Below are 231,445 nucleotides of genomic sequence, written 5' to 3'. Positions count from 1 at the left end.
GTTAAGGTGCCACAGGACTCCTAAGTAAAGTTTCCACTGTTATAAGCATCAAAATAATATTTCTTCTAAAAGTGAGAGCTGTTGACCTGATAACTTAGCATCCATATAGGCCAGTGGTTCTTAACCTTGGTTTACTCAGGTGTTTTTGGACTGCAACTCCCAGAAGCCTTCACCACCAGCTGTGCTGGCTGGGGTTTCTGGGAGTTGCAGTTCAAAACACCTGAGTAACCCAAGGTTAAGAACCACTGATGATGGGGTTTATATTGCTGTTTAAGTGCCCTCTCGTCGAACAGACTTATAACGACCCTAACAGGGCTTTTAAGCTAAGTGAGCAATTTAACAGGTGGGTTTACCAGTTTGATTCCCCCAGTGAGTTTTGATGGCCCAGCAAGGATTCAAACCCTGGTCTCTGGAATTCTAGTCCATCACTGACTAGACCATACTGCTGTGGGGTTGGTAGATATGCCACATTTCAGACTGCTGAGGTAAAATTGCAAGAGCTACAGTACAGTGAAAAAGGGCTGAAAATTGGCATATTCCCTTTTCTCCAATTTTTAGAAAGGCATATGATGTAGTGTGGGCGGTATATAAAGTAAATTAAAATAAATAAATAAATAAATAAATAAATTTCTATCAAATTCTGGTGAAACTAGTTATCTTCTTCATTCAAACTTTTCAAGGATGGAACACGGTCACTAGTTTGATGAAATTCCAAGCAGCAGTTCAAAAATAAACAATGTTGTGTCCTGTTAAAATCCCAAGGTGGCAAATTTGGACAAAGCTCTACCATGCATGCTCACTTCCAGAGCCGGAATGCTTCCAGATATCCACTGTTTTCAAATGGAACATGCATTGTTATTCCTTCCTTTACAGAGCAGCACCTCAAGTTCAGACTCTGCTATTGTAGAGCGTAGCACAGGAATGAGGTATAGCTCTCTCTTTGCCTGGTCTGTGGTCCCTCCCATTCTATTAAATCTGTTGCCTCTCAAAATTGCCTTATAATCCCCCCCAATCAGAACTATAATGGCAATTCATAGAGCCAAAATGGCTATAGCTTTAGGTATCCTGTAATGAGCTACACATGAAGCTCTAAATAGTAAAGGGCAGTGATGGCAAACCTTTTTGAGCCCGAGTGCCCAAATGGCAACACAAAACCAAATTATTTATGTTGAAGTGCCAACACTGCAATTAAACCTGAATACTGAGGTTTTAGTTTAGAAAAAACAACTCATGTCCTTTACACATTTAGTCTGTCTGGTTCTTTATTGATTCCGCCAACTGACAGCTCTTTTAGAAAAAAGTCAAGTGCAAAATGCTATACTGAATTAAATGCACCCAATTTATAAAGCTTATTAACTACATTGAAATCCTGAACTTGTTTCCTCCAAAGTAAGCTACCCTGAGAAAAGCAGCTATATATAGGACTGCAAATTTTAAGTGTGTACCTACACTTTCTACACTACAAGTGTTTACACACATTTCACTTATTTGAAATGTAGTGTTGGAAAAGAGATTTACAGATATCATGACTTGTCAGAAAGATAAGTAAAGCAAATTAAGTGTGGACTCTCACTATAAGCGAAAATAACTAAGCAAAGGGTATTATACTACAGTGGCATCATGAGAAGACAAGCTCACTGGAAAAGGCAGCAATGCATGAAAAAGTGCAATGCAGTAGGAAAAGAGGAAGACTGCATGTGAAGGTTCGCTTTTATGGGCCTCCTTTTCGTCAAATAAACGATGAGACGTTTTAAACTCAAACAAATTGTCTGTCTTTAACTGAGGAACAGTAACTTTATCATGAACATGGTGAGGTAATAAGTTCTCTTGCGACAGTAACGCTGCACGCAAGGGTGTCCATACATTTGTTCCAACCTGGTTTAACTCTTTAATGTCCCAAGGTCCTGATAACACCTTCTCAGTCACCTGGGTTTCAACTTCCCCTCCCTCTGGAGCTAATAATGGGAGGGTCTGCCCATCCCCCGACCATCCCCATATTGGGGATCCCTCATTCTGTTAGGTAGTCCAAGGTCCGGGTAAAACCCCATCTTCCGAAGTTCCCCCAAATGCCATGCTTTCTTTGCTTCTCTCGCAATGGCTTCCTTCTCCTAAGACACCGCCACCATTCCTTGGTCTCCGATTCGCCCCAATAAGAAGGTTGCTGCGGTAATCCCTTTCTCCACCGACTCTCTGCTTCCTCTTGGGGTACTCTGACTTGTTCCCACTTCCTGGTCCAGGGATCTTCTAACCAAATGGTCTCCCAGCCCCCTGGTATATTATCCCGGTTCCTGCCTTTTTCTCTTACTCCCCCCTCCACCTCCAACTGTCGATCCTCTATCTTTCCCACCAAACCCGAGTCAGACAGGGTGACAATGTTTAACGCCTTTATTCCCTTTTCCAAATCATGAGTATCCACTCCCTGGTGCTTCAACCTTTCCCTCCTTTGCCTGTCTTCCAAGTCCCTTGTGTCCAGACTCTGATGTTCCATTTTTGGAGGAGAGGGTGGAGGGGTGGTCTGAATTCCCCTAGAGATCTTAGGGAGCAACGACACTCCTAGCAAGGCCTCTTGTCTTTGCTCCTGGGCTTCACACTGCACATGAGATGGACTGACTCAATAAAGAAAGCCACAGTCTTTTGTTTGTAAGACCTTTTGTTTGGTGTTGCAGTCAAAGCAGGACCAGGAGAAGAGAGACTGAGATTTAGATTTGGGGAATAAACTATACTTTTGCCTGCTCTGGGGATGAGAAACAGAGAAACGTGATTGCTACACACTTCAGAAATCTAATCCCAGGTGTGTTGGTTGTCTTTTACTAGGTGTTTGCTGTTAGTGAGACTCTGCTAAATATTCCAGTTCTGCCAAGTTCAATTTAGAGTCTAAACAGAATCTTGAAATACTGTACTTGCTATTCTCAGCAAAAATTGCAGAGCTAAATACAGTGGAGATGAACTTTGGAAGGTTCCTTTTTTCATGGTTTTATTTATATTTATTTATATTTAATTTATATGCCATCCCATTAGTCCCAAGCACTATTCTGAGCGGCTTACAGACAATTACAAACAAGGACAAACAAACCATGGACACTGAAATGTAACAGAAACAGCAATGACAAATCAAAACCATAAAAGCCAATGACACCAACAAATTTTCACAATAAAGAGGACCAGATTGGAGGTGCTCAGAAAGGATTGAAAAGCCTCCCTGAAGAGTAGTGTTTTTAAAGCTCAACCCCCATCTCTATTGTCTGCTTTTCTTAGAAAAGCTACTTTTGTTTTCACTTCACCAGTTTGTTTTGCAGAGTACCCCGTGACTGGTCACATCTATCATGGCGTTTCTCAGTGTTCCCAGTTTGGGTATCCTGGGAATCAAAAACAGAGTCTGGGGACTTTGCTGAAGCCCCAGATAATTGGGAGCTAACCAGTATCTTAAGATCACTTAAGGAACCTGAATTCAATTAAAGTTCGGTGGAGGCATTTTGAATGTTATACTTAACCAGTGAATGGATTAAGTACTCATACTGTTATTTCGTCCTTTAAAAATCCAGAAAGATTAATCAATAATCATTTATCAAGCCTGCCTTCCTATAAACACCCTGGGAATAAGCACCATTGACTACAAGGGACTTACGCTTGTTTAAACATGGATAGCATTGTATTTTAGAAGTGTTACAAAACAGGACTGCAGAGCTCCATCCCATAACATATGGTGAAGCTCTAATAATAATATTTATATTATCTAATAATATTACTGATATATTTCTATAGTACTATAGTTTTTCAAACCTTGATCTATTGCTGCCAAGTTAAAAGTTTCTTTTCTTTCTTTCTTTCTTTCTTTCTTTCTTTCTTTCTTTCTTTCTTTCTTTCTTTCTTTCTTTCTTTCTTTCTTTCTTTCTTTCTTTCTTTCTTTCTTTCTCTCTCTCTCTCTCTCTCTCTCTCTCTCTCTCTTTCTTTCTTTCTTTCTTTCTTTCTTTCTTTCTTTCTTTCTTTCTTTCTTTCTTTCTTTCTTTCTTTCTTACGCCACCCATCTAGCCAAGCTATTTTGGGTGGTTCACAACACAATCATACATAAAACATAATTACAAGTATAAAATAAATTCAACGTATAAAACAACATAAAATATAACAACAATTAAATAATCATATAATAAAATATTAAATATTTAAACATTTCAAATGGTGCAGAGGGCAGAAAAATCTTTTCATCAAAGGCTGTTTTAAGACAAACATATTTAGGCTTCTTTTGTTAATTTGAAGGTGGCCAGCACAAGATCGAGACTCAGGCCTGGCTCAGATTCTTGAAATATTGGATTAAAATCTGTTTCTTTTCACCCAAGGACATCTTATTCCAAGCGCTCTTGGCAGATAGTCTGTTCCCAAAAGGCCTTGCCCTATTTCTTAAGAAAATCAAGACCCTGGGGCTGTCACCAGACTTACTGGGCTCAATACCCCCCTCCAGGGTGTTTCCAACAATCAAAAAAAGGGTTTTGGATATAGAGGGGCAATCTCTGCACAGCGCTGCCCAAAGAGTCTGCTCTCCACTCCACTTTCAGTTGCCCCTCAGCTATGGCTGTAGACCGAGCTATCTCTATCACTTAGAACAGCCACAAGAACGATGGGCTTTTACCCTTGCCAGATGCAATATAGTACCCTCGAACATAGTGCAGGGCAGGTACAAGGGTTTACCAATAGAACTGAGACTTTGCCCGTGTGGTCAGGGAGTGGTTGAATCCCCGCAGCACATGCTATTTTACTGTATTCTGTACAAGGATATTCGCCTGTCCCATCTGTGCGCTTTTCTCTCCTCCCATTCCGGATGGGATGATATGAGGAAAATGCAGCATCTTCTAAGTGGCAATATTAAGGAACTTACCCTGTCAACTGCCAGATACGTATATGCCATCATGCAGAGACGTCGTAGCACGGTCTCGCAGAATGAAGAGCCCTAAATATGCTCTTGGCTGGCCCTTCCTACCCGTTACCCAGTGAACATTTTAGTTGTATGTTATTGTATTTGTCTGTTTTACTGTACTCAGTATGCCAATAAAGGTTTCTGACTGACTGACTGACTAATTTCCCTACTTACCAGAAAAAGACATTGCAGGGCCATATTTTGGATTAAAAATAGAACTATGTGGAAAATGCCTTAAAATTACTTCCACCTCCCACTGTGTCAAGCAGGAAGCAATTTGTAAGGCTGACCAGAAAAAAATCAAGTGTGTACCATAATGCAATCTTACCGAAATCCTTTACTGGGTACTTTTGAATGCAATGCAATCCACCAATTAATTGTGGTTAGCTTTTGATGCCTTTTTAATTCTGATTTTATGAGTCAAGTCTCTCTGCGTGTCTCTCTGTCTCTCTCTCACACACAAGCACAAACACTTTGGAAGGTTCCTTTTTTCATGGTTTTATGAAAGAGTCAGTTTCTCTCACACACAACCTCCCTCCCTAAATTTTCAGCAATCATTTGTATCCGATCAGTATGTCCGTTTCCTCTCATTACATTTAAACAAGCTGATGAATCCACCCGTCCCTCTCTCGCACCTTCTTTCCTGCCTTAATTGGAGCACTCCCTCCTGCTTGCAATCACATCCGGTGGAAGTAGTAATTCACAAGCCAGATTGACTGCCCCAAGCTGTTCTACAGCAGTAAACAATAAAGCAGCCTTATCTCCAATATCTTAAAGAATTGATTTAAAAAGTGCCACAACCAAGGAAGGTAGCAGGGATAGGTGGCTTACAATCGTGCAGTTTGAGGTTCGACTGCGGGGTAGGGGTGGGGGGGTAGCGCTCCACTCGCATGCCCAGGGAGAGGGCTCCACGTGCCACCTGTGGCACGCGTGCCATAGGTTAACCATCACTGGTATAGGGTAATTTATCAACTTGTACCCAGTGTGGTGTAACGCAGGGGTCCCCAACCCCAGCCCACAGCCCAGTGCCAGTCTGTGGGCTTTGCAGGACCAGGTCGTGGAGACAGATCTCTTGCCCCCTTGAAAACTGGATTATAGACCGGCCAATGAGCATGGGTACGAAATTAAAAGATGCCTGCTTCTTGGGAGGAAAGCAATGACAAACCTAGACAGCAGAGACATGACCTTGCCGACAAAGGTCCACAGAGTCAAAGCTACGGTTTTTCCAGTTGTGATGTATGGAAGTGAGAGCTGGACCATAAAGAAGGCTGACCGCCGAAGAATTGATGCTTTTGAATTATGGTGCTGGAGGAGACTCTTGAGAGTCCCCTGGACTGCAAGGAGAACAAACCTATCCATTTTGAAGGAAATCAACTGCTAATTTCTCACTGGAAGGACAGATCCTGAAGCTGACGCTCCAATATTTTGGCCATCTGATGAGACGACTCCCTGGAAAAGACCCTGATGTTGGGAAAGCGTGAAGGCAAGAGGAGAAGGGGATGACAGAGGACGAGAGGATTGGACAGTGTCATCGAAGCTACCAACATGAATTTGACCAAACTCCAGGAGGCAGTAGAAGACAGGAGGGCCTGACATGCTCTGTTCCATGGGGTCACGAAGAGCCCAACACGACTAAACAACTAAACAGTTGTCTATGCCAGAGGGTGTCCAAAGTTTTGAGTATGAGGGCCACATTGTATATTTTCAACATTTTTTACACATGCACACCCCCTACCCGGACACTCGCCTGCATGCATGAACACATGCATGCGCGCACGCACACACCAGACCCCTGCCTGCCCCTACCCCTGCCCAGACACCCCCCTGCCTCCCATGCCCATGCGCTGAAGAGAGTGGGCTGGATAAAATAAGGCAGGCCAGATGTGCCTTGTCGTCTGTAGTTTGGAGACCCCTGGTCTATGCTAACAAGCCCTCTGAAAGTGTAGGAGCAGTGTTAATAATGTAACTGCTATTTCTGCTTCGTTTCATTTCATTCTGCCCTACTCCCAGAACCAGTGCACGTACACACTTATTGTGTCAATATTTTGCTCCATATTCCTGAAAAACTGGGGTATGCCTATGAAACTCAAGCCAAATAAAACGTGTTACTCTTAAAGGTGCCATAAGATTATTTGTTGTTTCTATATGAAAACTGTAATGGGTCTGTGGAGCCTTGGGACTACATTTCCAACAGCACCTGCTACATCTCTAATTTTGGGACTAATGTTTGAGGAAGGGGACATGAACAGGAACACTCATTGAGAAAAAGAACCACAGTCTAAACAGGTGGAACAGATGTGCTTTATTAGGACTCTCTGAACAAAAGTAGAACCAGTATGGTATAGGAGACAGGATGAAAACTAGGATCCAAGAAATCTGGATTCAAATATGCATTTTGTCATGGAAGCACTCTGGAGGGTGGCAATGGTAAACCTCTTCTTTAACTTATGTTAAAATGGGATGTGATTTGCATAAGAATAACTATAGTGGAATCCAAAAAGGGTGATGTCATTCCTGCCTGTCCATCACAGCAGCTAAGGGGGAGGAGCCAAGGATAGAGCAGGAGGGGCGGAGTTAGAGTGTCAGTTAGGGAGTTGAAGGGACAGTTAGAGACAGTTAGAGTTAGGGAGAGGTAGAAAGAGTCAGGGACCAGAAGATGTACAGAGAGTGTTTGGGTTTAGGAACAGGTTAAAGAGGTTTAGGAGAGAATATTGAAAGTAAAACACATGTAACAAGCAGATTGAACTCCTAAGCATAACAAGAGAGGTACAACATTGATAGTAAGGTGATTGACTACATGATCTTAAAAGTATTAACACCTGATCCAATTTACATATGATTTCCTGTTGAAGAATAATAAAAGAATACTTAATCAATCATAAACCCTGCTTCCTAAAGTATATGACCTTTTGGGGTGGCAGTTCCTGTGTGGGACTTGAGGTGGTATTAAGAGAATACCTGGTGGCAGCCAAAAGGGCGTGTTTACCTGTGTGGAGCCCCAGGAAATAGGGGCCACAAAGGGGTGATCACCACAATAACAAACATAAGTAATCCAAAATTGGTTGCTGTATAAGTCCGTTCATATAGATATATTCAAAATTCTAAGGCCGTGGTTCCCAGCCTTGGGTCCTCAGATGTTCTTGGACTACAACTCAGTAATCCTGGGCTGCATAGCTAATGATGGAGGTTTCTGGGCGTTTTTGTCCATGTGAGGACCCACAGTTGGGAAATACTGTTCTAGTGAATCAAAAAATAATGCCTAATGTGTCACTAATGTTATATAGGCCTATTGCTGAATTAGCAAATACACCTCACGCGTGAAATCACTTTTTTGTTAGCTACTGCCAATGTTATTGCTCGAATCTAGCAGCGTTAATTCCATGGTTGCTAACACTGAAATGCCTTTTCAGTTTGGCTCCACTCCCAATCAGACAAATTTCTGATTTATAGTATTTGTTACCATACTTTATATTTTATACTTGTAATAGTCCTGGCGCCAACGTGTGGCCCTGGCACAAAAAACTGTAAACACTGAAGGAGTGTCTTAGTGGTTTACATCCTGTGGCTTAGTGTAGTAATTTGCAGCTAGAGTAGGCTGATTAAATAATAGAACTGATCAAGGAGCTGACTCACCAAATTCCCACTTATTCAGTGGTCTTATTCTAGTTGTGACTTACTACTGTATACTAAGTGACAGGAATTCAGCCAATAGATGTTTAGTGTGGGCACATTTCACCTTAATCATGTCTCTAGGAAAAGGAAAGGGAGAATTCTATGGAATTCTATCTGTTGAGCTTCTTCTGCCAGAGTTTTGAAATAATTAGTTGTGATCAATTAATTGTAACTCCATTTTCTAGTAACAAAGGCGTAATAAACTCTATTACAAATTTAATTTAATAAAAGTGAACTTTATTTCCTTTGTTGGGTAACCATGAATTCTATGATTTTTTATTATTATTTAAAAACTAGAGCAACTCACTCATTTAAACTGAAATTGCTCTTTTTTGCTTTGTGGCTGGGGATGATCTACCTCATTTTTAGCAGATCTTGGGCACATATTCCACCCATCTTGTCACTATACCATTGTTTGGTAATTAAGAGGAAAAAAATCCAAAGACGCTATGTGCTATCAAGGCACTTCTAACATGTAATGACTATGAGTTACTGACTTCCAAAATGTCCTGTCATTAACTGCTCTGCTCAGATCTTGCAAACCAACAGTATCTAGTATTTTAAAATAGTTTAACACCAGAAATTGAAACTCTTTTTAATGCCTGTTTGGCTAGGAATTAAAACATTCTCCTGAGAGTCATTCTATTTGCTCTTGACTGTTTAGTTCTCCTCCCCACTCCCATTTTTGTGGAAATGCTTATGTTTAGAATGTTTGTGCTGACAAGAAAGCAAAAAACTCAAGATTTTTCCCCCTCAAAGTATTTTAGAAGTATATTCAAAGTACTGTATTAGAGCCCCAGATGCCTGGTTTCCTTCCAAATTAAAAAAAAGAATGGCTGGAACTAACCTTTTTTGAGGTAAGTAAGTTTAGCCTTTTCAGTATATTTGATCTGTTTTAAATCTGTAGACAGAAAACACTGCACATATCTGCACAGGGTGTGTGTGGTAAAACAGCATTATTTAAAAAATCATAACTCAAGACCCATTTGTCCACATGTCCCCATGTATGGGAAACCGTAAGAGCAGACTGTCTGCTACATCTATGCCAAATGTGATGCTGATCTGAAGTCAAGTTTCTAAGATATAAGTTTTTGTTTGGGACACCCATTTTTTGACTTGACTTGCAGAATGCTGAACTGGGCTATTGCACAATATTGCTGCGCACCTATGCAGCAGTAATGAATTAAACATACGCTTGTGCCATTCACACAAATCATTTTCAGGGGCACTCAAAAGCACCTCAAAAAGCCAGACAGATTTTCACCAAATTTGGAGGGTATGTTTGGAATGGTATGAATTAAAAATATGTTTGTGGCAGTCACAAAGATTATTTTGGATATCTCATAGAGACAGATTTTCACCAAATTTGGAGGACATATTTGGGATGGTTTAAATAGAGACACAGACTGTATGTCCTACATTAAAACAAAACACTTGACAGCTTTTATTTTCATTCTATATAGAATCATGTGGACATCATTTCAATGAGCTTAGTTCAAAAATTCACATCATTTGAATTACATTATATTTTTATAGGTGGGGCTTCCAAATGTTAATTAACTGGGGGCAATACTGACTTGAGGGTTTCTGGGCGTTTCACTCATTGGATAAGCTGAGTGAGTGCCAAGATGGAGAGAGAGAGAGAGAAATTAGCATGGAAGAAATGCACAGAGGGAGAGCACAGGGATGAGATTAGGACTCATGGAATTTTAACCTGGACAAATTTGGGTTCATTTGCTGTTTATGATACAGAAACATATGATTAGATTTGGTACAAATTCTGCAGTGGCAACATAAGCATAAGAGTCTTATGCATTTTTACTTATAAATTTCAGTGGATGAGAGGACATCTGATTTTTTTCCCTTTATGGATTGGGGGACATCTGGTTTTTTTCTTTCTTTCTGAGAATTTAGTCACATGAAATAAATGCACCATAATAGCACATGTCTTTACCACTGAAGGATATTTCCAGAGCAGGACAGAAATGGTCTCAGGAGGAACATCAACAAACAGGAGATGTTTCAATGACCTAATAATTAAAATTATTTACATACTCAGAACAGAAACATATTTTGAAAAAAAAGAAAAAACTTAATTATTTGCATAATCTGCCACAGGGTGAATGCCTGAAACACAGTGAAGTAAATGTACTGAAATATATCCATGGATACACATTATCGAAATAATGACTATTTGTGAACTATAAGGACTAAGAAAGAAAACCAAAAGGTAATTTTCAAGTTAAACATTATGTTTAATTAACTCATCTTGTTACCTGTATTTCATACAGAAAACCTGACATATGGATCTCATCTTACATTTTATGTATTATTTCGTAGAAATACATATTAGTTTCTTTTGCTTCTTCACTTATATATAGTTGCTCTGTGTTCATAATTCTAAGGAACAGATGATTGCTTGCAATACTTTCCAATGATGACTTTCTTCAACGAAACCTACATTTTCTTATTTTTGAAGATATCATAAAGGGATAACGCAAAATAAAGTTGCATTTGCCTACTTCTTTCACTTGCTTTATGCACATTTACAAAGATATCCAATTGAGGAAAAAGTGAGTCAACATATACACAAACATAAATATCTTCTTACTTCTTCACACTTACCTGATATGACACTGCTTTTTTCCAAAATGAGAAAAATATGCTTTCCAGACTTGAAAGCTGGCTGTTTTCACATGCTTATATATATACATATGTATATATGTAATAAAAACTTTCCATGATACTAATTATGTCTGCCTCACTAACTAGTGGACATATCTGGCCATTTTTGTAGATCAGTCTGTTAATTCTGGTAGCAAGCCAATTAACACTGTGCATAAGAACTGCCCTTGAGTATTTGTCAAGGGAATTTGAAAAGCTGGTGGTTTTCAGCTCTGTACATCTTTAAGACTACACACAATTTTACTGGAAAGGTAAAATCACTCTTTCTTTGGAAGAAAAAAACCTATATCATAATATGTCAAGACAGTAATTAAATAAACTTATTAGTATGGTGCATAGTGAGAAAAAGGGAATTTAAATTTCAGAAATGAAACTAGGCATGTTTCTCATAATTCTCCACTGTCAACATCAGAGCTTTTAAAGTTATGTGGCTTAGTGGACTCCCTCTGCAACCCCCTGTGAACGAGATGACATAAGTGGGTGTGACCATGCCCTCTGACACCATCAGGCTGAGATCAAAATAAGTGGAGTTCTTCCACCTGGAATCCTTTGTGCACAGCAGGAGACGAAGCTGAACACGTTCCATATGTGTTGTTTCCGACGCATTTTTGTATCATCTGGCAGGACAAAGTTCCAAATAGAGTAGTCCTAGAACAAGCTGGAATTTTTAGCATGTATACATTACTGAAACAGCAACATCTACGTTGGCTCGGGCATGTCGTGAGAATGGCTGACGGTCAGATTCCAAAAGGTCTCCTGTATGGAGAATCAGTGCAGGGAAATCATCCCAGAGGAAGACCACCACTGTGATACAAGGATATCTGCAAGTGGGATCTGAAGGCCTTAGGAATGGACCTCAACAGATGGGAAACCTTGACATCTGAGCGTTCAGCCTGGAGGCAGGTGGTGCAGCGTGGCCTCTCCCAATTTGAAGAGACACTTGTTCAGCTGGCCGAAGCAAAGAGGCAGTCCTGAAACCAGCAAAATCAGGGAGCTGGACATATTGTATTTGTTTTCAGTGTAGAAGGGATTCTCACTCTTGAATTGGCTTCTCAGCCACACTAGACGCTGTTCCAAGTCCTCTATTCAGAGCACGTTACCATAGTCTCTTGAGACTGAAGGATGTCTAATCTAATCTAATCCACTTGGCACTTTAACAGGGGAATCATGTTTGCTCCACTTCTCTAGGTAGAAAAAAAATAAGAAGTGAAGCTGACTGCCCTTAGCTAGCCTTCTCATGTAAGGGGAAATAGAGAAAAGTACTCTTAGCCAGAGCTTGCAAAAGGAAATGGAGATTAGGTGGCTTTACTCTTCCCTGTGCATAGAAGGGGAAGAGGGGTGAAGAACTTTGAGCCACCACCTGCAAACATCAACTGACAGCACAGGTTCACAACCCCTCAGAGAATCAGCAGCACAAACAACCAAGAAACTATTCCCTTCATGGTGGTCTCTGGCGTGGAGCTTAGAGGACAGAGGAGGCACATAGCAGTCTGGAGCTTGCCTGTGGGCATGATAGGGAAACTCTGTGGGCCAGATATTGACCCACAAGCCAGATTTTGACTCAAACCCCCCCAGTTTTACACAATGTAATCCAATGCATATTTACTAAGAATGTCCCATGGTACATGGTGGACCTTACTCTTTAGTAAGTATGTTTTGGAACGTAGCCTGAATGTTTCCTAAAAGAAGCTCTATGTCTACTAAAAATGCTTGCTAAATTACAATTGTTCCTTGATTGTTCTCAAATATCACAATTATTTGGCACACGTATATGGCTCAGGCAACAGTGAGCTCACAATATTGCTGTTTGAGAAACACAAGCTGTCAAGAAATAACAAAGTGTCCAGCAGTATAAACTCCATTAGAAAAAGCTCTCATGCGGAGCAAAGCTCACCAACAAATTGTCTCAGTTTGCCATACATACTTGTCATTATGGGGTTCCCATCAATAAATAAAATGTCAGTGCAACAATAAGCAGCAAGCAGAATGGAGAAGAGAAGGTCTGATAGGCAGCAGATGGCATGAAAATATCTTCATACTTGTAAATACTGACCACACGCTCTGAGACAGGAGGAGAATCAATGTCGTGTCGAGTTATAGAACCTAAAATAGTTAAAGGACAGGAAGAAAATCTAGTAATCAAATAGCTTATAGAGTAATTTATTACATACTTGTATTCAATTTTCACAGAAAACTGTAATCCAGAAGCCAAATGATAAATCAGTCTTATAGCAACCACTTCATTAGATTGCACCAAAACAGAATAAGCAGAGCTTTCAATCAGCTCCTGTCCCCAAATGGTTCCTTGTTCTTCTCAAGTTTAATAAAGAAGCAAAGTGGGGGGGGGATCTATCTTCCTACCAGCAGAATAGTTTCTATCTCAAGTTAGTCAAGTTGAGATCTGGTGCTTGAGATTCTTTTCTGTTGCTCCCTTCTCCTCTTTTCCACTTGTTTCTGTTATTCCATGTAGCTTTTGCTTAAGCTGGGATGTCTTTGTTCCCCTCTTATGTTGCTCAGCCAGGAATTCTATGTCAGAGCGCAGGATGCAACCAAACCCACCTGAAGAAAGGTTGCCTCCAGTTCTTTTCTTCTACAATTTGAACAATGGCAAAAACTTTCTAAAAGCTAACTTTGGTTTTCTTCACATCACTGGATTTCAGAATTACCATATTTTTCTGTTTATAAGATGACCCAATGTACAAGATGACCCCCCCCTTTTCTAACTCCAAATTAGAAAATTTGATCCCTGTTTTCCCCTTCCTCTTGCTAAGCCATGGAGGTCAGCAAAAGGAAGGAAAAACAGGGATCAAAGGCTCCCTTTGACCGCCACTTTTCTTTGCCTTTTGCGAAGCCACGGGCCCTAGCAAAAAGGAAGAGAAGGCTCCCTTTGGGTAAAGGCTGCATGATTGCACCCTTTGATCATGAAGCAGCCATGAAAGGGCTTCAGGATCAAAGGGTACTATCATGCAGCCCTTTGACAGCTGCTTTACCTGAAGGGAGCCTTCCCTTCCTTTTTTGCTAAGCCCTGTGGCTTCTCAAAAGGCAAGGAAAGTGACTGCCTTCTGTGTATAAAACAACCCTCAATTTTTCGTCTAATTATTTAAGGAAAAGGTGTCGTTTTATACACAGAAAAATATGGTATTATTTTGAATTAGCTGCCAAAGGAATATTTGAATAATGGCCATGGAACCTCTGTGCATGGCAGAACATTTGGACTGTTTGTTGGGCACCACCACTGTAGAAAAACCATCTTCCAGACAGATTGTCTACTGTTACTGACCAAGGAACATCTGAAATAGGCCTCACCATTATTTTACAGTAATGGAATGAAACACAAGGAAACCAACATACCTTGAATTGCTGGACCCCAAGCAAATAAATAGTACCAGCTCAGATGAAGGTCCACTATAGTTTCATCCCTGGGAACCTTCACAGGCCGCTTGAATCGACATGTTACACGATTGTTTTCAAAAATGCCCTCTTCATCTCTAGCAGGATTCCTCTGTATCTCTTTAGCCCACTGACCAACATTGTAAAAGTGATGTATTCTGACTCTTCCATTGTCATCATGAACACAGGCCATAACATCATCTCCGCCCTAAATGAAGAAACTAAGTAAGAATTACACTGTGACACACCAGTTCTATTCCCACAAAAATGGAAATCTTGTTCACATCTGCAAGTCACTATGAGGCAAATAATGTTAAAGACTTGGTTACTTATGTAATTATGGTTCTTCGAGTGGTAATCCATGTATTCACACAAAATGGGTGTGTGCACCAGTGCGACACCGCTTCGGAAAGTTCCAGAGCCTCAAAAATGAAAGTGCCTCAGTCTATACCGCATGAGCGTGGCCCCACTTTCCTCAGTCCCAGCTGTCTGCCACAAGAAAAAAAATGCGGAAGAGTGGAACAAGAAGGAAGGTGGGCAGGATTGTGTGGATACATGGATCCCCATTTGTGAAGCTGGGAGTAACCCCAGGGGTACTCTACAAGGTGTACCATCTGTCTCTCAGGGCAGAAAAGCAGAGGAGGAGACAGAAACTATTGAAAGAGGGCTGAAGCAATTAGAGATAGGAACAGAGTCACTAGAGGGTGCCATTTGGGCAGGAAAAGAGAATAAGAAGGAGGGAGAGAAGGGAGTAGTCGAAGAGAGGGAGAGAAAGAGGTATGTTGGACAGAAGAAGATGTACAGAAAGAAAGTGAGGATTTGGTAGAAATAGTTCAGGAAGATCCATGGACTGGAGAGTGGGTCGAATTTAGAGTATCCCGAGAATATGCTGAGAAGGAATGGAAAAGGCAAGTATATAAGAAGGCACCATACTGGGATGAAACAGAGGAGAGGAAAAGAAAGAAAGAATATAGAGCATGGATAAAAAGGGGAAGAGCAAGCAAGGGAACAGAGGAGATGTTTGACATCAATGGTGAGACCCTGTGGGCCAAGTGCTTTCAGACCCCCAGTGAGACAGAACAAAAGCAGGAAAGTTTGGGAGCCGCAGGTGGGCTGGGTGTACCAACCCCAACCTTAATGTGGATGGACAATGTACTGGATACTTCAGGCACCAGACACAAATGGACGCTTGACATTAAAAGTTCATCTCTTTTGTTTCAAGGAGAGTTACATGGTTTGACTAAAGTTAAAACATATGATCAGTTGTTACAAGCTGAAACCGATGATAAGCAAGTGATTAAAACTGACGACCTGTTAGAGAATAAACCTGTTTTATTAGAAGAGTTTGGTCTCTCACCGCCTTCTTTATGTAAGAACACAAAGAGAGAGGAAAAGGACATAAAACATAATCACACCATTCAAAGAACCATAGTTACAAAATGGTTGACTAGCAAGCTATAGATTGGAAGTAGGAGTTAGGCTAAAACAGGCTGTCCAAATGCTGCATCTTACTGAGCTCTAAGATCTAATCTATAGTGTGTGACAAAGATCATTGGATGGAACCAAGTTGCTGCTCAGCAGATCTCACACCCTGAATAAAGCCCATAGAGGAGCAAATTGCACTTGTGGAGTGACTGTGGAAGCTCCGAGGTAGGGGCTTGTTTGCTAGTTCATAAGTCAGTGCAATTGCCTGAGTTATATATTTAGAATATCACTGAAAAGAGACCAGGTGTTCCTTCCTAAGACCTTGGTAAGAGAACAAAAGTTTAGCTGTTTGTCTAAAATCTTTTGTTTTGTTTAGGTAAAAGGCCAAGGCTCCTTTGACATCCAGGGAATGAAGGGACCATTCAAGGTCATTCTGTGGAGAAGGATAAAAGAGAAGGATAAATGGGTTGAGAGATGGGGAAACGGGATGCCACCTTGGGTATGAAGGCAATGTTTGTATGGAAAGTAATCTTATCATGAGAGAAGACGAGGTATGGCGAGTCACAGTGAAGGGCTGTAAGTTCTGCAGCCCCATGAGCCAATGTAAGGGCCACAAGAAGTGCTACTTTGAGCGTTAGTAGGCAGAGGTCCATTGCAGCCAGAGGTTCAAAGGAGTGGCTCATGAGCTGTGATAGAACTAAGGAAAGAAAACACAGGTCATGAGGAGGGAGCTCATATCTGGGTAGGGATTCTGAAGGGCCTTGAGAAACTTCTTAATGGTTTGATGTTTGAAGAGTTGTGAAGATGAGTGGCTAGCTGGTTGATGCACCACTATGGCTGCCATACAAGAGGTGGAAAGTCCCTTCTGTTTGAGGTGGAACAGGAAAGTAAAGACAGTGGAGAGAGCTGCTGGTGAATAAGGCCAGCCCTGTGCCAATGCATAAAGTTGGAAACATTTCCATTTATAAGCATGTAGACAGTTAGTCGGAGAAAGCCAGACAGTTCCAGAAAAATATCTACTTCTGCTTCATTGACTATGCAAAAGCCTTTGACTGTGTGGACCACAGCAAACTATGGCAAGTACTTAACGAAATGGGAGTGCCTGACCACCTTATCTATCTCCTGAGAAACCTATATGTGGGACAGGAAGCAACAGAACTGGATATGGAACAACTGATTGGTTCAAAATTGGGAAAGGAGTACGACAAAGCTGTATATTGTCCCCTGGCTTATTTAACTTATATGCAGAATACATCATGTGGAAGGCTGGACAGGAAGAATCCCAAGCTGGAACTAAGATTGCCAGAAGCAATATCAACAACCTCCGATATGCAGATGATACCACTCTGATGGCAGAAAGTGAGGAGGAATTAAAGAACCTTGTAATGAGGGTGAAAGAGGAGAGTGCAAAAAACGGCCTGAAACTCAACATCAAAAAAACTAAGATCATGGCCACTGGCCCCATCACCTCCTGGCAAATAGAAGGGGAAGATATGGAGGCAGTGACACATTTTACTTTCTTGGGCTCCAAGATCAATGTAGATGGAGAAAGCAGCCACGAAATTAAAAGACGCCTGCTTCTTGGGAGGAAAGCTATGAAAAACCTTGACAGCATCTTAAAAAGCAGAGACATCACCTTGCCGACAAAACTCCGAATAGTCAAAGCTATGGTTTTTCCTGTCGTGATGTATGGAAGTGAGAGCTGGACCATAATTTATTTATTTATTTATTTAATTTATACCCCGCCTATCTGGCCCACCGGACCACTCTAGGCGGCTTCCAAATATGAAATCAAATAATAAAACATAGACAAATACATAATAATCAAACAAGAACAGCAGTAAAAATAAAAAGGAAAAGTAAGAAAAAATCAAGAGTTGGGTGGAGGGAAGGCCTGAATAAACAGCCATGTTTTTAATTGGGTTTTAAAGAAGCAGACCACCGAAGAATTGGCGCCTTTGAATTGTGGTGCTGGAGGAGGCTCTTGAGAGTCCCCTGGACTGCAAGGAGAACAAACCTATCAATTATAAACGAAATCAACCCTCAGTGCTCACTGGAAGGACACATCCTGAAGCTGAAGCTCCAATACTTTGGCCACCTCATGAGAAGAGAAGACTCCCTGGAAAAGACCCTGCTGTTGGGAAAGTGTGGGGCAAGAGGAGAAGGGGACGACAGAGGATGAGATGGCTGGACAGTGTCTGCGAAGCAACCAACATGAATTTGACACAACTACAGGAGGCAGTGGAAGATAGGAGGGCCTGGTGTGCTCTGGTCCATGGGGTCACGAAGAGTCGGACATGACTAAACGACTAAACAATGATCACGAGACAGTTAGTGGAGAGGCATCTTGCCTGGTACTTGGCAGCTCAGTATCTTGCAAAATTAAGAGGTTTATTGGATCAAAAGTGAACTGTCATGTTCACATTGGTGGGTAGAAAAGTATGGAATGAGGAACATAGGAAATTTTGTTTAAACTATTCTTTGTGGGAAGGCAGCCACTTGTGCCAACACCAAAACCACCCAGCAGGCCTACCATCTGTGTAGCTCTTACTAACAGAATATGTTTGTTCCATGAAGTTAAGTGGGATTTTACACTTTCACAAGAACAGAAGCACTAGTTTCAGTTTTCTAATGGATCTGAATGCTTCATATTCTGGATTCTTACAACTAGTACACCTGTTCATGTGAAAATGCAAAGTTTACTTATTCCCATGCAAATGCATTCTGTCAGTTTCAGGTAAATGAAAATAGTCAAGTAGAAAGTTATGCATTTACTATGCAAACCTACAATGTTTTTAAAAAAACCTGACTGAAATCCTGCTAGCGTAAAATTACACTGCAGAAGCTGGATGATCTCATCATCTAACAACTAGTATCTTTAACTGAATTAAATTTAAAACTTCTGTGTCTCCTTTCAGCTTCTGAAGCTCCCTAGGATCCATTTTGCCCTTGGGAATCTTTAGGAGCTTTTGGATGGAAGGGGCTTTTAATATTGGAAAATCACTGCCAGCATAAAGCCTAAACTTTACTTAAGATAAAGTGTTAAGATGAATGGCAATACTGTGGGAGTGCTCCCTAGTCCTATGTTTCTGCCAAGTTTAGCCACTCTAGAGGTTTCATGCTGTCTTTAGTGTCTTGTGGAACTGTCTGTTAGCAACTGCAGATACCGATGCTATAAACTTATATTCCTTTCTATGCCTGAAGAAGGTTCTGACCATAGTAATTTAATAGGGATTCTTGACACAGGAAGCCCTATATGAGTATTCAAATCACTATATTAGTTATCAGTAGGAGCACAGTAGGGCTGCATTTCCTGGCCTCTTCACTCATTTGCATCCCTAGTGTCCAGGACACTGTATGTCATGCACTGGAGATAAAAATTCTGAGGTCAGTTTTAAAATATTAACACACAGTTACAAGAGTCCATGGCAGATCTGAAGCCTTAAGAGTTAGCTGACTTCAATTAGGACAACCTTGGATCTGAGTCACCTGAGATTCCAAAGCAGTCTGAATCTCCATACTCAGAAATACTCACTTTGGAGCCATGTCTCACCTAAATCAATTTCATGGGCCTAGTGTTTATCTCCTTTTGCTAAGCACCCAGTCTACCCATAAAAGAGAAAGGCTTTGTCTATTAAAATTATTTTGCTGAATATTCCATCTCCAGAGAAAGGCATGTCCTTTTTATCCCAAACAGATCAATGCTTACTTGAATTATTAACACTTTCTTACCATTTTCTTATCTGAAGAAAATCCCACAGCCACCCAGCCATCTGTCTCAGCGCTCAACTCAAATTCTATGTCAGCTCCTATTCTGCGATAACTGAGAAAGTAATCGCAAGTCTCTGCATTGCATCCTGGTTTACCATACCTACAGGTGACAGAGGAAACAAAACATAACTTCCTGCAATTCAGAAATATCCAATGAACTGAAGTTTTTGCGTACATCCAGGTGGAAAAATTGCTACTGACATAATGCTACACAATAATGGCTAATGAATCCAGGTTGACTAGGGCTGCAGTCCATAACCAAGCATACTTAGGATATTGCACTTATAGACTTCAAATAATTGTGCTCACCTGCAAGCTTCTTTTATTATGATCAGGGCCTGCATGATGTTTTTACATAAAGTAAAAACATGTCAAAATATGCATTAGTTACTACAATCATGAATAATTATTTATAATTATTTAATAATTAATTATAACAAGAACTTCACAAGTGTACGTTTGTCAGCAGGTTAACTGAAACAGCAATCCTAAACTTACAAAATCTGATGCAGATGGGAGGGAGTGACTCCAATGGTAACCTACTCAACTCCAACCTCTCCCCAAACAAATACTAGCTTACAGTTAGCTAAGGGAGTTAAAACAAATACTTTTAACTCCCTTAGCTAACTGTAAGCTAGTTGATAATCCTGGAAGATCCACAGCTTGCAAAATGGCAGCCGAAAGCCAGATCTTCAAAAATGAAGGAAATAAGTGTCATTGTCTGACTGCCTGGTGAATGAGTAAAAAGGAACAGTTGACTCATGGTGAAGCTGGATACAATTCAAAAGAGTTCAAAACTTGTTGCCCATGCTGTCTCCTGAGTAATCAGTCCCATCACATTCACAGATGTGTCTGAAGGGGACACAAGAGAGGGCCTTCTCTGTTGCTGCTCCCAGACTCTGAAACTCCATGTCATGGGTGGCCATGGGAGGGGAGATATAAATAAACAAATAAATGCTCATGTAAAAACAATGCATTTTCACTGCTTCTGTCATCATTATCATCACTGGTAATTGCTGTTCTTATTACTATTACCCTACCCTCATACAGTGAGCAATGCAAGTGCAATCTGTCATTGCCCCTATCGGACTGGATCAGAACTGCTGCAGCAAATTTGTTTTCTCTTTCTTCAGAGGATGGGGGTTCAAGCTGAAGTATTCAATAACAAGAAAACTCCCTGCTGGTAGAGCAGTTTGACAGGGGACTAAAATATTTCAGAAGAAAGTTGAGTCTCCTCTCCTTCTTCCAATATATTAAAGACTGGGTGTCCAACTGTTTGGGATGCTTTAGCTGTGGATTCCTGCATTGGAACAGGTTGGGATTAGACTATGCTTGGGTCCCTTCCAACTCTACAGGTCTGTGATTCTAGGGGCACATGTAGACACATATATGCATATGTGCTGATGTGTGTATACAGAGTGCATAACATAGGGAAATGTGTGTTTATGCATTTGTTGCACCCAGCCCTTTGCCAAGAAAAAATGTGCTCTTCAAAGTAAAAAAGCTTGTGTGCCCCTGCATACTTAATAGAGTCCTTTAAGTGTCATAAGCCCAATGGAGAATTAAACCTTAAAGCTACACGTCTGAGGCAGTGCTTTCCTTGTCAGAGTTTGAGGGGAAAAATAAGTTCCATTTTATTTTAATTTTCTGATTAATTACATATATCTATATTCTTGATATCTACACACACACATTCCAAAACTTATTATCTCTCAAAATGTATATGTACTTTGAATGTACTGTATTATTATTCAAAATTTACACTATAATTTATATGCAGCCTTCAACCACAGGGTTGTGCTCTTCCACATCCTTAATGCACAACTAACGTTTTCATGTGGTACCTATGTTACCATCTTAAGAAAGGAGCTTTAAAGAGAAGAGCTATACTAGAGATCTATGCTTTTAAATTAGCATGCAGATTTCAATGAAGTGTGTCACCTGTGGCAACTCTGCTTTTATAGATGAAATGCCCATTTAAGGCAGCTTACAGTCTGTTACAATAAAACAAGCAAATGTTTAATGAAGCAACCAACTAATAATAAGAAAACGAGAAGGAAAACTATTAAAAGAAAATTAAGTAAGAATGCTACAAAACTTACGCAATTTTTAATGTCTGTCTACAAATGTCAAGCAAATATTCCTGGGAATCATGGGGGATAATACCCTGTTTTCCCCAAAATAAATCCTAACCTGAAAATAAGCCTAGTATGATTTTTCAGGATGCTCATAATATAAGCCCTACTCCTAAAATAAGCCCCAGTTAAGTGAAACCCCACTCTCCACCATTGTGCAGCAACCAGAAGATGACATGACTGTATTTGAATAAATGTAGATTGTTGTACATGAAAAAAAAATAAAACATCCTCTGAAAATAAGCCCTAATGTGTTTTTGGAGCAAAAATTAATATAAGACCCTGTCTTATTTTCGGGGAAACACGGTATAATTGCCATGAAAAAAAGAGAGCTCTTTTTGTTATCTTCATCGATCAACTTTCTGAGAGAAGAAAAAGATGCCCAAAAGAGAGCTCTCAAGCTGGTTCACATGATGGGAGGCAATTCGTTGCAGTTTGATCCTAGCCATTAAAGTACTATAGGTGCACAAAAAGCATAAAATTCATTTTCAGCTCCAGAAATTCTACATGTCGTTGGACTTCTGGATTCAGAAATATTTTTAGTTATAAAGACACAATAATAACAAACATGTATTGATATGTTTTATGGCAAATCGCTTGGTTATATTCTGGGCTGTATTAGAATTTGTGACTAAATCTATGGTAAGCATCATACTAACCTAAAGCAGCCTTTTGTCTTTCCACAGTCATCCACTCTAATTCTTGCAAATGGATCCACTGGAGGTGCAGTAGGGAAAGGATAACCTTGAAGAATCAGAATGCAAAATTAAACAATTAACTTTAGACAAAATATTTTCATTTAATATGAGAAAGCTAATTAATGTGATTCCAGCAGCCATTTGTTATCAGGAGGAAATACAGGATTACAAAGGCATCAGGCTGAAGAAACCAGAAAGTATGTGCCATAACCAAAAAAAAAAGAAAAAAAAAAGGAAAGAGTAGTCTGTCTCTCCCCTTCACAGATTGCTGCCCTGTGGCGAAGGGGCTTGAGTAATTGTGGTCGGGTTCTGCTTCTGATTTGGGCAACTCCTCATTTGGCGCGGAAAATAAAACTGGAGACGTTTTAACTGTACTCATATCTCTATTTTCCCTACCTCTCTCGCCTCTTGAAGTGCTCTTTGCAACGTAAGATCATCTTGTTGCCAGAGCCTCGTTTGCTCCTGTGATGCCTATTTCAAAAAATCAGTTTTGTTTTCCTCCATGCCACATTCTCCTTGAAGGCCTTCTTTTAGTTGCAAGAACTTATTTATTTATTCATTACATTTATAGCCTGCCAATCTAGTCATATAGACTACTCTGGGCGTTCCAATCCAATCTCTCCCCAGCAACATTTCTCTAGACAAGCCTGGCACTATCCCAATTTTCAACCTTCAACATTCTTTTCCAATTTGCACGTGGGCCCAAGTCGTCTTACATGCCTTAGAGCAGTGGTCCCCAACCTTGGGCCTCCAGATGTTCTTGGACTTCAACTCCCAGAAATCCTAGCCGGGCACAGGTGGTGGTGAAGACTTCTGTGAGTTGTAGTCCAAGAACATCTGGAGGCCCAAGGTTGGGGACCACTGCCCTAGAGCACAGACTTCAGCAATCAACCTTGCCAAGCTTTGGTCTCCAGATGTTCTTGCACTGCAACTCCCAGAAATCCTAGTCGGTGCAGGTGTGGTGAAGGCTTCTGGGAGTTGTAGTCCAAGAACATCTGGAGGCCCAAGGTTGGGGACCACTGCCTTAAGAGTCCCCATGTATACATTTTACTACCAAGTCTTCTCCCAACATTGCCCCCCACCAAGTCGCGTACCAAAGTTTCCCCACACTCGGTATCTACAGTAATTTACTATGCTGAAACAAATCTCCATTGATTCAATGGGCCAACTGCAGTGCAATTTACTATGCTAAGCAGATGGATTTTGGCCACTGAAAACTTATACTCCCTACTTCAGCTGACTTACAGACACCGAAGTCGGTGGGTTTCAGGCGACGGAGGCAGGACAGTGTGGTCCGCATGGTGGAGCAGCTGCCCGCATGTCTTCCTTATGCCTCCACCTTCCCTTATTCAGCGCGAACTGTGAAAGGCACTCTTTCACCCCACCCCAGGACCTTCCCTTTGCGGCTTGCTCAGAGGCTCCGTGACAGTCTCGGCAAGCCTTTTTTTTGCCTGGAAAGCACCAAGTCACGGCGCCGGCTCCTCCGTGGCAGGGGCCATGCGGAGGCTACTCGGACAAGAAGCCGCTCCTCGGGTCGGCGCTGCGTGATTTCAGAGAGGACCGGACGCAACACGGAGGGCCTTTCTGTGACGTAGGGCCCTGCCCACGCGCCAGCCTTGACTCGGTTTCCATGGCAGCCGTTTAGTTCGTAGGGAACGAGCGGTCCAGGGCCCCGGGCGGCGAGGCGTCAGGAAAGCGTTTCTCCTCAAGGAGAAGCCTCGCCGCCCCTTTGGCACATCCGTCCTTCTGTCACAGCGGAATAGATGCGGTTTTACAAAACCAGCAACCCGCTCCCGCTCGTCTCCATCTCAACGCTCAGCCGTGGCTAGTAACAAGACCAGAGACAGCCTCTGTACATGTGCAGAAGGCCTTCCCACCCTCCGAGCCCCTCGCCTGCTCCTTATTCCGGCCTTCCCGCCGGAAACCAGGGGCGCTTCTCGGCTGCCGAGAGGCCGCAAAGGCGAGCAAAGGGTGCTCGTCCCTTCTCTCTGCTGGCTCCCTATAAGGTCGTCCTCTCTTCTCGCCCCGCACCGCCCCCGCCCGCGTCTCCTCCTCCTCCTCCTCGTCCCCCCTCAGACTTTCCTGCCCCCTGTCTTGGGCGCCTCGGCGGGCGGCTCACCCTCGTCGGAGAGGAAGTGCATATCGTAGAACTCGCTGGCGAAGGTGCCGTAGGAAGAGTCGTGATGCTGCTTGTCCGCTTGGGCCCCGCCTGGGTCAGGATCCTTCCCGCCGCCGCCTGCGGCCCTTGCCCCACTCCCGCCGCCGCCCTCCCCCGCGGGGCTAACCCAGGAAGAGGCGGCGGAGGCGGCGGGGCCGGCCACCAGCAGCAGCCAAGTCTCCCACCGGAGCCAGAACAAGGCTGCTGCAGACGCGGCCATGGCGGCGACCGCCCCCACCCCCGAGCTGGCTTCGTGCGCCGGCGCCTCCTCCCTCGTAGCTCCTCTCCCCCCCCCCCCCCCCATAAAGCATCCTTCAAGCAGGTTGCCAAGGCCAAGCCTCGGACTGGCAGGTGGAAAGAAAATGGCACGAGGATTATTTTTTTTTTTTTTTTAAAAAGATGATCGAAAGCTGGGACCACAATTTAAAAAAAAAAACGAGTCCTCTTTTATTTTATTCAGAGGATAATCTTTCCATCACATTATCTGCCTCCATAGATGGAACCCTAACAGGCAAGTATATGTGGCTTTCGAGTTCTGCCATGGCACAAAGGCATGGATGCTCATGTACCCTTGGACTTTTACATCCCTGCCAAAGAAGGATCACATTACAGAACACAAAAGTGTTACGAGCTCTCATGCTAAACTATTAAAACCACAGAATCCTTATTTCACACCATCACCTTGGTGGAAACTTCCCTTCATTATTTTTACCAGAGATCTGTGTAAACTAATGGTCAGATGGGGGTCTGAGTAAAAGGCAGAGCCATGAAATCAAGAACAATGGATCCTGAAGATTTCATATGAATTTTTGTGTGTGATCCTAGCCAAATCACCATTGAATAATAGATCCTATCATTGAGAAGGGAACCAGACAATGCTGCTCAGTCACCACTGTTGTTTATTTTAGCAGTGGAGATCTTTGCAAACAAGATTACACAAAACAGCTGAATTGAAGGTTTAAAGACAGAGGGATAAGAGTTTAAGCTAAGAAATTATGCAGATGATGTTGTTTTAACTATATCCAATCCATTAGCAAATAACAAAGTTTGGAGTCTACTCAGGCTTTAAAATTAACAGGAAAAAACTAAAAGTATAACAAAATTTTAACAAAACAAGAAGGCATTATAAACATTACAGGGTATGAACTCATGGATAAACCAATAAAGTATCTAGGTATTTACTTAGCAGGAAATAATAAAACACTATATAAGGATAATTATGAAAAAGGATGGAAAAATACAGAAAGATCTAAGAGGAAGGGCCAATCTAAAACTCTCCTGGCTGGGAAGAATATAGGCAATAAAAATGAATATACTGTATTGTAAAAAAAATTATTTTTGTTTCAAATGATTCCAATTACAATTTGGGAAACTTTTTTAGAAGACTGGCAAAACCAAATAAATATATTCATATGGAAAGTCAAAAAACCAAGGATAAGATGTAAAGTATTATAAGATGATAAGAAAAGGAGAGGGCTGGCAGTGCCTAATGTTCTTGATTTCATAGATTACTTTCTTCCTTCAAAATGGCAGATAAGACGTGTGATTGCGTCAAGAATCATGCATTGCTTACTTCAAGAATCATAGATTGCTTACTTCATGTCACTATCATAGTGCAGAGCCATGGACCTGAGGCTCAAGATTTTTACATGGGATCCACTTGATCCTGTAGGGAAATCATGGACCACATTCATGCCCGTAGACTGTGTTATAAAAATCATGGATTCTGTCAACAAGCTGCCACAGTAGAAACAAGCATACTGTACATTGAAGGCATACTTTCTCATGTATTGTTTGTATATTTTTACAGGGGGTCGCACAAAGTGCAATTGCATCATGCTTAAAACACAGAGCACATATGTAGTTAAAACTGTAAAAAAAGATTCCTCACTCTATCATGATGCAAAAGCATGGATCTGAGACGGACATGCTTTTTACTTAATATCCCCCTAGAATCATGAGTTTTACACCAAATTAGAGAATTCTCCAGATGAAAATTTAGATTAGATTGTTTATTTAAAATTGTGCGTGTACGGAACAGCAGAAGAGCAATACCCAAGTATTGTAAAGGTGTACAGAGTGTAAGGATTTTATATAGTTCCAGGTTTGACAGTTGGGTTATATATAGGGGGAAAATACAGACTATTCTTATTTCATTTACATTTTCCAAGATATACTTTTGTTAGTGATTACCCTACCTTGACTCTCCAAAGGCATTCAGCTCCCTAGTTCTCCAGTTCCCTTCTTGTCTTCATACTTTTACATTTCATGTAAAATCAGCAGCTGATGGCTACCTAACATAATATTTCTTTCTCATCAGGAAGGAAAGAAGCCAATTGCAATTTTGCTTGCACACTGGTGGTAAAGTAGTAGTTGATGGCAGAACAGGTTTCACCCGCACCCCACCCCATTCCAGGCCAGAGTTCTTTATTTCCTCATTTTCATTTTCCCCCCACTATTGGACCCATAATACATACCAATACTTTTGAATATTTGGATATGAATCAAGGGGGGATAGGCTACAGATTGAAGTGATTTGGTTGCTGTTTGATTGAGGATGAATCAAAGAAGATGGTATTTGCAAAAACCCTTGCTCATGCATGTATTCCTCCTATCTGTTTGCATAAGGAGGTATCTGGAATTTCTTCTCTCCGTGTAGCATGAGGACCAATTCACAGATCTTTTTTTGAAAACTGACATTGGCCAGAATCTCACTGAATATTTGTATATATAAATATTTGTATACATAAACATAAACAAAGTACTAAAGTGAGTAGATTTGAGATTTAAAGAGACCATGAAAGAATACATCTCAAGCATGCTCTAGGGTTTTGGAGGGGGGAGATAACCAGCTGAATGAATTTTATGCTCCATGTGGCGATCCCCCTTGTTGCCCCTTTATTTCCTTTGGGCTCCACAAAGGTAAACACGCCTTTTTCCTTCTTTTTGCTGCCACCAGGTACAGTATTTCTCCTAATACCACTACAATTCCCACACACAGGAGCTGCTCATATAACTTAGGAATCAAGGGTTTGATCAAATATTCTTTTATTAATGAGCAAATTCATAAGGAGAATCAAATATATAACTGTGTCAGGTATGCATATATTAGATCATGTATTCAATCACTGGTATTTCTCATGTTATGCTTATGTGTTCATTCCTGCTTGTTCAATATATTTTACTCTTTCAATTTCCTTTCTTAACCCCTTTTAGCTATTCCTAAACCCTAGCATTCTCTCCCCATCTTCTTGTCCCTAATTCTCCCTATCCCTATCTGATTCCAACTGTCCTGAACTGTCTCTTCTAACTCCCCAACTGTCATTCTGACTCCGCCCCTCCTGCTCTATCCTCTGATTGACATGCAGGAATGACGTCATCTTTTGGGTTCCGCTACACTCCAGAACACCCCTCAAAAATGTGGACCACCAGATTCTTTTGAAGTACCAACAATGGGCAAAAAGGTGGTAAAAGACAGTGCTCCTGAAACTGGTCAGCTAAAGTTGATAACAGAACAGCTCAAGATTATGCATCAGGAGTAGATAGAGGTGACAAATTCTCTGAAGGAGAAAGAAGAAGAGATCTCTGAAACACTTTCTGGCCTGGCAAATACATCAAATAATACCTTGAGCTGCAAAAGCATTTGGTTGTTGTACATTTGCCCACCAGACTTGGAACATGCAATCAAAATTTCTGCTTCTGAAAAACAGAGAAAGAAATTTAGCTTTTGTCTCAGGTGAAGTAAACAGTTTAAGGAAGGGACTAATTTGTTAAATTGGATCATAGACCTTTTTGCAACCCATTCCCAGCAAATTAAGATAGTTGTTGGATATTTGTTGGGGGCATTTTGTTTACCCGGCGGCCATTTTGAAACCGCCGATCAGCTGTTGGAAAATCGTCGTTTTGCGAAGAATTGGTTCCCGAAGCAGGGAACCAATCATCGGAAAGCGAAATTCCCCCATAGGAAACATCGTTTTGCGATCACAAAAGCGATCGCAAAAAGTTCATTGTAATACGGTTTTGTCGTTAAACGGGGCAATCATAAAGCGAGGCACCACTGTACAATGGGGCATAAAAGGCTCTTTTAAAAGTTCATGGACAAAATCTATGAGGAATCAACAATGTAGTTTTTATTTTCAGGTTCTCAATTACTGGAGTGTTTTTGTTTTGTTTAGTTTTGATCTAGTTTTGTTTTAGTTAATGCAGGGTGAGGAGTGTTTCTGTCTTGCGATGGATAGTTTTCACACAGAAGGGCAGAGTATTACTATTTACAATTTGAATGTACAGTAGGTCTCACAGTTATTCTTGAGAATAACTGTGAGACCTACAATCATTACAGATGCAAATGATACCTAAACCAAAATCATTTCTTTTAATACTAATGGGATGGAATCTCCAGTTAAGAGGCAGAAGGTTCAAGGGATGCTCAGACAGGAAAATGTAGATGTAACGCGGCTGGTGAGTGGTGGGGCCGCTAGAGAACACATCAAGCCGATTCTGTTTAAGTTACATTGGTTACCAGTTGCTGCCCAGGCCCAATTCAAAGTGCTTGTTTTGACATATAAAGCCCTAAACGGCTTGGGCCCTGGATACCTGAAGGACCACCTCCTTCCATATGAGCCTACCCGGCAGTTAAGATCTAGCCAAGGGGCCCTTTTGAAAGAGCCATCGCTCAAGGAGGTAAGAGGGATGGCTTGTAGACAAAGGGCCTTTTCGGCAGCTGCCCCCAGACTATGGAATGCCCTCCCGACTGAAATTCGTCTGGCGCTGACGTTGATGTAAATTCCCTCAGTGGCTTTTGATTATAAGAGGAAGCATATTCATGTTGGCTGATGAGATCTGAGGCCACACAGAAGTCTGCTATTGATTTCTGGTTTGGCTTTTAGGGAGCCTTTTTTATCTTGCCATAAGTTTTTTGGTCCTAGTAGTGACCATAGTTATACTCCACAAATTTAGCTTATTTAGTATCCCCTTCTACTTCTGCGGGTACAAACTTTTCACTCAAAGGGAAAAGAATATGGGTTTCACAGTTACAGTCAGTAGCAGCTGTATAGAAAACTTCTTAGCTCCAGTAAACATTTCAATCACAAACCATTAAAGGGCAGGTTATTCCACCCTGTCACTTGGAGGAATTTTACTCACTGTGTGCCAATTGTAGGTGGATGAAGACGGCAGATCCCAAACAACCCCCAACAGCAGATGGCTTTTCTTAGATGAAGTAAATGCTTTTCTTGCAGACTTGATTCAAGCACGTGCTTACTGTCTGCAGTAATGGTGTTATTTTGTTCTGTTTTCTTCCCAAAGCTTCGGTTGTGTAATTTTGTGATACAGAGGCAGCAGATATTTCTAATGTCTCTCCGCAGCTCCAGTGGTCATTGGCTCTGTGTTTACTTTTGCCAAGGTTAAAATCATGCCTCCAGCGGAAAGTAAAATAGAAGCCAACTAAACAAAAATGATAAAAACCATATAAAATTATAGAAAATACAGATAAAATCACTGCTGCTTAGCCACGAACGTGCAGCCTGGCTGAGCCGGAACCAGAACTCCAATGTAGATATAATTATGATGTTATTAACTGATTACTTTTTGCTCTCCCATAACCTGGGTGGTTCTCCTCTGGTAGTCTAAGACTGGGACTTTGGAAATTTATGCCCATGCACTTGTAAGCACAACTCTCCACACATCATATGGCAGACGTGCAAATTTCATGACACTCAATGAAGGTGGTTCAGAACCTGAGAGGGGGGAAGGGAGGGATAGGAAGGTTTAAATCAAATCAGATATTAATGTTGCATTGCCATTTAACCTATCTAGTAATGCCAACAGGATTCCAGCTGCTATGTATCTCAAATTTATTCAAAGAATGTAAGCATATTCCAGTGTTTCCTCAGATATCATGTGCCATCAAATCAGTTCTGAGTTATAATTACCGTTTTCAGGGTTTTCCAGGTTGAGACTACTCAGAGGTGGTTTTCCATTTCCTTCTTTTGGGGGCATCCAGTATACTATGATTTGCGGTGAAACTTGCTTTTTATCTGGGTCTTCTACCTTCCGTATTCTTGAGCTATTTGTGTTTATTTACTGTCATTTTTGTTGTTTAGTCGTGTCTGACTCTTCGTGACCCCATGGACCAGAGCACGCCAGGCCCTCCTGTCTTCCACTGCCTCCCGGAGTTGGGTCAAATTCATGTTGGTAGCTTCAATGACACTGTCCAATCATCTCATCCTCTGACATGCTCTTCTCCTCTTGTCTTCACACTTTCCCAACATCAGGGTCTTTTCTAGGGAGTCTTTATTGTCACTAGGGGGCAGTAAATAACCATCATGAAGAGTGCTGCATTAACTAAAACTGTTTAGAAAAAGAGAAGCGGGAACTGTCCATGGTATTTTTAACTTTTTATTGAATGTCATACCAGAGGTAGTTAAACTTGACAATGAAAGGGCTGGCCCTATGACCAACCCTGCTGCATAATAGTGACTGAATCATCTTTGGCAGCGAGCCTGTTGTGGAGGACTGAAACCTTTTACTGGGTATGACAAGAGGAGGTAGTTTGGGTGTTGAATGTCTTCATTCTATTTTTATTTATTCATAATTTTTAAAATTTCTCTCTTCATATCTCATTTTTAAATTGTTTAAACTGGTTATTGTTTAATTTAAAACTACTGTGCATGTCTATTTTATGTTACGGTTTAATTTAATTTTGCTAAATTGAATATTGTATTTTTGTTTTACTAATTTGTAATTTCTCTGTTTTTTCTTCTTTCTCTTAGTTAACATGGAGTGGAGGACCTGTTCCCCCAGCAGGGGCCCTTTGAATATCAGAGTGATTATGGGTAGAGGAAGATATGGTATTAGCACAATTCCTGGTGAACAGATGTTTGAAGGCTGTTCACTGTTCCGGCATGGTGACCAACCATAAGACTCAGGGTAGTCAGATCAGCCGTCCCTCCACTTTAAATCTAGTGCTGCTTAACACCAGGTCTATAGCCAATAAATCCCAGATTATTCAAGACCTTATTCTTGAGGAGGATGCAGACCTGGTATGCATAACTGAGACTTGGATTGGCGGGGAAGGGGGTGTTCTCTTGACCTTCGCCCGCCCTCCAGGTTATGCATTCCAACACTAGGGTAAACTGGAGGGGTGTGGAGGGAATAGCCATTGTATATAAAAGCATTCTAGAGGTTGTTGGGCACTCCGCGGTGGTGACACCAGGTATTGAAGACTTTCATGTGTCAATTTAGGCCAGGGATAGTATTGGGATCTTGCTGGGTTACCGCACTTCCCGCAACCCAGCCATTTCCTTACCAGAGCTGGTGGACTTTGTCTCAGCGGCACTCTTGGAATCCCTGAGGCTTGGGATGATTTCAACATCCATGCAGAGGCAGAGGTTTCCAGTCCAGCTCTTGAGTTCTTGGAAACCATGGCTTCCTTGGACATGTCCCAACATGTCAACAGACCCACCCATGTGGGTGGCTACACCTTAGACCTGGAGAGTGTGTGGTCTGATGGTGACCTTGTGTCGGTGCCCTTGTCATGGTTGGGTCATTGCATAATTAAATGTAACCTCTCAGTGGCTGTCCCTCCTTGCAGGGAGCAATAACTTATTTTAATGGTCTGACCTCCAAGGCTACTGGATCCTATAGGATTCCAGGATTCTAGGAGAGGGATTCTGGCTGACCTGACTGGCGCTCCTGTCGAGGCTCTGGTTGATGGCTGGCTTGCTGCCACTACCAGGGCTGTTGACATGATAGCTCCTAAATGTCCTCTCCACTGCAGAGCTCATCCAGCACCCTGGTTTAACCAGCAGCTGCGAGCTATGAGAACAGGAGAAGGCTAGAGTGCAAATGGAGATGGAATCTGACAGAATATAATTGGAAAACTGTCAGGATTGCGACTAACCATTACCTTACCAAGGTGAGGGCTGCTAGTTGAGCTCACTTCACTGTCCGGATAAGCGAAGCTCCAAATCATCAGGTGGAACTTTTCCGTATAGTCCGTGATCTATCTGGAATTGGTCTAAATGATGGGCCTTCCTACTAGTATCTCACCTGACCAATTTGCGGCATTTATAAAATCTAAAGTGGAGGCCATCCGCTGGTAGCTCTCTCCTTTTTCGAACACAGTAAATTGAACAGAGGCATCCAGTGCTCTGCCTTGCCCAATGAGACTTTATCTCTTTCAGCCTTTGATGCCAGATATGGTGGACAAGGTGCTTGACCGCTGTTGTGCCACCACCTCCTCTCTTGACCATTGCCCGGCCTTGCTAATCAAAGCAGCCAGGCCTATAACAACTGAATGGGCCACTGCAATAATAAATGGGTCTCTCCAGGAGACACTCATTAGGCCCATTAGGAAGAAACCAAATTTGGTGGCAGATGATATTGGCAATTATAGGCCCATCACCAATGTTTCTTTCCTTAGTAAAGTGGTAGAGAGGGTGGTGGCTGACCAGCTCCAGACCCTTCTGGATGAAACCAGTGCCCTGGATCCATTTCAGTCTGGCTTCAGGCCGCGTCACGGTATAGAAACGGCATTGGTCACCATGTTTGATGACCACCTGAGGAAGTTCGACGGGGCAAAATGTCTCTGTTGGTCTTTCTCAATATCTCAGCCGCCTTCAATACCATTGACCACACTATCCTCCTGGGGAGGCTCTCTGAACTTGGAATCGGTGGTCTGGTGTTAGCTTGGCTCTGATCCTTCTTGGAGGACCGTCCCCAGAGAGTACAGCTTAGGGACAGTGTATCGGCTCCGTGGAATCTCAATTGTGGGGTTCCACAGGGCTCAATTATCTCCCCAATATCTACATGAGGCTGCTGGGACAGGTCATCTGGGGGTGTGGGGCTTCGTGCTATCAGTATGACGATGACACCCAGCTCTACATCTCCTTTTCCCCTACAACAGCGGTTGCCATTCTGTCCCTTCAGCACAGTTTGGATGCCGTACTTGGGGTACATCTTGATCCAGTGCTTACCATGGAAACCCAGGTAGCGTCAGTGGTCCGCACCACCTTTTTCTATCTTTGGTGGATTGCCCAGCTGCATCCCTATCTTGATGTCAGGGCCCTCATCACTCTGGTCCATGTGTTTGTAGTCTTGAGATTAGACTACTGTTATGCACTCTATGTGGGGCTACCCTTGAGATTGGTGTACAATCTTCTAATGGTGCAGAATGTGGCAGCCAGACTTCTTACTGGGATGAGAAAATACCAACATATCTCCCCCACCCTGGCCGCATTGCATTGGCTGCCCATTCATTTCCGCATTGATTTCAAAGTATTAATGATGACATATAAAGCCCTAAATGATTTAGGACCTCAATGTCTGGCAGAATGCCTTCTCCCACCTAGATCTACCCATATCACTCGCTCTAGCCAGGAGGGGCGGCTGAGGGGCCTAACGCTGAGGAAGGCCTGAAAAGAAAGAAATGAAAGTGGGGCTTATTGGCAGTGGCCCCTCGACTCTGAAACAATCTCCCCCCAGAAATTTCTCTGGCTCCCTTGCTGGGCATTTTTAAGAGCCAACTTAAGACCTAGCTCTTCAGACAAGCCTTCCCTCCTGTTGATACCTAACTTATTTCACCATCCTCTAGTGTAATAATATTGTTGTTTTATTTTATTTTAATATTGTTGTTAGCTGCCCAGAGTAGACTTCTTTGTAGCTCTTTCACCCCAATGGTTAGGAAAAGGGAGGCTCAGCCTCCTGGGCTTCCAGCACCACTGCCGTCACTGCCAGAGGCCTCCTGATATTCCCCACTGCCACCGCAGGCTTCCCGGGCTTATGTCGGGCTTACCAGCGGTGGTTTCAGCAGTGGAGAAGCCGTGTGGAGGCGGAGAAAGGCCAGGTGGGCTCCCAGAGGGCTGCCCGCGATGGCGGTTGCGGCAGTGGAGAAGCTGCACGGCGGCGCAGGAAGTTCTGCCTCCCAGGCTTCCACTTTGCCCTGCTGCCGGAGGGGAAGGCTGGCTGGGGGGGCCATCTGCTGGACTCAGAAGTGGACCACAGCCTGGCCAACTTTCTCTGGCCCTCCAGGGAAAGCAGGTGCTATGGAAGAAAGGTGTTGGGGCTGGCCAGGGCTTCCAGGTGTGCTCCGCTTCTCTCTGCTCCGGGGTGCCTAGGCCTCTGAAGCCCTGCACGCAAGAGTGCCCGATGACCCCAGGGAAGGGCTCTTGCTGCCATGGGATGGGGGTGGTGGGAAGGAGGGAAGGAGGGGGCCTTGTTCCTGTCCCGCTCGGCCGCCTGTGAGTCCCTGTGAGACTTCCTCCCTGGACAGCCTTCCCCCCAGGACAGTGAGGTAATGGACGGTGCTGGATGTCCGGGAGGCCTCCCAGCAGCGGCAGTCGCGGCAGCGGCGGAGCCAGGGCCAGGTGGCAGCAGTGGAGGTAAGGTGCTGCTTTTAGCTTTTTACTGTTTGGGGTGGCTTTTGCCGGGTGGGATTGGGCTGATGGGGTTATGTTTACATTTATTTTCAGTTTAGTTTTGTTTTTTGCAGGCCCAGGGGCTTGCAGTGTTTTATTTTTATTTTTTGGGGGGGTATTTTTTCTTCGGCCGGAACGGATTAATCGGTTTTCTGTGCATTCCTGTGGGAAATGGTGTTTCATCTTACAACAGTTTCGACTTACAGCCACTGTTCCAATACAGATTAATTTTGTAAATTGAGACACCACTGTATTACGGTTGAATTTCATTTTGGTGGGTTTGAGCCCACATTTCAACCTGTCAAGATCAATTTAATCACCTTTCATCCCAATAAATCAACTTTATATATATTTTAAAACATTATTTCAGATCTCAATTCCATCTGCTATAGTAATTCAGTGGCTGGAAAGTATAACAAAAGAAAAAATAATCTCAAATGAAACTTTGCTTTTTTGTTGTTGTTATTTACGGGAGGGAAAGAAAATATTATGAATAAAGAACTAATTGCAATTACATTAGGAGGAGCCCATAATGAAATTGGCCAACATTGGAAGGATGCTCAGGACTTGTCCTTGCAAAGATTTCAAAATAGAATATGGAGACTGGCTTAGATGGAAAAACTGACCTATCGTATTAAACTCTATAGAGGTGAAATAACACAAGATAAATTTATGGATGTATGGTATCCCTTGTTGGCCTCTGGTGCAGGAAACCAATTGGAAAATGGGCTGAAATGCTGGCTAGTTTGAATAACTGTATGGTTAGAAGTAGAACATATATAAATGTTTAAATATTATTAGAATACTATAGGTATTACTTTTTTCCTTTTTGTTATGTGACTAGAGAATTGTAATTTCTTCTTCTTCTTCTTCTTCTTCTTCTTCTTCTTCTTCTTCTTCTGATGATGATGATGATGATGATGATGATGATGATTAAAAGATTCTATCTGCTGTGGTGTTCGTTACCCTCCTAGTATTGTCTTGTGTGCCAATCTTATAAACATACTCTCCTCCTTCATCCAAGTGATTAAACAAAAATTGTTGAATAATGCAGAGCCTGGAACAGGACTCTGTGACATTCCAAAGAAACTAGCAAACCCTTTTAACAAGTAACAAAGCATGTATTTGAAGGATTTTTACAGTCCAGTGCTTCAGCAAGGGTAGTCTGTAAGACATTCGTTCATAATAGAGCCTCAGGGTCTGTCTGAGAAGTTTTATCCACACGAGACAACGGCAGAGGTCTGTGCATTTGATGTTTTAGTTTTTAAAAGTTTAAGGCCAGCTTGCTCTCCAGGAATATATTTGTTAAAAAAAACAAAGAAAGAAAAACAGAGGGAATGCTTCGTGTTCCACAAAAATTCTAGTTGTGCTCTGCTTTTATCTTTAGTCCTGAATGCTTGGTTCTTTTCAAAGACAAACATCAATAGTGTAGTTGTTTAAATACCTGATGCATTCTTTCTAAGCTTTCTACAGAGACTTTTCTTTTGCTCTTTTCTGCTTATAGTTAAGAAGGTATAGATATTATGTGGTAGCGCTGCGGGTTAAACCGCAGAAGCCTCTGTGGTGCAAGGTCAGAAGACCAGCAGTCGTAAGATTGAATCCATGTGACGGAGTGAGCTCCCGTCACTTGTCCCAGCTCCTGCCAACCTAGCAGTTCAAAAGCATGCAAATTCAATTAGATAAATAGGTGCCTCGTGGCGCAGTGGTTAAAACGCTGTACTACAGCTAAAACTGTGCTCACGACCTGGGGTTCAAATCCCAGGTAGCCGGCTCAAGGTTGACTCAGCCTTCCATCCTTCCGAGGTCGGTAAAATGAGTACCCAGCTTGCTGGGGGGGCAATGTGTAGCCTGTATAATTAAATTGTAAACCACCCGGAGAGTGCTTGTAGCGCTATGGGGCGGTATATAAGTCCAATAAATAAACAAACAAACAAACAAACAAACAAATAAATAAATAAATAAATACCACCTCGGTGGGAAGGTAATGGCGTTCTGTGCCTAGTCGCACTGGCCACATGACCACGGAAACTGTCTTCGGACAAATGCTGGCTCTATGGCTTGGAAACGGGGATGAGCACTGCTCTCTAGAGTCGGACACGACTGGACTAAATGCCAAGGGGAACCTTTACCTTAAGTATAGATATATTGTAACTGTAGATATAAGAACAGTTGGTATAATGCATTGATATTTTTCCTATCTTTTTCCTAGCTTATGAAGGTAAAATGAGGGTTGAACTGTTACTCCTTTCTTCTGCACCATCTAAAGGCTCATAATCTTCTCCAGGACATACGGTAGATCCTGCCTTTCTTTGTTTTTTCCCTTGCTCTGAACAAAATGGTTTTTAGTATCTCTTTCATGTCACAACTCTTGGCAACCGTGAGCAGAAAGATAGCGAGGCACAGAGGTTTGAATAAACAGGGGCTAGATTTTCTCATCCTCTGTCGTCCCCTTCTCCTCTTGCCCTCACACTTTCCTAACATCAGGGTCTTTTCCAAGGAGTCTTCTCTTCTCATGAGATGGCCAAAGTACTGGAGCCTCAGCTTCAGGATCTGTCCTTCCAGTGAGCACTCAGGGTTGATTTCCTTCAGAATGGATAGGTTTGTTCTCCTTGCCGTCCAGGGGACTCTCAAGAGCCTCCTCCAGCACCACAATTCAAAGGCATCAATTCTTCAGCGGTCAGCTTTCTTTATGGTCCAGCTCTCACTGTAACTTTATGGAAATACATCATAATTTCAGTCTGACTTTTTTGCTTTTTCATTTCTCTAAAAATATTTCTATACGGTAGCAATTCTTCTTCTACTGATTGTTTAGTTTCAGTGTCTGTATCATAGAAGGGTCCATGTTGTAAATGAAATCAAAAGCAGTCTTGAATAACCTGAAACCTTCTGCAATATTGTCTAATATCATTTTGTTTTCTGGCACTACTTCTTCTCTGTCTTCCTCATCATCATCTGGTCTAGAAGTACTCCTCTCCATCAAATTGTCTTCTGTTAATTCCTCTGGTGTGCTGTCTGTTTGCTCTTCAACTTCTCCCAGAACCATATCTCAAAACCCTTCACCCCCACCTTTTATCCCATACCCATAATCTCTTTCAGGATTTTCTTTATTCACTCTATTTTATGACCTGACAAATCATCCAAAGTCTGGGCACAGTTTTCTCCAGTAGGAATTTACTGTATCTGGCTCTGTCTTACACAACGTTTTCTGTAAAAATGATACCATTTTTAATGGTGTAATCTTTCCAGGCTTTCATAATATTCTCTGTATTGGGGTTCTCTTCCATAGTGTTGACAATCTGTTCCGTATATAAAGTACTGTGTATAATAAGCCTTTAAGGTCCTTATGACCTGATCTAGAGACTGAATTAAAGATTTTGTGTTTGGGGGACATTAGACTGCTTTGACACTTTCAGTGCTGAACTCATGAGCTTCTTAGTAGCTCCTCAGAATGTTTGTTTATTTATTTATTTATTGAAAAAAGTGTATAACCAAAACCATGCTGATTGAACCCATGCAATTCAATGGAGAAGTGTAGTTTCAAGTTTTCCCATCATGCTTCAGCATGATCTTTAGCAACTGTGATCTCTCTGACACAGCAGAATAAAATACTTCAAAATTTAAAAAAAACTATTACATGCTCTCTTACTCTCATTAAATGTGGAAGGAATTGGTGCCTTGACATTTGCTTCCATTTGATAAGTGATATTGAATAGACAAGTCAACCTGATGACAACTTACAGAATTACTCATCTGGCTTTTGTTGTGAATGATAGTTTTGAAAAGTTACTGTTTATGACTAACACATCCTCTTCACTATCAAGGCCCATCAAAAAGGCTTAGCATTTACATCTGTAACAGATTCCAAAAGGAGTCTGTCTTGAGCTCTGAAATACATTATATGTAGCTCATGCAACTTCATCTGATAGTTACCTGCTGAGGAGTTCTGGCAGAAGTTGTCTGAAGAACATGTCAGATCCTGATAAGGATCCCTGGCACCCCTCACCCCAAGGAATCCTACAGTTATAGACCCGCTGGGCAAAGAACAGACATCTACTGTATGGTTTGTCATAGCTAACATTATCCCAGTAAAGGGCTAATCCCAGAATGAAACTAGACAGTGATTGACAAGCATTTCCAAATACGTCTGGATATCTAATAATAAGTTTTTTCTTTGTTGCAATAATTCCAGGCAACTCCAAAACTTCATTATTACTACAAAGCCTTTTATTTCTATATAGCTTTTAGTTTCCAGAATATAAAATTACTTTAGAGTACTTATAACATCCAAACATCTTACAGTTGTAAGGAAAACTGTAGGCACATAACTTCAGATCCCTCCTTGCAACTTGAAAAAAGATGCAGGTGTCAGGACTTGAGTTGTAAGCAAATACTTCAGAATACAGGAGCAAAAGTGTAATAGAATACCAAAAATAATGTTTTAAGTTGCATTCTAAATACAGGCACAGCCTATAAAAACAGAGAATACAACTCTAGAGTACAACGAAGTTCTTAAGAAAAAAATTTTAAAAAGCAAAAAGCATTATAACTTCCAGTGAAAGACATGGTAAGGTATTTAAACTTTAAAAAGTAAAAATATATAAAGTAACATTGTTATTTAATTCTAAGCATGTTAAGACACACAAAAGAACATTTCTAAACAGAAAGCAGCTCACCCAGTCAAATCAGTTTACATCTATGGGGGAAATTCAGCCATGATGGATTGCTGACCAAATTATTACATCATAATATAAACATCCCTTATCCCACGGGACTGGTAAACAGTTGTGAAACTTGATAGTAGTCCCAGTGACTAGCTGGGAGTCCACCTTGCAACTCCTGCCAATCAGTCTACCAGCGACCCTCTATACCTGCAGCAGACTATAGGACCCAGACTGGGGCATTTCGTTTTCTTTCTTGTTCTCTGCTCATATTGCATTGTTGCTTATGCTTTGAATATTGACAAATACATGAATGACCAAAATTGTTGAGTTATTGCAATTTGTTTTTGTTTGCTTGCTTGTTTATGAGTTCCTTTAATGAGCTCAAGGCAGATAAATAACTCTCTTTGACCCTACTTTATACTCAGATAAGTTGGGCTGGAAGACTCATGGAGTGTTTTTCACAGTTCATTGGGTGCTAGAACCTGTATTTCAAACCACAATACCATAGTAAATTAAATTAAGGACCCAATATGCTAACTAGGATTTGTGAATTTGGTTCAGTGCAAGAAGTTTAGAAATAGATGGTAAGAACTGCATAGTTTCAAAGCCTGGCCCATTTCTATGGTAGAACTTTCAACTCCCCCACCCCCAGCTAATGGGCTATGATGAACATTTTGTTTGGTTCACATTCTTAAGACAACTGCCTAGATCCATACTTTCTGGATTAGCTGTGGAGCAAAATAATAATCCTTTGGAATTCACACTTCTTCAGATTTTGTGGTATAGTTCTTAGTTTAAAAATGTACCACACTATATAGAAAATTGTGCTCTTTAGGATATGCTACATTTTAAAAGTGCATGTATTGTAGAAAACATGTTCAGAAATACTTAAATGCCATCTTTGAAAACATGAAACTGTCATGGATGGGATGCAGACAGATTTTTTAATCCTATCACAAGTGGAGGATCACAGCAACGGAGGGAGAAGAAAGAAAAATGGAAAGGAGGAAATCATACATCAGCATAGATGCTGGAGATGCAGAAATGTTGAATAGTACTGTGTTTTCCAACAAAAACTCCTTAAATGTAAATTTTTTAAAAAATACACCCACATTTCCATTAGAAAGCATTATTTGCAGAGGCTTCTTTCAATTCCTGCCAATCTTTCCCAATGTCACTTTTGATATATTATTCTAACATTGTTCTTAGCTTTTTTAAAAAAAGCTGGGACTAAGTAGTAACCTCTCTTGAGTGTGAGAGGACTATACGCTGCTGAAATACTTGATGTGGAAACAAATTGCCATGAGATCATGCATCTTTTGTCAGTTCTTTTATTGCAGGCATTAATACAGGAACAGGTAAACAGTTCAGCCACAGATATTCCCTCTAAAGACATGGTTGACTTACAAATGCCATAGCATGCTGTCTTCTGGTCCAGGCTGCTGCTCATTTAGTACCATGCTCATGGAAGTAGCATGGTCCTGCCAGGAATGTCCCCCAACAAGGTTTCTCCCTTCTCCTATTATTCTAGGATTCCTTTACAGCACTCAGAATTACAAAAACATGTGTTTGGGGCTGATCTTGCATGCAAAAAAACAGGTCACTCTCAGTATATTTATTGCAAACTCCTTGAGCATCAGGTAATTTAAAAAAGAAAGAAAGAAACAGCAGCATCCTATTTTAGGCTTCTGTTAACCCAAAAGGACAACATGAATTATACAAAAAGAAGGCTCCAAGAACAGCTAAATCAAACTTTTTAACTACGATATTCCAATTGTTAGCTAAACAGTCTGTAAAAGAAAAGCTGAAGGGGTAGCCTAATACCAAAATAACAAATGTCAGACTGATGTGGACCATGTTGATGAGAAATCATCTTAATGAGAACTTTGCACCAAGATTAATATGGATTTAGAACTTCACAAAAAGTATCAAATGGAAAGTGTAGGTTTTTTTTTCAGGAGGATCGGTGTTAGGCTGTATGTCTATGGGCAACTCTATGCAATGTTTAAAATAAACTGAGAAAAAGAATGTACCAATTAAACATACTTGTAAGGATCCAGCTCATTTCTTCTTAAGATCCAATAAAATTATAACATTGGGGATATTTACACATGTACACAAACCATTTCATCCACCAAACTCTGATCTCATTGCCTGTAATAAGCTAAAATAGAAAAACTCCCCTTAGCTTCATGACTGCCCTATGAATCTTGACCCCTGCCAATACAGATTGGAGTTCAAAAATCATAGAATTAAAATGATGCAACAGTGTACCCGTTGGCTATGGCCTTATGGCTAATGTAAAATGTTAAGATGAATGGAAAATACCACTGACATCAGAAATAACAAAACTTGGCTATAGCATGTTTTCAGTTTATAGAGTACAAACAGGTTCCGTGTGCTGTAATTTCCATTCTAAAAATCTATATGTGTTTCAAGATCTATCCAATATGTCATATCTAAATCCAAGCAAAAATCTCTTTGCTTACCTCAAACTTAATTTTCACTGGCATTTCTCTTAGGAAGGGTACCTAATAGAAAAACCAGAGGTGGGGACGGGGGGGGAGGGGAGAGATGAGACAGGGAATTTATTACACTTTAGCCTTGCAAAGTGTCTTGGTATGTATGCATGCATGTATTTGGCAGAACCTACAATGTATGCCTATGATTCCCAATGAACATCTATGTTAACCAATTTTTATGTGAAAAGAAGCCACATGATGAACTAATTCAGTGTGTTTGGGAGTATTTGATTTCCTATCACATTCTGTCTGGTGAGTATGTTATATTTAAGCTTTGATGACCACATGCACCTCACATAGCCCAAATGGATGCTGCCATCTGCATGAGAAAGTACCCTTACCTTGACCAAGTCTTCATTCATACTTCTGGTCTGCTTGACTGTTTGTTCCACTTTGCAATTGGAGACTTGCTTTCATAGCACCACAGGTAAATCCTGCTTTTATCTGCATCACTTGAATACAGCCATGCATCTCCAATATGGGTCTACACTTATTGTTCCTTCCCAGAATTGACAGTGTACATTTTCATGAGGATATGTCAGTGAAATGTCATGAAAACCACAACCAACCTTGTACATTGAGCTTGAGACTCCAGTGTCACATTCTGGCCTCCTGGTACGTCTTACATGTCTAACTCGCTGTGTGCCTTCTTTGTCACTATAATGGCACAACAACATGATAGAAAGAGAGTGTGGCATTGTCATAATAATCCCCTCATCTCCCTTTTGGTCCACTTCAGTATAAAAGAAGTGTGTCATATGGCACACAATGCACATCAGAATGGGGAAGCTCTGATGGCCATTGGCACATTGCCTGTTAAGCCTCTTAAAATAGTCACATGAGGGTGGCAGACATCACAGAATGTGCAGCAAATGATAAGACCAAAGTAGCATAGAGGGGAGAACTGTAAGACTGGAATGGAACAGGCATATGTAAAGTTGCAGTAGGAACTGCAAGAGAAAGGAATTGCAAGGGAAATGCAGAGGTTGAGTGATTATCACAATAAGGACAATCAGGAAGTGTTGTGATAAATGACAGAATCTTTTCTCCTTCAAGGATAAGGCTTCTGACATGATATTTGTTCATAATGAGCCTGTGTTGAAAGGTCTACATGCAAAACCAACTTTCTGGAATCTCAGACTTTGCTAGCCTTTAAAGCTCTGGCAGTGAAACCCTTAGTCACTTCAGCAATTTCAGGGCATAAATAAAGGTATGCAGAGGCATAGGTGCATTTTATCAATTCTGTAACTTCAAAATGAGAAGTTCTTAAACACAAATACCACAGTGCTTTGATTGAAACAAACAGCATCTACATATTGTGGCAGTCATTCAATCTCAGTATTTCACCTAAATTAAACGTAAGTTGTAATACATTCCTATAGTTGTAAATTCTAGGATATCAGACATGTGCTTTTTCTTCAACTTCTGTGGTGAAATGATCAAAAGATTGCCCCAGGAGTAACAGTATGTACACAAAAGAGAGATCAATGAGAAACCTATGTATGAAGATATTGTTGAAAGAAATGGATTTGAGGCTTAAAGAAACTCCCATTCATTAATGTTACCACCTCTGAAATCTGTGAACTTTTAAAGGATTGACTTTATGAGTTATTATTGGTTTCCAGTGTCTATGGCAGGGGTGAATATATTCTCTCAACTCCTTACAAAATAGGTTCAGTAGGGAAGTAGGTGCACTTCAGATCTTACACTAATGGCCTTTTCTTGTGTAATGGGTTTCTTCTACTACTGTCAATGTGATAATAGAGCCACAGTAATTTGATTTTGTCAACAATTTAAGCCAGTCACTTGTTACTGTCATCTTATTTATCCTTATCTCTCAAGCCAACAGTAAAGTCATTCAGAACATTGCAAGCATAGGCCTAAGCAAATTTACTTTGAATTATTGAGATACTTTGAATTACTGGGATATGAAAGTATGTAATATTCTCATGTCTAAGTGTACAGGTATGTAACAATTTTTATTGATAATAACAAGTGAAAGCTATGCTACGGATATTTTCAGGAAGTGACAAAACTAAGAACATCTTCATTAAAGTTAATTTTTCTTTGCAAAGTTTGTATTCTAAATTTGAAACATTCTGTAAGAGTACTTAATTTACAAAGCTATCATCACAAAATCATCAAATATGATAGTATTTTGAAGATTTGATGTCTGAAATCTGTGACTCTTGGAGATAGATTACCAAGCTTCAGTAGTCATTGCTGAAGCATTATTGAATATCAGTGGATAGCACTACAGTGGGGTCTTGACTTGAGAACTTAATCCGTATTGGAAGGCAGTTCTCAAGTCAAAAAGTTCTCAGGTCAAATCTGCATTTCCCATAGGAATGCATTGAAAACCATTTGATCCGTATCTGCTCTTTTCCGTCCATAGAAACTAATGGGAAGCTGCTATTCTGCCTTCGACCACTAGAGGGGGATATTTTGTTTCTTTTTTTCTTAGGTCAAGAAAGGTTCAGGGAAGGCAGGGAAAATACAGTCCAGGCAGTACCAGGCAGTCCGAAGACTGTCTCCCAATCCACTCTCTAAACGCTGGGAGGAGTGAGGAAGCAGACAGGCACCCTTTTCACTGGCCAACAGTTAACTGAAAGTTCACATTTTGCACTTTTCCTGCCTCCCACGTGGGTTTTTTTTCAGTTCTTAACTCAAATCTAAGTATGTAAGTCAAGTCAATATTTTCCTATGAGAGTGGTTCTTAAGTCAAAATGTTCTTAACTCGAGCCGTTCTTAAGTCAAGACCCCACTGTATTTCACTTTGACTGTGATATGGAGATTTCTGCGTGAAGTATGAGGACCTTTCTGTGCTATTCTTTAAAATCTCTCAATCCACCAATGCTTGCATATGTTTCCAGTTTTTACACAAGACAATTCTGAATAAAGTTTTCTAGCATGAAAGGTGAACTTAAATCCAGCTGTTTGCAGGCTCAGAGTTTCAGTTACAAGCACTCCAAGTTTTTAGATTTGCTTAATATGATCGAGTGGAGACCAACCCTAGGGGCAGAATCCTCTTGAGTTTCACTGTGCATATAAGGGCAACTGTGTAAGTGCTTTTGACTGTTTGTGCTGTCCTCTGAGCAGTTACACAACCAATTATGCAACAAGGACATGAGTCCACAACATACAATCCACATAACAGTGTACATTGCTTGTGTGATTGCTATTCTGTGATCATGCAAACCAAGAGGATCCTGGCCAGAGTCAGTGAATTGTTTGGTAGATGTGGATGTTTTAAAAATGAGAAATGAAATAAAAATGGCAGGGGTTTACCTCTGTGAAATTGTAAATGGTTTTCCTCACTCCTTCCTTCTATAATAATGGAAACTAGGAATGTAAATTTTATTTTATTTTTCAAGGGACACTTAATCCTAGGGTATGATATTCTTCTTCCACTTAAGATAATTTATTAACCAATGGAAGTGATATATATATAAACAAACAGAACAGCAGTAGCTTGGTGCAATTATCAGATATACAAATATGCTATCAAAATATACTGCACAACATTTATCTGTGCAGTTATTAACATATATACAGAATGTTTTTTTTCTGAATAGAAATCAGTATATGTTCCTTACTGTTTCTTTTTGTCTTCAATTTACCAAAAATTAGCCTCAATTCCAGTTCTGTACTTACATAAAATCCTAAATCCTCTGGAGAAATACAGGAGAGAAGGAATCATAGACTGGGCCCACAGAGCTGCTTAGATTCACATTGAGTCTCATCCAGTGGACTTTTAAAACTCCCCCCCCCCTCTCTTTGTACAGCAGGTTCACAATCTGCTGTTCACACCACTTCCAGCTTAAAAAACTGTGCCATGGAGATGCAGGGGCCTGTTGTCTCAGGAAACACACTCATCTAGTCTCCCAGGACTCAAGCAGCTAACTGCATTAGTCTGTGGACCCTGACCATAGTATCAAATATATAAAGCAAGTCCTCAAAATTTATGCATTTTTTTAGCCAACTGTGTTTAATTGAAAAGGTTTGGATGCATCACACTTTTATGATGCATCACATACACAGAAGCGGAGGAATGTAAACAAGGTGGAAGGCACGGAAAAGGTCCTGATCCATTTTCCACATGAAACAAAGTGAGCTGTTTCACAATTCTGTCATCAGCAATCTCTTCATCATCTTTTCTCTCTCATGTTCATGCCTCAAAGGCTCAACACTGTGGAATTAATGAAGATACAAGCAATTATAGGAACAATATTTCACATGTTTTGGTTAAAACAAGTAACACCAGTCATACCAATGAAAGAAAAGTATTGCTTTTTATGAAAAAGCAAAATAAATAAATAAATAAATAAAAGGTTGGAAACAGCTCACAGCATGAATAGCAAATGTGATTAACATTTTGAGGTTTGTAACAAATGTAAACCCAACCAAGTCTTCTTCAGATATTATCTTCCCCATTATATCAACTGAGCTTGAAAAGCCAATACCCTAAAATGAGAGTTTAGGAAACACCAGTAAAGAAATATCAAGAGGCAAGAAGTGTAGCTGGAAGCTGAAGTAAGAATGTTTTTAATGTTTCGCTTGCATTTCAAACTTATAATTGGTAGTATCTTTGGTTTTTTTTCCGCTTCCATTTCACTGTGTGCTAATATGTATTTTGTTCTTATGCATTCTCATAATAAAATTGAAAATGTAATACTTCTAGAACCTTTGGGAAATATTTTTAAATCGAAAGACTGGCCATAAATATTTCAAATAAAGCAGTTGGCATACAGTACAATCCTAACTGGCCAAGGGCCAGTTGAGCTGATACTAGGCCAGCTGAAGAGGTGTTGAATGCAAATACCTCCTGGCCTAGGAGTGTTGTTAATTACTGTGTGCCAGCACTGTGGCTGCATCTCTGGGCTGGAGGAAGTATGAATATGGAATAACTCAGCTCCTCTTTCACTCTGCCCCATTTTCAGTCCTTCTGCTGGGAGTTGCCTGTGCCTAATTTTGTGCTCCCCCACCCCCCTAGCCAGCACTGTCTGTACGAATTTTGTCTTATGGTCCTCTCCAATGCCCAGGGGCATTAAAATTCAAGACATCTGCCATTTGTTTGGTTCTAATTTTAAAAGGGAGCCTCAGCCTGCCTTGCTGCATGTGGGGGCTCCTCACCTAGGGCTGCACTTTAACTCTGCATCTCTACCTCAAGAAGGAAAGCATTGTGTCAGCAGTGCAGTCAAGCTAAATCTCCTGGGGAAGCAGGACAATAGTTTTATGCAGTTTGGCTTCAGTTCCAAAAAAATTCCAGAGAGCTACATTTCAGAGGTGGGCCTGTCAAAGGTGAAAACATGCGGCCAATTTTATTATGCTATAAACTTCCATGAACTAAACCTCATTTCACCACTCATGGAAATGTTCACTGAACAATCTTACACCTCCATTCAGTTTTCTCACCCAAGTACACACATTCGGGGGGAAAACAAGAAGAAGACATCCTATATAGGCCTATTACTTTAGCATTTTGGAAAAACTAGGCCAGGACTGTGGAACTTGCAGCTCTCCAGTAGTCAATGAGTAACTGTTTCTGTAATCCTTATCCATAGCCTGAACAGGTGGGGCCAATATGAACTGTAGCCCAACAATACATGGAAAGGCACACGTTCGCCAATCATGACCTAGGAAAGGCCTTCACTTTTTTCTTCGCACAGCCAAAGTCCTTGCTTCCTTGCATTGCTATTGCCAAGTAGGAAATAAACCCAACTCGCTGCTGGAGGACTGTGGAAAACAAGGCAGCTAATATTTCTGTGGAAGGCTCACACGGTACCTGTCTGTCAAAGAAATAGGTTTGTGAGACGAATGGATGGTCTGCACGGTGGGAGTTGGCATGTTTTCCACCAGAGACCTTGGAATAACTGGCGATAATGTCTTTGGAGATGGCAGTACAACACAGCACTGTAGCTTATTGTCTCTGAAGTCTGCCTATAAATGAAAATAAGAGAGACAATAGATGTTGCTGCATCTTTTTCACAAAATAGATTCATCTACATATTCCACATCAGCAATGTTCTTTTAAACACAAGGATGAGCTACAAATCAAACCTACAGCAGATCTAGAAAGGGAGTGCCATAATGATGTTGGTAAGGAAAATTTCACATTTAGGCGAACATTCCTTAGACGCATGTACGTGCTGAAAATAAAATTGCATGTTAATGTCGTAAGATGAATATCCAGAGAATGGTAATTACAAGGTCTTCATTTTTGCAAGATACCACCTTTTAAGAAAAAAGATCCCCGTCACGATTATATCACAACCTAAATATTGGTTTTCCCACGCTGACTGCTATTTGTCAGTAGGCTGCAATGAATTGTAAGAGATAGATGATACTATACCATCCTGTAGAATGTGGCAATATAGAAGAAATAATCAGATTCTAATTAAACAGTTGCAACTTATGTTCGGACATTGGGAAATTTGGAAGCCAGCACTGGGATTGTGATTCAGCATGTAGCATGACAGGAAAAGTTTAATGCTTTTCTTTCTACTATGCATATAAGTGGGAGGTACATACCAGAGATTATATTACTCAACAAATAGACTGCCCTCTCATTTGAAATTGAGCAATATCAACATTTGAGATACATGTAGAGGAATACAAAGAAGAGCAGAGGGAATACCATGTTCTTTAAAAAAAAGAGGCACAGGTTCTCACAAATGGCATATATAATGATATATGCATACTGTTAAAGGTTGTTTAAAATAATCCTTAATTGAAATGAGAGGTGCAGAATGTACCTCCTTAGTTTGCAATTATCCCCCCCCCACCTCTTTGGAAATGGATCAGAACCTATTCATAAGATGAGAGGTGTTGAGGAAAGATGCGGTTTTGCAGTGGATACAGTGCTGAACTGTGTCTTGGAAGGCTTATATTCAAGGCTGCACTAAGTCATGACATGAAAGTGGGTAATACTAAACCCAGCCTGACCTCCTTGACGGGGTGTTCTGAGAATGGTGTGGGGAAGCAGAAGGCCATCTACAGAACTCATTTGAAGGAAAGATAAGGACATAATGAACAATGAATCAGTAAAGAAGGAAGTGCTGCTTCCTCGTGGACAATGCAGTCCGGCCAACACATTCTTTCCCCAGTCCACTCAACATGTCTTGGATTTTCAAAGGCTTTCACGGCCGGGATCTGATGGTTGTTCTGGGTTTTTCGGGCTCGGTGAAGGTAATTCTAATATTGGGATGTTAGGCAGGCGGGGGACAATGTTAAGAAAGACCTCTCAAAGAGAAATTGGGTGAACTCCTGTTGTGCAATTTACCCCATGCAATTAGGATGATGCCTTCAGCTATGGCTGTGCCATGGTTGCTTAGGGGCAACTGAAAACTTCCCAGAGCCATCTCCAACAGGTTTCAGAGATCCTTTAGGGTTTCCCTTCATCCTAGGGCACGCTTCGGGAGCCGCAGAAGGAACAGAGGAATGCTTAAAACCTGAAAAATCACAGGTGCCAGTCTCTCCGTTGGGACCGATGGCAGCCATTTTCAGGCTTTAAATAATTCTGCCTTCCATTCTACAGCTCTCAAAGGCTGCCTGAGGACGAAGGGGATCGCTAAGTATCTCCAAAGCCCAAGGGGCTCTGGGAAGTTTTTAAATGTCTCCAAATGGCTATGGCATGGCCGCAGCTGATGACGTCAACCTAACTGTGTGGCATAAGTGACACCATGGGTTCAAATACAAATAGAGAGGCAAGCTGATCTGGAAGGAGGCAATCCTCAGGCTCATTCGAAATGGAGCAATGGGATGCACATCTCACTGAAGGTGATGATGCAGTACAGATGCACTGTCTATTCAGCCAAAGGCATTGGTATTCAAGTCAATTTCCACTTGCTGCAACCTTTTTCAGAATCTTCTAGGTATCAAATACTCAAAAATAGTTTACCATTGCCTTCCTCTGGAACTGCTTTGCAACTCTCGAGTGCACACAGGCACAGTAGGGCATCGGACTCCTAACCCCTGACGCCAGTATCCAACGCACTGAGCTATCCAGGCGGCTTAATATGAATTTATGTTACTTAACACAGGAATGAATGCTTGTCTGTCACTGCTGTGGAGAATGGTGTTTGGGAGCTCAGAGAGAAGTCCTCCGTCCTTTCTCCCAAAAGGTCTGGGTCCCATGGTAGGCAACCTGCACTGAGAATATGACAGGAAGAGCCTGTCCCTTGTAGGTTCTGCTGGACTTCTCACAGGCATTCCACACCACTAATCAAAGTATACTTCCAGACTGTTTGGCTCATATGTGGCTCGTTTTTTTGGTCTTTCTAGTGCTATTTGATTGAATATTCCCAGAAGATGGTGCTAGAGTACTGTTGTTCAACTTCATGATCACCAGCTTATAAGGCTCCTGGGGATAAAATACAAGCCTTTTTTTTTTTTTTTAAAGATGAATACAGCCCAGACAAGCCAGAAGTTCTGCTGATGGGCAGATAAACATAACATGGGATTGAGATTACAGATTGTTGTGGATGGGATTGCACTCTCACTGATGGGCCAAGTTTGCAGGATGGGGTTGATTTTGGATCCATAGTCCAGATGACTGCTGAAGCCAAGAATGCCTTTGCTCAGCTTTGGCTCACTTCCTTGGGAAAGTCAATTTGACCATAAAGACCCATATTTTATTTACCTCAGAATTAGACTGCTATAATGCACTTTATATGACACTGTCATTGAAAAGCATTTAGAAGTTACAGGTAGAGAAATGCAGCAGATCATTGTTTAAAGACTAATCCAGTAACCATATATCACCAGTGTTTTGCAGTTATACTGTTCTTGGAGAGAGCATAAAAACAGGCAACTACACACCTATGCCAATATATTCTGTGTCCCTCAACATGTACTCTGGAAGGTTTCATGTGAGTGGCCTCAAATGCTCTTGATGTTTTGCATCACTGGATGAAAATTGTCTGAAATGTTTTTTAATTGTACCATAGTACTTCTGCCATAAACAAAGGTTATTAGTCCTGATCCAAATGCATTGCTTTCCAGTTTACTGTATTTCTGAATTCAATTGAATGTATAGATCCTCAGCTATAAAATCCTAAATGGTACGGAGCCACGGTATCTGAAAAACGTCTCCTTCCTTAAGACAATGCCCAGAATTTGAAATCTTCAAGAGAGGCTCTGTTGCGTGTCCCACCACCCAAAGACAAGAGGTTATTAAGTATCTAAAACAGTTTTTTTTTTAAAAAAATAGCAGTACCAAGATTGCAGTTTTTAGTTCTTTAAAAATATTTTGTTTCTTTTTTATTATGATTTCACTGCACATTGCTTTGGGTGTTCTGGTAGAAAAACTATTGGAGATACAGTCCAGGACAAAACTGCAGGGGATGGAAAGGCTAAAGCTTCTCTATTCCCCATGAGAGTGCTCAGACCATTATGACCGATTATTTTTGACAGGAAATTCTTGAAGAGCAAGAATTATGTTATGTTATGTGAATAATACATAACATAACATAACATAACATAACATAACATAACATAACATAACATAACATAACATAACATAACATAACATAACATAACATAACAAGTTTGGTCACACCCTTCAGGTTCCAAATCAGTTTTCATTACTATTTGCTAGGCAAAAATTGAGAGCTTTTGATAAATAAAAGCAGAAGCCTCATAGCACTTTTAAGACTAACCACTGCCATTTTTATTTTTAATATTCTTTCATGTGTCCATTTCCTCATCACATGGAAGTTTATGGAAAATAGACAGTCTTAAAGGTGCTATAAGATTTCGAGTTTCTCTTGTGCTGCAACAGACTAACATGACAAGGTACAACGGACAAAACATATGGGTGTAATGGAGTTTCAGAGTCTGACATAACTAGAGGAATACCTTGGATTGTGGATGATCAATGGACACTGGAAATAAACTGGATTTGCATGTGGTGCATTAAATGCGATTTTCAGTCGCATTTTCTACTTACAGAAAACTGTGGTAGTGTTGGAAAAGGATCGAAAAAAGGATTAGATGTAGCAGCAGGGAATGTCTTTATCTTTAAGAAAGATAAAGAAAACGATGTTACTTTCAGAACACACAAGGGGAAAAAATGAAGCAAAGCATTGTGAACTGCAGCATTCCATCCAACACATTAGAATGATTTAACAACACTGGATATAACAGAGTACCCCAACACACATATTGAAATGGATGATGAGGCTTTAAAGGTTAACATATAGAATTATTGCACTCTTTTATTCATGCACTATATTGGAGGATCATGCCCTGAAGCAGATACCAAGCTGTACTGGACACAGTGGCTACTGACCAGACACAACTGCAGACTGTTATTACCACTGTTCTCCAGCTTGTTCTAATCAAAATCTACTCAAGATCAACCATTCTTTTACAAGAGTATGAAAAGAATGTCCGCTGAACTGGTAATACTACCAATCTGCATTTTTCTTTTTTCTTTTTCCACAAGGAAGCAATGCATAGGAGGCATAGTCAGAAGAAAGACATTCAAGCACTATAGGGGCAACTGCTTGCAAGGTTACCAAGAGGCAGGCTGCTGATTTAAAGTGTTCCCAACGAGAAGCAAATAGTTATTTCATTTTTTAATTGTATTTTTACTGCCAGGAAGGTGGACAGATGGCTATGGGCCTTTCTGCCTTAAATGTCAAAGTAATTCCATCAACCTGCACTATGCCTCTTGAGCAGGACAGGAGGAAATTATTTGGCACTCCTCTTCCAATAACAAAGTGTCCTTTGTCTACAGCCCTCTGATGGTAGCATCATGAAGTCCTGTACAGTGGACCCTCGACTTACAGACGGCTCGACTTACAGACTTTTCACGTTACAGACTTCTCTGGCCGCAAAATTTAGGTTCGACTTGCAGCCGGAGAATCGACGTACAGACTGGAAAAAAACAACAACCCAAAATGGAACAAAAACGGCCGGTTACGGATTAATCGGTTTTCAATGCATTGTAGGTCAATGGAGCCTCAACCTAGAGACTTTTTGACCTGCAGCCACTGTTCCAATATGGATTAATTCCATAAGTTGAGGGTCTGCTATATCTGTTGCTATTACATCTGTTGTTATCTAAAACAAACAGAAAAAGCTTGGGTGCTCCCAGCCATCTAGAGTGGAGTGGTACCAATCAAAGGGGATTGTGGAGCTATTTCACACTTCCTTCTTAAAGAGAGAGGGTCTCTCTCTCTCTCCCTCTCTCTCTCTCCCTCTGTGTGTGTGTGTGTGTGTGTGTGTGTGTGTGTGTGTGAGAGAGAGAGAGAGAGAGAGAGAGAGAGTGCACATGCTAAGGATAAAAAAAAGACATGGGAGAATTACAAATGGAAGACAACATTATCTAGACATGGAAGACATTATTTGGAGTCCTAATAAAATTCCACAATAAAAGCCTCATCTGGCAGCAACTGTTGTATTGACATTATGAGCCACCAAGTTCTCAAATGTGTTTGGGGTTTCCTCAAAGAATCAATCAATCATGAACACACTGAATGAAATCATAAGTAAGCAGCTCTTCAAGTTACTGCGTGCAACAGTGGAGCATCCAAAATATTGAAAAGAAATGAAGGAACAAGTATATGCAGGTGATTAACAATATAAAAAACAACAGCATTGGTTTGTCTGAAAGTCATACAGTATTACACTACAGCCTAGGGATTCTGAAAGAGGACACATATCTCATGTGGCTGACCTAACCGTCGTTCAGTGCTGTGTTAAAACTAATAAAATCATGCCCATGCTTCAGGAAGGAAGTGAAAGACTATTCAAGATCTTGTTAACTGGAGATGCCCAAGACTAAACTGGAACATTTTGCATTGTATTGAGTGAGGCATTTACCTCATGTGGCAGATGAAGCGAGAATGCCAGTTGCCAAGCTCCTATCCTTTTCTTTCTGATACATAATGACTCACATCATCCAAGTAAAATTTCATTTTTCTTCTTGCTATTGAAGGCTGTTTAGAGACTATATGGAGGCCCTTCCACACCATAAGAAATTAAATTGTTTTTTAAAAAACCCTCCAGTTTATGAATTTGGGATACTGGGCTTCTGAACCCATGATTCAAAAAGCAAGGAAATTGCTCAATATTGCCGAATAATAGTGTGCCCACATTGACAGCAAGAAAAAGGATGCCAGCTTTACATAGCAAATGGCAGCCTGAATGTTGACAACACCAATGGCAGCACTCAAGATCATCTACAGGATACCCTCTTCTGCTCATTACCATTCAAACTTGTTGAAAAACAGCCATGACAATTGCTTTGTGTTAGAAGTGGTGAACTTAGGAAGAAAGGAGTCAACTTCTCGGATTTTCCCTTGCATGTTGTCACCTTGTGAATGGTAGTGGTGCTGTGGAACTCCTGTTCAACAGCCTTAACCATTGACCCGTGGAGTGTTTCAGGGTTTCGATTCCCCATCATATTTCACATATACAGTGGTACCTCGCTAGACGACGACCTTGCTGTACAACGAATCCACATAACAGTGACTTTTTGCAATTGCTATAGCGATTCGCAAAACAGTCATTCCTATGGGGGAATTCCGCTTGATGATGATTTGGTCTGTGCTTCGTGGACCGTTTATTCACAAGATGACGATCTTTACAGCTGATCGTCAGCTTCCTAAAATGACTGCCCTGTGTTTTCTGGACCCATGCTTTGCAGGACAGCCATTTTAACAGTTGATCGGCGCTCTCAAACTGGCTTCCCTATGGGTGATCTTCGCTGGACGATGAGGTATTTTCCCCATTGGAATGCATTAAACGGGTTTCAATGCATTCCAATGGGGAAACGGATTTCGCATAACGATTTTGCTTAAGAGCAATTTTCCCAGAATGGATTATTGTCGTCATGTGGGGCACCACTGTACATGAAAAACCTGAAAGAGGCTGTCCAAAATTTTGTGGTCTTGTACCACCAGTGTGTTGATGACACCCAACTCTATCTGCTTTTTAAGATGAGAGGCCCTTCTCTCAGTCTCTCAGTCCCCACTATGTGATCAAACACACACACACACACACACACACATTTTCATCCCAGAATATACAAGGGATGAAATATGTCATTTAAATGTAATTTTGCCTTCAGGCCTCATTTAATCCAGACATACACTTTTTTTAGAAATTGGAAGAGACCAGCCTGTCACATCTGATTTCTGACTAATCACAGTGCATGTGTTGCATGTAATTGCAAACGGTTCTCCCAAGGTTTCCAGGAGAGGTGCATAAATTCTCAGTACAGAAGGACCGAACAGGAATGAGAATGGGGAAAAGGTCCTGCCCGCTGCACAGAATATCAATGATACATGAAATATCTTTAATATATACTATAAGCCAGGTCCCTAAATAGACATTAATGTTGCAATATCTTTAATATATACTATAAGCCAGGTCCCTAAATAGACATTAGTGTTGCGCCTTTGCTATGGACAGAAATGCTTGGGTGCTGCCACCATTGCCACCAGACATACCAAAATAATCCAAGGTCAACAACTGCCTGATACAGATAAAGAAACATCCTGTTTCTGCCAGCCAGCTTCCAAAATGCTCCTGCACCAGACCTGCCGGACACTACTGCGCAACTCTCCAACACTTTGTTGTCTTGGATTTACACCCAATCACCCAGCACAACACTTTTCTAGAAGAATCCAAAACAGAACACAGCATCACATTCTGTCTCTCTTTCCCCAGGGAGCAGGACTTTACTCTTACACACAACATCCCACTGTTTCACTGCCGGAAGGAAAAGGCATATTGAACTCTGACCTCTCCCCGCCAGCCCTATAGACAAACCTATGGAAGCAAAACCCAATAACTGCAATTTATATCTTGTGATCTGTCCTCTATAAGGGCAGCTGTTACTTCTTTACAGAAACTGGCAAGCCAGGCAGAGCAAAAAAAGAGTGGTGCGAAACAGTGCATTCCTACATGGTTACTAAAAGTAATTAAACCAGGAAAAGTCTGTATTAGAGGAAGAGGACTCATTAGAATTCCCCATTGGGGGCTCACTAAACAAAGAGGAAATGACGGAAATGCTTAGGACAGAATGGTCATTATTCAGATAAATACTAGCCAACCAGAAAACCAAGCTGATCTGAATCTGGAAGAAAACACCTGCAGCAGTAGTGCAAAATAAACTTGCTTAGTTAACATAAGGAGATACTCGTAGCTTCTCAATAGTTGTCATCTCTTTCCATTTCTTATGGTCAAGTTGACTAATAGTCACCATTATCCATAAAGAAGATGCATTACTTATCAAGGTGCCAACATTGTACCTTCATATATTTGTTTGTTTGACTTTTTCTTCCATTTTCCTTCAAATTCCAGGACCCATCCTGATTTAAAATTGCCAGATGCAGAGAACAAACTCCAGTTCACAAGAGAGCTCTGCGTTCTTGCAACTAAAAAGTAAAGGGCCTCTCGGGTCATTGCTGCTTCAGATTTTGGGGCTAGAACAAACAGAAACTTTTACCCCTGTGAAACTTCAGAATTGTACAAGGAAATGTCCAGTGAGAGGCAAGCTTCATAGCTGCTCTCTGATGGCTTCGGAAACTCTTCTCCTGCAGAATGTGTGCGGGAACAGATCCTGAAACACATAGACCCCAAATCTCCTGTATTTTAGATTTTGGAAGTTGTTTAAGGTCCTGGTGACATAGATACCATGCAAAGCAGATGGCAATGTCTCTGGGCTTGTCACCCACCTGAAGCTAAGGACCAGGTGTTCAGTGGGCAAACCAATTTGGAGATCAGGATGGATCTTTAAAGAAGATGATCAAAAAAGTTGTCATATCACCTCCTTGTCCTCCCACTTTCCAAATCCATGAATATGCAAAGACATTTGTTTCTGTTTTCCCTGGTGTTCTACCTTGAACTTCAGATCTAATGCAAACACAGTGCCTTCATTTTGTAGTTCCAAATAAGGGTAAAATCCATGTCTTCATCCCAGTTTTTACCCCTCAGTATAGGTCAGTGGCAACAGAAGTGTCAACAGGCTGTAGCAACTGCTGGAGAGTTCACACAAAGCAGTAAAGGAGCACCATTAATTTGTGGGTTTAGCCCTTTGAAACTCGGAACGATTACCTGAGGATACTTCCCCCTTTGTAAAGGAATCATATCCATCCTTCTTTCTAAGAAAATAAGAAAGTTTGTGTTTCTTAGCAAAATATACTTGGAATAGGAAAGGTGATAAAATTCCTTTTTCTTGCTAACTAAGTTGGCGAAGTTACAAGCCATAGTTGCCCCTTTCATTGTGGGAATGTGTGCCATAACTTACATGTTTCTTATCACGTATTCATGTATTGTACCATGTTAATGTTCTTGTGAGACTTGTTGCTGGGCAGAATAGACACGACGCCCTATTGGTCCAGGCCATTTTAGTTATGTAACTGACCGTTATGTTATGTAACTTACACCTCAATAAAAGGAGGTGCCAGGCATCGCTGGGGGGATAGTGTGTGAACAGTGAAGAGTGATCCTGTACCTCAGCCGATGACCCTGAGCACGTTTTGAACTTGATATTCAGACTGCAGTCTCTTTACTCCAGAGATCTCTCCCTCTGGACCCTTTCAGGGATCTCTCCCTTCATCACAGTTTGCCGGAGCTGGATTCCGACATTTCATCTCTAGAGAACAAAGGCAAAAAGTATTCTCTTCGAAGGAAAGAGAGAAAGGTGAGAAGAAAGAGACATCAAGAATAGCAAACTAAGATGGAAGGAAGGTCAACAAAGGTCAGAGCAGATAAAGGACGGTCTAGGAAACCTGAGGACGCTGTCTCTGTACACTTCTCCATGCAAAGCTGTGAGTCTTATTTAGTACACTGGTTCTTAACCTTGGGTTACTCAGGAGTTTTGGACTGCAACTCCCAGAAGCCTTCACCACCAGCTGTCCTGACTGGGGTTTCTGGGAGTTGCAGTTCAAAAGCATCCGAGTAACAAAGGTTAAGAACCACTGATTTAGTATATGCTGAGTAATATCCAGTTACTTCCAAGAGTAATGACACTTAGCCTTCTTATAATTTACTTCTGACAGACTGCAAGTGATCTTTCATGGTCATCAAACTAGGTGCCTTTTTTTGGTTTTGGCACTGTGACAGATTTAGACGCTTGTCCCTTCCCCTGTACTTAGGCCACAAGGACAATCTAATCACTCCAGCTGTCTTTGAATTTAAACATTTTCTTATAATGCTCCTAATATGCGGCATGTTGGATTACAGAAAAAGATTGCTGCTTGCATCCAAACTTGTATTTTTACATAATGTTGTAAGGTATAACCATCTGCTGTCAGCTCTTTGAATGGAAGCAGACCCCTGTTCCTGTCCTCCTGTTACAGCCTAAGTTTCTGATGTCCAAGCTAAAATGAGTCCCCTTACGTTGGTATGAGGTAATGCAAACCGATCCAGCCTTTGATTAGTGAAAACAAGGATAAATGTTTACTGTCTGTTTCAGTCATGAAACATAGTGCAGTTATGAAACGTTGCAGCAATTCACAAGCCCACATAATTGGCAACATGTCTTTTATATTGAAGCCATTCCAGTTTTCTGCAGCTCATTGTGCAGGCAATGAGGCCTTGGACTCTTGCTCTTCGACTCCAGCCAAGAGAGCTGTGGATTTGGCAAGGCTTTCGAAGGAATGTAACAACAGATGCATAGTCAGGTTCCCTACGTGCAACAAATCTGCTCTCCCCTGGAGAAAGTGAAGGTCATTGGAAAATTTTAATTACACAAAATAAATCACAGCCCATTAGTTTCTAGGAATGGCTAATATTACTGAGCACTTTCTGTTTTGTCTCAGATCTTACAAGCCTACAAATTGTATTGGTGAAATGAAACACTGAGTTTATCTGTCCAACTCAAGTACAGTGGTGCCTCGCTTACCGAGTGCCCCGTTTAACGATGAATCTGCATAGCGATGAGGTTTTTGCGATTGCAAAAGCGATTGCATTGCGATGTTTTAGATGGCCAAAAATCGCTTTGCGATGATCGGTAAGCGTTTCGCTTACCGATTTTCACATAGCAATGTTTTAAAAACAGCTGATCGGCGCTTCCAAAATGGCCACCGGAAAAAATGGCCACCTGCAGTGTTTTCGCGCCCTTTCCTCGCTTACTGGGCAGCGAAAATGGCGGCCACATGGAGGATTTCTGCAGAACGGTGAGTTTTTTGCCCATAGGAACGCCTTAAACGTGTTTTAATGCGTTCCTATGGGGTTTTTCCCCCCGCATAGCGACAAATCCGGATAGCGACGATTTTTTCGGCACAGATTATCGTCACTATGCGGGGCACCACTGTATATGGGGTTACCTGGGGAGTGAAAGTCTCTGAACATCGAATCCATTTTAGAGACATCTGATACAACAAGACGAGCTACAAAATCAGCAGATGCTTCAATCAATCTTTATTTGTGGTCTCCCACAGAATAGGATACATACATAAAGTGGTGCCCCACATAACGAGCAATTCGTTTAATGACGAATCCGCATAGCAATGTTTTTTGCGATCGCAAAAGCGATTGCATTGCAATGTTTCTAATGGTAAAACATCGCTTTGTGATGATCGGTAAGCGTTTCGCTTACTGATTTTTGTGTAGCGATGTTTTTTCAACAGCTGATCGGCGGTTCCAAAATGGCCACCGGGTAAAGAAAATGGCCACCCACTGTGTTTTCCCGCCCTTTCCTCGCTTACTGGGCAGCGAAAATGGCGGCCACATGGAGGATTTCTGCAGAACGGTGAGTTTTTTGCCCATAGGAACGCCTTAAACGTGTTTTAATGCGTTCCTATGGGCTTTTTTGCCCTGTATAGCGACGAATCCACATAGCGATGATTTTTTCGGAATGGATTATCATCGCTATGCGGGGCACTACTGTACGTACTTACATACATACTTACATACATACATACATACATACATACATACATACATACATACATACATACATACATACATACATACATACATACACACACACACACACACACACACACATACACACATACACACATACACACATAGATACACAGTAGTGCCTCGCTTAGCGATGTTAATTGGTTCCAAAAAACATCGCTATGGAAAAACATCGCTAAGAGAAACACCATTTCCCATAGGAATGCATTGAAAACCGGATAATCCGTTCGAATGGGAACGGATTACCGTCCTTAAGTGAAAATCGCCATAAGAAACATCACTAAGCGAAACACAGTTCCCCCATTGGAATGCATTGAATAGGTTTCAAAGCATTTCAATGGTTTTAACAGGCTCGTTTTCGCTATTTTTAAAGTGTCTTAAAATGTTCAAAAACTGTTTGAAATGCTTGGAATCGTTAGTGCACCCTGTAAAACCTTTGCAAAATTAATTTGGCTTTGTTCTGAGTCTTCGTTAATTTTTGCTGAATTTTTTCTCCCCCCATTGAAATGCGTTGAACTGTAGGTTTGACAGCTGTCAATGCATTCCAATGGGAGAAAAAATTCACCAAAAATTAACGAAGACTCAGAACAAAGCCAGATTAAGTTTGCAAAGGTTTTACAAGGTGCACTAACAATTCCAAGCATTTTAAACAGTTTCTGAACATTTTAAGACACTTTAAAAATAGCGAAAACAGACATCGTTAAGCGAAACAGGGGGACCCAAACTGTCATCGTTATGTGAGGCATGGTCCCGAACATTGCTATGCGAAATTTCCCCATTGGAAACAAGATCGCTCCTAAAACCTCATCGCTAAGTGAATACATCGTTAAACGAGGCAATCGCTAAGTGAGGCACCACTGTACGTATACACATACATGCACATATACATATACATATACATATACATATACATATACATATACATATACATATACATATACATATACATATACATATACATATACAGACACACAGACACACAGACACACAGACACACACACACACACACACACACACACACAGACAGAGCAGTGCCTCGCATAGCGAAGTTAATTGGTGCAGCAAAAATCGCTGCAAAGTGATTTTGTCGCTATGCAATTTTAAAAAGCCCATAGGAATGCATTGAAACCCCTTCTATGTGTTCCTATGGGCTTAAAACTCACCTTAAAGCGAAAATCCTCCATATGGTGGCCATTTTCACTGCCCGGTAAGCAAGGAATCCGCGCGAAAACACAGCGGGCGGCCATTTTTTTAACCCGGTGGCCATTTTGGAACCGCCGTTCAGCTGTTAGAAAATTATCGCTTTGCGATAATCGGTAAGCAAAACAGTACCAATCATCGCAAAGCGATTTCCCCCCATTTAAAACATCTCAATGCAATCGCAAAAGCAATCACAAAAAGTTCGTCGGTATGCGATTTCGTCGTTAAACGGGGCGCCCGTTAAGCGAGGCACCACTGTATTTTTATACATACACACACACACACACACATATGTGTGTATGAGACCACACCAATAGGATACATATACAGTACATACATGCATGCATGCATGCATGCGTACATACATACATACATACATACATACATACATACATACATACATACATACATACATACATACATACATACATACATACATACATACATACATACATACATAGATGTAAGCAAGTAAAACATTTCAAGATAGTTAAAACTGTATAATTTTTTAAAATCCATTACCCATACATTGGTGGGTTTTTTTTTTAATGACGGGGTTAGGTAGAGGTCAGGATTGTCTTTCGTATTCTTTGGGCAGAGAGAAGGAACTTGGCCACTGATTCAGTGGTTATCTTGCTTGTGTTGCTTAATAAATATTTTGTATGCCAAATCAGCGTCCTACCTAGGAAGACATCCATTATGGGCTTGAGGAATTTGATACACTCATTTCTGTAAAAATTACACTCAAAAAGGATGTGCTTCAGAGTTTCAGTTTCTCTATCCTTACAAGGATAGGGATGCCAGAACATTGCCCATCTAAAATTGCAGATTGGAGACAATTAAATCAGGTTCTTGAGAAGATGTGCCTGTATTTTGGGATAATCAGATTCTCCAAATACCTAGCTCTTTGGGAGAAATTATATTTTAGGCCAAGGTGCAAGATGGAGCATGTTTTGTGAGCCTTTGAAATAGAATATTGAAAGTCAGTGTCCCTAATCCGTTTTTCTAGGATAGAGTTGGCTGCCTTGGGTTCCTGAGCATAAAGAAAGTCCGTAGAGAGCCCTAATAGAGGCAGTTTGGCTAGATACTTCATTTTATGGAGTAAGAATAATTTTGCTATAAAGAAATGGTCAACTTTATCCAATCATTTTTGCATCCAGAACAGAATGAGCTGCAGAAAAGAGGAATTTATAGATTAAAAAAATATGTGTTGGCAGTTATGTGGGCATGTGAATGACTACAAGATTTTATAACTGTACTACATTTCATGACTGAAATGAATTGGAAACATTTGTCCTCATTTTCATTATAAAAAAACTGGATTGCTTCACATTACCTCACACCAATGTTCAAACATCTTTGGATGAAAGACTTTTTGACTTTTGTTATATGACTTTTCCAATGGCTGCAAATTGCCATCATAAATGAAAGCCCTTGTTAAACAAAAGACTTATGATAATCTCTTTTAACACAGAGAGTTTGTCAACAGCTACAGAAGAGCTGCTGAATCAGTGTTGCCACACACATAATTGTGACATACAGTGGTGCCCCGCATAGCGAGGTTAATCTGTTCCGGATGAACCTTCGCTATGGGGAAACATCGCTATACGGATCAAAAAAACCCATTGGAATGCATTAAACATAGTTTAATGTGTTCCAAATGGGCCCAAAACTCACCGTTCTGCGATGTTTCCCCATGTTCCGGCGGCCATTTTGGGTGTTCCGGCAGCCATTTTGGGTGTTCCGGCGGCCATTTTGGGTGTTGCGGATGCGGATTCATCGTTAAACGTTCTGCTCATTATGCGAGGCACAACTGTACTTGTAACCAAGAAACCCATAGAAACAGCTATAATGATGCTCTAAAACAGGGGTCTCAAACTCAATTTACCTGGGGGCCGCTGGAGGCAGAGTCTGGGTGAGGCTGGGGCACAAGTGGAGCAAAAGCCCGTGGAAGCCACCCAGGAGTTTCCTTAGCCTGGCTGGGGCTCCGAGGAGGGATATGCGAGCCTTGTCACTGGCCACGACCCCCTCCGGCTCCTTCTTCACTACTACCACCACTGCCAGGACCAGGATGAAGAAGTGAAGAAGGGAGGGAGCATCAGTGACAGCCTAGCAGGGGGGAGGGCATGACATAAAATAAAATAAAAAACCCTCACAGAATTGCCTTGCCAAAGGAGAAAAGCCCCTACTGGTACCCGCAAAATTAAACAGAACGGGGTCCCCCCCACAGATGCGCTCATGCATGCACACGTGCATGCACACACACAAACACACGGAGGTCTGGCAACCTTCCTCTGAGGTGGCCCCCCTCAAAAAAAGGGGCACTCAGCAGCAGCAGCTACCCCCACTATGACAGAGGAGCAAACTTTGCGAGGCGAGCCCAGGCAGCCTCCAGAGCTGAGGTGGCTGAAGCAGCAGGAGGAGGAGGAATAAGCACCGCTGGATGCTGAGGCGACCGCTGGCAGGTCTGGTGCTGGGGGTGCTGAAAGAGAAAGAGAGCCGGAAAGCTGCTTCCCTGGAAGAGGCAGCAGTGGTGGCAGCTGCTATTGGTGGCTTGGAGGTGCTCTTTGAGGACGGCCCAGGAGCAAGCTCCGCTCTCAGGCATCGTTTGGCGGCGGCTCGGGTGCTCAGGGAAAAGGGCCAGCAGCAAGGCTCGCTCGCCAGCTCTCCTTCAATACAGTGCCTCTTGCACCCTCCATCCGGAACTGCAGCCTGCCAGCCAGCAGACGGGCGGGCTGGCTGCAGTTCCGGATGGAGGGTGCAAGAGACACTGTCTTGGGAGAGAGCTGGCAAGCGAGGTGGGCTTTTTTTTAAACTCTTGACAACAGAGGACACATTGGCGCTTCGGTGGGCAGGAAAGGCAGGGGCCACAAACTATCATCCGGAGGGCCACAAATGGCCCCTGGGACGCATGTTTGAGACCCCTGCTCTAAAATATCCAGCATGAGATTTGCAGCTGACAGATCTCACAACAGTATTTGTAGCAGCATGGTTTATTGTATTTTTGTATTTATTATATAGTGTTTCAATGTATGATTTTAGAGTTCCTAGAGAATGGCAACACTAATGGAATGATAGAGAAATGGAAAGAAATAAAAACTAAACAAAGTATGGAAGCACTATTTTAATCAAATCCAACTTCCATATGTCGTTTACTGCTGTCACAGAACAGGATGATACAGAGATAATAACATTGGAGCTAAGTAATTGCACATAAACCATCTAATGCAGCTTTTTCCTTTGAAACCCTGGACAATTTTCATAAGCTAAAATGAATTTTACGATCACAGACTTCAAATTGCCACAGCAGTGTCTGGGAGAGGTGCTTGATGATAATAATGCAGAAGAGGTGCTAAAATGAGCACAGTCCTCCCAACTAGCTCTTACTCATGACAGTAAGCTTCCCCTTTCTTTCAATAGCAGAAGACTGTAATATGGCTATAACCTGCACCTAGAATTTGTTAGCAAGCTGATAGCCCAGCAGTGCATCAAATCAATCAGTACCCTGATTCCAAATACATAGCACATGATATGTCAACTCATGGCAGCAGTCTGACCACCAACACTACCATTCTGCAGGATATATATAAATCTGTGATTCTGCAAAAGATACTTTTGATAACAATACTTTAGTTATCTTGTAATCCTTGTTAAGATTATAGAATTTTTGAAGTAGTACTGACAATGAACCATGGGAATGAGTCAGGGTGACTCAGCAAGGATGATGCAACCCAGGATGATGTAACCCAAGATGAAGTAATGCAGTGATGTACTGTAATCTGTATTGTGATTGGTTAGTGTGTATATATATATATTTAAAAGCCAACTAGCAGTTCAGTACAATATTGGATGGAATTATAGCAAACATCTGTCCATTCCCATTGGCCTCTGACCATTGAGGCAGCAAAAAGATCATCCCAACTGTCCACACTCAGGGGATGCTGGACCAACTATCTACAAGGCTTAACATAAGAAATAGTCTCCCAAATGGAGGGTTTTGGCTGTTGGTTAAAAAAACAGTGGAAACATCTGAAAAAACATGTGGGCTGGGCACTCTGGTGAAGGATTTAGTGTAACTTACACAAAGTTCATTCAGAGATAAGAGGAGGAACAATTGAGATATTGAGTGAGAAGGGGATTGAAAAAAATGAAATGGCCTCCAAATGGCCAAAGCCTAACGAAGGGCCCTCCTCGTGCAAACACTTCAGCAAATAGTCCATCAACTCCTCTTAAATGGCAGATTGGAACATCGCCATAGGAAATTAGAACTTACATTTAAAATAGACAAGCAACTGGAGACCAATAAACTTACAAGACCATTCAGCTCAAGCAAATTGCAGAACACTATTTGTAGCTTCAAAAATGTCAAGGCAGCAGACTTAGATGACATCTATGCAGAAGAGCTAAAACGTTGAATGTTTGAACTAAAAAAAGAGATTCATTTCTTTAATAATTCCCTTGGTATTCCAAAAATGTGGAGAAAGATAAATGATTCTTATTTTGAAACTTGGTAAAGACCCCACAGACCCCAAAAAACCTTCAGACGGCTCTTACTACTTTGTCATCTTTATAATGTCCTGGAAAGATTGATTCTTAATGATGTAATGGAAGTCTTTTATTTCACAAAAGGCTCACTTTAGACCTGAGAAGAATTATACAGCAAAAGTCTAGCATTTAATGCAACATATTGAGGATAGCTTGGAAACTAGGAAGATCTCAGGGGGTAGCTTTTTTTGACCTTCAGCCGCCTGTGACATGGTTCATTGTCAGTACTACTTCAAAAATTCTATAATCTTAACAAGGATTACAAGATAACTAAAGTAATAGTATCTCTTTTGCAGAATCACAGATTTTTCCATTAACTTTTATTCACCCTAAGGAAGTCTAGCCCCAGCCACACTGAGAACTGGGTTACTTGGGAGTCACTTAATAGACTGTCAATTGGAGTTGGCAGAATGAAAGTGAACCTTAGGAAATGGGGTTTACACACTGACAGTCCTTTGTGAGTGCAGAGAAGAACAGGCTACTTCACACCTATGTCAGAGTACTCTATGCTCCTCAAAATGTACAATGGAAGACTTGAAGCAAACTGCCCCAAATGCTTTTGATGCTTTTGAGCATTCCAGTCAATATGCTCCAGAAGATCCTTTCCTGTATTTACTGTGGACACAAGTGAATCCCAAAGTGTCAGGAACAGACTAAGAAATCAATGTGGTGCCTCAGGAACTCAAATGAAAGAGAGGAAATGGCAAACAGATGCCTGGTGTGTTTTCCACAAGCTAGTGACCACTATGAGCCACCACTACTATCAGAATTCTATGGGGCTATGGAAAAGAATAACCCTAGAATCAGAGTACTACTTCCAATTCTCTGAATCTGTCATGCCCAAAAAGGCCAGTGGCAATGATTCATTATTGTAAAACCATATTTGCCAGACATGGCCAAAATCCTGTTGTTTAGGAAACTACACCAGAGTAGACCCATTGAATCAGTATGAAGTGAGTCAAAGAAGTTCCATTGATTCAAAGAGGCCTAATCTAACTGTAACTGCACTGGCCCTTTTACTGTGATCTGGTGCAGTTTAAATAGGGTTACTTGAGGTCAGGAGGAAGAAAGAGTATGCCATTTTAGTCCAGTGCTTTCGACCATCAATTTCTGGCATTATGAAGTGGCTTAATAAAGGAACACTTCAAGAAATAGTACTGGGGTGCTAAGGAAGAAATAGTGCTGATCAAGAAACTGCCTACAACTTCAGTTTGCATTGATACTTCATAAAAAAAGCAAAGAAAATAATTTTTTTATTTTTAATTTAAGTGATTCAGCACATCAGGGATAGCCTAGCAGGGGCAAAGAAAATTTCATTTCACTTCCTTTGTCCCTCTGCAGAGGAGCAGAGGAAGTCTTCAACTTGGTGATAAACTGAAGTGGCTTGCTTATTAATCCGTGATACTGGAAATGGATGGCAGAAGGAGCCTTGACAGCTTTGACAACTACAAGGTGAGATTTTGGTCCATTCTCGGCAATTGCACATACTGCAAATGAAGCAAACTAGAGCTAACTTACCAGCACCAAAAAAGTAGAAGCCCCTTATATGAGATCAAAAAAGCGCAGGTAGTGGCACTCTGGAAATGGATTGATTCACTCTAACAATCAGGTCATTTGATCATTGGAAAGAAGAGTAAACCAACCCTCCCTTGCAGTGGCCTAAAATAAACTGCCATCACACTGCTGGCTGGGGAAAATGATGCAATAATGGCCACGCATTGTGTGACCAGAAATTTATACAGTGTCTAACTAGAGTATGACTAGGGAATATTTGACTTGTACAATCAGACCCTGAGATTCAACTTCAAGAACAAAACCTGGAGCCAGTTGGGATAGGGATTTCCCTCTCTCTAACCCTTTCCTTTCCTCTCTTCTCCTCCCCTTTAAAGTGCCTGGCTATATATTGCGAGCATCTGTATGTAACATTAAGTTATTTTGACCACAAGCATACTTACCTAGCATATTAAAGAGCGGTGCTACCTGGGAAGGAGGGGTCACTTTCTGTTGGCTGGATGTTTCCACACAGGAGACAGAATTCAAAGGTAATTAACTTCCCTGTTAAGCTTGTTAAGTCACATGGTTTCTCTGAGCACAAGCACAGGTACTGTAATAGACCATTACGTGTGCATGTCAGAGAGTGTCAGGTTAAGGATATAATGCTGGTCTCAGCTTCTTGAATCTAATTACAAACTGTGTGGTTTTGGTTCTCTTAAATGTAAGGAAGCAGTTATCTTTTTTTTTAATTCAGCAAGTCACACTTGCTAATAGTCAAAGCTTTTTCACCCACCACCTTCCAACTCCAAACCAGTTTCTTCCACCCACGCCCTGGAGAATGTATTCCAAATGTTATGCAACATTTTAGAATTTAAATTGGCATTCAGTGAAAGCATTGCTTGCATCAAACCTTTAAGTGCAGATTGTGCAAGATATCAGGAGAGGAAAAGACAAAAATACAGCAGAAGATAGCTGGCTGTTTTTCTTGTTTGATCAGGTTGTGGAAGTTGCCACCCCTCAGAAAATTATTCTGCAGTAAAATGTGGTACAATGATCACATGCCCATGAAATATCAGGCTCCCCTCCTCCAGCTGTTTGCAAATATCGACACAGCAGGATTGTGTAGTGAGATGTACAGCCTGATGGCATCCCACAGAGGAAGTAATTCCAAGCGTTAAACAAAGAGACATTAAGGAATTTGCCAATTCCTATCTTGTCTGATTTCAAACACTTTAAGACGGATACAAGGAAAATGAAGAAGCAGCCAACAGTGCTCATTACTCTTTTTTTTTGCAAGCTATCCTTTTTGATCATGTGATTTGTCCAAGATTCTGTCACACATATCCAAACAAGCAATTTGTGAATGTACTGAACGTGTCCTCTTTTACTTCGGAACACAGCTGTAGGGTAAGTATTCTCAAATCAGGATCAGTGCATGCAAAATTCTATTTCTCCTGCCCAGTGGTTCCAAAGAAAGCTCCACATTCCAAGCTGCTACTGATAGCACAGCAAAAGTCTGCCAGCACCAAGAGGAAAATTCAGGATAACAGTGTTATTCTATCAACTTACAAAGCAATAAAGAAATCCCATGAATCATGGGATATCCCAAGGATGACATAACGTTTGCCAGGCTTGATGCTACAACAATATATATCTTAGAAGTCTGAAGCTAATTTTTTTTTAAAAAGTGTGTGCCAGAAAGTGCATCAGAAATCTAGAAATTCACATATTTATGAATATATAAATCAAATCACAAGATAACTTCAGGCAATTACAGCATTATCTAAATTCTTAGAGCATGAACTACATTTGTAATATTATTTCTCTAAAGGATTTTTAACATTCTCCTTTAAAACGTAATTCTCAAGGCTGCAAAATGAATTTATTTACCAGAGGTGTGGCTTCCGTGAAATCCATCAGAAGATCTCCAGGTTCCAAGGCAAATGTACTTCCAGTATCAGTAGGACTCTGAAGGACATCCAATAATTCAGTAACAATTAATGGATTTGAGTTCTATTCCATGCCTTCATTTTACCATTTTACCTGTATGAAATGTAACTCTCATATTTGCAAGCCACATGACAGCAATACAAAGCATTCTGATATGCCAGGGCACTCTAAAAGCCTCAGAAATTGGAGGGAGGGTTGCACCAACATAGTCCTTTGTGAGTTAAAAAGAAAAGGCACACCTGTGTCAGTGTACTGTATGCTGCTCAACATGTACTATGGAATAATTAATATTAGCTCTCCAAAATGCTCTTGATGTTGCCCATTACTGGGAAAAATTGTCTGATACATTTATTAATTGTACTGTGGTGCTTCTGACATAAACAAACATGAAAAGAATGTAAAAACATTCAAGAGCTCAACGCCCAACAAACCGAGGTGAAACTACGCAATGGCCAATATTAGGATTTACAGCTGAGTACAACTGGCTTCAATGTAAAGGAGGTTTGGACTGACTCCGGCAGTGATTCGGATTATTGTAGCACTTTCACACAATATAGAAGGATGAAGAGATGCCTGAAAAGGGTGCCTTTCTGTATCAAAATTCTGAGAAATGAGACTTTCTGAAAGATTACTTCCCAATAGTTTATGAGTCAGTGCTCTATAACAGATAGCTTTGTAAGTTTACCACTTCATGGATACCTAACCTCCAGGACTAGATAAATCAAGCTGAATGTGAGAGACCCATAGGCATTTCATAGGGGGCTTTCTGATATGCTGGTGAAATGTGAGGTCCACTCAGTGCCGTTAACTGCTATTGACCTCATCCGTTAAGCCTTTTCACCTGTCATTCTAACTGGAGGTACCTTTGTACATGAAGAAAAATGTCCTTCTGAAGTTGCTTTATGTGAAGCAGGAGATGCTGATGAGGGTGGTGGAGAGGCTCCCACTGCTGCCGCCAGTGCTGGGGGAAGATCATCTTCATCGCTGTGTTGATTTAAAAGGCATTAAAATTAGGTTATTGCATGATTTAATACAGGGGGAACCAAAGTGGAGCCTGGGCCTATATGCTGGCCCTTAAGGTTCTTTTGGAAGCTGACTGTTCCCCCACCCATTCCACACACACATAAAGTACGAAAAATTGTGCATTTCCTCTCCTGGAAGCTTGGGGGAATTATGATTCATCTTCTAAATAGATCCCTTAATTGTAAGGCTATTATTCACTAGATACGTGGTTTAATCCATAACTGGAAGAAGCCGAAATTAACATGGTTGGGGAGAATCTCTTCCATCAAAATGTCTGTCCTACCAAAATTTTGTCATCTGTTCCATACAATTCCAGTTGGATTACCAAAGGATCTCTTGAAAAACTGGCATGGAATAGTTGAGAAATTTATACACACAGGAAAGAGATCAAGAGTACCAAATACAATATAATATAAAGGAAATAAAGAAGGTGGGCTAGGAATTCCTGACCTGCATTGTTATTATGTAGCTTTTCAGATCAGGCAGCTGCTTAGACAGAATAATTAGGACAAAGAATGTACATGGTTACTGCCTGAATCACCAAGGAGAGGCTGGAAAAAACTATTCGGAATTCCATTTCTCCTTAGGGGGGAAAAAAAAACTCCAATATATGCATAAAACTAGAGATGGAGGTATTCATATTCGTATATGAATACAAATATCCCCATGCAGCTGGAGTTAACAAGGGTCAGGCCCCTGGCGCCAGAACATTCACTCGCATATCTGGTGGCGGTGGCCCCTCTCTTTGTTCGAATTGCTCCAGAATGTCACTGAGCTAGCCACTCAGCAGGAGTGGGTAGCCAACCGAGAAGGGAACAGTGCTCGGGAGCAATTGGAAGAATGAGTGAGGGCGGCAGCGGCGGACGTGTGAGTGGATGGTCTGGCCCAAGAGGCCAGACCCTCATTAACTCCAGCTGCATTGGGATATTCGTATATCAAATGCCCCCCTCTCTATACAAATACAAATACAAAATACCCCCATCTCTACATAAAGCCCATTTTTGAATATTCTCTTTAATGAATTTGGGTGAATGGAAGACAAGATTATTATCATCTATCCCTCATCCCCTTCTCAAGTCAACCTCTGTTTTGAAACAATGATAAATGGTTGCTGTCTAGCATCTGGAAGGAAAGTGCCTTAGTTTCAATGACCTGATCTTAGGCAACACACAAAAAACTAGGACTCAACTTTTGGTGCAACTTGGTCATATAAAAATGTCATGGTTCTAAATCCAACAAATAACTAATTCATTTGCCTACCTCAGATTAGAGTAGTAGTTGGTGAACTTCTAATACCAATGCAAAATATAATACTATTGATTAATGACAACTATAAGGACCTGAATGCCAAGATTTATCCTACATTAATTAATACATTTTAGATCTGAAGGATCTCGAAGATGTTTTGGGGAAAAGACTGTGGATTTACTATTACAGGCAAAGAGTGGGAAAGGCTGTGGAGTGAAAAAAAACTTTTATATTCATTTCAGCATCTGTAAGAGAGCACTGCCTCAGTGGCCAACTTGATGGTAATGCACTCCACTCAATTTGAATTACACAAAAATCTGGATCTAAATTGTTGGAGAGGCAGCAAAGCAACTGGTACATATTTACATTCCTGTTGGCACTGCCCTAGAATATTTAATTTTGGGGTGAAAGTGTTTGATAAAATTGAAAAGATAACATCACAAAGGATTGTTATGACTCCAGCATGGCAATGAATAAATTTCTGTTTGGACTTCAATACATTATTACATCAGGAAGAGTTAATTATTTCTCTAGGTAGCAGCTAGACAAATGATTGCTTAATCTTGGAAAGCAGCTGCAGAAAAGTCAATAAATGCTTGGCAATCTAAAATATGGAAATTAGCACTGGTAGAAAAACTCACTAGACAGTCATGATTAAGGTACCAGAATTCCAGCACAGACTCATTTCGTAAAACTTTGCTTCCTTTTATTTAGTGTTGTAATTATTTATTTTATTTTATTTTATTTATTATACTTATATCCCACCCATCTAGTCATTGACTATGCTGGGCGGCTCACAGCAAGTGGAATAAAAACAATTAAAATATAACAACAATTTACAACAATAAACAATCATTCAAGATGGGAGAAAAAGAAAAAAAATAGATGAAGTTGTGCCCAGAAGGAAGGCCTGCCTAAATAGCCAGGTTTTAAGTTGGCTTTTGAAAGTACCCAGCAAAGGGGCCGCACGAATCTCAGAGGGGAGATCATTCCAAAGACGAGGAGCCACTGCCGAGAAGGCCCAGTTTCTTGTTTTTTTCTTTCTGGGCCTCCCGCTGCGTTAGGCTCCTCAGCTGCACCTCCTGGCTAGATCAAGTGATACAGGTAGATCTAGGTGGGATGAGGCGTTCCACCAGATATTGAGGTCCTAAACCATTTAGAGCTTTATATGTAATCATTAAGACTTTGAAATCAATGTGGAAACGAAAGGGCAGCCAATGCAATTTGGCCAGGGTGAGAGAGATATGTTGATGTTTTCTCACCCCACTGAGAAGTCTGGCTGCTGCATTCTGCACCATTTGAAGCTTCTGCATCAATCTCAAAGGTAGCCCCATGTAGAGCGCATTACAGTGGTCTAATCTCGAGATTATAAGCGCATGGACCAAAGTGGGGAGCGTTCCAACATCAAGATAGGGATGCAGCTGGACAATCCGGCAAAGATGGAAATAGGCAGAGCGGACCACTGATGCCACCTGGGTTTCCATGGTGAGCGCCGGGTCCAGATGGATCCCCAAGCTGCAAACCTCACTCTTCGTGGTGAGAGTCAACCCCCCCCCCCATGAGAGGGAGTTTCCCAAACCGCTGATGGTGGGGCCACCAACCCTCAGGATCTCCGTCTTGTCTGGGTTCAGTCTCAGCCCATTTTCCTGCATCCATTGCAGTACAGTCTCCAAACAGCGCTGAAGGGACAAAATGGCATCCACTGTGGTTGGAGAAAAGGAGATATAGAGCTGAGTGTCATCAGCATACTGATGGCACGATGCCCCACACCCCCTGATGACCCCATGCAGCGGCCTCATATAGATATTAAACAGCATTGGAGAGATAATCGAGTCCTGTGGGACCCCACAATTGAGGCTCCATGGGGCCAAAACCCTCTCCCCAAGCTGTACTCTCTGAGGACAGTCCTCCAAGAAGAAACAGAGCCAGGCAAATGCCAGGACACCAATTCCCAGCTCGGAGAGCCTCCTCATGAGGATACCGTGGTCGATGGTATCAAAGGTGGCTGAGATATCGAGGAGAACCAACAGAGACATTTCACCGGTCGGCCTCCCTCAGTAGGTCATCTAACCAGGCAATCAATGCCGTTTCTGTACCTTGGGGCAGCCTGAAACCCGACTGAAACAGATCCAGGGCATTTGTTTAATCCAAATGAACCTGAAGCTAATCGGCCACCACCTTCTCCAGCACTTTACTAATGAAAGAAAGATTGGCGATGGGCCTATAGTTGCCAATATCGTCCACGGCCAAATTTGGTTTCTTCCTAATGGGCCTAATGAGTGTCTCCTTGAGGGCAAGAGGAAACCTGCCCTCCAGGAAAGACTCATTAATTATTGCTGTGGCCCATTCAGTTGTTATAGGCTTGACTGCTTTGATTAGCCAGGATGGGCAAGGGTCAAGGAATGAGGTGGTGGCCTGACAGTGATCAGTGCTTTGTCCACAATATCTGGCATCACAGGCTGAAAGAGATCAAGACTCACCGGGCAAGACGGAGAGCTGGATATCTCTGCTTGATGCACTGTATCCAAAAAAGGAGAGAGCTCCTGGTGGGTGGCCTCCACTTTAGATTATACTTATTATTTTAATCATCCCCAAGCCTCTCATATTGACTTCTGGAAAAATGTGCTAATTCAATTAAGTAACACGATCTGATGCTCTTGTGGTGTATGTTATATTGGAGGATTGTAATTTTTATTGTTATTTTTGTACAGTGTATTCTTATTTAAATATAGATGTTCTTGTCATTACAGAGGACTGGAATGCTAAAGTAGGGAGTCAAGAGATAAAAGGAACAACAGGTAAGTTTGGCCTTGGAGTTCAAAACGAAGAAGGCCAAAGGTTAATAGCGTTTGTCAAGAGAACAAGCTGGTCATCACAAACATTCTTTTCCAACAACACAAGAGGAGACTCTACACATGGACATCACCAGATGGGCAATATCGAAATCAGATTGATTATGTTCTCTGCAGCCAAAGATGGAGAAGCTCTATACAGTCAGCAAAAACAAGACCTGGAACTGATTGTGGCTCTGATCATTTCTTATAGCAAAGTTCAAGCTTAAACTGAAGAAAGTAGGAGAAACCCTAAAGCAAATCCCTTATGAATACACAGTGGAAGTGAAGAACAGATTAAAGGAACTCGATTTGGTGGACAGAGTGCCAGAAGAACTATGGATGGAGGCTCGTAACATTGTACAGGAGGCAGCAACAAAAACCATCCCAAAGAAAAGGAAATGCAAGAAAGCAAAGTGGATGTCCAATGAGGCCTTACAAGTAGCAGAGAAGAGAAGGGAAACAAAATGCAAGGGAGATAGAGAAAGTTAAAAAAAATGGAATGCAGGCTTCCAAAGAATAGCAAGGAGAGACAAGAGGGCCTTCGTAAATGAACAGTAAAAAGAAATAGAGGAAAATAATAGAAAGGGAAAAACTAGAGAGCTGTTCAAGAAAATTGGAAATATTAAAGGAACATTTTGCGCAAAGATGGACATGATAAAGGACAAAAATGGGAGGGACCTCACAGAAGCAGAAGACATCAAGAAGAAGTGGCAAGAATACACAGAGGAATTATATCACAAAGATCTGGATGTCACGGACAACCCAGATAGTGTGGTTGCTGACCTTGAGCCGGACATCCTGGAGAGTGAAGTCAAGTGGGCCTTAGAAAGCTTGTCTAACAACAAGGCCAGTGGAGATGATGGCATTCCAGTGGAGCTATTTAAAATCTTTAAAGATGACGATGTTAAGGTGCTACACTCAAGGTGCCAGCAAGTTTGGAAAACTCAGCAGTGGCCAGAGGATTGGAAAAGATCAGTCTACATCCCAATCCCAAAGAAGGGCAGTGCCAAAGAACACTCCAACTATCATACAATTGCACTCATTTCACACGCTAGCAAGGTTATGCTCAAAATCCTACAAGGTAGGCTTCAGCAGTATGTGGACTGAGAACTCCCAGAAGTACAACCTGAATTTCTAAGGGGCAGAGGAACTAGAGACCAAATTGCCAACATGTGCTGGATTATGGAGAAAGCCAGAGGGTTCCAGGAAAACATCTACTTCTGCTTCGATGACTACGCAAAAGCCTTTGACTGTGTGGACCACAGCAAACTATGGCAAGTCCTTAAAGAAATGGGAGTTCCTGACCACCTTATCTATCTCCTGAGAAATCTATATGTGGGACAGGAAGCAACAGTTAGAACTGGATATGGAACTGATTGGTTCAAAATTGGGAAAGGATTATGACAAGGTTGCATATTGTCTCCCTGCTTATTTAACTTGTATGCAGAATACATCATGCGAAAGGCTGGAGGAATCCCTAGCCGGAATTAAGATTGCTGGAAGAAATATCAACAGTCTCGGATATGCAGACGTTACAACTCTGATGGCAGAAAGTGAGGAGGAATTAAAGAACCTCTTAATGAGGGTGAAAGAGCAGAGTGCTAAATATGTTCTGAACCTCAGCATCAAAAGTATTAAGATCATGGCCACTGGTCCCATCACCTCCTGGCAAATAGAAGGGGAAGATATGGAGGCAGTGACCAATTTTACCTTCTTGGGCTCCATGATCACTGTAGATGGTGACAGCAACCACGAAATTAAAAGACTCCTGCTTCTTGGGAAGAAAGCAATGACAAACCTAGACAGCATCTTAAAAACCAGAGACATCCCCTTGCCGACAAAGGTCCGCATAGTCAAAGCTATGGTTTTTCTAGTAGAGATGTATGGAAGTGAGAGCTGGACAATAAAGAAAGCTGACCGCCAAAGAATTGATGCTTTTGAATTGTGATGCTGGAGGAGACTCTTGAGAGTCCCCTGGACTGCAATGAGATCAAACCTATCAGTTCTGAAGGAAATCAATGCTGAGTGCTCACTGGAAGGACAGATCCTGAAGCTGAGGCTCCAATACTTTGGCCATCTCATGAGAAGAGAAGACTCCCTGGAAAAGACCCTGATGTTGGGAAAGTATGAAGGCAAGAGGAGAAGGGGACGACAGAGGATGAGATGGTTGGACAGATGGTTGACCAAACTCCGGGAGGCAGTGAAAGACAGTTGGGCCTGACGTGCTCTGGTCCATGGGGTCACGAAGAATCGGACACGACAAAACAACTAAACAACAAATGTGCAGGTTTCACTTCCAAGTCTGATTGTTCATGCACAGAAGTTTGAAAGAGTTCTTAAGGGAAAATTTGTTATCAGCTTCTAATTGTTTGGCGCCCAACTAGTTAAAGAGGAGTTATTGCACAAGAGTGTGGGGATAGTTAACATAGAGCCTATGGCACTATTCCACCTATGAGCACCTGTGAAGTTCTTTGAATTTTTAAATTTAACTTTTTCCAGGTGACTGAAAGTGTTTCAAAAATATTGGTTGTAGAGGAGGAGCTTTGTCGTGGTGCAGCCAGCAGCTTCTGGGAACAGCTCCCAGAAAAAGCTGGAACCGCTAGGTCTGGGATCCCTCTAGAAAATGGGGAATCGAAGGGGAGACCAAGAGAGGTCTCCCTAAAGCAGTTGGTTAGCTCCAGAAAGTAGAAGATTGGGCAGCAACTCGATTTTTCTTCCTTCTGAAAATTCACACAAGCATAGACCAACAGGAAGCCATATTGGCAGATCAGCCAGCAGAACTCCGCTGCCGAGGATAAGAGAACAAGAAGAACGGCCGAAAATATACAATAACAAAGTAAGTGGAAGCCTTTGATTTATGAAAAACCTTATTAAAATGAAAAAGAAATGAGAGTGAAAATATTTGACTGAAAAAAGATAGCAGCGGCAGATCTGGCTTGCCAGCCTGCACCTTCAAAAATGAAAGGAAACTTGACTTTTAAACAGCAGGTTGGTTCAAGGTCAAACTGAGAGAACAGTGAGACAGAAAAATCTGGTGTTTTTGGAAAAAAATCCCAGAGAAAATAATACTGGACAGGCTTTAAGGGACTAAAACTTGGTGAATGCTATATATCCTGGATCTTTTTCCTCAGATTGTGTGGGACTCTGATAGCAAAATCATGCTGGGTTTTCAGAGAAGGAGAAATAAGCTTTTGGAAGTTAAAAAACAAACTGTGAATCACCAGCGATAAGATCCTAACTGAATAGACTGAGGAGATTGATGAATGGCACTTTGATAACAGAACCTTGCTGGGCTTTTGAAGGAGGAATAAACTTTTGTAAATAAAAAAATGGTCTGGAAATCATCAGCAAGACACATAACTGAACAGGCTGAGAAGCTTACAAAACCAGGACTGGAGTCTGACGGATTATAGCAACATCTATTGGAGAGATCGACTTCCTGTGTCTGCTGTTTAGTTTTGACTTTTTCTTTGCTGGACTGTGTAAGATTCTGATAATACTGCCACGGCTGTAATTTAAATTATTTGACTAAAAGTTGATTTATACAGTGGTGCCTCGCATAACGATGTTAATTGGTTCCATTAAAAACATCGTTATGTGAAAACATTGTTAAGCGAAACACCATTTCCCATAGGAATGCATTGAAAACCGGTTAATCCATTCCAATAGGAGCCTATTCAATACATTTCAATGGTGAAAAAAAATCACCAAAAATTCAAAAAGACTCAGAACGAAGCCAAATTACTTTAACGAAGGTTTTATTAGGTGCACTAACGATTCCAAGCATTTTAAACGTTTTTAAACATTTTAGAATATTTTTAAAATAGCGAAAACAGGGCTGTAAAAAAAACTTTAAGCGAAACAGGGGACCTAAAACTGTCATCGTTAAGTGAAGCAAGGTCCCAAACATCGTTATGCAAAAATCCCCCATAGGAAACATCGTTAGGTGAGGCGGCAAAATTTCCAGCAAAGGCCATCGTTATGCAAATTCATCGTTGAGCGAGGCATTCATTAAGTGAGGCACCACTGTATAATACCTGGGTAAGGGGGAGAAGAATTATCAAGGGGAGGTGGAGGATGATGGGTTTGGTCTGTTGATAAAATAGTGGAAACTAAAGAGCATTATTTATACAGATCATACTCTCTGGAAAGATGGAAATGACCCCTGACAAAATTAGATATCAACTGTCATAGACTTTGTTAGATAAAGAATGGCAAGTTACCATGCAAATGATAATAATAACAGGATTTAAGCAGGTAAATGAGCGTCTCAGCCAGATTGAAGATTTGATGGAAGAGAAATCATCAGATGTTAAACAACAGCTAAAGGAACCTGTATTAACTCCAGAACTGTTTATTGAGTGTGATGCCAGGAAATTTAGAGGGGATTAAGTGTTACCCAGTAAACTATTTAGCTACAACAATCAGAAAATGTGAGGTTAAAAACCGGGTTACTGTCCTGGATTTGTCCTTCCCTTCCAAAAAATGGAAGAAAATAGAGTCAGAGAAACAAAAGAAGCATATTGAGAAAATATGGGAAGTGACTGAAATGTATACCCTTTCAGGCCTGCTGAATGTATGTCCAAGACAAAAGGAAATTGAAAGAGGGGATGTATTTTACAATTGGTCTCGGTTTCCTGATAGTGTTGGAATAACTTAGATTCAAATCATAACATAATTTTAAGTGGAAAGCTAGAGGGTAATCAAACAGTTTAAAAAAAGAAGTAGAAAGTTGATCTTTTATTGAAAAATGAATAGATTGCATGCTTGTATACTTAATATGAATAGATTGGATGACTGTATACAGTATTTTGTGTTCTCCTATCCTCCAAATACTTTTTCCATCCCTTCCACTTCCTTTCACCCTTTGTATTCCCTACCCTATCCCTAGTAGTTTAAAAATAAAAAAATAAATAAAAAATGGTTGTTGATATGACAGATTAGTCTTTCACATTTGAAAGCAGAAAACTCTGTCAAAAAGTTGTGAAATGAATCACAGATTACAATCAGAAAAGAAATGTAGTGTGTTGTTTAACCTACAAAATGCATGACATTGCAATCCTACACGTTTACTAAGAAACAACCCCTGTGAGGATTTATATAGGCAAATACAAAATGGATTCACTTAAGTGAGTATAGAAATGCAGTCTGACAATTTATGAATGACATATGAGATAATTCTTGATTTCCTCAAAGGTATTTTTTTAAAATTATTTTGGTTCAGAAGTATTATCTTACCATTTCCTATTTTCGTCAATTTTGTGCATTACACCCGTTCTACAACACTATACATTTGAAAGCATTAGAAAGCTTCCATCCCACTTCTTTCATTTGCTTCATCTTGATATGAATTTCTGTTCAATAGGATAGCTAGATCACAACATGCCATTCCCTGAGATTTCAAGGCCAAGACCTGAGGCTATGGCCTGGATCCTTGTGATGTCATGAGGTTGATTTTTGTGATGTCACAGAGACCAGCAGAGGCAAAGCTTGAGGAGGAGTTGGAACTGTTTCTAGGTCAGTTAATTGTGGAAATGGGCATGAAGGTAATCTAGATCAGCCATTCCCAACCTTTTTTTTTTTACCATGGCCATTAACAGAATATGAAAGAAATAAATGCCGAATCATGTATAAGTTGCATGACAAACCATATAAAATGGTGTGTGAAGAATTGTTTCCAGTCTGCGGCCTCCATCAAATGTGCCAGGTTCCCTCGGGGGGGGGGGGGCATATGGCCTCTGATAAGAATGGTTGCTCTAGACAAATGCACCCAGAATATGAGTAAAAACCTGACCACCACAGTCAGGAAAAATACCACATCTTTGTATGGCTGGTTAGAAGCCAAAATGTGCCCCACAGCTGTAGTGGCTGCCACCACTCCGACTAGGGTTTACAACAGATGTGGCCTTACGTATAACACACATAATTAACAGGGAGTTTCCCTATGCTATACATGCTGCTGGGGCTTGCAAAGGGGACGCCACCAGCTCAGGAGAAGTCTTTGTTCTAAACCCTCCACCACCGCCGCCAAGATTTACGCTACAAGAAAACTCATGAAACCACCAGCTCCTGGCTTTTTTTATTTTTAATTTTTTTAGTAGCAGCACTTTAATGTAAAACCAGTGAGACCTGAGACTACTCCTGAATGGAGGAAATCGTTGTTGAGGCATCTTCTGCACAATAACTGAACATTTTTTTTTCTCCATTCCTTCTTACTCCGAAATGTGTTCCCCTTCTGGAGACCCAGAGAAGCACAGCAGCCCCTTGAGATTTCATCCAGCACCCAGAGACCTGTGCAATTCATCTTACTGAACATCATGCTCGCACAATATTTCATACGTTAGCTTTCTGAACAGACAATAGGAAGTAAAACTCCCTCCTTTTCTTACCCCACATTGAATGGGACTTTCTGTAACCTGAGTGAAGGCCAGCCCTGAACTGTTTTTGGCTGGTGTGCTAAAGACACTCCATCCCTGTTGGACTGTCACTCTGAGCTTCTGGTTTTATCTTGGCTATATGTTCTGCTGTTGCACTGGTTGTAAAAGTGTTCAAAATGTGGCCTTTTGTTTTCTCATTGTATTTCTTCTTGTATCATAAGCTGCCTTTCTAGAGAGCTTTTGTGGGGCTGGTACTGACTGTAAATTTTATGATTAAAAATGAATACATTAATTACTGGAATACATTGCACACAAAGCCACACCTAAATGGGTGCTATGTGTCTCAGATAATAACTTCAGTTATTATTTCATGATAGATTTCCCAGCTGCATCAGTATGTACCTTGGAAAACTTGTTTTTATTCAAACAAATACAATAGTATGTCAGCACACTGGGGCCTCTCGTAATACACCATTTCTTGCTTATTGGACAACAAAAGAATTGCTCTGTGTATTAATTAGGCACTTTATGAATGTCAAAGGATGGATTTTAATTCCTGACCTAGTTAATCTTTATTTTGTACTAGAACTGCTGGCATTCTTTCAAACTTTTCATATTACACATGTCAGAGCTGCTTCGGCTTTCTTCCCACTCTTGCTGAGTAAATCAGCTTCCTTGTACTTAATTGGTATGCAGGTTGAAATTTCTCCCAGGACTTGCCAATGCAATAAAGATCCTCAGTCCATTGAAAACAAAAACTTCAAGTTAAAGCTGCAGTCTAGTGTCCTAAAAACTGTTGCTTTGCACTCTGGCCAATAGCTAGACCAACAAGAATCAAACCCACTTCTTCTGCAATATAATCCTCTTCATTTTTAATATTTTTAAAAATTAAGGTACTTTCATTTCAGGGTTCAACATTTGTGTTCTTGCATATTGAACAGCTACACACAAAGTTTAGATGATTTGGTGCTCACTTATGCCTGAATTTTTCTACATTTGTTGCAATGTAATTCCCTTGTTTTTGGGGCACTATTTGGCCTAATAATCCCTGTTAATTTAGTTACCAAATAAAGACACTATGATACCCTTCCTTCAGAAACTGTACTGTGTTGCATGCTATCTGTATCTCTTTCTGATATACCAAAGAAAAAAGTTTGCTTTCACTTCTCTCTCAATAAGAACATCCATTCATTTGATTTCAGATCTCATTTTCAAGCCACGGGAAATTGGATTTAAAAGATGATGGAGAAGCCACAGACAAGAGCTTGCAAAAATCAAATAATGGCTGAAATTCTATTATGCAGCTCTATGTATGCAGCAGTAATGATGTCATCTGTAGCAGCAAATCATAGCTGATTAAAAGCTTCCTTGGGGGATTTGGGGGTTTACGTGATTTCATTGCATTGTCTGTTATTAGCTTACACCCCGAAGTGGCCTTTAATCAGAAGCAATTTGCCTTGAAGCAGTGGCAATTTGCCATTGATAATGACATCATTTCCAGGGCTCACATAGAGCTGAAAAAGAGGATTTCAGCCAATAAGTGGTATAAAATCTAAGGTGAAGTCACAGCGTAGTTTTTCACTTGTAGATTTGATCAAGAGACATTGATTTCCTTGTGGCAGGGGCACCCACTTACGTGCTTTGCAACCAGCCATGCATATCTAAAAAACATTATGGAGAACTTCATCTCTGTTCATAAATGAGAATCCAAGATTGCCATGTGAAGCAGCAGGGTGGGGGGGATTCAGTTATGCACAGAACTCCTGGCAGAGACTATAGAATGTTCTTCCCTCATTCTGTAATAGATAGGCTAAGTACCATATGTTTAGATTTTAAACATCGCTTCCTAACTTGCATGGAGGAAGACTCCATATATACAACAGGTCTGGCAACTATCATTTAGCAATCTCACCTTATCTTAAAGAATTCTCAAGGGAACTAAATATAATTGCCAAACCAGTATGGTAAAGAAACTTCCGGAGGGGTAGTGTTGCCTGTTAATGCAAAACAACAGACCAGTGATGATTTGTGACTAGGCACTCCCTGCAGAAAAATTATTGGGCAAGAGGTCCTCACTTTGCAGTCCATGTGCCATTCAGTAAATGAAGAGTGAATGACATTTTAAAGACTAAGAAATTTTCTTTGACCTATTTTGTAATGGAAAAAGTGCTGCAGTCCAAGAAAGCCTGTGCCTAATAAAATATTAGTCTTTCAGGTTCCACAGGTTTTGTTGTTGTTGCTGTTGCTGTTAATTTTGTTAGTACGGCACATACGTTCTCTGAAATTTGAAAAGAGATCCTTTATTGAAAGGGGTGCCTTTATCATGCCAGCTTTAACTTCTTTAAAAGCAATTGTCTCTTCAGCTTTACGTTTCACTTAAATACATGGCATTTAATGAGTACAAATGAACATTATTTTTATAGGCTAAATAACACATATCCGGAATAACAAACATAAACTATTAAAAGAATTACACTTACAAGCTGTATTGCCTTGTCAGCCTCCTCACACGTGGTGGTTTGATTTCCTGCTTATCTGATGCACTACTTGTTTGTGTTGACTCTGGCTGTGAAGGGGGAGGACTTCTAAAGATAGCAAACAAAATCACATATCTTGGCAAGTTAAATAATCTACAGTAAATTGATTCAAATTAAATAAATTTTCGTAATATTAAAATTTAATAAAGGTGCCTCTTTGAGACACATTTGATACCTAAGCATTTAACAAATAACTAAACTTCCTAAAACATCACATAACACAATGCATCAGATATGTACACATAAGATTAAAAGCATAAAATGCATGGTAGGCTGAACTACACTACAAAAACTTACATGAATAGCCATGGTCTTTGACATAAAATTAAGGATATTTAGAGCATGTCTAATATACAGGGAAAGATAATTCCTTATTGTGACTACCATCATGCTAAGTGCATGCTTTTCAGAAAGGACCTAAGGAGCATGTGTCATTGCCAGGAGTTCCTACCTAGATAATTTCATTGAGGTAGTGGTTCTACAATAGAGAAGACAGTTTCTTGGGTAATCAGTTCCTAAAGTTTGGGGTTGTGATAAATTAACAACAACATCTTAAACCTTGTCAGTAACAGATGAATGTGTAATGGTGTAATCCCTAAAAGCAGAGACATTGTGGGCTGCCCTATTCAGAAGCATAATTGAAGCATTCCACACCACTTGCAGCTTCTAGAGAACGTGGGCCATATTGCAACAGTCCAAACACGGAGTTGCCGTTGTCTGAGTTGCGTGAGCAAACAATACATGTCCAAGAACTGTCAAAGGCAGTGCACCAGCTGAAGCTGGTCAAAATCACTGAGAGAACAAGGGCCTCCACCTACAAAGATGGACCTGGGTGTATCCCACGATGCTCGCTTGATCTCTTATAGGAAGTGAATTTACATCCAGATCAGGTAGAAAACATGTTTCCTCAATCTCTGAACCACTGACCTACAAGACCTCCAACTTGCCAGGGCTCAGCCTCAGTGTATTAACCCCCACACAGCCCACCATTTCATCCAAGAAATGGTCCAGGTCCTGCATGGTCACACCTGCTTCAGATGTGCCACAGAAAAATATAATTTGGTATCATCAGCACGCCAAGGACACTTTGCTCCAAATTTCTTCATGACCACATTCAGCAGCTTCGAATAGATATTAGAAAGCAGTGGCTAAAAGATGATACTTGCAGCACATGACAGCAACAATTGCTAGGAATACAAGAAACAGTATCCCCCTTCCTTTCTAACCTCTTTACTCTTATCAATAATTCCGGCCTTATCCCCTCTCCCTGGCTTTCCTCAACTATTGTTCCAATTTTCAAAAAAGGTGACCCCTCCCTCCCAAACAATTACAGACCCATCAGTCTCCTATCCTTTATAGGAAAACTATACTCCAAATATCTCCTTTCGAAACTCACCTCTTGGTCCTCTGCTATTGGACTCCCCGGTAAAGAACAGATTGGCTTCCGCCCAGGCGCCTCCACCCTGGATCATACTCTCACACTCTCCTTCCTGATTAACAAATACACTAAACACTATGGTGCCAAAATGTACTCAGCCTTTATCGATCTCAAAGGCGCATTTGATTCGGTCAATAGAGACTTACTCTGGAGGAAACTTTCCAACTGGGGGATTGATCAACGCCTCCTGTTTCTAATACAGCGGTTACATTCCTCCAATACATGCCGAATCAGGATCGACCGTGCTGGCACCCTGACAGATAATATCCCTGTCACCAAGGGCGTACGCCAGGGATGTATCCTAGCCCCCCTCCTATTCAACCTCTTCCTCGCTGACCTCCCTTCCTCCCTAACTGGCACTGACTTTTCCCCCCCTGCTCTAAACAACTCGTCTACCCCTCTTCTTATGTATGCGGATGACGCCCTTCTCCTCTCTATCACTAAATTGGGCCTCCGCAAGCTCCTCCTCTCCTTTCAACAATACTGTTCCAGCAACGACCTAACCATAAATTCAGAGAAAACCAAAATACTGGTTTTTGGCAAATCCTGGGCCCCGTCTCCCTGGAGAATTGGTAACTCCACATACCAACAGGTCCAGACCTTCAGATACTTGGGGATTCTTTTCCATTTTCGGCACTCATGGAGCCCACACCGCACCTCTGCAATCGCTTCTTCCTCTCTCTCCCTCAGTGCAATTTCCCGTTTTCACTTTCATTCTGGTAATCAGTATGTACCTGCTGCCACCAGAATTTTATACTCCAAGACAATTTCCCAGCTACTTTATGGAGTCCCAATTTGGATCGAGGCAGCAAACTCTGAAATCGATAAGGTGGCTGCCTCCTTTCTTAGGAAAATCCTCGGGATCCCTAATCTTATCCGACTTTCCACCATTACTCTAGAACTGGGTATTCACTTACCCTCTACCCTAGCCTGGACCACCACCTTCAAGTTCTGGCTCAGAACTCACCTCCTAACCCCCTCTGACTCGATCCTACAAGATTTATTAAAGGACCCCTACACTTCTACGTGGTTTCACTTCATAGAAGCCAAACTATTGTCATTATCTCTCTCTGTCGAAACTCTCGCCGACATGAACCTCAACTCAGCATATCAAATCATTAGATCCAACCTTTATGACCTTGAACATGCAACCCTATTCTCCCAATTGAACCCCACCTGCTCTCCTCTTGCTTTTGGCCTATCCCCCTCCCTTGGCCGCCCCTCCAATTATTTTAACCAATTGTCCAACCCTCAAAAAAGACGAGCTTTTATGCTCGCTAGGCTGAATATCTTCCCATCTGCAGCCCATCTTGGGAGATTCACTCGAATCCCCCGCCCCAACAGATTGTGTCACTCTTGTGCATCCGAACCCGACTCCTTGGACCACATCTTACTCCGGTGCCCATCCCACAACATCCCCCGTAAGCGGCTACTTGGCCCACTCCTCTCTTCCCTCTCCCCTTTTTTCCCCGACCTTACCCCCATACTCCTGAGTGATTTCTCGCCTTTTATCACTAGTCAAGTTGCTGACTTTCTTCTTACTGTTATGAAGACCTCCCCTCCCCCCTCCCCCTACCCTAAACCCTCTGTAAATCTCTCTGAACCTAGCTTACTATAATCCCAACCTCACCCTTCCCCCCACCCGGTATTGGAATGTAACTATCTTGTGTACTCCCTGTACCCTGCAATGCCAATAAAGGTTTCTGCATGTGTGTGTACAAGAAACAGTATCCAACTGCATCTCTAGAACAGGTAGACTTTGTCTAGAGGGGCGGGGTATAAGTCCAAATAAAGTAAAGTAAAAGGTAGAGACATAGGGGTGCAACAGTGCCCCCAACCACCGAGACACTGAATTGGTCCGGAAGAATATCATAGTTGATGGTATCAGCTAACAAAGTAAGCAAAAGAAAGCCACACTCTTCTTGACCTTTTCCCAATAATAGTAATCAAACTGGCCATAGCAGGTAGATCCAGTTCTGAATCTAGGCCTAAACGCAGGGTGAAATGTATCTAGATTAAGAGTATAATTCCAGGGACTTCCGGCTTGATGCTGCAACGAGACAGCAGCAGGAGGACGGGGCTCCATCTCCTGGGCTGAATTCTGACCTGTCTCGGACCCCCCCCCGAGGGTTAAAACCACCCTGAAGAGCTGGTGAAATGGGGGAGAAGCCTATTGACCACAGGGGAATGGTGGTTACCCACGTTTGAGTCAGGAAACTCCCCAATCGACCGTCGGGCAGAAACAAGCAGCTGAACTAGCTTGCTTGCAAGTCGTCAGCAGCCGGATATGAAGGAGCGATAAAGCAGCCTAATTAACATCGTGCTACAAACGGGTAAGAAACATCTTTTAAAACTGTATCTATTTACTATCCCTGGACAAGACAACTTCTACAGCAGAAATAGGATCTCACAGCTCTCCATAATCGTTGATTGAGCTGCGGAGAAGCTGGGGAGAGGAATTGACGGAGGGAGACACAAGTAAAATAAATTGGGCATTAATTAGACACTAAATTATACATAAAAGGAGGAAGTTTGGTATTGTAAGAATTTTTTTCCCTGAAAACAATACTGATAACAAATTTGGAAAACAAAATCTGTTTATGCTATATGTAACAGCTATCTAAGGCACTGGCAAAATGCCTAGAATCAATGGCCTTGAATGTTCTATGATTGTTTGGAACTCCCTTTCCCTTTGAGGATGTAACTGAACTACAGAAATTAACCCTAGAAAGCCTAATTTAGCCAAAGTGGAACTTACAAAATGTATACTGGATGTTGAACTGAATGGGATCGTGAGCCTTTAGGCAGGGAAAATTCCCTACGTCGGAGACTGGATCCAAACTTAATGGAACTGGATTGATTACTTTAAGCATATGGAGAACTTTAACTTGGAATACAATTTTTTGACAAATTGGAACATAATGACACAATAAGGACAATTTGGGGAGGAAACAAAATCTACACTTCAAGCAATCTTAGAAATAGTGAGATCCCACCACAAACAGGCAAAATTATTCATGGTGCAGTTGAATAATTATAGTCAACAGGAAATAATGAAAAAGGGAATGAGATGGTGGTAGATGGCGTATGGCAACCTAAAGAAGGGTTGGAGGAAATTAATGGGGAAAACCTAGTGGAGTTGAGGAGAGTCTTAAGGGAAGATAAGAGAAGAAAATCAGCAGAAGCAATTAAAAATAGCCTGGAAGATATATTAGAGATAGACCAAGTGTATAAAAATATATTGGAGGTAAATCAAATGCATAAAATGGCCTTAGAGGGCACAAAAGATGGCAGAATGTTTAGAAAGTTAGAAACAAAAATTGAAAAAAAGATTAAGAGAAGGAATTACATAGAAAGATGAAAAAGGGAAAAACAGGAAGGTGGCCCTCAATATTGGAAAGCATGTACAGTGGTGCCTCGCTTAACAATGTTAATTCGTTCCAGCGAAATCACTGTAGAGCGAAAACGTCGTAAAGCGAAATTTAAAAACCCATTGAAACGCATTGAAAACCGTTCAATGTATTCCAATGGACTAAAAACTCACCATCCAGCGAAGATCCTCCATACGGCGGCCATTTTCGGTGCCTGTATAGCGAGGAATCCATCCCTAAGCACAGCGGGGAGCCATTTTAAGCACCTGGTGGCCATTTTGAAAACCCGACGATCAGCTGTTTTGATCGTTGTAATGCGAAGAATCAGTTCCCGAAGCAGGGAACCAATCTTTGCAAAGCGAAAAAACCCTGTTTAAAACATCGTTTTGCGATCGCAATTGCGATCGCAAAAACATCGTTGTGAAGCAGATTCCTCGTAATGTGGGGTAATTGTTAAGTGGGGCACGACTGTATATATCTAACTTCTGGAATTGCAAAGGGGCATATCTTATATATTAAAAAGAGAATTGAACGAAAATAAGGGAGTACTAATCAGGGTAAAGGCATAATATGGTGTTATTTTTTAAGGTAAATTGAAGCTAGATATAAGTTTGGAGTAAACAAATAGTACATAATGAACATGCATTAAAATGATATTGTTATAGATATGATAGAAAATGTGGAGATAGAAATGGCTAAACAACTATACAAAGAAAATCTGTATAAGATGTTCCAGTTAATATATATTATTTGTTAAGAACTTACTCAGTTATCATTGGTATAAATTACCTCAAATTGGTTACATTACCTCAAATGATATAGATCTGGAACTGGAATGACTTTTATTATGTTATTAGAAGATTTTGAAAACATTGTATACTATGAGAGTAATACAGTGGTGCCTCACTAGACGATTACCTCGCAAAACGGTTAATTCGTGAGACGATAGGTTTTTGCGATTGCTATAGCGCTTCACAAAACAGTTTTCCCTATGGGCGATTTTCACTAGACGGTGTTTCAGTCCGTGCTTAACAAGACGGTTTTTTCGGGACCGTTTTTTGCAAGACGACGATTTTGACAGCTGAGTCTGTGCTTTGCAAAACTTTTTTTTAGGGACGGTTCATTGCAAGGCAGCAATTTTGACAGCTGGGTCCGTGCTTCGCAAAACGGTTTCTCTATGGGTGATTTTCGCAAGATGATGATTTTTCCCCCATTGGAAAGCATTAAATGGATTTCAGTGCATTCCAATGGGGAACTGCATTTCGCAAGACTATGTTTTCACAAGACAGGGATTTTCGCGGAACGAATTAACATCGTATTGCGAGACACCACTGCATTATGATAATAGCCAATACTGTATACTACAGTACTTACATGGACTGTTTGAATGATTGGAAGATGTGTGGATTTGGGGGGACAATTAGGAAGATACCAAGATGAAAAAACAAATAATTGTAAGCAACCCATGTAACACAATGTTTGATAAGCATTAACCAAATGTAGATAGATTGAAAAACCAATAAAATGTATTTTTTAAAAATGAGTATAATTCGAAAGTGCTATTTGTTGCACTGAAAGATTTATGCCCATCCAAAGGAATGTATCATCAAGAACGATTGGGTCCAGGATGAGTTTCTTCAGGGATGGTTGCCCTCTTTTCTTCTCTTGGGGATGTACCAATGCCTCTTGAGTGAGGGTCTGAAACTTGAGTATGAACATTATACAGCCAGCATCAACTATAAGAAGCCAGTGCTACAAAAGATGGGTCCCTGGGTGAATGCATTTCCATGTTGAAGTGCTAGAAGATGTGGTCAACATCTGCTGATTCCATGGCAAGGATATCACTCATCAAGAGCCTTGTAAACACATCTGTAAAGGCTGGATACAAAGGAGGCTCTAAACTTCTTTGGTTGCTGTAAACATTGCTTGCTTCCACAGAACAAGCTAGAGACTGAACAGCCAATACCCGCTCATTTCTTTAGTGAGGCACTGATGATGTAGATGAGACATCACAGTACATCCCTCCTCAAGGCAGAGCAGACACCAGGAATGACTACTAGAAAAAGGGAGCTTGCCCTACAAAATAAACTTGTGAAAGGAGGCAATTTGTTGGAGAAAATAACACTGGTGCATGCAACCTAACATTGGGTTTCAGTGGGAAGGGGGCTTCACAGCCTAATTTAATTATGCCTTGCCACTAATCTATTAGCAAAGTCCCATTTCCAAGGATTAATGCAAGCTCCCCAATCCCTCTTCCTGTTTGTTTGCTTCCGGTTGTTTTCATTGCTCTCTCTTCCTCTCTGACTTTCAGCCTGAGCAGACATGTAAACTGAAGTTCCACAACTGTAAGTATTTTTTTTCTACTTAAGCTACTTGTAGAGTGATTTTTATATACAAAGGTCTAGTCACTGTGAGAACAAAAGAAGCTGGGTAGAAGCTGGGACTTTTAGTTCTCCTTTACATTTCCCCTGTGTTTCAGCTGACTTTTGTACTTTATGCTCTGCTGACCAAAAAGACATGCTGGTGCTGTAGGTTAAACCACGGAAGTCTCTGTCCTGCAAGGCTGGAAGACCAGCAGTTGTAAGAGTGAACTCCTGTCGCTTGTCCCAGCTCCTGCCAACATAGCCGTTTGAAAGCATGTAAAAATGCAAGTAGATAAATAGGTACCACTACGGTGGGAAGGTAACGGCGTTCCGTGTCTAGTGGCACTGGCCACATGACCACGGAAACTGTCTACAGACAAACGCTGGCTTTATGGCTTGGAAATGGGTATGAACACCGCCCCCTAGAGTGGACACAACTGGACTAAATGTCAAGGGGAACCTTTACCTTTACCTAACGAAAAGGAATTAACCAAAATTTTCTCCAATAGACTATGGGCCCAGGAAGGCAGGCAAGCAAAGAGACAGATTGTTGTTTTCTATTGCGATTCTCCCACACAAACACTTTTTAACCAAATCACATAACTAGCCAAAGAGAGTTGTTGTTTTGGCTCATTTTTTTGAATGCCATTTTTTGAGATCATACAAAGGATGAATTCTGATCAAAGTAGGAGTTTTTCTAGATAACCTCCAAAACTTACCTCTGCCAATTTTTCTCAAAAGATGGCCATGTTGAAGCTTAATTTAAGGGCCTTAAAGGTGCAACGCTGCTTAGAAAAAGATAGATTAGAAACAGATACGCAAGCTAGGATTGTTTGGGGAGACAATGTATAGCATTTATGCAGATACTGTAGAGAAAATTTCAAAATGATGTCTCCACAGGTACAGAACCACTCTGCAGGACTGCACACAGACCATGAATTTATTTATTTATTTATTTATTTATTACATTTATACCCCACCTATCTGGTCATATTGACCACTCTAGGCGGCTTACAACACACAAAGAAAACAAATATATAAAAACAATATCTAAATAAAAGGAAGTTTGTAGATAATTAAAAATTTGAGAAGATGGAGAAAGAGAACATAGTAATGAAAGAAAGGGAAGAGGTCAGGGATTAACTAGGAGGGGAAGGCCTGCCTGAACATCCATGTTTTCAGTTGTTTCTTAAAAGTACCCAGCGAGGGAGCCGCGCGAATCTCTGGAGGTAGATTGTTCCAGAGGCGAGGAGCCACCGCCGAGAAGGCACGGTTTCTTGTTTTTTCCTTCCGGGCCTCCCTTGGTGTCAGGCTCCTCAGCCTCACCTCCTGACTCGCACGAGTGACACGGGTAGAACTGGGTGGGAGTAAGCGTTCCGTCAGGTATCGAGGCCCTAAACCGTTTAGGGCTTTATACGTAAGCATCAGAACTTTGAAGTCGAGGCGGAACCGAATGGGCAGCCAATGCAGCGCGGCCAGAATAGGAGAAATGTGAAGAAGTGATTCCTATATCTGTATATGCCTCCACATAACAGACTCTGAAATATACAGTCATGTGAAAAAAAAGGTACACCCTCTTTAAATTCTATGGTTTTATGTATCAGGACAACAACTGCTTCTCTTCTAGCATTGCTGATGTATTTCCTCCTTAGCATTGTGTTAACCCACACTGGAATGCTCCAGAGCAGCAAACTACTAAAACGTCAGCTTTTATAGAGGTGGTCGTATTTGCTGATGATCAATTACTCAAGGGCATTTGGATAGCAACACCTGGCTGCTACTTAGCCTATTAATTCCTATGGAAGCATTAAGGGTGTACTTATTTTTTTACACATGGCTTCCCCATTTTGACTTTATCTTTGTAAAATAAATCATGACACAGTGAAATATGTCATGTGTTGTTGTTCCTCTGAGGTTGTATTCACCTAATTTTCAGACCTGCTAAGGAACAGATTATTTTTATTATGTCCTGATAGGTAAAACTGTAGAATTCAAAGATGGCATACTTTCTTTTTCACATGACTGTATTGTTCTGTAACTGTATTCAATCCTATATCCCATTACACACATCAATTGTGCTTAACCAATCCTAGAGTCAGCTCAGAAATCAAATGTAATCCAAATCCAGAAATACTAATTTATCAAGTATAGCTTTGACTACATGGTAAAAACCATGGGATTTACTCTGCTTATAAAACAGGTGAATTCAAAGTAGTTTTTACTGACTGCATGATGCAAAGGCTAATTCAAATCAGTCGAGCCCTTTTTGCTCCTAAAGTGGCTTTTTTTTCTCTGTTGCTGGTGGGCTCCTACTTTCTTAAGATAGACCAATTTGTTTCTAGGTAGTGTTTTCATGACAGAGGCAATTGCGGCATAATATTCAAGACCAGGGGAACATGCCTCTGCATTCTTTCTTCTACCCCAACCATCCTCCATTTTAGAAAAAAATCTTATACATATAAGATTAATGCTAGATTGCCTTATCACCTTTCTTCTGGGCCATAATTACTATTTATTGTATTAATGCTCCCATCAGTTCCTCCACAGATCAGCAGAGGTGGGACTAGAGGAAGGAAGGAAAGTAGGGGGCTGTGGGCTTGAAGGTAAATGACACTGAATCCAGTATAAACAATTAACTCCTTAATCAATCTGGAGACCCTGTCTGAGCACTAGGGATGGGGACTCATGACTCATGACTGGTGGTCAAGTCTGACTTAAGTGGCAACTTGACTTGCACTAGACTCACAGGTTTTGGTGGGGACTCGGGACTCAAGTCACAACCCTGACTCATTTGTCTGAATCATGTTATTGAGTCCCTATGGGCCTGCCCCAAAACCACAAAGGCAAAGGTGATGGGAAGCCTGAATCTCAAGCCTCAGGGGGTTGGGGCAAGTGACTTGAGACTCAGACTCAAGGCTTGGGATTTGGGTCTTGAGAATGAAGACTTGAACTCGGACTTGAGATTGGTACCCAAAGACTTGCCAACATCCCTGGTATGTAGTCTCCAAGCAGTAGTACACATCGCTTTTGGACTGTAAGCTGTTTGTGACATTTTTAAAGCCATGCAAAATTATTTGAGGCTATTGTTAAGCCACAGTTATCCTATATAATGCTGCGGTAGAGGGAGAAAGTTAAGTAGGGTCCATTCTGTTAACCTTGGGTACTCCCAGATATGGCAAAAGTTTCTTTTCTCTCTTTTCCCCCTGGTCATGAAGAAACACAGGTATTCATGCCATACCAGTATTTAGGTCTAAACACCTCTAAAAATGACTTCTCCTTAGGAAATCCTTTCAAAATCCTTTGAAATGCTTCACATTTTAAGGAAACATTTTAGAAATCCACTTCTATGCCAGAATTTCTGTTGCAAAGCTATTCTCCCCCCTCCCCCACTCTTTTTTGTCTGTCAATTATTCCTAACTGAATGCTTCCAACCAGGACTGGAGACCCCGGTCATTAATTTCCCATTGGATAGCACTGTAACCCGAAACTCCATGTCCTCTAGAACCAACAGAAACTGGAAATAATCCTTGCTTACAGGAAGGACTGAAAGGCAAGGATAGCCATGGGGAAAAGGAGTGAAGTAAAGTGACACAAGCCTTCTGGATGGTGGGGAAAATAGTGATAAAATCAGTGCAGAAAGCAGTACTTTTAACAGAACACACAGCCCATCTGAATAAGTCCTTTGCTGAGAGACCAGCTCCATTTAGCTTTTCCTCTCTCATAACTATTGTCCCATTGGTAACTGAAAGTATTTTAAGGAACAGTGCCTTGGGGCATGCTTTTCTTACTTTCCCCCTCCTCCCTGCTTTTCCTTTTGTGTTGTCCTTTAAACGCTCTAGGTCTGCAGTCAGGCTTGTTGCCACTGAGTTTACATAAGTCTCTTAAAGAGCTCTTTCCATTGGAGAATAGGTAATGTCTTAAATAAACAAACTACCATGAAAGATCATATTGATTGAGGCAACAGTTGGCTATGAAACAGAAAGAATTTTGCAGACAAATGTTTAAACATTTGGCATCTAAACCACACCAGACTGTTTATAAAATTAAAGTATCTGTTTCTATGAAAGCAGCGAATCAACAAATGTACCATATGAGAGATGAAATTCAAAATAAACAAGCTATGACAAGGAAAGTAACTGATTAGAAATCTTGAACAGCATTTTCCCCTTCAGGTTCTTTGTTTTTCAAAGTGTATTTCAGTCCCTGTTCCTGCTAGTCAGGAGGGGTTTTGCTGTTGAACTTTCAGATGTGCATTTAAGAAGTAACTACACTTATAAAGAGACCTGAGAATGCCCTTTGGTGAAGATGAGTTAGGGCTAGCTCAGTTTATACACTAAGCTAGCAGAGGCTGTGACAAATCCAAACCCTTGCCACTTTAGGGATGTTGGAAATTACTAAAGACTATCCTGACCCTGGCCTAAATTTGTGTTGGCATAGAGATTTTGGGTCTAGGCTAGGAGGATTTTTTGCTCTGGATTAATTCTGTTTCTCCCCTTCAATAGCAATAGGGATGTACTAATGGGGAAGGAGCACAATTATGGAGAAGGGTGTGAGAAACTCACTTTTCCTTTAACTCCACTCTTACATTCCCTTTTGGTGTAGTACTACAGTGTGGCTGACTCACATGAATTTAACTTTCTTAGGTCAGATTTGGAATTGTAATACTGTATGATGAATGACAGAAACACCAGCAGGTTGTACTGCGAGACTTATCCATGGTTGACTGGTAAGGGCAGAACAGGTTGTGCAGCAAATGTTACAACTGAAAAGAAGTGGCAAGTGGAAAAGGTTAAGACCCTCTTTCCACCTGCTAATTGTTTGTTTCATACAGAATCTTCCCAGCATTGCTTTGCTCTAGAAAATGTGCGCAGGCAAACCTTTGTGAACTCTTATTGTCTGATTCCATAGTCTGTGTAAGTCCTCATGAGTGCATTATTGAGAAGAGAGGAAGAGACATGACATCATAATTTCATAATAACAAAGAATCAGTATGTTCCTTACCTCCACCCTCACCAGGCCAGTGATACTTTCAAGCCTGACATACCTCATGGGGTGGCTGTGAAGGTGAAGTGGGGTGAAGGAAAACCATGGACACTGCCTTGAGCTCACTGGGAAAGAGCATTAAGATGACTGGCTTCCCTTGCTGCTGGTGGGAAAACCGACCAATCATTTTGCAGCAATCGGCTAAACAGTGCTCACACCTCAATCATTTGATCCTGGTGAACAGACCACCTCCTGCTGGTAAGCAAGGAACATCTCTTATAGAATCATAGAATAATAGTGTTAGAAGGGACATATAAGGCTCAATGCAGGAATCAAAATCAAAGCAGATCTGACAGATGGTTGTCCAATTTTCTCTTGAACGCTGCCGCCGTCTCCTCCACCACCCATTTTCTCTTATCTCCATCCTGCCTCAGCTGCTTCTTTTATTTTGTTCAAATGACACAGGCTGGGCTGCTTAGCATCTGATTCTATTTATTATCTTCATGTCTCCCTTCTTCCTTAATCACATTCTCTGTCTCTCCCACTCCCCTCCCCAGGATGATCTAGCACACAAGCTGGGCAGTTTAGCATCTAATTCCAGTTCATATCTTAATTACTCACTTCCTGCTTAATACTCTGCTCTTCCTTTCCTTTTCTGGAAGGATCTAGATGTCAGTAGTAGTCACCTGACTGTTATCTTTCATTTTCATTCAACTGGATGGGGTTTTCCTCCCACTTTTTTTGCATATTTAGAAAGCCTGTGAGAGACGGAGGGGCAGCATGGATGCTGTCCTGAGCTCACTGAAGAACAGGTAGGAGATAGTTCGTAACAGATAATAGTACAACACTCAAACCTACTGTAGCAAAGAAGACCTCCTCTGGCATGGGTCACTTTTAAAAAATAATTATTTCACATCCATCTGCTTCCGCTTAAAGGTAAAGGTTCTCCTTGACATTTAGTCCAATCGTGTCCAACTCAAGAGCGCGTCATCCCCGTCTCCAAGCAATAGAGCCAGCGTTTGTCCATAGACAGTTTCTGTGGTCACGTGGCCAGTGCGACTAGACACGGAATGCCGTTACCTTCCCACCAAGGTTGTACCTATTTATCTACTCACATTTACATGCTTTCGAACTGCTAGGTTGGCAGGAGCTGGGACAAGCGACAGGAGCTCACCCAGTTGTGTAGATTCGATCTTACAACTGCAGGTCTTCTGCCCTTGCAGCACAGAGACTTCCGTGGTTTAACCCGCAGCGCCACCACGTTTCCCCAGGAACTTATTACTGCATTTTACTACACATTATCACATTCTTTTGTCAAGGACTTTACTACACCATGCATGGCCCTAACCCAGTGGTATATGTTGGGCTGATTGGCCCAAGAACACCAAATTAGCTTTGCAGCAGACTAAGAATTTGTACACAGGGCTCTCCCACTCTTTCCCTGCCATAGCATGAGAGAGATTACTGTATGTTGGGAGACAACTGGCCTAATTCTCATTAAGCGGGAAAACCTGTGCCTTAGCTGTGCTGCTTCAGTTTAATAAGAGCTCTCAAGGCTGAACTATTATAGTGGGCAAAACAAAACAAAATCCCTTCAAGAAGAAAACTAGCACGCTAGAAGATTAGGAGAGAACCTTAGAATTTCCCTTTATACAAAATGATGGGTATTTTAAAATTAAACCAAGCAACGTTTCAACAGCCTTTTTGATCTTTTCGCCCTAATGTGCTCATTGTTAACCAGGGTCTCTTCTGACTTCAAAATCCATCCTTGTACTAAGGGTTGAATCATCAATGTCCATTGAAAAGTTTATCTACACAAATGGCTCCACCCTATGAAAATCTGTGATTTCTATTTGATTAAGTATTTAGACTTCTCTGCTAGACCACTGTAATGCAATATTCTAACTACAATAGGGAATGCTAAGTACCTCAAAAATGATAAATCCCAGGATTCTATAGGATAGAGCCATGGCTGTTAATGTGGTGTCAAAAAACTCTGGATATCCTATACATTGCCTAATACATATCAAGTTGATTCTGGATGTCAATGGAGTTATTAATGGGGGGATTTTAAGTATGTCCAAAGTTAAGTAAATGTAGAGAATACAACAATAATATTAAAGAATTGATGGTGATGCTTCTTGCAAAGCTATACAGAGGGTTTTCTCCGTTAGGTAATGCCTTTCCTTTGGAATTCATGGTGTTGTCTAGAAACAGTTTTAGTGAAATAGCTCATAATGCCATCAGGAAATTGTGTGTGTGAAAGTGCAGCAAGTTATGCCACATTAGGCATGGGCACTTCATATTTGTTTCCCTGGAGAAGCAAAAGCGGTACTTTGAAAGAGGGTTGATAATAGGTAACCACATCAAACAATGCCTACTAGATATGAGCACTTTGTATTTGTTTCCCTAGAGAAATGCCCAATCCTGCCCCACAGAACCATCCGGGCCACTTACTTGGCTCTGCAAAATGTTCAGCTCCATTGTTGTCATCATCACACCAATCTCAGAAGAAGCTCAGTTGCCCTTCTCCCACCTCCCCACACCACTCACTGGCTGACTGGGGAAGACTCCAAGTCCCGTCTCTGTGCCAAAGTGGTCGGCTGCATGGGGAGGTGGGGAAGAGCCAGCTGGGCACCTTCTGAGATTGGCACGACAATGATGACAATGGAACCAAGCGCTGCAAGGAACTCGGTAAGTAGCATGGCTGGTTCTGAGGGGTGGAATTGGGCAGGATTGGGCATTTCTCTAGAGAAATGAATATGAAATGCTCATGTCTAGTAAGCATTGTTTGATGTGGTTACCTATTGTCAAGTCACTTTCAAAGTATATTGACTCTGTGGATTAGTGACCTCTACAGGCATATTTTAGAGTTTCCAAAACACAACCCAACACTCCGATTCTGTCCATCTGTGAGATAATAAATTAAACAACTCCAATGCCTCCTTCCTGAAACCTACTCAGATCTAGACTTCTTTTCTGTACCTCTCCCTTCAGTACATAGGGATACCAACATTCTCTAAATTACTCTGTCAGCATCTAAATAAGTAGCATTTGCCTAGAGTATAATGTGTTATTTTCATCAGCTATGTAAGATGTCATACAATTTCAAATGTATTTGATTGTCATATGTTAATACCATGCCCAATTACCCCAAACAACATGAGTTTATAGATTCCTATAACATTGAATAAATCTTGTAGTGGTGCCTCTTTTCTTATTGAGGAACCCTGAGGACTCATTACTTTTTAGTTGTGTATGTATGTATACTGTATATATATATACAGTATGAAAACTCTTCTCATGAATTGTTCCACCATGATCATTACGTGGATGGGGCTGGGGTTCTGATACAAGGTAAAACCGAAGTGTTTTCCATTTGTGTGGAGTTTTGAAACACTGGTCATCTTCTAGGTCAGGGACATAAGCAAGCAAAGTAGTACATTACACAAGCAGCAGCATTAAGTAGAACACATCCAGTTATTAATAATGTTGTAATAGCAAGTGTTATTTTTAGAGGTAATGAGGGCAAAACTCAACATTATTTCAATCATATGTGATTGGTAGTGTCATTGCTTGTTTGGTGTAGTGAGTAGTATTTGCTATAATTATTAAAATGTTAATTGCAAGTCATGTCAGTGTATTGTTAAGTAACCAAAAAGAAACCCTTTAGAAACACAGTATTAATGTGGTGGTCTTTAAAGAACAACTATTGCTAATGAGTTGTTTACCAAATAACAGCCAATGACAAATAAGTCTCTTTTCATTTATTAAAAATAATGTTGCCATTCTAGCTATTAGCCATTAAACTATGCTCCTACTGGCCTCATTGTTAAAGCACCCCAATTTATTGGGAAAGCAAAAATGTAAAATTCTGCACAGTTTTACCTAAGCCAAAGTGTCCAGGTTGGTCCCATCAGGCAATTGGGTATGTGCTCCTAGCATAGGACGTGTTGGGAGTGGGAGAGAAAAGGCAAAGAAGCAGAAAGAAGGGGAAACAGCTTTACTGCCCAAGGAGAAAGGCACTGGGGGGGGGGGTCATCTCTTTCTCTGGCATAGGAAGCAAAGTGCATCTGAGAAAAGGAGAAGGGAAGGGAATGATGCAAGATAGAACAAGAGAGACAGAGTGCAAGAAGCCACAGGAAACAAAATGAGGAAAAGGCCTGAGGAAACTGGGGAGCTTTAAACAGGGCCCAGTGGTAGGATTTCAATCAAAAAAGTGCAGTAGAGTATGTGTATTCAAGTTTCTGGGGCACAGCATTTTGGTGGGGTGGACTCTTTTCCAAATGAGAGCAGGAAGAGGAATTTGAAGAGATAACTGGGGGCGCGGAGAAGAGTTTTGTTAAGGGAGGTGGGTCATGAGGTTTTCAAAAATTCATGTACAGTAGCTCCTTTCTGTCCCACACTGAAAACAATGACAAGGGGTAAAGGTGGAGAGAAAAATCATGCATCGGACTTTTCTTTCTAATAAGATTTTATTTAGTCCCTAGCTTATACCTAACTAGGTATTTTTAAAACTGCTCTGCTACCTTAAACTTTAATTAGATTTTTAAACTTGCTGACCACTAAATAAAATGTTAGCTCTTTTCTATTTATTTTGCCATCTTTTGGAATTTTGAGGGTGAAACTTACTTCCACAGGGTTGCTTTGGACTGTCATTTTTTTAGACTATCTCCTTCAAGTTTTTCTGAACAAACACAAAAACAGTGGTTTCTAAAAAAATAAAAAAAGCAGGATGCTGCTGATCACAAGAAAGCTATTAATAATCAGGAATCCAGCTGCAGGATTATTAGAATTTAAAACAGGAGAATTATCTCCACACAAGCTGTTATTCGTGTTACCAGCTGTTCGTAAATCAAGAGATCCAGGGGTGGAGAGAGATTGTTCATGTCCCCTCAAATCTGGGGTTTGGGAATAATGTGTTTGCATATCACTCTGTCGATTAAAATCTTTTCCAAGAAATAATATCTCACACAGGGGATTACAGGGTTAGTCATGTCACCTATGGAATTATTATAGAGGACATGATATTCCCTTGTCAAAACCCCCAAACCTCCTTCCACAGTGATTTATTTTTTGACAGAACAGGCCAATTAAGAATCTTCAGTATGTGCAGGAGGCAATTGAAAGTCTGTCTCAGGGCACCACAGGTCTATGTTGAAACCCAACATAGCGTTTTTCAAAAACAGAGGTGACCCCTAGGCTACAGTTCATTGAAAAGCAGCAATAAATGGAATCAGTGTTGCCTCCAGATGTTACTATATGCCAAGGCATCTGGCTAGATGCTACACACTCTACAACAATTCTATCTCTGCTCAGAATTTTGAATTCTGTCCCACTAAATTTTACTGGGTGTATCTAGATGCTTATGTTTGCTTTCCATACTCATATCCCCTCCAACTTTCTGTGTTTATGGATGTGGGGCGTTTTTCCTGTGTAGGAGTTGCTATCATGTGGCAAGTACTGTATAATGTGAAGCCAAGCTGAGAAAGAAGGGAGTGCAAATGAGCTGGTGTGCATTAACAACAGGAGTAGTGCATTCAAACCAATTGCAAAATAACAGCAATAGCCACAATCTGTTCAAATATAGCAAGTGGGAAATCCATGGGATCCACGAACAGATGTAGCTGGTCATGAATTGGGGTCTCTCATTTGACAACAGATGATGGGAATTTAGGTCCCCCTGGTTTATGCTTGGTTGGGTGACTGGGGATGGGTAGATGCCATTCGTTGTGCATCCCTGGAAGGATTAGGGTTATGGGAAAGGTGGCATGGAAAGGCACCAAAAAGTGATATGTGATAAAGCCTGCCATTTGTCACCTGGCTCACCACAGGGAGTGAAATGTCACCTGAACCCTAACCCTGGCCTCAGGCAGTAGATAGCCTTGCTTCCTTATGAGCCTCTTTCTCATTTGCTATTTCTGTAAACAGCACATGAAAGGCTTTGTTCTTTTACAAGTAGCAGGTTCTGCACTGTTTCCCAACATTCATATGGCATTCTATGCCTTCAGTCTCTTTTTTGTTTGTCCTTAAACCACAGGATGGAGATTTAGCATACCTTCTCACCAGGGGCAATGCTTAGCACTTCTCATTTGTAGTTGATGTCTTCATTGAACCTCGGGCCAGACGTTTTCAATTAGTACTCAGTTAGAATTTGGGAAGTGGGGGGAGAAGTGGATTTTTCTAAGAGAAGAAAAGTTCATAGTTTTTAAAAAGAGGTGTGGATGCAAAGTCTGATATTTCCATGGTTTTTTATTTTTATTTTTATTTTTTGGTATTAAGTAACTGAAAGGGAAGATGAATGTATCCTCTGGAAGGGCCCATGAAGTACCTGGGATGGCTAGTGTGCAGAACATTGCAAGGAGCTACAGAGTGCAGGCAGCATACAAGTCAAATAAATGAATAAATAAATAAATAGACTGTACGCTGGAGAAGAAGACTGAGGCCAGAGAGACCTAAATAGACCTAAGGGAGCTGTTAGCAAAGCAAGAAGCAGTCAAGGTATATGTGGATTTAGCCCCTAAATATTGGAATAACTGACATTGCAAACTTTCCCCTTTGAAAGGTGTGTATGTAGATGTATGACATCTAGACTACTTATCTTAGAAAAATAAGAAAGTTTATTAAAGAAATACTTTGAGCCAGAAAGCTGAAAATAATCCTATTTGAAGGCCTTCTCTGTTTCTGCTCCCAGACTTTGGAACTCTGTCCCACAAGATGTCCGGCAAGTCCCATCTCTGCTGTCCTTCCACAAGCAGGTAAAGACCTTTCTCTTCAGGCAAGCTTTCCCTTAGTGACTGGGTGTCTCACTGGGGTCTTAAATGGTTTGTTGTGCCTTACTGCTTTTGTGGTGTTTACTGTCTTGTAGTGTGGTGTTTGACTCCTTCTAGTATTTGCATACTTACTGTTTTTAGCTTTAAATATTGTCTTTTAATGATGTAATCCACCTCGCATCTTTTTTGAGGAGAAACGTGGGGTAAACATATTTTAAATAAATAAGAAAAATAAATTCCTCTGCTATCCTAGCCCCCCCCCCTTTTTGTTCTGGTTGCTGAGAACACACACTCTTGCATTGCAGTGTGGAGCAGGAGGCATCCCACTGTGCTGTGACATCTGATTCAAGAAATTAGGTATTAAGGAATTGCACTTCACTGGTTAAATATTGTTATTGTAATTCAGCACAAAGATGGGGATGAGAATCAGAATTACTTGGATTTGGGTTTGCTTATTGTTGACTTCCCTGCCTACCATTGGCTTCAGCTCTGCCTGTCATTTTGTTTGTCCATGGCCAAGAGGCATATTAGCTGAAAGCATCCACTGTTGTTTCACTTAGTGCTTATCCAGATAATTCCCTTCACATTCCTAGGAAACCCTTGCTTTAATTCCATCCTGCTGGAAGATCTTACTGTAACACCTATATCTCATCTCTTTCCTCTTGGTGGGTGTGCAGTGTGAAAAGTCTTCTACTATTCCTTTCTTTTTTTCAAAGACCAGTGCACACTAACAGCATGGGACAGACAGTGAAGAGACAGACAGAACAACATGTAGAAGTATATGGATATTTGTACATTTAGGGCATGAAAAGTGGCCACTGGCTAACAGATTTATAGACCGTGAGTAAGAATGTTCTATATTCCTTGAATATTTCAAAAACATCTATTTGTAATTTCATTCCTACAAATAAGAAGTAACAGACCTCCCATTAAGGTCCTGCAGGCTGGAAATCTTAGTAGGACTTAACAGAGGAGGGTTAACCAGAGAAGTATCTTCATTTTCAACCTGTTGAAAGAATACCTGGAATTTAGTACAGTGCAGATGAACTTGGTAAGTCAGTCCCTGAAGACTCTGTGGCCTTGATCGGCACATCTAAAGATTTTCACTAATGGAGCCCTCTTACAATCCCAGTCAGGCAGGAAATGAATCCCAGCCATGAGTTCTGTCAAGAAGAACAGGAGAAATTACGGTTATTTCAATATCATTTCAAAGATATGTGTTATCCAAATCAAGGCTGATGTGGCAAAACTCCTATTTCATGGTTCATGCTCCACTGAGGACTTGGTGAAATTAAAACATTTGTCTCAAGCATGTTACCTCAGATGTAAGTCCTGCTGTTACCCATCAGGCTTGGTCCCCGGTAAGTGCATCTTGGGTTGTAACTTGAATAACCAAAAGCCACAGTCTGTGGTATGCTGGCATCACCAGAGGTGATCTCTCTATATGCATACCTTATACAAAGGCATACAAGAAGCAACAGCACCATTGATATACCCCAGTGACATTGTGTATAGAGAATATTATATTATGTCATTTCTGAGTGGGCAATGAAAGACCAAGTAAGAATCATTTTTGAAATACCAGCCCACAATCATGGTCTGCTTCTAATCTTACACTCAACTCACAGCCATACAAATTCATTCTTTGCTCACGTCTCAGGAGCACATAGTCATTGCTGATAAATTCGGCATGAATAGCAGCTGTAGGGAATCAGTCTGAAAAACAGGACCGCCTGTCACAGGCCCTGTCACAGTGCTGTCTACCATTCTTCGGGTAATTGTGCTTTCCCTGGGAAAGGGGTAACAGAGGCACACACAGCTCTTCAATGTCAGTGTAATCTCTAGCGTGTACTTTCTTTCAGATGTGCTAATTGGTATGAGTTTGCATATCTTCATCTTTTGCTGACAATACATTGAAGTTATGTCTATCTTTGCACCAGGGGCACAGTACTCTTTCTGGATAGCTCAGTGGCTTAAGTATCTAGATGTAGGACCAAAGGTTGGGAGTTCAATTCCTCCCTGTGCCTCCTGTGAGTAGAGCCACCCTATATGGCCTTGGACAAGCTGCACGGTCTCAGGGTGCCCCCCAGAAGAAGGGAATGGTAAATTATTTCTATGTATTCTGTACCTAGAAAATTCTGAAAAGCATTGCTATGAGTCAGAACTGACTTGACAGCATATCATTATTATTATAGGTGTGGTATTCCTTCCTTTTGGTCACTCTAGGCAAACATGCCTAGTCCATCTCAGTCTTCCCATACCCCTGTCTTCCTACATTCACATTTCACCCTTATCAGTTAAACAAACTGAATTAAATCCTGTTATTATGAGCAATGAGGTTGCTGATGTAACAATGAGATTGGTGGGAGTTAAAGCACTCATCATAATGTCTTTCAAGTTAATTTGGGGGGAAATGTATGACTGCTGAGGAGTTGCATTTATTGCTCATCCAAGTGGATGACTAATAGCAACACTCTAAGTATCACTAAGGATTGTGCGCAAAAGCACCATGGCAGGGGGAGAATGGCAGAGCCCACTTAACCACAGAGACAATCTTCTTGTTCTACACTTGTGTTTTCTATGGTGGAATTACCAGATTGATTGGGTGGTTTTCACATTATTGTAAAAAAGTAATCAGACTCATATATTTTCCTGTATAATCATATGGCATGTGCATTAATGATAATCCCTGATAATTTCAAATATTTATAATCTACAATCCTTGCAAAAAAAAACAAAACCCAAGGAATCACAAAGACATGAAGACTTGGTCCTCACACGCTGCTACCATGCTTATTTCCCAATAGTAGCATCACCTCACTATCATCCTGCCGTGGACTGATATTACACAAGATTTGGGTCTTGGTTCAAATGTTATGAGTCTGATTCATTCTCTGCTCTTATATGTGGGTACTCTCATCCACTTCCCATTTTTTGCCTGACCAAGTCAGTTTCCTGTGATATTCAAATGGGCATACTATCGATAGCTTCTTATTCAAAACTATAATTTAAATCATGGTTGGACAAGTTCTAGAAGTCCAGGGACCATTTGTACAGCTACAGGACTCTCAGAGGACCACACCACCTCACTTGTAGAAGTGGAATTTTCCAGAAAGAAACAAGGCAGAGATGCACTGTACATGAAGTCTGCTTATTTCAGACAAGAGAATATTTTATTTATTTATTTATTTATTTATTTATTTATTTATTTATTTATTTATTTATTTATTTACAATATTTTTTAGCCGCACCATTGCCAGTGGCTTCTGAGATTATATGAGGATTTCTTTTTTGAGTTGGGAGGAGGGAGCATTTCGGAAGTGGGAAGCATTTCAAATCTGGAGAGGGACCCTAGATTTTTTTTCCCTGCTAAATACCACTGATTTAATTGGAATTATCAACAGGATTCTGACCCATCCATTTGGGTAGGCCTCCAAGTTCAGTCTTCATATTGCAGACTACTTAGCATCATTTCAAGAACTCCAGAATTTGTAGCAGATAACTGGTATTCAAAACTCAACTATGGCACAGTATTAAATTGTATCTATGGCCTTCTTTGTCCTCTGAGTGCTTTGCATTGAAAGCAAATGATACAAATTCACCGAAGAAGGAAATAGATTTTGTGTTTATTTATTTTGCTCTTGGAAAGCAACTAATTTTTTCCCTTAAGAAGATTATTACTTGAGGGTGTTACTCAATGAAGTGAACTAGTAATTTATTGATACAATCTAAAGTTCTGGTGGCCCTGGGTGATTATCTCCTTTGCTTTATGGACAAAGGAAACCTTTCAGCAGCCTTTGATATGCTGGATCATGGTATTTTGTTGAGGAGACTAGAGAGGGACCTGGACCAGTACTGCAGTGGTTTTCATCTTTCCTCAGCAAGAGGGTCCAGAGAGTAACAACAGAGAGCTATTTATCAGCTTCTTGGCAATTGTCATGTGGAGTCCTGCAGGACTCCAGTACTCTTCAACATATACATGAGGCCATTATCAGAGACCATCCATGGCTTTGGAGTTGGGTACCATCAATATGCTGATGATATCCAGCTATATCTTGCATTAACCAAACAACCAGGGGCAGCCTTGACAGTGCTTAACTATTGTCTGATGGCTGAAGGGAAACAAACTGAAACTGAATCCAGGCAAGATGGAGGTGATGCCAGTCACTTGGCAACTGACAAATCCAGTTGTCACTTCACTGATAACTGATGGAGAAAAAAATAATTCCCTTTTGAACTAAGTGTCTTATTAGACTCAATGCTTCTCCTGGAGAAACAGTTGGGAATCATGGACAGATCAGCATTTTAGCATCTGTACCAGGTTTGGAAATTTTGTTCTTATTTAGAGAAGCTGATGTTGTCACACTGACCTGTACAACTGTAACCTCAAGATTAGCCCTGAGGACAACTCTGAAGCTACAACTGGTACAACATATGGCAGTTAGGCTAGTAACAGGTGCTTCCTGTTACGATCATATAACACCTACGTATTTTGCATGAGCTGCTTCAGTTGCTAATGGTTTTCCTGGTTCAATTCCAGTTGTTGGCTATTGCCTTTAAAATTCTGCACAGTTTGGGATCAGCATACTTACTGGACCACATTTACCTATATGATTCCCTGTGCCATCTAAGGTCATCTGGAACTGCCCTTCTAAAAATGCTAACCATCAAAGCAGTCCTGCTTAAGCATATTCAAAAAAAGAGATCATTCTGTGTTATCATTCCATGTTCTAGAATTCTCTTCCTGAGTCCCTGCAAAGTGTGACATCCCAGCAGAGATTCGGAAGAGAATGTGAGGTAGAGTCATTTCAGTGGGCCTTTGAAGGCTAGGAACTCCTGTGTGTTAATATTTACATTGTTGCTAGGTTTTATTGTATTTTATCATATATGTTGTATTTTGTTATTATATGTATTATTTATGTGTTGTGTATTGTTCTGAGTCCCTTTGTAGATATAAAAGAAAGAAACAAATTGTTGTTGCCGCCACCATTATGTCTGTTTGGAAGGCCTGGAAATTCTGTACTAATTTTGGATGTTCTTCAGATTTTTGAGGCAGTGGGCAAGATCTGTTACACCTGTACTAACTTTGGGCAGTACTCATACAGTCTAAGAAAGATGTAGAATGAGATCTGGGTGTTCCAGACAAGCTATGGTTCGAAAGAATGGAATATCTAAGTGGCCATAGTGAATGCCAACCCAGTGCGTTAGCTTCTGAACCAAGGTACAAAGATACCCTTGTGCACTTCTTTAGATCTTGCAAGGGAGGAGGTTAGGTGGCAAACTACTTATGTATTCATATATTATACTAAACCAGTCTTTATTACCTTTCTGTGGGCAACTGGTACTAAAAAACGTATGAACAACCTCCATTTTAGAAAGTGTTGTATGTTAAATGATATGGAAGTTCTGTTTGTGTTGTCAGGTAGATCCATGGTGGGCCATACAAAAGTGAAAGATGTAACTGGATGATGAAGGTACCAAGGGGTGAACACACATAAGAATCAGGTATAAGAAAGAATTACTTAAAACTATAATATAGCAAATTATATAGGTTACAGACCTGAGCATTTCCTCGAAAAGCTGCTTCTACTTGAGCTTTAAGGATGTTGCATTTCAAATGGTCAGGTACAGAGGAAGGTGACAGAGGAGGATGAAGATTCCTCTCTGATATTTTCTTATCTTCAGCCTGCCAATAGAAGAAGACCCACCGGTAATTAGGAAACAGGCACCTATACATTAATTCCAGCAATTAAGAGAAATCTATCTACATCCAATTGGCTTCAGTACAGTACACAAACCTATACAAAGGTAAGTATTTTCTCCAGACACATTGCCATGATTACCTTAAAATATTTTCTTAAAAAACAACAACAACTCCACACCTGTCTCAGCTAAACAAATGAAAATGACAAAAACTGGAGGGGAGATATTGGTGCATTTATTCCACTGATAACTCTCAGAAAATATGGTAAAAGGCTCTAAACAAGTCAAGAAAATTAAATAATTCTTAAGATCTTCTTCTTGATCCTTTACCTTGGAAAACCCAACACATTCTGCTAACTCATCCTTAGGTCATCTGATGCTATTCTTTAAAATCAACCCAATCAGTGACCAAAGGACAATTATCCATAATTTGATATTGGAAGGAGGAGCCAACCTGGCTTACATAACTGAAGCCTAGACAATATAATTGGTCTGCCCCAGATTTGCTTGAATTACTCTAGGGTTGAGGGACAGGGAAGGAAGGAGGTCCATTGAATTTTATTGAATTCTATTGAAGTTGAGTCTTGAAGGATCCAGAGTAGAACATTCACACAACACATAGTTAAACTGTAAAATTTGTTACCCTAAGATATAATGATAGCTGCTGGCTTATAAAAAGGAATTGGATAAATTTATGACAGATGTGTCTATATATTTTCTTCAGTAACAGGGGCAGTTTAGCACTTTATACCTATTGTTGGGAGCATGCATGGAAGACATTTTACTCATATCCAATTTGTAGGCTTCCTATTAACAATGAATTGGATATTGTTAATATCCTAACTAGATCATTATGATACTGTTAACTAACTCATACTTAGTCAGAAACATTTGACAGAAGGAAAACAATTTTCTAGTTTGCTCAAATCACTTTGACTGGTTACACTTGCAGTGGATTTACTCAATTTTGGAGCTGCCATTTCTGTGTGATCTTCCACCAGAGTGTTTGCTTTTGTTACATATTTCTTTAGAAATTACTGATTTAAAATCCCTGGGAGTATTGCTGGGCTTTGTTGACTTTCAATCATTCTAGATTATCTTTTGAAAAAGAGCAAAAAGTACTTGCCCAGTAGAGAATAATACTTCATTGCATCTTCAATGATATGCATATACTGTATAACCTTTACTAGCTTCTGGACAGCAATGTCCTGAACACTGCTTTCTTATTACTGTATACAATCCTAAAGGTCAAAATCCTAAAAGCTTAACAGGAAAATGGTTTGAGAGGAGGGGTATTCATATTCGTATACAAATATCACCCCACAGGTGGAAATAATGAGGGTCTGACCCCATGGGACCTGACTGTCCACTCACCATTCTGCCATGGGCGCATGCTCAATGGAGCCTTCCTATTGCGCCATTGTATGCAGTGGATTAGCCAATCCTGGCAGGAGGCAGGATGACAAACCTCTCTGCCAGGTCACAGAGTGGCTTATCCATTGTGGACAATGGTGCGATAGGAAGGCTCCATTGTGCACACGTCTGTGGTGGAATGGTGAGTGGACAGTCTGGCCCCAGTGGGCTGGACCCTTGTTATTTCCACCTGTGGGGGGGATAGTCGTATACAGATACCCCATCTCTAAGTTCTAATAGTTGATTTTTAAAAATGAGGGAGAATTGACAAAAAAAGTTGTATTTGAACAAACACAAATGCTATATGTTGTTAAATGGAAAATTATACAGTAAAGTTGTCCCTGGAGAGAGAAAGTGTTATTTGAGGTTTTCTTAGTTCTGCCTCAAATTGTGCAACAGCTTATTGTGGAGAAGTTAAATTCTCTTCAGAGTGCAATAATAAATAAAATGTATAAACCAATTTTGATTGATCTGTCTGTAAATACAACAGAACAAGGAACGCATTTACAAAATAGAAATAATAGAAAAACAAAGACAACAAATTGATTTCAGTTCTCTTCCAAAGGAATTCGGTCTCGTATTCATCAGCACTAACAGAAAACTCTCAAGGATGGAATGACGAGCTTTTTGAAGAGACATTTGAAATGGGGCCACTTCTGAAGGAATCCATTACTGAAGATCTGTTTTCTCTGGACCCAGTAACACAGAGAAATAGTTGTCTGTCTGCCTGTCTGTCTTTCTAATATTTAAATAAATATTTTAAATGTTTATTTTTAAAAAAATAAATGAAGGAACAGTATGTATGGGGAGTTTTCATTTACAGACCCTGTAAATAAAATGGCAAGCCAAATTTTAGAATACAGAAATATTAAAAAATTTAATCAAGCCAGATGTTAACAAGATCATACCTAACCTGATTTTCAGATGAAGTGAATAAATTAAGGATTATAATAACACTAACCGGAAATGGCTTAGATACAGTAGGAAAGATGAAGGGTAGCATCTTCACTACAGTGGTGCCTTGACTTACAAACTTAAACCGTTCCGGAATGGTGTTCATAAGTCAAAACGTTCGTAAATCAAATCAGCATTTCCCATAGGAATGCATTGAAACCCGATTAATTCATTCCAGCTGTTTTTTGTTCTTATGTCAAGGCACGGATTGTAAATCAAAGCATTAGTTCCCATAGGAACTAATGCAAAACCGGTTAATCCACCCTCTACCACTAGGGGGAGAATTTTTTTAACCTAAGATGAATAAGGTTTTAAAAAGGGCAGGAAAAGAGGGAGACAGAAGACAATGGGGGAAGGAGAGAGTTTGGAGTCTAAAACACATGCTAAACCCACACATTTTACACCAAAACATTTTAAACCAAGCCAGCACAGACCCTTGCAAAAACTTTTCTGATTTGCAAAGGAAGCATGCAGGAACCATTGCAAAAGCACAGAAAACTAACGGAGCAGATCAGAAATGCATGCAAGACACATCAAAAATGGGGAAAAAACCCAAAAAGCAAACAAAGCCCCCAAGACCCATCAGAAATGGGAAAACACACTCCAAAAAGCAACCAAACCCCCCATCAGAAATGGGGTGGGAACCAAAAAACAAACACTCCCACAAGACCCATCACAGCACGGAAACATAACCCCCCACAGCCAAAAATCATGCTGCAAAAATATCCAGAACAGTTTTTAAAAAGTATAAAGCACCACCTTACCTTAGCAGGCAGCCTCCTCAAATCGTACATTCTGTAACTGCCGGGGCGAAAGAGCTACAAAGAAGCAGCCTTGTCGCCACCTACAGTTAGCTATTTGAATTTCCCGCCCTTTTCCCCTGCCTTTTTGTGTTTGTAAGGTGAAGCTCTGTTTGCAAGTCAAAGCAAAATTATGTGAACAGAGCTGTTCGTAACTCAAAATGTTCGTAGGTCAAGGCATTCGTAAGTCAAGGCACCACTGTATTTAAATTAGATCCAGATAATATAATGCAACACCAGACACATTTGAGAGCCTCCAGGAACAGTTTATAATTGGGGGAGAAGCACTATTTCAGTGGTCTCCTCCACATCAAGAGTTGTCACTAGAATAATAGCAAACTGCTGCCCTCTGGCAACAAGCAATGTATTTAGGGATCCACCCCAAAAGGTAGGGATCTATATACATGATAGGCAAACTGGGTGGTTCATCATAAGTTCTTGGATCAATGTTTTTGGCTCAGAAACTCAACACTTTGGGGTGTTTTGTGTGTGTGAGTGTGTTTTGAGACACATAGGGCCCTAACAACTTTAAATGGGGTTCTGTCATAGTAGGAAGAGATCTAAGTATTCAGCCCACAGGGGACAGAGCGATAAACTCAGCAAAATCAAATACCATTTCTAAGCACTTGACCTTTTTATTTAAATCAGGGGGTTTATTAAGTATAATAACCAAAAAGAAAAGTAATCTTAAAAAGGCCACATTTATTCTGTTAGGTTTAAAACATATTCCAGGAGAAACAATATACTGATTTCCCAAGAAATGTGATGGATAGGTCATGGAAGTTAAAGTGTCCTGCCATCCTGCTATCACTCTAACAGCTGCTCTGGCAGAACGAGAACCACCCAGACCTGATGTATCTCAGTTATAAAAGATAACACATGAGGACTAACGAGTTGATCAAAGAAGACCTCTCTGTCTTTAACAGATTTCCAAGGAAAGTATACACATGTTAGAATTATGTTTACTCCCCTCCTGCCTGTCCCCAAGAACCCTTTCAGATGTTTGATATAACTTATGGCTAGTCCATAAGTGAGAAAAAAGTTCATCCATTCCTAAATCTGAGGCAGAGGGATTAGCTGACTGGGGCTAAGCTCTGTGAATGAAAACGTTTAACCTTCTCCTACATAAATGAATAGCTTGAAACTCTTTCCATGGAGAAACAGGAAGGCCATGCGGCAGAGACTAAACCTGCCAGGCAGCGTACACGTACAGAATTGGCAAACTCACACCCCATGTTTGCAACCTCCAGACCTTCCATCCTAACAAACCTTTGCTGCTCTAATCACAGGCATTTTGCTTCATAAGGAGCTTTGCAGCACCTCAGTCGATATGTTACCTTGTTTGTGCTGATATGAAGAGCTGGCCAAGGTCTTACTACTTTCACTGTTTCCACCTCCATCTTCTTTAAATGGAGAGGTTCATCTTCATAATGACGGGGAACTCCTGGATGCCCAAAATGAGGAAAGAAAACAGCCTGAAAGCAAAGTACAAAAATCTGCAAAGAATATCATTTTTGGTTCATAATGCCTAAGCTGACTGTAAAGTTCAGTTTACCCTCCCTTTGAAAGCATACCTGGGTGCATCATTTGTAAAAACACAGCATGAAGACGTGCTCCTTAAGAGTTGTTGGCTACTTCAGGAAAGGCACTATTGCTGTTCCTTGCACTGCTCTATGTGACCAGAGATTTTGTCTAGCCTGGGCAAACAGTTCTAGTTTGCCTTTTTCCCCACTACAAATCCAATAGCCCTTCATCATTTGCTATGTTTTTTGGGTCTGCAGGGACCCATAGGTCAAAACATCTGGAGGGTCACAACTGTGTATCACTGATCTGGACCAGCCAACCTTTTGGGGCCACACAATATGAAAGAAACATAGGCTGAATCAGGATTAAATAAATCCTTATAAGGTGGGGTGTGAAGAACTGTTTCCAGTCTGTGGCCCCCTTCAAATGTGCCAGGGACTCCCCCAGGGGACCAAAAGACCCTTATTGAGAATGGCTGATCTAGACAATGGTGGCAAATAGCAGAAGACTGCAGGCCATCAAATGTGTTTTTAAAAGCAAAGCATGCTGCTTATATAGTGGTGCCTCGCAAGATGAATTAAATTCGTTCCGTGGTTAATGTTGTCTTGCGAAAAATTCATCTTGCAGAATGCATTTTCCCATAGGAATGCATTGAAATCTAATTAATGCGTTCCTATGGGCAAAAAAAGTCAGTACAAAGTCAAATTTGGTTTACAAAGGGTTTATTAAGTGCTCTTTAAAGCCATGCATATTGTGTAGATGATTTCAAAAATTTCAGTCAAAAAGCTTTAACTTTTTAAACATCATAGAAAAACATTTACAATCAACAAACATGAGGCAGAAACAAAAAACAGAAAACATTCATCTTGTGAAGCACGGCCATAGGAACATTTGTCTTGTGAGTTATCAATCCTCTTGCCAACACCATTTGTCTTGCGAGGCACTACTGTATACTGCCCCATAACTCTTAAAGCACTTTCTGGGTAGTTTACAATTTACTGCAGGCTACACATTGCCCTCCCCCAGCAAGTTGGGAACTCAATGTACTGACTACGAAAGGATGGGAGGTTGAGTGAACCTCAAGTCAGCTACCTGGGATTGAACCCTGGTTGTGAGCAGAATTTTGGCTGCAGTACTGCAGCTCAACCACTGTATCACAAAGCTCTCTCTTTCTCTGTGCAGAGCTATACTATTCCTTTATATCAGTCATCTATTTTTAATTGCAGTTTAACAGCTTGCTGGCAGAGCTTTTTGGCAGTGCAATATTTTTCTGAATGGCAGCGTTGGAGCAAGCTTTGTTCCTCATATGAAAACAGTCTATAAATATCAATTCCAATGCTTGCTCAACCCTTATTTTTCCCCCACTGTGGCTAATTTAGCATTCAAACCTAACAAAGGGATACCAACATTTTCATATAACATTCTTTTCAATGTGCATTAGTCCCAGTTTATTTTAATTTGTTTCTATGATGTGTAATTTGCAATTTATGGAGTAAGTAAAATGCATAGAGTATATAAATTATACCCCTTAGAATCTACCTTGTGGATAATAAAAAAAATCTTTTTAAAGCCATTTTAATAGCTTGCCTTACAGAACCTCTCGTCAATTTATATTTCATACTTTTGTGTTCATGTTTTTAATTTTTAAATATATAAACTAGGTATCTAATCTTAAAGGCCTAACTGCAATTCAGTCATCAACCGAAAATAAAGTAAAAAGAAGGCCAAATATATCAGTCATGATTCATGTCCTTTTCTCATATTTATGAAACAAGATTTCTGAGTAAAAGTTTTTAAAATTTAAGATTTAATTACAACATGTCTAGCAAACATATTTCAAAATGTATTGATTTTAATTATAGAATAATTTCTATCAGAAACCTTTGGTCTTTTTATGCCACTGACAGACACTTATCCCTATTCACTCAGGGCCATTTTTATCTTCTTAATATGTTAATTACAGAGGCAAATTAACTGGAAACCTGCATCTTCTGATTTTACCTTCCAGAATATGAGACTCAGTATACAGCATTGAGCCACACACTGATCTGAGATGAGCACCACTGTCATGGCTATTGCTGCAGATGTCACAATGGGCCACACAGACCCTTTGTGACATCTGTAGTGTGACCTTTCTGGAGGTTTTATGTGGGTTTTTTGTTTTTATATGTTCATTTTTAAAATTCTGTTTGTACAATGTTATTTTTCAGAAGCTTAGTGAAGAGTAGTGGCTTGTCCACTAAATAGGTGAGGTATAAGTCCAAACAAATATATAAAATAAATCAATACTAATTATCTTATAATAGAACACGGTAAAAATGAGGATTTTGGGCCAGTCAAGATAAATTGAGGCCTCAATTAGTCATCAACTAATAGCTCACTAGTATTACTTCAGGTAGTAAAAATCAGTGAGGCTGCCTGACAGTTCCTCATTTCAAAAGGATTATGTAACTTCCATGAAGGTGAGGCTGCTTACTGAAGACTACTGAGGCATATTGGTGAGTACATTACTCACATTATTTACATCTAAAGACTTTTTGCTCTTGTTCCTGATAGGAAGGGTTAGAGCAAGATATTAATACAGTGGGGCATATTTTACCAGCACCTAATCATCCAGGTTTTGCTAAAGTGCAAACTCTTACTTGAAAAACAAACTAAAGAAGGAAATGTCCTTCAGTGATGACAACAAAATCCAAAACGATTAACTTATGTCTGCAGTGCAAACAAATACACTGTGGGGGGAAACGGACCCATATAAAGTTATCAGCAACAGGATTGGAACAAAATCATTTCTTATTAAAATTCTCCATTGTCTTTAAGAAGAATCCTATGACAAAAGGAACAGACAATCAACATATGGTGCCCATCAACTTTTACTGCTTGTCAAAAAGCATACTTTTGTTGACCAGAAAGTTTACCCTCCCAGTTCAGCTACATTGCCTTGCAAACAGTTTTCATCTGTGAACACTGAGGGAGCATTAGTTCTATAGACTTACTGTTTGGACTTGGGGTGCCAGTTACAGCATCCTTATTGTCTGGAGGAGCAAGTGGCCCATAGTTGCCATGGTGATGGTGGTGATAGTGGTGGTGGTGGTGATGTCTTCCAGGCATTTTTGCAGTAAATGGTGTTCCACCATTTTCTTCAACATTAAATGGGCGAAGTTCATTGTTGTTCAAAGGGTAGCTGTGAAACACAAGTTGGCTACAAATTAGAGCGTTAATAAGGGATACATTCCATATGAGATGGAATGACATTAACAACAGTATAGTAATCTACAACAGATCTATGTATATATCTTTCATATTTATATTCTGGACTTCCTGCAAGTCCATCATGCTGTACAAAACAAATTGAATTCTTCAGTGATCACGGATAGCTTAAATGGTTACTGAATGTGATTAAAATCATGTGCATTCATCTAAACCTCTGTCAAAATACAGGAATGACAATCATATGGGAACGTATTCCAAATGGATTCCTAACTGAACATTCTCTTCTACTGAGCCGAGCCAGCCAACCTCCTTGGTTTTCAGAGGAGCTACAGATAATGAAACTGGATATTTGCAGAACCAGTGTAACTGATCATGGGTGATAACCCATTTGATATTTCATTCTATGGCAGAAAAAAATAATTCTCCTTTACCCTTACAGCTACAAAGCACCCAAAGGAATTTTTGGGGGGTGGTCAAAACCCTGTTACTTTCTGAAGAGTCTGTAAAACCATTCAACAGGCCATTGTAAACCATTGCATATTTTACATATAAAATTGCTCATGTCTGTGCCAGCTTGGATATCATGTTGACGCAGGTGCCACAGTTGTGCTTTCATCGCCAGCTTGTCTAGTCACAATGAATATTTTTCAGTTTCTACAGGTCTGTGATGAGGAAATGACTCACGGTATATAGGTGAATCCCACTGTATGTCTTCTTGACCCTTGCTCTTCCTAGCTTATGAGTAGCTGCTGGGAAGACAGGTCTATCTGAATGCCGAAGGGCAGAGCTGGTGAACATGTTTACAACAAAGTGTGGTTCCATCATGCCTAAAAGCAGGACTGAGATATTTGTTTCAACAATTCTCGCCCATAGTAGATACTTTCCAGCCAGTTTCCATTGTGTGTTGATTTCTCAGCTCTAATTGCTTCTGAACGGGGCAGATTGTCTAGCTCTATGAGAAGCTTCAGCACCAGTTATTAGACATAGATTGTTCTGCTCATCTTGATAGATAATCTACACTGGGAACTAACCAAAGGAGTGTGTGTTGCTGGCGGTCTTCTCAGTAATTTCTGGTGCCATCAAGAATTGATGGGATTTCCTCCACTGCTTAGAATGTTGAACATCTACCTGTCAGAGATGCTCTAGGTACAGCCTGAATGTCAGAGCCTCAATGAATTTGATTATCTCAAACTCTCTAATTCCATGATCAGGCTCTACACGGGGCTGCCTGTGAATGGTTGGTCCAGAATGCTGCTGTCAGATTATTGCTCAGGGATGGTTATAAAGAGCATGCCAGTTCCTTGTTACAATAAACTGTTTTGTGGCACTGTAAAGAATAATGTATTTCCTATGGCATAGGCAGAGGATGGAAAGCCTACAGAAGTCCAAAGGCTTCCACATGCCAATTTCTAAAATGCTGAAGGTTGCACCCAAAACTCTGCCACCCAACACTGATTTTTTTAAAAGTAGGGTTTGGGGATTTTGGGATGAAATACTGCCTTTTAGCCCCATATTGTCAAAAATAATTTTTTTTAACAAAATATTTAGGAGTAGGTGGACCCCAGGAGTACTGTGGGAGGGCTTCAAAAAATGGCTGAAATGTCCTCAAGGGCAGAAGGGGACTTTCTTTGCCAAAATATAACAAACATTTAGAATGGGGTGTATAGGTGTACTGCCCCCCCCAAAAAACTTTCTGGGAGTGTTCCGCATGTTGCTCAATTCAGCCTGGGTTTTAATGGATTTACAGCTGAGCTCCATTGGCTATTGATCCATTTCTATGGAAAATTAAAAGTGCTTATTGGAAACTGAAAAGTATTATGTGATGTGAAATCAGGTTATTTGAAAGACTGTATTATCCCTTATGAGCCTGATCCTCAGTAGAAGCACTTCTTTTTCAACATGATCAGAGGAATGCTTAACAGGATCATAAGAGTGAGCCTTCTTATTTTAGACAGGCCTTTGTCTTTTAAACTAAATAGTTTACTGGAAAAGATTTAAATCAGCTGGATTGCCTTCTTTTTGATGTCTTACTAATTATGTTTTAATTGATGTGGCATTTATGTTTTAGTTACGATTGGGTATATTTTCTGTGTTTCACTGCTACTGACTGAGAGTGCTGTTTTTCATAGATAGGTAAGATATAATCTGAATCTAACAAATCAAATCAAATGAACTGGAAGCTAAAGGAATGACAACTTTAGCTGCTTATATTTCTAGCTATTGCTAGGAAAGGATCCTGCCTATTGCCCTGGAGAGTTGCTGCCAATTAAAATGAAAAACACTTGGCTACATGGACAATGGTCTGATTAAATAGAAGGCAGCCTCTTGTTTTTCCTACCTTCTACCTATTTACATGCAGATACCTAGGGCACCACATCTGTATTGACTGAAGCTAGTAGGAACATATTCAATAAATATCCATTGTTTGTTCTAGGGAATGCCTGATTTACAAGCATATTGAGATTTCTCAAATATTTCTGGCTCTTTTTTCTTGCCTACTAACTGACAAATTGAGCGTATCTAGCTTTTTGTTCACTGCACAATTTGTACTTTTTAAAAGCATGTATACATTACTGAAACAGCGACATCTACGTTGGCTTGGGCACGTCGTGAGAATGGCTGATGGTCGAATTCCAAAAGATCTCCTGTATGGAGAATTAGTGCAGGGAAATTGCCCCAGAGGGAGACCACAACTGCGATACAAGGACATCTGCAAGCGGGATCTGAAGGCCTTAGGAATGAACCTCAACAGACGGGAAACCTTGACATCTGAGCGTTCAGCCTGGAGGCAGGCGTTGCATCATGGTCTCTCCCAATTTGAAGAGACCCTTGCCCAGCAGGCTGAGGCAAAGAGGAAGTCACAAAAGCAGCAAAATCAGGGAACTGGACAGGGGACAGACTGGATTTGTCTTCAGTGTGGAAGGGATTGTCACTCTCGAATCGGCCTTCTCAGCCACACTAGACGCTGTTCCAAGTCCTCCATACAGAGCACGTTACCATAGTCTTTCGAGACTGAAGGATGCCTAACTGTAATTTGTACTTTTAATTTGTGCTCTGTCCAATTATTTAGGCCAACAATTGCTCATGATTCCCCAGAGTTTTGACATCTTACTTTAAGATTCCGGTGATGGCTTACAATTTAAAACAGAACAAGGGCTGTATTTTGTGCCAAACAAAGACATAAATAAATAAATAAATAAATAAATAAATAAATAAATAAATAAATAAATAAATAAATAAATAAATAAATAAATAAATAAATAAAAAAAAAAAAAAAACAACCCAGAAATAATCTTATGTGCAAGAAATGGGCTATTCCCCTGTGGCTGATTTCTGCTCATGCAACTAAAACTGAGCAAACAGCTGTGCTATTGGCAAGATGCCTGTTTTACGACTGGTTACGGGACAGCATTTAAGTACTGGGCAGGGAATCTTGCCAAATAGTGCAAACCCTTGCACAGTGTTTTTTGTGCACCCAGAAATTCCCCAACAGGCTCCTCACCACTTTATTTCCAGTGCATTCACTCTCACTAGGCAGGTTTCAGGCAGTTTCATTCTGCTTCCCTACTTTTCAACATGAAGAAGCAAGAGAGGTTGTTCAAGACATTGTAGTTGGGTTCAGTTTGGAGAGAATAAACTGTTGCACCTCTCTTTCCCTTTCCATTCCTCCAAGGAAATTATAATCAGATGTCTATGTAATGGGCAAGAAGTAGAAAGGCAACAGCTATTTCATTTATTGATTTACAGTATTTCTACCCCACTTTTCTAACAAATATTTAACACAACTATGTATATAGTTAGTTCAATGCATGCTTTAAAGATCATTTAACCGTTCTGTCCAAAGGAGGGGAGGGCCTTTAAAAATGAAATTGTTAACGTGTAACAAAATATGGATTGCTCTTATTATGGTGTTTCGTATTTAGGGTGTCGGCCTTACATATTTTTGGATAAAAGATGCATACCTGCCACCCAGGTTTTTAAACAGGCACTAGATAATTCACTTTTACTACTTAAACTTTCAGTAGGCTTTGTTTTATTTTGATATGATTTCTGGCAAGAAAGCATATTAGGATATATTTTGTTAACATTTTGTAATGCTTCTTTTATAGACACCTATGTTGGGAGGCGGGGCTTTGCTGCGGTGCTGCCAGTAGCTCCAGAGAAGAGCTCTCTGGAAAAAACTGGAACCATCCGGTCCGGGATCCCCTTTTTGAAATGGGGATCGAAGGAGAGTCTAGGAGAATTCTCTCTGAAGCAGATGGTGAGCAGCAGGAGAAGAATGGGAGGGAAACCCGGACTTCTTCCCTCTGAAGAAATCACCCAGCACAGATCGGAGATGGAGAGCCATATTTGGCACTGAGCCATGAGTAACCCTTTACCGGGGGAGAACAACCAATATAAGCTTAAAATGTATAACAACTAAGTAAGCTGAAGCCTTTGATTTATGAAACAGCCCCATTAAGCTGAAAATAAGAATGAAAATATTTGGCTAAAAGAAGAAAAGTAGCGGCGAGCCTATCTTATCAGTCTGCCTCAAAAGCGAAACTAACTCTTAATACAGCAGAATGATTTCGAAGCCGAGAGAGTGAGACAGAAAAATAAATCTTGTGTTTCTGGAAAAGAATCCCAGACGGTAATACCATCGGACAGGATTCAAGAGACTTGAGCTGTGTGAATGCAGTTTGGCTTGGACGTATTTCTCTTTTCTCTTTCCTGGACTCTGTGAAGTTTTGATAATAGAATCTGGTGGTTTTCTGGAGAAGAAAGAAGGAACTGACGTAGTCGACTGGACTGAGGAGTATCAATGGGTTAATAGAAAGATCATAAGATGGGCTTCAAGGACAACTACTGGACAGTCTGAGACTCTGTGATTGTTGTTTTGGTTTGTTGGACTGTGTGTGAGTCCGATAATAGCAGCTTGCTAGACTCGGGAGAAAAAGAAATAATTGTACCACGGTTCTATTTGAAATTGAATTTGCTGGATTAAAAGTTGATTTTTATAATATTTGGATAAAGATTGGAGGGAGATCTAAGGGGAGGTTTATGATTAGGGGTTTGGATTGTTGATAAAATTGTGGAAACTGTTGAAAGATATCTAAGGGGCGATTATTGTGGTTAAGGACATAGTATCATCTATACAAATCCCACTTATTTGAAAGCCTGAAATGGCCCCCCAAAATTTAAGACATCAAATGGGGACTTGGTCTGTGAAAGCTCAAAGTTTAGGAATAGTTGTACAAGAAATAGAAAAGGAATGGCAGATTACTATGCAAAAGACAATAACAGGGTTTCAGCAAGTGAATGAAGGTCTTAACAAAATAGAAGATCTGATGAAAGTGATGAAAGAGGGGACATTAGATGCCAAACAACAGTTAAATGAAGTTGCACAAACTTCAGAACCAACTTTATTGGGCATGACACCAGGTAACATAGATGGGATAAAGAGTCATCCAGTAACCTATGCAGCTTCCAAAATTAAAAAGCATTATGTTAAAAATCTCAAGAAAGCAGAGATACTGAAACAAGAGAAACTTATTGGGAAAATATGGGAAATGACAAAAATGGATATCCTGTCAGATGGGCTGGAAGAATGTTCAATTCAAAAGAAAACTGAATGATGGGATCTATTGTATAAATGGCTGCAGTTACCAGATAGTGTTGGAGTAACATAGAATTAAACTAAAATTAAATTATAAGATGAAAGCAGGAGGGTAATCAAATTGTGAATAAGCAAAAAGTTGATTTGTTATTGTAATATGAATCGATCGGATGATTGTATACTCTGTGTTCTCCTATCCCCCTAACCCTTTTTCCCTTTCCCTATTCCCCCTTTTTGTATACCCTACCCTGTTCTTAAATATTTTTTAAAAATAGACACCTATGTTGCAGAGTACGATGTCACAATACAGAGTTACTCCAGGAATGTTGGCAAGTATTTGGGTCTGAGTCCAGGTCTTTGGTACCAAATCCCAAGTTTGTCTGAGTCTTTATTAAAAACAAGCTCTCCCCCCCCCAAGAAAACAGGGAGAGATGCGTGCGTTCCAAGTCAAAAGTCAAATCCGAGTCATTGGAAAAAACCCTCCGAGTCAAGTCACTGGTGTGATTTAAGTCTGACTTGACAGGGAGTCCCACGAGTTCCATCCCTGATCTATTCAAGTACATTTTAAATGGACAGTTTGCATGCATCATTTGTTTGCATTGAGTTTTTAAACTGTGGTTTTAAGATGATTTTTAATGCTTACATTGTATAAAGAAGTAATTCCTAGTTTTTAATTTCTTTTGTCCTTCTGATTGTTGGCTGGAATCTTATTAGGTACATATGTCAGTGTTAAGTCCAGTGGCATAAATTTCATTGATGAACTACTGTCATGTTACCTGAAGTGTAGCAACAAATGAGAGTCCTTAACTGGTGGCAAATAACCAGTGAAACGTACACCATTGGACCTGTGCCAGCATAATTATTCAGTTGGATTCTCTCCACTCTCTTTGAAAAACAGAGAGTCCCACCTTAATGGACAAACATGTTTGCAGTTATGCTATTATATTCATCATCTGTGCCATAAATGAGAGGAGGAGAAGTATAATGAATACCTCCCCCGGCAGGAAGTGGGTGTATCAGTGACTCCTGCTGGTGGGAAAGGGGAATGTCTGGAGCAGATTAATATGTGGGGAAAATGTCTAAGGTTGTTACGTGCCTTCCAAAGAATCGCAGGAAGACAATCCATGGCAGAGACAACCTACAGTATTTTTAGTAATGTGTTATGAAAGCCTTGTATTGGCCAGTATCCTATTCCATAGAGAGGAAAAGGGAGATGGAAGATCTTTTTTAAAAAACTCATAATTGAAGAGAAGGTGATAAAAAGACTTCCAAGGCACAACAATAAGAACAGGATAAGATTCCAAGAGATAAGGAAAAAGCTTGAGCTACAATTTAAGTTCTCCTGAGTGAAGCAGGGAAGCAGCTGGGGGGGGCATATCTAGAAAAAAGTCTCTTCCCTCTCTTGCATGGTGAAAAAGACCCACCACCACCACTTCTGGAAGACTCCTAGGCACCACCCAGAACAGCCAGTTTTACCACTCACTGCTGAAAACTGACTTTCAGGCCTTGCTGTGTAAGAACACTTCTACAAGTGGTACCATTTAATTCTTTAAATGGAAATGGGATCTTTACAAAGGGATGCAGGCAACTTAATAGTGATGCATCTCAAATACTACTTATGTTGTTTAGGTCCTGATGGCCATTCTGGATGATTGGCACTTTATATCCAGAAACTCTAATGGGGGCAATAGGAAATTTGATGTTCCCTTGTTTGGAGGCAAACTGGCCAAGAAGGGAAAGACCAAGTCACAGCAGGTTTTCTTCCCATTACAGCGTAGTTTCTACCTTCCTCGTGCAAACTGTTTGTTTGTTTTTAAAGAGTCTGCAAAGGGCCACAGCACACAGGAGGGAGAACACAACTCCCCATCTGATCAATCTCTTGACCTCAATTGCGCAGGATCCTCCCTGAACCCCTACAAAAACTGGTGAGAACCTTGCGAGACAAAAAGGGAGGACTAGGAAAACTGGACAGCCGCTGAAAACAAAAAGAACAAAATAAGAAACAAATCTGAACAATTCCACAGTCTTTTTTGTTGGTTTATTTTTCACACACCTTCACAAAGTTCTTACAAGAAAGATTTTCACACAAGTGGGAACAGAGAACAACAACCTGGTGTGGGCAGAGCCAAGACTAAATCTTTTCAGAGGAAGAAAAACTGGCTTCTGGGCTGCAACCTTTCAAAATGCAGCTCTCTGGATAATCCCCCTTTACGAGTAATTATATCTCAATTCATTATGCTGGTTTTGAGCAACAAATCTCTAAACAGATAGGGGCCAAGATATCTGAAAAACTGTTTAATTCTTGATGTACCTGTCCAGAATTCAGATATACCATTCATAGTCTCCTACCCCCACTTCCGAGGTTAGCTTGGTGGTTAAACAAGACAGGGATTTCTCTGTAGAAGCACCTCAACGGTAAAACACCTTCCTCCCCAAGGTCAGGAGGAATCCATTTTTGCTAAGCTTTCAATGAGTAGCTAAAATGGTATTATTCCAAAGAACCTAGAACTGCTTGGGTTATTTTTCTTAAATCAGTCAAACAAGTAGCTTTTAAACAATGTCTGGATCTGTTTTTAAAGAATGTTTCTGATCTGTTTTTAAACATTTTAATCTATTGAGAATCACTCTGGAAGCCCTGCTGGGCATCAAGTTGATAAACAACACTTTACACAATTCTTTGTGTGAAATTGTCCTTACACACAGAAAGCTGCTCGCACAGACAGAGATGTAGGCTTTTGTCTCAGACACCACTTTTCTCTGTGCAAGAATTTTTTTAAAAGGATCATTCAGTCCCATGAGCCTTCTAGGCGCAACCTGATATGGACCAGCTCAGGGAAAAAAATTTAAAACACACTGGACTTCAAGAGAAAGATGAGAAAAAAGTTTTTTAAAAAAATGCTGGTTAACCCTATACCAGACTTTTTGCTACGACAGCTCGACTCTTGCATATACTGGGAAAACTGAATTGCTACACATGTACATTCGAAAATGTACTCAAATAATAACTTTTTGCATGCAATCTTCATGAAGACAAAGGACAGTTGTTTTCTTGGATAATCTTATATTCCAAGTTTTAGAATTTTTAGATGTCTGGGGCTGTACTTCCTCACTACTGGGCAGAGTTGGCACCATAGTTACAAATTACCAGGTGTGTTTTGTAGTCATGGCAGCTATTGTTTTTTTTTTTTAAAAAATAACAGTATAACAAATACTTTGTGCCTCATGAGCCGTTTTCCAACATTGAAGACAGAAAAAAAAGGATGAAGAATACAGAAAACGCCAGACATGAAGGAAAATATTTATATTTATTGTTTGTACGTAACATGTACAAAAATCAAAACAAATACAGTAATACCATATTTAAACATACTTTAAATAGAAAATTAAACGATCATATATTTTCTCTGAAAGTGATATACTTAGCCCTATTTATAAATTTAGATCCAGTAAAATCATACGTTAAAAAAACACTAACACTTCAAAATATTCCCAAAATATATAGACATTCCAAGTATTGTCTCAAAATATCACAGATTTAAGGCCAAATAAACATCTGAACAAAAGCTGGCACTGTTATTTCTGTATTCAAGAGAGCCAAAATTATCACAAGGGATCCTGAGTGAGTATACAGAATATATATATTCGACTTCACAGAAGCTAGATTTATTCATGCACATCTCACTTACAAATGTTTTATTAGTCAACCTTTACGCCTCTTTTGGGCCATTCAGGCATCCGGATTTCTAACCATAGTGAGATGAGGACTCGGGACTTAGGCACTGCTCTCTCTTTCACTCCCACCCTTCCTTGCTGTAAAAGATAATGACTGGCTTCAGAGGCCCTGGTCAGATGTCAGCCTGAGTCACAGGGTGCTTCCAGCTAGAGGGCTCTCACCCCAACCAATCAAAAGACATTGTGGAAAAACACAAATGGTTATGAATGAAAATGGAAGACATCTGTATTCCCGGCAAAATTCCAACTTTTAGGTAAGTTGATTAGACAGTATGGCAAGAAATAAAGCTATGTCTGGAAACACCATGGCCTCAAGGTCATTAACTGAAAAAAATAATGTTTGTTAGGAAGATCTCAAGGCTTAGGGTGAGAAACTTTACCAAGTGTTTTTTTCCTTTCTGCTGCACCTCTCTTATAAAGAATGAGATTAACAAAAACAGCACCATCTATATTTAAGGCATCATTCCCAACATTACATGGATATGCTCTGATACATAATAGCAGCAAGTTACCATCTGAAACGCAAAATAATCAATAAGCTCTGAAGAGGCAGATGCACTTCACAAAAGTATAAAACCCTCTAGTTTCCTTGTATCGGTTAAGATGGCACAAAAACATGTACTGCCATTCACAGATAAAATATGTTCTTGTTTAGATTAGTTACCTGGATCCCTTTATCATTAAAATATTCTTTCCAGCTATAATTATCCTGACCCCCTGATTTAAGTAGCACTTAAAGCAAAAAATAAAATAAAAACAAGAACATAATCATTGCCTGATTTGATTCATAGAGGAAACCAGATTAATTAAGCATCATGTGCAAATGGCAAGAAATAAAAATTAAGATTGCTACATTAGATTAAAACGTAAGAAGTTCTGAGCTTGCTGCAACGTTCCAGAACTCTGGGTAGCAGAAAGCATTGGAATTCCTAGTTCCTTCCAAAGTACAGGCATTATAACTTGCAAGAGTGTTGTTCTCTACTGATTATGATGCCATTGTTAACCATTTATTTGCAACATACACAGACACATTTTATGGAATGAAATGAAGCTTTGAAATGGTGCATGAAGTAAAAAATTGTGTTTTCTCAAAGGGTTGTCATGAGCTTATCCTGATAGAACTGGTTCTGGATCCCAGCTAAGTTCTTCTGGTTCTGTTCCTGGATATACCGTAAATTGCTGTCCTCTTCACCTGGGAATGGTTTCCAATAGAGTCTGTCATCAAGATAAGGTGGCCTGAATCATAGGCACAATGATGATGAATAAGAAGTGAAAAATAAAAGCACAGTTATGAATGATACACACACAAATTTTAACTTATCACACACATGCATGGAAAATGAAGAAACACAGGAGGACTATATGAGTGGAAAACAGAGAAGAAACCTAAGTGAGAAACTAATACATAAATCATACACTGATATAGGGTATAATCCTCCAGGACACTCAACTGTTCAAAACCTATTACAGTACATTGTATGGGCACTACAGAAGAGCTTATTGTTTCTTGCACAACTCCGATTCATTGCAATGGGATTTGAACAGAGGAACTTCTCAGAGGATTATATTCCAGATCTTTTTCTTACATGGAAATAATCTACTTTAACACACAGTCACTTGTGTATCCAATGCACTTTCACTGATTGATTGATTGATTGATTGATTGATTGAATGATTGACTGATTTGATTTGATTTCTATTCCGCCCATCTAGACCAAGTAGCACACTGTTTATTTCACCTTAAATATATTAGTTGAAAAGCTCATATATACTGCATATTTTGGGTGTGAAACATCTTAAGACATCTTCAATTCTGAAGGTCATTTCATACATTCACAGAAACACATTCTTCAGTATATACTTCAAACAACTTAGCTATATCACTTGCAAACACAGTATCTGACATGGCCCCTTTCATAAGATTTGAATCTCTGAAGTACATCCACTGAAGACTCAGTGATTTACAGAGCAGAGCTCAATTGCAAAGAGCAGAAGTGCACATTATAGACAATGTGGAGATGCTGCAAATCATAGAAATCCTATTTGTGCTCATCCGCCATACTGAGTGCAGTCAAAAGTATTACATCACCACATTATGTACTTCCTCACTCTTACCATCTAATCTGAGGTGAGAGATGAGGAAACTCACAACAATGAAGACAACCAAGTTATGTGAACAGGAGGGCTTGACAGTAGGTAGAGGTGGGCTGAACCATTCCCATATCATCCATAATTTATAGAACATGTTGCCTTCAATCTTGTCCAGTAACTATGGTTGTGTAACTCAATCGTATGCAAGCGGTAGTACTCATTATGCCACGGCGGAAGTGCTATTCACAAAACCCTTCCACGGGCATATGGCACAATCAGTCAAAACAGGAAACATGGAATAGATTGCACAATGCCTTGGCACACTTACACAGGTGTAAAGTCACACTGTGCTTATATAAACAGGATTCTGGCCACTGATTCCCATCCAATAGTTATCATTAATGCTGTACCTCAGAGTATATCCCACCAGGAATATCTCATACACCAATGCTATGGAATGTTTTTGTCCCACCCACCACCCAATGCAGCTTTTCCCCCAGTCAAAGAGATTTTCTGAGTATTTAAATTTATTTTATTTTCATTAAAATAGTTTAGGAATATTCAAAATGCTTCAGGCAGACTACAAAAATCCAAATACTGCCCGCAATGGGGATAAGGGAACCAAGGCACAACAGCTTATTCATTATTAACAAAATGAGATCACAGAAAGAGAGAAAAAAATATAGCATGGCTGTACCCAAGACTTCTGGCACATCTTAGCCTTATGCATAAGTTGCTCATGTCATGCATACACATACCAACTAAGAAATACAACAGTTTTTCCTCCACAATTTATACCAAATCAAAACAGACCAATCACTTACCTTATATTCACTGGAGCATGAGGGTGCCAGTGTGATTGGCCGGAATGTATACTTGGGTGATATGGGGACTGAAAATAAAAGGCGAACTCAAGTTACATGAGCATTTGTAATTTGATTAAGAAGGTTGATATTTAGGAAGGAATCCTTTTAGAGACAAAGTATGACAAACAAAACAACCCATAGGCACCTTTAAGACTAACACATTTAGTTCAGAGTTGACTTTGCCCATTTATCTTGGAATAACCATGCGAGACCGGGTGCATGGGTTAAACATGGGCCACACTTTATTAAAATTTATTCCATTTCCATGAACATGCCAATCTTTTAGGAAAGGGGGGTCCTGCTGTACTGCGGATTCAAATTCCCTGTTGGGTATTAGATTGGCCCTTGCACAGCTGTGAGGTTGGGCTCAGGCCTCATTTATTCCCTTCGTTATTCCATGGGGTAACTGTCGGCCTCCCAATTTTCCCAGACCCCTTCCTTCTCTCTATGCCTTCCGGGGGTCCGGGAGCGCCCCCAGTGTATCTTTACTTCCCAGCACCGCGATTGCCTGATCGGGTGTGCTGGCAGTTCAGCATGGCTGACGATGGACAATGGGGGTGCACCCCTTTAAATGCCCTCTGATAGCCCACGCCCCTCGGCCGTTTTCGCGTACGGCCCTCTGATGTCACGTGTCAATCCAGGCAAGTTGGCAAAGCCCCGCCTCGATAATTGGATCCCTTCGGTCCCACTATCGGCATGACCATTTGTCGGTTACAATGTGTTTTCAACTGTTTATTTCAGGACAGGGAGCTTTATAGTTGACGAGAAGTCATCTATTAATATCAATTTTAAGAACGATTTTTTGTGAGGTTTAATTGCACATTTAGTATTTTAAAAACATCTGGTTAGGTTCAGATGCACTGAGTGGGAATGAAATAGAGAAATCCAGAAAAAAGAGAAAATAATGTATCTCTTCATACAGTTAGAGATCACTATTTTGATGCTACTCTACATTCAAGATCAAGATCAATAAAGCTTTTGCCCTTCTGCTCCACGGGAGGTTTCTGTCCTCCCTGAGCTCGCCTTAGGACACCTGTGTTACGGTTTGACAGGTGTACAGCCCCAGTCAAACTCCCCACCTGACGCTGTCCCCGGATTGGGTCGCGCCCAGCCCGTGCCAGGCGCTTGGAGCCAGAAGCAAGAGCCCCTCGGGGCTCGCCCCCCGCCTCAGCAGGTAAGTGAAAAAACAATCAGATTCCCACTGTCCCTACCTACTATCTAGCGAGACCACAGCCAAGGGAACGGGCTTGGCAGAATCAGCGGGGAAAGAAGACCCTGTTGAGCTTGGCTCTAGTCTGGCCCTGTGAAGAGACTACTCTACATTAAAAAAATAACAAAACTTGACTATGCAAACCATAGGGGGCTGAAAAAGGACTTCTTTCTCTGTGTTAGTGCTATATTTATATTGGGGTTTGTTTGGTTTGCTTGTTTGTTTGTTTTTAACCCCATGAAGGAGCAGTAACAAAAGCAAGTCTGCCTCTTGCAATGTTTTACATATTTTTGACCTAGTATAAGTCATGAATGGCTCCAATATTCTAGATGAATTAAGGCCATCAATGCTAATTCCCGTCATGGGCAGGACCTACTTACTGTACAGTAGAATATAGCACTGGTATTACCTAGCATGGTTACATTGCTGTACTTATGTATCAACGTCCTTCTCCTGATAACATTATGGAATTTGTTTTTCTCTACAGTAAAGAGGTTCAAAACTCGTGTTGAACAACTACCGTATTTTTCGCTCCATAAGATGCACCAAATTTTTAGGAGAAGAAAACAGGAAAAAAATAATCTGCTTTCTTCTCCTAAAATTTGGTGAGCCTTATGGAGAGGTCCATCTTATGGAACACACCCTAGGGTCCTAGGGTCCTAGGGTGTGTTCCAGGATGCTTTGGAGACTCCCCCTGCCCCCCCGGGGGCCAGAGGGGATGAAATCGCCACCTTTTGGGGCTCTTCTGAAGCTTCCCAAGCCTCAGAAGAGCCCCCAAAGGTGGCGATTTCGCCCCCTCTGGCCCCCAGGGGAGGCAGGGTCAGTCTCCAAAGGGTCCTAGGGTGCATTCTAGGACCCTTTGGAGACTCACCCTGCCTCCCCCGGGGGGGCAGAGGGGGCAAAATCGCCACTTTGGGGGCTCTTTTGAGGCTTGGGAAGCTTCAGAAGAGCCCCAAAAGCTGGCTATTTCGCCCCCACGGGCCCCGTGGGGGTGGGGGGAGCGTCGTAAGGGTCCTGGAAGGCTCACTCGGACCCTTCCGACGCTCCCCCCACCCCCCCACGGGTGCAGGAGGGTTACAATCGCCAGCTTCTGGCAGTGTTTTGAGGCTTGGGAAGCCTCAAAACACTCCCAGAAACAGCCAATTTAACTCCCCCTGCACCCGTGGGGGGTGGGGCAGCGTGGCAAGGGTCCTGGAAGGCTCCCTCGGACCCTTGTCACTCTGCCCCCACCCCCCCACAGGTGCAGAGGGGGGGGGTAAAATCGCCAGCTTCCAGGACCTTTTGAGAGGCTTGAAAGGTCCTGGAAGGTCACTATTTCGCCAGAAGCTGGTGATTCCCCCCCCGCGCCCGTGGGGGGGTGGGGACAGCGTGGCAAGGGTCCGAGGGAGCCTTCCAGGAGCCTTGCCACGCTGCCCCCACCCCCCCACGGGTGGAGGGGGGGAATCGGCAGCTTCCAGGACCTTTTGAGAGGCTTTCAAGCCTCTCAAAAGGTCTTGGAAGGTCGCTATTTCGCCCCCACTGGCCCCGTCGGGGGTGGGGGAGTGTCGCAAGGGTCCTGGAAGGCTCCCACGGACCCTTTCGACGCTGCCCCCCACGGGGCCAGTGGGGGCGAAGTCACCACCTTCGCTCCATAAGACGCACAGACTTTCTACCCCTCTTTTTTGGGGGGGGAAAGTGCGTCTTATGGTGCAAAAAATACGGTATATGTCTTGATTACTGCAATTCTGGTGGGTTGACAGTATCTCCCAAATGATTTTGCTGACTCTTTTAACAAATTGCACTGGTTTTGCCAGTAGAAATCTAACTGAGAGCCTCAAGCTATCATGTTTTGCTAAGAAGTAGTTTAAAATACACAAACACAAGTTTGATCCCACTTCTCATGCACATTTGCAAATGAGCACTTGAAAACACAGCAAATATTGTGAAGATGTGCTGAATCTTTACACATTTGTCTATGGTTACAATCCTGTTGTGTAAGTTATGCCTACAGAAGTATAATAGTGTCACTGACAGGTGTAGATTTTTGGTAACTAAGGAGCTCTAACTTCTGTCCTGCAGCTTGTCCAACATGCATGTAATCAGTCTCACTGCATGTGAGTCCCGGATGGAAGAAGGAACCCGTTAATTATCGAAAATCTATTCCCCTCTCAATGACATAATCATCCTTCTGTAGGTGTAACGTATGCAACAGGATTTGGCTTATGTTTTGAAATATTTCTATTCATTGACCGACCTCTACACATTATACCATAATTCAGAAGGCAAGAAACGTGGCTTTGTTATCCAATAAGGCATCAGGTAGAGAAGATTGTATTGATTATATATGGTTGTTATGAAAAGGAAGCTTCAAGCTGAGCTGGAAGAAGCTGCCACTGTTTACATAGGTACCAGGTGGAAGTTCTAACTTATACTGGTGAAGCAGCCAACAAGTCTGATTGTCTATAAATTGTGGTCAAAGATCGTGGCCAACATTTTAAAAAGGAAACTAGAGAAAATTGGAATCTGTTGGTACAGTCAGTAGGGATAGAGGTGGTGGCTGAAGAGTGCAGAGTTCATCATTGAGAAATGAACAAGCCTTTCTCTTTGAATGAAAGACCGAGCTGGTAGCTGACGACAGCAGGAAATTATACTGTGTGGTTGTGAAGAAATATCAAGAAGTAGCAGAAAGTCCCCTTAGAAAGCTCTAGGTGGAGGTCTGAACAGAATGTCAAGAAGAAAATTTATTGTGAGTTTATTTAACTGGAGAAAACTCTCTTACATTTTAGAAGAGGTAATCAAATATATTTAACCTAAACATAAACCTAGCCTATTATTTGAAGTAGGAGGCTTTATTCCACTAGGTAAATGATTCCTTAATAACCACACCAGTTTTGATAATTTCAGAAAAAACATTTCTAATAGTAGCATCAAGCTAATATTACCATAGGAAACAGGCTACTGAAACAAGGTTAATTTTTTTGGTGGCAATTATTTCGGCTCAGTCATTACAGCTGAGACAATATTTCCTATCTCTCTCTCTCTCTCTCTCTCTATCTATCTATCATCTGTCTGTCTGTCTATCTATCTATCTCAGAATTTTCTTAAACATTGTGGATAGATTCCTACGGGTCATTTACCATGCATAAGGGAGAACATGGACATTCCTGAGACTAAACTACAGCTTACTGATAAGATGCCACGAATGCATCAGGCACGGGACATGGCTTGTGTCCAGGCACGCTACCCAAAAATGATCAATATCTTATTAGTAACCCACAGTAACTTACACATTTTTTCTTATGTATGTACAGAAGATGAATAGGATTCTGGCCCTGTGGCAAGGAATATAACTGACCTTCACTTTTAACATTTTTTTAAAAAAAGACTGGTGTAGCAATTTTTAGTGTACTGCTGCATGTGGTAGTACCATTGAGATAACTCCTTTTATATCAGATGCGTACATTAAATGTAATGTGTGAGCTTGCTTTTCTGGAGAGTATTTACGATCTCATAGGACACTGCCAAATCACTAGGGTCTTTCACAGGACCTCCCTGTGTCTCATTTTTTAATAAAAAAAAATTCAAGGAGAAGTCTCAGATACAACCTTTAGCTAAAGTCCAATATACCAGTGACACACTAAGGTGAAACATATGTATCACAAGGACTGCTTTGATATTATTAGAACTTCTTAATAAATTAATAAAACAAGTTAATATTTTTCTTACCTGATGGTTATGGATTTCTGGATTATTTTTAACACTAAAACAGAAAGATTGATAGAGCATATTATGTTCTATTTTTTTTTTTGCATAGCTCTCAAAGCTGTATTACAGAAGATTATCCTACCAAGAAAAAAAAAATTATCAACAGGCAACATCTTCTGTTGATAACCATCATATTTTCCATTTCTTTACTCTTAGCTTTTTGGAACTTGAATTATGCTTTAAGAAGCACAGATAGTGATTCAAGACATGATAATTTGGGGAATTCCCCCCCTCAACATGTTCTACATTCACTGTACCACTTCTACCCCTCATACATTGTTCCATTTACACTCTCTACATGCAATACTCATTCTCACAGCTAACAGACATATCCTCTTTGCCTTTCAGTGGCAGAGACTGCCATCTGTTCCTATACTTTATGCAATAATGGCTTTAATTAATACTTGTAGTTGGAATGTTTTTAAACATTTCATAATTATCTGATCCAGAGGATACAGAAGTCTCACTTCAATGAACTGAAGCAAAAACACTTACAACTAATCATTACAGACACTTCAAAGCCTGTTAGAGTGTTCTTTGTGTATCTGAAGGACTCTTCTCACCATTAGAGCCAAAGATCATGCAGACACCATTACAACTCATTCCACCCATGTCCTCCCCAGCCTTCCCTAAATTTGTCTTTTGTAACATCTGAGGATGAGATAAAAAAAAGCCTTCACACATTGGCTAAAATCCTATTGCTTAGCATACGTCACAGTAGAGTAGCTGTATTTCATGCCCATAATGTCAAAAAACCTATCTTAAATTAGTTTTTACTTAGTAAAAAGTTGGATTTCCTGAAGTACTATTTGAAAGTTTGAAATTTCATCCTTTAAAATGAGTCATGGTTTACTTTGGAAAAACTATTCATTAGTAAAATTAGTAATTTGCAGTTCATAAAACCCATATTATACAGTATTCCCTTTCCCCCCTACAACACAGAAAAATGTGTTAAATGGGACAATTATGATTTAAAATATCACTACTCCTAATTTTCCTCATGAAGGTGTTATAAAAAACTATTATGTAGCTTCTCCAGAGTTTGGAAATAAAGTTATGCACTTTGGGGCATTTTTAAACAGAAATCCAACAATTGGTAATGACACTTTAACCCCTAGAAAAACAAGTAACAGTGGGCAAAATCCTGTTGCGTAACTTTAATAATAATAATTGAGAAAAAGTCACACATTTTGGCCATGAGCCTGAGTGAGCAGCTTCAAATGCATTACTGCTACGGCTAATAATGCATTATTATTCTTCCAAGAATCCAAGCCATTGATCATAGATGCCAAATCAAAACATGAATATGAAATCTGGCTAACACTTACCAAAGTTGTGATGCTTTGATAGTGTTGCTTGCTGAAGAGAGGGTAGAGAAAACCAAAGTTATCACATTGAAAAGCAAAACAAACCACATTTTATATACAACATAACACTGCAGCAGTGCATGCAGGGTGTTAAATCCAGCTCAAGTTTCATGTACTATAGGCATACATGTGCTCCCTAGCTCCCACTTCCTACTCTAAAATGTGATTCATAGAAAGGTTCACTGTTAACCTCTCTTCATTTCCCAGTCTGGATGCAAAAGAGAACTTAATATCTGATTTGTTCCTGAAATGTTTTTCTTTTCTTTTCTTTTTCAATGGGAACAAATAAAAGCCTGTAATTTATTTATTTATTGAATATGTACCCCTGGCAACCAGGCCACTCTGGGCAGCTAACAGCAGCATAAACAACAATATTAAAACATGATAAAAATAAATAAATTAGTACAAGCTAAATAGGGTAAATTAAACAGATGGCAATAAAGATGGTAAAAAGAGTGATGGAGAGGATGACAAAAACGATGGTAAAAGGGAGACCAAGATCTTAATGCTCCGGGAAAGCCTGATGAAAGAGTCAAGTCTTCAATGCTTATTTAAAATCAAAATCATTGGGACAATTAACTAATGCAATTATGTTTGGGACATTCAATATGCCAGCAAATTTGGAAAACTCAACAATGGCCAGAGGACTGGAAAAGATCAGTCTACATCCCAATCCCAAAGAAAGGCAGTGCCAAAGAATGCTCCAACTACCGTAACAATTGCACTCATTTCACACGCTAGCAAGGTTATGCTCAAAATCCTCCATGGCAGGCTTCAGCAGTATGTAGACCGAGAACTCCCAGAAATATAAGCTGGATTTCTAAGGGGCAGAGGAGCTAGAGACCAAATTGCTAACATGCTCTGGATTATGGCGAAAGCCAGAGACCTCCAGAAAAATATCTACTTCTGCTTCATTGACTATGCAAAAGCCTTTGACTGTGTGGACCACAGCAAACTATGGCAAGTCCTTAAAGAAATGGGAGTGCCTGACTACCTTATCTATCTCCTGAGAAATCTATATGTGGGACAGGAAGCAACAGTTAGAATAAATAAATAAAATAAAATATGGAACAACTGATTGGTTCAAAATTAGGAAAGGAGTATGACAAGGCTGTATATTGTCCCCCTTGCTTATTTAAATTATATGCAGAATACATCATGCGAAAGGCCAGACTATTCCAAACTTCACATACTCTGATGCCCATAATTTCCAAACCATTAAACATCTCAAATGGGAGACTTTTACACTGAGTCAGAGATAATCAGTGCAGAGCAATTCCTATTCTAAACTTTTCCACAGGCTTCTTCAATATTTATTTATGTACAGTGGGGTCTTGACTTAAGAACGGCTCGAGTTAAGAATATTTTGACTTAAGAACCGCTCTCACAGGAAAATATTGACTTGACTTAAGTACTTAGATTTGAGTTAAGAACTGAAAAAAAAACACGTGGGAGGCAGGGAAAGTGCAAAATTTGAACTTTCAGTTAACTGTTGGCCAGTGAAAAGGGTGCCTGTCTGCTTCCTCACTCCTCCCAGCGTTTAGAGAGTGGATTGGGAGACAGTCTTCGGACTGCCTGGTACTGTACTGCCTGGACTGTATTTTCCCTGCCTTCCCTGAACCTTTTTTGACCTAAGAAAAAAAAGAAACAAAATATCCCCTCTCTAGTGGTCGAAGGCAGAATAGCAGCTTCCCATTAGTTTCTATGGACGGAAAAGAGCAGATACGGATCAAATGGTTTTCAATGCATTCCTATGGGAAATGCAGATTTGACTTGAGAACTTTTTGACTTGAGAACCGCCTTCCAATACGAATTAAGTTCTCAAGTCAAGACCCCACTGTATTTAAAATATTTTTATTCTGCCTTTTTCCTTAAGAAGGATTCAAGGTGGCTTACATCATTGAAAGGCAATATTTAAATCTGAAAACAATGAATGTAAAGAGGCATCTTACATCATTAAAAGACAGCATTAAGAGGACAACCTCCTTTGTACCTGTTAGACTCTCTGTCTCTCTTGGATGAAAAAAAATGTTCACCCAGGAACACTGAGTTTCTGAAACTGAAGCACTATGAGTGCTTCATATATAAAATTCAAAAAGTGTCAAGGAGTATCCTATGGGACAAAGGGGGGTTAAGAAGGGTGAGGAAAATATTTTGCCTCTGTTTCGGAAGGGGCAGTTGCCAGAGTTTTTTGTTTGGCTGTAAAACTCAAATTCTGTTGTATCACCTCCAGGTTTCCAAGAGCAAGCCACTGGGGCATGTTGGGAGGGGGAGGTTTTCTTATATTTTGGAAATCAGTGAAGCTTCCTCATGTTTTGGAAACCACTGAAACCTCATGTAACCTGCCATCAAAAACTGGGCAAGTTCGGCTCTGCATAGACAGCAGAGCCCTGGACGGCCTCAAATACTTCTTGCAGGTCTATGGGCTCCAATTTCCATTTGACCCTGGTTTCGCTTGTTCCAGTGCCAAGGACAGTAACTATATGGAACAAAAGTCCTATAAACATGCCTTCCCCCCACTGTTCTTCTTGTAAGTACTTTTAAGTATTCGTCATTGCCAAGACAATAAAAAACTTCTTAAACAAGTTACACTGCACCTACAACAATAGCGATCAGAAACTGCCCAAGCTGAGCAATCTAAAGAGCTACGGCCAAGCTCCAAATTAAGGATAGCTCCAGCAATACCATCCCAAACAGACAAGAGAACAAAGGACTGAATTATTTCTAAAAATATTTTTGAAATAAAGAAACCACATAGGGACTCCACATGAAAACTGGATCATAGGCTGCTCTAAGTACTTTGATAGGCTAAGGAACATCATTTAAAAAGAAATATCAAATAACTGTTTTGTACTTTTCTACTTCTTTACTTCTTGCATGTTTTGCATGGCGTTTCTATCCATTAGATTCACAGAACCTTTAGTAGTCTGAAATGCATTATATGTGATTTGAAATGCGTTATATAAAAATATTTTTTTATATCTGATGAAGTGGACCTTGTCCATGAAGCTCACATTAAAAAAAATATAAGTTAGTCTCTAAGGTGCCACCAAGTGTTTGCCTTTTTTTTAACTTTTTATTTCTATTTTGCTTTTACCCATAATACTTGCACAGACTAACATGGCCACCCTTTCTACAACTACATTATATATAATGTTTTGCTTATAAAAGTATCAGATTTAGTTACATAAAATTTAAAACATAGTTTGTTCCCTCAATAATTACACATTTATTTCTTGAATTACTTCTCAAATGCTTTAAACTTCTACTACAAATACAACTACAAACGACTGGACTCTTAAAAAAAAATACTTCTCTTAACTTTGCATGTTCATGAGAACAAGGCAAAATGTTAAAGTTGAAAATGGACAGATATAATCAGCTGCAGGACAAAACAAAACAAGGAGACTCTGAACTCTGAGTCTCCTTCACAGTGTCATGCTGACTTCAAAGGCACTCAAAGAAAGACAAAGATGAGGCAATCTAGATAGCTCTGTGGTTTAGGTATCTGGCTACAGAACCAGAGGTTGGGAATTCAATTCCTCATTGTGCCCCTTTATAAGGGCTGGACTTGATGATCTATGGGATCCCTTCCAGCTCTGCAGTTCTAAGATTATGATTAAATAAAGATTCACTGAACACTAATTTTGCTTCATAAAACAGTCTAATCAGCCTCCTTTTTATCTTTATCAGTAGTTTCTGCTTCTTTTGATAGTTTTTTAATCATCTTCATAGATGTTAAAAAAAAGTTCGCCCATACTGAGCCAACTTCTCTATCCTTTCACAAGTTCCTTTCCAGTACACTACAAAGTGTGCTTAAAACATTTTGGAGAAGTAAATTCCCTAGTATGTGTTTTCAATTTTGTTGATCATTCTAAAACAAAACATTTCTTAATTAAAAATATTTTGAGAAAATGAGGGAGAAACAGAACAGCTTTTGGGGGGAAAGACATGGGAAAAGTGTATCCTGCACAATTCATTCTTCCAGTTCCTCCCCATAGGCCTTCATGTCTCCACTGATTGGACAATGTTTCTTCAAAATGAAGTTATAGCTCATTGCCTTAGGGACACTCTATTTCCAAACTGTAGCCAGCTAAATAGCACAGTGAGTTAGGTTTCTGGCTGTGGAGCCAGAGATTAGACATTTGATTCTTCACTGGGCCTCCTGAGAATCAACCTGTGTGGCCCTGGGCAAGCTACACAGTCTCAGGGTGCCCCCAGAAAATGGGAATGATCCCTACCTAGAAAACCGGGAAAATGGTCACCATAATTTACCATGTAATTATTATTTCCAGCATAGGGAATACTACACAGAGAAAAACCTGCTGCCTTACTTGGGGACATTTCAAGTAATTCTGAGAACTAAGAATCAGAGCTGGTATAGTTCAGTGGGTTGGAGTACCTTGCTGTGGAGCCAAGGACCAGGAGTCTGGATCTCCATCCACTCTGTCTCCTTGAAAAGTGGCCAGTCAAGATTATCCAGAGCATGTGTGGTTGATGGGGATAAGTGGGCTGCCCCTTTATACCTAGGAAACTCTGGCAGGATCACCATAAGTCATAATTAAACTGCCAGCACACAATTAATTTACTCACTGATTAGGTGTAATAAAGTGCAGCAAAACCAAATATACTGCAGCTCATGATACTTTATAGTTGTGTTCTGCTCTGATATAGCTTTGCCTTATTATTGTACACCACACTAATATGTATATTGCATATGGCAGGTAGTATAAAGATCTTTTTTAAAAATAATATAATAAATGAAGGAAACTGTCAGAAAAGAAAAGGGAGATGGTGATGACACTGGTAAAAAAAATTTACAAGCAGTGCATTTATAAAGTGCACAACATTTTTAGACCTCTATTCCTGCCTCCAATAGCCATTCCTTCAGCAGTAACATGAAAGCATATGAAAAGAAATGATGAGGTGAAAACTCTGATTTCCATTAAACAGTTTGTTACGTTAGAACAGCAATAAAAAAGGCACATACAAGTGAGTTGGCTGTGAATGCTAACCTTTGAAAGTTGAGTGCCTTCGGGACGGATACCGCTTGCTGGGCCGTCTTTCAAACGTACTGGTTCTGCGTAACCTGGACCCATGTGTTGCTTGGTACTCTGTTCGGCCACTGCAAAAAAACAGTAATTAAGAAAACAGAGGTACATTGGAATTTTATGTATGTCCACTCAGACATGGTGCTTATTCACCTGTAAGTTGGTACTGGATTCACGCCCTATTTACCTTCATCTCAAACAATTCCAATGCAGATAGTAGTCACAAACACACATTGCTCGACAACGGAGAAAGAGACTGATTTGGTACAACATTAAATTCCTAATTTTTTGCCTGATCTTCTCCATCGAGTTCTGTTCGCATTACACATATGGCTGACTACTTAACTCACTTGCTGACTGCGGGTAAGTGACCAGACCAGAATGGATAATAAAACTATATGGGAGAATTAAGCATCCCTTCTGTGTGAACTTAGTAATCAGTGGTGATTACTGAATTATCTTTAGAAAACAATTGGAACAGGTTGTGATCATCTCCAATCCGATAATAAATTTGTATGAACCAAACTCAGCACTCAACAAAAAAAAATGCCACATTTAACCAGCAGTCCATTTTAGGGCACCCATTTGCTCATGGACACTACAGGGCAGTTAAATACAGTCCTGTATTGATATACCACCAATGTGTATACACCACTAATGTCAAGGCAGTGGAAGGAGTGCTCCCAAGGGTGACAAACAGCTTGGGAAAGAAGGCAGGTAATAAAATGTCCTGATTCAGAGGAATGTGGAAACCTCATTAGGCAGAAACAAGGGATCTGTGCAAAGCACAATGTTATCCGTATGGAATATGAAGGACCAACCCATAGGCCTTTCATTCACTCATAAGGTGATCTGATGACAATGTTCCTGAAAAGGCAATCTCAAAAGTAAGCTGGTGATGGGCTTAAACAGGCCATGGGCTCAAACAGGCAAGAGTCATCTTCTTCACAACCAGATGTAAATCCCATGATGGGGTTAGATGTTATAGGAGAAGGCAGAAGTTGAGAGGTTCCTTCACAAATCGAATCTTTTAACCAGGCAGTCACAAAACAGAAAGTCTCTCTCCAATGAGGCACGACAGGCACAGATTGCTCCCAAATACACTTTTACTGATGACACAATAATCCTCCTTCAGAGATTAACAGAAGGGAATATAGAATGCTTGGAATTGGTAGGGAAACAGAGCACATTGTCCTTGAGCAAACTGCACAAAGTGTCTCCACTTAAGAATAGAGAGGTAATTTAACTGCATAACTACAAACTGCTAACATTTTGTTTGTGCCTATAAGAGGGTTTATTTTCTGATGGTTTCAATTAAAATTCTGTCAATTGCAGGAATGACTTCTGCACAAATAACATGAGTTGGACAAAATTGTAAACTAGCTGTTGCTTTGTTTGCTTTTTCAGGCTTAAAGCATTGGAGGAGTGGGGTGAACAAACACCCTGTCTTTCTGTGTTTTCTGCTTTGCATCTCAAAGGGAAGGGCACTCCCTTTCAGAGTCCTCTTTTTCTGCAAAGTGCAGAGACGTTAATGGGGGATAAGCCCCTTGTCTTGCTCTCATTCTGGGTCAAGGAATCCTGAGGTCATGGAAATTTCTTCGCCACACATCTAATCATGAAAGACAGTCTAAACTGATGAGAATAAGAAAAAGCAAGCATTTTTCACCTCTCCACTTAAAAATTGTATTTTTTGTTCATACACAAAGAGATTAGGAGGAACTGAATCAGCCATGCTATAACAAATTATCTCCAGATCAGGGGAGTGTTGATGCTCATGGAGTGCTCTACAAAATCCAGCCACTACAAGATCTCTAGATATAAATGTTAAAGCAATCCTAAAATCTAAGATGCAATGCAAAAACTGAAGCCATGTGGATTACCTTCTAATAAATTTTGGCAAACTAATACCTGACTGCCAGAAGGGAAGGATATGATGTAGAGAGATCATGTGAACATGATAAGAAGTGACAAGCATGTTTCACGAATCTACTCCACTTTCAGAGACAGTAAAGTAATAGGAGATTAATATTTTATGTGCCTTGGAGACATATAAGCAAGTTTCTGAGACCCTGGAAGGGAAAAAATTATTCACCCACAACAAGGAATTTAGCAACCATGCTTTCAATAGGTAAATATGTGGAGTACTTTACTGAGGATAAGCCATAGGCTTTAGCCATACTTTACATCCTCAGTCTTCCTGGATGAAAAGATTCTCCTATACAAACATACCGTACATAATCTTTTGCAAACAGGCAGCAGAAATTCATAGATGTAATTCAAGTGTAATATATTGAGATTATTTTAATTGTGTATAGATTAATTGATTGTAACTGTTTTAATCAACTTTTTTTTTATTTTAATGATTTTATGTTTTAACCTTGTTTTGATAGTGTTTCAAAGTAGTGGAAGGGTCTTGTATGAATCACTATCAATAATAGATGGAAGATGACAAACAATAATGTCAAAAAATAATGGTTAATGTCAATAAACATAATTCCCTTAGATACACATATATTCATCTGGGCACTTACTGAAATAAGACTAGTTTCCAAACAAGAAAGAGAGAAAAAAACTATCCCCTCTCCCACATTTAGACCACCAGTGTGCCACAAACGACTAAGAAACAAGTCATAAATGTTGAACTGCTGTGGGGTTATCTGAAACACAAAAACCGCCTCTACCTGAAACGGAAACGGGATCCCAGCCTGATAAAATCCGACCGGCTAGATTTACTGTTTGCAGGCGTGCGCAACCGGAAGAAGGCGTGATGTTCCACCGCACATTTCCAGAGGTGTTTGCATGTTTTAGCATTATCTAACCTGAAAACAAATGTGTGCTCTTGCTCTCTACCCTAGAAGAGAAAAAATGAAGCCCTGTTACATTTCCACATATGCACTTACGTTACTAAAAGGGTGGTTTTGAAATTGGAATGTGTGGAGTCTAATTATAAACATCTGTCAAAGAGAAGACACTCTGGATGTGTCTAGAGTGGGTTCAAAACAACATGGAAAAGTTACCTGTTCATCATCTTCTACCACCACAAGCGTCAGCTTGCTCTTTTTAAAGTCCATTTTAGTGATTTTAGGCCTAATTCCACAGTAAACAGGAAACATAAATGTTAATTTACAAGAGAAATAAAGTAATTACTCAAGCATTTAAAACTGAGCGATTTAACCACATTATTTACTTGGCTGTTGCTTTAAAACTCTTTTCACTATTTTTAACCATTGTCAGTCCTCCAATACTAAGAAATTGTTCACTGATATTGAATAGCATTCTAAGAAGCCAGAGCTGAGAATGAGGAAGTCCCTATTTAAATTTCACTTCAACCATGAACTTGCATCTGCAAACTAGATCTGTCAGCCATAAACAATATCTCTTTTTTTCTAGACCAACAGTTCCTGGTCTTGTTTTCCCACATACTGATGGCCTACTCTCACTATGCCTTATCACAAACCATGCTGGCTAAGGATTACAGAGATTGTAATCAAATATCTGGGGGTCTAAAATTAGCATTAATCTAGACCAGTGGTTCTTAACCTTTGTTACTCGGATGCTTTTGAACTGCAACTCCCAGAAACCCCAGTCAGGACAGCTGGTGGGAAAGGCTTCTGGGAGTTGCAGTCCAAAACTCCTGAGTAACCCAAGGTTAAGAACCAGTGATTTAGACCACATGAATAAACTATACAGGTATAAAAACTTTACAGGACTGCTGTAAGGAACATGAATATTGCGGCCTGTTGTGCTTTATTTTCACATAATTTGGATTCCTATTGCATAATGTACATGGAATTGCCTTGGAGAAGTGTTGGAAAATTTCAGCTGGTACAACATACAGCAGCAGCTAAAGTTCACCTGGGTTTTGTTCTCTGGAGCATGAAATTCTACTAGCCTTATAAGATTCTTGTTTGTTTCTGTGCTCATTTGAAAGTGTTGGTCACCACTTTGAAAAAAAAAAACACAGCAGCTTAGAACCAGGATATGTAATGGACTGTAACTGTCACTTTGCAGATGAACATTCCTATCCGTTTGGATAGCGTCCCACATCTATGAGACACAGCGGTGAGCTTCTGCAAGACGTTCTGTGCTGCTGTTTGTGGCCGCAACTAAGCAGTGGAATTCCCTACTCAAAAAATCCAGTCACATTCTTACTGACATTTCATCACCGGCTGAAGGCTTCTTTTCCATTTTGGCAAGGCTCTTTCCATTTTTTTAGCTTGAGCTCTTTGATCTTACTACACCTGGTTCCTCTTATATTTATTATTATTTTTAATATCCTACAACATATCTGTGTTATGTCAATATATCCAATATTAATAAAAATGAGTCTGTATGTTTCAATATAACCAACATAAAACAAAGTTAGGGATATAAATGTTATACTTAATGTGTGCTAAGTGCTTTGAGCAGACAGAAGAGATCTTTAAAAGATAAGCATAACTGTGATCAATAAAAAGCCAGGAAAAAAAACTCCACCCATGGGAAGTAGAGGAAACAAATGTATAAATGAATAAAAGTAAGCATAAGGAAATGTAACTCACCAAAAAAACAAGCCTATTTTGTTTGCTCCTTCAAAGATCAAGATACCTGTTGGTGTCAATCCAAGTGCATATTCACAACCATCTCTTCCCTATAAGTAGAAAATATGGTATTACATGCAAAGTTCCAGCCACTGGGGAAATGAGGTAGCTGGTGAATTTGTAAAAATGGTGTGACACACTCAGTGGGAAAATGTAGTAGATTTTGTAAAAACTGTGTGATACATTCAGTGGGAAAATATTCATATGCTGATCACCTTGCAGAAAAAAACTGCAGAGACAATTACTTACCTTAACTATATGCATATCTACCCCATACATTTCTAACCACTTTGCTTTGTTCAAATAGCACATTTCTGCTTGGGCTGGGCTTTTCCCCCTATGAAAACACAAGGCAGAAAAAAACACAAAGAAATAATACTTTTGTTTCTGTAGGCATTGTTTTGCAGACTGAAACAGAAAGAGTTCATTTCTTTCTTAGCCTCCCTTGTTTAAGCTCCTCCTCAGATTCCCTGTCATAGGCTAATCATAACCTCTCCCTCAAAACCACAATTCTATGTAGCTACTATACCTGAACTCCTTCCACTTTTGAAAAATTTCGAATTCCATTGCTTCGGTTTGGTTACGAGTAAATCTGAATTCTGACACGAGTTCTGGAGTGTGTTCAGGAAGTTCACAGTCACCAAGTTCAGCTGCCAAAGTTGAAAATTCCAAACAAAAGATCATTCCCATAATATATAACCAGCAACATCATCACCTTTTCCCAGGACATATTTCCAATAATATGTTTCTACAGCACTATCTTTATTTAAGTTTTTCTATCTTAGCCAAATCCAGAAAATAAAATAATAACCAACGAATGAAAGAAAAATTTAAAATACAAAAACACCGATTCATGGAGAAATTTATGATTTACATTTACAATCCAATTCATGGCACACTCTTTCTACTTTTCTGGAATATTAGAGGATATGAACTGGTTCCACTTAATCTGATAGCTTTTTCTAGGAAAATGATTGGTGTGTGTTCAAATTACAATCTGAAAAACAACAGATAAAATAAATAAACTATCATCTCTGAAGGAAGGAAGGAAAGAAGGAAAGAAGGAAAGAAAGAAAGAAAGAAAGAAAGAAAGAAAGAAAGAAAGAAAGAAAGAAAGAAAGAAAGAAAGAAAGAAAGAAAGAAAGAAAGGTGGGGCTGTAATTAGGACAGGGGAACTGGGGCTTTGTCCCAGAGCACCAGAATTTAGAGTGACAAAATCTAGAGATGACCCTAATTATGAGCGGTGTGTGTGTGGGGAAACAGTCAGCCCTGTTGACTCTCCCTTTTTGGCAAGTGAACACGCTCTTTTGCGAGGGAGGGGGCACTGCATTCTGTTTCTCCTTCCTCCCAGAGGGGGTTATTGTATTCATGCATCACAGACCAATGCTTGTCTCAGTTTCTAAAATTGCTAGTTATAGCTCTGAAAGAAACTGAATTCAGCTTAGACATTACTAAAATTAATGTTTTCATACTGAATTTATAATTTTGGACAAAAATCAGATGATATCTAGATAATAGGATGAAACTTTAATTGAACAAATTTCAATAATGTTTCTTCCCATTTGTTATCTTTGCAAAAAGAGTATTTTCAGAGAAACGTTGCTAGGAATGTGGGCTTGGTCTGAAGTTTAAAATTTCTGAGGAAAAAAACTGTGATTCTGCTGCATTTGTACAAATGCATATTTATGTATTGGTTCCATTAGCCTTTTATAAACAGTCAATCTCGAAGGCTGAAAAGGAGAGTCCTCAAACCGCAGAAGGCTCAAGATGAGATGCACAGTCTGTGGGAGACAAAGATGTAAATTGCCCTCTCTGGTAAGGCTGTGTACCACATTCAGGCAAAATCCCAAATTATTCACCATATCAGCTTGATTCAGATCACTAATCATGACTGAAGCAAAGTAAAATGGCCAGATTTGATTCGAGAGTAGAAAGAAGAATTTATAAATTGATTTGGTCTATAGCATAAATTAAATCAGATGAGGCACAAGTAGCTTCTGACTCTTCCTTAAAAATAAACTTTAACGCTGCCCAGTACACAACTCAATGAATTTAGTGGCCAGAAATTTGGCAGATTTGCTCCCATCTTTGGAGTAGCTCATGTCTCTCAGGCACATCAGTGCAAACATTAAAAGGTTGCAACTGTTCATTCTTTCCAATACAAGTCAATGGGAGGCTTACAACTGATTCAGATGTAGGGTACAAATCAACACAAATAGGGTACAGAGCACCCCAGACCAAACTGGGGGACCTGGGCACATCCCTAATCTACAAGGAGAAGGCCAAAGGGCATATTACCATATCCTCGTAAGGCCAGCTATTATGATCAAAGAGGTAAAGGTTCCCCTTGACAATTTTTGTCCAGTCGTGTTCGACTCTAGGGGGCGGTGCTCATCCCCGTTTCCAAGCCATAGAGCCAGCGTTCTGTCCGAAGACAATCTTCCGTGGTCACATGGCCAGTGCGACTTAGACACGGAACGCTGTTACCTTCCCACCGAGGTGGTCCCTATTTATCTACTTGCATTTGCATGCTTTCGAACTGCTAGGTTGGCGGGAGCTGGGACAAGAGACGGGAGCTCACTCCGTCGCGTGGATTCGATCTTACGACTGCTAGTCTTCTGACCCTGCAGCACAGGCTTCTGCGGTTTAGCCCACAGCGCCACCACGTCCCTATGATCAAAGAGACCAGAGCTTAAAATTACACATTAAAATGTAGTGCTCAGAAGTTGATTTTAATGTGTAATTTTATGATCAAAGAGACCAGAGCTTAAAATTACACATTAAAATTAACGTCTGAGCACTACATTCACTACATTTTGGACCTACACCAAAAGAAGGGCCTTTTAGGTTTACTTCTTCAAAAGGAACATTAGTCAGAGCTTGACTTGTTAAAAATGTTGTATCTGTATACTCCTCTGCAGAAGTACATGTCAATCTACATTCCCCCCCCCCAAAAAAAAGGCAAAGTGTTCTTGTTGTTATCTGGAAGTTGAGTCATGGCAACTGGACTTCTTTCTTGTTAGGTTGAAATGGACTCCTACCAACTCTCCTCAGACCAAAGAAGTTACTGGGATGAGTAGCGAAATGTTTCAATGTAACAAGAAAGAAGTTCAGTTGCCATGACTTAACTTTCAGATAACCACACCTGGATGACTGAGAATCTTCACAGATGTCCTTGTTGTTGTTATGTACCATCAAGCCACAACTAAGGTAGGGTTTTCAGGGTAAAGGAGAATTTAAGAAGTGGCTTTACTTGTTCCTCACCCCCAATGAGCTTCCATAGCTGAGCAAAGGTTCAAAACCAGGCCTTCTAAGTCCTAGTTCTTCAGTCTATGTACTACATACACCACAGTAGGTGTTCTCAAAGGGCCCTTAATTTGTTTTTTTTTTTTAAATTATATTATATGGCTCCACTTTGATTCTATAAATGACCTTGGACTACAACACCGAGAAACCTCACTTAATGCAGCCCAGAGTCCACAGTATTTCTCAGGTCTTCTGAGAATTAATTGCACAAAATCACCAGATCCAAATGGTTGGAAACCACTTTATAAAGAGGCAGCTGGCCACCCAATCTCAGTTTTACTTTTTTAGCATAGCACTGTAAGAAGATTTCTCTAAAAGTATAGGCCTGAGTAAAACCTATTGTTGATCCTAGGCAGCTACTGACAGCACAGAAACCCTATCCCTGCTGTACCACATTCAGGTTAACAGCACTACCCAGTGAAGGAAGGAAAAATACTGGCTCCAACCTCCCATGGGGGGAAAAATGATTATTTAGTGCAAAAGAAACAACCTAGTGGCCTCTGCGGAAGATAAGGCTGAGATGATTTGTAGGACCAATCCCTGAACTTCCCTGTGAAATGAAAAAGAAGGCCCACCCTACTGTTAGGGTGTAGATGGCTGCAAATTTTTCTGTTTGAACAAAACACCAAATGAAATTGATTGATTAGTGAATATTATTGGGGGGGGGCAACAAAAACAAAACGTCTGTTGATAAAAGGAGGGATTTCTTACCACTGACTTCTTCTGAACTGGCAAACACATGACAATTAAGCTGCTGTATTCTGAATTCAGTTTCCTGCCCATCCCACATGAAAAAAGAGTCCCCCACCCACCCCCATGTAGACAATCAGCCAATATTGGGAACAGACCCAACTGGGGACCGACATACCTTGAAGGCACAAAGCTGAAAGTTCTACAGCTGTTTCATAAGGGCATTTCAATCTTTAAAGAGAAACACAGAATATTTTGATCAGTAATAGTCTGACATAAAGAAGCACTTCTGTCTTTCATAAATTGAACTTTATAATTCATGCAATTATTAAATATTGCACATCGCCTCTCTGTTATAGATGTTCCTGAAGAACATTAATAAATAATAACACTGACAACACAAACAATGTTAAAAAGCACATTGCAGGGAAGACCTCTTATGCTGTACTTGGCGTACAACACAGAGATCGAGAAAGAGAGAGAGAGAGAGATGGAACTCATGGCTATTTTATTAGTTCTGCTGAAATCTGGATCCAGCAGCTCTTGCTTTCCTCAACTCTCACCTGACAGCAGTCATTCCACCAACCTCCAGCAAGGGAACCAGGGCTACTCCACCATATCTGCAGAGATGCCGTGTGGGTCCTTCTGTCTCGTAACTGTTTCCAGTAAAGCTAGCCATTACAAACACTATTCACATTTAGGAACTAGTGTGTTTATTACAGTACCCTCCTCACCTTTTTCTCTGTGTCATGTAAACTATAAGCCTGTGGGCAAAGACTCTTATTTTTTTTACTTATTTTACTTTAAGACAGCTATGTTGGAAAGATAGGCATATCCATGCATAGCAGATATAATCCATCAAGCTCTAGAGCCAGAAAACCTCTGTTCCTTTCAGTAATATTTGTATGGGCTAGAACAATAGTAATCTGGAGAAGGAAAGCATTGGGAAATCCAAAGGTAAAACTTTCAGTCTAGGGTAATACTGCCCCTGCTGTGAATCATCAAAAACTGCCAATGAAGTAAACTAGAATGAATCCACTTGATTCTAAAAAGGAACTGGTCCTCCTGTTTTGCAAAACAGTTTTCCTTTAGAATAGGCCACACATCTTTGCATTGCATTTCACATTAAAAGTAAGTTAAAATACAGGAGTTCTGCTCTTCTTATTGTCACTGATGTATTGCCAAGTTCCGACAGCTATGACATCACAGAAAAGGGTGGAGTCCACATGTAATTCACAAGTTGCCTCTCCCTGCAGTAAGCACAAGACTTCTACTTGTTTAGGCCAAAAGCCCATTAGATAATGTCCCTCATGTCTATGGGAAACCCAGAGGCAAGACATGAGCGGAAAAACCCTCACTGACAGCAACAGTATTCACGGGCAAGCATGCTGCTTCTGTTCCTAGAGGTGGCATTTTTCCATTAGGAATATCAGCCCTCGATAGCCTTATCTTCCATAAATCTGGCTAATTTCCATAACAGAACATAACAATAAATTTTAGATATACCGGCCAAAGTCCAAAATCCATTTATATTGTAATATTTTCATTTGTACAAGTCAAAGGTCATAAAAATGTGCAAACTTTTGACACACACCCCCATCTCTCCATCAGACAAGAAGCTACAAAAAGCAGCTTGAGGGCAGAGAGGGTGAATGAAACAAAGAAACTGACTTGGTGTTGAAATTATGACATCTGCATGGTCAGATAGAATGGGGGAAAGAGTGTTTTGAAGACATGAAATTAATCTGCATCGGGTGTTGTGATGATTTGTGATTGCATCAGGGACTGCTTCTAGAATTGCTGGGAACAAGAAATAAACAGTGATTGAGCCTCCGTTTTGGAAAATATAAAACTGAGATCTGATGGTCTCAAAAGCTTGCATGTTTCTGTGATCTTTGAGCCATTTAATAAACTTTTTACAGAACTGTAAATTTGGAATTATTCTTACAACTCTAAATGAAAAGACGACCATATTTTACCAAGAGACTTCACTCTTCTAAGCTATGAGATAAAGGTACCCTGTGCAGCTTCTAGTGACATTTTCTTAGTACACCTTCTAGCATTATCTCTAGTTTTTCTCCCAAGCTGAGGAACCCATTTGTTTCATGCAAGAATGGCGTTAGCACTGATTAACAGCTGGATTTTATATCCTTAAAAAAAAAGTGGGATCTGCCACTGTTTCTTGTTTTCAGGCAGCCAAGGTGCACCCTCAAGTGCAACTATGCAGACAATCTCTTGACATTTTCCCATTCTGTGCTTGCGAGACTAAAAATTGCTGTTGCCATTAGCTTATGTTGATTATATCTACAAGCCCTGATTAATGAGCCCGTTCAGTCCCACATATATGGGATTTCCGTGCACAGGCAGAGCATTCAAGAGCTAAGCGTTCATCTTTTTGCTAGGAGCCCCACCCCTATGCGGATCAGCAGTGTTCCTTTCCATTTTCCCTCAATTCTAAAGCCAACAATCCAGCAAAGGACCACTAAGACGTCCCAGAGGGGAGAAGAGAGAGTTGTGTAAGTTTGAAATGCCACCGTTGTAGATAAGGAACCCCTTTCCTTCTTTGTGCTCTCCATGAGATTAAAGACTCATGCAGAACATGATATTAATGTGAAAATATAAAGCTCATCTACTTAGTGGAGGGATGGATGTGACATCAATATTAAGGCAAAATGTCTCTGCCCAAAGATGTATCTGCACAGGCACTGGTATCTAATGACACATGACTATAGCAGCTTGAGACCACGCAGTGGCGGGTCAAATATGGAGACACTTTAAAAGAATGCTGCCAAGACAGTGGTTGCCCTGGTGGAATGAGTCTTCAGAAGCCCTTGGAGAGTTAATCATGCTAGTTAGTAACACAAAACAATGGCTACCACTTTGCCAAGCATTGGGAGGGCATCAGTTTGCCTTTCTTAGTTCCACTGGAATTTGGGGGGGGGGGCAGAGTATGATGAAATACAACAGTTCTCATTCCAAAAGTGTCAAGGAAATGAAGACTCCACTGTATGGGACATACAATTCACTCAGGCCTCTAGAGATTGTCAGACTACATCTCCCATCATCCTTCACTATTGGCTATGCTTGGTAAGTCCGATGGGAATTGCAGCCCACCAACATCTGGAAGGAAAGACATTCCCTCCCTCTGACCTACATAACAGAACTGTTTTCTTCCCTATGCACACGCCTCCTAACTAAGAGTTAGTTAGGAGAACTAGCTATCTGAGGCCCTTCTGCAGGAGCCACCACTTTCAAATAACAACGGCTTGGCTACAACCAGCGTGAACCTACCATGTGGCAGCACACCTCTAGTAAAATCTGCTAGCCATCACTATTATTTCAAAAAGTAGTTGGCCTGGTCTTACAATATTTATTAGCCATGGCTGATTTTTTAATGTGTTTTAGGGGGTTTGTTTGTTTTTTGTACCTTGGGTTTTTTTTTTCATATTTAGTTTGGATTTTGAAATTGAATTTTGAAATTATTTTTCTGCCTTGCAGTATATTAAGTGAATTTGCAAGGAATATTGTGGCCCTTTTTAGTCAAAAGGTGGAGTAATATTTATTACCATTATTACTGCATAGCTAGTATTAAATAACAATAACAAGAAGAACAATAATTGTAAAAATAATATGCTGCCAAGCTGAAATATGAATTATGGCAACCCTTTCAAGAGTTCACCACTCCTTTCTTTTCAGGACATCCTGGGATGGTGTAGCTTGCCCAAGACCACACCAGATGGCTCTTCTGGGATGCACACTGGCAAACTGAATTTCCAACCTCTGGCCTCGCAACTCAATACTTAGTTCACTGAGCTCTCCAGCCAGCAACTTAAACATTTAAGCCTATTCAAAATGTTTTTCCCCCCAAACATAAAAAATTCAAGCTTAGATCCTTCTGTCATTTCAGTGCAGTGATATTTGAATATACAAAGACATTTAGCAGACACATACACACATGCAGACACCAGAGACAAACTCCTTTGTCAATTCAATGCTTATCATTCAGTTGACAGAAATTAATCATTTGCTGATTGCTGAAATGCTGCATTTGAGAAGAGAGTACCTGGGGCAGTTAACATTTAGAATCCTAATTTCCTCATCTTGTCAGCTTTACATTTTTGATGAATGTAATTTGCTTTCAGCACTTTCTAGCAGAAAATGAGATTCAGGTTCAACAATTATACAAATGAAAATGAGACTTACTTTCCTGAAAGAATATCTTGCCTTAGTTGTAATACAAACAGGTACCTAGCAAATGAGAAGAGAAGAATCGTCAATTTTCTCAACAGTTCTCTTGCCTTCAGAAATGAACTCATCCTTTATTATCAGAACTATTAGAACGGATTCAAAAAGCACTTCTCAATACAACAGTTCTCTATTGAGAAACTTTTCTATTAAAGAGTTGGCCTCAAAATCCACATGCCCCATAATTTCTGGTTGTTTGCATTTTCCTGGGAAGACAGGACGTCCTCAGAATTAACTCCTGCACTTCCAGGTTTCTTATTGCTCTCGTTACTCAAGAAGTTAATTTTATCAGTAATATGTTTACTCAGGAAATCAATCAAATCCATTTCTGGCCAGCAGTTAACCACCCCTGTTATACCAGCAGTAGCCTTCAGAGTGTAATAGGGATGCACTGAAAAATGAATAAGTTGTTCATCTTCAGTAACAAACATTCCCTTTGCTTTCATGTTTTGTAAAGAGACCAAAAACCTGGCACACAGATTTCTTCCCCTCTCTGCCTGGGCTAAAATATGCATATCGAATCTACAGAGGTAAAATGATGCGTTTGTATGCTTATCAATCAAGATTAGTTGATCTGATTCTAACATGACTTTCTAGGCATTTTTAGCTTATACCACAGAACATTTCTGTCCAAAACCTTTGCTCCTGGGAGATGTTTTGAAGTGAGGAGGCATCCCTTGTGAAATTCCAAGCAAGTTACATACTAAATAAATAATCAGTTCTGACTGGCAGAATATGAAACTTTAGTTTGCTGACTATCCAAGAATATAATTTACCTTTTCAGATCTGTTTAACAATAAAATGATGTTAATTCAGGGAGCAAAGTGTACATAAAATCTTCCACAGGCACATAGCATGTGCTAATTACTGTATGTACAAATGAAAATATTCATTGTGTATTTAAACACAAGTAATAAAAATACCACTGGTAACAAATAATTATTATATTATAAAATTATTCTAATATTAATATTTATTAATTAACAACAAGTAAAATTCATCACTCCATAAGCAAAGCCAACTAATGTAACATTTTCCATAAAAGTAACATATTTTAACCACTTGTGGACTAATACGTAGGAACTATTTCCAGATACTGAGCATATGGATTCTATTACTAACACACAAATGAAATTAAATAAAGTGTTCCCTGATTGTCAAAAATAAAGTATGTTAGATTTTTGTATTTCAGAAGATGTAAAGTCTTAACTGCAACACCACAGTTTGGTGCAATGCCTCACTTAAAAAAATTAATTTGGCCAATAAACCTCCCATCAGATAACAGGCAAGGTACATACAAAGAAACCGACTCTGAGTTTAAAAAAAGCTACTCTCCCACTGATGACTGTTGTATCTTGGAAAGAGATGGAGGTTTAACTCTCACACACACCTGCCTATCATGCTGAAGTTCAGAGGCCCACAGAACTCACTGGCAGTCAGGGGAACTTGAGATGTATCCATGTAGCCCTAGGCTGTATTTGGTTACGCTACAGTGTGAGGAAACTGACATTTCAGTGTGACAGAACTTACTCTGATGTGCCACCAAGTATTAAAGACATCAGATTTGGAAACTTTATTGCTATACCATGGTCGGGGGAGACTGAAATGTGGGGAAATGGAATACGTCATTTAATTTTCCTCCCTTCTGAATTTCAGGGAAGGCATATTTTGAGTGTTACCACAAGCATCTGGTGGGCTCTACCTTATTCCTTCCAGGCTATTAAAAATGAATACATGCTCAAGCCGGCCGATTAGCTCTTCACTCCATTATCCCACACTCTCTTCTCTCCATAACAGACATCTATAACATTCTGTAGGCATCAAATATATAGATTTGTGGGGGCATTTCAATATATATTTATATATATTTATTGCCCTGATACATAACCTGTATTTCAGATACAAGGTTACAAATAGGAAAGAATATTGAGAATCAGAATGGTTTCCTGTTCAGGTGAGAATGTAATAAAAGATTTCTTGGAAAGAAGCTCTTTCATATTCTCTCCCAGATAATATAATCTCATTCCCAGAACATTATCCACTTGCTCAGAGAGAAGGCAAGGAAGCAGATGTATTTACCACTGGCCCAGTGTTCACTGCTGTTCACTGCTCCAGTTCCCTGCTCACCAGCTAGTGGCTATTTATGCAAGTAAATGAATCATAGCAGAGTTAGGTAGAGTAGAAGGCTGTGGATAGGGATATGAGACCATGGCAGCTGCCTAAGAATCCCAATCCATTCTGCTAGGTAACAGAATAGGTACAATAACAACAGATTGGTCATCCTTCAAAATTCTCTCAATATTTTATCAAACAGTGCTTGCTATAAATCAATCAAAGGAGAAGAATGTGATCTCAAAGAAGTATCTAAAATTCACTTATATTTTGAAATGTTAAATTGTATCTAGATAGGCTTTTGTCAGTAAAGAACTAACAAATAAAAAACCCATAAACAACACAGGAACATAGAAATGACAAACTAAAAACCAATCGATCCAGATAATTTTATTCTCCCAGGCAGATGTAACTGCATATTTAAGCCAAACCAAAGCAATATAACTATGAAAAGGGACCTGAACCCCCTATTTAATTACCATAATTCAATGTCACAAGTAATGTATATAAAAGTATAGCAAAAGAATTTAAAACCAGTATCAATTCACTTTAAAAAAACTCGGGCAAGACCAGGCCTATGCCTCTAGCTTACACTAAAAACTCAAGGTGTGCAGGAAGACAATATAGCCACCTTGTGTCTGTCTTCCAGAAGCAGCCTTAGGAAACTCTGTCCCAAAAGGCAATACAGTAAATCAATATATGAAATATGTAAGACAGTTGCATCACAGAGAGCTGCTATTATGTGCCCTTAGATCACTTCCAATTCATAGAGGCCCTAAGAGTATTGTTGCAGTACGTGGTATGTTCAAGGAGAGGTCTGCCATTGCTACTCCCAAGTGAGCTGACATGGCTGTGATGGGATCTAAACCCAGACTTTGGTTCACACTCTATCCACTACATCACACTACTGTAGCTCCATCACAGATAGAATTACGACATTATTTTGTAAGAAACCCAAAGAGCAGTTGCCTTGAATTAGTTTCTTTCAGGATAGATTTGATTTAAAACAAATTGATTGAAATCACAATTTAAATAATGACTTAAACACAAAAAATAGATTCTTTGACAATTTAAAACAAAAAAAATCATTTTTAAAATTTAAATGGTGATTTTAAAAAAATCATTGATTTTTCTCAACCCTGGTTTCTTCTCATCACTGCTTCTCAGCATTTTTTCCAAGATCAAGTATAGCAATACTGGCTGTCAGATATAAACAATTAATTGGAATCTTAAAGTTGCCCTTCTTAGCTGGTGATATAAGAAGGGAGTGCTTGGCTGACCTGATGCCCTCAAATGTTTAAAGACAACTGAATCTGATGTCTCAGTTAAACTAGAGAAATGAGTCAAGTAGGCAGGCTCTCTTAACCTTTGTCGGAAGAAAGTCAGCCTCTGATGTTTTGAAGATATAATCACTTTAACAGAGGAACTGTCATTCCATAAACAGGATCCCTGGAGTTTAATTACAGTTATCAGCTTTGCTAAGAATGCTAAAATACCCAACAAGAGTGACAAGTTCATAGTAATCAATGTAACATCTCTTTGACCAAAAGCTGTACACTGCTCTGTTAAAGAACTGCAGAAAAGCAAAGCCCAACTTTTACTCTTTGCCCCATCCCATTTCTGATGTTAGGGTTGTTAATTCAGGTTACTTCCTACCTTGTGAATTCCTCATGAAGGTTGTTTGGTTCTGACGAATAGTATTTGATTCTAAAGTGAAACATATATGGTGGCTCACCTATATGAACAGATATTTACGAAGTTAAAGTAAGAAGCCATGCAGCAATCTTTCAGAATACAACCCATATTATAAGGCACTAAGAGGTTTTGTGTCAGTGTTTAAACTTCTGGTATGAGCAAGGCTGAGGATGATGTCACAGACAACTCATGATGTCACAGTCAAGAACTGCTGAAGACACCATGGCAGAGCTGGTTGTGAAGAAAAAGCTGGGAACCAAATCAGATCTAGCCTTGCCAGCCAAATCTGTTTCATCACGCACTGCCTTGGCCATGTCTGTTGTGTGTGGTGTTGATATTAAAACAAGCACAAAGATGGGGAGAGGCAGAATTGTTCTCCCAACTGCTCTGCCCCACATGGTCCAGGGCCCAAATGTCTTTTCCTCCAGTCCAGTTCCTGTACAATAAGGGTGCACAACCCTCAGGCAACAACCATCATCCCAAAACTGTTTGTGCAGCCTCCCAAGGTCCCTGATCCTATGGCCCACTCCTTGGATACCTGATTGGAACCATGGGGAGGGGAACGCTGAAGACACCTCCCCTCTCCCTGAAGCAATTGGAAATCAGCCAAGACAACGGCTTCCATAATGCTTAGGGTGAAGCAGAGCCAGCCAATGATTGACAAATGGCTCATGGGGAGAGTAGGCTTTAGCTCCCTGCTTTTTCAGGGACCAGAGATGACCTCACTGCAACAGGAGATAGGCACTGCCTCTCTAAACCATCCTTAGATGCTAAAGCATCCCACCACCCCAAATCTGGGTCTATGCCTGCTCCCATGTAGTTGCCAGTATGAATGACATCAAGTGTACGAGCATGTATGCATCTATACACAGTGTCATTCATGTCGGATGTCCAGGCTTTGGGGGTGAGAGGCTATGCGCCCCACCAGTACATGAAGTGAGCTGGGCTGTCAATATCATAGCCCCTTTCTCCCCAAAGAAAGGGTTTGTGGAGGGGAGGAAGGGGCAGCTCAATAGACCTAAGTCACTAGAAGGCTTAACAAAAAGCTGCTGCTGAAGGCAGCCTGAGACCATAAAGCAAAGGAAGGAAGAGTGAAGGAGAACGTATGAATCTGAATGTATGGGTTGCTGGCCTATAATCTACTTGAAAACAAAAATAGGAGGAGGAAGAAGAAAAGGAAGAGACACAGCTGACCTACTTTGGGGAGTCAGCATTAAGAGTCACAGTAGGATGAAAGGAGACTCCAGTCTAGCCATAAAAGACTGTTTTACTGCTATCCCAGGAAATTTTGCCATGAATGTTAGATGAGGTGGACATCAGTATGATTCAGCAAGGGACTTTCTACATTCTAAAGCAAAAATAAACACTCATGGCCACTTAACACAGAATAATTAAATGTCATCAGTGAAGTATGCATTCTCGCTTTTAAGATTTACCACATACCAAAGGAGCACAAGGGATTTTTTAAAAGATTTTTTTAAAGGCAGCAGCTGACCATATAAATCTTAATTTAGCTGAATCTTGCTTTGGCATACAATTGTATTTATACAAATAAACTTGCACACCGTTTTCCATCCAGAGCAGAAAAGAAGTTTTTATTCTCAGGTTTAAGAATCTGTTAAGTGTTGTGTTAAAAGAGCTGCATGATTCAAGTTTTATATTCCTGTTATCTTCTGATATCTTACTTATTTTGTATATTTTATCTAATGTTTTATCCTTGTATTTTCGGGTCTATGACCATACAATAAACTCAACTCAACAAGTTGTACAAATTAACATAACACAGAACTCCTGGTGGCTTTATAGCAAGGTAATGGTCAAATTTATATGTGCTTCATTTCAACAATGAGTAAGAACACTGAATTACATTGCCTACCCTTAGACAGATCAAAGTTGTTAAAGAAATGGGCTCTATTACACACAAAGACCACCCTCAATTAAAAAAAACAATTTAAAAAACATCTTACATTTATAAATGTGGCATTCATTGAACAATTTGAACCTGTGCTTGGAAAGGAAGAAGTTGAAATTTAAGTTTGTCATACTTACTTTTTATTTGCTTCTTAATGGGTTTTGAAAGATCCAACCAGTGCTAGGAAAAGAAAACACTTGTTTTTTTTATGAAGTTACAGGATTTACATTTGTATTTTATAGCAGGTACAGACTGGACTGCAATTCCCACCAGTTGGCACAGCCTATGGTGAAGAAAACAGGGGTTGCTGCTTAACAACCCAGGGGCCCTAATTTGTATAATCATTTAACAATTTAGAAATGAAAGAAGCTTATTTGCCTTTGCAATATTCAATAAGCATTTGCCCTATTTTGAAAAGGTTCTTCCACCCTAGGCTTCTGCTTCAGACTGCTACCCTTCAATCACCTCCTATTAAGAGAGTGTAACACTGTTATTGAGCAATAATCACTTTGCATTTTCCTCCCACTTCAACCCTCTTTCAATACACAGCAAAAAAATCGAATATGTTGTTCGAGACTGGAAGAGCTGCACAATTTGCACAGATGCAAGAGGTCTGTAGTATTGCTCTCACATCCTTCTTAAGATGTACAGTTTGGATTAGGGTAGTGATATGTCATGAACTAAATCCTGCATAACCCAATAGATGGAAGGAAGACCCTCCTCCTGTAAAACAACAACAATTGAACGGTGACAGAGAGATTAGAAGAATTTAGGAGAGGTACAAAACTGCCTTGAGTTGTTGGATGGAAAGTGAGGATGGCCTGTAGTAGTAATGAGAGAAAATAGGAAAATTTGTAAGCTTATTCCTGGAGGCAGAATAAGTGCAGTGGGAATCTGTCACATACTACAACACAGAAAATCTGGGAAAACTGGAAGGCCTTGTATTGTTCAACAAGCTTCTCCCCAGGTAATGTCTAAGATCTTCATTGTTCACCATAACCAAATGGCAGCTGCTACTTCCTCTGCCCCCAAAAGGGCTGCTGCTGATGTACTACATCCCTAAAACTTGTGTGTGTGTGGGGGGGGGGAAGGACTAGATCCCTTTCTCCCTCTAAAATTTCTTCCAATTCTCTTGCTCTCTTCCTGGAGAGAGAATGCATTCCCCAACGGCTGAAATTTGCTGGAATCTTATAGGACCCGAGTATCCTGGTAGCTGACACTGAAGTCTCATTACACACAAAGGCCTTTTTTCTTAACACAAAAATCATCGCAGAAAAAAATGGGACAATCTATCTAAAAAAGAAGAAAATACACAGCATTTCATTTGATACTATAAAGTTACTAAACAGCTGTATGTTATAATAACACAATTCTGTAGGCACAATATTGGCTTATAGAAAACAAATGCAATATTTACACAAAAAGAAAGTTAAATAAAAATAAAAATATAATGCTTTCTAAGCTAGATACTGTTTTAGAATTATTTTACTTAACACCTCTGCAGACCTCGGCTCTTTATTTTACCAAAAAACAAAAAAACCCCATTTCCACTTTGCAGCACAGTTTGTAAGTAAACTGGATTGGAATGCTTCCCTTACTTGTAAAATATTTGGAATTAAAGCCATACGTTCTGTCACAAATAGAAGGTACAATGCCTATTCAATGAAAGGCAATTAATCATTGCTGAAATCATCACACTAAAGATATGGAAGGTGTTACAGAAAAACACAAACACAGAATTCAGAAAAGTACTGCAATCCACACACATACAAACACACACACACACAATGTTTAATTTTGCTCCAACTATTAATGCAGATTTAAAGGGCAATATGAAGAGTTCACTGAAGGATTCAGGGACAGATCTGAAATATCTTTTATGTATTTTATGGCTCTTGTAAAAGCCTTGTGTCATCTTGACCATGAATGGAATGGGCGCCTGTATATACAAGCAGTTCAGTCACTGATCCCTATGCTTACTAAGTCTGTCTTTTGCATCAAGTGTATAACTGTTCTTGGTACTCTGAAAGGACAGAGAAGCTTGGTGCAGAATACTAGTCATCTCTACCATAAAGGTAAAGGTAAAGGTTCCCCTTGACAATTTTTTGTCCAGTCGTGTTCGACTCTAGGGGGCAGTGCTCATCCCCGTTTCCAAGCCATAGAGCCAGCGTTTTGTCCGAAGACAATCTTCCGTGGTCACATAGCCAGTGCGACTTAGACACGGAACACTGTTACCTTCCCACTGAGGTGGTCCCTATTGATCTACTTGCATTTGCATGCTTTCGAACCACTAGGTTGGCGGGAGCTGGGACAAGCGACGGGAGCTCACTCCGTCACGTGGATTCGATCTTACGACTGCTTGGTTTTCTGACCCTGCAGCACAGGCTTCTGCGGTTTAGCCCACAGCGCCACCACGTCCCTTCATAAATTCACATATTACCTTTTTTTGTACAAGACAGGGAAGAAAAATTCTGCTAATGCAACAGTGAGGCAAGTAACCCAAACATCTCAAAATAAAATAAAAATCATTAAAAGACAATATTGATGGGGGGGGAGAGAAGGAGTAGACTTTTGGAATGCAAGCTTGTATATACTGAATGAAACAATTTGGCTCAAATTCCCTTCAGCTCTTGCTCAAGAAAAAAAATTCTTGTGCTCTTGGCAAAACAAATTCACAATCAGATTGCAAAACTGTATGTTGATCACAGTTCCTCAATAGTTGCTCAACATTACCGTCCATGGCTGTAAAAATCTACACTTTTTTCAAACTGCAAGATTTTATTCTACACAAGAAAAGGTTGCCAGATGATTTATGCAACCTCACATGTTTCACTGGTTCCAATAATCAACAAACATAATTTATTATACCACTAATAATAGCAAAGATGCTATTCAAGGCATAGAAGGCAACTGAAATTATAGCAAAAGGGGAGGGTATTTAGGACATTATGCTTCATGACCCACTGCCATCAAATCTTTCATCTACCAGAGATGGTGCAAGACACTAGACAAATGTACCCTTGTTGCAGAATTATGAGCAATCTTATCTTATCTTTGACACACACCCCTTGTATACTCCCACTTTCCGTCTTAGGCAGCACGGTCTCTGTAGTAGAGTCGTTCAGGTTCCTGGGCACTGTACTCTCTCGGGACCTGAAATGGTCAATTAACATCGATGGCATCATTAAAAAAGCTCACCAGCGTCTGTATTTCCTACGACAACTTCGGAAATTCAATCTGCCTCGGGAGCTGCTTGTCCAATTTTACAGAGGCATTATTGAATCTGTCCTCTGCTCTTCCATAACTGTTTGGTTCGGTTCGGCAACCAAACTGGATAAGAACAGGCTCCAGAGGACTGTCAGAACTGCTGGAAAAATAATCAGAGCTGATTTGCCATCATTGGAAGAGTTGTACATTGCACGGGTTAAAAAGAGAGCAGAAAAGATCGCGGCAGATCCACGGCATCCTGGTCACAACTTGTTTAATCTTCTCCCCTCTGGTCGGCGATACAAGACGCTGTATACTAAAACATCGAGGCACAAAAATAGCTTTTTTCCCTGTGCCATCAAACTGCTGAATTTGTAACCATCTGACGCAACTGGGAGTTGAGGCAATCAGTTTTTGTAGAATTTGTTCTTAATTGTCTTGTGAATTTTTCTGTTTATGGTGTGTGTGTGTGTGTGTGTTGTTTTTAAGTGTGGCCGGTAGCCATATTAAATTCCGGGTATGGTTTACATACCTGGCCAGTAAATAAATAAATAAATAAATAAATAAATAAATAAATAAATAAATAAATAAATAAATAAATAAATAAATAAATAAATAAATAAATAAACAAACAAACAAACAAACAACAACAACAACAACAACAACAACAACAACAACAACAACAACAACAACAACAATAATAATAATAATAATAATAATAATAATAATAATAATAATAATAATAATAATAATAATAATAATAATAATAATAATAATAATAATAATAATAATAATAATAATAATGTCACAAATCAGGATGCCCATGAGCATGCTAAAGAGGGAAAACCCCTTTCAATTAAGTAGAAATCACACAGATCAAAAGCCACAGACTGGGTGTCATCCCAAAGAGACAGAAATGGTCTTTGACAGTTGCTTAGAACTTTTACTTTGAGACTCATAGGATTTCATACAGCCAGTATTGGCAGTGCTGAATCTGCTGGAAAGCAGCTGGGAGAAAGCAGTGTTTTGTTACCGTTTCCCCGAAAATAAGACCTAACCTGAAAATAAGCCCTAGTTTGATTTTTTCAGGATGCTTGTAATATAAGCCTTACCCCAAAAATAAGCCCCAGTTAAGTGAAACCCTGCCCTCCACCATTGTGCAGTCACCACAAGATTATGACATGACTGTATTTGGAAAAAATGTAGATTGTTGTATAGGAAAAAAAATAAAACATTCCCTGAAAATAAGCCATAATGCGTTTTTTGGAGCAAAAAATAATATAAGACCCTGTCTTATTTTCAGGGAAACACAGTTATTATCTTAGTGCTTTATGCCTTTACTAGAACAATTGATGAATATGTGCAGGTGCAAATACGCCACAAAAGAATGTGCCAATGTAAGAGATTCTCAGTTGTTTGGTGCACTGTGAAAAACTTTAATGTCAAGCTCCATCACAAAGCATTTTCCGCAAGCTGATAAATATACCTGCTGGAAAAAAACTGTATGTCATTTAAATGTTTCAGATGCAGCAGTTATTAAAGAAATATTTTTTTACTTCGATTTTATCCTAGTCTTTCTCAGCACTATGTGCATTCCCTTCTTGTCAACATGGCCTGTTCCTTAGCCAGTACAGACAATGATCAGGGCTTGTGGAACTTGGAATCCAAAAACATATGGAGATCTACATTTTCTACCCACTGGATTAGCCTCAAAGTCACTGCTCATATGGGATCTAGTCAATGTCGCTAGTAGCAGAGATAAATCTAGATCTCCTTCCTAGTTTGCTATTCTGCTCAAAAGACCACAATGATGGTAGCAATAATTAGGAATAGTTCTTTAACCCTCTGCCTGAAAACAAGTTCTTTACATGTATATGTTTTTTCCATGTGTAATCACATAAGTGGAGTCTCGACTTACGGTCAGCTCCACTTACGAACTTTTCGAGATCCATACTTCTCCAGCCGCAAAGTTTTACTTCGACTTGCGGCTGGAGAATCGACCTACGGATCAGAAGAGGGAGGCGGGAAAAGTGCCCAATTCAAATTGGGAGCTTTCCCTGCCTCCCCCTTCAAGTCCTTAGGCCGCGGATCTGCCTCCGGATGCCTTCCAGGGCTTCTCCACCGCCATGAGAGGCATCTCAGAGGTTCCCCCCCACCGCCGATAGTGCCTCCGAAGCACTATCGGCGCTGGGGGGAGGGACCTCCGAGATGCCTCCCATGGCGGCGGAGAAGCCCTGGAAGGCATCTTGAGGGCCCCCTGCCACTGGGAGCCGCACCACGCCAGGTGATCCCACCCATGCTTAGACTCCCAGGAGTCCCAGCACGGCTGGGATCATGCAGCTTGGCTCCCAGCAGCAGCAGCATCAGGAGGGGGGCTTCTGGATGCCTTCTAGGGCCTCTCTGCCTGGAAGGCATCCAGAGGTCCCCCGCCACCGCTTCTGGGAGCCACGCCGCACCGGGCGATCCCAGCCATGCTCAGACTCCCGGCGCGGCTCAGTTCCCAGCTTTGGAGGCACTATCGGTGGTGGTGGGGATCTCCAAGAGGCCTCCCATGGTGGTAGGGAAGGCCTCCGGAGGTTCCCACGCCACTGCCGCCACTGCTGGGAGCCGAGCCGCACGATCCCGGCCATGCTCGGACTCCTGGGAGTCTGAGCATGGCCAGAATTGCCCAGCGTGGCTCGGCTCCCAGCAGTGGTGGTGGTGGCGTGGGAACCTCCGGAGGCCTTCCCTGCCGCCATGGGAGGCCTCTTGGAGATCCCCACCACCACCGATAGTGCCTCCGAAGCACTATCGGCGGTGGCAGAGGACCTCCGAGAGGCCTCCAGCAGCGGCACCGAAGCCCTCAGAGTCCTCCGGCAGCGGCAATGGCTGTGGCAGGGGAGCTCTGAGAGGCGTCTGGCAGCCGTGCTGAAGCCCTCGGAGTCCTCCAGCAGCGGGGATGGCAGTGGCGCGGGACCCCTTGAAAACTTCAAAAAGGTAAGGTTAATTTTTTTTAAATTTATTTTAATTTTGTGTGTGTGTGGGGGTGTTTCTTGGGCGGATTATGGATTAATGTGTTTTCAATGCATTCCTATGGGGAATGCATTTTCGACTTGAGGACTTTTCAACTTACGGACCCCGCTCCAATACAGATTAATTCCATAGGTCTAGACCTCACTGTATCTCTACTTATACTTTGATCATCTCAGAAAATGGAAGCTCTGGGACCCATATATAGGATAGACATTGTCTTCCCAAGTTAAGCAGGTACCTATACAAGCTTGATATACACACAAAGCAAAGTGTGCTGCTTATATACCACGCCATACTACTTATAGTACTCCTGGTGGTTTACAATGTAATTACCATATGCAAGGTATACATTGCCCCCCTCTCCAGTGAGCTGGGTACTCAATTTACTGACCTTGGAAGGGTGGAAGGCTGAGCCAACCTCTAGCTGGTTATCTGAGCCTGTTAGGAACAAGCAGGTTGTGAACAGAGTCTTGACTGCAGTACTGCAGTTTAATCACTGCACCATACACACTGCAACCTATTGTTTTGATTAGGGTCAAAGGTAAATCCTGAACTGTGAGGTGATCATGGCATTAGGCATTTTTCAGTGCAGCCTAACATACTTTTTCATTATGTTAGACTGCACAGGGAAGCCATTGAAATCTACAAACACCAGCTGCATCAAAAAAGAAAGTTTAAAGCTCAACAAATCTTGGCTCCCAGCACTGAAAAATTCAGCCTGCAAAAGGTCAACAAACTCTACCCAGCCACAAGGACCGGTGATCACTACACACAAAAGACCAGCTAACGACACTGATCAATCACAGTGACAGATAATCTTTCCTCCTTATCACAACAATACACCCACAACAAAAACACAATGATCACCATCATCACCCTATCTCCAAAAGGACAAAAGCTGATCCCACAGCTATAAATACTCAAGTCCCAAACAAACTGCACCAGAGTACAGAGTGCTACTCCTGTCCTCTGAAGATGCCGGCCACAGAGACGTTAGGAAGAATGACCTTCAGAACACGGCCAAGGAGCCCGAAAAACCCACAACAACCATTAGAACCCAGCCGTAAAAGCCTTCGTGAATACAGTATTCTCCAGTCTTGGCATTTTAAATAAATGCATGTGCACATCCGCATATATAAATGCATGCATGTGCGCGCATACACATACACACCAAATCAGTGAAACTTCTTGTTTCCCTGACACTGTTTGAATACTTGAAATTATCCCCAACTATACATTTAAAAATAAATGCACAGGTTATAGCATCCATACAATTCACAAATCTTTGTTTATTTGTGAACCTCCCTTATCAATGTAAATAATTTTAACAATGTTTATGCAAACAGAATTTATTGCATGTTGGATAATCTGTGGCTTTTTGTGTGTTTTTTCCCACCATGTTACTCTTTTTTCAACAAAAAAGTATTTTTATATACAAAATGTATTATTAATATGGCATTATATTTCACAGCAATTTTATCTCTGCAAATGTCTTGACTTCAGCAATGTGCAATGCTCTTTCCTATACCATACACCAACACTCAACCAAAAGGAAGAAAATATATGTGCCATTAGTTGCAAACTATTCTCTCTTTCAATTGCGCTATTAGTTAATCATGTAACAGAGTGCAATCCTGTACATAATTAGCATGAGGAACTCTCATTGAATCATTGGGGAGTACAGTGGGGTCTTGACTTGAGAACTTAATCCGTATTGGAAGGCGGTTCTCAAGTCAAAAAGTTCTCAGGTCAAATCTGCATTTCCCATAGGAATGCATTGAAAACCATTTGATCCGTATCTGCTCTTTTCCGTCCATAGAAACTAATGGGAAGCTGCTATTCTGCCTTCGACCACTAGAGGGAGATATTTTGTTTCTTTTTTTCTTAGGTCAAGAAAGGTTCAGGGAAGGCAGGGAAAATATAGTCCAGGCAGTACAGTACCAGGCAGTCTGAAGACTGTCTCCCAATCCACTCTCTAAACGCTGGGAGGAGTGAGGAAGCAGACAGGCACCCTTTTCACTGGCCAACAGTTAACTGAAAGTTCAAATTTTGCACTTTCCCTGCCTCCCACGTGGTTTTCAGTTCTTAACTCAAATCTAAGTATGTAAGTCAAGTCAATATTTTCCTATGAGAGTGGTTCTTAAGTCAAAATGTTCTTAACTCAAGCCGTTCTTAAGTCAAGACCCCACTGTATCTGTATAGATACTCATAGGATTAACTGATGCCAGAACACAAGAAAGTACATGTAATAATGACCTAATACCAGTAATCACCAGGCTAATCCACGTCAATGATTTTTCTACGGCGTATTTAACACATGTGCCTTTGAAGAGGGAAGCTCTTTTGAAAATATCCTTGACTATGATATGCGACAATCCACAATGGTCAACTGTCTTTAACAGCATGAGGGCAGAGTCTTGCCTTATTATTTCACAATGAGCTCTGATGTTGTTCCAAGCATCTCAATACAAACGTGGAAGCAAGTTTTCATCCACTTTCCCAAGGGTGGGAATTTGCTCTGTCACTGTGAACCTTGGAAAATAATGAGATTGACTGTCCCGCTTTTTCTGGGCCCCTTTATGTGGAAAAATATCGGAAAAATTCAACCCTAGGGGTCAACTGGCAAGTACATATATTCATCCCCTATCTTCTTGGTTCTATCCTTATGAGCTACTGGGAGAGAAGACTCCTGAGAAGCCAATGAAGTTCCTTACAAAGATCACAATCCATCTGGACACTCATGCTGGAAAGGGAGTCTTGCTTGTCAGCAGGCATGAGGTCCCCATTCAAATGTCCCCCCCCCTTTATGCAGGTATTCAAAATAGTACTTGGTCCAAAGAGTTACTGTCACAACTATTCAGGTAAAGATGCATACTGTTTGCTTTGAATTGGCCAACCCACAGTGGGCTATGCTCTGCTTCTGCCTAATGCCATGATCACCTTGAGGAATAAATAACAGGCCCTAAGTTTTCCCTATCCTTATGCTTCGGACATGAAAGTGATGAGAGCAATTTACAAGAAAACGGGCAATGCGTTACAGAGAACGTTACAGTGTTTCTCAAGTGCCATTCTAGTGGAGAAGTGAAGGAAAAACATGTCTTTATGAAGCTTTTCAGGACACATCACTGTAGTATCAAATATGCAGGAAAGTATTCAGCAACATTCTTTCTAAGATATTAACAAAAATGGCTCTGAAACAGCTGACATCTAAAAGCCATCCGCAGGGAGGAGCCATGGAGAGTTCTTATTCACCAGATAGCATTTCAGTTCCACTATTTACTTGAACAAGCCAAGACAATTTTCCTCAGCGTGTTTAATAATGGACAGGAACAGATATACCACAACATTATCTCACAAAAAAAAAAAACCTGACTAGAAAAAAATGCCACAGGGATAATGCTCTAGATGCTCCCTCCTTTACATTTTATTTATTTTAAATAAAATAAAATTCCACTCCCCCTATGAGTTTCCATGGCTCAGCGGGGATTTGAATCCTGATCTCTGAAGTCCTAGTCTGCCACTTTATCAACCTGGCCGCACAGAGTATCAGATGGCAGGTTACTAGCGATTCAAGTATTCCATTTTCCTTTCACAAGTACCAAAAAGGGATAAACCTTCATATAAAAGATGCACAATTTAAAATCAATTTCTAAGAATCTATGAATCTAACAATAAAAAACATTTAAATATGACACATAAGTTACTTCTCCACAGGAAAGCAATGTAATTTGAAACCAATAAGGCAGGAGGCAAAATATTGTATATCTGGCACTGCAAGGTTGAATAGATCATGATTCTAGCTTAGCAATTTATCCAAAAACTCATTACAAAAATCAGACACAATGGATTGTTCATACACTTAAAAAACTACAGTCAAGATCCCATCTTTAGCACACAAAGCTATGTCTATTCTTACATCATTAAGCAGAGAAATTGACTGACACTTGCAGTGCTCAAATATCTATCAGCTCCTGGCGATGTAAGCTGAAAGTTAACAAATTCAGTCACAGAAAGAAGGTAGGTGAGACAGGAGAGGAAAGTAAGGAATGCTTTCTACTAATGGTCATTTCTTGGACCAGCCTGTAAATCACCAGGATATACACACATATAGCAAAAATGAAAACAAAGGGCAGTGGAACCGAAAGTCTAAATGGTTTATTTCAGTGTGAGCCTATGTGGATCACAATCCACTTTCTCAGACACATGGAATATCATAGTGAAGTCAAACATTTATATACACTTAGTACATAAGCCTTGAAATAACACATAGGCATGTCCTGTTGGAAACACCATGTAGGTGTGTCTTTTGCATGTGTTTTGCCCTGTTAATATTTCATAAATCATAATTTGGTTGAGAATGCACATGGGTACAAGTGTTTACATATTAATTCATATCTTATCAAGCAAAAACCAAAGGGGGAAAAAACAAGACAAAAACATTGCGGCACCTTAAAGACTAACGGTTATATTTTAATGTGAGCTTTCACTTCCTTAAACATGTCCAAAAAAGCTCACATTACAATATTAAGTATTGTCTCCTTTTTTAGACTATTAAATATGTCCTGTTTGCTCACATTTTCTGAACGTATCTTTAGTAGGGCACACCCTGAAAAATAAGACAAAAAATACAAACTTTTGTTTTCAAATTAACGCATTTGCTACTCTATGCAATTTGTACAAGGGGCTTTACAAGGGGCCATCATGTTTATTTGCAATATCACTGCAGTTTTAGAAAATGAAAAAACAAAAACAAAAAAACAGCCCACCCATACACCCCATCAGACACACGTCAATTCAAACCAACACTGTGGCACTTAAAAGTAAGTGAAACATTATAAACTGTACTTTCACGCTGAAACGGCAAAAGATTTGAGTTTGGAATTAGAAACTACTGTGAATTACCTCAGCTTCAGGGTTACATGGCTGAAGTAGGCCATAACACCCAACTGGAAGGACTGGAAAAATCAAAGTCTATTTCTGCTCTAAACTATAACTTTTAAAATTGGAAAAAGAAGGGATGTCTGCTAATAAGAGTGCTTCACGGTGAAGTTGTTCCCCCCTCCCGTCAATTATACTATGTACAGAGGAAGGAATAAAGGGTGGAGATAAGTGATCACGGAAACAATCTTATACCACGTAGCAAGAGGGGGGGGACAGGTTCTACCCTGGAGATCGGATGGGGTTGTTGGTAATATTAATCTTTTTCCTTTTTGCATTATTAGATGAAGAGTCCCTGGAAACACACTTAAACGCAGGATCTGCTATGGCAAAGTCCCTGTCGTCTTTCCATTCCTATCATTAGGTTGCTGTATGACTTAAACTGGGCTGCGTTTATCCTACAGGAAGCCAGCAGGCATAGGAGTGCAGCCTTGGCAATTAGAAGATCCATCATGCATCCAAAACAAAATACCCTCCAAGAAAAGATGCGAAATGCAACAAACCCATTCAATACACTAAGCAGAAAGGGAAAAACAACAATATTCTCTTGCTATATGATATATCTTAGGGGCTAAGTACTTACATTGAAGGCTCCAAGTTATTCGTTATTTCTAAGTCCACAACATATACATCATAATCATACATTTGAACACAGAATTTTGGCTTCTCTGAATTTGGTTTAACATAAACTCATCCCTTAACCAATGTCTGAGTATACTCTCCCGAGCAGTATAATCAGCGAATAAGAAAAAGACACAAACATACCATAATCTGGAATGTATCTATGAACTGTAGGCCAAAGTAATCTGTTTCCACAAGGTCGAGATGATACACAATCTGATCAAACAGGTCTTGCCCCTTCACATGTTTCTGTTAAAAAAAAGTAGGAAGAAAATACTGTTACATGTATCTATTTGCACTATGAAAACATGATGCTAAAGAGACTGAGCTCCTCTGCACAGTGATTTCCGAGTAGATCTGTCTATACGCTAGTTTAAAATTTATTTTTATACTGTCCTTCCTTCATAGAAGTCAATATACAAGGAATTGTTGCTCCCTCCTTTCTACTCTTAGCTATCCAAGAAGTAGGTCAAGCAGAGATAGAAACTGGCTCAAGGTCACCCAATGAACCTTTTGGCTAAGGAGCGAAGATCATTTGAGATATCATTTTTCATATTGTCAGCGTAAGTCTAATATCCTTAAATCAATGTACCACAAAACAAGTCATACCCATGTGCATTCTCAACCAAATTCCTTCCAATGCTGTCTTTCATGAAGCAGTCAGTATACAGGCATGATTAGAGTCCCTACCTCAGCTTGGAATCTTAATAAACAAATAAACATATAAACAAACAAACAAACAAATCAGGTCAGCTATAAAATGTACTGTATAGGTTGATAAGAGTTGTCTGGCAGCCTCCCTGTTGTTTAACAATAAATGATTACATTTTCAGAATGTATCAAAAAGAAGGAACTAGATTGTCTTACATTGCCCAGCAATACTATACAAAAACCTTCACACAAACCCCAGCATAAATTGTCTTACTAAGCCTCTGAAACAACTGCAGTTTCACACCTGCCGATACTCCTCTCCGAAAGGAAACTAAACTAATGCCCACTAAATGAATTAAAAGTAAGAACAAAAAATGTATTTCGATAAGATACAATATTAGAAATTTCTGTACACGAATTAGCTTAAAAAAGGCTAAAAACATAATAGTTATGATTCCTTGGCAGAAGAATGACTGTACAAAGTTGCATCACAATAACAGAGCACATTAATATGCAACAAAAGTAACAGGGTACACCTCCAAACTTAATAGAAACTAGGTTAGGTGCATCTGTGGCTTTACATCCATTTGGCTTTAGATCCATCAACTCTTCCACTCTCTTGGGTGCAATGTGCCAATTCATGGGTAAATATGGGATCTTCAGGAAAAGCAGAAAGGACAAACTTGAATCCATGCTACACCTAAAATGCTGGCAAAACACCAGGACATTACTTCCTTTGTACACCAAGGAAGATGTCTGCCAATTTATCTGAATGCTGATAAAAATATACATGTACTTTTGTGAGTTGGGGAATTTCAGAGTTCAGTTTTAAATCTAAGCAAACATCTCAAGGATCAAAAGAGTGAATTACAACATTTGGGGCAAAATCCTGCTTTGTAAGGTTATGTGGGCATAACTTTGCACAACAGGATTTTGCCCATAGTCCTGTCTTCCATAGAACAATGTTTTGCAAAGGAACAAACCTGCAAAGTTCCACATGGGTTACTGTACAAGACTGTAGCTTATTCTAGTTCCTTATTTAATGTACAGTTGAAACAATATGCTGAAAATGAAACAGAAGTTTGCATATCTTTGTATCCCAAGACAAACTTTGTGCCACCCTGAATCATAACACAGACCTCAAACCACATTCTCAAGTGAAAAGCTCTGTTTTTGCACCACCCATATTCAGACCCAATGCCCCTAGACCAGCGGTGGTGAACCTTTTTGGGCTCGCGTGCCCAAACTGGGGGAAAAAAGCAGGCAGTGTGCTGTGGCAGCGGAACCAGAAGTGGCAGTGGAAGGGCGAATCCTGGCATGCAGTTGCCTCGAGACCCCACTCTGGATCCGCTGCCAGCAGCAGATGCTCCAGATCCGCCGGCTGAAGCGCCAGCACCATGGCTGCAGCTGCTTTCTCAGGTTTCGCTGTGCGGGGGGGGGGAGAGTAGAGATCCGGCGACTTTTGGCTCGTGTGTTGGCAGAAAGGGCTCCGTGTGCCAGCTGTGGCACACGTGCCATAGGTTCGCCATTTGCTGCCCTAGACCAACACAAGAGTAAAGAACAGAAGATTTTGTGCTCCAAAATAAGCTTTTTACTCCCTCCAAATCATATACCCCTGAGACTACACACTTTGCAAGATGTGCTAGCATTAGGTCTGACATAAAGCTTCATTTTTGTTAAGATCACTGTCAGACATAATGCTCACAAATATCATTGCCAATACACTACAAATAAGGGAAATAATTTTTGCCTCACCTCCAGATGTATGCCCACTAGTTAAGTGGCTGTTCTTTGAGGTGACACAGTACTGTCACTAACACTATCACTAACCATGGTCTTCTATTTCACGCAGCACTTTAAAACACACATTAGCCATTTGTCAATAATTGGCAACAATCTTATCAAGAAGCAGCTAGGAGCACTGTGCCCTGGAATAAACTGCTGTAAATCATGAACACCCATCTCCAGGAGACTGTTTCCCAAAAACTTCCCTAGCAATGTGATTTTAAAACTGTTGTTCTGTTATAATTTTATTCTTTGTGAGCCATCTTGGGTACTCTATGGGGAGAAAGATGGCATGCATACATGCATACATACATTGAGCAAGGGGTTGGACTTGATGGCCTTGTAGGCCCCTTCCAACTTCACTTTTCTATGATTCTAGAATTCTGTACAATCCTGAAAACTGCATTTTTTGGTAGACAAAGGGTATGAGGAAGAAGTGTTATATTGCTATGAAATCTAATTACTAAAAATGGAACTGATATATATTTTACCCTCTTGCTAATAATTTCCTCTTTTAAAAGTTGGAGGAAGTTAACAAGTGGATCTGTTGACATGGACTCAGTACTAACTGAGAGAAAAGAACTGATTGATGATGTGAAAATAGCAGGGACCTTAGGGGAAAGTAGCCACATCATCTTGGATTCGTGACAGCAAAGACTATGAAAACAAAGCCAAGTCAAACTAAGGCTCTTTGAAAAGCCTATTTCAAAGTACAAGAAAAAGTTGGGAAAGGTCCCACAATTAGAAATTCTGCATGGATAAAATAAAGAGTTGATTGTGCTGGGGGGGGGCGGGGGAGATTTTAGAAGCTGGAATACTAGAGGCACAGTTTCTAATTACTGGGGGTTAGGAACTGGGACATTTTTAAGAAGTCAGTATGGTTGCACAGGGAGTTGTCTGATGAGCAGAGACTGAAGAAAGACATGCAAAGAAGATTAAAGGAGGGGCACACACACATGAAAATGAGTACAACGAAATACCGTGAATTTGTAAGAATAATGTCAGAAAGCAAGCAAAAAAATAAAAGGCTTCCTTAGCTACAAGGAGGAAAAGAAGAAAAAGCTAGATCTACTGTTCAGGGAGAAGGGAGAATTTTGAACAAGGGAGAATACAAATAGTGATACTGAACTCCTATTCTGAGTCCCTCTTCTACTACAAGAATTATTGGGTTTTGTTTGAGAAAAGAAGAACAAATGATATACAGATGGGCTTCCCACCCAAAGTTCCGAAGGAGACAGTCAGAGAACACCTAGCCACTTTAAACGATTTCAAATACTGAGGGCCACATGAGTTACATTACCAAGTCTGGAAGGAGTCCTGAAGGTGGATCTTATTTCAGAGCTCAGTGCTCTCCATGAGAATTTCTGGAGAACAGGTGTGGTGCCTAAGACTAGAGATGGGTAAATGTCCCAATTTTAAAGATGAATCTAGGAAACTATGTATCATTCAGCCTGATATTAATACCATGCAAAAATGAATAACTAAGCATTCAACTGATGAATACAAAAAAACCCTTCACTGATTGTTTGGCATCAATATATCTTTAGAATGAATATTAAATGGATTAGTATTCCTGTTTTTCAGACCTAGGACCTTCAGCTCCATATTACTAACAGAGAAGCAGTTTTTAAATTCATCACACATACCTGCCCTTTTACACCTATTTTTAAAAACTGTCTTTATCAGTGTATTTCTTAACAATATCTAAATAATGGTAATAATCATAATGGTCCTAGTCCACCACTCTGAGATCAATGGTTTGTGGCGTCAACAGAGACTTTATTGCTTAATGCAAGCAAATGAGCCATGATTACATTGTTAAGATTCATCCCTGCTAAATATCAAGGTCAAAAGTATGTCATTAGAACACTGATCTCAGAGCATTATAAAACATTATAATACCTTTTGGTAGTTTTAGTCTGCAGTAGTCCATCACAGCTGACATTTTTCCCTGAAAGGGCTAATTTCAGATTTTCCAATCATATCAACGTTCATCTGGGTATCATTCATTCCATGAGTATTTCATTAAGAATATTCCAATAGGGTCTTTATAACATGAAACTCAAGCCAATAATTTTACAAACAACATTTCTTTTCAATTTTGTTAGGACAGTTTCCTAGGGTTTTCTTTTTTAACATGTCATTTGTATAAACAATATCTGTCATTCTGATATTTTTAAAAGTTATATGGCACACATAGGCATGAAAATTCGTACCTTTCCTCCATTCTAATACCTCTTTTTAAAGACTGAAAAAAACCACCCTTGTTTACTGCTTCAGTTGGATTTCTGAAGCACTCCGAAGTAACTATAACCTGGACCACAGAACTATGTCAACCCTGTTATTCCAGATTATTGTGATCAGTTTGCAATTGTAAAACAGATTATTGTGATCAGTTTGCAATTGTAAAAGAGTAAGACTATTTCCTGGCAAGTAACAGAAGATACAACTGTTACTATTGTTTTTGCCTATGCTATTATTGTATTCTATGTCACCCTGATTTTCCAAAGCTGAGGTGAATAATAATTATGTCCAATAATATAAAATAAAAGCTTCTTGGAAAGTCATAGTCATTGGAAACCCAATAAATATTTGCTAAGTTATATTGCAAATACTTCTGAATCACTAAAAGAAGCAGTAAGAAAAGACACGTGAATAACTCATGCTTCCAGATTTTATTCACGTGCACACCAATATGGTGGGCTGTGTCTGTGCTTGCTTGTGCTTCTCTGTGTGTGCCTGCATCTTCATCCTGGTATCTCAGCCACTTGGCACAAAATTAACATAAGGAGTAGAGACTTCTCAATTCTGCTTAAATTTTTTACTGTAGGGCATTAAGCTTTATTTCCATCTTACTCAGTGTGTACTGATTCCTCTGACACACGTCAGCTTCCTCAAGTTTAGTTCAACCTTGCAGAGCAAACTGAACACATTATTTCAATGTGACATCCCAAGGACAACACACCCTAGCTGAACAAGCTTCAACTGAACTTGCAAAACACAATGAAGCTACAAACTATGAAGCTACTGTTTATGTACTGGGAACTTTCCTTTCCACTTTCAAGTCAACATTCATGCCGTCAGCTGCACAAAGACAGTAATGCATAATTTCAGCTGTCTGTATGGTATTTCAACATACCAAACCAAGGAGGAGACATACTGGTTCATAGTCATTTTTTCTATGTTAGTTTGTATTCACTAGGTACTTATCACCTGTTATAAGTATAACCAATACAAACCTGTTTGCTTGTTTGTTTCTCTCTGTTTTACTGCAGAATACCAGATTCTATTTCCTGTAACAGAAAAGAGAAAATCTCTATATCCTGACCGGGCTGTCCTGCATCGACTGGGATGTCCTGCTTTCTCCTGTATAGAGATTCTGTAACCAACTGTGACAAACCCAGACCTACTGGGATCTGCCACACAGTTACACTAAGCTGCCACCAACCATTCCCTATAAAAAGTCACACAGACCAGGGATGGATTTTTAAACAGTAAAAGAATAAGGTTTATTTTAAATACAAACAGGGTAAATAAAACAATCAGGTGAATAAAATAAAGTAACGTGGCTTATTCTCACACACACAAGCATACAGTTTGGTTCACCTAGAACCTTTAACTTAAAGCACAGACCCTGAACCCATCAGTTCTGGCTAACCCACAGACCCCTGAACCTTTCAGGTTGGTACTCTGACACACAGTAGTACCCTGTCAGACACCCAGACTCCCACAACAGCTTCTTCTTCCCCAGCTGCTGCTTCGTCCCAACCCAGTGTCTCACAGTCTGTCTCAGCATCTCCTCTTCACCACACAGGCATCACATATTTATACAGTACAGCCCCTCCTCCTGATGTCCCGCCTTCCACTCCCCATAGGATGGAACTTTCCCTCCAAACCCATGACAGACAGGTAACATCAGTGCTGTTATGTAACACCTCCCCTCTTTATAAGTTGTTTTGTAGGGGGAAAGCTAAGGTGCTTTTCACCAAAAAAACAACCTGTATAAAACATACAACAACAGTTATACATACCCTATAATACTTACATATATTTACACTCCAAGTTAAACATAGCAAATAGGCATTTCAAACATTTACCATATGCATTACATCAATTTTACCTTTATTAATACAAACCAATTTAAAACCAGGTACATTTTAACTTTTTGTCTTCATTATATACATATAGTCCATGTTCTTTCGCCGTCTTCAGTCTTCAGGTCTTCTTGATAAGGCGTCAGCAACACAGTTCACTGACCCTCTGACCACCTTCACTTCAAAGTCATAGTCCTGTAAGTTCAAAGCCCACCTCATAAGTTTGCTATTGTGGGTTTTCATTGTCTTTAACCATTGCAATGGTGAATGGTCAGTACACAGAATAAAATGTCTTCCCCAGATGTAAGGCTTGGCCTTCTGGATCACGTAGACTATGGCCAAACACTCCTTCTCCACGGTTGCCAAATGTCTCTCACCTTTTTGAAGTTTCCTACTCAGGTAGGACACTGGATGCTGGTCACCATTCTCATCCTCCTGGCACAGAACTGCTCCTACCCCGCTGTTAGACGCGTCGGTGTAGATGATAAACTCCCGGTCGAAGTCTGGAGCACGCAGGACAGGATAGTTGATTAACGCCTCCTTCAACCTCTGGAACGCCGCCTCACAGTCGCTGGTCCACGGGATGCGGTCATCAGTCTTCTTCCTCGTCAGATCGGTCAGCGGAGCCGCAATCTCGCTAAACCTCGGGATGAACTTTCTGTAGTAGCCCACCAACCCAAGAAATGATTTGACTTTTTTCTTGGTGTGGGGTCTAGGCCAATCACGAACAGCTTCTATTTTGGCCTCCAGGGGTTTTATCACTCCTCCCCCTACCATGTGACCCAAGTATTTTATTTCTGGGCTACCCAGCTGACACTTGCTGGCCTTTACTGTTAGCCCTGCTGCACTTAACCTCTGCAGCACTAACTCCAGGTGTATCAGGTGATCTTCCCAGGTATTACTGAAGATCCCTATGTCATCAATGTAGGCCACTGTAAAGTCACTGAGCCCTGCCAAGGTCTGGTCCATCAGCCTTTGGAATGTGGCTGGTGCATTTCTGAGACCAAAGCTCAGGACTCGAAACTCATAGAGACCAAAAGGGCTGCAAAAGGCAGTCTTTTCTTGATCCCTGGGATCAATTCTTAATTGCCAATATCCCTTTACCAGGTCCAATGATGAGATGAACCGACAACCCCCTATGGTTTCAATCAGGTTGTCTAGCCTGGGCATTGGGTAGGCATCAGGAGTGGTTACACGGTTTAACTTCCTGTAATCAACACAAAACCTAATGCTCCCATCAGGCTTGTCCACAAGGACTATTGGAGAGGACCAAGGGCTAGAAGAGGGGACGATTATGTTCTCCCTCAGCATCTCGTCCAGCTCCTTCCGCACCTTGTCCCTATAGGGTCCCGTTACTCGGTATGGGGATACTGCCTGCGGGGGTGCATCCCCTGTGTGGATCCGATGCATCACTCCCTTCACTATCCCCGGCTTGTTGGAAAATACCTGTTGATATTTATTAAGCAGCATTTTTAATTCTTGCTGCTGGTCTTGGGTGAGTGCAGGACTGATCTTTACCTCCTCTGGGTTGTATTTTACTTCCCCTCTACCCTCCCAGAAGGGTAATTCAGCTTCCTCACTCTCAGCTGCTTTTATCGCGAATAAAACCCTCTGTTCCCCTCTGTAATAGGGTTTTAGGGCATTCACATGAACCACCCTCCTTGCTTGGTTCTCCTCCTGCGCTATAAGGTAGTTCAGGTCTGACATCTTGGAAATGACCCTATATGGTCCTGCCCATTTGAGCTGCAGTTTATTCTCTCTGCAGGGCCTAAGCCAAAGCACTTCCTCCCCTGGGTCAAAGTGCCTCTCTCTAGCTTTGCGGTCATACCATGTTTTCTGTTTGACCTTCTGCGCTTGCAGGTTTTCTGCTGCCAGCTCTAGATTTCGCTTTAGGTCATTCATCAAGGTGTCTATGTAAGTCACAACGTCTTGTGGGTCATCCTGGGTGATCTGCTCCCAATTTTGTTTGATCAAATCAAGGGGCTCTTTCACCCCTAAGTGTGCAGCAAACATGTCAGAGTGACCCCTTTGTAAGATCATGGGGCGATACTTTTCAGGTACCACCAGCTGACTTCTGATCCCATCTCCCCCTTTTGAGATATTCCTCAGGGTTTCTCTATATAAAATCCCCTTTTCCTCCCGAAATCTCACTGGGGTTTCAGGTGTTAGCTGGGCGTCAGTCACCTGTTCAAAACACTTTTGGAGAGTGGCGTCTGCCTTTTGCTCCTGTCCAAATCTGCTGTCTGTGGTTAAGGTTTCCACCACAGCTTCTGAACTCCCCTCTGCTTCCGCCTCTGGCTCATCATTACCCCCCTGAACTGTCCCCGTGGTGGCTTGTGAGCGTGTAATCACTAGCACCCTTTTCACATGTTCAGCCAGGTCATTTCCCACGAGCACGGCTGCTGGCAGAGTCGATAAAATCGCTAGCCGCCAAACGCCCCTCCAGCCTCGAAAGTTGACAGGTACCTCTGCTACTGGCAGAGAGATTACCTGCCCCTCAATTCCTGCCACCTTCATGCTCTCATTTGGGATTATAAACTCCCGAGGAATGATATCTGGATGGCACAGGGTTACCTGGGAACAAGTGTCCCGCAGCCCCCTATACTGACGGTCAAGTATTCCTACGTCCACCCCTGCTGTCTCAAACAACTGAGAATCTGTTTTTATCAGCAAGCAGCGCTTTACCTCCACAAGAGGACCATTTTCCTCAGCCTGCTCAGCATAGGTAGCTGTTCCAGACTGAGTAGCCATGGCAACAGGCTCCCTCTGTGATACTGAGCCTTGCTCTTTCTGGACACAGAACACAGCTTTTGGCTTGGTCCCACTAGAATTCTGAGGCACCATTCCTTTTAGCTGCTTCAATTTCTCACACTCTGAGATTAGATGACCCTTTCCCTGACAGAAATAGCATTTTCTGGTGTATTTTGATTCTCTCTCCTCTTGTTTGGGTTTTCCCTCCAAATTCTGAGGTCTTAGTTTCATGTCTGAGGGCTTCCCTTCACCATGGGCCCCTCCCCCTTGCTGGCTTTTCCCTGGTCCCTGAGAGTACTTGCTGTAGGCTTCTTTGGGTTTACCCACAGATTTCCCCTCACCCAAGGGCTTTCTTATTTGGGAAATAAAATCCGCGATCTCTGCGGCTGCTGCCACAGTTTTTGGTTTCCTTTCCCTCACCTGGAATTTCAATTCCCCTTGCAGGACTGAATAGAACTGTTCCAGTGCTATCAAGTCTTTAAGCTGCTCATAGGTCTCTGTTCCCTCCTGCGACAGCCATTTCTCAAGCAGCCTCACCAATTGGGCCCCCACTTGGGTAAAAGTCTGCTCTGGCTTCTTGGTTAGGGACCTGAATCTTTGTCTCAGCTGCTCTGCATTTATCCCATGTCTGGCAAACACCAGTTTTTTAAACTCTGCAAAATCTTTCATCCGTTCCTCAGGCATCTCGGCATAAACCTCAGCCAGGCTACCACTGATTAAAGACCGCATGATGGTCATCTTCTCAGTTTCCCTCACTGAGAAGTCCACAAACGCTCTTTCCACTAAGGAAAAGAACACCTCGGGACAATCTCCCTTGTGGTACACAGGGAATTTCTTCAGGTCAGCCTTAGACAGTTGGCCCCCCTCAGAATCCCTATTATTATTATTGTTCTGGTTCATCAGTTCCAATCTCTTTAATTCAAACGCCATTCTCTCTCTCTCTAATTCAAATTGCCGCTGTTTCTCTCTTTCCCTTTCCTCCATTTCCCTCACCCTCAGTTCATGCTGTTGGGCTATGAGTATTTTTCTGAGTTCTGGGTCTTGCTCTCCTGTGCTGTCACCTTGCACTGAGCCAAATTCATCCTCAGAACCTTGGTCAATCTGGGGGTCTTTCACTTCACTCATGTCTGCTATCTTGCTTCGAGTCAAGGGCATAATCCCCCCTCAGAACAGGCTGCTTTAAAAAGTCAAGCCTCAAAATAAAACGACCACTTTTTTCCTTCTTGCCTCAGAACCAGCTCTCCCTAGAGATTGCTGCTGTTCTTCAGCACTACTTGCAACAGTATCGAGTCAGAGCCTACCCCCCTCTGCTGGGCCTCTCAGCTGGCAAGCTAGCTCGCTGTTGCTACGCAGTTTTGCCTCAGCGTTTTCCCGCCAAAATCAGGCTGCCTCAGAGCACCTTAATCTAAGTCTCCCCAGTTGGCACGTTCTTCTACTAGCGCACCTCCCCGTGAGGTACACCTAGAAGATTACCTACGCGCCTCAGACTGTCCCTGACTAGACCCCCCTTGCTCTGGGCACACTTGCCAAGGCTTTGCTGGACCACTGGACAACTGGACCAGTCGTATCCCACACGCTGGACACCAATCAATGTGACAAACCCAGACCTACTGGGATCTGCCACACAGTTACACTAAGCTGCCACCAACCATTCCCTATAAAAAGTCACACAGACCAGGGATGGATTTTTAAACAGTAAAAGAATAAGGTTTATTTTAAATACAAACAGGGTAAATAAAACAATCAGGTGAATAAAATAAAGTAACGTGGCTTATTCTCACACACACAAGCATACAGTTTGGTTCACCTAGAACCTTTAACTTAAAGCACAGACCCTGAACCCATCAGTTCTGGCTAACCCACAGACCCCTGAACCTTTCAGGTTGGTACTCTGACACACAGTAGTACCCTGTCAGACACCCAGACTCCCACAACAGCTTCTTCTTCCCCAGCTGCTGCTTCGTCCCAACCCAGTGTCTCACAGTCTGTCTCAGCATCTCCTCTTCACCACACAGGCATCACATATTTATACAGTACAGCCCCTCCTCCTGATGTCCCGCCTTCCACTCCCCATAGGATGGAACTTTCCCTCCAAACCCATGACAGACAGGTAACATCAGTGCTGTTATGTAACACCAACCATACAGCATGATCAACACACATTACAAATTCTCAGGATGATTATCCATGATTGAAAAGCCTGCCATCTGAACAGGAAGTTATGCTTGGAGATGGATCTCAAAAAGTATGGAAATTTGGACCACAGGTCAGCTACCCCTTGCAAACTCAAAACGTAAACACATGGAAGACCTTTCTTTTACTTTACCTTCCACTTAACTAAACTTTGCAGCATAATCCCAACAGTCACACTAATCCTTACAGAGGGTATCAGTAGTGTTGTTGAAAACATGGAATAAAATACAGGCTTTGACACTGTCTGCAGGTGCAACAAGCTGCATCACCATATTATTTTTAAAAGACTAGTCCAACCAATTCGCATTTGGGGGAAAGAATTCTTACTGTTTTTGATATGTTTTGTTCCTGGCAAGCACAAAATATAGGATTCTATTTGTCAGCATGCTGTAACTTGCATATAGGATGGCACTCTCGGTTGTAAATTTTTCCTCTTACTGTTTGTTCTGTTTCTTTCCCTTGTTATTGAAACATTTACACAAAATAGAGGTTCAGTGGCATGTTCAACAAGAGAGATCGAAATGATATTAAATATTTTTGTTACTTTACTTATAAACCCTTACTCATGAACAATCACACATCCTCCAGATTTGAAACAATGGCAACAGTCTGCTGTCAAGTTGTGATGACCCAATATCAGACTGGTATACACCTGTTTTATTCAGCAGTAATGTATGTTCAGGTAGAAGCATAGACCATGAATTTCCCCATATTCAGAATTTGCCTGCAGAAGGTGATATACATGGTCTGAATTTCTTTACTTTTTGGAGTACAGCACCACAACTTCAAACATTAAATTTTTCTGTTTTAAAGTATCACCTGCTGAAGTACTTCTCTTGTACTTCTTCTCAATCACAGTGACAGATCCTCTCTCTCCCTTATCACAACAATATACCCACAACAAAAAACACGCTGGTCACCATAATCACCCAATCTCCTGAAAAGGACAAAAAGCTGATCCCACAGCTACAAATACTCAACTATCCCACAAACTGCACCAGAGCACAGACAGGGTTCTGACTCCTGTCCTCTGAAGATGCCGACCACAAAGACTGGCGAAACGTTAGGGGAAAAAACCCTCAAGAACATGGTCAGACAGCCCAAAAAACCTACAACAACCATTGGATCCCGGCCGTGAAAGTCTTCAAGAATACTTCTCTTGTGTTTACTTATGTGGAAGTCAAAGCACAAAGCATTCTACCAATGAGTCCATCTGTTGAATTATAGCTGTTGAATACAGCTGATCTGCAGTCCACATTTCTTGTTGGTATTCAATTCCAGCCACAGATTCTTGATTAAAATTGAAGGTATTTTTCTTCATAGGATTTCCCTGCTTTTTGAAATATAAAATATAAATGTTGAGAAACTGAAGTCTGATTCTATTTATTAAACAACCTGAGGTAACGGAAAAACTAAACTGTGGAATATTTGTATATAAACATCTTCATACTATACTGGTTTTAAACATATTAATCTCTTCTTCAGTGCAGCATGCTCACCCTTCTCTTCTCTACTGATCGCTCTCCTTTCTCCCACTAGAAACTTCCTCTTTGTGGTGGGCTTTTCCTCCCACTACTCCAGGGCTTATTTAATTTATCTGCTAACCCTCTCCCTCGCCAGATACCAAGAATCTGTCTTCCCTCTCTCTAGGTTGCCATTTTCTTGATCCCTACCTCCAACAAAGCACATTGTATATTATGCAAATCAGAGCTGCTGGGCAAGACACATATGCTACAATTTCCTCTTCCACACATTGGTTGAAGATACAGGAGCCTTCACTTCATGTGGTCACTCTTCAATCTGTATCCATAGGTAGCTTCACTGACATCAGAACCACCAGCCCCCAGTTAGCTAGACCTAATATATGAATGAGAGTCATGTGACTTCCTTTTTCTTCCCAATGTAACTTTCAAAATTTATCAGGAATTCCCTGAAGAAAAATCCTGGATGATGCAGCCACAAAAATAATTGTTTAAAGAGGTTTTTTTTTTTAAAAAAAACTTTCATTTGTGCCTCTTAATCATAATTATACTGGCTTGTCAAGAAAAAAAGGAAACTACTCTGGTAGTGCCTCGGAGTGGTATAAGGATGCATGGGAGTCTCAGAGGCAGTTAGTCTCATTGCCTGACCTATATGGAGGGAGTCTCTCAACTACCATCGCACGCTCCCTTGAGACGCTCACAAACCTTTGCCCCACTCCTAGGTACCACTAGGAGCAGCTTCTTTCTTCTTAAAAGGTCGATATAATCATCAATGTCTTGCCCATGAAAACTCATGTTAAGATAACAGCAGTTAGTCTTTAATATGCCACAAATTTTTTGTCTTCTTTAATTTTTCATTTTTGTTTTGTTTTTGCCTGGCATGCTGCACAAACTAACATGGCTACCTCTTCTAAATCTACTAAACCTGTCTCTTCAACAAGCAGGTCCTGCATACTACAAGCTACTACTCACAAATCTGCCCTTCTCTGAATATCACTGTATAATGCAATATTGATTTGAAGTATTCTCTTATAAAATTAATACAAGGCTTGATAGGCTGCATTGCAGAGAGGCACGTCACAGAAAGTTAACTGTCAGGTCTTTCATTGATTCATTCATTCATCTTATTTGCACTGCACTTTCCTCCGAATAAAGAGACTGAGAATCTTTGAAAGACAAATCAGTTAAAATACAATTACAGTGGTGCCTCGCTTAACGACAATAATCCGTTCCAGGAAAATTGCCATTAAGCGAAAACATCGTAAAGCGAAATTAAAAACCCCACTGAAACGCATTGAAACCTGTTCAATGCGTTCCAATGGGGTAAAAACTCACCGTCCAGCGAAGATCCTCCATACGGCGGCCATTTTCGCTGCCTGTATAGCGAGGAATCCGTCCTAAAACACAGCGGGGAGCCATTTTACGCACCCGGTGGCTATTTTGAAAACCCAACGATCAGCTGTTTTTGATCGTCGTAAAGCGAAAATCGGTTCCCGAAGCAGGAAACCGATCATCGCTAAGTGAAATCCCCCCATTTAGACCACTGTTTTGCAATCGCAATTGCGATCGCAAAAAGATCGTCGTAAAGCAGATTCGTCATAATGCAGGGCAATCGTTAAGCGGGGCCACTGTATTGATATTCATGAGAACTTACCATATTACATACTAGAGCAACAATAGCTACGTATTTAAAACAATTTAAAAGGACATTTAAAAGGTTACACTTAGGATATTCTCCTCCCTCAATACCACCACCCCTGGCAGCCAATCATTTGCAAAAACAATGAGACCAGCCTAGGCTAGCTTGGGGAGGTATTCCACAACTCAAGAGCAGCTGCCAAAAAGGCCCTCTTTTCTGTCTTCACCAGGTTTGCATGTGAGGGTGATGGGACTGAGAAAAAGGCCTCCTCAGAAGACCTAAAAACCTGGAGGGACTCATACAGGGAGATATGGTATTTCAGATAGGCTGGGTGCACATCACTAACAGTTTCATAAGTCATAACCTGAACTCTGAAAAAGACTGGCAACCAGTGTAGCTGTCACAGTGTAGTACTTGGATTGTTCTTGTAACCAGCTCTAGTCACCAATTCAGGGAACAACAAAAGCAGCCCCAGGCAGAGCCCGTTGCAATAATCAAAATGGGAAGGAACTTGGGCATGTGCCTCTGTGACCCGATCAGGCATTTCCAGGAATAGAGATGATAGGTAAAGTAGCTTTAACCGTGCAAAGGCACTCCTGGCCACTACAGAGACCAGTTTGGTGTACAAATTTAACAGTCTTTGCAGCACCTTGTAAGGTAGCTAGCTTTTGAATTACTGAGTGCCACTCTCTTCTCCCAACAGTAGCCCACAGGCCAGGTATGTAATGCAGCACACAAACACACCCTCTTAACAGAAAAAAAAGTTCCATAATAAAATAGTGTCATCTAGCCCAATGGTTCTTAACCTTTGTTACTCGGATGCTTTTGAACTGCAACTCTCAGAAACCCCAGCCAGCACCCAAGGTTAAGAACCAGTGATCTAGCCATTAATGGCTTGTGATTATGTATTCCTCACCCACCTTTTTTAAATTTTTTGGCAGGTCTGGACCAAATTGTTTCAAGAGTTGGATAGTGCCCAACAGCTGCCAGACGGTCACATCTACTGGTGTCACATGGAGAAAGAGCATTTTAATGAGAATGCACTCAAGGTTAGCTGGGCTATATCACCTTGAATACATAAATAAAATGAAAATGAGAAGTAGAGGGAGAGCTACAAATATGCAAAGAGCATACAAAAGAGTTGTGAGTCGCAATTCACAAGGCAACAGAAGCCATGGTATTAGACTCTAAAGTCTGAATAATGGAAATTATGAAAGAGGGAGAGGGAGAAAGAGAGAGAGAGAGAGAGAGAGAGAGAGAGAGAGAGAGAGAGAGAGAGAGAGAGAGAGAGAGAGAGAGAGAGAGAGAGAAAGAAACTATGTAGATGCCTCCATGCATATCCACCACATCCACAAGCAAACCATATAGTTTGTACAACTCGTTGCACGGGCAGTCATGAGGCCTCAATGGTTTTATTCTCATATATAAATAATGGCAGGAAAGGGATATCCTAATTCACTCTCATCCATATACAGGTAGTGTATTTTCCTATATTACCCTTCCTTTCAGCTGTTAGCATCTCCAGAAAACTGGATGAAATCCAGCAGCAAGTTGCAACTAGAGTAGGCCCCTTTGAATCAATGGAACTTACAGAGGAGCTGATTCACAAAATTCCCATTTTCAATCCGTCTATTCTACTTGCAAGTCACTATTGGATTTTAGCCAATGACACATAACTGAACATAAACTTCAGGAATACTATATTACAAATAGTAAAAATATCTTGAGATAACAGTGAATTAAAGTTTTAATTTCTGGGAAGCTTGTTTTGCTCTCTCTCTCTCTCTCTCTCTCTCTCTCTCTCTCTCTCTCTCTCTCTGTGTGTGTGTGTGTGTGTGTGTGTGTGTGTGTGTTTTGAGAGGATTACCAAAATGTTTTAAAGCTGCTTTTTAGGCTAACACAAACACACAATAGAGCAAAACACTGTGTGCTTATCCTGGCCTGTTAGCACCTTTACCTGTTAATCCAATGGTTAAACCACAAGCAGTAAAAAGGAACTTAAATGACCCAAACATCTAAAAGGCAATCTACACTACACTACACTTGTAACAGTGAAATCTCTGACAATGGTTTGCCAAGGTGCTGTAATGGTCCATTCACTCAAGAAACTCCAGTTTGCAGTCCAGTTTTTCTACAGGAAGGAAAGCTGTCGGCTTCACTGGGATTATGAATCCCCACAGGAGAAGACTGGCAAGAAGCCTAGAAAGAGACCCGGGGACATACGGAAGGGAAGAACAGAGCCCAGAAACAACGAAGCTTAAGGAAGGGTGAACAGTAGTAAGCAGAAGACAAAGAATAACCTGAAAGTGGAATTAAGAAAGCAAAAATGGAAGCAATTTTTTAAAGAAATAAGTGAAATAACTGGATTAAATATTCAAATGTCCCTGTCAATGGCTTTATTGAATTTGGTTAAGAAGGATTGATTGTTGAAAGAAAATAAGGATTTAATAGCAATAATGATTACAGCAGCAAGGTTAATTTTTGCAAGAAACTGGAAAATGATACCAAACTCAATTTAGAGGAATAGTATAGATATAGAGAACTATGGGATATGGCAATTAATGATAAATTGACATGTGATATGAAAATAAGAAGAGGTTTATAAAAAAATAATGATTTTAAGAAAATATGGAGTGTATTCCTGGAATATGTATTTCAGAGAGGGAAGGGGTATACACCAAGGGAAGAAACAATTATGTTTTGGAGAGAGAGTGGATTGAATGAAATGTAAAGGATTATTAATGCTAGCCCTGAGGGTGATGGTGGCACTAATGTGATATGTAATTGTATTTTTTTGTGTGTGTGATAGTAGGTTTATGTTGTGTAATTTGATAGATAAATAATAATAAAAAACCAAAAGAAAATAAAGTGAAGTTGGTGGAGAATGAAGTTTGGAAGTATAGAGAAATAGAAAAATAAGAAAGCTTTCCTGAAATTAAAACTGAAATGCCTTGTTATTTCACAGTATTCCTATACTTTTCAAGAAAAAGCATAACAAAAAATATAAAGACAATAGGGGGCGAAGAAGCAGGAGCTGAGTAATTAATGTGGCAGAAATTCCAAAACTGAAGAATGTGCAGCCAAGAAAAAAAGCAGAACTTGGTCAAAATTCCAGTCATACTAGAAACAGGAAAGGGCTGCCACTACTGACAGAAACTAAGCAGAACAGGCAACGAAGGATGCAAAAGCTACTGTATGTGATGGGTAAAACTAATATGTTTAGCACAATTTTAGAAGAGGTGCTCCCTCAAGTGGTGAAAGATTACCATTTGTCATACATAGCACGACTGTCCTCACTAATCTACAGTACGACCCCCTCATCCATGGGATCAGTATCCACTGATTCACTTATCCATGTTCTGAAAATAATAAAAATAGTAAAAGAAAAAAAAATCCAGAAAAAACTATTTTCACGTGTATTACCAGAAGTGGCCACTAAAGGGAGCCAGAGACTGTGCTATGAATACTTGTTAGTTAAAAATACATAGCACGGTCTCTAGTGGTCAGTTCTTGTAATGCATATGATTTTTTCCTGTTTTTTCTTTTTACCATGAGATCCATCAGTTGAGCGATCAATCAATCAATCAATCAATCAATCAATCAATCAATCAATCCCTATCTATCTATCTATCTATCTATCTATCTATCTATCTATCTATCTATCTATCTATCTATCTATCTATCTATCTATCTATCTATCTATCTATCTATCTATCTATCTATCTATCTTTTTCACTATTCATGGGGGGCTTGGAACCAATCCCCAGCAGATACGGGGGTCCAATTGTATCTTGCATTTAACATACTTTATTTTGTTATTGGTCAATGGGAGATAAACATGGCTTAATTTTCATATCCAATTCCTAAGGCGCATGCCTTTGAAACAATATCTAAACAGGGGACAACATGCTCATCAGATGAAATTTATTTTCTCTTTAGCATCTTTGTTTACTCCTGTGCCTCCACAGTCTCTTAGAGTGAAGTCTTTATGGAATATACCACTAGATATTATTTTTGTAAATAAGGAACTTATTTACAAATGACTGTTTTGCCTTTTGAGAAGCACAGCACAAATACTACATAATGGATCACATTAGTGAGCATTAAACCCAAGAAGTCTGTTCTTATTCTGTTGGAAGAAGACTGTTAGAGGAAGGGAATGTTTGGATCTAAATTTATTATAGCTTTGATCTTGAGAACAATGAAGTGGAAATCATTCCAAAGTTTAGGAAGCTTCCAATAACCTATTTGCTAAACACACCTGCACGGTGACATACTTTTCAACTACATAAGCTCTACTATTTTGCCTTGTTTTCAACTATTTATGATTATACGCCATACATCTGCTTCTCAAACAAATGCTGGACAGCCATTTCCTGAGACTTTTCCAGGTCTAAGACGTCTCTGCTGAGCTGGAATAAAGGTAGACTAGATAATCTACAAAATTTCCCCACATCCTCCAATGCTCCTACTCAGTAACTGGGACTCATTTTAGATTATCCTGGAAATTTAGGGATTTTATTCCCAGTCACTAATTAATGGTAAGGATGCCACCTAAGTTGGCAGCTAAGTGGTCTCATTCAGAGTCTCTACATAGAGAGTCTCTGTATATATATAGAGAAAAAGAAATCTGTATTTTTAACTGAGATATAATATGTGCATGCAGCTTTTAGAGATCAGATTAAATGCAGTTTGACCCACAATATAAGTATGGGGCCCTTTAAAGTAGCAATCTTCATCCTCTTGCACCTTGTGTGTGTGTGTTTAGTCGTTTAGTCATGTCCGACTCTTCGTGACCCCATGGACCAGAGCACGCCAGGCCCTCCTGTCTTCTACTGCCTCCCGGAGTTGTGTCAGGTTCATGTTGGTTGCTTCGCAGACACTGTCCAGCCATCTCATCCTCGGTCGTCCCCTTCTCCTCTTGCCGTCACACTTTCCTAACATCAGGGGTTTTTCCAAGGACTCTTTTCTTCTCATGAGATGGCCAAAGTACTGGAGCCTCAGCTTCAGGACCTGTCCTTCCAGTGAGCACTCAGGGTTGATTTCCTGCAGAATTGATAGGTTTGTTCTCCTTGCAGTCCAGGGGATTCTCAAGAGCCTCCTCCAGCGCCACAATTCAAAGGCATCAATTCTTCGGCGGTCTGCTTTCTTTATGGTCCAGCTCTCACTTCCATACATCACTACAGGAAAAACCATAGCTTTGACTATTCGGACTTTTGTTGGCAAGGTGATGTCTCTGCTTTTTAAGATGCTGTCAAGATTTGTCATCGCTTTCCTCCCAAGAAGCAGGCGTCTTTTAATTTCGTGGCTGCTGTCTCCATCTGCAGTGATCATGGAGCCCAGGAAAATAAAATCTGTCACTGCCTCCATGTCTTCCCCTTCTATTTCCCAGGAGGTGATGGGACCAGGGGCCATGATCTTAGTTTTTTTGATGTTGAGTTTCAGACTGTTTTTTGCACTCTCCTCTTTCACTCTCATTACAAGGTTCTTTAATTCCTCCTCACTTTCTGCCATCAGAGTGGTATCATCTGCATATCGGAGGTTGTTGATATTTCTTCTGGCAATCTTAATTCCGGCTTGGGTTTCTTCCAGTCCAGCCTTCCGCATGATATATTCTGCATATAAGTTAAATAAGCTGGGGGACAGTATACAGCCTTGCCCTACTCCTTTCCCAATTTTGAACCACTCAGTTGTTCCATGACCAGTTCTGACTGTTGCTTCCTGTCCCACATATAGGTTTCTCAGGAGACAGATAAAGTGGTCAGGCACTCCCATTTCTTTAAGAACTTGCCATAGTTTGCTGTGGTCCACACAGTCAAAGGCTTTCGCATAGTCAATGAAGCAGAAGTAAATATTTTTCTGGAACTCTCTGGCTTTCTCCATAATCCAGCGCAAGTTAGCAATTTGGTCTCGAGTTCCTCTGCCTCTTCGGAATCCAGCTTGTACTTCTGGGAGTTCTCGGTCCACATACTGCTGAAACCTACCTTGGAGGATTTTGAGCATAAGCACCTTAACAGCATCATCTTTCAAGATTTTAAATAGTTCAACTGGAATGCCATCACCTCCACTGGCCTTGTTGTTAGCCAGGCTTTCTAAGGCCCACTTGACTTCGCTCTCCAGGATGTCTGGCTCAAGGTCAGCAACTACATTGTCTGGGTTGTCCGGGATATCCAAATCTTTCTGATATAATTCCTCTGTGTATTCTTGCCACCTCTTCTTGACGTCTTCTGCTTCTGTTAGGTCCCTCCCATTTTTGTCTTTTATCATGTTCATCTTTGCGCAAAATGTTCCTCTAATATCTCCAATTTTCCTGAACAGATCTCTGGTCTTTCTTGCACCTTATGTCCTACCAATCACTCTATTAAAAAAAAACCCTGTGTCAAACCATGATACAATAAAGAAGTCCACTTTTCCTGACAAGGAATTTAATGTTTATGGCTGCTCTTCTTTTCCATTTATCACCAACAACCAGTTGAGTTAAGGACAAAGAAAACTGTGGGAGGTTCTTTTGGGACTAAACATGAGTGAATATGATAATTCCATTAAGACAACAGAAGTTTGTCCTGGGTTAATGCCAACTTCCCTATACCACATCCCAGCATTTAATTTGCTACCGTGTTTCACAAAGCTTCTACACATGACGTAATCTGCTATTCCTTCACCACTCTCTCTCTCACTATCACTCTATCTCTCCTATTATCATTTTTGTATGTTTAGCAAGTGAAATAGCACTAAATCGACAAGACATGGTAAACATTTGAGTCAGTGCTGCACCAGTGTATCAAACTAAGGGGGGGAAAGGTTTTTTTTTGTGTTTTTTTAATTACATATCACATTGCACTTGTAGTCCTTACCAATGCAATCAGAAGGTAGGCAATAGGAGTAGGGTTGCTCTTCTACACCATACCCCACAAGTGATTTCATCGAGACACTTGCAACAATAGTGTGGGTATTGGTCCTAAAAGACCAATACTGTACAGGCAATCACAAAAGCAAAACAATATGAGTGCCAAAAAAAACACCACAGTCTCTGCCAGTCAAACAAAATATACTACACATTCATATTAAAGGTTCAGAATTACTGGTGATTAGCACTAATGTGCACCCAACATAATAAATATCAAAAGGAACAGTGAAAAACAGCACAAAGAGCAGGGCAAATACCCTTTAGTCACTCCCTTATCAGAAAAAGCTATCCAGTGTTAGCCAACTCTAAACATTTTATTAGCAAATATTCCCATGGCTTTCAAGCAACCTACAAATCTATGTTCCAGTATGCTATTACCTGAACCTGGAGTAGAAAGTTGACTGTGTAAGTGTCCCCAATCTGATAGGCATCTTGCCACGTGATCTCACAATTACTGTGAGAAGGTAGACACACCAGTTACAGAAGTAATGTTTACATGAGTCCCCTTGTGTAGTGATTCTGCTCACTTGGAAACTGTATGTTTAAAGTTATGTAGAATTAGTTATGCTGTGTTTGTTTGTTTGTTTGTTTATTTATTTATTTATTTGATTTATATCCTGCCCATCTGGTATATCAGATGTTTGTGCATGAGCAGTTTTGAATGCCTGTGTTGTGGATGGATGTGACTGGAGTGCAGTGGTGACTCGCTAGCATGACTGGAACGTTGTGGGAGTGTGGTCTGTGGGGGTCTAAGGACAGTTAATTTGAGATATGACTATCAAGAGAGAGAGAAAGAGAGAGAGAGAGATTGGAAAAGTTAGAGAAGAGAGTTGAGGGAATTTAGAAGTCTGTACGAGAGTGATTGTGGCAGAGTTTATGAAGTACATTTATAGTGGCTGAAGCATATGTGTGTAAGAAAGATCAAGAATCAGCAATATAATTCTTCTCGACTGAAGAATTATATTTAGATCTTACTGCTGTTTGAACCTTTATCATTCCTATTCAAGAACCTCCCTTTCCCTTCATATCTATTACCTATAATTCCTAAATAAAAAGTCTGATTGCTTGAACCAGTCACTCTTCATTATGTTTTATGTGGAATAAGAAACTCAGACTACTAACAAATGAAAATACATTTGAAGTGGTGTTTAGAATTTTAGGAGTTTGAACGTGTAAAAAGCTGCCTGAGTGGTGCCTGTGACCACCTGAGGATGTGCAACCCAGGTAACAGTAGTGTGAAAATTAGTGGACAGGTCAGAACCTTCTCAGGTCAGAACATTAGATCTTCCACTCTGTATCCAGGCAATGTAATACTGCCTATGAAGGCTATTAGTTAGAATTATCTTCTAATCACTAATCAGCACTCCAGGTTCACCTCCTTATGGATCCAAATGCTGCATCAACTGTGAGTATCTGTAACTAGTACTGTAAATGGCAGGATTTATATTTAACAGAGTATTTGCTCAGGTCATGCAATCTAATTTATATATTTTATATCACCTAAGCTGTCATCTAATTGTGGTGCTGGAGGAGGCTCTTGAGAGTCCCCTGGACTGCAAGGAGAACAAACCTATCAATTCTGAAGGAAAACTCTGAGTGCTCACTGGAAGGACAGATCCTGAAGCTGAGGCTCCAATACTTTGGCCATCTCACGAAAAGAGAACACTCCCTGGAAAAGACCCTGATGTTGGGAAAATGTGAAGGCAAGAGGAGAAGGGGACGACCGAGGATGAGATGGTTGGACAGTGTCATCGAGGCAACCAACATGAATTTGACGCAACTCCGGGAGGCAGTGGAGGATAGGAGGGTCTGGTATGCTCTGGTCCATGGGGTCACGAAGAGTCGGACACGACTAAACAACTAAACAACAACAACAAGATGTCATCCATAATACATAGCTAAAACAATGACTGGCCTACATACAAACTTACAACTGGTATATATACAAACGTAAGAAACCACAACTCTACAAAACGCTCAAAACAAACGAACAACTCTAGCAGCCATGCACTTTAATTCAGAGCATCACAACTTATTTGATTTTTCAGTGATTGGCATAGAAATACCATTAGAGCAAAGAACATTAGAAGAGTATTTGCTGAAATACATTTAATATCATAAATCACATGGCCTTCTCCCAGAATATATCACCAAGCATCATGTATTCATACTGGAAAACTCCACCTGCTGTATTTTGTAAATACTGTCTTTAGAGATGGGCATGAACCACCAGCTCATTTAGCAGCCAAACAGATGTTCAGTGCTTCAAAGCCCTGCCTCCTCCAATAGGCACCCACGCAGAGGTAAGACCCATAGGAGATGGAGTTTTTAAGCAATGAACACCTGTTTGACCGCTAAATGAACTGGCATGAAGTGCCAATCCAGCGGTTTTGCCCATCTCTAACTTTCATACAACATAATCTGATACAGAGCCAATGAGGAACTGAAGTGTCTTACCATAATGTATCTGTTTTGCTGGTAATTTTAATTACACACTAGTAGATACATGTGGTACCAGAAAATATATTTGGAGATAACAAAAAACATTACTCCCATAACAACATTAAAAATAAATTGTACCATTCCCTTGACAATTCAATCAAATTCCATCTAGTCCAGCATTCTGGGTTGGATCCAGATATAGTCATACTCAGACTAAAGCCACTGAAATCAATTCAGCAGACTACTCAGGCCAACAAATACTACTGATCTGAATATATCTACACTAAGGATAACTAATGGTGAATCTACATCTTGAAAAAGAAAATGTAAGAAACAAACAGTGGCCAGCCAAAAGGCTCCGGAACATTACAAGGAAGACACAAATATGATGCCCTTCCCACCTTTATCTCTCAAATCATCCTGCAACAGAAAGGTTACTTATACTCTGGCAATGGCTGTTCTTTGGTAACCAATCTCATTCTTTTTTAAAGCTGTCTGAGGAAGCAACAGTTAGAACTGGATATGGAATAACTGACTGGTTCAAAATTGGGAAAGGAGTACGGCAAGACTGTATATTGTCACCCAGTTTATTTAACTTATATGCAGAATACATCATGTGAAAGGCTGGACTGGAGGAATCCCAAGCCAGAATTAAGATTGCCAGAAGAAATATCAACAACCTCCGATATGCAGATGACACCACTCTGATGGCAGAAAGTGAGGAGGAATTACAGAACCTCTTAATGAGGGTGAAAGAGGAGAGCACAAAAAATGGTCTGAAGCTCAACATCAAAAAAACTAAGATCACGGCCACTGGTCCCATCACCTCCTTGCAAATAGAAGGGGAAGATATAGAGGCAGTGACATTGTACTTTCTTGGGCTCCATGATCACTGCAGATGGAGACAGCAGCCACGAAATTAAAAGACGCCTGCTTCTTGGGAGGAAAGCGATGATAAACCTTGACAGCATCTTAAAAAGCAGAGACATCACCTTGCCAACAAAGGTCTGCATAGTCAAAGCTATGGTTTTTCCAGTACCGATGTATGGAAGTGAGAGCTGGACCATAAAGAAGGCTGACCGCCGAAGAATTGATGCTTTTGAATTGTGGTGCTGGGCTCTTGAGAGGCCCCTGGACTGCAAGGAGAACAAATCTATCCATTCTGAAGGAAATCAATAATGAGTGCTTGCTCACTGGTAAGAGAGGTTCCAATACTTTGGCCATCTCATGAGAAGAGAAGACTCCCTGGAAAAGATCATGATGTTAGGAAAGTGTAACGGCAAGAGGAGAAGGGGATGAAAGAGGACGAGATGGTTGGACAGTGCCACCGAAGCTACCAAGATGAATTTGACCAAACTCCGGGAGGCAGTGGAAGACAGGAGGGCCTGGCGTGCTCTGGTCCATGGGGTCACAAAGAGTCAGACACGACTTAACGACTAAACAACAACACTTTAATAAAAAAAATTACAGCATGTTTCATAGTGAACAGAAGCCATACGACACAGCAAAAACTTCAGAGGAACAACAAATGCCCTTTACCAATTCAGTTTTTAGAAAATATGAGTCACTGTTGTAAAGCAGTTACTCAACATTTACATTTGCCACATTTCTTTTGCGAAGAAAAAATTGTCACAGCTTTTCAGTCATCCTTCATTATATAAAATGTGAAGCAATTTTCACACCTAAATATGATCTGACCTTCTATGTAGGGAGCAAATTATTCTTCTGTCAAACGACAAGAAAGGCAAATCAGGCTATTCCCCATTATAAGCAGTGAAAAGTAAAAAGGAATTAAATGTTCATATTTTTTATAGTTTTGATCCTATGTTAGTGTAATGTATTTTACAAAATGCACACGTGTGTGCTTGCCTGCATGTAAGTACAAAAACAAGAAACAAACGGAATAAGGCTCCGTGGTTGACAAGAGTAATTTACAGGAACAGTAAAATTCAACATTCAGTGGTAACAGTGACTGCAACAGGAAACAACCCAACAGTGCTACCACACACATCTCTCCATTATGACCCACATAAATGACTGCGTTTTGATTAGCAGCAACAGCATATCTGCCCCTCACCAATGACACTGGTGGCCTGGGCCTTCCTTACCAAGGAGAGCAATGTAAGCAGAGAAAATATAGGCTTGTATATCAAAAGTGTAGAGTAAAGGCTTTTAATTGAAATAATATCAACTGTGGGTCCTGGTGGCAATTTTCAGAGTATATGTTTTAATTGTTTTATCTTTTTATTGTATTTTAATTGTTGTAAGCCGCCCAGAGACCTTTGGGTAGTGTGGGTGGCATATAAGTTAAATAAATAAAATAAATATATATATATATATAAATACCTAAGCACACAAATAGATGCCTCATTACAAAGGACTTGTACATAGCAGGACTGGGCAGACTTCAGCTGTGTAGGGTTTTTTGTTGCTTTTTGTTAGAATGTTGCAGTCTACCAACCAGTCAGATTTAAATTGATGGTTCACAGGGTCATAATCATTTACACACCCCATTAATGATATGTGGGGGATCTACACAGGTCTATACACAAATTACTATAAATCAGGCATTTTAACTCATCAACCTAACAAAGACCTAGTCAAAAATTAATACTTTTAATTTGCAGGCAAGCAATACTGCAAGCAATTAGTACAAGGTGAATCATGGCAGAGGGTTTCCCCTTGTTCTTTTTAAAACCCTAAGTTCTTGGAACTCTCCTTCAAGTTATTCAGCATCCACAGATTCTGCCAGAAGATCCCAAATTACATTCTGCCTGCCACTTTTTTTTTAACAAAACGGAAAGGAAACAGAGTCCATTGTTCTTCATATAAAACAGTCACATGCACTGCTAGAGGTTATTAACTCACCATTTGTGCTGGAATGGAACTCAAGGAAGCAGGCACACAACAGCACCAAGCAGTTTGTGAATTGCCTCCTTTGTATTGTTTTTGTTATAACCTGCATTTCCAACATTAACATAATCCTACCATGTGTTAATACTTAACATTCCATCTAGTTAAAACCAAGTATCACTAAGGTAATATCAGTTTAACCTAGACTTCAAGAGCTATTTACCCTCACCATTGCATGGTTCAACCTCCCTTGCTAGCAGGACCAAAATTGAACACTTTCTTCACATAGTAAGAAAAGAAGCTTGAGTTGATTAAAATTATATAGCCTCCGGCTATCACTCCAGAAGCTGCTGCCAAAGGAGATGAGATAGCAAGGAGAGTCATTTCATTAACCCTGCCAAAAGATCACTTGCTCCTCTCCCAATTTTCCTATTCATCCTTCTTCTTTTGGAGTTGTGGTTCTTAGATTGTGGCTGCAGACTATCTTTTACTTACTGTAAGTCCTGGGAGCCATTTTGGCTGAAGAGGAGAATAAGAAATCTTAAAATAATAAAATGAAGCAATTTTGAAAGCTTGCTGAGTTTCTTCTTTGTACTGGCAATTAAACATAAATGTTGTATGAGACAATAAGATAGGTAATGGAAGGAAATAAATTCATTGAAGTACAAAGTTCAAACACCTTATATTTATGTAGCCACACGGAAAATGTTGATAAGAGTGGAACTAGGCATATATTAAAGGAGTGGTGCAATTGCTAAACCAGCTTGCAATAGAGTCCAAGGATAAGCATATTACTGCAACCTAGGAAGAATGAAACAGGCTGAGCCACAAACTGGATGTGTAGCCAATTAACCATGTAACTTCCTCACCATGTGCCAAACTTCACTGTAAGGATCCACAGACCAGCATAGACAGATAAAGGAAACACTGGAAAGAGGACATGGGGAAGCCGGCTCTACCTGCCAGCCGGTCAGGCAGATGTTTGTGTTTGCCATATTTATGGCCAGGATTCTGGTGAAAAATGGAACAGAATCCAGTAGACCTAGAAATGCTGCAGATTATGAAACATTAATTTATTTTAATTAATTAATTGGTTTATTTGTTTGTAACATTTATAGCCCAGCCCGTATCTCAAAATCTCAGGGCAGGCTGCAAAACTGTATAAAACCATTTTAAAACATAAGATTATCTTTAATATCTTTGTTGTGATCCATGACATCAGACATAACATTCTCAGCCCACAGACAGGTGGCTCTGACAATCAAACAGTTTTCTACAAAGCCCCTAAGAGAACAAATGTTGCTTAAAACAGCTTCCCCAAAGACCCTTCAATATATTTCATGCACTAAGAAGCCAGTCACTACCTGGAAGGATCACCGAAACCATGCTCAGAGCAAGACCATGGGAGGCAAGAAATAAAACAACTCCCAGGGATGCAATATGTCCTATGCAGGCAATGCCCATTCTGCCACAACTACCTGAATGCAAAAATACTACCCTCAGGATGTGCTTTGGAGCCCTTTGAGAAGTAGTTGGATTGGTTCTGACCAATACTGGAAGCCATCCAATTTGATTAGGGATCAGCTGAAAGGAAATTTGGGAGATCTGAAAATCTCCTTCTCCCATTTGCTCTCTCGTGAAAAGCTCAGACCAGAACAGGATGGCATTGGGAGGAATAATAAACACTTATGACAGAATAATAAAGATGATGATTAATAATACATTATAAATGACATCATGAAATTTCACACAAGTGCCACTTCATTAAAAAAAGATAAATTAGGAATTGCCAGTAACTTAAAATATGTATATATTTGTAAGCAGTATTGCCCAATTGAGAAGATCACACCTGTTGAGTTTCATGAGAACAGAAAAAGGAGTTTTTGTACAAAGGCAGGCCTTAGAGTCTGTGGGTTTTAAAACAAAGGATGCATTATATTCTTTGAAGACAATTTTAATGAAAACAATATACGGCCACAGCCAGCGTTATCACTAGACAGAGTGAGGCAGCTACGTGAATAACCACTGTGTGTTACATAATGTGCACTGTGCCCTCTGCGCTATTCTACTGCTCTGAAGTATAATAGAGGAGTATAATAGAGGATGTGGTCTCCCTCTCAGTATTAAAATACAGATCTAAATAGGTCTGATTCTTGATGACTTAACTGACAGGGGGAACATAGACAACGAAGCAGGCGACAGGAGAAAGAACTACAGGTGTGTTGCTGAAGTCTGGTATTAGTATGTTGAAAACTGTTGATTAAAAATATCACATTTATAGGTTTTGCTTTTGCTTAGCTTACTCTATACCCTACCTGAAGAAGATTCCATGCCTCTTCTCAAAAGTAAAACATATTTTTAAATAAACATATAGAGTTGAGAAAAAGACTCCAATCTTATTGTTCCTTTGTAATTGGATATTTAAGCAAATACAAGAATGCACATGCTACCCTGTGTACTAGTGGTTTAGTAAAATGAAATGTAAGCAGTTATTGCTATTATTAATGATTATTCTTCTCCTTCCAATAAAGTCCAGCAGAAAAGTTGTCCAAATTTGACAATCTGGAAATTAGGAAAACATTGTGAAAAAAGCTATTTCAAATGCTAACTCCTCAAACGGTCATTAATTTTCAGACGTAATTGTAAAACTAACCTGACAAGTTACTATTTTAAAAATGAAATCTTCATCCAGGTTATAAATATTAAACTTGTAACAACCAGTAAGAGCAAAGCTTTATGTAGAAAGCCATGATTGGAATCGAGCCTTACTGACTAGTGACTTAAACCATTTTGATTTAAATCAAATCCATTCTACTTATAGAAATAATACCTTTTGAACTAATAACCTGAAATGTGAAAACCACAATCCACTTGATTTGATTTATAAATGTGCCAAATTTCAAACTGATCTGATGAATACTGCCAAAACTGCAACAAGTTAGATAATATTAAAATAGTCACATTTACTCTATTTTCTCTTAACTGCAAAAGAGGCATGTTATCTATAACAATCTTAAAACTGCAGAACTGGAAGGGACCCTATGGATCAAGTCCAGCCCCTGTCAAGGAGGAACAGTGGGGAACTGAACTCCCAACCTTTGGCTCTGCAAGCAGATGCCTAAGCCACTGAGCTATCCAGCAGGTCTATTTGGGTTAATTTATAGCACTACTAATGTCCTTTGTTCAGGCTTGTAAAAGAAACAAATACAGTGGACCCTCGACTTACAGACGGCTCGACTTACAGACTTTTCGAGTTACAGACTTCTCTGGCTGCAAAATTTAGGTTCGACTTGCAGCCGGAGAATTGACCTACAGACCGGAAAAAACCCCAAAATGGAACCAAAATGGAACAAAACGGCCGGTTACGGATTAATTGGTTTTCAATGCATTGTAGGTCAATGGAGCCTCGACCTACAGACTTTTTGACCTGCAGCCACCGTTCCAATACTGATTAATTCCATAAGTCGAGGGTTCACTGTATTTAATGTGTTTGGTGAATTTCTGAGCATTAGTTCAAAAATTACTGTGATTTTCAAACTCCACTAAAGCCTGCAGTTACAACTCTAGGCAAAGTTTTGTGCTGCTCAGTTTCATTCTGAAGCTAGAATCCAATTGCGCTACACATTTGCACAAGGGTGATCATACAACTGAATCTACAGTGTTACCAGGCCATCCTCTGCACTCCTTTTCAGCTACAGGCACAACAAATGATGGCATACTCAGAGACCAAAAGGGGAAAACTACTTGGGCGACTGACCTTATGAATGTGGTTCTCCCAACTAGCTTTTGGTCTTAACATTAACATTATAGATGAATTATTGCCTCTTAGCAACTATTATTGGAAAGCAACAAATCTCCTTTCCCCAACTAATAACCCGAACCAAACAAAATCAGGGCTAGCAGGAATCAAAACGGTCCTCACAAGCAGAAACTCTAAAGTACAGTGGGGTCTTGACTTGAGAACTTAATCCGTATTGGAAGGTGGTTCTCAAGTCAAAATGTTCTCAAGTCAAATCTGCATTTCCCATAGGAATGCATTGAAAACCATTTGATCCGTATCTGCTCTTTTCCGTCCATAGAAACTAATGGGAAGCTGCTATTCTGCCTTCGACCACTAGAGGGGGATATTTTGTTTCTTTTTTTCTTAGGTCAAGAAAGGTTCAGGGAAAATACAGTCCAGGCAGTACAGTACCAGGCAGTCCGAAGACTGTTTCCCAATCCACTCTCTAAACGCTGGGAGGAGTGAGGAAGCAGACAGGCACCCTTTTCACTGGCCAACAGTTAACTGAAAGTTCAAATTTTGCACTTTCCCTGCCTCCCACATGGTTTTTTTTCAGTTCTTAACTCAAATCTAAGTACTTAAGTCAAGTCAATATTTTCCTATGAGAGCGGTTCTTAAGTCAAAATGTTCTTAACTCAAGCCGTTCTTAAGTCAAGACCCCACTGTACCCAGAAGACAAACTGACCAACAACAGCAGGCAACAATAAATTCAACTTGAATTTAAGCCTGATGGAATTAAATGGAAAAATAAGAGTTTTTATGAAAAGGATGGTGACAATAAAACTACAAGAATTGAACAATGAGGGATTAAAGGAGGAAAGCACTGGCAGAATCAGGAAGAAGGTAAAAAGGAATACACAACACTCTTTGCAGCTCTGCTGTCACATGTGAGAATAACCTGCAAAACAATCAGCATGAAGGCAGCATTTTAAGGTAATATTTAGAATCCTTTCCCCAAAGCACATGGCCTTATGATTAGACAATGCACCTGTCAAATGCTGAACTTCACCTTCTCAGTCCTGTAACTACTGGGCCATTTTCCCAGAAGGAAAATCTAAATCAAACATGACCTTCCCCCAAATCCCCAAGCTGTTCTTCTGCAGCCTTCTGATACACCAGATTGCACACAAAGCTTTATAAAAGCCTAGATTGTTTCAGCCATAGATTCTGCCCAAAGAGATTGGATTTGCTTCACAATTTGGACAAAGCATATCCTTTCTAACTACATTATTAAAAAACTCAGGGAAACGTAGCTGTTGGAGATTGACTATACTAATCACAGAATCATAGAATAATTGAGTTGGAAGGGATCTCTCAGGCTAGTGAGTCAAACTTCCTGCTCAAATTCTAATCAAAGCAGATCTGACAGATGGTTGTCCAATTTCCTCTTGAATGCCTTCTCTACTGGAGTGCTCACCACCTCCCAAGGTAACTAGTTCCATTGTCGTACTGCTCTAACAGTTAGGAAGTTTTTCCTGATATTCAGCTGAACTCTGGCTTTCTATAGCTTGAGTGCATTATTAGTGTCCCCCACTCTGGGATGATCGAGAACAAATCCTGCCCCTCCTCTGTATGACTATCTTTCACGGCTGGGATCTCATGGTTGTTGTGGGTTTTTCAGGCACTTTGGCCGTGTTCTGAAGGTTGTTCTTCCTGATGTTTCGCCAGTCTCTGTGGCCGGCATCTTCAGAGGACTGGAGTAGGAACTCTGTCCATGCTCTGTTGCTTTTGTTGGATAGTTGACTATTTATAGCTGTGGGAACAGCTTTTGTCCTTTTCAAGAGATTGGATGATGATGGTGATCAGCATGTTTTTGTTGTGGATGTATTGTTGTGATAAGGGGGAGAGATTACAGTATCTGTCACTGTGATTGATGGGTGTCTTTAGCTGGTCTTTTTTTGTGCAATGATCCCTGGTCTTTGTGGCTGGGTAGTTTGTTGACCTTTTGCAGGCTGTATTTTTCAGTGCTGGGAGCCAGGCCTTGTTAAGTTTTAGACTTTCCTCTTTTTTGTTGAAGCTCTGCAAGTGTTTATGGATCTCAATGGCTTCCCTATGCAGTCTAACATAATGATTACTGGTGTTGTCCAGTACTTCAGTATTTTGAAACAGACGTTCATGTCCAGCTTGTTTTAGGGCATGTTAAGCTACAGCTGATTTTTCCGGTTGTTTTAGTCTGCAGTGTCTCTCATGTTCTTTGATTCTGATGCGAATGCTGTCTTTTGTGGTTGCAATGTATACCTGTCCACAACTGCAGGGTATCTGGTATATTCCTGCAGTGGTGAGGGGGCCCTTTTGTTCTTTGCTGACCATGACATTTGTTGTATTTTTGTGGTGGGTCTGAATACTGTTTATAGGTTGTGTTTTTTCAAAAGTTTCCCCATGTGGTCCTTGATCCTTTGAAGTATGGCAGAAATATTTTATTTGTGGGTGGCTGTTTTTCCTCTTCCGTTCGGTGTTGTTTTCTTGGTTTGAGGGATTTTGTGATTTCATTCTTGGAATAGCCATTCACCTGTAGGGCCCAATTCAGATGGTTAAGTTTGTTGCTGAGAAATTGAGCTTCACAGTTCCCATTTGCACGGTCTACCAGTGTTTTGATTATGCCTGTTTTCGGTCATGTGTGGTTGGAGTTTTTGTGTAGGTACCAGTCTGTGTTGGTGGGTTTTCTGTAGACCTTGTGTCCCAATAGGAGGTCAGGTTCGCGTACGACCATGACATCTAACAAAGGGAGTTGCCCCTCTATTTCTTTTTCCATGGTGAATTGTATATTTGGGTGGTTGCTGTTGAGATAGCTTAGAAATTCTTCCAGTTTTTCTTCACCATGGTTGCAAATTGAGAAGGTGTCATCCATGTATCAGAACCAGACTGTGGGTGTGAAGGGTGCCGAACCCAGGGCCTGTTTTTTGAAATGTTCCATGTAGAAGTTTGCTATAATCGGGCTGAGGAGGCTATCTTTTCAAATACTGCCATCATCTCTCTCCTAGCTCTTCTTTTCTCAAGGCCAAACCTGTCCCGTTCTTTCAGTCTTTCCTCTAGGGCTTGGTTTCCTGTCTCTGATCATCCTTGTTGCCTTCCTCTGAACTTGTTGCAGTTTTTTTGGCATCCTTCTTAATGTGTGATGCCCACAACTGGACACAGTACTCTAGATGAGGTCTAACCAGTGCTGAATAGAGGGGGACTAGTACCTCATGGGATTTGGAGACTATACTTAAGATCCCAAGTATTCCCCCCCCCCATCTTGTAACTGTGTACTCTATTTGCATTTTTCCTCTAGGTGTAGAACTTTACACTTATCCCTGTTAAATTTCCTTCTGTTGTTTTCAGGCCAGTGTTCAAGCCTAGCAAGATACCAAGTTTTATCTTCAACCAACCAATGAACTAACTAACCAGGTCATAACCATTTTCACAGTATCAGCCTTATATGAAAGAAAGATGATTTGTACAATTATTATTTTCAAGGGCAGTGTGAAAGTAGCAGAAGTATTTTCTCTCAACTGCTATTATTATTTAGCTTAATGCTTTTGAAAAGATTTGCAGCTTTCATACCACTGGAGGCGGGAGAAAAAGCCCACATATAAATCTGCCACCTGAATTGATCTGCACAGCACTTTCCCAACAGTCCAACTGTTACTACCCACAGGCATTCAATCTGTTCTTTCGACTGCTGAATCTGCTCTCTTATCCATCTTGGCTACTGGAAACACTGAAACAGGTTTATTATTCCACATAAATAAAACAAGTTTGTATCAACCAGGCTTTACAAATAAATTGTATGTTTTCAGAAATAATAAATGCCCCAGAAGATAGTGGATTTGGCAGTGAGCAGGTGCATTACACTATTGCTCAGAGATTAATGTGTAGTTGTTGTGCTGTGTTTTTGTTTGTTTTATTTGTTTTTTGTGGCATAGGAGCAAAAGACTGAAAATAAATGAAGGTGAGAAACAAAGTCACAATTCTCATGCATGGATGGCACTCTGGATATGTTAGAACTGCATCCCCTTGCTGAAGTCAAGCTGCTCAGCAATCAAAAGAGCAAATTACTCCTTCAGATATGAAAACTCCTGATAGCTATCATTTTGGTTGGTATGCTTTAACTCATAGGTGTAACACTCTTCATTGTAATACAACTTGCAAAAGAGAGAAGTTACTTGCTTGTAACTCTGGTTCTTCGAATGGTCATCTGTGAATTCACACTAATGAGTTTAATCTGTGCCTGCGCAGAGGTCTCCAGAATGTTCAAAAGCTTTAACCTACGTTCGTCAAGGGCGGCCCCTTAGCCCACGAGGTCTGCCCACCTTCACAGTTACCTCAGTTCCCAACATAGCCCACCGCTGCACCAAAGGATACAGAAGTGACAGACAGAGGGGAAGACGGGCAGGAAGTGTGAATTCACAGATGACCACTCGAAGAACCAAAGTAACCTCTCTTTCTTCTTCGTGGTCTCTGTGAATGCACACTAATGGGTGACTGACAAGCTTACCTTATAGGTGGAGGGATGTCATGGAAGGACTGAAGGAAGTACAGCTCTCCCAAAGGCAGCATCCTTTTTGGCTCTTTAGCCTGTAGTGAGAGGCAAACGTGGAAGGTGTTGCCCAAGTAGCAGCTCTGCAAATGTCCATCAATGGAACACAGTGAAGGAACACTGCAGAAGATGCTGTCGCCCTCGACAAATGAGCCTTAATACCTGAAGGTAAGGGCTGAGAGGAGATATCGGGATATAGTCTGAGAGGAGACCTGAAATACCCTGTATGGGTGTGTGTGTGTGTGTGCATTGATATAAACAGTCTTTTTTGACTTTCTGAAAGAAGCCGTCCTTGAAGTATAAAAGGCCAGGGCCCTTCTGGTGTCTAATGTATGTAGTGATCTTTCCAGGTCAGTAGTAGGAGATGGGGAAAAAGTAGGTAAAATTATAGGTTGAGAAAGGTGGAAGTGGGAGATGACCTTAGGCAGGAAGGAAATATCTGGGAAGAGAGTGACTTTGTCGGGATGGAATTAAAGAAATGGGGGATCCACTTGCAGTGCTGCAAACTCTGATGCCCTTCTGGCTGATGTTATAGCAACCAGAAAGAGAGTTTTAAGAGAAAGGAGGTATTCTGAAGTAGTAGCCAGAGACTCAAACAGGAGACATGTCAGCCAGTGTAGCACAGTTGACAGAGAGCATTGAGGAGTAGGTGGAGACGATGATGGTCAAATATTGGTAATGCCCCTGAAGAAACACTTTATGGTTGGATGTCTGAAAATCACTGCAGGATCCAAATCGTGTGGTTGGTATGCTATAATGGCTGAAAGGTAAACCTTGAGGGTTGAGAGCGATAGTTGCTTGTCAAACAAGTGAGAAAGGAATTGTAGAACAGTTCTTAAGGTCACTGGTTTAGTAGGTAGGTTATGTTGTAGAGCAAATTTAGAGAAAACTGCCCGTTTATGAGTCAGATTGTGGAGGGTTTCCCTAGCATGGGCCAAAATGTCATCTACTGAGGGAGGATCCCCCAGGCTATAAGGTGTAGGGTGTGGAGATCTGGATGGTAGGTTCTGCCCTGATGTTTGTTGAGGAGGTGAGGTATGGGAGGTAGACGGAGGTGGTTGTTGGCCACTCTCTGGAATAACTATTTTCCATCTCTCTGGAATAACTATTTTAAGGTTTGCAGGACTGGGCCCTTTCCCTGCAGCTGTTGCCCAGTTCCTCAGGGTTGCCACCTGTGGAAGCTGAGGACTGGGCTATATAAGAACAGGCCTTCCCCACAGACCTTTGCCTCAGCAATGAAGGTCTCTGGTTATGCTGTTGTTTCTGCCTTGCCTCCCTGGGCGCTGCTGCCTTGAGATGGTTCTTCCTGGCTTTGACTCTTGGACTGTCTGACCATGCTTTGCATCAGCCTTCTACTTGGCTGCTGTTTGGACTCAAAACCCTAGCTGGTTGGTCTCTGCTTGGGCTGTGGGGTTGGTTCTACCTTGTTCCTGTGGTCTTGCTCTGGACTGGGTCCTGGTGTCTATTCTAACATGCATACATGCATAATTCAGGTTTTTTGTGTGGAAGTCAATCATTCATTGGTTTGGTGAAGTTCTCAATAGCAGCTCAAAACCTATCACAGATTTTTCAGCACCATAAAAACCTAAAACATTTGCTGCCTGGATTATATTATACATGCTATTTAATACTAAAACTTGAAAGCTCTTAATATGATGCTGTTTTCAACTGGATTATATATTATAGACTAAATGTAAGAATCCCTATTCTTTTCATCAAGGAAGGCTCAGCCTCATGTTGAAGCTATGGAGAACTACTGCTGAAACAGCAAATACTTCAACCATAGTTACATTCTAAATCCCTTCTATATCACCTAGATGACTGTACCCTTCTCTGTTTACTTATCCATGTAAATCACTTGTCTTTTGTTAGCTACATATCAGTGTGACTGATGGGAAGCATTAAAAGCATAAAAGCTGTTAATACTGAAATGCCTTCAACATTTGCCTCCAATCCTGGTAAATATGGGCACCCATGCTCAAAGGAACAGAGGTTGCACCAAAGCAGAAGACTATTCATTTGATTGCCCCTTAAATTCACATTTGGCTTCACTGTATACTGAAGCTTTTATGGATTCCCATAAGCCTTTAGTGCATTACTGCTTCACCAATTTGAAATATTATTTCCTCAGCACACAGGACTAGAGAATGGCATGACAAAACCTTGGGAGAGATCCTTTGGGGAAAGAACTCTGAATCACAAGTCCTGTGACATTTGTTCCCTCACATTCACACTGAAGTATGCAAGATGCAGGCTCATATGCAATTCTTTAGACTGCCTTACTGTGTGAGTCATAACAGTTTCATTAAAAACACATAAATTTGCATAAAATTAATTAATCAAAAGTCTCAAATGCTAGGAAGTACAAATAATACTGATGCAGAACTAGAGGCACATGAGTACACATATCAAATATTAGCAATAAACATGGAGAAGGAGAAATATACTAAAAATAGAAGGCAGGAATACAAATCATTTCCTCACTTGGAAGCTGTTAGGTTTTTTTTGGGGGGGGGGGGGTTATTTGTTACTCAATTTGTTACCTACCTACCTCTGAGAGGACATGTGACAACTTACTGCTAGTAAGTAGTACAAGTAGTACTACTTACATACTAATCACAACTTGTTGACTGATCAACATTTATCTTATATTGATCTGATTATAAATCTATTACAGTGCGCAATATTACAACTAGCTGAAAAATGTTTATCAGAGTGTGAGATATCTTGAAGGCATGCTTTCTTCCAATTTATTTACTCTGCCATGTTATCATGGCAATTATGTAACCAAAACTCTCAAAAGGCTGTGTTAGCACAGTACAAGCCCTGGCAGATTCTACCAACTTGATAAAGCCTTGAGCATGGAACCTATGGTAGATTTCATGTCTGCCACTTAAGAAGCATATAGCTAAATTACTATGGGTTACAGCAACTATGAACACCATGGCAGTGTGAAACCATGGGTTGTCAAAATATGAATAATTTAGTAAAGCCATATTTGTTTATTAGCAATCCAATGTAGTTTTAGCATGGCTGCTGAAAAAATAGGGGATTCAGCTTTTTGGGAATTGTTAAGAATGCCCACTAAGAACATGTATTCTTCCACATGAGACAAAGCTGAGATGAACAGCTAACACCATGGAAAACAGAATTCTGACTCAGTTGATTAACAGCATGGAATGGTGTGTGTATATGTGTAAATCATCTTGTACTTTTATGTGTGTGAGAGAGAGAGCTCACATGAACAAATACAGGATGACATAAACCTGGCATTGCAGCAAAAATGCTCCATGTCTCCCAATGGATTACAAGTTAAATAGAAACTAATAATGTAACACATCTGCTAAAAAGAGCTAAGGGAAAAAAGAGTAGCGTCCAGGTCATGGGAAATTACCATTCTACCCTACCTTTTGTTAACCAAGAGTATCAGAATCACTCTGCCAATTTATAGATGCCACATTTTAAAAACAACTGACAAACTAGAGTACATCCTGAAGAGGATGACAAGGGTGGTGAAGGATCTGAAAACCAAGACCTTAATAGAGTATTTATTCTTAACGAGATAAAATTTAAGAAGTGATAGTACAGTACCTTTGGCCTCCTCCTTGCATCCTCACTCATCGTCTTGGTAATCTGCTACACACACCTTCTCTCATCCAACTCCCTCTATCCTGTCCTCTCCCTGGTAAATTTCACTAGAAAGCAAGCAAAGCAAAGCGTGCTGCTTATATACTGCCCCATAGTGCTTCAAGCACTCTCTGGGTTGTTTACAAATTACTTATGCAGGCTACACATTGCCCCCCCCCCCACGAGCTGGGTAGTCATTTTACCAACCTCGGAAGGGTAGAAGGCTGAGTCAACTTTGAGCCGGCTACCTGGGATTGAACCCTGGGTCGTGAGCACAGTTTTAGCTGCAGTACAACAGTTTAAACATCTTATACTACTACTAGGGCCCAGTATACACTAGATTATCTCTCCCTGACCTTGCAGAACAAAATGTTTCTCAAAGAAGGCCAGTAAAGAAATCAGCTGGCAAGTCTGACCACAACAAAGTGGAGGGGGTGTGTGATGTGGCCACACAATCCTTGTAAAACTGCTGGAAGTCATTCAACCTTTAAATTGCTATAAATAAGCATTTTCTTACTCCTCCTACTTCAAAGTTGATACAAATTGATTCATACTAATCTCCCACTGGCCAGAAACAGATATTAGAGAGAAAGCCCATAATTAGAGTTGAAAGCATGCTTGCTTGTGAAATCAGACTTCTTGCTTCCAAAGCACCCCATGTTAACCCCTTAACTCCTGAAGACCCATCACCAAACAAAGCAAGCAATTTGTATAATCCAAGAGGTAAGGAAAACTCAGGTCATGACACTCAGCTGCTCGTGTTAGTAAGGGATGTCCCTTTTCCAATTACTGGCTATCTGTTTCTGGTCTGAGTCTTCCCTGTATTGTCCATTTTTATCCTAGCCCACTGTCTTTTTCCATGTGTAAGACATAGTAGCTATTGAGCCTGGTGAGGGCTTTAAACTGATTTCTGCTTATAAAGGTGGAATGCAATTCATCTGACTCAGGCACAACACAGGGTCAATAAAATAGCTTTATAATTCTAACAAGCCATATTTCAGTTGCAAGGCAATACAACATCCCAGGCTTTGACATAAATTGTTTAGTGCACATATTAAAGCATTTGGCAAAAATGTATTTAAGTGAAAGCAGAAACATGGGGAGAAGCCGCAGGAGGAAAAACATTTTTGCAAGAGCTACCTAAATTTGTGTATCTCTCAATCTACCCTTTCATCTTTCTCAATGATCTTCTTACAGGAAAAACTCCCCCAGCTTCATTACAGAAAGGCAGGTCCACACCCTGTGAAAAACTGAAAGTAACCTGTGTTTTATTTGCACTTTGTGTCCTTGGTGCTGAACGGCAACTTTCTGCATCCATGCAAACAAAACACATCCTGGAAACAGCAACAAAAACCATGACAGATGAGAAAGCTTATACAGACTACCAACGTTTCCTGCATTTCATACTCCCAGAAAATGCTTCACTGCTTTATGCCTGTTTATGCAATAAAGAAATTTCCAACAAGGTGGAAGAGCTCTGTTAATTTTATGAGAAGCAGTGCAAACATTTACTGACACCTAATAGGTAAAGTTATGCTGAACTCTGGGGGAATGTACTATCAGAACTGTATTTTAACCAGGGATGCAATCCAGAGAGATGTAGCAGTATCCGTATTGTGAAGATAATACTTATCTACCTTACAGCATTATAGTAAGGCAAGGATAGGCAACCTCCAGAAGTCCACAAGCCAATTAAGGCCCTCCCCATTTTTCTATTTTAAGTGGTCTCTTTTTTTCTTAACTGAAAGAGGGGGAAAAAAACCTTGCATCTCCTAATGGCAATCCATTGCCTATTAACTGAGGAGGAATCAGGAGTGCTGGAGAGTCCTCAAAATATGGCAAAATTGCCCACACAGCCCTGAAAGAACATAATGGCTTTTTGCCCCTCCACCAAAAAAAATGAGCAGGGGAGGAGCTGGACAGCTGAGTAATGCTGCATTTGAACCCCACAGACAGCACATGGCCTATAGGCCACATGTTACCTTCCTTTGCTGCAAGTAGAGTAATAGACTAACACGTTAAATAATAATATCACTTTATCTGAAACACACTGAGAATGGAATGACTATACAGTGGTGCCCCGCATGACGACGATCCTGCTAAACAACAAAACTGCAGGAGGATGACTTTTTGCAATCGCTGTAGCGATTCGCAAAAACAGGCATTTCAATGGGGGAATTCGGCTTCATAATGATTTGGTCCGTGCTTTGCAGACTGTTTATTCGCAAGACAATGATCTTTACAGCTGATCGTCAGCTTCGCAAAATGGCTTCCCGCTGTTTCCGGACCCATGCTTCGGAAAACAGCAATTAAAAACAGCTGATAGGTGCTCGCAAAATGGCTGCCCTATGGAGGATCTTCGCAGGACGATGAGGTATTTTCCCCACTGGAATGCATTCACCGGTTTTCAATGCACTCCAATGGGGAAACTGTTTTCACATGGTGACGATTTCGCTGTACAGCGATTTCAGGGGAATGAATTATCGTTGTCATGTGGGGCACCACTGTATTAGTATCAACACTTACATGCACTGACTGACCGCCAGTGAACTGAATGAATACTCTTCGAAACATATTTAAATAAAATGTGTCAGATTTGCACTAACTGATACAAAAGCCTCAACAAGTGGGTTAAAGCACGTTCATGGAACATAACAAAGGTTATTAATCAATGGTGAATATTAATTGATTTTTAAAAATAGCATCAGCATCAGGTAAAGGTTTTAAAACTGTGGTTACTAAATAGAACCTCTATGCTCACAAGCAATATTTCTCTTGATAACCAGATGCTGGATGACAAATACCACAATGCAGTTCTTGACTTCACCTATGAAATGGCTGAATGTTCTAGAAATCCATCTCACATATATGTAAGGCAGGGTACACCGAGTATCATTAGTCCAGGGAGGCCCTGAAATCTGAGAGGAGCTCCAAAAGGGGCTTTGGCCAAAAAACGGTTGAGAATGGGTATTTTAAGGAACCAGCCAAACACCCTTGGAGCATGGACATTTTTACAATTTTGTGCCAATCCTTGATTCTCATGATCAAAATGAAAACAGTCACAGCTTCTTCTAAGATCAAGGAGCTTGTACTTTCATAATTTATTGTATACATTTATAAATGATACAGTATTTCAGTATCACCATTTAGTGGCAGTACTTTTTTTCACTATCAGAGATCTGGCAAGTCCTTGCAAGCAAGCCTAGGAAAGGAAAATAAAAGCAGGCAAAGATCTGTCATTATGTCCCCGAGTAACAGTTTAGAGGCTAAACAAAGTCCAACAGTTTTACAACAAAATTAAAACATATGGAGGGAATACTGCAGCCAAATGAAATGCATATTCCCAAAGTATTTGTATGGTACAGCAGAAAATAAGTAGTTTAAAATTCAGTGTAACAATCATTTTGACAAAGAGAGCAAATGCAGATTTCTGGCAAGCTGGATCTAGGAAATTTTGCACGGTTGCCCTGAAAAACTGTCCACCTGGGGAGCTAAGGAATGCAGTCTTATTTCCCTTATCTAGCTTCCAGTAAGTAAAGAAAGAAGCACTCTGGGTATACCCTACCTGTGGATAAGCTCCTTATCTTTTGGCTGGCAGTCAGCAAAGCAGTTTGGGGAGAACAGAAAGGAAGACTTGTGGAAGTGAGACAATTACTGAAATCCTGTTGCTTACTGTAGTAACTATTACTACATAGAGGAAGACCACTAATCAGTGAGGATCTGGTGAGTCAACTCCTCTGTAATTTCTGTTGATCTAAATGAGCCTACTCTAACTGTGACTTCAGTATAATAAGCATCAACTAGAGTAGGCCCATTTGAATCAATAAATTTACAGAGGAGTTGACTCACCAAATCCCCTCTGATTCAATGGGCTTACTCTAATACAACTTACTAGGCTAAGCAACAGGATTTCAGTCATTGTTGCAAAACAATATTCATAGCCTCTTTTGAAAAGTTCTCTATGTATCTCAACAACATGGCTCTTTTTGCCTACTTCCTCTGGAAGACAACAGCAACAATAGCAGGCATTTATGTAACACTTTAAATATGTTCCCAGTGTTCCATATACCTCACCACAGCAGTCTTCAAAACATTCCAGTAAGGTAGGTCAATTCCACTGCAGACAAAAGAGCGAGACTAAGACACATAAGCTTGCCCAAGGCCACATGCAATCCAAAACTACACCATGCCTACTAAGGAGCAAACACCATAGTTCAATGGTGCTCCTTCCCATCAACTGCATAAAATTGGTATCTAAGGGTTTTGATGGCAGATGTGAGGCAAAATATGAACAGGGCATTTTCTGTCTCACTGCTCAGTTCTTTTAGACTTCCATGGCACATTCACTCTCTCAAAATTGCCTCCCACAGGGCATATGCTGCTCATTCTGATGCTGACCTCAAAGGAGATGAGTTATATTCCAAGGCATTTCTCCTCTCAATTCTCATCACTTTATAGAACAGTCAAAATTTCTGGGCTACTTGTATATCAGGTCAACAGGAACTAATAACTACATTTACACCATTCATCCCTGAGGCAGCTACCCTAATGCAACCTGCCTAATTAGCTAACATCCTAGCCGGTGTCTCTTGCAATCCAGTTTGAGACCCCCAGGGGGTTATAGGTTTAAGAGGCTAGCTAGTGCCTTTCTCAGTTTAGAAGGAAAGAGAACCCTTCTGTAATGAATCATTAAATAATCAACACTATGACTTGAAAGTCTGATAAAGAAACTGGCTTTTATATATATGCCTTATGGACTCACCATCTGTCCATGTAAAAATATAACCTTAGTTCTTTCCCCTCCCCCATGCAAACCGCCTTCTTTACAGAGGTATAATTTAGGGTAAGGGAGTGCCATGTTCTTGCTGATCTTGTTAAACTGGACATCAGAAATACTTGCTGATCTACAGAAATTCACACAAGAGTTCTACTGGTTCTACTTTTTTCCCTACTCCAGTTCAAAGTAACTACTTGAGGGAATAAAACAGTAAGAAACGCTAAAGCAAAAGCTGGTGAAAATGCTATCTAAATGGGTATTGTAAATAGCCGATCAGAATAAAAGCTAAAACCTCGTTACTTACACCCATGAACATTAACCCCAGAGCCATAACTTTCAGTGGCACATTGACAATAAATAAGAAACCAAGACTTGCTTTTTTGTTTTGTTTTGTTTCAGAGCTGTTGCCGACTCAGCACATGACAAGGGAAATACAGTAAGTGTTGACTCTGTAAGTGGTGGCAAGTCACCACTGAAAGTCACACTGGTGGACCAGTATAAGTATGCAATAGGATTCCAGCCAAAGGTTTCAAAATCAAGTTCTAATCCTTGTCTTTTCCCCAGACCATGCCCCACCCCTGTTTCCCCTGGACTAATGGAGTCCCCGTGTCCTGTTTTTCTATGTCCTCATTTCTCCCACCCCTTTTCAAAGGTCCATCCAAGGGCTCTTCCACTTTCCAGAACAAGGACCAAACATCCATGGCTCAGCTTGCCCCTTTGTTACACTGCAGGAGCTCAGCCAGCCATCAAATCCCTTCAAGAACTGTTACAAAACAGATTTTGAACCAGGTTGAATAGCCAGATTTAAATGGAAGAACTTTGCCGCAGGACTTCTAAAAGATATTATAGCCCTTAATCTTAAAAAAAAAAAAACCTAATTAGGCAGACAATTTGAATGAGCCATTTGCCTCACAGGTTGCAAAGACTCAAATTAAAAAAGAGCAACAAAGTACATCATCATCATAATCTCAGCACGAAATTATGATATACTGAGCTCATAAATACAAAAAGGTAATCTGTATAATGCTTGCTCTGAACAAAATATATCTCAAGGCACAATGTGAAGAGTTACTTTTGATTTTAAAAAATAAATCTTCCCCTGGCTTGGCAGCAGAGTATCTGAAAGACCACCTGATCTCATATGAAGCAGACTATTAATGAAGATCTTAAAGCAACAGGGCATCCTCAGAGGTCAGGCAGCTGGCGATGTGTGAGAGGACAGCTGGCATTTAATCACCCCAAATGAGGGCTCTCCCCACAAACATACAGGCGGCAGCTACTTTGCAGTATGCAGTTTCGTGAGTAAATAGTTTGGCACCTACCTACTTGCAGCAGAAGACAAAATGAAACTCATTGTGGAATTGACACAACATACTCATCCACTGCTGAACTTAATCAGCATGGGCACTTCCAAGATACTTTTGACTTCATTGGCATTTTTCTCCTTTATCCTCTTTTCTCCTTTTACTAGTTAAAACTGCATGTTTAAATTTTTGATGTGATGTTTTTACTTTTGTTCAACTACCCTGGAACAGTTATAACACTTTTTAAAATGGAGACCAAAATGAAACTACAAGTCCCAAATCTGATAACTACTCATCTGCTTTCTACTGACCAACCTGCATGCAATTACTGTACGGTATTTAGGAATTCAGCCATCAGACAAGTTCAGTCTAGTAAATTATTGGTCCCACATTTACACCCTTGGGGCATTGTGCCCTACTTCAAGAGAACAGTTTGGCTTCTAAGGATCAGAAGCAAACATGCCAGAGCTATTATTGGCCCAGGCATCTCAACATAAATACCATGATCTGAATGCATATACTAGCCATAACTGCATTAACATTATGTGTAGTTTAAGATGTTTAGCACTATGATTCCATATACACTTTAGTTCTCCTTGTTTAGTCATTATTTGTAATCATGGAGGAGGGCTTTGCACACACTCTGACTCCACCCCTTCACCCTTAACCCTCTTGTGTTGACAAGGAACATCAGCATTCAGCCAGAAATGTAACTACTGTACATTCAGGCAAATGTATTTACAAAGCTCCATGTGATCAAAAGCCCTGGATTACATTTCTGCTGGAGATCTTCCCCACTAACATGGGAGTGGGGAGAAAGTGTCTCTGCTCTGCTATATTTTTACCAAGAAGAAGAAGAAGAAGAAGAAGAAGAAGAAGAAGAAGAAGAAGAAGAAGAAGAAGAAGAAGAAGAAAGGAACCACATAGGGCGTTGATATGATGTTATATAAAATCAGCAAGCTACCTTTACTTTAGTCTGTGAGAGTAACTGGTACAAGGTCAATAACTAGCCTTGTGAATTTGAATTACAGCAACACCATCTAAAAAAATCACAAGATTACATAGGCCACAGTCCTATGTACTCTTATGAGAATTTATGCCCACAAAATTCAATGGAACTGATTCTGAGTTAACATGCATGGAATTATACTACTAATTTTTCAAAGTTCACAGTGCTAGATGCCACGATCATTAATCCTCCAGCATCTACTTCCTTGGAAACATGTGGTCAAATTCTCTACAAATTCAGACAGAATTCTAATGCCTTTGTAAAAAATAAACACACCTACACAAACTGCCACCTTATTTATGTTGCAATAACTTCAACAAGTATCTCTACTTTAATGTTGCAGCAACTGTGTACAGTATGTGGGGGGTGTTACTGAAAGTAACAAGAAGCTTATTTTAGCAGACTGGTGTTCATGGCTGAGTTTCATATCTCTATCTGATTTTCAAAAATATACAAATCAGCACCTATATTTTCCTAAAGTGGCAACAGATCACTTTCCCTGGTGACACAAGAGAGACCAATATGTCACCGCAGAAAGATGACTAGTACTGTATTTGGGACTCTAGGTATATCAGCATCACTGGAGGCAGCAAGGGGAGTCCTATGGCCCTTACCAGGGGGAAAGGGAGTAAGACGTGTTAAGCGTACAGATCAACCCAATAGGAGATTACCATCCTCCCTGTTTATCCTCAGCCTCTTTTCCTGGTGAAAATGACAGGGGCAGGCATGCCTGGGAGCTGGCTGTTGCAAAGCTCAGATTACACTTGATCCCAGGTCCAGATAAGTCTCTCCCTGAACAAAATGATCCCCGCAACTTTCAACCGGATTTCACCCGCAGCAAGAGCGTCAGGCCAGCGATAAAAGGCGCTCGCACTTCAGAAGCACGATCGTGACCAGAAAACACAAACAAGGCAGGATTCTTTCCTCATTCGGTAGATCTCTAGGGGCCAACTCGCCTCAGGCAAACATAATCCAAACACGGATAAATATATATAGACGCACACATATAGACATAGATATAGATATAGAGAGAGAGACACCGATATATATGCACATGCCGCGGGCGCAACTGAGACAAAAAAAAAAAACCAACACAAAAAACCCGGCTGGTTTGTTTTTCCTTGCAAATGACGCCACAGGTACGCGCTGACCGGTCCCTTTGGGACAGGTTAGGGAAATGGGTAACACAGACACAAACGAAGTCTATTAGCTCCTAAACGCTGTTTCTGAAACCGTGGAGTAGAAGCCAATACTCCCCCCCCCCCCGGCCGTATTTGGCCAGCCTTACAGGAGGGGCAGCGCTAGCGGTGGGGGAAGAAGATGAGATCATGATGGGATCCGAGGTGAGAAACCACGCAGGTTGATATACAGTGTACTTAGGAAATGCGAATGGCGAGGGGAGAGCCAGAGGACGCCTCCCTTGTGCCGGGGGAGGGCCAGTTACACCTGCCGGGCATCCTCAATGGCTCCAAAGCCTTCGGGGCTTATTACTGTAGCCCAGCTGTGCGTGGCAGGTGCCGGGGGGAGAACAGACGTTGCCGAGGAAGAAGGGAACTGCCAAGAGGGGGAGATCGGGGCCCCAGGAAGAGCCCCGCCGCAAGTGCACACGGCAAAGGGAAGGGAAGGTCGTAAAATGGGCAACGACAGGTTAACCCGCCATGGAGCGGGCAAGGGGGCGAGCGGGCGGTGCACAGGTGTGGTGTGCGCGCAAGGAAAAGATGGGCGTGTGTCTCCTCGCCCAGGAGACTCAGGGAATTTGTTTCCGGGAGGGGGAGAAGGCGGCGGCGCGGGCGCCTCCTCTTGTCAGCTCCCTGGCTCAACTCACGGGCAACTCCACCGTGACTTCGGTCCCGTCGAGCAGCTGCACCCGGCACTGCAGCGCCGCTCTGCCGCCCGCCGCCGCCGCCGCCTGGATGTGATGCACGGCGGGCGCGGCGGCCGGGATCGCCGTGCCCGGTCCTGCCCCTCTCAGCGCCCCGTCGCGTTGGTCACCTTCGCCGCCTTCCCCGCCTCGCCCGTAGCGCTGCATCGACCGCCGGCCAAAGGTCCTCCGCAGGAACCGCAGCATCCTGCACGAGGCGGAGGAGCCGAGTCCAAGGGGGACGGAGGTGGTGGTGGTGGGAGGCGGCTTGGCCACACGCTCGCCCGCCGCCCCGCGGGCCGGCCGGCCGAACCCCGCCGCCCCTCGCGGCGCGGCGAGGAGGAGGAAGCGAGCCCGGGCAGCGACCGCGCGGGAGGGAGCCCGCTCGCTTGCGCCGCCGGCGCCTCTCCTTGCAGCGCCACCCGCCGCCGCCCCGGAGTCCGGCACCGCTCGTCAGAGGTGGGCTCGTCACGGCGCAGCGGAGGCAGGCCGGGCGGGCGGGGAGCGACTCCTCTGTGGGCGGCCCTCCGCGACTCCGCCTTCCTTCCGGCCGCAGCCGACGCCTCCGCCCGACACCGCTCGGAAGAGGCAACCTGTAGGGAGCGCGCCTCCCGAGTGTGTGTGTGTGTGGGGGGGGTTCGTTCCCTCTCCGCCCGACCCCCGCGGGCCGCGCCGCGTCCAGTGGCCGCCCCTTCCCTGCTGGGAGGGAGGGGGCCGGGAAGGCCACCTGGACTCCCTTTCCTCTCTCCTCCGCCCTCCCAGTGGCGCCTCCCTCGTTCCGCCGGCCGTGCTGCGCTTCTCGGCCTCGCCTCGCTCCGGGAGCCGCTTGACCAGGGCTGAGGAGAGGAGAAGGGGAGGCGGGCGCCCTTTCCAGGTCTAAGGGCTGTGCCTGGCGCTTTCCACCTGGTAAACTTGCCCCGACAGAGAGCGGCGCTAGCTTCGGTTTCCCTGGGCGCTGGTTTGGCGCCCTCTGTTGCCGGGGCTTGCGTTGAGGCGCAAGAACCAATTACCTGTACTCTGACCAACCGAAACTAGTATAGTTTTGGAAGAGGTTGCTGGAATAAGCTAGAATGTTTCTTCTCTGAGGAAAAAAAAAACTCGATAATATTTATGGAACTGACGTCCAGGAAAAAAAATCTACCAAGACCGGGAGGGTTGGCAGGAGGGGGGCTGAGGCAAGACCACAAGAAGTTGGGGAGACAGGCGTTGGTGCCTCCCACAAATCTGGCTGGCCTCAATGTACTTGGAAGGGAGCTCGCCAAACGGCGCCTCCTATGGTGTGCTAATGTTATTGTGTCAATAATTAACTACGGCCAATGGTGTAGTTAGTGCTTAGTGCATTAATTAGACTTAATGCTTTGGAGAGGGAATCAACTACTTTTGCGCCTGGCCAACAAAATTAGCAATCAGCTTCGTCTCTTTTCCCTGTTTCCACCTTTGCGAGGAGGTCTTAAGTGCCGATCATTCCAAATAAAGGAGAGCAGTCAATGCTTCTGGTTGTCTCCAATCCTCTTGTGGTCTGCCTGGCCACAGCGGTGTTAAGCTTCAGAGTGTGCAAAGATACGTGACTTGAGGAATTTATTCTGCATCGAACCTGGGTCTAGGGTGCAGCAGAACGATAACTGTAGTGAAAGTGGGGGAAGGACAGATGTTCCTGAACTGGTGAAATATTATAGCAGAATTGTCTTATCTTTGGTCCTGCTTTGTTCGGAACACTGACTGGTATCTTTGAGGAAAACACATGGAATGGTCCCTTGTGCACACAATTCCTCTTTCAATGCTGCTTACGTAAGGGAGAATTAATTAACTCCTTGAACAACCGTAGAGCCCCATTGTTTGCAACAGGCAGAGCTCTGGCCTGCTCTCAGATTTACAAAACAGATAAACAGGTAATTATATTTTCCATGCTGTCTTATAGGAAATGCTGGCCACTAAAAAATAATCTGACTTTTTAAAGGAGGAAGTGAAAGGAAGTCTCTACTATTAAGCCCTGGCTCTTCATCTTGAGTTAGTTTGATGTGTTGCTTTCCTCACCACATTGCTCTATTTTCTAGAAACTTGATGGGAACTTATGAAAGGAAGGGGGATATGCAAAATGGTAGACCTGCAAACTTTGCAGTAGGCCAAGAACTAGATAAGAGTCCAATCCTAACTAGTCAAGAGGCTGAGGACCACCTAAACAGACAGTTGGCCAACTGGAGCTCTGCTGGGTCCAAATCCCTCCCATTTTAAGGCTAGCAGAAATTATTTAGGATCAGCCTCACCTAGCCCGGCGGTTCTTCACCTGGGCGATATTGACCCCCAGGGGGCGATTTTGTTTTTCAGGGGGGTGATGGAACGAAAAGGGGCAATGTGGGGGTGAAGGAACAGAAGGGGGGCAATATGGGGGTGATGGAGCGAGCCAAACCTGAGAAGGCGGCTGCAGCCGCAGTGCTGGCAGCAGACCCGGCAGGCGGATCCAGAGCAGCTGGTGCTGGGAGCGGATCCAATGCTGCCCCCATTGCAGGGCAATGATAACCTCCTTAGTGGCTCAAGAGGGTGTTTCTTTCAAAAAGGTTAAGAACCACTGACCTAGACTACATTTTGGTGCTGGCATAGTGGGTTGTGTCCCTAGGTTGGAGAGATTTTGGATTTGGTGTAACTTAGCTATTGCCTGATGCTGTCCTTTTACCACCACCACCACTTTCCCTCTGGCTTTTTATTGGTGTTTTGTTTTTAATTGGTTGATCATAACCAGCACAGCTCTTGTGCCAGCAAAGCATTTTGCTGGCAGATCTCTTGAAATCAGCTAGCACAAGGGTCGTCGTGCCAGCACAAAAGCATCTGCCCATTCCAAACCCACTATGGATCATTCTATGAGTTAGAATTGTACTACAGTTGTGTAACTTCTAAACACTTTTCCAACTGATATTTATGGCTATAGAACAAATAAGGGGTTGCATATTGTCATTTATGAGGATTGATATCTTAACCGACCAGATAGGCGGGATATTAAATAAATAAATAAATAAATAAATAAATAAATACATAAATAAACAAACAAATAAATAAATAAATAAATAAATAAATAAATAAATACAGACTTTTCTGATGACTCCTTCCTAAAGTTAGTTAAATGTTTCAGTAATCCCTGTTAGAAGCAGTGATTCTTTTAGTGAGAAAAGAGTGTAGGGGATACTAGTCATTGCCAGTGAGATGGCAGATAAAGACTGCACTCAACTGTACATAGTAGAACTATTTAGGCATTGACTTGTTACCACCTTTATTGGTTTTTTTTCTTTTCTGGCTTTACTCTTCTCATTTGAAATTTGTGAAAGTAATGAGTATTCTCCATGTTATTGATTATTAAAAATAAATAACAGCCAACAATTCTACAGTTAAGGCTTTCTTCATAATCTGTTCTCTCCATAGATGAAGATCTCTCAAAGGAATTACTTGTCTTGTCAAGGCTGATGACGGTTCTTTTAGAATTCAGTGATAATGAACATATCAATGGAGGAAAAGTTGCAAGACTTTATTAGGGAGACAAGAGGCAGGAAAGCAAAAAGCACGCACACTAAAACAGTAAAGTGGAGAAAAATCTTATGGCGGGAGCCACTGAAAAACAATAGTGGACAAGCCATGAAAATCACTTGTGCAGCACCCTCCAGAGTCCAGTCTATGCTGAGGCTTTCTGGGGGCCAACATGCTTTTTAAAGCATGCATCTGCTCATTAAGCACACCTTTGTATGACCAACTTGTTAGATGTTTACATTTCACTAATTGGCTAAATAATAAGAGAACATCTCGCTACTGAACAAACTGATAAGAAAACCAGTCATCAAAGTACAACACCTGCTACAATTGTCTGACCTAAGTACTCCTTACCACTTTTCAAACGTCTCACTAGAGAACATTTGGAATAAACAACGTGCCACCTTTTTGAGTCTCTGCCAGTTTCCAGCAGTTGGAGTCTTCCCCTAAGGAACCTTTAGCAACCTCTGATGCCTTGTGAGTGTCCAGCAGCCTAAGCATTGGGCACAGAGAGGAATATTGGTGCATACTACACGAGGCCTCCTCCTCATTTTCCCATGTGAACACTACAACCCACCTTTTAGTGACAACTTTTACAATATATATCTAATCCATTAAAAGAAAGAAACCCACCCACCCACACCCTATTAAAATATTAAGTTACTGCTTCTGATATCAATCCTAAATAGGGGTTTCTTTCTTTCTTTTTTTAGTTCTTTCATTCTTTCTTTTAATGGATTAGATTTATATTTCAGGAAGATTGCCTTCCAGATCAAGGAAAAAATGACACAGGCACAAACTGTGGGGGGAGGCTCATATGAACAATCTAGTCTTGAGTAAACCCCAGAATTAAGAGTAGTGATAAACTATTTTAATATAAAGATCTTAAAACAATTCTAAAACTCAATTGGGGCAGTTAAAATACAATTTCAATTATGTTGTGGCAGTAAGTATTATTTTAAAATTTGTTTTTTTATATATATAAGTGTCACCCATAATGCAAAAGAAGGAAATGAACATCAATCAATCAGGACCAGTGACCTAAATTAAGAGCACTTAATCATAAAAACATACAGCTTTATGCTATTAATCATACAGTCTTGCTAGAAAACATGATCCACTGAAGAACTCTGAGTCAGATGCTAGTAATTCTTTAAAGGCACTCTTCCAGAATTTAAGCTGCTGGAAGAATGGATCATATGGTGAAGTCATTGTTTGTATATAGAATAAATAGATGCTAAATGTTCAAGAAATGATTGTCTTTTCAGTTGCTTAAATAACTCTTAATGTGTTGATTTCTCTGATAGTCCTATGGTCAAAATTGAATCTAGCTAGCTTTTATAGAGAATCTGTTGGAAATTTTTGAGACATTTCTAACGAAGCACAATCTCATTTCCCCCAATAAAAAAAACAATAGCAAATTGTAATAGGAAAAGCAGCTCTCCATAATATTTCAGTATATTGGAGAAAAGAAATTAGAAACCAGGATTATCAACTTGGCCAACCCTAGTTGGCCTGTTGGTCGTCAGGAGCAATAATAGTATTACTCCACCAGAGGGTCGGTGTCTGCCTTACAGTGGACCCTTGACTTACAGACGGCTCGACTTACAGACTTTTTGAGTTACAGACTTCTCTGGCCGCAAAATTTAGTTTTGACTTGCAGACTGAGATTTGACTTACAGACCAGAAAAAAACCAAAATGGAACAAAAACGGCCTGTTACGGGATTAATCGGTTTTCAATGCACTGTAGGTCAATGGAGACTTGACTTACAGACTTTTTGACTTGAGAACTGCCTTCCAATACGGATTATGTTCTCAAGTCAAGACCCCACTGTACTTCCTTTCCCAAATTGCTATTCTTCATCACTCCTGCTACTGTTGCCCCCTCCTTCTCTGTACCCTGTTGCCACTTGCTTACCTATCCTGAGTATTCTTTCTGGGAAAATGCACAAACTGCAGAAAGCAATCAGTGCCTGTTTACTCAGATCTGGCACTTTGGGTAAAGACTTGCTGGCTGTAAGTTTTATCTACTCAGGACAGATAAGCAACTGGAGAGGCCAGCATGGCAACAGAAGAGAGGAAGAGGAGAAGGCAAAGGCAGGAGGGAGTAGGAACAATGGAGCAACAAAAGCAGCACTTTTCCACCTGCTCCAAAGTAATGTGAGGGCAGACCACAGACCTTTGATCAGCTATTGTCTCTGTGAGACCCATTCCTCATAATCTCCAGCACAAAGGAGAAGGAGCGTCTGTGAATTGAAATATCTCCTCTAGATACGCATGCCACCTTTACAATATTTTAATCACAATTTTCCTGATCAATGTAGAAATAGTTTTTACCAAGGAAACATCCCAAACCATAACAGGCTCTGAGCTTGAGGCATTCATACCTCAGACAAGTAAACAGATAAAATAAATTTGAATCTTTATTAGGTACTGTAGCTGGAGTGTTGAACAAGTTTTCTAAATTTCGGTTTAAGTCAGTGTTCCTTCCCTTCAGAAGATGTGTTTGGGAATGATTTCAGGCACAGTAATAGCACAGATTGGTTAACTAGTCTACCAGCGTCGCCTTGACAAACCCAACCCCATAGGTTACATACATCAACTAGAAGTGGGCAATTTAAAAATAAGATTAAGGCTATACTAGTCTAAGGTAATACAGTGGTTAGAGTTTTGGGCTGGGATTCAGAAGAAGCAGGTTCTAGCCCCCTCAAGTGGGACACACTCAAGCTGTTTAATTTCATAGGGTGTTGTGAGAATGATATAAGGAGAAGGAAAGCAAATATACCAATTTAAATAGAGGACGGGTGGGGTATAAATGTGTCTACTAGTAGCAAACAAGAGTAGTAGTAGTAATAATAATGCTCCCCTTGCCTTTGAAGATCCTTCAGTACTGTGGTGTTTATCTAGATAAGGCTGTGATAGAACTGCTCTGACCAAATTTTGTTAGTGGGTCCCTAGTAAGTGGAGGATGTCAAGATTTTATGCTCTTTGTAATCCTGGAACATTTCCAATGAGTTTGACCTATTAATGCTGCATGACAAAACTTTTGAGTTCGTCCAAATGTGCTCACTCATCCACTTCAATCTGGTTAACATTGTGCCATAAAAACAAGGAAGTATAAAAGGGGTTCCAAGTGAATAGCATTGCAACATCAGAAAGGTGAATAGCTAAAATATTGTAGAAAGAGTAGGGCAAGTAGTATGGCAGCCCAACAGTGGAAGGTAAAGGGCTTGCAGGATGAACACATAGACTTAAATGTCTCTACGCTAATGCACAGAGCATGGGAAACAAACAAGATGAGCTGGAACTCCTAATACAGCAAAATAAATATGACATAATAGGTATCACTGAAACCTGCTGAGATGAGACTCATGATTGGAATGTAGTTATTGGAGGGTATAACCTATTTTAGAAAAACAGACCTAGTAAAATGGAGGAGTAGTAAGTTTATATGTTATACTGGTGAAGAAATCCAGGGTATAAATCTTATGAGCCAGGTTGAGAGCATCTGGGTAAAAATTAAGGGGGAGAAAAATGTGAGGGATGTCATTGTGGGAGTATACTACAGACAGACCCTCAAGCCAGTCTGAGGAGTTGGATGAAGCCTTCCTGGAGCAGATGGCCACACATTCAAAAGGGAAAGATGCAGTAGTAATGGGAGATTTCAACTATCCTGATATATGTTGGCAGTTAAACTCTGCTAAGAACACAAGGTCCAACAAATTCCTTACTGGCCTTGCAGGCAGTTTCATGGTCCAGAGGGTGGAAGAGGCAACAAGGGGAACAGCTATTTTAGATCTAATCTTAACCAACAGGGAGGACCTTGTTAATGAGGTTGAAGTGGTGGGAGCCTTAGGTGGGAGTGACCATGCTCTCTTGGAATGTGTTATACAGTGGGAAGGGGAAACAAAGTGTAATCACACACACATTCTAGACTTCAAGAAAGCCAATTTTTGTAAATTTAGGCAGTTATTGGCTGAAATTCTGTGGACAGGCACTAAAGGAGAGGGGAGTGCAGGATGGATGGGAATTTTTTAGAACAGAGATACTAAAGGCACAATCTAAGACTGTTCCAACAAGAAGGAAAAATGGGAGTGTCTAAAGAAACCAGAATGGTCAACTAAAGAACTTTTAACTTATCTAAGTGTTAAAAAAATCATATATACAAGAAATGGAAAAACAGGGAAAGCACCAAAGAGGAATACAAGCAAATAGCCAATCCATGTAAGGGGGTGATAAAAGGTAAAAGGTAAAGGTTCCCCTTGACAGTTTGTCCAGTTGTGTCCGACTCTAGGCGGCGGTGCTCATCTCCATTTCCAACACATAGAGCTGGCGTTTTGTCCGCAGACAATCCTCCATGGTCACATGGCCAGGGTGACTAGACACAGAATGCCGTTTACTTTCCCACCAAAGTGGTACCTATTTATCTACTCACATTTTTTCGCATTTTGCATGCTTTCGAACCACTAGGTTGGCGGGAGCTGGGACAAGTGACAGGGGCTCACTCCATTGCGTGGATTCGATCTTACGACTGCAGGTCTTCTGACCTTGCAGCACAGAGGCTTCTGCGGTTTAACCCGCAGCGCCACCATGTCCCTAGGGGGATGGTAAGAAAAGCTAAAGCACCGCACGAATTTAGGCTTACTAGAGTAAAGATAATAAACAGGGACTTTTTAGTTACGTCAGCAGTAAAAGGAAAAAGAAGGAAATGATAGGGTCTCTGCATGGAGATGATGACCAATTACTAACAGGGGAAAAGGCAGAACTACTCAACACCTTCTTTGCCTCAGTTTTTTTCCAAAAAAGGAAAATAGTGCTCAACCTGAGGGACGAAGTAGTGAAGTAGTGTGGAAAATGCAGCACAGAATAGGTAGAGAAGTAGTACGGGATTACAGTCGTGCCCCGCTTAACGATTACCCCGTATAATGATGAATCCGCTTCATGACTATGTTTTTGCGATCGCAATTGTGATTGCAAAACGATGTTTTAAATAGGTTTTTTTCGCTTTGCAAAGTAGGAACCGATTCTTTGCATTATGACGATCAAAACAGCTGATCGTCGGGTTTTCAAAATGACCACCGGGTGCTCAAAATGGCTCCCCGCTGTGTTTTTGGATGGATTCCTCGCTCTACAGGCACAAAAAATGGCTGCCTCTGTGGAGGATCTTCGCTGGACGGTGAGTTTTTCAGCCCATTGGAACGCATTGAACAGTTCTCAATGTGTTTCAATTGGCTTTTTTATTTCGCTTTACGACATTTTCGCTCTACAGCGAGTTCACTGGAATGAATTAACATCATTAAGCGAGGCACCACTGTACCTGGTTACCTTGGATGAATTTAGGTCTCCTGGGCCAGATGAATTACATCCAAGGATATTAAAAGACCTGGCAGAAGTAATATCAGAGCCATTGGCAATAATCTTTGACAATTACTGGAGAACAGAGGAAGTCTCCACAGATTGGAGGAGGTCAAATGTCCCTATCTTCAAAAGGGGGGAAAAAGAAGACCAAATAATTATCGCCCCATCAGTCTGACAATTCCTGGAAAGATTCTAGAGAAGATAATTAAGCACACCGTTTGTAATTACTTAGAAAGCAATGCTGTCATTACTAGAAGTCAACACGGGTTTCTCAAAAACAAGTCATGCCACACTAATTTGATCTCTTTTTTTTAATAGAGTTACAGGCCTGGTGGATGAAGGAAGCACTGTGGATGTAGCATATCTTGATTTCAGTAAGGCCTTTGACAAGATTCCTCATGATATTCTTGCAAAGAAGCTAGTAGAATGTGGGATAGATAGTGCTACTATTAGGTGGATTTGTAATTGGTTGACTGACCGAACCCAAAGGGTGATCACAAATGGCTCCCCTTTGTCCTGGAAAGAGGTGACTAGTGGCGTGCCCCAGGGTTCTGTTCTGGGTCCCATGTTATTCAACATCTTTATCAATGACTTGGATGAAGGAATAGAGAGTATGCTGATTAAATTTGCAGATGATAACAAATTGGGAAGGGTTGCTAATTCCCCAGAGGACAGGATTAAAATTCAAAATGACCTTGACAGATTAGGGTCCTGGGCCAAAACTAACAAAATGAATTTCAACAGGGAGAAATGTAAGGTCCTACAGCTAGGCAGAAAAAATGAACTGCACAGATATAGGATGGAAGATACCTGGCTAGACAACAGTACCTATGAAAGGGATCTAGGAGTCTTGGTAGACCACAAACTGAACAAGAGTCATCAGTGTGATGCGGCTGTCAAGAAAGCCAATGTGATTCTTGGTTGCATCAATAGGGGTATAGTGTCTAGATCAAGGGAAATGATAGTACCACTCTATTCTGCTTTGGTCAGACCTCACCTGGAGTATTGTGTCCAATTATGGGCACCTCAATTCAAAAAGGATGTTGCCAACCTGGAACGTGTCCAGAGGAGGGCGACTAAAATGTTTAAAGGTCTGGAAGCAATGTCCTACGAGGAGCGGCTTAGGGAGTTGTGAATGTTTAGCCTTACAAAAAGGTTGAAGATGACATGATAGCCATGTTTAAATATTGGCAAGGATGTCATGTTGGAGAGGGGACAGGTTTGTTTTCCAGGGCTCCAGAGACTAGGACATGGAGCAATAGTTTAAAACTACAGAAAAAGAGATTCCATCTGAACATTAGGAAGAACTTCCTGACAGTCAGAGCTGTCTAGCAGTGGAAGGGGTGCCATGAAGGGTGGTGGAGTCTCCTTCTTTAGAGATTTTTAAGCAAATGCTGGATGGCCATCTGTTGGGAGTACTTTGATGGATGTTCCCGCATGGCAGGGAGTTGGACTGGATGGCCTCAGTGGTCTCTTCCAACTCTATGACTCTAGGGCACATGTCGACTTTCCACTAACCAATGGACTGTAGGCTTTATATCTCAACATGTGGCAAATAGGCAGCAACCGCACATGGATGCCTAGCTGGATATCTGATAATATTTCATGGACATCTATGTCTACATTATTGGTTGATTGGGTTGTTTTTTTTTTTTTACTCTAGACTTTAAAAATGAAGCTGTTCTATTCCCGACCCTTCCTTCTCCACTTTCTAAAATTTTGATGATTTATTCATAGTTTTGCATTTGGGAGTATATTATTTTCTCAATTTGTATGCTTTAGTTTTTCTTGTTCTTTTATGATTTAGGCAAAACAGAATGAATTTAAAATGGCTTGCAAAAAGAAAGAAGAGTCCCATTTGTCCTTGGCTATCATTTTTATAAACAGAGAAACTACACATACTATATAAGTAAAAATAATACAGAAAATAACCCATCACAAAGCAAGAGCCTGCATGTGTGGTTCCTTAAGTCAGGATAGCTAATAAACTTAAGTGGAATTGGACGAGGTTGAGATTTAGAAGTTTCTCGGAGGGTGCATTCAGACTGGCATTTAGTCTGGTTTGCTGCAGAAACAGGTTGATTCCCTCTTTTTTTCCAGCAGTCACACAACATAATTGCTGGAGCAAAACAAATTTTCCCCAGAATGTTCCTACCCACACATTTCTGAGCCCCTGTCAGGGGCTTCTACTTTTTTGTACAGGTAGGATCAGTTTGGTTTGGTTTATTTCCAGTGCGTGTGTTTTTGTATTAGTAATTTCATACTCATAAATGTAGTTTTTGTGTGTTATTCTATTAGGTTATTATTGTAGTTTTATTGTATGCTTATGTTTATCTTCTTTTACTGGGAGCCACCCAAAGTAGTGTCTGGGCCATTAACTGGATGGGATAAAAAAATCAAATAAACAAATAAATAGCTGGAAACAGACCAGAAGCAAGCCTTCTGGCTGTCAAGGCTCCTTCCAGTTGGAATTTCTGATATCATGAAGTGGCTCAATAGGTGAGCCAGTTCAAGATACTGGCAAATTGCAAGATACTGGCAAATTGAACACTTTCTCTGCTCATCAGTGGAGTGCAGGGGAATTTAAAAAAAAAGATTTGGACTATAGATCACCGATGTGTTGCATCACTTACAAAATATTTTAAAAAAATATTTGGCTTCTCTGATGGGCTGGTTGAGAAACTGTCTGCAACTGATATATATTTTTTATTTTATGCAGCACATCAGCAGTGGTCTCCTAGAGTCTTAAAAAAATAATCTCCCCAGCCCCTTCATCATTTAGCTGCTTCATAATATTGGGAATTCCGTCTGGAATGATCTGGACCAAATGGGATTGCTTGAGGTAAAATATGTTATTTGGATGTGAGGATCGCACCGAATAGCATATCACACTCTAACCAACCCCAAACAACTGTATTTAGCTTGCATCAGCCCACTTCAAAAGAACCCATGTAGGCAGGCCCCTACTTTCCACACAGCTTCCCACATGGGAGCTAGAATTATGCAAGGTTTCAATGGAATTCAAGGAGAGCCATCATGGGTGCAGGAGAGAAACTCCCCAACTCAAAATAGCTACAGGGACCAACACGACTTCCAGGGTTATTTTAGAAATTATAGTGATGACCTTGCACAACAAAATTACAATAAAGAGCAAGCATCAGGTTCCAGGAGTTTAATTTCCTTCTTTTCTGCAAGTCTGTCCTTTTATGAATCATTGGAATCAAGTAAGTGATAATGATCATGAGATTCAGGAATTTCTGTTTCCCCCTCCTGGACAGGGACTTTATAGGTTTTCACATTGATTAGTCTGTGATGTGCTGCTAGCATTCACCCTTCTTGAGGTACAAAGATTTTAACTCCAATTTTGACTCCCTGGCCCTGGTCACATGAGGGAAATGTTTTCTAGTTCTTCCAATACTTTCCATACCTCTCTTGTACTAAATCATGGTCACGTAGTTTATATCCTGGGACAATTGTCCCAAGAACTTTTAGCAGTACTGATTTATTTCCTCCTATTTGAATTGTTATGACAGGCTACACCATGGTACCAGTTTATTTTCTCTTCTGCTTCAAGGGGCGATTCTGGACCACTTTCCTCCTTCCCTGTGGACCCACAATGATTGTTTCCAGCCCCTTTTTTTCCAATTGCAATGGAACCCCATGTGTGGTGGGGGCAGACTCGCACACAAGGGGTTGGAAATTAGAGGGACCGTTGATTGGGAAGGGGGTTCTGTTTAGGAAAGTGCCCTCGGTTGCACTGGCTGCTCCTGCAGAAATGCATTGCACACAATAGGCGTGGGATATCTGCACAGCAGTAGTGGTGATCACCCCTCCGGGTGACATTGGCATACCAACGTTTCAATGTATCTTCCCATGGAATTAAAAAAAATTTACTCGCCAGTAATATACTGGCTGAGGCTCTCCCCCAACTGTGACATACTTCTACCAATATATTGATATACATATGGGTGTAAAGGTTTGGAATTTAGTTTAAAGGTAAATTGCATCCCCAGAACCTGCTAGGAGGTCACAGTTTGTCATTTTGGAGAGAGACAAAAATTCAAGATGTCAAGAGCTACTTCATTCCTACCCCCAATCTGGAGAGAATAACCCCAGTAGATCCTCAAAAGGGATCTGTCTCAAACTTAAAAAGTCTGGCAAAACATACTTGTGAACCTGGATTTTTGATCATTTGTTGCATTTCTGGAATTAAAGTACAAAATAAACCAGCTACAGTACTGGGAAATATGGAGAGAGTATAGCTAAAATCCCAGCCTCCAACCCAGCCCCCTTTTGTATATAACAACTCACTATACAACTAGCTTAAGGTGCAAAGAATTTAAAAAGCAATTTTTACTCATAGTTAAGCTTCAGTTAGAATAAGAATAAGAGAAAAGAAGAACAGAAAATAAGAAATTCTAGCCTTTAAGCATGTGGCATGCTCATTTCACCACTGCAGCTGCATAGCGAAGAGCAGGAGCAGAGTTTTATATGTCTACCCTTGGCTATGTTTGGGGAAAGAAGGCAAGATAAACACACTGTTGGAAGTAGAAACAAGAAGGAAGAGGGGAGGTGTAAACCTCAAGCCCAGAAAAAGGAAATCTGCTAATTGGTCAGTGGGAAGAGAGGAAATGATCCCTTTTAGGTCCTAAAAAGAGACTCTTTCTCACTTACACTCAGTATTACAAAATATGTAAGGTTGTTATTATTCCAACAGCTGTATTAATCCAAAAATGTTTAAGAGATACATAATCTTGCTGTGAGTGGCCGGGTGTTTTAAAAGTATCACATTTCTGACCTGCTCAGGACTGAGGACTGCTCAGTATCTTGGTTTATGACTCATATGTCAGT

The 231,445-nt window shown here is 40.8% G+C and overlaps 2 protein-coding genes across 6 annotated transcripts; both read right to left on the bottom strand.

Annotated features, from left to right (window-relative positions):
* Positions 1–10,815: 10,815 nt before the first annotated feature.
* FRRS1L (ferric chelate reductase 1 like) lies at positions 10,816–25,110 on the bottom strand. The gene is made up of 5 exons (XM_020804913.3): positions 24,805–25,110; positions 22,647–22,731; positions 19,814–19,952; positions 14,618–14,864; positions 10,816–13,369 (listed from the first exon to the last, which is right to left on the bottom strand). The coding sequence occupies exons 1-5, from the start codon at positions 25,061–25,063 to the stop codon at positions 13,197–13,199; spliced, it is 903 nt and encodes a 300-aa protein (XP_020660572.3). The 5' UTR covers positions 25,064–25,110; the 3' UTR covers positions 10,816–13,196.
* A 20,409-nt stretch (positions 25,111–45,519) lies between these two features.
* On the bottom strand, positions 45,520–218,161 carry EPB41L4B (erythrocyte membrane protein band 4.1 like 4B). Of its 5 annotated transcripts, none has more exons than XM_020804925.3 (25): positions 217,687–218,161; positions 170,193–170,297; positions 158,408–158,450; positions 156,320–156,398; positions 152,510–152,554; positions 148,485–148,537; positions 144,840–144,960; positions 144,560–144,647; positions 144,272–144,360; positions 142,748–142,817; positions 142,412–142,581; positions 139,695–139,804; positions 134,641–134,671; positions 133,274–133,307; positions 128,317–128,384; positions 115,854–116,041; positions 112,671–112,777; positions 108,024–108,149; positions 103,387–103,469; positions 83,479–83,583; positions 70,380–70,500; positions 69,457–69,534; positions 52,391–52,459; positions 48,227–48,381; positions 45,520–46,630 (listed from the first exon to the last, which is right to left on the bottom strand). In XM_020804925.3, exons 1-25 carry the CDS (start codon positions 217,927–217,929, stop codon positions 46,561–46,563), a joined length of 2,451 nt encoding a protein of 816 aa, XP_020660584.3. In that variant the 5' UTR covers positions 217,930–218,161; the 3' UTR covers positions 45,520–46,560. The 5 variants fall into 5 exon arrangements, with proteins under 5 accessions (XP_020660584.3, XP_072860048.2, XP_078233773.1 ...); XM_073003947.2 differs by lacking the exon at positions 217,687–218,161 and adding an exon at positions 175,724–175,846; XM_078377647.1 differs by lacking the exon at positions 170,193–170,297 and having other exon boundaries at positions 217,687–218,068.
* Positions 218,162–231,445: the final 13,284 nt, after the last annotated feature.

The sequence above is a fragment of the Pogona vitticeps genome, chromosome 6, assembly GCF_051106095.1.
Source record: "Pogona vitticeps strain Pit_001003342236 chromosome 6, PviZW2.1, whole genome shotgun sequence".
Taxonomy (NCBI): domain Eukaryota; kingdom Metazoa; phylum Chordata; class Lepidosauria; order Squamata; family Agamidae; genus Pogona; species Pogona vitticeps.
The sequence above is the reverse complement of the archived record's forward strand: the minus strand, read 5'-3'. Positions and strand labels throughout refer to the sequence as shown.

What these genes read in the sequence shown, in the direction of transcription:
- EPB41L4B (XM_020804925.3), bottom strand. Translation starts at nt 217,929, where the DNA reads ATGCTGCGGTTCCTGCGGAGGACCTTTGGCCGGCGGTCGATGCAGCGC. An exon ending in AAAATAGGCTTGTTTTTTTG is followed by an intron (nt 142,818 to 144,271) that starts GTGAGTTACATT and finishes CTGTGGAATTAG; the next exon opens with GCCTAAAATCACTAAAATGG. An exon ending in TTCATATCAGCACAAACAAG is followed by an intron (nt 108,150 to 112,670) that starts GTAACATATCGA and finishes TTCTATTGGCAG; the next exon opens with GCTGAAGATAAGAAAATATC.
- FRRS1L (XM_020804913.3), bottom strand. Translation starts at nt 25,063, where the DNA reads ATGGCCGCGTCTGCAGCAGCCTTGTTCTGGCTCCGGTGGGAGACTTGG. An exon ending in GCACTTCCTCTCCGACGAGG is followed by an intron (nt 22,732 to 24,804) that starts GTGAGCCGCCCG and finishes TGATTCTTCAAG; the next exon opens with GTTATCCTTTCCCTACTGCA. An exon ending in TTTCTTCAGATAAGAAAATG is followed by an intron (nt 14,865 to 19,813) that starts GTAAGAAAGTGT and finishes TTCTTCATTTAG; the next exon opens with GGCGGAGATGATGTTATGGC.